A 288358-nucleotide genomic window follows, 5' to 3' on the forward strand; every position below is an offset into this window, starting at 1 on the left:
ATAGTGTGTTCTTGACTACACATAGGGCAACGTAATTGATGAAAGTAATGTAAAAAGATATGAAACAAATGTATGTCATTTATCGTTACAGATACTCAACCATGCAGGGGTTATAAAATATTGTTTGTGAATACATGAATATTCTGCAATACAGGTCCTGAGGAAGGTGGTTCTACACTGCCGAAACGCGTCGACCTTGCGTATTAATCTGCAATTTCATCTGCGATCCCTCAGACGCAGAATTAAGAATGAATGCAGTATGTATGAGAAGAAAGGGGTGTATGTACTTGTGAGAATGTTTATTGTTTTGTATATTGTTTTCCCTGCATGAAATAGCCTTTTACTGATGGTAATATAATATGATGTGTTTTATACTATGTGTTTTTTGAAAATCATATAAACTGATGCGATATATTGATAAATGAAAAAACTTTTGTACTAAGAAATATAACTAAAAGGAAAAAAATAATAAAAGTATAAAGTTCCAAAAAAAACTCTTTTCATGATTTTTGCCCTTATGTGTTAAAATACAAAAACTAAATTGTTGGCTTTATTCCATTAAAATTATAGAGGTCAAGGGGGAATATATATTGTTTGTTAATACTTTGCTTTTCCTCTCTTTCCCCGACCATTACAGTAAAAATAGAGGGGGTCCCATTCTCATATTAAGACATTTAAAACAACCTCGCCTTGATTAAAGGCACAGTGCATGGTAGCCACATTAAAGTTGTAACAAAGTTGCCATACAGAGTAAAGAATACATGCGTTTGTCTATTTACATATTTACATGAGTTACTCTGTATCAATATCTGCATATACCATGATCTAGAGGCTGGATGTTAAAAATAACCGCATGAATGCGTGATTGTTCATTAAAGCAGTTTGCTAAGGCACATTTGTCCATATAAATGTTCGTTATCAATCGCATTGGTTTGCAATATTGATTATTTACAAACAATTTTTGTAAGTTGTTGTGTATTAAACACGGGTTTGAAAATGACCGCATGAATGCGAAAAGAAACCCTTATGTCACGAATAAACTGAGCCTAGTGATATGCATGACTCAAAAATGAAATATATGCAACCACAAAACAAAATGTGACATGGCAATATATACTGCTTAATATACATCACAGTGTTACACTGTACTCTGTTGTTTGTAACAATTACACATGCTGACTTAAAACACCAAAAACAGCACCTGAGTGTATAATACAAATATACATAAAACACGATCATTGTTTCCCATATATGCCACAGTATATGTACATCTATACATTATATGTGTTTCAAAAATCATGATTATATGGGAACTATCTGCTTCAAAGGGTTGTGTGGCCCCTAAAAGAAATTGTGTTCAAAAGTGCTAAAATCAATAACCAGTGTTGAAAAGATCACCAAAAAAAAAGAATCCGTGTGTTTGTTTAAAAAACTAAACTGACAAAAAGACAAAAACAACCAGGTCTGTACAAAGCTCGGACTGCAGGATACCTAATAATAGGTGCTGTTTAACAAGAATTTCATATATTTACACACTATATACACTTGTGCTCACGTTCTGCCCACTATGTACATTATTGTGTAGAGAAAACATTGAAAATTGAATGTCCCTAAAGGAAATTATGCAAATCCTCCGTTGCATTCAACCCATTTGGTTGTTTGCTGTCGAGTTTGATTATGTATTGGGTTTCCAACCGGCGCAATAATTTATCTCGATCACCTCCCCGTTTAAGGGGGGCCACGGCGTCAATGACAAAGTAGGTGAGACATGACAAATCCCTATTGTGTCTGATGTTAAAATGACGCGCCACTGGATATGCTCCGTCGTGGTTAACAATGGCTCTGAGGTGCTGCAGTATCCTCACATGCACCTGTGCGCCGGTGCTGCCCACATAACGTAGACCGCATGTGCAAGTTAGGACATATACCGCAAACTCCGTGCGGCAGTTGTAATTGCCTTGGATGGAAAAATCAATGTCAGTGAACGGAGTGCGGTAGTGAGTGGTATTTTGTCCGAACTTGCATGCCCGACAGGAGGAACATTTATGAAAGCCCTTTCTCCCAAACCACTGATCCATTCTAGGTACTTCTGGGCTGGATCGCGATAGTTTACTGCGCATGCTAAATGCGCGCCTGAATGTAATAATAGGTTATTCGGGAGTTAAGTTTCGTAATACTGCATCAGTCTTAAGGACTGCCCAATGCTTATTGACAATGGATTTGATTTTGCGGTGCTGCTGGCTGTAAGTTGTTATGAGTCTGCTATGGTTGGGGGTTGTATCGCTCTCAAGGGGTTTGGGCAATAACAGAGATTCTCTAGTTCTTTCCCCACTTTTCCTCAATGCAATAGCAAGACATGATTTGCTGTAACCTCTTGCTTCTAGTCTCGCAAGCATTGAAGACGCCCCTTCATCAAATTTCGCCTGTGTATTACAAATTCGCTTAAGGCGTAGCAATTCCCCCAGCGGGATGCTCATTATGACATGTTTGGGGTGGCCACTGCTGGCGTGAAGGATACTATTGCCTGCAGTGGATTTTCTGTGAAGGGCAGTAATAATTTGGTCATTGATGATATTGATAGATACATCAAGAAATTCAGCAGTGCTTTCACTGATGTTCGAAGTGAAAAACAAGTTGAACCTATTCTTGTTAAGGGAATTTACAAAAATCTGAGCACTGCTGGTATCACCCTCTCACACACAAAAAATGTCGTCAATGAAACGCATCCAATATTTGACATGCTCAAAACCTGCAATGCCTGGAAGCTCCTGCTCCTCCCACAGCCCCACGTGCAAGCATGCGTAGCTGGGAGAGAAGCAGGAACCCATGGCCACCCCTCGTACTTGTCTCCATATGTCCTTTCCAAACAGAAAAAAGTTATTATGTAGACACCATAATACTAAATCAAAAATCATTTTGTTGTGGCTGTAGTAGGTACATGACTTACGTCCCAGGAAGTGTTTGATACCTTCAATTCCTGTATGGTGTTCGATGGACGTATACAAAGATTCAATGTCCAGGGTTATTATACACCAGTCCTTTTGCCATGGTATGGCCTCCAATTTGGATAAAAAGTCACCAGTGTCCTTGATGTAACTGGGTAACCCCTGGACATGTTCTTGTAGATAGAAATCTATGTATCTAGAAACATTTTCCCCCATGCTGTTGATTGCGGAGATAATAGGTCTCCCGGGGGTTGGGTTCTGTTTCTTGTGCACCTTCGGGATTAAATACAAATGCGGAATAACTGGATGTTCTTTCAGTAAAAATGTGCATTCAGTGGAGGTAATTAGGCTGTCTCTTTTGTAGCCTAACAGCATTTTTTTGATGCTCTCCTTCGCCTGTTTGTACTGAACGCCGTTGCTTAGTACGTAACAATTTGCGTTGTTCAACTGGCGTTGTGCTTCCGCATATATATATATATATCCTGGTCTCTAAGTCAACAAAGAAACTTACTGGAATTGGCCACCTTCCATGCAAGCATTTCGAAGTCGAAGGAGTTCTCATGTTCCTTTTGCATTCGCATGTGTTCCAGCCTTTATCTTAACATAGCTTACGAAAGTCTCAGGCAGTACATTCAACAACCTGGAAAAGCACAGAAAGCAAAGCAACCTTGAATGTGAATAACCTAAACAACTTGAGTATTCAAGGGACCTGTCTGTGCACGCAAAAATCTCTAGCAAGTCAGAGTCTGGATTCAAAATGACATAAGGGCATGTCAAAGCCAATAGTAAGAACTTCATAATACTTCCCAATGTGCAACACAATGCACATTTGTGCACCACTGCCTCTAGCACTCCACATTTCATCTCCCAATGTAAAACATAATGCACATTTGAGCACCACTGCTCATAACACTGGACTTCGAGACCAAGAAGTACATTCCACATCTATCTCTCTCTCTCTCTCTCTCTCTCTCTCTCTCTCTCTCTCTCTTTCAGATGCTCTCAATTGCACATCCCACACATTCTGTTCTTGGCAAGTTGTTCTACTCTGTGTGTGCTCCCACTTTGAAAGCTACAAGAGATACAAAAGACATCTTCAAGGAAAAAAGCACATGCAGGGAAAAATGTCATACATTCTGGCTAGTGTAAAATAAAACACCAAAAGTCAATTAAAATCATGGTAGTCAAATGTCATCACGTGGTTTCAAACCATAGGAGTTCCTCTTGCACTAAACAAGTTATTACAACTATGTCCTGACCCCTAATCATCCCATTGAAATTCTCTGATTTAGGTGTTTGTTTCAGCAGTTTTATATAGAGATAACTCGACCTGAAGGTATTGGAGCGCTTTACATGAGCACCAGTTACATTACACAAGGACACATTAATTTTTAGGTCTCGCCTAGGCAGTGCTTGTGCTGTCTCTATGGGACATGCTGTAATTAGCCCGAGTGGGATGGGTATGCTCAGACATGAGTTCCATGCTCTCCACACCACTGGAGTCAAGCTATCCTGGCTGAAGACGGCTGATAGCCAGAAACCGGTCCTAGGATGCTTGATTCCGGTCCAGGAAAGACATGGCTTGGCAGTTCGGGCTGGACTGTTCCCATGAGGCACAGGGTCAAGGCTGATTTGCATATGGGCATGTCTGAACTGGGGTTGTGTGTAGTGCAAAAAAAGATGGATTTAGGCCCAGATCTCTGTACTGGGGTGAATGTATGACATTGTTCTGTATTCTGTCCATCAACTGTGGTTTTTGCAGTAATCAAGATAAGAGCATGAAACTCTGCCCACTTTCTACCCATCTTTTTAATTGGCTCCTGTACCTGTCCTCTGTAAATGGTGGCTTTTCATTGGTCAATAGGCTCAGTAGTCCCTCCTTAGTACCGCCTTGTCTCATCTCGTAACCCCCCATGAGGACACACCCTATAACGTTACTCAGTAGGCTTTAATTACAGCCTCCAAACACTATTTTTTAAATAGGTTTGTCCTGATTGCAACATATGCATGACGTGCTCTCCCTCAACACTTTTCTTTTTTTTAATAATTTATCCAGTGTTGCATGCCTTGGCAGGCGTGCTTTTCTTTTGATATATGCTGGCCAAATGCAGCCGCATCCCTTTCGTCTTCTGTTTATTTTTTTTCAATGGCGGCACCCGCATTTTAGCTGTAAGCATCGTAAGCTACAGTGCAGGTACTGCGATTGCTTTAAAAGTAAACAAAGAGAAAAAAAAGTGCAAATTATTTTTTTCTATTTGTTCACTTTTCAAGCAATACCAGCGCTTTAGCTTAAGATGTTCAAAGCCTACGAGCTTGTGCCGGCATTGTAACAAAAGTAAACAAATAGAAATAAAAGCTTGTAGCTGCCATTTTTTTCTATTTATTTACTTTTGTTACAATCGCGGCACCCACAATTTAGCTTTCAACATTCTAAGCTAAAGCACAGGTGCCATGAAGCACCGTGGAGAGAGCTTAAGCCTGCTGTCTTGTAGTGTTCTATTTGTCAGGGTGTACGCTTTGTGCCAATGCGTCCCCTTGTGTGTTTGCAGGTAAAAATGATTCCAGCTTGAGAGGATGCCTTGCTGCTTCCAAGGCTTGTTTCGGTTGTGCACATGGAAGCCCAGCTTTCCCTTGAAGCCGCAGATGCACGCGTGCTACTGTACGCAGTGGCTGGCTGGAATCACTTCAGGATTACCTCAAGAGCTGTGTCGGTGTTCAGATGTCACAAACAGAAAGGGGGGCAATAATGAGGGCATCGATGCTGAGATTTAACGGGGGAGGGATCAGGGAGGGAAACGGTGAAGGCGGCAGAGAACCCCGTAAAGCAGAGGTCCTGCTCATGGTAGACGGACTGTACAATGGTGTCTGTACTATGGAGTCTGTAGCATGGTATTATAATGTCATTATATCTTTAGTGCATATTATATTGTGTTAATTCTTACCTGTTTTCAATTTTGCTTTTCTTTGGTATCACCCTCTTCCCCTCTTTTCCATTCTTGGAATCTTCCTTTGTTTTCTATGGCGCCCTGGCTCTTTGACAGTTTAACTGTCACTGGCGATTGGGAATTGTATGAGGACAATTAAACTTGTGACTCTGCTCTTCATTACCTTTGTGTCTTCATTATATTGCACGGCACATGGGGGTGGGTACATAAATAAAGGATATAGAGGTGGAATAGTCATGGATGTCAGCTTAAAGGATGGGCATACAGGGAGGGATAGATAGAAAGTTCACTCGCTGTCAGCAGTATCCAGTCTCCCTCTCCCTTCTCATCCGTATAATGACCAGGGCTCGAGTCGGGGTACCACACGGGTGGACGGCGTCCCCCCACTTATTTTACCGGGGGGACGCCATCCCCCCTGCCAAACAGCTGGACCACACTCTTTGGCCTCTCTGCGGTTAGCACTGTTGACACATTTCTGTTTCCCTGCCTTGGGAGAATCCCCGCCTGCGCTGACCCCTCGGATGGCTGTGATGTATGTGCTGTTGTGTTTGGAACAGGCCCCTGTTTAGTCTGTCAGAGGCGGTGGTCCTGCTTCTTGCCTGCGAAAACGCATAGCCCTGTTATAATCAGGCTCAGCGGGAGCGCGCAGGCCAGATGCGAACGCCGAAGCCACAGTGGTATTAGCTAAAAATTAGGCCGCGCTTTACATGCCAGTCTTCCGGATTTCATTTAAAAGCCATGGCAGCTCTAGCCAGCCATACTTTGCCGCGAAGGTAGAGCCCGAGAAGTGATAGAAAGTTCTGTGTGATTTATTTCTGCATTAAAGTGTGCAGTTCCAGCTGAACCGGGGCACAGGAACCTTGCATTTGTCACATGGGCACGCTCGCCTCGTCCTTGTACCCATTATGCTGCATCTAAGGGGTGAGCGAGGGGCGGTAAGGAGCCCGATGTTGCAAGCAACCTTTCGTGACACCACTTCCTGTCGTTACATCACTTCCGGTGACAGCGTCCCCCCACTTCTTTTTCTAGGACTTTAGCCCTGATAATGACACTAAGTGCAGCCTGCCTCTGGGTACATCGTTACCCCTCCGTGGGTGTAACGAGCTGCCTCACAGTCCATGTGTGACTAGGGAGCCAGTCTGCTAGAGGAGCGATGGAGAATGATTCACCCTCAATAAAGCCGGCTTTTGCAACATGCACATGGTGTACACAAATGTGTTTATAAAAGAATGTTGTCTTAGATAAGCTACACACATGAAAGAAAAGAGAAATGCATAAAGTAAACCCACTGACTATTTATTGGCTTGACTGCATTTACAATTCCGTCATCAGGCATGGTGGCTCCTAGTGCTGTGTGCGCACAGCGTTTATTGGACCCAGCACAAGCTCTTGTTAGCATCAGGTGACGGGGAGCACTGTTGCAGATCTTCCTTCTCGCTTTTATTTTCAAAGCGCTAAACTAGTCAAGTTATCAGCATCTAAGCACTAAAAACTATACCTCAATAGGCCGGTAAGATTAAAACAACAAGATTGGTTCTATTTCATAAAACGGACAGTATTGTTAACCTTTTGCAGTGCTACGTGTTAGTCAGTTTTATGATTTACCTGTTTGACAAAAACTCTGCCCCCCAGAGTTGGTTTTACGAGTTGTAGATATGCAAAAGTTCTCAGATGCGTAATTCTTTTGATGCACAGAAATGTAGCAGCTGTGCTTTTTCCATGTGTCCATATGTGACTATAAAGAGAATTTGCTGTTGCGTTTCTTTCTGTCCACAAGGAAAAATATTTGTCTTTTGTACAGGAATACGCTTTCCTTGGCATTCAGGAATTTATGGAGCTGTGTCCTTCCCTATTTTCACCCTGATAACTCAGTTACTCCTGCCCTTGGCGGGAGAAAATTTGAGGATGCTTTCCTAATGCAAGAGTACTTGCACTAGGTGTAAAAACATGGAAAGGAAAAATATAGCCTCAGAAATGTTCGACCATCAATATATGGCCTCACCAAATTGTACTTACTTTTAATTTGAAAGTTCCCAATCAATGCAAACTTCCAGTCGTCTTCGTCAGGCTTTCCTTTCGACGTGAGCACTCCACTCAAAAAGTTGGCTGATGCAGGCTCTTCAAGGGTTGAAAAAACGAGAAACAATTACCAAATTCTATAGCAAGTATTTATTTAACCAGTCCTGCACCGTCCCGTGGTCCAAAATAAGCGTGGATTTTGGGAGTTTCCCTGGGGAAAACACACACTCGTCATCATCGACGCCTACTCTAAATTTCCTGTGGTAGAACTTATCCTGTCGACAGCATTCAACCATGTTGGGCCAGTGTTGGAAAAGGTATTTGCCATGTTTGGCTTCCCTCAAGAGGTACGCAGTGACAATGGTCCCCCGTTACAAGGAGCCGAGTTTGCCACTTTCCTCCAACAACGAGGCATATTGCATCGTCGCATCACACCGCAATGGCCCCAGGCCAACGGGGACGTTGAGCGCTTTATGCACACTCTGAACAAGATGTTCCGCATAGCGGTCGTGGACCAAGTGGATCCGGAGCAAAGACTACATGAGTTCTTGAGAGAATACCGAAGTACCCTTCACTGTACAACTCAACGGAGCCCATGGGCACTCATGCTCCACGGCCCACGCCGTGACCTACTCTCCACCTGCCCAGGGTGGTCTTCCCCTCCACTGGATGTCGAAGAAGTACAAAGGCGGAGAGTGCGACAAAACCAGGAAGCAAGTGCCCGACACCGCGCCACCCCAAGGAGGCTCAACCAGGGAACGACAGTTATCCTGCGGAGCCGACGCCAAGCAGGAAAGTTCCAAACACACTACGAACCAGGCACATGGACCATCACGGCGAACCGTGGCAGCATGGTAACTGCCCGAAAAGGGGCAGAAGAAGTATCCCGAAACACCTCGTGGTTCAGAGGTCCCGCCAGAACAACGCAGGGAGACCTTAAACAACCACGCAAGCCCCATGATCACGGCGATCCCCGAAAAAGAAACAGGGAAATCAGCGAGTGGCCAAACCGGTGAGGTCCCTGAAGTAAGCCATTCCCCGCCACAAGGAGCTGACTCCGAGAGCCCAGGTCGGAACAGTGCGGGAGGGCCTACTGGCACCCAAAGGTACAGTTTGAGGCCGAACCCCCACCAGAGTCAGCCGTTGAGGGACTATGCATGCTGATGAGGCCCGGGACCCGCCAGCTGAGGCTCACGCAAGTATTGTGTGTTCATATAATGGACTGAGAGACATTTGTGGACTGTTGTGATTTTGTTCTAACAACTGTTTAGTGAAAAGAACTGAGTTGGATAGGGATGTAATAGTTGGTGGTCTAGTTGTTCACGCACCCATAGACCCATGACATCCGCAGGCCAGGCGTGGCCTGCGGGGAAGTAATAAATGGGTGACAGGCGCTCGTGGCAGGTCACTTCCAAGCATACCAGCAGTGTGGCCTCATGTATGCAGAGCGCTTCTGACCCTGCGCTAGCCCCTGCGCCCTACTGGGACCACGAACCGTCCCAAAACTGCAACGCTACAATAATTAGGAACCCACATCTTTGCTTTAGAGGAATATTCAAAGCCAAATTATGCAAGGACGCACCATATTTCAACAGGTTTTTACACAGTAATAAAAGGATTGCCACCCCTCCAAACTTAAAGTTTGAAGAAGTGATAAAACAATGCTTAAAAAAACTGAAGAAAGTCTATCCAAATATGATCACTCCACTGCAATAAAAAAGTAAAAAATTGTAATTTTCAATGCCAATACTCCAACTTTCAGAAACGCGAGGGAGATTGAATTGCAAGTGCTTGTTTTGGTAGGCATGGGGAGATTTAGTGATTTGCTCTCACACCTCTAACATCAGATCATAGAAAATTGGTTATTATGTTACACTGGGAAACCCCAAAAAACGATATATAAAATGTAAAAAAAAAACAGCGCCAGAGTATTTAAAATAAACGTGAGGGATTTGATACAGTAAAAACACGCCGACTGTTTCATCTCCTCCGTCTTCTATTTCCAACCAGCCCTTGTGACGTAGCACGTAAGGATCGAGTACGCCGTAAGGCGTGCCTTGCTTTGCGTGTTGCGCATGCGTGGTATTGGTGTTTGGGTACGCAGCTGACAGCTGGGGCTGGTTCAGAGACCTGACTATAGCGGACCTAAAGCCAGGGTCCAGGCCGGAGCAGTGGAGAGGGCTTGGCAGCAGTACCGGGGCAAGTCAAATCGCCGTATTGGATCGAAGGAGGTAGCGCCTGAGAAGCCTCCACAGCAGCGAGAAAAAGCAGACACACTACCGCCGCCATGTACGGGCACTTGGACCCGCAGCGCTCCCCGTCCCGGGATTTTACCAGCATCGTCCAGATATGTAGCGGCAATGTACAGAGGATCAGTGGCAACAGTGAGTATGATTGCACTAAAATACTAGAGGTCTTCTAGTCCTTTTATTCTGAGGTCACCCACCCTTCAAAGAAAAAATGTACTTGCACGTGACATGAATAGCTAACATTGTTTCACAATTTGTATACCCGATTCAGTGTATTTCGTGAAAGCTATGAGCTTGTTCGCGGCACATTAGCCACCTTCTTCAATAATGTTTAGGCAAACATTGATAATTCAAGTAGTGCATTTTAATTGGTCCCAAAAAAGAACTTGGAAGAGAGCAAAATATTTCGACTGCCTCTTTTAAGGACATCCAAAAGGAAACGTTGTTATTTTTTTCTAACTGTCAAGTAGGTGAAGTAAAAAATATTGTGAACGCGCTGAAGATTTGTTTTTATTGAATTATTATGAATATGTTACAGTTTAATTGTTTAGAAATCGATGTAGAAAAATATTTTTATTTGTAACCACGTAATAGTAAAAAAAAAAAAGCAGCAGCATCTTTTGTAGTGTCTTGTATCAATTTGAAAAGGTATACATTGTATTTGTTAGCAACACAATGAGGAAGAGAAAGTACGAAAAGAGTGCTTAATTAGACTATTTAGTTCAATAAATGACGATTAAAAAAAATCGTTAATTACTTTAGTAGCCTTTCTCTAGAGTAAATCTTTTATAAAGTTGCATGGGGACTTTAGTCTTTGATTCAGCTATTCGCATTAGGGTGTTTTTCTTCCTTCCAATTATCTCAAATTACCCCTCGTGCCTACTACGAGAGCCATGTTATCAAAAGAGAACTTAGACCACAAAAGTGATTATATGTGTTTATAGAAAGGTAGCATTTTTACTTTTTTATAATCTACAACATTATAAGAGAAATACACACTATCTTTTGCATTGGTAGATCACATGAGCCTATCCAACACCCTCGTTTGTGCCCAATATCTTAATCAGTATCGACAACATCCGTGAACGTCCTTGCTCTTCAATGTTTCAGTTAAAGATTCTTCAGTGGAGCAATAACAGACGGTTTCAAACTTGAATCATTAAAGAACCCTATAGTTGATAGACTGAGATATTCTAACTTTTCAAGAGACAAAGGATTGTACATTCTGAAAGGACAGGTTTAAAATACGACAGGAGTACCCCAGATAAGGTTTGTAATAAAAGATTAATATTTTTTGAAGCTTTGAGCTTGTTTTAAACTTTGGAAAATCAAAACATAAAGACTCGTTGGCCCATTTCTGAGTCAGAAAATAAAGACACCTGCCGTTACACAGGATTTCCACGTTACTCATGTTTAAATAACTTGATAATGTGAGTTGTTTGATAGCGTGATAATATGCTACCTGACTCCGAAAGGATGAGAACGCTCCCAGACTTTAAGAGCTGAAATTTTGTTTAACAGTTGACATTTCCACCGTTTAAGTGATTTTCAAGTTTCACATTTAAAAACTATTACAGTGCATGGGGAATTGAAAATGGTAGTGCCAGAGAGTAGCATAGTGGACCAAAGAGATAAGTGTAGGAGGGTCAGAAGTTCATTAGAGGATTCAAGCACGCCTTCTAACAACTGCTAAGCGAAGGATCGTGGCTCCACTCAAGATCTGTGCTAGAGCTCTGTGGTCATCATTCTCACCACCTTCAGAACAACTTTGCTTTGTGTTCTACCCAACCCCTTCTTCAGTATTAGCTAGGACTAAACACTGCATATGTTACATTGCCTTTCAAAACCAGACTCTTCCCTTAAATGTTGTTAAGCAAGCCCCTACAAATGTGAGCTGGCCGTAGCCAAAGAATTCTCATAATGAGAGGTATCACTTGCTAAGTATATATATTTATAACATCTCAATTATTTTGTCAAATACAGCACTGACTGGGCATTGTTGATATTGTGTGGGGTGCATGTGCTTGTTGAACTGAAGATTCTACTCCACACTCAACCTTCAGTAATAGGCATTGAGTGTTCAACCTGACTTCACCTGAATTTCAAAGTTTAAAGAGTGTTTACTTGGCTATTAACTGAGGTTACTAAAGTTTTTGGCTCATGTAGTTACAAGCATAACCTTAATACTTATCACAAGGATTGCCTAGTTTCCTCTTATTTTCAAATTCCAGGGTTAAATTGTTGACCTGTTTGTGGAACCCAGTGCGTGTGTGAGATGTGGTGTTAAGGGCAGTCAATTGGAGCAGAGGCAAAAGCTTAAAAGCCTGGCGTGTACGCAGTGTAATTGGTGTTTCCCATTCTCTAACCTCTGATGCAGAGTGGCTCTTACTCTCACATCTCCGTAATGTGACTTATTGATGTAACTGCTAGTGTTGGGATTTCTTGGCATACCGCTCATAAAAAGCCTCATAACTCTTTGAATAGGCTAGGCACCAATTATATTTGCTGCACACCTTTCTTTTAGGAAACGCTGTTGCAGCATCTACAACCATGCTAAATGAGTGATAAACCCCAGTAATGATTGACAATGCCTGAAGGTACTAACCTGCTTATGTGTCTGAGTCACAATCCAGGCTGTGAAAGCCTACATCTCACCCGGGCTGTGACTCATTTCATGGATCGGGCAAATTGACCTTATCCAGGCCAACATGAGCAGATTTTGTTTGTGACACTGCTCACTTTGCTAATTCTTTGCTTTTTAACATGCACGTTCGTTCTTATTTAAAAAAATTAAAATTTAAATTGCTCACTTACTGCATTGAATGTTGTTGCTACCGTGGTTGTGACTAGGTCACTACCTACACTGCTTCTCACCCAATAGGAGGGTTGGACGTCAGCTGGGAGGGGGCGGAGCCCAAATATTATTACTTAGTGGCTAGTCTTCAAAATATGGCACCCAAGAAAGTGTAACTGCTAGAAACTCGTCTGGTACAAAAAATTGCAAAACCTGGAGCTCCTAAATCCTAAACCTAGACCTTACACTCTCACTACAAATATAGGTGAACAGCTCCCTAGCCCGGCAGCCCTGTCTACAATTGCAACGAATATAGGTCTGAATAAACGGCTAGCTAAGGACCTCAATGTGATGCATCTAAACACGAGCTCTATGGTCCAGCATCAACTAGAAATGTTTAATATATTGACTACTGATTTTTCAGACTTGCTACTATTCACTGAAACTTGGCTCACGGAGGAACATTCCCCTGAGATTCTAACAGCCCTCCCACACAATTATTTGCTTTTTCATACTGACAGTCTGCCAGGCAAAAGAGGGGGTGGAGTGGTGGCTATTATTTAAAAAATAACTATCCGTTACTACTATGCCTCACTTTGAACTACCATCAGTTGATTCCTTAGTAGTTAAATTGGACCTACACAACGGTACTCTCCTGTGTGTGGTGTTGTATAGACCCCCCAAAGCCCTAGCAAATCATATTGCGTCTTTGACCACAGATTATGATAAACTTTTGGTCGCAGGTGATCTGAACTATTGGGCTAATGAAGCAAATGGAGGAACTTTGTCTAAGGAACTCACGGAGTCCCTCACCAGCATCAACCTCACCCAACATATTCATTCTTGTACACCTACCGGAGGCCACACTCTTAACCAAGTGTGATCTACTAATGTTACCTTATACAATTTGGTAATTCAACCATGCGTATGGTCAGATCACTATGGGCCAGATGTAGGTGGCCAAGAGCCGAGCAGTAACGCAGAAATTTGCAGAATTTCTGCATTACCGACCGGTATTTGGCTGAGTGCAATGTAGGTGAGTTTAAACCTACTTGCAAAATAGTGATTCCTTACTTTGCTCTTGCATTTAAGGAATCGCAAATAACAATTCCTTACCTACCTAGTTTACTGATTCCTAATTACCACCAACTTCAAGTTGGTGGTAAGTAGCGATTTCCTTTAAAAAAATATTTATTTGCTCTTTTAAATGTGCCATGTGGCACACATCCATTCCTTTAGGGCATGTATGTGCTCCACAAGTGCACACATGCACATTTCAGGTGTGCAACACGGTGTCCTTTAAACACCCTGGCACCCTTCAAATAGCTCCCGCTATATGCGATTCTGTAATACCGAATCGCTAATAGTGGATATCTTCCCATTCATTCCTATGGGCCTCCTAGCCCATAGGAATGAATGGTGAGGTATTCCTTAATAACTAATCTCAATTACCGATTCGTTATTAAGGAAGATTAAAGAATCGCTAATATTTTAGTGATTCCTACTTACATTCAATTTAGCGAGTCCTTAATAGCGATTTGGTAAAAATCGCTATTAAGGACTCACTAAATTGAAGTTACCTACATCTGGCCCAATATCATTAGCTTTAAACTGAATAATCTGTCACTTTTGAAACAATTATCCCACTCTAGAAGCACCTTCAGAAATTGGAATCGTGTTGATCTGAAAGCATTCCTGGATACTCTCTCCTTTGAGCTTGTTTCCTCTGAAGGAGAGTTGGACAATAGGGAAAGAGAGATCACTGACTGGCAAAGGAAGGCATTTAACATCCATGTCCCCTTCAGACTAAAAACTCTCGCCTAAGGCAATATGAAGCATCTAAGTGGTTCACAGAGGAGTTGGAAGCATTAAAACTTCATGTACGCCAAGCTGAACGGAAATGGCGGAAATTGTACTCTATAGAGGCCAAAACAACATATATAGCAAAACTACATGAGTACAAAATAGATATTGTGGAGGCCAAAAGAGCTTTCTTCACTAATAAAGTACTCCACTCTGATAATAGCTCTAAGGAAATTTTCAGGATTGTGAAATAACTTTCCAATCCGAGCCGCGTGGCTCCACCTGTTAAAGCCACTGAGGAACTATGTAATAATCTGAACTCTTTCTTCATGGAAAAAATAAAAACAATTCAATACTCCATTGTTTGTTACATCAATAATATTGAAGACCGGGTGGATCCTCGTAATCCTTCCTCTCTCGACACCTTTCCCATGCTAGATAGGGAATGCTTTCTGGAATTGGTAGCGAAGTTTAAATCTGGCTCCCCCAAGGAGGAATGCCCCATTAATATAAAGAAAGCAATTTATTGGGCTTTCCCCGATAACTTTCTTGAGCTCCTTAATCTCTACCTGTCTCAGGGAACTGTACCGTCACCCTTTAAGGAAGCGGTAGTCATCACACTTTAAAAAAAAAAAGACAAGGAAAGTTGGAAAATTACAGACCTATATCATTGCTCCAGTTTCCAGCAAAATTACTGGAATCTCGTGTTGCATCCCGTCTCAGTTTTTTCTAGAAGCATCCAAGTTTCTGGACACTCACCAGGCTGGTTTCCGCCCTGCGCATTCCACCGAATCTGTGATCCTATTAGTCCTGGACAATCTTAATGGGCAGGCTGACCTTGATCACACTCAGGCTCTGATCCTCCTTGTCTCTAATAAGAGAGGGACCCAAAAAACCAAAGGAGTAGGGTACCAAAAGAGACATCTGTCAACAAAATATTCCCCTTTGGGTGAACTTAAGAGTAAACCACAGTTTTATGCTAAACATACAGAAACATACAGTAACATAAACATACTAAGGAGCAGTAAATGATTAACATGAATCAGTCATACAGAAAATCTTGTACATTTTATTTGAGTAATTTAAAAACAAATTGAAAAACAGTACATTGTAAAAAATCAAGATAAAAAATTCATTATGTAAAATATGGGACAGTGCATAAGGAAAATGGTTCCAATTAAAAAGGGGAGAAGAAAACCACCAGTATTTCAGTAATTTGATTAAGTTACTCCAAGTTTGTAAGTTCCACAGTTTTGTAGGAGTTTCTTATCTCTTGTAACAGTGCTTCTCCACCAAAGTAGAGCATCGACGCGTTTCGGTTTATGGCACATACATTTCCAAAGCCAAAGAACCTTCCTCAGGAAATAAAATAATAATATCCCACATAACCACAATGTCTGAAAAAAATAATAAATACACAAAATAAGATATACAAACTTTTGACTGTATGGTTACAGTATAACAACATTCAATACATTAATGCTCCTTTAACAAACACAATATCACAAACCATATACACATCTGTAGATCTACATCACAAATACTTAATAGTTCAAACTTTAGATATGCCTTTTAAAAGTTCCCAAGTGCATATGTGACACGCTGGTCACCAGAACTCTGTACATTGATACCAGAGAGATAAAGCGGTAAGAGCAGTCTGATATCACCGCCTAGCAAGGCCATTATTCATAAGGTCCTATAGTAATGGAAAACACTAGATGCCAATAGTCCACCAATGTAGGTTTCCACAAAAGTATATAAATATTGGTCAGTTACCTTTATGGTTTTCAAGCGAGTGTTGCTATGAATGCGACCACTTCTATTGGTCCGCCACCTCCCGGGTATATCTATAACGAGTGACCGGTATTCAGTTTATGTAACCACAATCTGACAGCATATAAAGAGTATTTTTCTACCATTTCTGTAGAAACATCCTATAGTGCACACTGCTAAATTACAGAATGTTGCTAGTTGCCCTATTTCATGGTTGCAGGAGAGTATAAAATGCACCGGTATGGTTTACCCTCCGATTTAATATTAATAACCGAGCATAAAATGCAGGTATTCGTAGATCTAACCATTGGATCCCGTTTAGAGACAAGGCTCTCTTACTTAAAGGAGTATATAAAGTCAATTCAAGGGAATAAACTTAAACAGATCATAAAAAGGGCGGTGCAATTTATATCAGGCTGAATCATAGAAACTGAAATCATTATAGTCTGCTTCCAACAAAATAGTATTGCTTAAGACGACCGGAGATGGCATAATGCTAACAAAAACATATGTACCAGATTACACCATTGTACACTTAAGCCATAAAGATAGAAAACTGGCCAGATTAGCAAAAGTCAGATACCTTGGATATCGTAGTATGCGTATAAAAATATACTGCATCAATGCGCATGAGACGGCAAAAGTCGCGTCTAATACTTCAAGGTTAACCTCCTGCCTAGTCAGACCGCCTGCAGTCTAAGAGATATAAAAGAAAGAGACTCGGGATTAGTTCATTATCGTAAGGGTAATTATAGCCTCTCTTCAAGCTAGATATCTATAACGCTCTTCCCAAACTCACACGTACCTGCTGGTCAATGGTCGTAGATAGCAATGTGGGGTACTGCGTGGTGTGACCTCCGCTATTAACGGACGCGTATCCAAATGCGGTTTATATTGTGAAAAACCGCACGCATCAAAGTAAACAATATCCGAGGAAGGAATAACTTCCGGGGCGAAAATCCACGAAGGTAATAGATAACGGACTATCCAATGTCCGATTTGTTTGTCAAGGCGGCTTTAGATAGCAGGCGCCTAAGAATAAACAGAACTTCCGACTATCTAACCTGTGCGAAAAACAAATAACGGACTATCTAATGCCCGATTTGTTATTTACGGCGATATTTAACCACAGTATTTATGGCACCCTACACAGTATGTGTGGCACCCTTTACAGCATATGTAGAAAACGAAGCACCATATGAGCAGTATTTTTGTGCATCGCTGCCTCCTTGTGTGGTAAAGAAAGTACAGGCATGGGGTTATGCATAGCCATCTGTACACGTACATTCTCATATTCATGCCATAAATATGACATTGAATGGACATAGATGTGGTAGTACGTTGATACTATTGCAGTATAGAGGAAAATGTAAATCATTATTCATAACCACCTATACCTGTATAGTTACATATTAATGCCATAACTATAACTTTTAAAGTTATGAGTAAAATGTAAATACATCATTTGTCTATAACCACCTATACATGTACAATTGCATATTCATAAGTGTTACATTGACTAACAAATTGGTACATCAATACAATCGTGCAGTTGGATATCATTAACATATGTTAGCATCATTAATCATACATCATTATAAATCCGGAGTTCTAAATTGAATCTATAGAGGAAAGTAACCATTATTTATATATCTGTAATTTTCTCGCCGGACACATGCCCGCATCAACGGATATACATTGTATTCAGATCAAAGCTGGTCATTCATCATAAAATTATGCTCGTAGAGCAACTATTTCAAGAGAACACATGCAACAATATTGCCATATCAGTTCTATAACAGGAAACCACCTTTTAGTAATACATTCGTATTTACAAGTCTTATCACGTTGTCTCACATATATACAACATTGATGCAACAATTATTAATGCATTTATCCATCTCCATATATAATATAGGTCCTATAGCCCTATAGACTGTTACTTCATAGGCAAAACAGAACACCTAATTCCCTACCAAATAGATCATTCTACTGCCATCGACAAATATAGTCTGAATGCAGGAACGAGGATATCTGCCTAAAGATATTTTTTAGTAGGCATCTACATAGGTGCATACAGGAGGTGTGCCCTTAAATACTTGTTACCTTATGGGCATCTATACAGATTTGAGTCCTATTTAATGCATATATATCCACATATCGACCAAATTTAAACCAGAACCATATGTTCTAAGCCTAAACCGGTCTAATGAGGCGTTCCCATTCCTCTTTTGAATTCAGACCATTCCTAACGGTGTTGAGGAATGAAAAATGCCACTGTTCACGTAATTTACGTTTCAATTGCATATTACCACCTCTCTTTCCAATGAATATCTTCTCTAGAATGAACCATGTGAAATCATTCTCGCCATGACCTGCTTCCAGAAAATGTTCCACTAGTGGTGTGGTAATTTATTTGGTTTTTATGGCTGATCTATGTTCCTGAAACCTTGTTCTTGTTTCTCTACCGGTTTCTCCAACATAGCCCAGTCCACATGGGCATTGCAGAAGATATATAATATTTTTGCTCCTACAGTTCGTAAAACTTTTGGATTTCAGCATCTTTCCATTGAAATTAATCTCTTTAGCTTGTACACATTGCGGGCACATATTGCAATTACCGCATTTATAGTTTCCTACTGCCGAAGTATTATCCAAAGTTCTCTGACATATTTGCGGTGCTGCTCTATATGTATGAACTAAGAGGTCACGTAAGTTTTTGTTCTTCTTAAACGCGAACATCGGTCTCTCAAGTTTGTTTTGTTCATCATAGTTTAGGATGTGCCAGTTTTTATTCACAGCGTTTTTGATTTGATTGCTTATATTAGAGAACTGGCTAACAAATACAATCTTTTTGAGTGGTTCCTTCTCTTTTTTTCTCTTTATTATTGTTATTGACAAGTGCCTCTCTATCATAGAACCTAGCTCTTTTTAGTGAGTGTGATAGGAGTTTCTTAGGGTAACCCCTGTCTCTAAATTTCTTTTTCAGAGTTTCAGAATGTTTATAAAAGTCGTTCAAGTTCGAGCAGTTCCGTCTCAATCTCAAGAACTGGCTAAAAGGAATACTCTCTCTTTGAGTTTTAGGGTGGAAACTAGTAAAGTGCAAAAGGGTATTTTTGGCTGAAGGTTTCGTATAGAGTTCAACTTCCAGCATAACCTCCACATCTTTGATGGTGATATCCAAAAAATCCACACTAGATGTGCTGTATGATGACGTGAATCTTAGGTTCAAATCGCCAAGATTCAGTCAGCCGAGAAATTCTTCCAGCAAATCAGTAGGGCCTTCCCAAACAAAAAAAATGTCATCAATGTAGCGGTACCAGCCCGCTACATTCTCATAAAAAGGCGCTAACTCATTATAAATGTGTTTCATCTCAAAAGCTCCTACGTACAGGCATGCCAGACTAGGGGCACATGTGGCCCCCATGCTGGTACCCTTCAACTGCTTAAACAAGTCCTCTTTGAAAAGAAAAATGTTGTTAAACAAAATAAGTTCAATACATCTCACGATGAACTCTTTACTAGCACCGCCCAGGTCTTGGAATTCTAATAATCCATCAATGACCTGTACTGTGTCCCTCTGGGGGATATTCGTATAGAGAGACTCAATGTCTAGGGTAACCAGACACTGAGTCTCTCTACAGAACTTTTTTCCTTCTATCAAAGATATCATGTGGGCAGAGTCTCTAACATAAGATTTAAGATCACAGACCATGGGTCTGAGAAAGTGGTCTACATACTTGCTAATTGGTTCCAAAAGGGAGTCAATGCTACTGACTATCTGTCTCATAGGAGGGTCCACTGGGTCCTTATGGACCTTTGGTAGCCCATATATAGCTGGGGTTCTGGGTTCACTGTTATTAAGAAATTTAAATACCTCGTCACATATCCAATTATTAGTTTTAGCTTCATTCAAAAGATCCAAACAACTCTTGGAAACTTTGGTGATGCTACTGCCATTGGTGCGTATATAGTGTTCTTTTACCTCAAGTAGTTTGTACATTTTCTTATCATAGTCACTAGTGTTAAAAAGGACAATACCTCCTTCCTTATCTGCCGGTTTGATAGTAAGGGAGTTGTCATCTTTGAGGGAGTTAAGGACAGATCTTTCCTGTATGCTAATATTATAGACATTAGGTTTCTTTGCTTTACTGACTAGATTATGGATGCCACTTTCCACTGCGGTTTCAAAGGCTTCTATATTTTTTCCAACCATTGCTAACGTGGGGGTAAAGGAGGATTTGGGTTTAAGTCCGAGACGTTAGTTCCCTATCCTCAAAAAAAGTGTCAGCCTAACCTTTCTAAAAAAAAGAACGCATGTCCTTTTCCAACTGGAATTGGTCTACATAAGCACAAGGAACAAAACTAAGGCCTTTGCTTAACACATCTATTTCTGTGTCATTAAGTATCTTGTCCGACAAATTTATTATAGGTATTCGGCCGGTCTCCAATATCGTTTGCTCCTTGTGCTCATGTATTCCTGTTGTTGAGGAGGGGCCCGATTGTACTGGCCCCTCCCTGAATTCCCTAAGGGGAATATTTTGTTGACAGATCTGATCCTCCTTGACCTGTTTGCGGCATTTGACACCGTGAACCACAACATTTTGTTGGACCATATTGTCTCAGTGCATCTTGGGGGCTCGGCACTGGAATGGTTTAGGTCCTTTCTAGAGAACTGCAAACAATCGGTGTGGCTTTTGCCCCACAAATCTAACACTGTTGAAATGAGCTGTGGCGTCCCGCAGGGCTCCTCCCTGGCGCCGGTCCTTTTTAATATTTACATAAATTAGATTATGGAAATGCCCTCTATCTTGGCATTCCGCTATATCTGAGACACCGTCTTCAGATGATTCAAATTCAAGCTGCTAGAATCATCCATCTTAAGGATAGGAGATGTCACATTACCCGCTACTTAAAGATCTCCGCTGGCTTCCAGTGGAGCAGCGTGTGATGTTAAAAATCGGCTGCATCTTTTTCAAAGCCATTCAAGAAACCGGCCCAAGTTTCATTTTCTCATGCACCAGAAAGCACCTGCCTCAGCGTGACCTGAGATCGAAACATCTCAATCTTTTGATGGTGCCTAGAATTAAACGGAAACAAATTGGTGGGACCCGGTTCTCCCATCTGGCCCAAAGTTCTGGAACTTATTGCCTATTTCTATTCGGCTGGAGGCTGACTACATGCGGTTCAGGAAATCTCTAAACATCTGGCTGTTCTCCCTCGCCTATAATTAGCTGATCCTCTATCTGTTTTCACTTCTTTTTCTACTCAAACCCACCAGCGCCAAGAGACCTGTTGGTGAACATGCGCTTACTTAGATTCCCAAATAACATAACATAACCTGGCACTTTTGTATGTATGTACATGTTACAATTTGTAGAGAGCAAACCTAGCTCAAGGACATAGTAGCACTCAACAGGGGGCACAGTTTACTGGAAGATGTAATTATTGGGGGAAGGTTAAGAAAAGACTATCCAATCAGGGGTAGTACTCCTTGAAGAGGTGTGACCTCAACTTATTCTGAAGTACAGGAGAGTTGATGTTGATAGGGATGCTATTCCAGATCCTGAGAGCATGATCAGAGAAGGCTTGCTTTTCTGGTTTCATTCTTGCAGTGTTTTGTCTCTAGTTTGGTGACATTCCGGCTCCTGGTCTGAGGCTGTCTCCCCGAAATGGCTGGCTTCCAGATAAACAGAGGTTGTATTGGTGAATCTTTTATAACTGATTCCCCTGATCTTGAAGATGATCCTGGCTCGAAGGGTGAGCCAGTTTAGGTCTCATTATTATGTAAGTGTGGTGTGGTCAAAGCCCTCAATGGGCTGTGCTGCTGTGTGTATGATACCTTTCATGGGTATTAGAATGGTATCGGGGAGACAGTTGAGCAGGATGTTGTCTCTGTCAAGATGGGAGAGGTGTACTTACTTCAAAAGAGAGAGTTGGAAAAAAACAATCTTGGACTTCTGAACAATGTGTGTCCTATTGTTTGCAAAGCAGCCCTGGTCCTTTTGCCCTAATCATAACAGTTTTAATGTGCTGAATGTAAGAGTGACAGTGTCGATTAAAAGTGGCACTTTGATCCAGGTCACCTAGAGTTAAGGATCCATCCAAGCACAAACCACCTCAGTAACTCAACGGTGTCCATGGTGCAATTATTATGCACATAGATTACTTCCCTTTGCAGTTCAGGTTGGAATGTTCCTAATGGAGCAGAACCAAGGCTAATTTGAACTTGGCTGATTTTAATTTAAGATAGCACAGTGGGCAAAAGAAACGATGGACTGGGATCCGTCCAAAGTAAATAGCAATTACTGATATACGTCAAGCGTTTCATCCATCATGTCCTTTACATTCCTCATTGTGACACCCTAAGTATGATGGCTGATCTCGGACATGTGTCCGGTGCTCACTGTGCTACTGGAAACAAGTTGCACCCAATGAAAAGCCCCAAATAGACCCAAACCTCAGAGAGGGCCTGACTTGGCGTTTTGTGCTGGACTAATCTAACTTAGCATGGTGGGCAAAAATAACGACCGATTGGGATGCGGCCTCAAGTCATTAGGTTTTGCCTAGCGGAAGCTGCGCTCTGCGCAGCTTTTCCGCGCAGGCGAAATCCTGTTGAGAAGAGTAGTGTGGCTTTTGTTCGGCCCTCGTCCTTGATTGGCTGGCTCCGTAAACGGAGCCTTGCCATTGGACGAGGGGCCTGTCCGTCAATGCCGGACCAGACACGGGGGCGTTCCCGACATTCTTTGGCTTTTGCCGACGTCACGGGACGCCGGGAACGCCCCCGTGTCTGGTCCGGCATTGCCGGCACCTCCCTTGTTTTTCCTCGTGGCCGCCTTTCGTCAGCTCTCTCCTCCCCCTTTCCCGCCCCCTCCCGCTTCTCTCTAATGCCCGCCTTCCTGCTCCGGCCTTTCCTTTCCCGCCCCCTCCCGCTTGTTTCCTCATGGCCGCCTTTCGTCAGCTCTCTCCTCCCTGGCCGCCTTTCGTCAGCTCTCTCCTCCCCCTTTCCCGCCCCCTCCCGCTTCTCTCTAATGCCCGCCTTCCTGCTCCGGCCTTTCCTTTCCCGCCCCCTCCCGCTTGTTTCCTCATGGCCGCCTTTCGTCAGCTCTCTCCTCCCTGGCCGCCTTTCGTCAGCTCTCTCCTCCCCCTTTCCCGCCCCCTCCCGCTTCTCTCTAATGCCCGCCTTCCTGCTCCGGCCTCTCCTTTCCCGCCCCCTCCCGCTTGTTTCCTCATGGCCGCCTTTCGTCAGCTCCCGGCCTCTCCTTTCCCGCCCCCTCCCGCTTGTTTCCTCATGGCCGCCTTCCTGCTCCAAGGCCGTCGTCGGCCGTCGTCAGCATCTCCCAAAAAAGTTCAAGGTACGTGTGCTAGCAAACCTTTTTTTGTGCGTAAGAGCGCTCAAGTTATATAAAAAAAATTTTTTTTAAAAAGTAGCAGATGCCTGCATTTCCGTTTGGCAGGAAGGGAGCGTAGCTAGTAGTGTTGCCGAGTGGCTTCAATCACCCGAGATCCACACCGGGTCTTCCCCCTTTTTATTAACAACTGGACCCGTGGACCTGGCCACTTTTTCGCGTGCATAATAAATAACTTAGTGTTGCATGCAGCGCGTGCGGAGCTTATTGGTATAAATAAAGAATAAGAAATCAAATTACATAGGAGGAACACGAGCAGCTAGCAGGCGCAGGAGGGCTCTAGACGGGCCTTCCCCTCTGCCCACAAGTTTTTTCTGCGGATACCGCGGACCGCATTCTTATCCCCGGCACCCACAGATGGGACCGAGATACCGAGGTGGCGACATATATAGGGGAATGGAACCTGCAAGCACATTTCGAGGTAGTGTTTACAGAAACCCAGCTCAACGCATCCTAAGGAAAGGGCACAAAAGGAACATGGCGTACCGAGCAAGGTCCGGTAAGAGAGTACAAAATGTATGTTAAGATTCTTTCTAAAGCGAGCAGAGAGGCTATCCCGCCCCTCGGGCTACCTTAGTAGCAATGGTGCTCTAACTCAAGAATATAGAGTTCGAAAATGTCCCTTGGTCATGGTGTGATGAAAGGTCAGGAATCATCCGAAATTAAAAGTCCCGGCATAGAGGACCACTTCCACAGGCCACGCAAATAGGCTTAGTCACGGCACCGCAGGTTCAAGGTGGAGCAAGGGGTTATCACACCTGTGTAGTTAGTTGGGTCATTTGAATGCCTTACTGCGGAATTATCAAAGCTAGAGAAGTGATTTATTGTGCTACTGAACGAATGAACATAAGCAGTTGAAGTACTCTCTTGAACGATTCTGATTGCTCGAAATAGCGTGGGATTTTTAGTCACTAGGTTAAAAAATGTATTTATAGCATTTCAAAAAGCCTTTGAGTCCAGCGGGTGTGAAAACAGCTGGACACTACGCAGTGGGTGCATTACCGGAATACGTTCCTTGCCACCTGTTTCCAGGCGTCCCATTGTGAGGCAGCGCCTGGTGGCTCAGTGGACTACTGCTTCCATTGCCGGGGCCTGTGTCCGACATCATGGTCACAGGTTTAAGTCCCGGCGGGTCCACCCAGCCTATCATTCATCTGGGGTCGATACACGAGTACGAGTTGGGTAACAAAAAAGAGGTGTTGTTCAGCACCAAGGTGAACGTGCGTTGTTAAAAGTACATATGTTTGGTTATGTTCAACGAATGAATCTGTGTGCCCCTGCTTGTGCCTCTGTGTGCCCCTGTTGTCTGCTTGTGCCTCTGTGTGCCCCTGTTGTCTGCTTGTGCCTCTGTGTGCCCCTGTTGTCTGCTTGTGCCTCTGTGTGCCCCTGTTGTCTGCTTGTGCCTCTGTGTGCCCCTGTTGTCTGCTTGTGCCTCTGTGTGCCCCTGTTGCCTGCTTGTGCCTCTGTGTGCCCCTGTTGCCTGCTTGTGCCTCTGTGTGCCCCTGCTTGTGCCTCTGTGTGCCCCTGTTGTCTGCTTGTGCCTCTGTGTGCCCCTGTTGTCTGCTTGTGCCTCTGTGTGCCCCTGTTGCCTGCTTGTGCCTCTGTGTGCCCCTGTTGCCTGCTTGTGCCTCTGTGTGCCCCTGCTTGTGCCTCTGTGTGCCCCTGTTGCCTGCTTGTGCCTCTGTGTGCCCCTGTTGCCTGCTTGTGCCTCTGTGTGCCCCTGTTGCCTGCTTGTGCCTCTGTGTGCCCCTGTTGCCTGCTTGTGCCTCTGTGTGCCCCTGTTGCCTGCTTGTGCCTCTGTGTGCCCCTGTTGCCTGCTTGTGCCTCTGTGTGCCCCTGTTGCCTGCTTGTGCCTCTGTGTGCCCCTGTTGCCTGCTTGTGCCTCTGTGTGCCCTTGTTGCCTGCTTGTGCCTCTGTGTGCCCCTGTTGCCTGCTTGTGCCTCCGTCTGCCCCTGTTGCCTGCTTGTGACCCTGTTGCTTGCTTGGGACCCTGTTGCTTGCTTGTGACCCTGTTGCTTGCTTGTGACCCTGTTTTCGTGCCTCTGTTGCCTGCGGGGGGCTCGCAGCGAGCCCACAGTGTGTGGGGTGGGGCTCGCAGTGTGTGGGGGGCTCTGTGTGGGTGTGTGTGTGGGGGGGCTCTGTGTGGGTGTGTGTGGGGGGCTTTGTGTGGCTGTGTGTGGGGGGGCTCTGTGTGGGTGTGTGTGTGGGGGGGGGTTGTGTGTGTTGGGGGGCTCTCTGTGGGTGTTGGTGTGTGTCATTTGCAAGAGATAAAGCTAGTGGCATTGTAAATGACAATGCCATTTATTTATGTTAAAAAAAAAACATAAATAAAAATAATGTCAAGAGCAATGCCAATCGCTCTAACTTTAACAAAGGCAAAACCATTGCATTGTAAATGCTTGTTTTTAGTGGCTAAGAATTATTTCTTCTTCATTCATTATGCTGAAGACATTGCTTGATACTGAGAGTTGTATGCAGTAAATAGAGGATGGTCTGAGGTGATAGCAGATCTTGCTCAAGTTCTCCCAGTTGTCATCACCTATTAGTTCCTCTTTGTGATATCCCTGAACTAAGAGTATCCTAGTTTATCAAGGACATCACCATCTCTGGGTATACAACAATTGTCACATTAGTACTGATTTTAAAATTAAGCCTTTGTTCTGTTGAAAATCAATTGGATACTTTCAGTTCTGTGAATCTGGCTTTATTTGGCTTTCCCAGCCACTGCCAAACAAGCTGTTAACCCGTATTTCCAGCATCTCCTAAACCTCCCCTTGTATTTCCCAATGGGATACTTGTGAGACAGTGTAAGGACGAAAGTGAAATGGTCTGCATTACCATTTTCCACCTCATTCACCATACTTTCTCTCAGCTTGCTTGGGGAAAAGTGGCCTAAAATGAAGGTGGCATGGTATGCCACTCTACATTTTGGTTCTCATAGTGCTCATCCGAGATTCAGGCCTTTTTTCACAGTTTTTTAAGAGCCCGGGAATCTGTGGTTCTAGACTTTTCTCTTCACCACAGACCAGCTGGTCACCTCAGTTATCTGTGCGTTTTCATCATATTGACATAACGTCTGTGTAACCTGACTTGCCCTCCTGTGCAGTTTTGCTGCCATAGGGCTCCTTGACCTCTCTGTAGTGCCTGGTCCATGCAGCTTATTTCTTGCCTTGCCTCTTTGGGAATAAGCATAAAACCTTCTGCCTCTCTTCTGAGGTGCATTTCTAAATATGGTTGTCCTAATAGATCTTTGGTTTCTGCTGTTTTTTTTTTCTTTCAGTGATTAAAGTCAAGAACACTTTACATTACTGGTCTTCAAACTGTGGGATAGGCTTGCCGGGGTATGCAATGTGATGTCCAGAGGAGTACTTAATCTGTTCTAGGATAAAGTAAACAAACATAATGTTTAAACAAGCATTTGCAATGCAATCTGTCTCGCATTTGTGAAAGTTAGAGCTATTGGCGTTGGGAACGACATTGTTTTTTACTTTATGTTTATTTTGTTTGCAGCGGATGATCATATTTGCGTAGCGCAATTGCCATTCGTATTACCTCATGGCGCTGGAGAACCAGACAATGGGAAATAGGTTACAAGGGAGGGGAGTTGGAAAATATGGCACAAATGGAAAAAGAAATAAAAAAAATAGGGAAGGAGTTGCTGTAAAGGGTTGGGAAAATGCATGGTGGGAGAGAGCGTGATAGTGGAGCAGGGTATGTGTGTGAGAGAAAGGAAGAAAGGAATGGCTGGAGAAGAATGGGACAGGGGAGAAGGAATATGAGAGAAAGTGGGAAACGGAGGGCGGTTGTGAGTTTGTGAGGAAGAGATTAGAGCAGAACTGACGAGAGAGCTGGGGGGAGTTTCTTTGGGAAGAACCCTGGTGGGACATCTTTTTTCTGTTAAAACATTAGAATAAGGCAAAAAACTCTTACATCTAACTTGTATCAATTTGAGTGCCTTGTGTCGGCACAGACCAGGTACCATGCCCAACTAGAACATTATTTTTTTACTTTCCTGCTGCATTGTACCAAATATTTCACATCCATTAAAATGCACTTCATTAAACATGACTTATTCAATAAATATATGCCTCAAAACAGATTTTACTATTGACAGCTATGCGTGTAGAAAACATTGGTCACTAAAATTGAAGGCCACTATAAAACTAATAACTGGTTTCAAATAGTGAGGCACATTTTTGCAGTGCTATAAAAAGTGTGAGGACTATCCATCCCAAATGGTACATATTTCAGCCACATTAGAAAGAAAGGCCGAGTCTGTCATCTCTTTAGTTAAAGCAGTTATATGCATGGTGCAACCATATTATGCAGGTAGTCATTAAGCTAATCTGCCATCGTGGAGGAAATAGGAAAGGAGGTCTTGTAATGCAGTCATCCTAAATTACATCTGAGCAAGGGAGGCATAGGCATTTACATTAATTAACCACGTTCTCATGACCTGGTAAAGACCTATATATTGTTGTATATTAATTATATCCTTCATTTATAGTATGTATTTTTAATATATATTGCATGAGGCTTGCAAGACACTAAAGTTGTGGTTGAACGATAAAACAAAACAATTGGAAACAGTTCTCAGCCTGTTCTCTGATACCAGCTAAGCTGTGACAGAGCAACAGAAGTGTAAACACAGAATCTCGAATGTGGTCGGTAAAACCAGACAAATAGACATTGACATATACTGATTTCAAGATAATTCAAACATTTTTTCGTGTAAAATGCACAGCAAAAAAAATACTGTTTTTCTCAAGATTTAGACCAATATTGGGGAAAGAATGGAGAGCTTTTTTTGTTGTTGTTGTTTTTTTACCAAAAAATGTCAGAGCAAATTATTTTGCAGCAACGGCGATATTTATGTTCCTGGATGAAATATACTCATAATGTAGGAAGACACAATATGCCGGTTAAGGTAACTATGTGATAGAACATCCTGTGCCAAGCTGAAGAGAGATACATTTCCAGGCGCCCAATACAAATTGATCGCTATCAAGTCGTATACTTAAACCCTCCTTAAAAGTGGAACGTTAAATTCTGATCTCTGGGCAAAAACAAAAGTTTTCATGGGATTGGAATTAAGAGTTATGTGATAATGATATGTTCTACTTGTGGTAAATTCCATTCTATATTCCATCTAACTTTTGATGCATGCCTAAGTGTCCAAATAGAATTAAAGGTGGCTCTAGCACTCGTTTGTGTCTCACAAGGCACTGTCTCAAAAAAAGAAGCTACACAAAACGTATATAAGTTAAAGGCATTGCCTATTTAGGTACTGTGAGCTTACCTGCTACAGGTATTCTCATTCTTGAAGCTCTAACATGATCGCATTCTGGAACCACCTTAGTACAATATGTACAACTATTAATACTGCAGTTAATAATGTTCGCTTTGCATATGCTTAGCGAATGCAAATGTTCATATGAGGGAAGGGGTCGGGCTGGTGCAGTGCCAGTAAGAAGTACTGCCAGCACTGACCACAATCTCTTTCGTTGCTAACAGCTCGTGCTTCTAGGGTGCAGCACACGCACTAAGAGGGGTTGGTCCTCAACTAAACTTGTCAGCCCTGTGTGACCTGTGAACTGCAAACATCTGTAAGTTAAACCAATCAACGTGTTGAGCTGTAATACTTCTTTATGGGTGTTTGTCCGACCGCAATAACACACAGAAAAGTTTCTCTGGACCTTGGCTCCTGAGTGCCAAGTGAGAGGGTGAAAAAAAAATAAAAAAAAGTGCAGCTGCCTTGGTGAAAGATGAAACGCTGTTCGCTGTGTCAACAACAATTACACCAGCTTCACGCCCCTCATTTTTAAATCATAGCATGTTTCCAATCATTTATAAGTGTACTTTTAAAAGGGATAACTATAATGTTTGAAATATTAAATATGTTTGGAGCTACTTAGTTGCATCCTGTGAAACACCTTCGGTCACTCACAATATTATAGTCTGCAGTAATCTGCATTTTGGGACTTGTTGGAAAGTGTTTTTCTGTTTCACATAGGATTTATTATTAGACTATCCTTTCGAAATACCAATCAAACCTCACAATCTTACTTGAAATGTTAGGCTTGCTTACTATGTTTTACACAATGTATATTTGTTGTGATACTGTAAAGAACAACATTGACCGTTCTGTCCGTATAAGTGAGGGTGTGTGTCCTTTTGTCCAAATAGAATTACATATTCATTGATGTTGACGGCCTAGAAGGCTACGGTTACAGCTTGGTCTCGGTGCTTTACCTTCAAATGAGCTGTAAGGCACTTTTCACCGTGAATGCTGAGTTGGAGAAGGAACTTGTCCCTCTGGCATCCAAGTTTCCCAGCAAATACAGAATACTTTTTGTTCACAACAAATTTGATTGAGTTTTCAGTTGTAATATCCGGACCAACATGGCCCTCTGATACAAATAAAGCATCCTAAACACATTGCCCATGCTAAGTAACACAGTTATAGGAAATATCATTCAATCCTATTGCCCCTCCCATGATCCACATAGCAATCGTGACCACTTGTATTACAACCCTGGTATAGCTCATGGGGACCGCATGGTTTGGCATTATATTAAGTAGGGATTACACAGTGAGGACTAGAGCAAGAACCAGACCCCTGTAGTCTGCCCACTGCTGCCAAATCTTGGTTGTTTTTTGTGTGCACCCCCTGCCCGATATGCTGCCCGATATGCTGCGACTGCCGTCCCCATACAATGATGCATCCCTTTCTTCCAGGTACCCACAGAGGGTGGTGTTGCATCCTTCCATAACCTTGCAAAATCCCTTTCATCAGGGTTAGGCCTAGAAATAGCAGGTGCCTTTTATATCTGTTACCACCTATCTCCTTGGTACTATGAAGCAGGAGCGTCTTGGTATTGAACGGGACCTCCCAGGGCAAGACTTCCTCTAGGCACGACACGACACCCCGCCAGAAGCCCGTCAGGGCAGTGAAATCCCACACTGTATGTAGAAAGGTGCCCTCGCTCACGCCGCAACACAGCCATACCGCTGAGGCAATAGCACCCATGCACCATAGGTGATGTCTAGTGAAATAAACTCTATGCAACTATTTTAACTGGATGATCCGAAGTCGAGATGGGATCGCCGCCTTGTGATGCCTTCAGGGCCTCTGTCCAGTTGTCGACTATGTGGATATATCCCTCAGTCATGTCTGTCAACGACCTAGCAGTGTGGTGGCAATATGGGTTATTAGTGATTCCTTGATCTGTTTATCCTGTGTGCCCAAATCCCTCGTCAATAATTTACCTTCCAAGGCGTTGAACTCTAGTATAGCATGGAGATCTCCGAGAGAGGGAGTTAGAGCGTGGCGCATCTGTAAGTATTTATAGAATTGATGTCAATGTAACTAAAAATTGGAATGTAGCTCTTGAAAGAACTTTAGGACCATGCCTCGCATTACATCTCCCAGAGTGGATATACCTGTCACGTCCCACAGTCAAACCCCAGACGGGGACACCGCCCGGCCCAGGAAAACCCCACCCCATAGTGGTGTCATCTAGGTCACCTTCCCCCACCAACTCGTCTGCGATTGCCTCCATAATTGAATCACTGCTTGAGTCGCCAGGGGAAGGGAACTTCCCAACTTCTTCCCTATAGAAAGTCTTGTATCCACAGATCACCCATCGCCCAGCGCTCCGTCGCATTAGCTGGATTAGTCTGCGATGCATACCACCATTCATTTATAAGTAATAAAAAGTAATAAATGAGATGCATCAAAATAGTAGTGTACGTCTGGTACTGCAATGCTGTCATTATAGTTGGACTGAAAACATGTTCGGAGGGCGATACATACCACTCTGCCACTCCAGAGAAACTGGGTCAGGACTCCATTCACTTGTCTTAACCATTCCTGGGGAATGGCAAAGGGATACATTTGTAGGTGATAAAAAATCTGAGGCATTGGCCCCACCTTAAATATCCTCGAGCAACCCAGCAGAGATAGGGGAAGCCGGGACCAGTATTTGACCTCTTCCCTCACACGGGGTAAGCTGGGGGCTATATTGTGGGTTTTTGTCAAGAAATGAGTTTCCCTTTGGGCACCTTAATGTAAGCACCAGTCATACATACCAAATAGACATCAATTATTCTTACATAAAGACTTATCACTCGGAGCAATACAGTGAGTAACATAAACTCTGCAAAAACAAATACATTCTCTGTGTACAATTTATTCGTATATATAAAAGCAATTAAAAAAATACATTAAAAAAGTACATTTGGGGCGTGGCCAAGATGGCGGGCTGAGAGGACGCTCTTGCCGTGAGCTCCCGAGCCCCTGGAAACCCTGCACCGTTTTCCACCGCTGATCTCCCCCGGATCGAGCGGAAAACACGCCCAGTGCACCCCGCGGGTGTGTGGAGCAGTCCGCAGCCCCCAATTTCCTTGTTACGGCGGCGGTGCCACGCTGGGGCCAGCCCGCGGTGAGAACCGTCTGAAGAACCGCCGAGAAGCCGGAGGCCCACCGACCACAGACCTCCGGGATCCAGAGAGGAGGCCAGGTAGCACGAGGAGGACTAGCAGCTTGCAGGTGCTCCGGCGGAGAGATCCCGACGTGGTCTAGACGCGGCCATCCCCTGCGGAGCGGAGCTGAGTTAGCGGAGAACGGAAAGGCGGGGCCGACCAGAAGCAGCTACGCAAACCCGGGGATCAGGTAGGCCGCGAGGCCCACGCCGCTGGGCCCGGTCTCTGGCCCCGCCCTGCGCCCCTGCCGGGTGCTTCCAGACTATCAACCGCCCAGAGACACCCTCGCTGCCTATGGGGCCTGACCCATCCTCGGCCCTTGCCACAGAACGATCTACTTGGCCGACCTAGGAACAGTCGTAATCGAGCGGGCCTGGACTCCGGCTACCGAACTGAAATAGGCCCCGAGTCATCCCGCCTTCTCCACGTGGAACCTTGGCTGGCCTGGGTAGCGGTGGATAATTACAGCGAGCCCCGGGAGAAGCGAACTATCCATAGCCGCGACCTAGACGGGGTCGCTAGCAGTGGTGTGGAGCGACGACCAGAGAGGGAGCCGTCCTGTGACGCCTCTCCCTGTAACGGAAGATCTCGTCCTCGACCCAGGCCGAAGAGGAGCAGCACACGTTCAGCCCAAGAGACGAGGCTGCGCCACAACCGCGCTGATCCTCAGGGACGAAACAGATTGCCACCTTGGGCGGGGGCGGATCGCTCACAACGGCCCTGCGAGGCAGCCATCGCTCCGGGCACTTGGAGGCGCCCAGCAGTGCTCCAGTTCGACATCGGTGCTCCGGAGTCCGGAGATTCCACGGGTGATGGGGGTTGCCGCCCTGTGACTGACTACTACACGGGCCCTGACCCCTTCCTCGCCATAGCACGTGGGCCTCGGTGACTCCCCCAACCCCGCGATGTCGAATGCAAGAGGGTCGAGAAAAGGAGACCGGACCTTGCCAGAAATGTTGGGCAGAGGCGCCCCGAGACAAGACAGGAACCAGCCGGCCCCGAGCCCCCCGACCAGCTCTCTGGGTGCGGAAGGCGGGGAACCTCCGGTGACTAGATCTTTTCTGGAGTCGCTGTTCGGTTCTCTGAGGGAGGACTTTCAAACCCTAAAACAGGAGGTGGCCGGAAAGGTCCGAGAGGTTCGAAGGGAGGTTGACTCCCTGGGGGGAGAGAGTGAACACGGTGGAGGCGGCTGGCCACTCCAGAGATGAGGAAATCACACATCTACAGCAGGAGGTCCTGAGACTACGCGATCAACAGATCGACCTACAGGCCCATGCCGAGGACCTTGAAAACAGATCAAGGCGCAACAACATCCGGGTCCGAGGCGTTCCGTCCAGTGAGGAAGGTGAGGATGTGGCCGCCTACCTGGGGGCCCTGTTCCGTGACATCCTGGGAGAATCTGAAGACTTACAGATTCGAATTGACAGGGCACATAGAGTGGGTCGATCCCGAAGGACCTCTGCACCTCCTCCGGACATTTTAGCTTTCCTGCCCGACTTCCCTCTGTAGGAGCGGATTCTCCGTGAGGCCAGGCGACAGCAGCCATTGAGTTTCCGAGACCACCAAGTTGCTCTGTATCAGGACTTGTCCGCAATAACGTTGCAGAAACGGAAAGCCTTTAAAATTGCTACGGATTTTTTGAGGGAACATGGCACACAGTACTCATGGGGTCATCCCTTTCGACTCCTCTTTCGCTGGAATGGGGCTCTGTACCAGCTCCGATCCCTCCAGGACGTCTGCGGAGTACTGGGAATCACAGTGACGGACACAGACACTCCAGCGCCTCGTCGTAGGCGAAGCACACGAGACGGCTGGCTGCTGGCCGGGGGACGGCGATCCCAACCGCCGCCCACGAGACCGGACTCGCCTACAATTCGAGCCGAAATGACCAGCGCCATACAGGAGGCTTCCAGAACCACGGCGGCTGGTGATGTAGCCTTGACGGCTTGAACATGCTCCGGGGGGAGATCGCAGTAGCCTTATCATCATTGCAGGTGTGGGGGTTCCGGGGGAGGGGGGATGGCGGGAGCGTTGGAGGTTGTGGCTGGACGTCCACTTGACTGACTTTCCACGGCCTTGTCCGTTACGGACCGGACTGGGACAATGGAGTGCTATGCATGGTTGGGGATGAGGGCGGTGGGCGAGGGAGTTGGCAGGGGAAGTTTGCGGTTTGGGGAGTTCACTGGGCGACGGGGGGAGGTGGGTGGCGTTGGGCTCTGGGGAGGGTTTTTTTGCAGTTGGGGGGGGGGGGGGGATACAGGGACTGTACTGTGCTATGATGTAATTTGCTCTCGCTGCGTGCTGTGGATGCGTTCTGTTGCCTTTGAGTTTAGCCCTGCGGGCTGTGCCCGACTTGCTGAGCGCTCCTGGGACTCCCCTCCCTGATGGCCCTTAAGATTGTCACCTTAAATGTGAAGGGGCTGAATAATCCGGTCAAACGAAAAGCTGTACTGTCCTTCCTTGAAGACACGCAGGCAGACATTTGTCTTCTGCAGGAAACCCACCTTTTAGCTAAAGACTGCCACAGATTGCGTTCCCCAAAGTTCCCCACACAGCTTTTCTCTTCCTGCACTTCTAAAACAGCGGGGGTGGCGATCATGGTGTCTAGAAAGTTCAAGGGGGAGATACTACAAAAGGTAGCGGAACAAAAGGGAAGGCTGCTAGCTTATAGAGTCAAGGTGGGAGGTCTGGTGTTCACTATAGGCTCGATATATAGCCCCAACGACCATCAGGAACAGTTCTTGACCAGGGCACTGGAAGACGTGACAACCACCCCTGACAGACACATTGTTATGGGAGGGGACCTGAACATGGTCTTTGACGCGTCCCTAGACAGATCAGTGCAAAGACGCCTGCAATCAGGGGAACTCTTGCGCTCGTTTAGGTCCCGCCTGGACGATCTCGACCTACATGATATGTGGCGCCGCTTCCACCCTGCGACCCGTGCCTACTCATACTACTCTCACGCCCACAAATCCTATGCGCGACTGGACCATCTCCTGGTGACGGGTCCGATGTGTGAGCTGGCCTCAACCGCTGACATAGGAGTCCTGTCTCTCTCCGATCATGTCCCGGTGGAAGACACCTTTCAACTACCCCCTGTGTCTCCCTCACGAGGGGTCTGGCATATCAGGGATACTCTGCAGCACAGACAAACAGTAGTAAAACATATCCGCGAGTCAATCGAGGAATACAAGCGCCACAACGCTAATGATACCACCCGCGCGACACAATGGGCCGCCTTGAAGGCGGTGCTCCGCGGCGAGTTTATTGCAGTCTCCTCAGCGGAGAATAGAGACAGACAGCTAAAAAAAGACGAACTTACGCGCCAGGTGAGGGAGCTGGAACAGGTGCATCAGCGGACAGGAGCCGCTCGAGTCTGGAGGCAACTTAAAGCCGCCAGGAAGCTCCTGTCCGCGCTAGACATGGACAGGGCGGAATACGCGGTATTACGCCTGAAGCACAAATACTACACTGGTGGAGACCGGTGTGGCCGACTCCTTGCGCATAAGCTCCGCATACAACATCAGCAGCACCGGGTGAAAGAACTGTCGATTCCTGACGGAGGGACGGTCACAGAAGATGACCAGATTGCGGAGGGCTTTCGTGGATATTACGCCGATCTCTACGCAGGTGTCCCCCCTTCACCGCAAGCCGAGACTGATTATCTGGAGTCGGTAACTCTCCCCTCCCTCAAGCCAGATCAGGCCCAGTATCTTGAACGGGAGATCCGGATTGAGGAGGTGGTCACGGCAATTTCCCGACTTAAACACGGGAAAGCCCCGCGACCCGATGGCTTTATACCTCTCTTCTACAAAACTTTCTGCCACGACCTGGCACCACTGCTGACGCGCCTGTTTAACTCGTTCTCTGAACCGGGTGCTATCCCTCCGGAGTTCCTCCAGGCGACAGTGTCAGTGATCCCTAAACCGGGCAAGGACCGGACCGAGTGCGGCTCCTACCGCCCGATCTCGCTCCTGAATGTGGATTTGAAGATATACACCAGTATCCTTGCGGCGCGTCTAGCACTCCACCTACCGGGTATGGTTGACCCAGACCAGGCCGGGTTTGTCCCAGGCAGGCAGACAGTTAATAATACTAAACGAGTGACCCACATACTGGAGAAGGCCTCACGGATCCCGGGGGAACGTATGCTCCTCTCTATAGACGCAGAGAAGGCGTTCGATAGAGTGCACTGGCCCTACCTAGAGAAAGTGTTGTGTAAACTGGGCATAGGGGAGAAGTTTAGACACTTGATCTTCAACTGCTATAGATTCCCATCCGCAGTAGTGAGAGTGAACGGTTGCAGCTCCCAGAAATTCGCGATCGAGAGGGGCACCAGGCAAGGGTGCCCGTTATCACCACTACTCTTTGCCCTTTATATGGAGCCGTTCGCTCAGAGGGTTCGCTAGAACCCTGATGTGACGGGCGTCCGCATGGGGGAGTTTGTCCACACCCTTAGTCTCTACGCGGACGACGTGATCTTGACACTAGATGATCCTAGGAGGTCGCTGCCTGCTTGTATTGATGAGCTGGAAACCTTTACGGCTGTGGCAGGTTTTAAGGTGAACTTTGGGAAATCGGCAGCCCTCGACATCTCGCTGTCTGACACCACTAGAGCTGACTTACAGAGGCTTTTCCCTCTGAGCTGGTCTAAGGACCAAGTACCCTACCTGGGAATTCTTTTAGCGCCCTCTCTTCCTGCCATGGTCACAGCCAACTACACGGCCTTAAGCAGGAAAATTAAGGAGGAACTGGCCCGCTGGGACAAAGGCACGCTGTCATTATTGGGCAGAATAGCTTCGGTGAAAATGACCCTTCTACCGCAGGTCCTGTATCTCTTTCGGGCCCTCCCGTTGCAACCCCCTACTGGATGGCTCAGACAGACCCAGTCTGATATCGCACGCTTTGTATGGCAAGGCCGCAAACCCAGGCTCAAACGTACCTTATCCACGCTGGCGCCTGAGTCCGGAGGACTGGGCATACCGGACCTGCACAAATATTTCCATGCCGCACAACTAAGTTACCTGGTAGAGTGGAGTCGATGGGAATCTGATAAACACTGGTTGTTTCAGGATCAAGCGGTGGCGGGCAGACACTGCAGGAAGTACCCTTCCTACGCAGAGTCCATCGTCCTCCCAACCTTAATGCGTCTTTCGTCACGCGGGTTTCGCTCCAAATTTGGGATTCCGTGTCTTCCAAACATGAACTTACCACCTTTCCTTCCCCGTTCACGCCACTGATCGGGAACCCGGACTTTAGCCCTGTTATGGAACCTGGAGCCTTCGAACTCTGGCGAGCGGCCCGGTGTTCTGCCCTATTCCATATGTACGGCCCGGAGGGTATCGTTTCCTTCCAGGACTTTCGGCGGGACTTCGCCCTGCCCGAGACAGAGCGCATGCGATACATGCAGGCTCGTCACTGGGCGCTCCAGCCGCAGGTACGCACCTTGGCGGACCGGAAGCTCACGCCTTATGAAAGATGGCTAGTTACACGCTCCTCAGACGCCAAGCTTATCTCGGATCTCTACAAGTTCTTGCAGCCCCCCCCCCCCCCCCCCTTTCACATCTACAATCCCGGACGGGAACGCTGGGAACGGGAGTTAGGAAGATCACTGAGCCACACTGATTGGGACCACATTTCCTACCGGGCACGACACTCTGCTTATCACACTGGACTCACAAACATTCACCAAAATATCCACTTATTGGTATCGTACCCCCGAGAAACTCCATGAAATGAACCACACCATTCCCCGGACCTGTTGGCGAGACTGTGGACAGACTGGCACACTCACTCATATACTATGGGAATGCCCCCTACTGAATCCCTACTGGGATGAAGTGTTGAATGAGATAGACCGATGCTTTGAGATTGAATTACCCCGCTTCCCTGCCTATGTTCTTCTGGGTTTGCCGAACGGCTTGATGTACCCCCTAAAATCTAAGAAGGGTAGGCAGATAGCGATTGCCTTGGGCTCGGCGATTCAGAACATACTCATTCACTGGCGCACTACCACGCCCCCTACTGTTGTTGGTTGGCTACATAGATTGTGGCATGTCCTAGGCATGGAGAAGATGTCCCTGGTGGTGGTGGGGGATGTAGACACATTCGAAGAGCTGTGGTTGCCATTCCATACGTTGTTACAGTCCGAGTTCCGGGAAATTACTTGTCCTAGATACCTCAGATTGCTGCGGCTGACGTCCCGGTCGGCCCCGTCCACCTGAACTGCCTGATATGATAATTGGGAGGAGAGATGGTTGGCCACGCTGCTGCGGGGGAGAGGAGGACAGATCGTTAGCACAGTACAGGGGTTGGGGGGAGGGACTGGGGGGGGGGGATGGGAGGAGGGGGATGGGAGGAGGGTAGTTGGTTGGGAGGGTGTTGTTTTCCTTTTTAGTTTGCCCCACCCGCAGGTGTATTCGCCCTGAAGACCTGGAGCAGGATGTGCCCAACACACTGTATGAGCGGGCTGCACATATGTAACGAACTGTTTGCATTATCTAACGCGGGGTACCTGTGGTTCTTTGTTTGTATTGTTTCCTTTTTCTCTCAATGCTGCAATAAAATGCTTTAAACCTAAAAAAGTACATTTAAGAAAGTGTATAATTATTATTGAGTGTTGTACTTCTCCCTTATTATCTTGAGATAATAAGGGAGAAGTACAACACTCAATAATTGAGGAGTATTATGATTGTTGCTTAATATACCTCACTTTGTACCCCCCTTACTTTAGGAAAAGGATTGGATGAACTAATACATATGATTTGTTCCTCTTTTTATTGTCTGTGTTCCCTATGTTTTATACACTTTCTTAAATGTACTTTTTTAATGTGTTTTTTTAATTGCTTTTATATATACGAATAAATTGTACACACTGAATGTAACTGCCCAGGATCGTGGTGGGATATCCCTAAGGAATTCCTGCACTTATTCCGTACTAATTTGATCATTCTCGGCATACCATTCGCCATAGTAGGCTGCATGGCTCAGGGCAACCTCCCGGGGACTCAACAGTAGCTCCTCATGAGAATCCTGCTCCACTGGCACTGGTGGCATTGCGTTAGTGGCTCGGCATAGTTTATGGAGGGTTCGACTAGATTAGTTGCAACTTTGTGTGGGTTGCCATGCTAGTTTTCCTCATTGAAAATGTGTTGCTGGTTTAGCTGTTGGATCAGACTTAACTGAAATCTGGCTGCCTCATCTCCGCCCCCACCCCCTCCCCACCAATCCCCGCTGTCCCTCCAATTTTTCTTTTTGCTCTTCTAAGTCTACCCATTCTTGAGATGTACACCTGCGTTCTCCCACACAGAACCTGGTGTTGACTCCTCTAAGAGTTGTTTTAAGTGCCTCCCATAATACTTCCTTGAAGAGGGCTGTGGCTGCATTAAGTGAAAAGTATTCCTCAATTGCACATTGAAGGAGTGTTCTATATGATGGGTTCTGGAGGTGCCATGGCGACATGCCCCACCGAAACCTTGAGCGTCTTGGCGCACATGGAGCTACAGCAACACAGGGAGTGATCAGACATCCCAGCGGATGAATATTGAGAGTTGATGCTCTGTGGAGATAAGTATTGGGAATCAATTGGTAGTTTAGCTTGGAAGAAAGTACCACGAATCTGCAAATAATATATGTAGCCCCTCTCATCAGGGTGATAGGATCTCCAGGCATCAGACCAGCCCAGTATAGTTACGAGGGCGGCCAGTTTGGATTCCTGCAGGTCATTCTGTCCGCTTCGAGCACGCCATCTATCGACCCCAGGGTCAATGATGTCATTCCAGTCCCACCTACCAAAGGGAGACCATTGGTTCAGTCCCCACATAAGCGGATAATACACTCCAGAAAGGAGGCCCTAATTGTCGGGCATAAACACTGCAGAGCCTTAGTAGCTCTTTTTTAATTTATTTGTTTTTTCGAAAAGTTGTATTTTCTAAAATAAGTTTTCATTTTGACAGAACCTGAGCATCAAATGGTTTTGTAATATGTTTGTGTATTGTGATATCTGTGTTGTGTATTGTCATTGTGTTTGGTTCATTGTTGTATATATTGTAATCAATATGTTCCTGTACATTGTAATGTTTTTGATAAGTTGATTGCATCAAATTGATGAAGAATTGATTTTGTTTCTTAAAAAAATACCTTTTTGAAAGAAAAAAAACAAATAAAAAAAGAATCATGAGTAATGATATGGTCATGGCAAATCAGGTGTGTGATCATCGGTTTTGAATGATTAGGTGAATGTATATCAGTATTAACATTTGTATTGAGGTTTAAATTATAGATGGCCTAGCTTTACTGATTATGGGACGAACCCTATACAGTTTAGGAGTCACTATTACATAGCGGCCTTAGACATCGGTCCAGAACCTATTGGGTTGGAAAGGCACCCTGCGGTGAACTAAGATGCCAGTACCTGCTAAACCCAGTGTGACTCTTGAGTGGAATACTTTTGTGTAACCATGACTAGTTAGGCAGGGAATCTTAGAGCTCAGGAGATGGGTTTCCTGCAAGAGCAAAATATCTTCACCCAGTTGTTTTGCCTGCAAATGCAGAACACGTTTGAGGGTTTACTTGTACATATACCAAGGTCTGTTTGTCTCTGGTGTGTTATTAGGGTTTGGGTAGTGGTTCATTCTAATGATGTCCAAGAGAATGCTGGTGTGGTGTTGACTGTTCTCATGGCCATAGCCTAAGGGTATCTGGTGATGCTCAGTACCAGCATCATAATGATCTGCTTTCCACTACTGGTAGAGTGCACAGGGGAGCGATGAGGTAAAACTTCACCAGCTGAAAGGATATGCCTACTTCTTAGAGGTGAAACAAAGGGAGCCCCAGACCGCTTTAGTTGTTAGCCAGATAGCATACATGAAATGTGCTACAGCAGTTCTTAAGGCCTCATCTCTTGTCTTGCATATAATTTTCCAGTTTCTCAAAGCTGGCTTCACAGGCCTCAGTGGCCAGCAAGACAAATCTCACAAGCCAGCCTCAAGATCTCCCTGATTTAAAGTTTGGAAGTACCAGTCTCTGCCAGGGCACAACCGGGAATGGCACTGTATTTCCCTATAGAGAAGCCCTCATTGTCTGCATATTTAAACTTGGAGTGACCTTGCTGTATCAGAGTTCCCATACCTCTGGGTATATCTCCTCCTTGTTTAAGATATCCGGGGCATTTTGTACAATTGTCTGTAGCTCCTAGTGTGAGATAAAACAGCCCTCAGATCCTTATTACTCATTGGTACAGAGGCTGTTAGGCTAATTTACTATGTTCAAATACTGAGTGGAAGAGGGTGAGATCCCACCTTCCCCTGATTATCAAGGTATGCAGTGCATCACTTAAATCTAAATAATCCAGTCAAAAGAAAGTGCACACTGAAGCTTGCAGACTGCCAGCCAATTGATGGCCACATTAAAGCCCTCCTGTTCTTGCCCCTGGGGCTTCACATGGTCTTCAGGAATACCATTAGGTTGAAAATGGCTGATTTGACTTTATAGTCACAAGGGCTAGCACTCAAGCTGTTTCGAACTATTGATCCATATTGTGGACTCCAGGGACCACCTATTCGATTTTGTTGCTCCAATTTGCTCGTAAAACATGTTTATTGAGATATCTCATTCTGTGATGGTGGGTGTCACTTTTGGAGTATTCTAGGCTCTACCCTAAGTTGTACCCACTTTCCATTGTTATCTCTTCAGGTCTTCAACAGTAGAAACCCATGGTCCATTTGCTTTAGTCTGTGGCAGACTGGAGGTGTTATTGATGCTACTTGTGGATAGGTCTGAACTCACTTATTTTCATCTGTTCAAGAGTATGGGCAGTGTGTTCGAGCCTTGTGCTATAGCACTCACCCTATCTCTTCCAAGTGATCTGCCAAAAATGCTGGCCCCATGCCCTCAGGCCATGCAGTCTGGTGGGAAAAGGACCATGCTCCTCTCGAGTGTTTTCTGTTTCAATGTCAATGTAAATATTTTTCAGTTTGCAAAACCTTCTCCTTCACCGCTTCTCAAAAGGAGTTCTGTTGGGAATTCCACAAATCTGTCACAACTGGACTATCCTGCGTGATAGCTATTATTCACTAATGTTATGGAGCAAAGCCTGGCTTTAATTCCAACCTGTGCCATTAGGAAAAAGACTTTCAGTGTAAAGAAATAAGCTTGTCCTTGTCAATCTTGTCCCCAGTTCTGAATCGTCAACAATAAGGGATCCAAAATGCCTTGTTTGATACCTGGTTGGGTTGTAAAACTAATGACATAATTCACTAGTTGTTACCTTTAACTTTCATCTTTGGGTCCTAGGTAGAAGGAGGTGTGGAATGGAGTCTGACTTGGGACTTTCAACTTTCCTAGTAGCTTATTGAACCCTCCTCAAACTTCAAGGTGAATTCAAGCTAGAGTATCCCTTTCTCAAAGAGAGCTAAACAGTGCTCTTACACATCACTGGATACTGTGGTCACTATTTTGTCTCCTCAAAAATAGGTCGGTAACGGAGACTTAAATGGTAATTGGTGTAAAAACAGAATAAATAAGAAAGTCCATGGTGAGTTTAGAATCACCTGGCCCAGAAGCCCATTGTCTACAACAGTCCTGCAAACCGAAAGAATTGCCACCCAGCGCTCACAGTGATTGCAACGTTTGTACAGCTGGTCCCCCTGCCTCATGATCACCTACAGATGTAAATAGCTGTTGACCACGTATCTTTGGAAAATTAGACATTCAAGTCTATTACCTGCATCAATACATAAACAGCACAGCAGAAGAACAATTCCACTTGGGCTTTTGCGCTACATTTGAGCCTTTTTCTCTTCCCACCTTGGCTCACCATGGTTGTCCAAATCCCATTCACCCCTTCTCCCCTACTTTCCGGTACTCCTCAAGCATTTGGGGAGAATACACCCACAAAATGAATATAGAATTTCCCACAAGCATAATGTTTCATGGATGGTCTGTCTACATTACATATTCGAATTGCAATAAGGCTGATTTCACCTTCCTACTCTTCTGAGGTCTATAATATTTGTATAATTGAGCTGGATAATTATTCCTCAAACTGCTCAACCTCCTTAAAGATTGTGAATTTTTGTTGTCTGTGAGAAAAGGGTTACTAGGGCCACTTACTAGTCCTGTAACTGATCACTGCGGTCAGACAGATTTGGTCCATGTTTTCGTCTTCTCTCTGCATTTTTCATACATATTCTGAAAAGAAAGGGCCAGCAAATTTGACCTGACTTCCTAAACAGTTTGCATTGTTTTGAGCGTTGTGCTACTGCTTTTAAACTTTTGATTCATCTGTATGGAGGAAAACTAAAACTGTGGTTGAACTCCCGGTAGTGAGCAGCAGTGACTGTTTCTTGTAAACCTATGAATGAAACTTCGTCTTCAGTTGGCGGCAAAGGAAAACTGTATTTCGCTTTGTTCTGCTGTCATGTGCTGGGTCACATGAAAGTGTTTTAATTGGCATGTTAATGTAGGCTTCGCCAGAAAACATGTGTTCTTTTCCACATGACTTAAGTGAAAGATGTCTGTAAGAGTTAGGATTACTATTTGGGGTGGGTGACTATGCACTTCAAGGAATAATCACAACCCTTGTCTAGCAGGGTGAACCATGAAAGTCACTAAATTAAGTTGAGCTCAACCCCCCGGTAGCTACTGCACAGAGCAGACAGGCTTAGTGACAATGTGTACAGTATTTCTGCAGTAATAAAGTCAAAACACAAAACAGTAACAATCCCAAAATGTATTGGAAAAGAATAAAATGTATTAAATAAAGTGACACCAACATGACAAATCCAATAAGGGGAACCGGAGATGGGAGTTTTGAATTTTTAAGTAGAAATAGCGCCAAAAAGCACAAAGCACCAGTGTTAGTAAATCGTTTTGGTAGACCGGGATGTTGGGCACACTTTGAGGTTGACCGCAATGGAGTGCGGATCGGGTACACCAACCAGGTTCATCCTGGTCAAAGATTTTACCTTCTGACCTGAGCTTTTAAGTCCCAATCCACCACAGGAATACTCTTCTAAAGACCCCAGGATTTCATGGGAGGCACTTAGCAACTCACAGGGTATCAGGCAAAGGCCAACAGCAGGGACCATTCCATTCCAGGCCCAGTTGCCACTTGTCAGTTGGGTACTACCATGAGTGGGCCTCTCGCAACTTCTTATTGCCTTATAGGCACGCAGGTCAGCCAGCTGGCCTTAGGAGTCAAAGTCTTTGTCCCGGGCATGAGAGCAAATCCAGTTCTTTAGGGTATTTCGGTTCACTGGCAGCAGTTCCAGTCATCATCTAAGCTTTCTGCAGTTCAGAAAGTGGTCTGAAGTGGGTACCTGGAAGTGCCACATTTATGGCTGGAATCCGCTAGAGGGGTGGGCTGACTTCTGGGCATCTGCTAACCAATAGGGGGAGAGTTCCCCAGGCCAGAGCTTACCATTTTTCTGGAGTTGTGTTTGCCTTGCAGCAAACAGGCCCAATATGCCTTGTGTCATGGCATTTCCAATATGGTGAAGTTCCTCGGTCTCACTGAACTGGGGCTCTGAGGGCTGGGGTGTATGTGGGCAATCTACTATTGTAATCCTAATGTCCTCCAACATCTAACACTAAACTTCAGTTTGAAGCAGATCCAGTACCCACAACAAACCTAGAGACCAAAAGCCTAGCTTTTCGAGTAGTCCCACTAGGCCACAGGTTTGGCTAGACTCAAACCTGGTCAATATCAGGTTACCGTCCTGGGTGATAGTGCACTCAAGAAATCTGCATAACATAACAGACAAGTCTGGTAGGACAAACCAAACAGTAGGTACACAACCATTATCTGTGCATCCTATTCTCTCCCTTTCAAGTATGCCTGAAGTGTTAAATGTGGCTCAACAAACTTGTAAAACAGGATTTGACACTGTAATATCAGAAAGGATGCCCTCAGTCCCTACCCTGCTTATTTTCATGGAGTTCAGAGACTTTATCTGTGCCCATTGAGGCAAACTCTTGTTTGCTCCTGGGAAGCATTTCACACTATTTTCACACCTATTTAGAACTGAGATCTAGCAGAGATTTACAGTAATCTTAACATGCCGGCAGTTCAGGCAGGTAAAGGGTAACTTTCTAATAGTTAACTTTCTCATATACTTATTAGAAATCTGACTTCACAATTGATTTGTATTTTTTTATAAGTAACAAAAATATGTGTTTAATTATATTTCTTGCTGCTCCCATTCCAGAAATATAGTAGTATTTTCATCTGTACTCTGATTTTCTACATAAGATAGCCAAGCCTGCCACAGTAGAAATAGCTTTTAGGGCATTGTCATTGAAGGGGCTTTGTAATATTCATTTTCTACATGTCCTAATTCAAACTGCCCTGCACCTTACCTAGTGGGCTCCAAGGCTTTACTTGTTAATAGTGTTTATTTGGAGAGGTCACAGTACCTCATTTTGCACTGATTCCGGCTACTGTAATGGGTGGCACAAAAGGTGCTGCTGTCCACTAGTGGCTTGTAACTTCCAGGACGTTGGGTACATTTTGTACCATATACTAGGCACTTATAGGCAAGATAATTATACCAATTAGGAGTATTGCAATTCAAAAGTATTTAAATTGGGGGGATGGGGGGGCACAGGCACTTTACTACTGGCTAGCAGGGGCAGGGCTGACTCTAGACTGTTGAATTCCACCACACCATGCGCTGAACTGGAAGGGTGCCTCAACATGAAATATTTTAAGGGATTAAAAGAACCAACTGCAGAGTTCCTTATCTGCCCAACAAGTATAAGTGCTAATAAAAATGTCAAGATACGTTTGTGACTAATATACCTGCTGGAGAGATCTGAGTTTTCTAGTGGCAGTTTAGAATCCTCATAAAGTAGTGGAGAGGGTTAATATGGATACTGCAAAGCGCTGGTAACATGCAGAATCGTATTTCTTGTAGATAGCTCAGTGGGTTACTGCTTTTGTCACAGAGACCATTCTTTTGCTTTCAGTTCATAATTTACAATCCTTCTAATATGGCGCAGTGTGCTGTGAACTGGCATCAAAGATCTGCAGTTTAGCACCTTATTTCTGTTCCACAGTCTTTCATTGCCAAAATGGGCTTCTATGGGTCGAAAGACATTCTTATTAGTAATGGTAACCCACCACTGTGTTACGTTTTAAATCCTGAGTTTGTGCTTCTTCAGACCAAACACTTGTAAATATACTGCTTACCAGTATGGATGACATGTGGCCCCCACACCTTGTAGTCCCTATTGCCGTATGCAACAATTCCTATACATTGATTTATGCACTTGTATCACTCATTGTTTCTGTGCAATGTGATGTAAAGACACATTACATTGGTATGAGTAGGGTTATAAAAGAAATTAAATACATGTGTGGGGGGTATGGCGATATGAGGGACACCCCTGGATGATAGTATTGAGGGATTTCTGTGGATAAGGTCATTGGTGGTGGCGTCTACAAAGAGTGTCGCACCAGGCACCATCAGCGCTAAAGCCTGCCCTGACAATGGGTAAAAATGCACAGAGTTCTAAAGACAGCAAAAACATTGGGTCCAATATCAGGTTAAATAAAAAATCAGAGATAGTCATGTAGAAAAAGTGGAATTCCTACAGTATTGATTCTGCTTTCCAATAAAGGTGGCTTTACTGCACGACTTAAAGGTATTCTTTCAGCAAATAACTTGCAAGTCTCAAGATAGTCCCACTTAGTAAATAGATTAAAGAGATAACATCTTCTGCTAAGTAAGATCTTCATGTAGCAAGTGGAACAGAATAGCGAATTGAAAGCCGGAGAGAAAACACTGAACCTTTTTAGTCCTTTTATGTCTGGGCTAGGACATCATTAGCTATAGGAAGAAAAATACGTATTGTGTGAATAATACATATAGGAGAGCTTTGAGCCAGCCCCCTTCAGCTATTGTTTACTGGAATGTCAATCACATTGTGAATCGGCCCACCGTTCGGATAGTTAGAGTGAAGCAATGGTCTTCAGCCATTGCTGTGTAATTCATCTTCTGACGCAGCCCACTACCCAGCCGTTCAGTTACTAGTGTGTTAGTCATCCTGAGTGACAGCATTTTGCTTAGTTACAGCTACATCCGCAGAGGGAAGTTTCTGCAAGGAGAGGTAACAAAAGAATTATTCTTCAGGGATTGTCAATGGCCGTCAGCACATTAGAAATCGGTCAGCGGCTCCTGAAAACAAAAGAAATCCAGTGACGGCAGCAATGATCTGTGGGCATGGGACCCTTCAGTATTGACGATGGAAACAGTTTTTCGGGCTCCATGCAGGCCTTACACTAGTAATTGCACTAATTAATACTTTCAGTGAACCGCTGGCCATGGCTATGAAGTGCAACCTCTCTGTAAAACAATACAGCACTCAGTGTTCATGAGTGCAAGATCTTTTCTGATCCGGCTTCCACAGATGGCTAACCTGCAGACGTCACAAGTAGTTTCTTGTTCTGTTTCTCGTGCCGAGCATGCTGTTTTATGATGGTCGGGCCACACCCTTTAACATGACACCCATTCCAGCTTGCTGGGAGGGAAAAGTCACATCTTTGACACCGGGTACTGCATATTCAATTAAGTGGTGAGGCCCGGGGCTTATTCTCAATACAGAAGTAGTGCCTGGTGTCATACCCAACCCAAGGATTCTCCAGTGGTTGACATTTGAGCTTTTAGTGTTTACATTAAAATAACATTTCAGTAAGCGCAGAAGAAAATGGGGAGAGGATGTGGCCTTGCGACCAGAGCTGCCGACTTTGGAGCTTGGAAACAAGGTTCGAGTCTCGGCTGGGACACTCAACATTATGTGATTCTAGGCAAATCACTTACGGCCAGATTCATCAATGTCCCAATGTGTGAGTCCTTAATAGCGATTATTAAGGAATCGCTATTAAGGACTTGCAAATCGGGATTCATGTAGAAATCGCTAAATAAATTGCGATTCCTACAGCCTCCTTATTTGCAATTAGCAAATTGCTAATCGCAAATAAGGAATAACTCCCCATTCATTCGTATGGGCCTAAAGGCCCATAGGAATGAATGGGGAGTCATTCCTTATTTGCTATTAGAAATCTGCTAATCGCAAATAAGGATGCGATTTCATTGGTGCCAGGGGTGTCCAAAGGACACCCTGTAGCACCCCTGAAATGTCAATGTAGACTGATGTTGGTCACACACACCTGTCCAAAGGACAGGTGTGTGTGTAACATCCGACTTAGAAAAATGCACAAAAGTGCATTTTTCCAAGTTTTCGCTATTTACCACGAAGTCTGACTTCGCGGTAAATAGCGGCCAAAAATAGCGAATTTGCAATTTAAAAATGGTTAATGAATTGCATTTAAGGAATCTCAAATAGATTCCTTAAATGCAATTCCTCGCAATTTAGCAATTTCGCAATTAGCGATTTCTGCAATTGGGATGATGAATCCTATATGCAAAAATTGCGCTCGCAAAGGGCCAGATTCTCAGAATCTAGCCCTTTTGCGAGCGCATTCGCTTGGTGAATCTGGCTGTATATCTCCCCGCGTTTACCAAAAAATAAATGTGTCGTTGTAGCATTCTGTGATTCTGGGCAAATGACCTAATCTCTTCGTGCTTACTAAAAATGAATGTGTCGTTGTGTGAAGTATCTGGTGCTCCAATCCGAGTTCGCGCTATATAAATCTGCAAAAAACGAAAAGATTGCACATGAAGGAACATTGCCGTCCTGGCGTCCCACACAGTTTTTATCATTTTAATAAGGCTTTAAAGATTATTTTTGCAAAAGCTATACTTAATTTCTGAATTTCGACGTGTGCCGCGTTCGATTGCATTGCCTAAGTATAGGAAAATATACCCAGCAGTGTGGTTATCGCAGTGAGCTGATCTTTCTGACGCTGACTTGGCATACTTTGTTCCTTCCAAGAATGATGTCACAAGTCCCTGCATTAGGTGCTCCATAGTTACTCTAGTATGTTACTCTCCAGCAGAGTCCCACCGTAATAAGTGGCTGTGTCACACAATTTTGGAAGGAGACAAGGCCACTTATTACGGTGGTTAAACTTTCATTCGTTGGAGACTGTCCTCTCTGTATGGACTATTGTGTTTGAGCCATTTTCTGAAGGCTTATTTTCATCTTGACAAAAGGTGGCTACATCTAATTTTCATGTTCTGAAAAAAATCTTCATAAGGACTATTGCGTTCTATTATTTGGTGTTCTGACATTAATTCAATTTAAAAGGTGTCAATCATTGCCATATTAACCTTGGAGCACCTCTAATATCAGAACATCATTTTTTTTATCATATTGCAAATTCATAACTTGACATTTAAGCCCTAATGAAGTTCCAAAAGGTACTATCTTACGGTAACGAAACGCTTTGGCTGTTTTTATTAACTATTTTGAAATAAAAGAAGAGATTAAAGAAATAACAACGGACTACATGTGTTGTGTGTCGGTGCACCTCCTATTGCTTATAGTACTGTTCAGGAAGCTGCCAGACATCTTGGGCATCAGAAAACTCCTTTATCCCAATAAACCCAACTTGGCTTTACCGTGGACACTGAACCACCACTAACATCATGGCATTAGCCTTGTTGATGGACGTGGCTAACATGGCAAAGTTGTCCCTATTTCTATGTTTTATAGATTACACCACAGCTTTTGACCACATAGACTGTGCCAAACTATGGAAAAAACTGGAAAGCTGGGGGTTTCCAAAACCCCTTTTAGACCAGCTGATACTACTGCATACTGAAACCTGGATCAGGATTAAACTAGGTGCAGGGACGCACCTCTCAAAGTGAATCGCCACCTCTAAAGAGTTAAAGCAAGGGTGTGTTCTAACACCTTTACTCTTTTAACCTTTTCTTAGCTGATCTCCCAGTGGAATTGGACAAGAGCACATCACACTCCCCGAAATTAGGAAAAACTTTGTTGTCAAACCTGTTATATGCGGACGACCTAGCGTTGATAAATCGGACCGCATCCGGCTACAACATCTTTTGAACACAAAAAACAATCAGTGGGAAGGAGGGGCGCGTATCTAAAAAGTTGGCACAAGATCTGAGGCAGGATCCCTAAACTTGCATCTTTGGATTGAGCTGTTTTGCCACGAAAAATGACCTGCCAGGGAGTATCTGTTCGGCTCCCTAAAGTTATTGTGATTGAAGGACCTTTGGGGAACCACTACAGACCACCAGACCTTCAAAAAAACTGTATTAAAGGTAACAAAAATGGCATCCGTTCTAGAAGACAAAGGAACACTGGCTATAAGGGCTCATGGACAGTTCTTAGCGATTACGAAGCACTCAAACCGCAACCTTACCTGAAAATGGGTGTCTAAACGATGATAAAAGAAAAATTCCTTAAGTTGCGGCAGGGCATCGTTCCGATCATCCCACACTTTCTACCATGGGAAAGGAGACCAAGACCGCAGTCCTGTCGCCTATGCGGAAGAGGAAACTAGCATCTTGTCCACGTCATCTGCATTTGCCCCAACTTAAAGGATGTAAGAAACACTTTACTACGACCATTACTCAAGCATAATGGACTTGTAGGCAGGTAGTGAAGTTCTGCTTCAATTCAGCTGAGGCACAACTAAACTGCCGGCTCACAAAAGTTTTCGACACAGTAACCAAGAGACTCAAACGCACATCACAAGTGGACACTGGTTAAACAAAAATAGCAGAGCCAGGCTGTACTCTAAGTCCGACTCAGGAAGCCTAGCAATAGCACCTTACTGACGCATAGGCACTCTAGATCCAATGAAGGTTGTATGCGCAAAAACGTGAACTTTAAAAGGATGTATAACAACAGCTGTTCAGCTCGGAAAGTGCCTGCCAGCTCAGTTTTCCTTGACGCGCAAGCACCTTAGACCCGTTGAAAAGCGTAACGCCCAAATTCGTAATTTTAATATAATGTATAATAATGGCTTTAGCATTGTTTTATTTATTGAATTATGTACAAGAAACCTTTATTGTTATGAGTATGCAAAGGTTTTAATTAATCTTTCTTAATAAAACTACTTAATTACTTACTTACTAGGGAAACTGTCAGGCCTGTGTCAACTGGGAAAAAAAATTGTTGGTCTCAAAGTTCATAATGTCACATTAGTCCCTGGCTCAGAAGCAAACTATTTTGTGCGTGGATGTATTTTTCCCTTGTGAAAGGGGAGAATGCTGCCACTCACAGTTAAGTTAACCCTTTGCTGAAGAAGGCTGACCCTCTGCCCCATGTTGTAGTGAACTGAAGAAAAATGTAAATGACACAAAAACACAGTGGCGTTATAGGGTTGAGTGAAAGCCCATTTAAGTAAGCCTATTTACATGTAAATCAAAACAAACATCTTGGCTAATACCAGACCTAAAAAAAAATATCATTTAAATCCTAACTACCCTAGTCTGCAAAGTAATTGGAGTTGAATGCCTTACTGATTAATCGGTAAATATGGAGCACCCTGGACCAGACACCACCCATCTTAAAAGCTTGTCAAATCACTCCAAAACGTAAATGTAAATGTATAGGCATTTATATAGCGCACTACTTACCCGGAGGGGTCCCAAGGCGCTTCGACCGCTGCGAAACCCTTCCTGGCTTCCCTGAGAGATGGTCCCTTAATGGGTATCTCCAGGGTGAGACCAGGCATCCCCGGCGGTAACTACAAAAGTGCATGTTACATTGGTTCTGGCGGATGCATGGGGTTGGTGAATACATTGTTTTTCCTATGAAAGTATATCTTTAAACTGTAGGACTTTGTGCAGAATTTGAACTTCAAACGTGGCCTAGCCGTGACCCCTTTTGTGTGTTTTTCCTTGCGTTTTAATGCAATCACGGCTATATGACTTAAGCAGAGTTTATTCCATTTCCAATCATTGGATTGTGATAGTTATTTAGGCCAGGTACTAGTGTTAGCCACTTGCCTCATTACCACTTAGAGGACATCTAGCTTCAGTAGAGGCCAATCGCTGCATCTTTTCTTTTGGATTGTCGGTAGATGTGTAGCAGAGTGTCATGTCATGCCAGTTACTGAAATGTTGGTGAGGCTAGGGCACAGTCAGTCATTTGTCTGAAATAGATGAGTTGGAACAGAATCGTGTCTGTTAGCTTCACATATAGAAGCCAGTGCAGCAGAGACTGAATCTGTAATGTGTCACATTGTACAGTTACTAAACATGAATTAACAAATTAAACTCCTATTTCGAGATCAACATATTTCAGTGGCCCTAAAATTAATTTTTAAATGAAAAAACATTGTTGAAGATAGAATTCATTGTTGTAGGAGTTTTATTAAGGACTTCATGTGCTTAAGAATGTTTTTAATTAATATTGAAATAGTCATTTCATTTAAACCTTTATTAATTTACTTTTTAGCAGCTGTCTCAGTGACAGCTTGTAATCGATACGTTAAAAAGAATAATCAGCATAGAGAGCGAATGGGATTTAGGACCCTCCCTCACCCTGTCCTTTCAGCTATTTGCTTTCGTTCATGTGTTTTCTTGGTTTACCATTGCTTGCACGGGCTGCCCATGGCATTGCATGTAGAGATACATTGACCCAATGTTGTTTACCCTTAGGTTTGGATTAGTGGGTTCAAGAAGTAGTCCTACACAACTCCCATCCCAACCTCCCTCACTTTCACTATTCGTCTGTACTCCGTGCTCTATCATCCCAACCACCAATTTTATTCTTCTTGCTGCGTCCCAACAGCTTAATGTTTCTCTCCCTCCTGGTGCTTGATGCTCTCGTTCTCTCTCCCACAGCATTGCCTCTTCTGTTTTTTACTTTATTTAAATGTCCAGCCCTTCGCAAAAATTGGAGATTCTAGGAAAAAGAAGAAAGCAGGTTTGTGCAGGTAGTCCTAAATCTGCTTTCTTACTTTCATGACAAGGCAATTTGAATCCAGTTGCAGAAGTTCAGGCAATACTGCCTCCTCGAAAACCCCTTGAACAAGCATCGGCAAAGCCAATAGGTCTCGCCTATGCGAAATCTGTTGGATTTGCATACATCTTTTCTTTTAGCTATATTCTACAGCAGTGCAGCTGCTGTGCAGCATGGCTGAAAGTAAAAAGACAAGGGGTATTATGTGGCGAGGTCTGGTGAGGCAACGCAAACAAAATAAGAATTCAACCCATGCTGTGCAGCAGCTGCACTGCTGTACAACATTGCTAAATACATTGATGAACCCAAATAGTGCTCACTTATTCAAGAGTTATTTGGCTTTGTCAGTGTTCTTTTTATTTTTTTTAGCGTCAGGAAGGGTGCAGTTGTCATAGGGCAAGCATCAGTAGGGGAAGGATCACGAAAGGTGGGGCAAGCAACAAAGGGCCTAGCAATGACATGGAAGGGGGCATGAGTCAAAGGAAAAACAGGTAAGCAACACAGAAGGGGGAAGAAGCACCGACAGACAAGCAACAACATGGAGACACCATGGAGGTGCAAACAACTACAACAATGGGATGAAGATGAAAAAAGTATCTCAATCCCAGTACGAGCAGTGGGAGGGCACTAAAAAGAAGCAATCAGTTCTTGGTCCATGCTCCATGGAAGGGAGAAACCAACAGGGAGAAGGTGAGCCAGCACGCTCTGACTAATCCGCAGCCAACAAATAAGAGTGTCTGAAGCCAGCAAATGTGAACAATGGACAGACTCCTAGACCCTGTTATTTAAAAAAATGTTGTGCAAGAAACGGCATATACGCTGTCTCGGGGAAGCCCTAAAACTTGAGGTTGATCACCTTTTTCATCTTGGGGCAGGGAATGCGGATGCCACTCTTTGCTATTATTTCTAGAGAAATACAGAGCATGGCTAGGAGCATTTCAACTCTGAATTATGCCAGGCTTTTGCTGTCATCCAAAAAAAGTGTAGTAGAATCTAAATGCGGAAAAAAAACTAAAACTAAAAATTATTGCTATCCTCTGCACAATACAGCAGTACAAGTAATATTGTTAACACTCAGGAACCGGATCTTACCATAGATACGGTGATCTGGCCAAAAATCAAAGAGCCGCAAGTGTTCTAAGAAGGAAGAGAGTCCTTGTTGCGAGTTTGCCTGTAAAATTAGGCTGAGATGAACTCATGGCCGATGTAATGCCATCAATTCCATCTATGAGTAAAGGTGGTGTTCTTACCTCCAGCGGGTGAGGTCTATTCCGAATGCTTCTCCAGGTGCGGAAAAGCTACCTGACCCGGAAGTAGTTTTAAACGTTCAGAGTAGCCAAAAACTAGAATGCCGACCTGTCGTTGTGCAAACTTTGATACCTATGTCAATGACAAAAAAGGTCAAGGGTAAATCTCTTATGAAATGGATAACCAGTGTGAGAAAGAAGGCAATAATGTGTCTAATCGTTATCATTTGAAATATGTATCTACGCTCTGGTTGCGTCATTCTTCAAAAAGTTCCATATAATAGTATAAAGGGCCAACAATTAAGGAAATTGGCACGAGGGCAAAAATTATCGTAAATGGGTTGCACTTGTCCCAAGATAAGGGCGAAAAAGGAGGAGAACCAAGAGGAAAATTTAAGTAACAGGTATATTAGAGTGAAAGAGATATTGTGCGAGTAGCCATAAAAGTGTAGAGTGGATAAATGCTCGAATAAAAACTCATTGAGAAAAGAATGATGGGCAGCCAAAGGAAGCGGGTGCAGTAGTTAAGACTACAGAACTATAGAAAAGAAAATGCTAGAGTATAATAAGTCGAAAAGTCGGTATGTTGGTTTTGACAAGTAGATAGAGATAAAAGGGGAAGAGAATAGAAGAAATGTTGTATGATACACTGCAATTAGATTAAACCTTACCGTAAAAACTTTATAGATACTGCCAAAATAATGTAGTCCACACGAAATGTCATTCAAATACAAACGAGTAATCCATTGAGTCTCAAACATGGTCACAAAATCAGACACGAGTATAGAGAGATGTCTCTATATAAAAACAAGGATTATTTCCATTAGCGACGAAGCACGTATTGGCTGGTTTTCTTTTGCTCTTGTTTGAATAAATCACGAACTATGAAATGAACTCTACACAGGTCCTACCTAACCCCAAAGCAGATCCAGCCCATGTTTCCGGAGTCTCAACACTGTTGCCCACAATGCAAAACTGATGAGGCTGGCTTTCTCCATATGCTTTGGGCTTGCCCTAACCTTCGGGATTACTGGGGGATGCTCCTCTGTATACTTGGGGAGATCACACACCTCATAATTCACGACAATCCCATAGAGTGTCTATTGGGACTGCGCAAAAGAACTAGCACCTTGAGGGTACAGCTACGTTTCCTAGATTTGGCTCTTGTATTGACTGTAAAGACACTCACTGTGAGATGGAAATCGCCCAGATGCCACCATTATTGGTATGGCAAGATGATATGATCAGCTGGGGTGGGGCTGAAAGTGCGGCTCTTAGGCGGGAGGAGACACGAGGACTGCGGAAACACCCCATATCCATGGACTGGGACATCATGCTAGAGGGCCGAAAGACCTCCTACTCACATGTCTCAATCCCACCCCATGATGTACCCAGTCACGCGTCAGGGCCAAAAGTGGCGGGTACCGCAGACACCACACAAGTAATCTTATAGCACACCAGCATTGGTAGACAGACTCCGGCACCTCACAGAGAAGACAGGATGGGAGGTATTCAAGAAAGGACCGACCAGGAGGGAGGAAGGAATGGTTTATGTTTTTGGGATTGTTATAATAATTGTGAACTGTAATTCTTTCCAGAGATATTGGACTTATTTGCACATGTATGTCTATCATTTTATTTTCGCACTGACTACAGTATGATGTACTGAGTACGCACTGTGCTATTACGTCTGTATTACATGGAGATTTGTGCACAATCTGAAAATTAGGAAAAATGGAAATGTTATAACTTCCTTGATAGGACACCTGGTTGTTATTCTGTAACACTCAAAGTTTGTTTAAAAAAAAATGAAATGAACTTTTCAAAATTGTATATTGACATTACTTCATATTGAATTATACCTCAGTTTACGTGTGCCCAGGTCTTTGCGTCTCAACTTGGTGTAGGGCATCCTTACACTTATTTAGGAGTTTAAGGGATTTTCCACTTTCCATTTTTGGCACCGTACTTAAACTATCTCCGGATCAACAATTGCGTCTATACAGCTAAGCGCCACACTTCCCGAGTTACTAAAAACCCTTTAGGTAGTGCACATTTAGGGTTTCAATCTGTATCTGTAGGCCCCATCAGAATCCTGTACACTGACTTCAGAATATCTTGGAGTTCAGTGGAATATATAAATATTCCTATGTCCTTCAAAATAAGTACAAGCTATGAAATTGGTAATTAACCCAATGTGCCCTTGAATCGCTTAAAAAGTAACTTTTCCCATTCCTGAGATTTGATGAACAGAAGAATGTGTTCAGTATCTTGCTAAACGGACAAGTGCACAACCTTCAGTATTTTATATAATTTTTAGTTGTTTGTGAGAATTTTTCAGATAGGTTTAAGGTTGCTCCCGTGGGTACGTTTCCCGTCCAGTGAAACGTAAAACTAAATCATAACTGTGTGTTTCCAAAAAACATTTGGTCACAAATCCCAAATGGGGCACTCCTTTTAAGTGATCACAATAAAGGCTTCTTGTTTAAACCTGTTGAATTTTATTCATTCAGAAGGTAAAAATTCATTTTCTTCACTCAATTATTTTTCATTTCAGTTATTTCAAATACGACATGAAATTATATTCTTTTTAGCATATTCCAACCTCCAATGCATTTCGAGCAGATTGCCTGCTCTTCATCAGGGAGTACATTCTAGAAAGATACAATGCAACCAATAAATTTATAGTCCAATACCAAAGTATACATTTCATTAATACATAAATGCGATTACCAAAACACAGATAGTCAACACACATTCGATCTCAGTGTAAACCTTATAAACCAGATAAACCTTATAAACCAGGTGTAAGCGTGCTGCGATAAAGTCAAAGTCTGTGAATAGCCAGCTACTCACGTAATCAGGTTGACAGGAATAAAGTTAGTCTGAAAAAGTAATGGGGATCGCGTGTCAGACAATGGGTAGCGCTGACATTGTAAGAAATATTCGACTCGCGCTTCGAAAAAACCACGAAAGCGCTTCAAAAAACATTGTGACATTTTTAGGACCTCTTACCTGAAAAAAGATGAATGCACGGGTTCAGATGAAAGACCGGTACAACGTGTTCAGTGGTGTTAGTCGCGATCGGATGGAGATTTTAAACGCGAGTGTTAAAGTGGATGGTAAACATAGTGAGATGGACTAGTGTAAACAAACGCGAGGCCGTGAACAGAAGTGTGGCGGCCATCTTAAGGTGGTTGAATATCGACGTGCAGAGTTACAAATCTACCAGTATGTACAATAAAATAAAATGAAAATCAAAGTAGGGCATCACATAGTCAGAAGATAAAGAGCAATATAATCAACATTCAGAAGATTTATAGATAACAAACGAATTCAGTTCGTTTATTTAGACCATTCGGTTTTAGAGCCTGTAGGTGATAAATCCAGTAATTCTCTCTGCGCAATAGTTCTTTGTTGTTATCTTTTCCTTCAGTTTTTTCAACAATTTCCAGTATGAGGAACCTCAATTGCACAATATTGTGTTTGAATTCATGGAAGTGGGTAGCTACAGTGGATTTAGCATTTTTGGTCCTAATGTTGGATTTATGTTCATTTATGCGCAGACAAATTTTACGTTCAGTCTTCCCTACATACATTTTTCCGCAAGGACATTTCAAAAGGTAAATAACATTGGTAGTTTCACAAGTGGCGGATACTCTTAACTTAATTTCCTGACCCCGCATGGGGTGATGAATTACATTTCCATGTATGATGTTGTGACAGTTTTGACAGTTCAAGCAAGGCATGGTGCCTGTGTACGTCTGTTTACTTGATTCTTTTCTCTTAATGATTTCTCCTAGGTTTCTGTTTCTAGTGTAGGCAAATAGAGGGGGTTCAGTAAACGTGTTTTTAAAGTCAGGTTCCATAGTTGGCATTGGCCAATATTTGTTGATGATTTTCTTAAACGTCTGACTAGACGTAGTGAACTTTGTGACTACCACCATCCTGGTGGTTTCCTTTTCCTTGCTTTTGGTTAAAGATTCATTCCGTGTGATTTGTTGACATTTTAGGGATGATTAAGCAACGACAGTTGAAGGATATCCTCTTTTAATGAATCTTTCAGACATCTCTTTGATTCTTAGTTCAACTTTTTGTTCATCAGATACAATTCTTTTAATCCTCAACATTTGTGATGTGGGTAAGTTATCCTTCAATGAATATTGATGATGACTAGAGTAATGAAGAATACTGTTCTTGTCGGTAGATTTCCTAAAAATGTCTGTTTCCAAACAATCACTCTTTTTTGATATCAGGACATCAAGAAATGTAATTTGAGTATCAGAAATTGTGTGGGTGAATTGAAGGTGCTCATTAAACGAGTTCCATGTTTCAATAGCCAACCTTGCACTTTCTTTATTACCTTTCCACAACATGAATATGTCGTCTATGTAGCGTTGATACATTAGGATATGAGGCATCCACTCCAAGTTTGACAAAATGTAATCTTCCTCAAATCTTTCCATTACCAGATTCGCATACGAAGGGGCCATACAATTTCCCATGGAAGTACCGCTTAATTGGAGGAACCACTCCTCCTTCCATTTGAAGTAACTGTGGTACAACGAAAAATTCACCAATTCCATGATGAATATTTGCATAGTGTGTTCCAAATTACTATTTAATAATGTGTGTTCAATGGCTTCCAAACCTAATTGATGAGGGATTGATGTGTAGAGTGATGAAACATCAGCTGTACATATTGCAGATTGCCTGCTCCCTGATGAAGAGCAGGCAATCTGCTCGAAATGCATTGGAGGTTGGAATATGCTAAAAAGAATATAATTTCATGTCGTATTTGAAATAACTGAAATGAAAAAATAATTGAGTGAAGAAAATGAATTTTTACCTTCTGAATGAATAAAATTCAACAGGTTAAAACAAGAAGCCTTTATTGTGATCACTTAAAAGGAGTGCCCCATTTGGGATTTGTGACCAAATGTTTTTTGGAAACACACAGTTATGATTCAGTATCTTGCTGACACATCTTTACCTTCTGCCAGTGCTCCGGGCGCATTTCATAAATTGAAAGTACTTGTACAATAAGAGATGTATGTTCCTGGTATTCCCATTTTTGCCATCTCTCCGCAGGCATAGTGTTTTTGTTGGAGACCGGGAAGGAAACAAAAGGAATATTTTGATTAATGAAACATTTTGACCCCTATAGTACCATCAAATCCCCACACATAGAACACAATCAGTATATAATTGTTTTTATCACAGTTCTTGCCTGGCCCTAGTGTGTTAGTCCTGCATAGGTTCTCAATAGTCTGTATTTCTGCTGTTTACGCACTGCTGGTTCAGTGGGATTGGAATTTGGGCCATGGTTTTACACAACACTGCTTCAGCCAGAACACCCCTTTTTTATGTAGTTGAAGGCCAAATGCAGCATCGAAGGGCATACAATGTTTTTTAAGAAACAAGAAGTCACAATCTTGGCCCAGGAAGTAATTTTTCTGCATAGTCTGTGCCTATGCTTCTGAGGCAAGTGCAAAATTGTTGATCGCAACTAGAGCAAACGTAACTATACGGTTTAGAGATTTGTGCATGCACCCCAAGTATTGCATAAGGATTAATGTCTCTTCAATCCTGAGGTAAGTTGTGGTAGCTTAACGGCCATGAGAGCAGTACCAATCGTAGTACTTCAGCACATAATTTTGCATTACTTGGCTATAGTCACTGACCACATGCATAGCATTGGTCTAGAGAGCCTTAGATGCAGCAATGAAGAGTTTAATAATTTCATTCACCTTTAACACGTGTCATGAACGAGGTCCTAAAAAGGAGGCCAATAAAACATTACATGTGGTAGAATATCTCGGGTGTGTGGTAGAATATTGAGGGTATCCAACATAAGATACAATGCACAATTTGTATGATAACCATAGCTGAGACTGGTCATCCATTCTGTTACAGTTCTGAGGCACAAAAGACATGCTTAAAACTAGATTTTTGTTGGACCTACTTTATAGTACCACAGAACACAAGCACACATTTATTTATAGTACTTTATGTGAAGTCATATAGAGAGTGTTAAGGAAATTCAGTGATGCAGTACACCTTTTCAGGAAAGACAAAGCGGTGGCAATTGAAGTTTTAACCCCTATCCTGCTGCCGTCGGCCGTTGGCCATCGCGAGCACTACCTCGCTAGTGCTACGAACGTCCAACGGCCGACGCGGCCCGGCCCACTTCGCGGAACTGCCGCACAGCCGCGAAATAACGGCCGCAGCTAAGGTGTTAACAGTGTACTACACTGCAACTGTTGAGAAAAGGTGGAGGTTGGTCATGAATGAAAGTCTTGTCTTTGTTTAGCACTCAGTGTAGGGATCAGGGGGCCGACGTTTTGCAGTACAGGCAGCAAAAAGTTGGAATCCGCTGCCCGATTACCTGCGGCTTGAGCCTAATCATTTACAGTTCTGCTGAATGATTTGTCTGAGCTGGGTCTAAAGCGCTGGGTGCCCCCGGGTAGCCAGCGCTATACAAATCTGTACTCATTCATTCAGTCAATGTCAGTAGGGGCTGGAACTATGCTGTCCAACAAAATAATAATGTGAGTTAGCTGGAGGGCAGAATTACAACGCACTGCAGCCCACATGCAAGTATAATCTTTCTTTGTGCTCCTACTGCAACATGCTACAACAAGGACTATTGTCTGATACGAGGGACCTCTAGTCATGGCATAAATGACTGTCTCATTGCACGAGGAAAAAGATGATTGCAGTTTTTAAAAACTTGTAGAGAATGTGAATGGTTCAGTTAGCTGAGATTTTTTTATTTTCTGTTTTTTGTAAAGCTCATGTCCTTTGTAGGTGCAAAGCACGAAACAATCGTCAAGACTTGAGAGGCAATCTACACAAGCATATCCAGATCGACAAGGTTTGGCTTGCATATTTACTTACAAGCTATTCCTTCTGGCTCTGCCAATGATTGTTTATTGGTGTGAATATTGCCTTTTTAAAAGTATTTTTCTACATTTAATTATACCTTACCCCCAAATCTCTTCCCAATTGTTTTTTATTCTGATTTGTATGTATTTCTGATGGGTTTTTTCTATTTTTTTTTTAATGCCCCAATTTTTTAAGCCCAATGTTTGATTATTTAGAGCCTTTATTAATTTTTCGTGGAGTATTGATTTTTTCCAAATCCTGCCAATTGTGTCGTTCATAATCACTACAAATGCAACTAGAGTGCAACATCAAATCCGTCAGTAAGGGTATAGAAAAAAATGGTTTATGCTTATAACAAAAAATTAGCAATGTTCGCCTCACCTTCTCCAAGAAGTCATTTACTTGTTGTATGTGCCATAGTAGAGATACTGTGTAGAATGTTTCAATATATTCTGTAACAGTGTCGTTGAATTGAATCTGGGTCCTGACATTGATGATTTCTATTCACGTCTTTTCTGTAATCTCGACCCTTGATGTTTCAGCTTTTATTAGTTATACGTTTCAGCAGGGAGACAGCCAAAATAGAGCCATTTTTGTCTTAAAAACGTGAGTTTCCTTCCTTAATCGGGTTTATTGCAATGTATGCATGTGATCAAAACAACTCCTTCTTTGAAGCAACTCTAACTATGCAGCTGTATTTTATGTCAGTCATGTTCCAGCTGATTGATTTGAAGCCTCAACCTCCTTAATACGGTACTAAATGCAGCATAACCATAACTGGCAAAATAGTACACCACACAGTCCACTGTTAACCCTGTTAAAATGTTGTTTCTCTCTCCCGTCTTTACCAGCTGAACCTAAATTCTCTCTGCAGTCGTTTTAAATCGGGCCCCTAAATGTCAGCCTGAATGCTGTTTCGCTTGGGGCAGCCATGTTGTAGATCCTATGGGGCAATCATAGAGCAAGGGCCCTATTTCTTAGAGGTTCCAGCAATATTGAACTGGTATAAATTGTTCAAACAAGAAGCTCAGCAAATGTTCTATGCTCCCCAACTAGGACCATGTCAAATCTTGTATGTAGTTTTTGTAAGGAGGAAAGGAATGAGTTCTCCCTGCCTACCACATTCTTATGTTATAATACTTGACCTTGGTCTATAAAGTGAAGAAAATCGTTTTTTTTGTTTTTTTTTATGAAACCGGTCTTTAAACCCTAAATAATGCATTGGTTAATAATGCTAATTTACAACTCTACATTCTTAGAAAGATCGTATAATTCTGGCAGACAGCCAACTATATAGAGCTGACACGGTAATTGGTGATTGCACTGCGAGTTATTGTAATATTATTTACAGTGTACTCCCAAGAAAATAATCTTCGGATTCACACAGCACTGCTTTGCCTCATGTCTAAAAATTGTGAGCAAATAAACTAAGCACTGAAACCCCCTACTAACTGCTATTTGAGGCAAGGATACAATTTGGAATGCAATTCTGAATCATATGATTTGTGCACAAAGCCTTCTGGAACTTAGTCCCAAGGGAAATCATCGCCCGTGTTATGTGTCCCTCCCTCAACCTGGTTCTTATAGAATGAAGAAAGCTAAAGAAAGCCCTACACTACCTTTGATCTCAACTCAAGCTGCCAACTTCCTATCAAGAGAGGTAGATAGTTGTAAATCCTTTTCTTCGTACCATTGCAAGCAATTTCTATAATGTACACCCACTAAAACAACTTACTGGCATATTATCAAGAACTATCACTTCTCTATTTTTCCTTCTCCTCTTTGATCTTTCGCAAACTATACTGAGAAAATAATCGGTCTGCTGAAGCTCTTTAAGATAAGGGGGCATGGCTTGACCACAAAAGATGGCAAACGCGTAAGCACTTCGCTCCGAGCCGGCCCAATTGTAATCCTGCAGCATTCAGAGAGCTGAGATGGCGGCTGAATTGGGGATCGCCCCAGGGATGCTGACCCATCATGGTTCGCCCATTACTTGGGGCCTTGGTGCTGCTGGATTCTATGGAGGAGGCGGTGGCCAGCTGTGCTCTGCAGCGTGGAGGGGCGAGAGCATTTGGGGGGGACTAGAAGTGGCCTGACTGGCTTTGAACCAGAGCCCAGAGCAGGGGGTTCCAGACGTCACGTGCCGCTGGTGACACAGCCTGAGTGCAGAAACAGTGTGCTGCTGGGCCCACCACACAATACCGGAGCTGCAACGGCAAGATCGGTGCTGCCTTGTACGCATCTGGAGGTGGGCCGATTTGCAGCCCAAGATGGTGCTTGGGCATTGGGACGGTGATGGGTGAGGGAGTGGCTGGGAACTCACTTTCCCCCAAGGAAAACTATGCCTGCAGCGGGGAGGCTGGCATAAGGCCCCTGACCTGGGGCCTGCTTTTCCCGGTGCAGGCGGTGTGAGGCCTGCACCTGTTGGAAGAGCCCCACCCCTATGGGTGAGGGGAGCCAGGCTTGTGATGCGTGTTGGGCCTTGGTCAGGGAAGAGACTGGATTTACCATCCACTGGACAGACTAGAGGGTCCGGGCCACCCATAGGAGAGCGGTGAGTGAATGACCCCCTGGCTAGCTTTTAGCCGCTATGCTTATGGAGGGATCTGGCCTCCTTTTGAAGAACTTGGGCTTGTCCCTGGGGCATAGATCTGCAGCCTGTGTTGAACCCGTTCTGCAGCCTTATTAACTGAGACATCACCTCTGGCATAGTTCACTGGCTGTGATAGTTGGGGGTGCCTTTTAATCTGAGCTGTGATGGGACACCCCTTGTTCCTATACGATCTGCTGGAGCATGCTGGAACTACACGCCTCCACCAGGACTATGGGGAAGAGATACAAGCCCTCCAACCCTATTTGGTTACTGTTGAGCTGAGTTGGGCCATCTGTTTTGTTCTGCTTAACATTCTGATCATTTGCATATCCCTTTTGAGAGAAAATCTTGGTAGGACCTTTTCTCGCTTTACATAGGAGGATAAGGCATTGAAGGAAATTCCCTCTCTCCTTGCTTGGATGCACAGCATTATTTAAGATGGTCACTGTGTCCAGATTTTCTTACACACTCCAGAAGTTACCCTTGTGGGTCTTGGCTCATTATACCACTGTATAGGAGTGTGTTTGATGGAAAATGTTCCATCCTGGTTCTGCAGAATTACTACTGGGCCTCCTAGTTGAATGATGAATGGTCATTTGTCCCCAGAGAAGAATGCACACTAATGGTAGATTGCCAAGCTATTAGAGGTTACAGATACCCTGCAGGAGTCCTTTTCATCGCCTGCCAGGGCTGCTTTTCAAGCTTGGAAGACTGTGTGTAGTAATGTGATGTCGTCTGAACTGGATTAAAAAAGACCTACTCATAACCTCCTCCCAGTTCCTATTCTCTAGAAGGCCTAGATCGTAACCTACCTGACATTCAGCTTGGTCAAACCCTTTGGAAAAAATAAGAATATATACACTCACATTCAACGTAAAGACTTTAAGGAGGAACCCATTTAGTTAATGCCCTGAGGACCGTGGAGGGGATTTTTCTGTAAATCTGGTGGCAATGTCCTTTGATTACTGCTTTTTGGGAATTAATTGTTAAGCATGTATCCGATTTAAAGAATCCTCTTTCCCCATGTCTGCTAAAAGGATTATTTTGGATTAGTGTGAAATGATGACCAAGCTGGATACCCTCAACTATTTTTGTTGAGTTGGGTTGATAGTTACTGAGAGACAGACGTATCACATTTATGGGGTAGACAGACGGTCTTGGACTTTGGTATGTGATGTTTTAAAATGGATTGCGGCATGGTGACTGAAAAAGATCATGCACCCCAGTCATGGCAGCCCATGCAAGTTTGCCAAGTTATATGGGGTGGTGGGGTCAGATGAACTACCATGGCTTTGCACATGTTCAGTGATTGGAGGGAAATGGGTGAGACTGCTGGACACAATGTTAGTTCGGAGTGCCAATTTTTCCTACCTCTATTTTGAATAAGGCGCACTCAGCCAGTTTCTTACTTTGCAATATGTTTGTCACTGTGGTGGCATGTTTGGCTGTCTGTGTTTACGTTTGGCTGTATGTGTTTACAAAATGCTTTTGTTCTGCTTCATATATAGTGAAATAAAATGTCTTTTAAATGATGAAAATGGCCAAACTAGCATCTCACTCCTGCCTCTCAATGAATTTCATAAGAGCGAAACATAGCACTTCTCTCCTCTTTTAAGGGAGGATTGAAGCGTATGTAATATATAGCCTCAAACGAGTTCCTGACGGTGGCTTGATCAGCCTGGATCCTTTCCATTCTTTCTGTTCTAAGGGGACGCGCCTGGAGACTCGGGCCACAGTTTGGGGTTAAATCGCCATCGCCGTGAGGGCAACGGCCAGCGCAGCAGGAGCCTTCTTTCCAGCCGTGAGGGGAACGGCTTTCAGGGCTCACGAAGAACCGGGAAACTACATCACCCAGAGTCCTCTGCTCCGTCGTGTGGCTCACGCGGCAGAGCGCGACTGGAGGCGCGATTAAAGCAGCGTCAGACCCACGCACCGCGGGACGTGCCTGGAGACTCAGGTGACAGTTTGGGGTCAATCGCCATCGCCGTGAGGGCAACGGCCAGCGCAGCAGGAGCCTTCTTTCCAGCCGTGAGGGGAACGGCTTTCGGGGCTCACGAAGAACTGGGAAACTACATCCCCCAGAGTCCTCTGCTCCGTAGCGTGGCTGACGCGCAGAGCGCGACTGGAGGAACGATTAAAGCAGCGCCAGACCCACGCACCGCGGGACGCGCGCGGGCGGTTGCCGGGCTAAGCCCGGGCAAAGGGCGGGCCGTCTGTGGCCGTCAGGGGCCGGAAGAGGCCGGGCTGGGCCCCCCCCCTTGGTGTTTCACCTAAAGGACTAACGAACTCCTGAAAGCAAGGTAACTCGATTTCATTTGAAAACATTGGGGTCTTACCGCTATTTTATAAAGTCTGTCTAGCGCTTTACTTCCAAAATGAGTAAACGGAAGGGGTTAACCGGTGCACTGGATGACTTTATCTTAAGGGCCGTTTCGGTGCTCATCCATGAGATCAAGGCAACCGAGAGACGATTATCCCTAGACCTCACCCTGCCCCAACCATGCTTGTCAATTAGGGGCACAAAGGATCCGCTTTTTTAGATAATTTGAGACCTACTCCGTGCCTTTGAGTCCGGACATAGAAGTAATAAACACCTTACCCACCACTCCTCCAATAATCCAGGACTCACTTGCACCAGCTTGTAACACACGAGGCAAGGCAACTAGACGGCGGACACCCACCATTTTAGTACCTGGAGGAAAGAAAAACGCAGTAAAGCCCAACCATGCAGAATCCAGGCGCAATTTAATTGATCCCAATATAGATGCCCCGAGCAGTAACGAAGAGAGGACCAAGAAAGGAACAACTAGGGTAGGACGTCAAACACCATCTCTACTCAGACTGAAGTCCCCCTTGGCAATGGTATTAATACAACTGAAATGGGCATTGAAATTCTGGACACCTTAATGGAAGGCTTTGAATCGAGATTAGATGACTTAATGGAGATTTTTGGAAAAAAACTCAATGTTCTATGGAAGGATATGTCTAAAATTAATGATGCAGCTGTAAATATAAATAGGGTGGGGGAAGGCATTATTGCTCTGCAACCCATGTTGTCTGGCATATCTTGTGACGTGGACTCGCACTCTACACGTGCAGCCGATTCTATGATGTTATCCCAAGTTTTGCCGGGCTATGCGCGTGAGGTTGGGTGAGCCCCTTCATCCCCTGGAAAAAGCGCCACTAATAGCAACAGAAATGGTAGGTTGCCAGCAGGGAATGTCATTGCAAATAGTCATAAGGGAGGCACTAATCAAAGCAGGTCCCCTAAGCAGAGTATAAGGCCTACTGATGGAAGTAACAAAGTGAATAGGGAACTTAGTAAGTCTAGCGCCAATAATAATCCGGATGTCTTACATCTTCCACCGGCCTCTGCACCATACGTGCTGGTCCTAAGTGGTGTCCCAGTACTCCAAGAGGGACAGAGGGAGTCCTGGTCTGATTTGCAATGAAAGTCAGTAGACTGGCTTCATAAACGCAAAAATGTTGATCCAAATAGAAGTGAAGATATAATTATGGCTAGGAGAGTTGGGTGGGTAGGTTCCTCACACAAATGTATACAGGGGGACTGTATTGTTCTCAATTTTAGAAGGCCCCATCAGGTTTGTCACCTTTTATCTGTTACTGATGCAACATTTAATCCTCCCACTGACATCTGTTCACTACCTTTGGGCTATTTTTACAAGCCACCTCTCACTCCAGATAGAGACCGTAGCTCAGTTATGCCCTTGTCAAATGATTACCAAGCCCTCTCCAGTCTAGACCAGCAAGATTGACCATCAAAAACGCTAGACACCGCAGACGAAAGAATCACGCCAGCCAAAGAAACACTCACCGGTCTTAACTGTGCCCAAGGGAAGATAGAACCAGCAAATAGTCACAATGGTGCTAGCTTGAGTGTATTGAGCTGGAACGTGGCAGGTCTTCGCTCAAAACTTGATAACATCGACTGGGTTAACTCGATAAGGGAATATGATATCCTCATGTTCCAGGAAACGTGGGCTAACGAAGATGTATATGTCAGAGGGGGAATACCTTCGGGGGTCTATTCATGGGAATTAATGTAGCAGCTGGGGGAAGCTCTAAATCCATTCTAACTCATAGCTCAGATTATCAGGCTGTTCTGTTTAATAGAGGTATTTATCTTCATTTAATACATTTTTATAACAACGATTTTCAGTCGCTTCCAAACAAAATTTTTATAAATCTTATTGATTTTATTTCTGACTTGGATAACCAAGCCATCAATTGAGATGCTCTGGGTATATTAGTAGGTGGTGATTTTAATGCAAAAATTAATGATTTAAGCTCAAATAAGGGAAAGGCTCCCTATGCACAATCCTCCTTTAGTAGAGGTAGAGAACTTGAACGGCTGACTGAATCTTTTAATCTGTCTAATGTTATGGATCTGGTCGCCGGGTCAGATACGACTAATCACCCAACCTATAGGAGAAGGGGGTGCAGCTCTACAATCGATTATATTTTTGTATGCCCCCTAATTGAAAAACAGTTGACCTCCGCCGAAGTTGTACTTTCTGACTTCGGAGACCACAACCCCATTAAGGTAACAATATGTACAGCCCGTCGGCCGGTTTTTCAGACCGAATGCGGGGCAGCTAATTTAAGATTGTGCTGGAAGGGGGCCGATAATTTGGATACTTTTAGGAAATTGGTAAAGGATAATATGCCACTTATCGATTCCTGCCTTTCAATAGAATCCCCACCTGCGCAGGTTATTGAGAATTTTGGGAAGATTTGCCAAACGGTTAAAACCATCCTTTCCAAACCTATCTTTTCTTATCTTATACTTACCATCAGTGTTTTTGTTGGAATTAAGTTTTTCCTGCTCTGTTAAAAAAAAAAAAAAGGAGCAAAGAAATATGTTCAGAAAGTGATTACCCAGAAGTGCACAGTCTGTTACAACAGAAAAATAGGAAAAAACATGCATTCTGGTTCTATAGTTTCCATAATGCTCATTATACAACTGAGGTGTGAGTGGTTCCAATGGTAAGACTCCGACTTCTTTTACCAAAGAAATGTCACTGTGCTGTGGAACCTGCCCAGATTTTATGTACAGAGTTCACAACCAGCATATGTTGGGAAAGTTGTAAATACTGGATTAAACTCCAGTATCCTAGTACACGTCTAAAGCTTTCCCACTGTCCCATGTCTAGTGGCGGAGGTTGGGTGTTTGTGTCTGTCCACCTCTTTAAAATGCACACCTTGTTGCGGGGGTCTTTGCCAAGGATGTTTTATAGCATTGGCTATTTTAACTGAGCCTGTTTCTGAGCATCTCTAATGTTTACTGACACAAGACTAAATACAAAAGGCGATTGTGAGCCCTAAGCTTCTATTTCGTTCCTATTCAATAATCATTACTTCCTTTGTACACTTGATTCGCCAAATGTTAACAAGCTGGGAAGGGTTGTCACAGTGAGCGGTAGAGGGATAGAGACTCCGATACACCGTTACACAGAATTGTCAAATCTAGGACTCTTCTAGGCAATAGGGGCATAATTCAGAGGACAATCCGGAATGATTTACTCAAAATTATTCCACGACTGCCCACACCATGTACAGATTTCCCTTTCCCTACATTCATCTTATGCCCCCAACACATCTTCCTCCTCCCCCGACACAATTTGATCCCTACCCTGCTGTCATCTAAGCATGCTCGGTCACACCACATACCATAATATTTTGGCCCCATGGTCAATATTTAGATTACTCATGGTCTACACCTAGGTATAAACCTCGGCTTAGAAATGGTGAATAGCAAATGTGTGGGGAGTTATATTTAGCAGTAGATCTATAAATAAGTAAATATACACACGTATATTTACCTTAGTGGATCGGACCCTTTGCTAAAATTACTTGCTAATGTTAATCTCCTGGTGATTAGGACTAGCCGAAGTAGGCAACTGTTGAGAAATGTGGTTTAATATTTATTTTTGTGTTTGGAATGCACAATGATGAATATTCTACAGCCTCGTACATGTGTCAGCTAATCTGAAATAGATTTTTGGGTTGTAGTGAATTCAACACATTTCCACATAGATTTTGCAAACTGTCATATTCATGCTAAATACTTCATTGACTCTTTTCACTTACTTCAACATCTTCAAGAATTGAAATGGAAATTCACCCTGGTCAGTCAGTTATTTTTAGTTCCTGGATTATTTGTGAATTGAGTCTGCAACACAAACATCTCTGTGACTAGCCCAAACAAAGCAATTTGTTGTGTTTATCCGTAAGAGCTTTTTGAAGATGTGGATCTTTGGAGTGCAACTTTAGTTATGGTAAGAGCTTTCACTTTTTCACACTTAACTTTCTGGTAGTGAGGGCAGCAGTCACAGAATTCTCAGAGAGGGAGTGTGCAGAGCAGAGATCAGAACTCAACAGTCCACCAGCAGACACAATAACATAATTTCCAGCATTTTAAGGAAAACGAAGATTCTTTGGTATGTTATGTTGCTGGTCACTTATAAAGCGCACAGCTACTCCCAGGAGTGTCCCGGTGCTGAGAAAAAGAAACCAGTGACAGACAATACCGGTACACGTATATCAGCTGCTTTATTGTGAGAAAGGCCAGGTTTTTAAGCCACGCCTAAAGCGGAGAAGATCCTGAGCCTGACGTAAAGATGGCGGCAAGCTGTTCCAAAGCTGAGAGGCTACCGCCTGAAAGGAACATCCACCCAGACGGGAACGAGAGAACTTCGGAACAGTCAAAAGCTGCTGGGTGGAAGACCTCAAATTTCTAGATGGAACATATTCTGTATCTCAAGTACGAGGCCCCAATATTGTGGATGGCCTTGTAGGCCAATATCAGGGCTTTAAAATGTGTCCTCTTAGGCACTGGAAGCCAGAGTAGGGACTTCAAATGAGGGGTCATGTGTGTCATGAAGCATGGCTTCATGACACACACGCTTCAAGAAGTATGGCTCTTGCTGCTTCGTTTTGCATCACCTGTAAGATAGTCAGGGAGGCCTAAGTACAGGACGTTCACATAATCGCGGTGGGAAACGATCAATGCTTGGACCACTGTTTTCCTATGAGGAACTGGGAGTAGTGGAAGGAAATTCCTCAACATTTTCAGTAGGCCAAAGCATGTGCCGGCCACTGCTTGGACCTGGGACTTCATGGACATGTCTGCGTCCAATTTCACCCCAAGGTTTTTGACCATGGTAGCTAAATTAGCAAGGGGAGACATATTCTGTGGATACCAATTGCGACATTCCTCACCCGGGTTGTGTCCCCAAAAAATAATTTCTGACTTTTCAGAATTGCACAATTGGTCCTAATTAAAACCAGGCGAACACCTTAGACAGGTAGGCGTTTATCTCGGTCCTATTCAGGGCCATATCCTTTTCGCAGGGGAACAATAGCTGCGTATCGTCTGAGTAAGATAATACTTTTGCGCCGTATTGTTCTGCCAAAATCGCCATTGGTGCCATAAACACATTGAACGTGGTAGGGCTCAAGATAGATCCCTGTGGGCAACCAACATTCAGCAGGGAGATAGAGGCCGAAAAAGGGGGCGACCAGACAGTTTGCTGGTGGCTTTCCAGGTAAGAAGTGAACCACCGAAGAACTGTGCTACCAATGCTACAGCCCTGAAGTCTGCGCAGAAGAAGAGCATGGGGCACGGTATCGAAGGCCGCGGAGAGGTCAAACAATATTAGTACGGCCTTGCCTCCTCTGTTAAGTGTAGTTTTAATGGATTCTGAAACTTCCAGAAGGGCTGTTTCCGTACTGTGGTTGGCTCTGAACCCTGACTGGCTAGGATGTAGTATGTTATTGGCCTCAATTAAAGACCCTATTCACATATTTCTCGACAGCCTTGGAGAAGAAAGGCAGCAACGAAATTTGCCTGTAGTTGCTAGCTACCGAAGGGTTGGCTGAGGGTTTCTTTAAGAGAGTTAGGATTTTCCCATGTTTCCAGCTGTCAGGCACCAAACCCTCTGATAAAGAGAGGGTTGGAACCCGGTTAACAGCTGGGTTGATCACCTCTGCAATGGTTGCTAGTGTTTTCGCGGGGCAGGGTCTGAGGGGGAGCCTGATTTCAGTATCTTCAGGGAGTCAGACATAATTTTGGGGGGGAATTGCAGGAGAGTTCCTCCAACGTTGGAAAAAACAGGAGGGGACCCGTCTGGGTTGCCTTCCGTAGCAGTGGGGAATTCCCCAAGCGAGGCTTGAATGGTTGTAATTGCTTATAAAAGTATTTGCACATTCAGATTCGTCCATTGGTTTGTAGGGGTAAAAAGGCTGTTAGTGGAACTGGGGGAGGAGAAATCTTTGACAATTTTGAACAGTTCCTTGCTACTGTTCCAAGCTTTCTTGATTTTAGAGAACAGAAAGATCTTTTTTCCTCGCAAACCTTGGCGTAATGGGCTTTTAGAACCAATTTATACGCCATTTTATCAGAGGAATTAATTTTCTTCCTCCAGACTCTTATCAAGACGTTTGCAAGTGCTTCTGGTTTTCCTGAGAGCCTCAGTGAACCAAGGGGCAGAGGCTGTGCAGCCATTTCCCACTCTGGTCTTAGGGGGGACGAGTTCATTTGCACGTACCTCTAGCCAATATTCTAGAGCGTGTACGTTGCTCTCTAAGTGGCCACTAAAAGAGAGAGGGTGTTTCTTAAGTGCTCTAGCTAATGCCTCTAAAGTCAACTGATTGAAAGGCCTGAAACTTGTGACATGTGGTTTGCAGTGGTATTAAGACTGTGCTGATTGTTTGCATAATCTAAAAGAAAGTAGGAAGTGGTCAGACCAGATGGTGGGAGAAGGTGAGTTAATTTCAATCCTGTCCATTGATAACATTTGGGCGAGGATATGGCCCTTTTCATGTGTAAGGGGAAAAAACATAAGGAGTCAAATTGAGGATATATAGGGATTCATATAGTTTCAAGAACTCTGGATCAGTAGATTGATCCATGTGGACGCTAAAATCACAGAGTACCAAGCATTGCTTGTATTTTGCAGCAATAGGCGAAATGGCATTGCTTAAAGACTCCAAGAACCGGCCAGCCGGCCCTGGTGGGTGGTAAATTACAATGCCATCAATTGACTGATGGGCAGATACTGATAACAAAAAGCTAAGACTCTCGGCTTCTTCTAACTCAATAGTGGGTAGTGATATGCAAGAAAAGGAGTTTTTATAAATAATAGCCACTCCCCGACCTCCAGGTCTATCCTTTCTAATTATCAGGTGGGATTGCATTCGCGAGCATGGGGTTGGAGCCTTCATTTAGCCATGTCTCGGTCAAAAACATGGATTCAGATTTGAAATCATTAATGAGGTCAAAGATTTGGAACTCATGCTTTTTCATGGAGCGTGTATTCAGGAGTATTACTTTTAGGTCGTTCGCAGTCCCTGATTACTGGACTGGGGTTTCGGGTTTGGCCGAGGTCCATGACTTCACTATGCATCCTGCATCGGGGGTGGGTGAGCCGCCCACTTACAGTCAATACAACTAAGGCCATTTGTGTCCGCAGCAAGAGAGAAGTGGGAGCAGCAGCTCGCACACTTGCCTATTGCCAATAGGCTGTCTCTGCTGTAACATATAATCAATGGTCTCTTTGGTGGTAGTTCCCTGGTGTGTAGGCAGCAGTGTTTCCGGCGCCGGACACCTCTGGGACGCTGACTGGTGCAGACAGGCTTGCCTTAGGCACGCCTTCGGCAATATCACAGCTGGAATCGGGTGCAGATGTCTTAAATGTTATCACTGGCTCAGAAGCAACTCATTTTAGTGTTATTTTAGCAAATAGTCGCAAGCAGTTGTGTTCTCACATACAGGCTAAGCTCCATTGTTTACCTGCTAGTCGTTTGTGGCCATCTGGACTGTGCTACAGATATGAATTTCATTTCCACACTGACCGCAATGACTTTTTTTTATTGCAGCCACTGGGGTTTCCATAAAAAGAAGAAGGTCTGCAGGATAGACTTAATGAAGCGTAACTGTCTGCCACTACCTGTCAACAGAAGCAGTCTCAGCAGGCAGGCTCTCAGCACTGGCAGTTGTGGCCTCCAGGCTAATCAGGGCTCTCCACTATGTGGACAATGCAGCCTTTGTCTCCATGTCTTTTGCACCAGTCTCTCAATGTCGCATTAGGCTGAGGTATGACACCTTAATACCAGCAGGTGGGGGAACGATCCCCCGCTCTTGAGGAGCAGCCGCCCCTGGGTTTCACCCTAGTTAGTGCTCATCAGCCAGTTATAACTTGGTTCCAGTGACCCAATGTGCATGGGGCCCATGTCTAGGCATACCCTTCCCACTTAGGATGACAGACTAAAGTATACAAAAAAAAGTCATGTTTGGAATGCTTGAATTAATCTCAGCCACTGGTTTTTACTTTTGCATTGTCGTCTTTCTCTGAGAGCTTCTGCTGGAAAAACGCTAAGCTCTACCTGGATAGTCTATCCTCCTTCACGGCAGGCACACTCCTTCCCACTCTCAGCAGGCAGGAACACTTCTAGGTTGTTTAGTCAAACTCTCACTTTCAATAGAAAGTGTTGCCTTCAGGTGATGTTACCACACCTCTGGAAGACTCATTCAGACACCATCCCTTGTTGGGAATCAGTTCTTTGAGTACCCAGTGGAGCACTCCATGCATTGGTCGAGAAGAACTTGGTACTGGAACTAATTTGTGTGTCTTGGCTCCCATTTTTAGATACATATCTAGACAAGGGATGTGGAACTGCTGTCAAAAGGCTTCAGATCAAGGTTGTTTTGGTTAGCTTTAAGAAATATTTTTCAGGCTGCTTGAAACACACTCCCTTAATAAAAAGTGAGGGTTTGTAGAGCAGATAGCAGTGGGGCTGGTTCCAAGCAAGAGTACCCAAAATATGGGCACAATGAAGTATACGTTCTCTGCTCCTGGCTGTCACCAACGTCCCTGAAGCAGTATCCAAGATGAAAACAAGTAAATATTGCAACATCAATTGCAACAAAAGCCTATAAATTGTAGGCCAAAAACTGTGTATTTATTTTTAAAAGTAAAGTGCGCCATACTGCGAATGCTAATAGTTAATTGTGGATGCGTTAACAATTGATGTGTGCACTGATGGCTGGTGGTGTGTGTGCCTGTAGAAATTGTGCACTGGTGGTGTGGGTGCCTGGTGGAAGTGTGCACTGCCGGCTAGTGGTGTGTGTGCCTGGTGGAAGCGTGCACTGACGGCTGGTGGTGTGGGTGCCTGGTGAAAGCGTGCACTGATGCCTTGTGAAAGCGTGCACTGATGTTGTGTGTGTGCCTGGTGAAAGCGTGCATTGATGGCTGGTGGTGTGTGTGTGTGCCTGGTGGAAGCGTGCACTGACGTCTGGTGTGTGCCTGGTGGAAGCGTGCACTGACGGCTGGTGGTGTTTGTGCCCGGTGAAAGCGTGCACTGACGGCTGGTGGTGTTTGTGCCCGTTGAAAGCGGGCACTGACGACTGATGGTGTCTGTGCCTGGTGAAGGTGTGCACTGACGTTGTGGTTGAGTGTGTGATTGAGTGTGTGGTTGAGAGTGCGTGTGGTTGAGAGTGCGTGTGGTTGAGAGTGCGTGTGGTTGAGAGTGCGTGTGGTTGAGAGTGCGTGTGGTTGAGAGTGCGTGTGGTTGAGAGTGCGTGTGGTTGAGAGTGCGTGTGGTTGAGAGTGCGTGTGGTTGAGAGTGCGTGGGGTTGAGAGTGCGTGGGGTTGAGAGTGCGTGTGGTTGAGAGTGCGTGGGGTTGAGAGTGCGTGGGGTTGAGAGTGCGTGGGGTTGAGAGTGCGTGGGGTTGAGAGTGCGTGGGGTTGAGAGTGCGTGGGGTTGAGAGTGCGTGGGGTTGAGAGTGCGTGGGGTTGAGAGTGCGTGGGGTTGAGAGTGCGTGGGGTTGAGAGTGCGTGGGGTTGAGAGTGCGTGGGGTTGAGAGTGCGTGGGGTTGAGAGTGCGTGGGGTTGAGAGTGCGTGGGGTTGAGAGTGCGTGGGGTTGAGAGTGCGTGGGGTTGAGAGTGCGTGGGGTTGAGAGTGCGTGGGGTTGAGAGTGCGTGGGGTTGAGAGTGCGTGGGGTTGAGAGTGCGTGGGGTTGAGAGTGCGTGGGGTTGAGAGTGCGTGGGGTTGAGAGTGCGTGGGGCTGAGAGTGCGTGGGGCTGAGAGTGCGTGGGGCTGAGAGTGCGTGGGGCTGAGAGTGCGTGGGGCTGAGAGTGCGTGGGGTTGAGAGTGCGTGGGGTTGAGAGTGCGTGGGGTTGAGAGTGCGTGGGGTTGAGAGTGCGTGGGGTTGAGAGTGCGTGGGGTTGAGAGTGCGTGGGGTTGAGAGTGCGTGGGGTTGAGAGTGCGTGGGGTTGAGAGTGCGTGGGGTTGAGAGTGCGTGGGGTTGAGAGTGCGTGGGGTTGAGAGTGCGTGGGGTTGAGAGTGCGTGGGGTTGAGAGTGCGTGGGGTTGAGAGTGCGTGGGGTTGAGAGTGCGTGGGGTTGAGAGTGCGTGGGGTTGAGAGTGCGTGGGGTTGAGAGTGCGTGGGGTTGAGAGTGCGTGGGGTTGAGAGTGGGTGTGTGCGTGGGGTTGAGAGTGGGTGTGTGCGTGGGGTTGAGAGTGGGTGTGTGCGTGGGGTTGAGAGTGGGTGTGTGCGTGGGGTTGAGAGTGGGTGTGTGCGTGGGGTTGAGAGTGGGTGTGTGCGTGGGGTTGAGAGTGGGTGTGTGCGTGGGGTTGAGAGTGGGTGTGTGCGTGGGGTTGAGAGTGGGTGTGTGCGTGGGGTTGAGAGTGGGTGTGTGCGTGGGGTTGAGAGTGGGTGTGTGCGTGGGGTTGAGAGTGGGTGTGTGCGTGGGGTTGAGAGTGGGTGTGTGCGTGGGGTTGAGAGTGGGTGTGTGCGTGGGGTTGAGAGTGGGTGTGTGCGTGGGGTTGAGAGTGGGTGTGTGCGTGGGGTTGAGAGTGGGTGTGTGCGTGGGGTTGAGAGTGGGTGTGTGCGTGGGGTTGAGAGTGCGTGTGTGCGTGGGGTTGAGAGTGCGTGTGTGCGTGGGGTTGAGAGTGCGTGTGTGCGTGGGGTTGAGAGTGCGTGTGTGCGTGGGGTTGAGAGTGGGTGTGTGCGTGGGGTTGAGAGTGGGTGTGTGCGTGGGGTTGAGTGGTGTTGTGGGTGTGTGTGAGAGTGGTTGTAGTTGTGGTTTTGTGTGTGTGGTTGTGTGGGGAGTGAGACAGAAAGAACTAGTGGTTGGCAATCTGGAGAGTTACACAGATATTCAAAGAAAAAAAAATGTTAAAGGCGGACAGAGAAGCAAAGACAGGGTTGTAACAGGGAGAAAGGCAGGTGAAAAGGTTATGAGCGATTAAATAAAAGAGGAGATTAAAGAAAGAAAATACAGTGGTCCTATTTTGGAGGTAGCGAAACAGAGGTGTAGGAAAGAGCGTGAGAGAGAAGAAAATAGCAGAGAGGTGAAGCAGGCGACTGGTCTATACATAGATGGAGGATGGAAGACAGGAGAGAATAAAGTGAAAGTAAGAAACGAGAGTTGAGAGCAGAAAGACAGAAGTTAAGATAGTGGGGGAGAAAAGGAGGTAATGAGAGAGATGAGAAATGCAGAATAGACAGTAAAAAAGGTCGAATAGGGAGAGAGGAGCAAAATATTAGAAGAGGGAGTGACGGAGAGCACGTCTACAGTTAGTTTCAAATAGTACAGCTGTAAACTGTGACTGTTCAGCTGCCCATATTTTGCTTGAAAGTACATCGGAATAGGCAAATGTTCTGGTGGTTCAAGATATAAAACACAAAAAGTTTTGTTTTTATAAGAACCAAGTCCACTCTTCCAGGGCAGAGGCATGTCATTTGCAGATTCACTGTGAGTGATGGGGGGGATGGACGGACATTTGTTGGATAGCCGTCCTGCGTTCCTGTGACCTGCCCTAAGCAAGCATGTGCGCGCACCCGTTCATCAAGAAAGCAAAAGAAAGATGCAATTAAGTGCGAAACAAACCCGAAATATAGGACCAAACACCGGAAGTGTAACAAGATTTGTCACATCGTGCAGGTTACATGCACAGTCCTCTCAGTGTGTTCATTGTCCCCTTTATAATGGATTGTGAGCTAGCTTTCAGTGAGGCAGCAACACAGATCCGATTGCCCAAGCACGATTTTGTACTTTGGTGAGCAACCAAGCGCTATATGAATTCCAGCAAAGTACAAAACACGTGCTTGGGCAATCGGATCTGTGTTGCTGCCTCACTGAAAGCTAGCTCACAATCCATTATAAAGGTGACCATGAACACACGGAGACGACTGTGCATGTAACCTGCAAGCTGTGACAAATCTTGTTACACTTCTGGTGTTTGGTCCTATATTTCAGGTTCGTTTTCTACTTAATTATATCTTTCTTTTGCTTTCTTGATGAACCGGTGTGCACATGTGCTTGCTTAGGGCAGGTCACGGGAACGCAGGACAGCTCTCCAACAAATGTCCGTCCTACAGAAACTGCATCTTTTTCCAGTACAAACTGGGCGCAACAACTTTACCCCATGGGGTGGCTACACACCCCGCCTCAACTTCCTCACTTCCACCCTCCCATGTTTCAGAGGCAGCCTACCAGGCTTGCGACAAGTGATGGCGCTCTTGCTCTTTTCTGGTACCAGCTCTGCACTGACAAGCGGGGTTGTCGTCGGCCGAGTGCTTTACGTCTCACAATGAGTTTGGTGAGCAACCAAGCGCTATATGAATTCCAGCAAACTCATTGTGAGACGTAAAGCACTCGGCCGACGACAACCCCGCTTGTCAGTGCAGAGCTGGTACCAGAAAAGAGCAAGAGCGCCATCACTTGTCGCAAGCCTGGTAGGCTGCCTCTGAAACATGGGAGGGTGAAAGTGGGGAAGTTGAGGCGGGGGTGTGTAGCCACCCCATGGGGTAAAGTTGTTGCGCCCAGTTTGTACTGGAAAAAGATGCAGTTTCTGTAGGACGGACATTTGTTGGAGAGCTGTCCTGCGTTCCCGTGACCTGCCCTAAGCAAGCACATGTGCACACCGGTTCAGCAAGAAAGCAAAAGAAAGATGCAATTAAGTAGCAAACTAACCTGAAATATAGGACCAAACACCAGAAGTGTAACCAGATTTGTCACAGCGTGCAGGGTACATGCACAGTCCTCTCTGTGTGTTCATTGTCACCTTTATAATGGATTGTGAGGTAGCTTTCAGTGAGGCTGCAGCACAGATCCAATTGCCCGAGCACGTGTTTTGTACTTTGCTTGAATTCATATGGCGCTTGGTTGCTTACCAAACTCATTGTGAGATGTAAAGCGCTCGGCCGACGACAACCCCGCTTGTCAGTGCAGAGCTGGTACCAGAGAAGCGCAAGAACACCATCACTCATCGCAAGCGTGGCAGGCTGCCTCTGAAACTTGGGAGGGTGGAAGTGAGGAAGTGGAGGCAGGGGTGTGTAGCCACCCCATGGGGTAAAGTCGTTACGCCCAGTTTGTACTGGAAAAAGATGCAGTTTCTGTAGTTTGTTTCTTGTACGTGATAAATAACAGAGGGAGGGGCACTGGCGGGTCACAAATGCATCACGGTGATAGTGCGTTAAAACAAGTAGGGAGATAAAATTCTGAATTGTAAATTCTGTTTATTCGGTGGAAAAGGTGCGCGTTGTCACCCCCGTGTGGTGCTAGGTTGATTTCTGCTGAATCCTGCAGGAGTGTGACGAAAGTGGCCTGCGGCAGTATTTTTATCCAACTCGTGACAGTTTGGTTGTGTGTGGGGTTGTGTGTGTGTGTGTGTGTGTGGGGATGTGTGTGTGTGTGTGTGTGTGTGTGTGTGTGTGGGGATGTGTGTGTGTGTGGGGGGATGTGTGTGTGTGTGTGTGGGGATGTGTGTGTGTGTGGTTGTGGTTCTGGTTGTGTGTGTGCTTGTGGTTGTGTGTGTGTGTTTGTGGTTGTGTGTGTGTGTGTGTGTGTGTGCTTGTGGTTGTGTGTGTGCTTGTGGTAGTGTGTGGGTGGTTGTGTGTGGTTGTTTGTGTGTGTTGTTTTCGTGGTTGTATATGTGGTTGTGTGTGTGGTTGTACATGTGATTGTACATGTGATTGTGTGGTTGTGTGTGTGCTTGTGGTAGTGTGTGTTGTGTTCGTGGTGGTGTGTGTGTGTGTGTGTGTGCTTGTGGTTGTGAAAGTAGAAGTGTCGGGGGCCAGAGTCCTTTGCCTGTCTGTGCCATCTCGTTTAGTGTGATGAATAACGCTTCTCCCGTACCACTCGCTGCCAGGACAGTTTTAGTGGAAACCCGACCGATCAAAGGCAGCGTTCAGTGAAGAATACAACGATAAACTGGTGAACCTTCCCATTGCGCGAAGATGCTGTTAATAAGCAAGGTCATTTAGCAGATGGGCGGCGTCACTGCCTTCGAACCGCGCATACACATGGTGCGCCAAAGCTGTGTATAAAACAAGCACATAAGCTGCTCGAGACAAAGTAATATATGTACACTTGGACGCTCCCACAGTGTTGCAGGAAAGTGACACGCTTGCTCTCATTAGGAATACGCAGGGGCAGCCTTAGACATGTGTAAGCTGTGCACCTGCACAGGGCCACCAAACCCCAGGGGCCACCACGCCAATATATATCCTTCATATAATAATCCTCTGAGGATGGATACATATTTGCGTGGCGGCCCCTGGCAGGGATTTGGGGGCCTCCGGCTCTGTTCCACTTCCGATTAGCATCTATAGTGGATCCTCCTGTTTGTGGTACATTCAGAAGAACAAAAAGGGAATGCTGAAAACCGTGTACAACAAGTGGATGGTGAAGTTATTTTAATGGACTGGAAGAAGAAATGTAGTAGTTCCTTTTGCACAATTTTACGAAAGCTAAACAAGCAGCACCCAAAATGAATACTATTGGCCCCTGTACTCATGAGGCTTAAACAGCACTCTGAGTCCTACTACCATTTATGTGACACACACACTCACTGCACAAATACGCATCTGACATGCACACAGGATTTCAGTGCAAAGTTCTGGGCTTCACATCATAGTGGAACTAAAACCAGTAGGCAGTCGGCTGCACTTTCACAAGAAAAAGTTATAGCCATACAAGAGATCAAAAAATGCAGTGTGCTTTACTGCTAATTTTTGATATCCCCAGGTCATCGGCAGCACTACGCTACCTACTACAAGGATACATTTGATGTGCCCATCCAGGCACTGAACCGGTCCTGGACTTGGAGGTCTAGCCATCCATGCACTACTAGGTTAGTGAGATCCTAGGGCCAAATCTAAAGCTATAATACCAGTGTTACTAGCAGTGAGGCAATCAGGGCAAGGATACGTGTCTGTTTATCATGTAGGGAGCATTCCCTTCCCATTAATGCCCTTGGGGCTACCTATACTTAATTTGCTTTCAAATGTAATTTCTTTGAAAAGAAAAGCAAAATATAATTTTGTAACACACTACATTTTCGTATTTTTATTTTTCTAGCTGCTCAGATACGGAACATGGTCAGTCAGCTAGGTACAAAGCAAGACAACAGTCAACTTCTGGAAAATCTGTAAGTATAATATTACCAATAAAATACATTCTTAATCTGTGTCGGTCTTGTGTATAAAATGTATTTGGCACTGTCCTTTCACTGTTAAAAGATGGCTAAGCCAGTTGGACATGGTGCATTTTCTTGTTTGTCAAGTAGTCGTGAGTTCTAAAGCATTATAAAATTATTGTGTGACTAATAAGCTACATGATCAGTTGAATTTATTATGTGAAGCTTTTTTAGGTATTCCCAAAGCCAAATAGAGGATATCCTTCCTGATGGGCTGACAAAGTATCTGAAACCCATACCGTGTAACTTTGTACCTGTAAACACTATTATTCCTTTACACTTGGACCTCGGTTAGGGTACTTGTTTCTTATTTTTGAGAGGTCTGGTAACGTTGAAACAATTGTGAACATCTTTGAGTCAAAGGCAATGTGTCAAACATTAACCCCTTCGATGCTTACGACGAGCCCAGCTCGTCATGAGGCACAGTGGAGCTGTGCTCATAACGAGCTGGGCTCGTCCTAACGGTCGAGGTCTGCCCACGCGCAATTGATTCCCCGCCTGTGCAGGAGAATCGATCAGTGGTCAGAGTCGTGACGAGCTCAGCTCGTCATGAGCACAGCTCCACTGTGCCTCATGACGAGCTGGGCTCGTCACGAGCACCTCGGCGCCGCGGCCCCCTCTCCTCCCATGCCGTGGGGGAATTACCCCTGCGGCGAAGGGGTTAAATCCATAGTCCCTGCCATAGTACAAATGTACTGCAACATTGTTTTGAGTTTTTTGTTGAGTAATTCTTATTGACAACTGCTGATGTTATGGAATTGTCGAAATGTTTAACTAGCCTCCTCAGTAGTTTTTACAGCCTCCTCAACTCCCAAAATCATAGATTCTAAAAACCAGCATACGATTGGAGCCTGTCTGGATACTTGAAGGCGCATTCTTGCAAACAGAATTCCCGGTTTCCCTGCTAACTTTAATCCAGGTGTTTTTAACCACTGCCTTTTCCTCACATGCAGAATTAAACCAATAGTTTATTTGCCGTTAAACATTTATATAAAATAATTTACTAGCGACGGCTTTGCTGAAGGATATTAGTTAGGCCGAAGAATGGATTTCTTTTTTAAGTGGATTTGATAGTTAACCATTAAATTGTATTGCTATATTTAATTCTATTGGTTTCTTGAATATTTACATTTTGGGATTTTCAGAGTTTTTATTTTATTTTAAGTTCTTTGATGTTTGTTTCCTGAAAACCTTTTAAAAGTAGTTATTATAATCCATGTACAGTATTTTTGGTTTTTGGGTTGCTTTGACATTTGAGGTTGCCAAACTAAAACCTTTTCTATGTGCTTTTTCTTAAGGTTTGCATTTTTAGAAAAGAGGTGGGGATTGATACGTACTTGACATGAAGTTTGTGAATCCACTCTTCCTGACATCCCCACAGACCTGTCTATGACTTGTCCTTGTTTTGGTGTTTGCATTGAAGTGTTCACAATTCTTCTGTACCTGGCCTATTTTCTGAGATTGAAACAAAATTACACAAACAGTATGTAATAATCTATTTTCTGAGATTGAAACAAAATTAGACAAACTGTAATAATCTGCCAAACTGCCATGGTGTTACTTTTATGTCTCACACCTGCGATGATCGCAAAGCGATGTCGCTGCGAGGCCTATTGTCGTCGGTTCTGCTTACAAGAAGCTATGGGAGACAAGAGATGGGCACGCGCAGCCTCAGGAACCGGATCAGGTCGCGCGCGCATTGACCATCTCCTGTCTCCCTTTTAGCTCCATGTAAGCAGACACACACGAGCGCACACACACAGACAGAGACAGAGACACACACACACACGCACACGCACACGCACACGCACACAAACTCACGCATACACGTGTTACCATCCTTGTGGGGACTATATGTTTTTACCAGCCTTGTGGGGACTAACCCTTCCCAATGTTTTAAAAATATACCAATAACAGAAAAATGTTAAGAAAAAATTCATAATACAGGATCCTGCTTCAATTTTACAAATATGTTGTTATTTAGTCACGCGCACAGAACCATCATTGTGGGGACTTGGACATGTGTTACCATCCTTGTGGGGACCTACTCAATAATTCTCATTTCTGATTGAATACACTCATTATCTAATAGATAAATGCTATTTTTCAGTGCCATACATACATAACATGATACTTTAGTCAAATTTGAATAGGTCACTATGTCCTAGGTGCACCTAGAACAGAGATTTGTCTAATAATGCATTTTACAGTAGAAAATGATCATATATATAAAGTGCATGGACAGGGATTCACGGATGTTTAGCCTATTACTGAGTGCACACAAACATTAAGGAATATGAAAACAACACATAGTTAAATTAATTTAGAGGCTTAAGATCCTGCAATGGGGTCAGATGCTAAAACCAAGTTGCCATCTGACCACCTAGTTGTTTTTCATCAGCCTCACCAATTGGCACCATATACGTATGGCTGTGCATTAATAGTCCCCAAAGAGATGGCATGTTATTATAATAATATTCTAGAGCTGACAGAGTAAGTGTATGATGATGATAATTTTCAAGCCCCCACAGAGATATTGCATGATTAGATTGATGCCCAAGTCCCTACAGATATTGTGGTTTTGGTGTACGATGATAGTCATGCTGCAGTTCATGCAGAAATAACACTATTACAGTAATGCACAGGTCCCACAGAGATAGTTTGTGATTATAGGAATGCCCACGTCTCCACAGAGATAGTGTGGTATTATAGCCATGTTCAAGTCCCCACAGAGATAGTGTGTGATCATATTCACGTTCAAGTCCCCACAGAGATAGTGTGTGATCATAGTAATGTTCAAGTCCCCACAGAGATAGTGTGATCATATTCACGTTCAAGTCCCCACAGAGATAGTGTGTGATCATAGTAATGTTCAAGTCTCCACAGAGATAGTGTGTGATCATAGTAATGTTCAAGTCCCCACAGAGATAGTGTGTGATCATAGTAATGTTCAGGTCCCCACAGAGATAGTGTGTGATCATAGTAATGTTCAAGTCCCCACAGAGATAGTATGTGGTCATAGTAATGTTCAAGTCCCCACAGAGATAGTGTGTGATAATAGTCATGCTCCAGTCCCCACTGAGATAGTGTGTTACTATAGGAATGCCCGGACCCCCACAGAGATAGTGTGTGATTATAACCATATTAAAGTCCCACATAGAGAGTATTATGATAGTGTTGTTCAAGTGTTGTAGAGAAAGTGTAGGATGAGTCATTCTGACATTCATTCAGAATTCTTATAGCGCTTATAGTCACTCTCAAGACCCCGTTGACAAAATGTGTGATTATATTCATGTTCAAGTCCCCTCAGAGATAGTGTGTGATTATTGTTATGTTACATCTCTGCAGAGATAGTATGTGATTACAGTCATGTTCAGGGCCCCACATAGAGAGTGTTATAACAATGATGCTGAGGTGCTTGCTGTTATAACAGTCATGCCGAGGCTCCTGCAGAGGTAGTATGTGATTATAATGATGCCTAGGTGCCTGCTCAGGTAGTGTGTAGTTACAGTCATGTTCAAGTGATGTTGAGATATGTTGTGATTATACTGAATCTTAGGTCCCCAAAGCGATAGTGCATGATTAGGGAGGCCCACTAAGATGGTGATTATTGACCTATAGAGAAAGTGTTTGATACATGTAACTTCCAGTCCCTCTAAAGACAGTCTGTTATGATATACATGTTGATGTCCCTGAAGAGATAGTAAGTGATGACAGTCATATTCAAGTCCCACAAAGTTAAAGTATATTGAACCCACGTCCCCACAGAGATAGTGTAATTATAGATATGCCAGGTCCCCATAGAGATATGTGTGATGAAATTCATGTTCAATTACTAAAAGATAGCGCTTGATTGATTATATTGATGCCCAGGTCCCCACAGATATATTGTGCGATTATAGTGATGTCCAGGTCCCCACAGAGATAGTGTGTGATTATAAGGATGCCCAGGTCCCCACATAGATAGTGTGTGATTATAGGGATGCCCAGGTCCTCCCAGAGATAGTGTGTGACTACAGGGAAACCGGGTCCCCACAGAGATAGTGTGTGTTTATATGGATGGCAGGTCCCCACAGAGATAGTGTCTGTTTATGGCGATGGCAGGTCCCCATAGAAATACTGTGTGTTTATAGGGATGGCAGATCCCCATAAAGATATGTGTGATGATAGTTATGTTCAATTACTCAAAGATAGCGTTTGATTGGTCATATTGATGCCCAGGTCTCCACAGAGATAGTGTGTGTTTATGGGGATGGCAGGTCCCCACAGAGATAGTGTGTGATTATAGGGTGCTAGGTCCCCACAGAGATAGTCTATAATTATAGAGATGTCAAGCTCCCCACAGTGATAGTGTGTAATTATAGAAATATCCAGGTCCTCACAGAGTTGGTGTGTGATTATAGCGTTACCACAGTCCCTGCAGAAATAGTGTGTGATGACAGTCTTGTTCAATTCCCCACAAAGGTAGTGTTTGATTGATTATATCGATATCCATGACCCCACTGAGATAGTGTGTGATTATAGACTTGTTCAAGTCCCCACAGAGATAGTATGTCTCCACAGTGATGTCTGTGATTATAGGTTTTATGAAGACTTAAACAGATAGTCATAATCTAGTGGTTTAGCAAACTAATGTAGCCACTTCAACAGTGGCAGCTGCTCCACTAAGGTGGAAGAGCGTCGCCTCACTGCTTTAAAGCATAAATAATGGACCGTATTATCATTTTATTTTTAGTTGTTTGACATGGTGTTTCTGGTTGGCTAGGGTATGCAGGTATGGTAGGGCAGAACCCATCAGTCTAGTAAGGGTAAGATAGTAACACATCAAAGACAACCCCTGGCAGAGCAGTCAGGCTTATCCCAGAGGCAATGTCTAAAGCGTTTGCACAACGCACTAACACAACAGTGACACTTTTAGGCACACCATAAAAAGCGACTCCACACAAGGTTACATAAAAATATCTTTTGTATTTTTAAAAAGTTAGACCACAATCACATAAATCACTGTGCCACTAGGCACTTTGTCATGACATCACATAAAGTCATACACCACTTTTGCCAACTTTAGTAAATACTTATAAGTGAACAGCACACTGAAAACATAAGGCCTAACATTACAGTTAGTACAATCAAGACAATAACGATTAGTTGAACATGTTTCCGCTTGAGCCGGTGTCACCAGTCTGACAGGTCAATCTTTTAAGATAGTTGCTTCCAGCTTTGTTAACATCCAACTACATCCCCTCTACATCCCCCTGCCTCCTTCTACATGAAAATGCTCCACTGGTTCCCGTAGAAACTGAGAAAATGCCAGGAATGACAGAGACGCCCTACGGGGCAAGAAAACGCCAAAAGATCTCCTGCCTGCACGACGGGGAAAGAACACAGTCTATGGGTGCTTGTGCTCACCAGCGTGATAGGGCCACTGGCCTGCACTCTCTGCAAGGAAACACTACCGGTTTCCATGGAAGCAGGGGAACGATGGAAGTACAGGGGTGATCTGCGGGGTAAGGAAACACCAAAGGATCTTACTCCTGGAGATCAGCCCAGTGGGATGTCTGTTTGTTGGTGCGAGCACACTATCCCTGGGTGCTCGCACTATCTAGCGTGATGGGTCCACCTGCCCCCACTATTCACAACAACGGGCCAGAAGCCAAGGGGAGCCAAATGCCTCCGGTACAGCTCCGTAGTGTGGCATGGGTACGGATCTCTTCATGTTTCGCTGCAAGCGGCCTGGTGCAGCTGGGAGGCTCTTGCCTTCCTTAGCAATGCCCGCACCCAGGGGCTCACGTCGGCCACCTAGGGTCTCACATCGGCTGCGTGTGGAAGCATCTGAATGGACACGTGAGACTCTGGTCACTTGCGGGTGCGGCTGGGCCACATCTTCTGACATCCAAGGGAATTCCCGGGCCGATATTCCTTGCTGCTTGGGCATGGCCTCGCAGCCATGTAGCAGAGCCCCGGCTGCTGGCCCACATAAACAAAGGCAAGCAATACGAGATGGAGAGCGTTTTGTTCCGTTCACCTCCTCCTTCTCAATGTTCAGGCCCTAGATGAGGGAGCTGTGCTGCCCATGCTGCAGGGTAAAAGCGCTCCTGTATGGGGTTAGCACAAATTGAGCCAACTCCTTGGGCAACAGAATTGAAAACGCTTATCACGCGCTATTAGCAAATAGGGAGGCAAGCACTACCTCGTCCCTGGAGATACTGGGGCAGAGAACAGGGCACAGGCTGGCTAGCACGAAGGTCCCTTAGCAGAGAGGCAGTCACTTCAGCCACCCAGCAGGCAGCAGGTTAGTTTCACAAGAAGTTATTCACAAACGGCGGTTCCTCCTGGCACACAGCAGTCATTGGGTAAGTGCCCCACATAGTGTCTTTTTATTTTCATGGGGTTATAGCCCCTGTATTTATAGTGCCACAGTCTTTGTTCTGAGGGAACTTCAACCACATATTAGAAGTGCACAACACTGCCGTTCATATTGAAAGCCTTGGCCCCAGACACACCACAGGGGGTGGAGCCATTATTGTGGAAGGTAGGCACAGACCTATTCAGGTGCATGTGCAACTCCTCCCACCACACCAAATGAATACCAGGCCTATTCAGGTGCAAGGAAAACTCCCCCTGCCACTCTAAATTCAGCAAAGGTCTATTCAGCCTAGCACTGAGTCACCCACTCAGGGCAGGACACACCTCAACTACCCCAGGGACTAGAGTGAATGCACATCCCTTCTCTGTCAGTCAACACCAAACGGTCAATACACATCAGGCAGGCGCAAAAACTCATAAGCACACATAAATACCCACTTCTAAAAGTGTTTTTTCTAACTCTGTTTTCACCAATAAGCAGGATTTATCACTAGCATGCCTGCCCGCTACGGGCCCCCAATGTTAAAAACTGCCTGCCTTTCCGTGGTGGCGTTGCCGCCACGGAAAGGCACATCCCAGCCTGCATACAAATATGGATGACGGTGTCTACCAGACCAGATTGCCTACCTGTGGAAAACCGGCGGACAGTATTCCCGTTCGCTGAGGTCCCCCCAGCCATGGTAATGTGGCGGGGGAAGTTAGAGGCGGGCAGTGTTTTTTTGCGGGTGGATCGCCACCGCCATACGGTCAGTGGCGATCCGCCCGTTATCATAATGAGCCCCTTAATATTCCCTTGCCACGCAAAAAACCAATACCCACCCTAAGCCCTAAGAAATCCCTTACGATCCAAAAACTCATACCCACCCTAACCCTTAAAAATCCTTTGTCACGCAAAAACCTATATTCACTATAAACCATAAAATATACCTTGCTACCCAAAAACCTATACTCACCCTAAACCATAAAAATATACCTTGCCACCTAAAATCCCATACCCATCCTAAACCCCCAATATTCCCTTGGCACCAAAAAACCCCAAACCCATCATCAACCCTAAGGCACAACTTAGAATCCAAAAACCCATAACCGCCCTAAACCCCAAAAATCCATTATCACCCAAAAACTCATACCCACCCTAAACCATAAAATGTCCCTTGCCCCCAAAATCCCACACCCACAATAAACCTTAAAAATTCCCTTGTGACACAAAAACCCATACTTAACTTAAACCCTACAAAATCCCTTGCCACCAAAATCTTAAACCCATCCTAAACGCTAAAAATCCCCATCAAACCCACAAAACCCATACCCACCCATAACGCTTACAATCCCTTACCACTCAAAAACTACACCCACCCTAACCACCAATAATTCACTTGCCACCCAAAAACCCATACCCACCATAAAAAATCCCTTGAGTCCCAAAAACCCATCCAAACACTAAAACCTAAATTATTCATTAACACCAAAAAAAAAACATTTCAGCCCTAAACCCAAGATGTTCCCTTGCCACCCAAAACCCAAGCCAAGCGTAAACCCTAAAAAAGCCTTACCACTCAAAAATCCATACCCACCCTAAACGCTAAAAATTCCCCTATCACCCAAACACCCATACCCACCAGAAACCATAACATTTCCCTTGCCCCCCAAAAATTCAGCCCACCCTAAACCTTAAAACAGCTCATATCACCCAAAAACCCATATCTACCCTAAGGCAAACCTTACAACCAAAAAACCCATAATCACTCTAAAAATTCCTTATCACCCAAAAACTCATGCCCACCCTAACCTTAAAAATTCCCTTACCACTCAAAAACCCACACCCATCCTAAATGCTAAAAATTCCATTGCCACCCAAAAACCCATACCCACCTTAAACCCTAAATAAATCCCTTACCAACCGAAAACCTACACTGAATGTAATCCCTAAAAATTCCCTTGCCACCCAACAACCCCATACTCACCCTAAACACAAAATGTTCCCTTGCCACCTAAAAACCCATAACTACCCTAAAAAAACCTTACCACACAAATATACCCACAACCACCCTAAACCCTAAAAATTCCCTTGCCACCGAAAAACCCATACAAACTATAAACCCTAAAAAAAATCATTACAACCCATAAAAAACACACACTAAAGTCTAAAGGTTCCCTTGCTACCCAAAACCCCTACCCACCCTAAAAACTAAAAAATCCCCTACCAACCAAGAACCCACAAGAACACACCCACCCTGAGCCCTAGAAAATCCCTTGCCACCAAAAATCCCACACCCACCCTAAACACTAGCAAATCCCTTGCCACCCAAAAACCCATACAAACACTAAACCCTAGATGATTCATTACCAACTAAACCCATACCCACTCTAAACCTTAAAAAATCCCCAACCACCCAAAAATCCATACCCATCCAAAACCCCAAAAATGAATTTGCCACCCAAAAATCTATACCCACCCTAAACTCTGCAAAATTCCATTGCCACCTAAAACCCTTTCCTGCCCAAAACCCTAAAAATGCCCTTGCCACCCAAAAAACCCATTCCCACCCTGAACCCTAAGAAATCCCTTACAACCCAAAAACCCATACCCACCCTAACCCTAAAAATGCCTTTGCCACCCAAAAGCCCATACCCATCCTAAACCCTAAAAATTCCCTTGCAGCCCAAAAACCCATACCCACCCTAAACACTAAAAAAGCCCTTACCTCCTAAAAACATATACTCACCGTGAACCATATAAAATATCTTGCCAACCAAAATCCCACGCCCACCCTAAACCCTCAATATTCTCTTGGCACCCAAAAACCCATAACCACCCTCAACCCTAAAGATTCATTATCTCCCAAAAACTCATACCCACCCTAAACCCTAAAGATTCATTATCACCCAAAAACTCATACCCATCCTAAACCATAACATTTCCCTTGCCCCCATAAACCCACAGCCACCCTAAACCTTAAAAATTCCCATCAAACCCATAAAACCCATACCTACCCGAAACTCTAAAAATCCCTTTCCTCTCAAAAACCTACCCCTACCTTAAACCCAAAAATGTAGCTTGCCACCCAAAACCCCATACCCACCATCAAAAATCCCTTGCCCCCAAAACCCATGCAAACACTAAACCATAAATTATGTTTTACCACCCAAAAAACCCATATCAGCCCTAAACTCTATATGTTCCCTTGCCACCCATGCCCACCCTAAACCCTAAAAAATCCCTTTGCACCCAAAAACTGACACCAAACCTAAACCTTAAAAATTCCCTTGCGACCCAAAAACCCATACACCCAGTAAAATCTACAAAATCCTTTGCACCAAAAATCTTACACCCACTCTAAACTATAAAAAAAATTCCCTTGCCACCCAAAAACCCATACCCAGCCTAAACCTTAAAACATCCCTTACCACCTAAAAATCGATACCCACCCTAAATGCTAAAAATTCCCTGAACACCCATACCTATCTGAAACCATAACATTTCCCTTGCCCCCAAAAATCCACACCCACAGTAAGCCTTAAAAAAGCACTTTTTTCCTAAAAAGCTATACTCACGCTAAAACCTAAAAAATACCTTGCCAGCCAAAAACCCATACCTACCCTAAACCCTAAAAATTCCCTTGTCACCCAAAAAATCATATCTACCCCACACACTAAGGCAAACCTTATACAGAGAATGTAAAGCTGATGATGTTCAAACCAAAACAGAGATTGTGTGTAGTTACTGGAATGCTCAAGTACCCACAGAGATGGTGTGTGACTATAGTATTACCACTGTTGCCAAAGAAATTGTGTGTGATTCATGCCCAGGTCCACACAGAGATAGTAAAAGATTATAGACATGCCCAGGTCCCCACAGAGATAGTGTGTGATCATAGACATTCCGAGGTCCCCACAGAGATAGTGTGTGACTATAGAGATGGTGAGGTCCCCACAGAGATAGTGTGTGATTATAGAGATGTCATGGTCCCCACAGAGATGGTGTGTGACTATAGTATTACCACGAATGACAAAGAGAATGTGTGTCATTACAGACATGCCCAGGTCCCCACAGAGATAGTGTATGATTAAAGACATGCCAAGGTCCTCACAGAGATAGTGTGTGATTAAAGACATGCCCAGGTCCTCACAGAGATAGTGTGTGTTTATAGACATGCCCAGGTTCCCACATAGATAGTGTGTGATTAATGGGATGCACAGGGATAGCACACATTTATAGTGTGTGATTATAGTCGTGTACAAGTCCTCACAGAGATATTGTGCCATTATAGTGATGTTTAAGTGCCCACAGTGATAATGTGTGATTATAGTCATATTCAAGTCTCCACAGTGATGTGTGTAATGGTAGGTATGTTGAAGAACCCATACAGATCGTATTAGTCTGTTGTCTTATTAAATGAATTAATGCACTTGAGGGATATGTGTTTGACCACTTTCTCACATGTGTTGAATACTGGTGCTCCCACTCAGCCTTTATTCCTTCCAAGGTCTATAAAATAAGTATTATTTACTTGGATAGCAAAAAAACATATGGTATTCAGCAACACGATATTCTCAGGGGTGAATATGCACTTTATGTATGTACATGAGATGATATGATGTGATATTAGTGGTACTCAAGCCACCACTAGAGATAGACTGGACTTATCCCATATCTATGAATCCCACTTCATATGTAGCATTAACTGATTTAAACTGTGTTAATCCAGGAAGGTTAACACTTCCTTAAAAATCCAAGTATCACAGTTCTCATTTTCTTTTCTAGCCCCCATTTATCAACTCTAGTCTCCATTAGGAAGATAAAACTGTATTTCTGATTGCAATAAAGTCCCCATACTGATTCACTCTGACACTTTAGGATTATTACAAAAGAGAAATTGAATTAAGAACTGGCACATCCTTATAATTTTGGTTTCTATCATTCAAGAATTAAATGGTCCTCTTCTTACAAAGCTCTTCTATCTCTCAGAGTATTCCTTATACCTGCTCTCTGGGCTCTTTCTAGCTAACCAGGCTCACAATTAATATATATATATATACTAGCTTTCCCGCCGTGCGTACCTGCGATCTCCGAAGAAAGGAAATTCAAGGAAACTCGTTATAATAATATTCAATTTATATTGTGTAATTTTTATTGAAACGTATTCCTTTTAATATGGAAAACATTTCAAAGTGCTGTTTTAATTCTATTTATTTATTTGAGTGCTTGTGGATACACGATTTTTTGTTTTTCCGTCTGGTGCGTACATCAGTATTCAAAAGATTATGAGGGCCCTGGGGGGCCGATATTTAAAAATAATGTATGCCAGAAACCTTCGGGGGAGTGTACTCAACAACTTCCCAAAGTTTCCTGGCGATTGGATGACTGCTGTTTTAATTCTATTTATTTATTCGAGTGCTTGTGGATACACGATTTTTTGTTTTTCCGTCTTGTGTGTACATCAGTATTCGAAAGATTATGAGGGCCCTAGGGGGGCGATATTTAAAAAAAAATTATGCCAGAAACCTTCGCGGGAGTGTACTCAACGATTTCCCAAAGTTTCCTGGCGATTGGATGAATGCTGTTTTAATTCTATTTATTTATTTGAGTGCTTGTGGATACACAATATTTAGTTTTTCCGTCTGGTGCGTACATCAGTATTCAAAAGATTATGAGGGCCCTGGGGGGCCGATATTTAAAAAGTATTTATGCCAGAAAGCTTCACGGGAGTGTACTCAAAAACTTCCCAAAGTTTCATGGCGATCGAATGAATGGTGTTTTAATTCTATTTATTTATTCGAGTGCTTGTGGATACACGATTTGTTGTTTTTCTGTCTGGTGCGTACATCAGTATTCAAAAGATTATGAGGGGCCTGGGGGGCCGATATTTAAAAAGATGTTATTCCAGAAACCTTCGCGGAAGTGTACTCAACAACTTCCCAAAGTTTCATGGCGATCGGATGAATGGTGTAGTAATGCATAAAGGACAAACAGACAGACACACATACATTAGTTTTTATATAAGCTAGTCCATTCTTCATGTGAGAAGTGGAATTTTTCTATTGTTAGAGGCATAATGTGGCATTGCCTCAAACCAGCACCACTGGCGATTAGGAAGCACTCTGGAATCCATAAAACCCAGGTTGCAATATAAATATGCACATAAACCTTGTTTAACATACTATAAACATTTACTGTGTTTGGGAGAACACATTCTGTAAGTGGATTTCCAGAATGGAGATAGCAGTCCTTTGTGCAAGACTAGAAAAAAATCAAGTTGGCAGTGGTACATCCGCATTTTTATAGGAAGACACATTCTCAAAATATGCCCAGGTGAAACCTGGGAAACTTTCACAAAGTTGAAACATCTATTTGTTCAGCCTTTTATTTAGAGTGTAGAATAGAAATTCTTACACAAGGCTTAAACATTTTCAAAAGTGACCATGTCAGCTACAAATGACTTTCTCAGCATGGATGGTCTCGTTATTGAAGGGCAAATCATATACAAGAGTCTTACAAATTGTATTCCTGAATTGAGCTGGTATGCTCATAATGTAAGAGTAGAGAAAGTCACTTTGCCTGACATACAGCTGTCTTTTTATGGTAATAAAAACCTCAGAATGTGCCTAATTTAATAATAGGAACCTTTCATAATGTTAATTTTTTTTTTTTTTTGCGGATTGAGTGCAAATGTTGTACTTCGGTGTGTGTAGGGTATAAAACGAGGCTTCCTAAAAGAAGCTGGTGAATCCTTTGTTCAGGAATACAGAAGGATAATTTGATAGTCATTCACTAGCTGTTTTTGTGAGAAAATAAATCTTAAAAGGAAGCTTGTGACGCAGTACCGTCCTAGAAGTGGCACAGTGAAATCTGATAGATTTCACTGTGCCACTTCTACGAGGCTTTTTGTGGGGAAACATCCACCCTACATACATTATACCTGTCGCATCACTGTAGATATGGTGCAACATGGCGCATTATTTATGCCGCTGCAGTCCCTCCACATGCACATTTATCTTCTGTCCCTGTCCTGTAGTTCCTGACTGAAATGCAGTGGCATGTGTCTTTCTCACCTAAGAGAAGCAGAGTGTGTCTGCCCATTCCAACTCTGTTAACCCTTGCAACAAAGCATACCTCAGACTGTGAGGCTCAGTGACAGTATTTTGTTTTAATTGCTTTCTTATTAAATCACAACGTTTGACATTACACAACCATTACATAGAAAACTGCTGCTGTGTGACTGTCCTAATCACATACCACAGTGCCCCTGGAAGGAGAAGGTTCTGGGCAGTGAGTCTTTAGCCCATCCATTAAAGGTCTCTGAAACACAGAGTGCTCCCTCTAGGCCTGCAGCCCCTTGGGCAGAGAGCAAGGAGGTTAGTTTGAAGGAATGAAGACCAGGCAGATATTCTGCCAATCCACAAAGCCATACGCAGTCATCCTTTATGAATGTCTCAACACTCACTTTTGTCTTGTCTACACGTCCCAAACTATAATACGTACTTTGATGCAGATATAGGGAACACATCAGCTTACCAGCTGAAGGGTTTTCAATAGGTGAAAAGCTATAATGTCTGTGCTAAAAAGTCTTATGACAATTACATTATCCCCTTGCTTAAAAGCCTGCATATATTACCGTTACAGGAAAGAGTTAACTTTAAGATTTGTTGTTTAACATTCACTTGCTCACATCACATGATATCTGTCACTGTAGAAGAGTCCACTAACCTTGCTCTTACTCAACTCTGATTGGGTAGCGTATTAAGCAAAGTATATGGAATAGCCCTTCACAAGGAGGGACTAGTATTGTTTTGCCCTAGACTCAATAGATTTGAATGCCTTGATTTCAGATGAACAAAGAAGGTGGCTCTTGAAGGAGAATTAGTACTTTGAACTTATTTGGCACAGGATTTCAGTTGTGGCAGTTCAGAGTTTAAATTTAGTTTTGCTCACTTAATAATATCAATGAAGAAACTTAGGTGGTGTACGTGCAGCTCTGTGCTTTCTTTGAGTTATGTTTCTGCTGCATCAGACGAATGAACTACTTACATTATTGTTGCTAGGTCTGGTGGCTTAGTGGACTAATGTGCCCACTGTAGGAGCCTGTGTTTGACCTCATGTTCACAGGTTCAAATCCCAGTTGGTCTACTCAGCCTTTTATCCTTCTGAGGTTGATAAAGTGAATATCATTCAATAGGTAACAATAAACATTTGTTATTCACCGCCAAGACGCCATCTGCATGCATGTGCGCTTTACAAATACACGTCTTGATATTAGCGCGTTGCAGATGAACGATCCCAGAGATGGTTAATTCAGATGCATTATAGTAAAGCTATCCCTTCAGGTACAGCTCTTGGATTCCAGGCTTGCAATGCATTCCCCACTCAAAACATAATGACCCAGCCTTTTCCTAGGACAGTATGGCTTAACTTCAGATAAAATAGCCATGCAGGGCACATAGGCAGTGTAGGCATCTTTGTTGCTGCAATTCTCAGATATATGATGCGGTTACACAGAATAAAAACACTGCAGGGCAATGGATCATGTATGTTGTCTATCATTCTGAGAAATACAAAAAAGAACAAAATACAGCTCACCCAGAGTCAATAGTAGTAAAAAATATAAAATAAGTCCTTAATGATAGAATTAGTGTGAAATGCTGGCTAGATCTTTAGAATAAGGGTCACTTAGGAGATATTTCCTTGAAATGTATCTGTGCCACCATGCTCTTCCAACTAAAGGTTGATATTTACGGCTGTATTGTTACGAGGTTACTGATAACACTCAGTGTCATCTTTGAATCAGTATGTGCACAGTTTGCTATTTTAAAGTGCAGTCGGGTGAATTATTTTGCCAAGCAAACTATTATAATTTCACCCCAATATTTCTGTCCATTTAAAAGAAAATAGTAAATAGGAAACGAAATTACGAAAGACACTTTCTCTGCTTTGACGAGCTCTTCCTTTCAGCTATACACTTTCAGCTATACACTATACTGAGGCAAAGGGTCTCAACTGTTTACATAGTGCAGAGATGATTAAGGTTGGAGTTCAACTTAACTGTGTACCTCTTTTATAAATAAGTTTTTAATTCTAAACAGTGTAAAGGCTTGTTGGTGGTTACGTCCCTGTGAATGAATACACACCTGGGAGACCCCTCTGTGTTACCACCATTCACTTCCCAGGATTGAGAATTCTGAGTGATCACTGCATTTTAAACCCTTTCGTTTGGGAGAAAGCAGGATTCGCAGGACTGCCCTGGGGGATGGGACGTCTGCCCGATCACTATAGATTTGCTAATGCCACCCTTTGTCTAGGTGTGTGTGCACCCCCTTGCAGGAGAAAGGCTCCCCCTAAAGCAGTCACTGCCAGGTTACCAGTTCCGACCTTAGCTTTGTTATGGACCAGTGCTTACTCCTGCGATGGGCCTCATTTATGAAAAGTGATGCATCGCTACGTGAAAACAGCGATGCGTCACTTTTCATTGTACCCTCCTTGCGACACCAATGAGGACTTAAGCATGTCGGAAAATTTATTGACGTCTTTTGGCCCCGTAACCTCAGGCGAAGTACTGAAGGTCCTCGGGAGCTTGAAGAGTGGCTCGCCTCGAGACCCAGTCCCAATGCGGTATTTAAAGCAGGCTGCCCCATCGATAGGAGAGCCTTTGACCGATTTGGTCAATCTCTCCTTCGCTCATGGCACGGTACCGCCAGACTGGAAGAGCACAGTCGTTAAAGCGCTTCTGAAGAAGCCTGGCTTAGATCCACAGAACTTAGCCAATTTCAGGCCCATCTCCTTGCTACCAGGGATTAGTAAGGTTGCCGAGAAACTGGTTAACCGCCAACTGTCCAACTTTCTCGAGGAGAATGGTCGGTTGAGAGACTCCCAGACGGGATTCCGACCGGGTCATGGAACCGACACGGCTCTGCTAGCAGTTGTAGAGGAGGCCAGAAGCACTTTGGATACAGGGGGGTCAGTGGCAGTGATCCTCCTGGAACTAAGTGCGGCCTTCGATACTGTCAACCATGGAGTGTTGACACAACGCCTAGCAGAGACAGGTGTCACAGGAGCGGCCCTGGAATGGCTGGCCTCTTTTCTGGAGGGGCGTACCTTCGAGGTTTGGGAAGGCAACGCAAAATCTCCTCCCCTTCCACTTCACTGTGGGGTGCCTCAGGGCTCATCCCTGAGCCCCACGTTATTTAACGTGTATATGGCACCCCTGGAGGGTGTGGTGTCTCCGTTTGGCTTTAAGACCATAAGCTATGCGGATGACACTCAGCTATTGGTGGGTCTGACACAGCTGGAGAAACAGCCTGAAACGCTCCATTCATGCCTAAGAGAGGTGTTTGACTGGATGACCAGGTCATCGCTCAAATTGAACGGCTCAAAAACTGAGCTGATGATCTTGGGCCACTCAAGCTTTGCCCTCTCGCCGAGCAGCTGGCCCAACTGTATGGGCACTCCGCCTGACCCAAAGAAGGAGATTAAGAGCCTGGGGGTCTGGATGGAGCCTGATCTGTCCTTTAGGACACACGCCAAGAAGATCGCTGGCGTGTGTTATGGACTGCTCCGTTCGGCCCGTAAGGTTCTCCCCCTCTTACCTGAACTCTCCCGGAAGCTGTTAGTCCAAGGTCTAATCATCTCACGCCAGGACTACAGTAATGCACTCTTTCTCGGAGCACCGGAATCAACGTTCAAAATCCTGCAACAAGTGCAGAACGCGGCAGCCAGGCTGCTGCGGAACGTTCCGGCCAGGCAATCAGCCAGGCCCGCTCTAAAGGCACTCCATTGGCTCCCGGTCAAAGAGAGAGTGACCTTTAAGGCCGTCTGTATTGCTCACAAGAGCATTCAGGGAAAAGGACCTGCTATTCTGAAGGACATGATTCGGCCCTATAAGCCCACCAGAGCCTTACGCTCCGATAATAAACACCTCCTTCAGATAAAGAGAATTAGGAGAGCCCGTTCAGGTGGCAGGAGCTTTTCTATCCATACTGCACACGCCTGGAAATCCCTCCCACTCTCACTACGCTCTGAACCAAACCTGCTCAGGTTCAGGAAACATTTGAAAACTTATCTATTTCCAGAATAATTCTAAATCTGTTCTGCTTCACATAGGCAGCTTGCTCTGATTCTCTATAAGCGCTGGGATGCCTCTGGGTAACCGTGCGCGGTACAAAATTCGTTAATAATAATAATAATAATAATAATAATGATGCGTCATATTTACAGTATGACGCATCATTGCGCAAGGAGTTACAGATACGTCAGTATTTCTGACGTATCTGTAGGCGCAAAAGTGACGCATTGCTGGAGCGTGTCACAAAAGTGAAGCAACTCCAGCAATGGGTCCTTTCACATGGGGCCAGCCCATGACGCATTTGTGTCCTAGAAGTGGCGCAGTGAAATCTTATAGATTTCACTGCTTCACTTCCATGACCATTTCTTGCATCAAAACGCCCCCCTTGTATACATTATACCTGGCGCAGGTATAATGTGGTGCAGGGGTTTACAAAGTGACGCATCTACCTAGATGCGTCACTTTGTAAATATGGTGCAACAAGGCACATTTTTTACGCTGCTGGTGCGTCACAAAAAGTGACGCACCGTCGGCGTAAAAGTGACGCACGGCCTCATAAATGAGGCCCCTTAAGTATAACAATACACACATGTTTATTTAAGCAACATATTTCAAAATTATAATCTAAGCACTTGGTAAAAATGCTTACGACTCTTGCCGTTTTACTCTGTCGTCTATTATAAGTCATAGTACAAAAAAAACAAAAGAAAAATGGTTTGTATTTTATTCCGATTGTGTATATTCAGGGAAAGGTCAGATCAGACAAAATAAGTTATTTTTAACAAGTGAGGTTCCCTGAATTAATAACGTGTTTGTCTATTGGACAAGATTAATTACAACTGAGTAATTTGTCATTTTCAGCTTTGTATTGATCCTTTTAAATCGTAAGTGGATATATATAGCGTTTAATACCAGGAAGAGCTGTTGAGGAATAAATCAAGTAGATTAACATCACTCTACAAGGCATTACACAAGTCCCAGCATTCACTACATCACAGGGGAGCTCCCACCTCTTTTAGGACCCCATCAAACTTTTTAGGGTGCTTATTCTGACCAAGGTCAAGAGTATCAATGAATTTGGAAGACTTAGGGGGCGTCCCTAATATTCTGTGGGATGGGGAGGGGGGGAGGGCATAATTTTACTTTACATCACTGTCACTCTCAGCTTTATTTTCAAGTCACCATAAACTGAAATAGTAATGGGAACCTTTCACACCCCTAAGCAGCCCAAAAGGTATGTGTGATGAAATATCGATGTAAGTTAATTAGAACAGTGATCTGGTTCAATAGCAAGGTAGGAGACAGACACAGTGCTCGGTTGCCCCAGTGTTTCTTTAGCACTCTCCACACCCATTATGTAAAAGGACCTATATATACTGATTTTTTAAAGTAGACAAGTATTGACAAAGACAATATCCGTGGCATGTGTGCAGTGACAAGGCTTTCTTTGTGCATGCACGAACATTTGCAAAAAAGGGATATTTGAAGGGGCGTGGCTGAGATGGCCAAAATGGTAGATGTGTGAACCTGAACTTCTCGCCGGACGAATTAAATTCTGCCATAGTCCATCCGGAAGCCTGTTCCGCGCACTATCCATACTTCCGCGGCGGTGGAGGATTCTTACCGGAGTCTTATTCTGAGATGACTCCCCTCCAATAGAGGACTGGGGCCTGGTGGCAGCCCACAGCCTGATCGAGGAGCAGAGACCTGTAGCTACTGACCAGAGCCTGAGATGTGCGCCGGCTGCGCCCAGTTGAGCACAGCAGCCTGGGGTGTTGACCCAACATGTCAGTCCGCCCAGCACATAATGGCAAATTTGTAAACAAACTCAGACATTTTACCTATAAATTCAACTGTGGGCCCTCGTCAGCAGCAGACTGGACTACAGCAACACACTCTACGCAGGAATCCCAGCCAAACAAAAACGATGACTACAACGCATCCAAAACGCCTCCGCCCGACTGATCGTCAACATCCCCCTCCGCAGCCACATCACCCCCTACCTGAGAGACCTACACTGGCACCCCGTCGACAAGAGGATCACCTTCAAGCTCCTCACCCACGCACACAAAGCACTCCACAACACAGGACCAGCCTACCTGAATAGCAGACTCAGCTTCTACACCCCCACCGCCAGCTCCGCTCCGCCAGCCTCGCCCTCACCGCTGTCCCCCGCATCCAACGAACGACCTCCGATGGCAGATCCTTCTCCTACCTCGCCACCAAGACCTGGAACACCCTCCCTACCCACCTACGGCAGACCCAAGACCTACTCGCCTTCAGAAGACTCCTCAAGACCTGGCTCTTCGAGCAGTAGCGGCACCCCCCTCCCCTCAGCGCCTTGAGACCCTCACGGGTGAGTAGCGCGCTTTACAAGTACTCTGATGATTGATTGTGAAAAAGCTAAACAAATACAAAGCGTTTTGCAGTCTGTGCTGTTCAAAAACACTTCCTCTCTAATGCAGCAGTACAGGAAACTATTTTAAGGTTTAGGGTGCGTGCTGATTTATTGGGGCTCAAGGGAAATTTTATTTTTTTGGGTAAGTATCGGTTTTAGATGATAAGGGAGTTTTCAGGGTTTAGGGTCGATGTGTGTTTTTGAATGGTGAGATATTTTTCGGGTTTAGGTTGGGTATGGATTTTGGGTGGAAATTGAGTTTTTCAGGTTTTTGGTGGTTATGAGTGTTTGGGTGATAAGGTATTTTTTAGGGTATAGGGTGGGTATGGGTTTTTGGGTGGCATGTGAATTTTTAGTGTTTACCGTGGGTATTGGTATTTGGGTGGCAAGGGATTTCTTTAAATTTAGGGTGGGTATGGGTCTTGGGTGGTAAGAGATTTGTTTCGGGTTAGGGTGGCAAAGGAATTTAAGGGTTTAGTGTGGGTATGGGTTTTTGGGTGCAAGGGAATTTTTATAGTTTAGGGTGGGTGTTTTTATTGGCAAGGGAATTTCTAGGAGTTAGGATGCGTATGGGTTATTGGATGGCAACATAATTTTTAGTGTTTTTTGACTTGTCTATTTCTTTTGCGCCGGTTAACGAATCTTCACAAAATGTTCCAAAAAAGTGTGCTGGTGATTCCAGCTGTGCATGTAAAATTTCGGGGGAATAGAAAAAGGCAGAGGTAAAAAAAGTGCTTTTCCCCATGTTCTTGTGGAATTACCACCCATTAAAATCGGGTTTGATGTAGGAACATCAGCCCACTCATGATCAAACGGGGTAAAATTCCATGCTGGAATTCCATGTCTACGTGACTCATAATCAGGGTTGCCATAGGTATTGTAACTAAAAATGTTGGGGTGAATCTCTGTTATACACCTAGAGGACAGGTGCGGATTGGCCCTTACACACTGGTGTGGTGGTCCAATGTTGGGGAAAGGCGAATAGATTCTTGGGGTGGACGGGATCCCTGACGGGTAGGATTCCCCTGCGGATTGGGGAGCAATTGAGTGAAGTGACTCAATTGAAGGGCTTTAGGGGCTAGCAGCTCATTGGAATAGACTACTTGGGAGACGTGTGGAGGGGGGATGCCCCCCTCTCCTTTGAATATCTACAGAAAGAATATTATCTCCGGGATTCGCAGCGTTATCACTATCTATGCCTTGTCCATGCCATGCGTTCTCATGTTCGTGGGGGCGCATCCATTCCGGAGTATTCCCCATGGAGGATCGTTTACTCCTGGATCCCATTCTTGAAAAGCCCATATCCACGATATACCGGAAGTTTATAAATAACATGCCCGATCCATTAGTGTCATTAAGGGCGACCTGGGAGCGAGATCGAGGCCCCCCTGGATGACGACAATTGGCAGGACGCCCTGCAGAGTCCCCAGGAGATTGCGATCCGTGTTAGGTTACGGCTGATACAGCTCAAAATTCTTCACCGGGTGTACTACCCTCGCACCCTACTGCATTCCTGGGGTGGGTGTGAGTATGTCTTGTGCGCGCGCGGGTGTGGGGGGGAAGGATCCTTCTACCACATACTGTGGGATTGCCCGGAGATTGTCCCTTATTGGACCAAAGTCACTGATATAATGGCAGAGGTGGTGGGCTCCCCGGTTCCGAAGGAGCCCAGATGGTTACTCTGAATGATTAAAGGGCCCACTGATTGGGCCAGGTATGAGGAACTCTGGCTGGCAGTAGGAGTTGCAAAGCAGAACATTGCCAGGGCATGCGGGGTGTCGGCCCCTCCACAGTTGGACCAATGGGAGCGGGACCTGGATTGGTGTCAGAGGGCAGAGGAAACCATTTACAAAAGTAGGGGGTGCCCGAAAAAGTGGAAGAAGATTTGGGGGCCCTGGAGAAGATACAGGGGAATGGGGGTGGTCTGGGGTAATGGTTCTTACACTGGGCGTTCTGTTAATGATCGAAAGTGACTATCCCATGCATTGAACACTCCTTATTTGTTTGATGCAATGCGACCAATGGATTGACATGTCAAATGAAATGAGCACTGTAATAAAGAGTTTAAAAAAATATGTTTTTGGTGTGGTGCTATCCATAAACCCCATTATTCCAATAGTGGATGCAGCAAGAGTTACTTCTCATTCTGGAATTTATTGGGCCACTCATAATGAGTGTATTAAAGTATTCTAAAAAAACACCTTTTTTGTTTTAAAACATTCACCATGGTATAGCTTTTGATTCAAGACTACCCAGTGTTTCAATGACAGCCAGAGATTATTATTTTTGCCAAGGGAACATTGCACCTCGTTCACAGGACACTGGGACAGCAGTCCTTTTCTGATGTGCAGGGTGGCCCAGTAGTCGGCTGTCAGTTAATAACAAAAGTACACATTAGGCCCCATAACCCAAATTATTGTGCCACCTGCAAACTCTTTGAAATGACCAACTGAGCAAATATGTGTTAACGGAGATTTCATATTCTGCTGCTCCAATATGATAAAACGTCAGAGCAGAATATCTAAAAGGAGCTTTTACATTACTGTTGGACATTCCCCCATCCCCCAAATGAATAGGGTAAACACATACCTGCATGCCAGGCTTTGAAAACTCCACAAAAGTTCAAGAGAAAAATTCAACTTTATGTTGTTAACAGGGTGCTAGCGTGTGTTTAGGCGCGCAGCGCTGTAATTTTTTTAAAAGAATTTATCGTTTTGCACAAAGCCTCTAACATTAATTGTATTAATTGTATTTTAATTTCTACTAGTTCGCCCACATACCTGCACTTAAATTGTGTCCCCACTGTGCTTTGTTAGTGTAGCTCGAGGCGCCCGGCCGCCATCTTGGGACTGCTGTGGATTAAGTGTGCCACTGGTCAGAGCGCTCTAGTGCTCTGCGTGGACAACAGGTGAGGCTGTATTTAAAGCTCGCATTCTCCCGCGCAGCGGTGACGCGCAGCGGAAGCGCCTGACTCTCGCCTGAGTTGAGCCATAGTCTGCCCGTCAGCGCTAAGGAGGCGCGAGAGGCGGGAGACTCTGATCGTCATTCTTATCGCCCCAGGATGCCCCCTGATTCAAGTATGTCACGGGATTATTTACTATCACTTCGGGGTCCGCATGCTCCCTGTCATTGCTCTTTAGTTCCCCACACCTGGTATGGCCCGGCTTGTTGTGCTCACTGTCGAGTAACTTTAAATTCTGACTTGCCGTCAGGGACACCCAGCGATTCTATTCTGCTTCGAGGTGGGCTAATTAACGCCCGCTCCTTAGTAAAAAACGCTCAGAACATCTTTGATCTTATCACTGAATCCCATCTGGATTGTCTTTTCATCACGGAAACATGGCTGAAGCCATGGTCTAATCCTGCCCTTGCCATAGCCCTACCACATGACTATCATATCCTACGGTTGGATAGGCAGGAACAACGAGGAGGGGGTCTTGCAATTATCTATCGGAATAATCTCAAATGCACTATTGAAGCATTGACGGAGCTAAAAGAGTCAGAAGCATTAGCTTTCTCTCTAGCAATTCATGACTCTCTTGTTTTTTCTGGAGTCCTTATATATCGCCCCCCATGCCCACCCTCCACATTTCTAGACTCTGTTGGCGACGTGTTGAGTGATTTAACTCTCAGGTTCTCTAATTTCACGGTGTTGGGGGACCTCAACCTCCATCTCGAGGCACCAACTGATCCTGGAGTCAGTTGCTTCCTAGACACAATTGAAGTGTTGGGACTCACTTTGTTGAATCGCGAACCAACACATCAAGCAGGACATCTATTAGATGGTATCTGCTCTAATTTTTCCAGCCTGATAGTTAAACCTCCAAGCCCTCAGGTATGGACTGATCATTTTTTAATTCCTTTCCTGATAGCTGAAACCCGGAAATCCTTTTCTAACTCCTTAAAAGGTACCCCCTATATAAAACCCCTATATAAAACCCACTCCGAATTGGAAGACACTAGCCAGAAGAGCCGATATTGTTGAAAATCTTAAAAATGAATTACCAACTTTCGCCGATTGTACTTGTCCAGACTATCAAAGCTTTTGTGACTGGATTGCTGGAGCGGGCAAGATGCTCATACCAGCTAATAATGAGAACATGAAACCTAGGAATAAGAAAAAAAATGCCCCGTGGTTTTCATCAGCCCTTAAGGCTGAGCTAGGCGAAGTGAAAACTCTAGAACGGAGGTGGCGTCGTAATTACGACACAGCCGCACGTAACACCTATATAGTAGCTAGACGGAAGTATCATGTAGGATTAAAATTCGCAAAAAAAGCCCATTACCTACAGGCCATTTCTTCTGCAGGCCAAGAACAAAAAGCTATCTTTAGGATTGTTAAGGATTTTATCAAGCCCTCAGCTCTATCGCAAGAGATCCCTCCATCAAAAGATCTCTGTAACACGATATCTGATTATTTTGATAATAAAATCCTAACTATCACTAATACCTTCCCATCAGATACTACCATCACAACGGATGGTGAACAGATAGCGAAGATGACTTCCCCCCTCCGCTTTGACGAGTTTGGCCCAGTCCCCCTGGAGGAAACTGCCAAAGCTATTTTAGCCAGCAAATCAGGTTCCCCTTTTGACCCCTGTCCTCCTCCGGTGTTGCACCATCTAATAGAGATAGTTAATCCTATGATTAACAGTATCATCAATTCTTCTTTAGCAACAGCAAGTATCCCAGAGGACTGGAAACTTGCAGCTGTCAAGCCACTCCAAAAAAAGGCCCTGGCCGATCCTACTACCCTGTCCAACCTGCGCCCGATCTCTTTGCTACCCATCTTATCTAAGCTGACTGAAAAGTTTGTCAATAGTCAACTGACAAACTTTTTAGAGAAGAATAACGTTCTCCATCCGAATCAGTCTGGCTTTCGGTCAGAACATTCTACCGAATCAGCTTTACTATATTCTGCTGAAACTTTAAGAGCAGCAATGGATCGGGGAAAACAGGCTGTCCTTATCCTTCTTGACCTGTCGGCAGCCTTCGATACCGTGTCCCACAACATCTTACTGGACCGGTTGGCTGCCGCAGGTGTGGGAGGACAGGTGTTGACCTGGTGTAGGAACTTCCTCACAAACAGACGCCAAATAACAGTGCTTGGCCCATATCAGTCTGAGGCTAAAAACGTCAGCTCAGGGGTGCCACAGGGCTCTAGCTTGAGCCCTGTCCTTTTCAATCTATATATGACACCCCTGATGAACTTGATCGAGTCATTCAAGATCAGTTCTATTTCATACGCTGACGACACCCAACTGATTTTGGTGCTGGATAAGGAACAACCAGGTGCCGAGGAAGACCTTAGGAACTGTCTTGCAGCGACATTTAAGTGGATGAATAACAACCATCTAAAGTGCAACGCCGGAAAAACTGAAATTTTACCTATAGGGATCAATAATCTTTTTTCCCCCTCAGCATGCTGGCCATCGGATGCAGAAGCTCCACCTAACACAATTGCATCCGCCCGTAACCTAGGCATAAAGTTTGACAACTGCCTATCCTTCAAACCTCAGGCTGTAGCAGTGGCAGGTATGTGCTTTCAAATTATCAAAGCACTTAGGAAATTCTTTGACCTCCTTCCCCTTTCGGCGAGGAAAACAGTCGCAGTGGCCTTAATAAATTCTAGGCTAGATTACTGCAATGGACTCTATGCTGGAGCAAACAAAATCGTGCTCCACAAATTGCAGATGATCCAAAACGCGGCTGCCCGCCTCGTACTGCGTCTGCCCCGTAGATCATCTGCCTCTGCAGCTCTAAATACCTTACACTGGCTACCAATAGGAAAGAGAATTTTGTTTAAACTTCTCTTGATTACTTTTAGAGCCTTCCATCAACGTGGCCCGACCTATTTACGAAGTGGGTTTAAAAGATACTACCCAGCACGCTGCCTAAGATCTGCTAGTCAGAATTTACTCACCATTCCCCGTTTTAAACTGGCTACAAAGGGTGGCAAATCCATCTTTGTACTGGGAACCAAGGCCTGGAATAAACTCCCCCTTTCCTTGCGTTCTTTCTCCCAAGAAGCCCCTTTTAGGAAGGCACTGAAAACCTGGATTTTCTCCATGTCTGACTCAATGTGTAGAACTCTAGTGTAGTGGCTGTGTTTAAGAAACTGGACTTCTTTCCCTATCCAACCCTCCCACCTGGGTTGTGTAAGCGCCAAGATACTCCTTGGAGTGGTAGCAGCGCTCTATAAAAGCCCATTACATTTACATTTACATTTTACAATATTATGTGCGATACAAGCATTTTCTGGATATTATGTTGTTAGAAACATCTATTTTCATATACATTTACACGAGGATATAACATTATGAAAATAACAAATCTGATATACTAAATAAAATAACTCAAACTATTAAAATTCAGATAATGCATACAAACCATAAAATGTATGGTGTAACCAGGGATAATATCCTAAATAAACAGCTTCACATATCTGTATGCCATACATTAAATACCAGGGGCCTCAGTGACAACTTTTTGGTGCAAGGCAGTGCTGCAAGGCTTGTGGCTGTGCTGCCTGCATCAAAAGAAAAGGGCATGAATGTGCAGTATGTAGGAGTTATGGTGCATTCCTGTACTCTTTCACTGCACTTGCACACAAATGGCTGCCTTGTGCCGATGCATGCACCCTTACACCATGATGCAGGGGTTTGTGCATTGTAAGAATTAATATTTTTGTGCAAGAAGATATACCTCCCTGCACAAAAACAATCAATGGAAGTGTTTTGCTCTTTCTATGTGGCCTGTTCTGTATGCCACCCCTGGGGAGGCATATGGTTTGACGCATTCTCAGATTTACGCTATGTTGTAAATTTTGGAATGTGTCAAAATGGCCACCAAAACGCCCAAGGCACCCCTCCCTGATACAGGCTGAGGCAACGCAACAACCTGCGCTGCCTTATACCATATCTAAGAGGCCATTAAAAGCCATGCAGGGTAGCATTGCTAACCTTGTATATATTGGTTTGCACTCTGCGCTACTGGAGCATCAAAATAAATGACACTCCAGTGGCCCACATGGTTTGTAAATAAGCCCCCGATTCTTATTGACGTTTAACTCATGAACCCATGTTATGCAATATCGCAAAAACTCGGTACCAGCGATCTCTTACAGTAAAGCTGAAAATAGATGCCAAAAATCCTAGTTCCATGATTAGAATACACCAAATGGATCAGGTCCCGTGGTAGTGGGTGACTACTGGGAAGTATTCATGATAGATACTGAAATTTACCACCACTTTTTTAAAACTTGCAACTATTTCAATAAATTTGGAGACTAGTTGCTCATTTTCTAAACTTGTCTAAAAGGTTGCAGGAGCGAGTAGTCAATGCTTACTTCAGAAGATTTTCAAGAAATTAGAAGTTAAAAACACTATGAATTATAATCACACGCAAACTCAGTCTCGGACTGCATTATATTTTTTAACATGACCTGATTTAGAGGAGGGGATTTAGAATAAAAACCTCAAAATGCACCATAGTACCATGTGACTCATAGTATCCGTGCTGCCCAGTAAACATTTGCTGATGTATCAGCTCAGACCGTGTCTCTCTACACATACAAAGTGTCCTGCAACGTAAAATGTAAAGTTGGCCATCCTAAACACCATACTTGTAAAAGTGCAGAATTCTTTAGAAGTTTGAGAACAGCACAAATTAAATGACTGTCACGTTGATACATCGCATTTGCTTTTTTTATGCCTTTTAGAATTCCAAAACTTGATTTGAAAGCTTATTGAAAACAGTGTCCAGTTACACGTACAGCATGTGTTTAGGTCCATAGCCATCCATCGATGCAGTTGCCCATGGTTGAAGTTGCCTAGTGGGCAGCGCACAGATCCTTTTCAGTGCATTATAGGTGATGTACTTTTGACAGAACAATATTTGACGTGGAAAGACCAGTAAACAGAAATATGTTTTACTAAAAGAAATGCTGCTCGTGGAGTGTTCATGTAAAGGGGTCAGTTTATGACAGATGGCAACATTTAATTACTGAAAAGGCCCCACTCCAAAAAAACACATTTGGCATGCTGTCATCATTTGTGCATAAACTCGTGAAACACTCATTTATTTAAGCCAGAGTTACTGACATTGTCACTGCTGCTAGAAAAACCGGCTCCACTTTGAAATGAGATACATTAATTTTGTAGGACATCTGCTTCCGTAGCAAGTTTGTGTTTTTTAATGTAAGTCAAAAATAAGGTGACATAACTGTAGAAGCCTCCTTGATGTCATGCTGGTGGGCTGTGCTTTGGTCCAGAAGTCTGCAATTCACCTACAGACATTTGCCTAAAAAATGTAAAGCGCCCGTGTACCTTCGGGTCACGCTATATAAAGCTGCAAACATTAACTTGGGCGAGAGGGAGGAAGGGGCTCGGCTGTAGCTGGGAGTGTCGAGACCCAGGCACTTTGTCATGTAGAGCGCCCCTGGCAGTGACCCATTCACACCTGCTGCTCCTCAGCCTCAGACTGACAAAAGACGCATTCCCCTGCAGATCGTCAGGAGGGGGAGGGGTGCGGCACAGGATGGGACCCAGGTGAAGTTCATTCTTTTGCAGGGACCGACGGCGAGAGGCTGCTTTAGTTTTTAGAACTGGGAGAAGTGGCATTTGAGCACGCTACAAGCTCACTTCGAAATCCATTGCAAAAATCGAAAGTAAGCCATTTTTAGGAAAATAAACACAGTCTACACCTAGAAAAAGCACACGCGTTTAAAATCTGTAACTATTTTATTAAATGATACAATCTATACTCCTTTATTAAAAAGATGATGTTTCTGAAAAATATGTACTGCTTTTGCTTTAGTCGTGATATTTCCATGATTTGAATTGTATCTGTAAAATGTCTGTATATAAACGTTTTCCGTTACGCATTGTAGGACTGGTTTCTGGATGTAGGTTTATAGAAAGGCTTTGCTTTTTGATTTGGAAGATTAGCCCTTAGAAGCTGGAATATCAAGCATTTTCGTTTTACTCTTTATATTTTCTAGCTTGTAGTTTAGCTTTTCAGATTTTGAACTACAAGCCTCAGAATGCAACAAATGAAATATAACACAAGGAAAGTCTGCTAATGGATAACTTGGTCGCTCATAATCCACATGCTTCTCACTCTAGAATACCAAAAAGATGCTGTATTTGGTTAAATTAACCCATTTTAGCTAGGAATGAGCACAGGTTGGCAGATCACACCATTAAACTCTCAATCAATCAATAAATGCTTAGTCAAATTTAACACAAAAATACGTAAAGCAGTAAAATCACCAAAAATACAGGGGCAGATTTACAAGAAAGTGACACATCTGTACAGATGCGTTACTTTCCCGGTGCAACCCTGAGAAACCCTTGCGCCACCATGGATGTGCCGTATTTACAATACAGCACACCATGGCGCAAGGATTGACAAATGTGTAAAAAATTCTGACGCATCTTTTGGGTCAAAATTCACGCAATGCTGGAGTCGTGTCGCAAGCATGACGCAACTCCAGCAAAGCATTTTGAGGGCTATTCCCACTAGCAGGTGTAAGGTTTTGACGCAGTAGCGTCCTAGAAGTGATGCTGTGAAATCTTGTACAAGGCTTTCATGCGTGGGAACGCCCACCCTGCATACATTAAACCTGATGCAGGTATGAGGTGATGCAGGGCTTTCCATCATGACAAATCTCCGTAGATGCGTCAAATTGTAAATTGGCCGCATTTTTTACACCGCCACTGCTTCACAAAAGTGACGCTACGCCAGCGCAAAAATGTCGCAAGGGACCTGTAAATCTGCCCCAATGTATTTTTGTTACATTAAACTCTCAAAGTATCCCATTCAAGGAAAGAGTAGGCCGGGGTCACTGTCTCCTATGTCTGAAACTAATGTTCATTAGATGCAAAAGCAAGTATCTATGACAATTTTTTTTTCACTCGCAGGCCATTAGAGATACGAAACAAAACAAATCAGTTACAAAAAATATATATTTTACTGTTTGACTCGTAGCTCCTACATATTTTCTTACATTTAAAGTGTCATTAGGCTCTGAGGGCATTAAAACACTTGTACATTTATTTATTTATAAAGTTTAAAAGAGATTACACTAATTTCGTAATCCAGCAGTCCCGTGCTGATTTGAGCTCTTTCTACTATCTAAGTTGCAGTACTTCTCTCTTCTATCTCAAATTGTGTACTTGTGGAAATGATTCTAGCCACATGAATGTCTAACACAAACTCCTCCCTAATTGCAAGCTTACCTCTTCATGTAACTTTTGTAGCATGCACAAAATGTACTTTCCCAACTTTGTCCTACTCGGCAAAACCCAGGATTTACATGTCAACCCCAGTCAAATCCTTAAAGGACTCTTGCATGACCTTTTAAGCACCCACCCTCCTGCCTCACTCTCCCCAGCCAACCCTTGGCTAACACAGTTGTTGATGACCAGTCACCTATGGGCCCTATACTCTCTGTCACTATAAGCAACAGGAAAGTTCCCTCTTATCTTCTTGTGAGAGGATGTACCTTCGTCATAGCTTGCTTCATGACAGTCTTATGCTACCTGTATATGGACACCAATCAAGACTTGACTGCCTCCTTCCTCATCACTATCTTCCATGCTGTGTCAGTGTTTAAGGGCTGCCTGTCCCAATCAGCAGATTTCTTATGTGTGCCTGTTGGCATCCTATCTGCCTCCCTCAGGATGGCAAAGACTCCAAAGATGAGAGCAACCGTAACCCATAGATACCCATAGGTTCTCATTTATGGGACCTGAGTTGCCTCCAAGTCTTCAGTTCTGCCTTTTCCACCGAGGGCCATTAGCACTTATCACTAGGAATTAACACCATATTAAGGTGAAGGGTCTCCCTACATTGGACCTCCTCAGTTTTGCCTCCTTCCACAGGCTGTGGGAAACACCCAGAGGGGTTCTGCTATGTTAGGTCCCGGAATCATGCCGGAGGCCCTGCTCCTCCTCAGTAAAGGTGAATGGTGACCCACAATTGCTGGTAGCTATGTTACTCAGTCAGTAGCTGCCTGGCCTGAAGGTTGCTTGTCCCAGCATTTCCAGCTCTTTGGTGAATCATCAATGAATGACAGTTCACCACAGTCGCCCTCCTCTACCATCCAACACCATTCTGACAATCCTATCAAATTAAAGTGAGGCAGTGCCTGACACTTGCGGACCCACACACAGGAGATCCACTTCAAGCCTCACTCCATGCTCACCTTGTTGAAAGCCAACAGAATCAATAGAGGAAGTGCTGAGGGACTTGAAAAAGGTGAGTGCTATTAAAAGAAGCACTGTGATAGTTGAGTATATGGCATATTTTTGGGCTGCATAAGAATTTTGTTAGCTACTTAGTGTGTTTTGGCTGTTTTTGGTAATGTGTTGCAGTTGCATTTATAAAGTATTTCAATCCACTTATGAGGCACCAATTAACTACAATAATATATAACTTACTCACTTATGAGGCACCAAGGTGCATTTTAGGAGGGGTAGCATACTAATTCATGGAAGTGTGGTGTCAAGTGGCTTAGTTGAATAGTGTTTCAATGTCATGCATGAGAACCATAGTTGTGTTTTTATCTTTTTACTGTTGCTGTGCATTGGCATGTACTGAAGCAAAAGGAGAGAAAGGGCAGTGAAATAAAATGAAACACTCACTATGACTAGCCTAATTAATTCCGATGGGATCTACAATTGAAGTTACCGTTCAGCATCGGAAATATGGGTTCTGCAATACCTCCAAAGACCTGAATTCCCCCCCCCCCAGCGACTTTGCCTGCTGAAAGCAGGGGTAGTCCCCCTGAAACTCTGTGGCATGAGGCATTACGAGCAATTGGATGATGTGTTTTTGATTCCCCTGGTCGCTCTAATTTCTGAGTGGCTTTTCGTATAGATGGCTCTGTAGGTAATGAAGTTAAGTCTTAAAGGCAGAGCATCTGGCAATTGGAAGTCAACAGAGCGCTGGAGGACAGGGTAGATGTGGTCATGTAAATGGATTCATTTCAGTCTTCAGAGCAGTCGGAACAAGGCCTGGACTAGTGTCTTTGCATCATCAAGAAGAGAAAGGGCGAGTGAAATAGAAGCCAGGTGCATGTGAGGTAAATGTGGAATGCAGAAAACTTCATAATAGAGTATGTATGGTGTATAAAGCATTTATTGGGACTTAGTTCATTTAGGGAACATGGGAAAGGCTGCAATTGATAGTCACTCCAAGGTTTCTCACTTTTGTCAATATGGGTGGTGCTGCACTAAATTCCTGATTTCAAATGCTTGTAGACCAGTAGCTCTACCAATTGCTTCATGTTAAGATAGAATCTCTGTTTTGGACCAGTTTAGTTTAAGGTGAATACTCCGTATTGGTATTGACTTAAGTCAGTGGTCTAGTCCTGATGTTTCCAGGTCCCCCTGTTGTTTCAACTTTAAGATGACCTACATGGGGTCAGTGCACTTTTAGCACATTAGGTTGAGGATATTGAGGAATTTAGGTAGTAGTCTCAGGTAGGCATTAAAAGGCAATAATGTGATGAATGAGATTTTAGCAACAGCATCATTAATGTTGACATATGGTGATGTGAATTGAGCAGCAAGATTATGCTGGGTTTAATGGAAAGGTAGGATGAGAATCAGTCAGAGGCTAAGTTCGTCTGGGCTTACTATAAGGGAGTGGTGGTGAACTCTGTCAAAAGAAGCAGTTCGAACCAGCAGTGAGAATTCAGCAACTCTGGTCCTGTCCAAAGAGGTCTTCACATTATCTGAAATGGAAATCAGAATTCAGTTGGTGCCTCCCAAATGGTGGCCAACCCTGGCATTGTGGTTGTCCCCGGCATCATAATGGCTACAATCAGCACATTTTGTGTCTTCTTGGCCAGCCACTGCATTATTGCACAGTGCTATATTTTGAGCATCCTTGTCATTGTGCTGGATATCACTGAGATGTAATGGCAGTACCTGGGCACTTAAGGATTAATCTGATCATGCATGGGGTTTGTAAATTTGAGTAACTAAATGATATTCCTGTCCCCTGACAATGCGCTTAATGTACCATCCTGAATTGTAGAGGAAGAGTACGGAGCAATCCGAATTTTTAGAATAATTATAGCTCCAATTCGAGCCCTTGTTAGTAGTGGAGCGGAGCGGAGCACTGAGCACTTTGTCCTTCAACGGGACCACAGTCACCGGCAATCTTTGCACCAGGAGGTCCCTATGCATATCTGCTGCGCCAGGTGGCGCTTAAGAGCGGTTGCGAGCTCCCGCAGGGTGGGAGCCCTTGTTTGTAGTGGAGCGGAGCGGAGCACTGAGCACTTTGTCCTTCAACGGGACCAGTCACCAGCAATCTTTGCGCCAGGAGGCACCTACGTAGGACGTGCACGGGCTTACCGGGGCGAAGCCCTGGCCAAGGGCGGGCCCGTTCTCGCCTGGAGTAGGCTGGGCTGGGCCACCCCTCGGACACTGATTCTACAGATTGGAAGGGGCATGTTCTAGCTTTCCAGGTACTGTAGTCTCATGTTATGTTATCCCATTGAACAAGCCCTACCGCTTTTATATTCAATCTGTTCCTTCCATGGCATTTACTTCACGGTCATTTGATTCTGGAATGAACAAGCGCAAGGGAGTAGCGGGTACTTTGGACGCCTTTCTCACCAGGGCTGAATCAATGCTTACCCATGAGATTCAGCTAACAGAACGCCGACTCTCTTTGGACCCAGTCTATGGCACCATCATTCTTTATTTGCAAATAAGGATACAATGGCAACAGTGAAGCATTCTGGGTTTCATAACTGACCACAATTGCCTTTAGCAATGTTCTAAAACCACTAACAACATATAGACCCAAAATGTCAAAATTCAAAAGCTTCATGTCAATAAAGGTTTATTTTATTAAATAGAGAAACGGTTCATTTGAATGAAAAATACTTTGATAAATATAGTGCTATGCAGCTTTTACTTTGAAAAGTCTGTTTTCATGCTGCTAATATGTGTTTCTGTTGAGCAAAGTGTATTTAAATGCAAAGTGTGGCTAGGACTATGGCTTGGCATCTTTGTATGAATGTCATCATGACAAAGCAGTGCATTTTTAAGTCTGGCAGAACATACATGTGGCATACTCAGCCAATCAACATCATGTAGTCAAATTTTGTTTAAGTGCACGTAATCAAATCAGTTCCTACAAAAGAATTCCATAATTGTCACAATTCTAACATAATACTTGTAAAGGCAGATATTCAAAAACTCTGTTTAACCCTGTAGTCCTAAACAAAGATGCTCGGGAACTCTGACCTACTGCAAAGGTATCAAACAACTTGGCACAATGGCAATTTGCGCATCCCACACTGTCCCATGTCACAAATACCTGGTGCTTGCTATATTCTCTGCATAATGTTCTGCTCATTAAATCACTCAAAATAAATATTATTATGATATTCAAATATATCTTTTAATAATTCACTAATTATATAAGACATCCCTTGTCTGTTAAAAATATACTTCCCCATGCTGCAGGCATAACATTGCTTCCGTTCACTGTATGCAAGAACGTAGCCCATAGCGCAATATAGCTCCAGTCACTCACAGACCTCCAGCCATTATCTAAAAGAACATATTCCATAGTGCATTTTAGTATGTGAACAAAGGCAACGCATCACAAAATCTCTGAATTCCTGATACAGGCATTGATGCCGCAAGGTTATTTGCAAAAAATGATCAGATCAGTTTATATCCTATTTCAGTGCACTGCACCATCATTCTTTAATTGCAGCTACAGATCAAAAGGCAATTGTGAAGTATTTTGGGATTAGAAATTGACCCTAATTGCTTTTAGCTATATTTATAATACCACAAACTATTTTCAGACACAAAAAGTCTAAATTAAAATAGCTTCATGCAAATAAAAAAATAATTTTAATAAATAGAAAGGTTAATTTTCATGAAAATATTTGAATAATTACAGGACTGTGCAGCTTTCCCTTTGAAATGTCTGTCCCTTGTGCTGCTAGCATGAGATTCTGGTGAGCAAAGTGTGTTTAAAATGCAAAGTGTGTTTAAGACTGCAGTACCATCACCGGTCTACGGGGGCAGAGCTGAGCACAAATATAAACACACTTGATGTAACACAGGTCCCCACAAGGCAATTTTTTTTAAAGTTGTAAAAATTGACACAGATGTTCCTTAAGCCATTTTTTATCATTTAGAAGACATTGCCTTGTGGGGACTTGGGTTCAAGTCCCCACAGTGCACTCAAGTCCCCACAGCGTGAGTGTGTTATCACACCCAAGTCCCCACAAGGATAGTAACACAAACCCACACTCTCACACACACACACACACAAGCGTACAGAGACACACACCCCCTTACCCCCCTACAACTAAGCCCCACTCACCTCATCGGCGCCATTCCGGACTTATTCAGCCTCCGCGGGGCTCGCCCTCGGGCATGGGAGCCCCGCGTCTCCACTGCTTCTCTACCAGGCACTGTGTGGGCGCGGGCTTCACAAGACGGAAGTCCCGCCCACCACAGGTTTAGTTTTCGCCAGTGCACGCGCACGTCTTGTTGTTGCGCTGTGTGTGACATGCACTGGATCTCCGTGCTGCTGGAGCAAGTCGTGAACGAGTCGCTGGTGGTGAGCTTCCAGTGGGGGCGGCGGAGCTTTGGCGGGATCCTGCTGAAGAGCACGCAGAAGTAAGAGTCCGTGCGCCGCGCATGCAGGGGGAGCTCGGCCAGCGGGATTCTGATGAGCAGCTGGAAGCTGGCCAGGCCCTAATCCAATTAAGTGGGCTGCCGCCTACCATGATTAACGAGGCGGCAGTGTGCGCAGGCACCACACCACCCCCTCACCAACTCCAACTGCGAACCCCCTGTGTACTCGGACCTGTGAACTCGCTCCCCTCTGCACCAGCACCCATGGATCCGCGAACCTGCCGGCCCCGAGGAGATGCGAAGGTATGTGCGGCTGGTACTGCTCTGCTTGCTCGGTGGACTCTGCTCACTTCTTTACGCTGCGTTTTGCCAACTTGCAGGCTCCGGGCACGGACTGTGGTCCTTCAAACGCCTGCATAAAGTAAGTCCATGGCAAGACGGGGATAATAGGAAAGGGGGGTATTAGGGTGTGAATTTGATAATTCTGTGTGCTCTGAAACAGCAAGACTAGCCAGTTGAGCAGCTCTGAACAAACGTTGATGCCATCTCAGACGGTATTATGACGGGTCACCTCCAGTCTCAACCGAGACTACCTTTACATTGTATACATAGACTCTGGCCTATTTACATTCTCATTGCTTTTATATTATATACAGGTGAACTACCACACTGCACTATGTGGCTGTGCAAACATCAAGTAACCTAACATCTGTGTTTGTACTTCATTCCCCGTCCCTCCTCCCATTTGTTGTTTTTGTGTGCACATTATCCACGCTTGCACTTTTCACCCACAGTCATTATGCTCAGCTTCTCGTCAATATGAAATACACTCTGGTAACATCATGGAACAGAAAGTGAGTGTGTAAGCTTATCGGGCCAGTCGCCCTCCAGAAAGCAGAGCTTTTAATTAAGCTAAAATGAAATACTCGAGGGCATGAAGTCATGTTTTGCAAGCCTGACAACATTGTCAGTCCAACTACTCCTTGACTTTCAGGCCTTCTTATGAGTGCTGCTTGTGTAGTGTATTTTGTATTTCTTTTTTGTGCCAAAAACCCTATTTTTAGCACCCATCCTAACTAAATTTGCTCTTTCTGTTTAAATCCTAATGCAGAATCTGCCTTTTGCTATAACTTGAAGTGAAGTTGTAAATTTAACCACAACATTTGGTATTCTTTTAGCAGTCAACAGATGTTCCTAGGATTTTTTTAGTTCTTATTCTTCTTTCTAAGAAGTAGCACTGATTTTTCTGTATCGCCTTTTAGCACAGGTTTGCTATCCTTGAGACTATTTCCTTTATTTTAGCCCCCCTTGTTTTAATCAGCATTTACAAAGCCAGTAGATATGGGATTGGCTAACATCCTTGTGGCTTTGCCAATGCTTATTTGTCTAGTTGGCAGACTCAACTGAGAGGCCAACAACTGAATGGGTGCGTGCGAAGAGTCAGGTTGCCTGTACTTCTGCCACTACACCAATTCATAGTTTAAAAATAAATTGGGATGCAACGCATTGTCATATACAATGCCAAAAACTCAAACTTTAATGCTGGGAGACCTATTGCATTGTAAATGCTTGTTATTTTTGCTACTGCTTTTAAGGGTCTAGGAAGCAACATCTTAACATCTTAATATCTTTTATTCTGGGATAGTGAGGCCTTTGATGAAGGAGGGTTCGACATATGAGAGACACTGCAGGTAGGAAGTTAGTTTTCACTTTTATACAGCTGATTCAAGTATGCAGACACATTCTCCAGTGTGTAATGTTGAAACATGTGACTGCAGCATACTTGAAAGGATGCATTTTATCACTGAAAATATATGGCAGGGCCTCAAATTGTTGTACGATTCGGATGCCCTACAAAAATGAGTCGTCGTTCACTTTAAAAAAAAAAATACATTTCTAGATTGATTGTCGGTAAATAATTTGCACTTGTCCCAAACACGATATTTCAAAAAACTTTTAAATACAATAATTCTCCTGGTCCTCGTAGTCCCCTCTCAGTGTTATTTTAACTTCTGGTTTCATAATGTCACGGTTGATTAGATGGTTAGATGGAGGGACCTAAAAACTAAGAAGAAGTCTGTGTAACTTGATACTTTATTGGCATTGAGTGCTGAGTAAAATTATTTCACTTCTATGACTATTTTACTAACGCCAACTGTCCTATTTTGCCAAGATGTATTTGAAATCTCTCTGTGTTCTTTTGAGCCATGGAGTTCTGGGAAGAGCCATGGAGTTCTGTGAACGGTTAATATCATTCTCATATTGAACGACTGTAAACATTAAATAAATTCAGGGAAAGAGAAGAACCTGAGGGATTACCACAGTAACACCTCAAGGAGGATTAAAAAGGAGAGTCTTGGGGGCGTGGCTTAGCGGGCCGTAATGGCGGACGTGGCTTAGACGAGCTCTGTCCAGCCCGCCACTTATCCGCCTATTATCCTGTCTCCTCTCCTGATCCCGCTGCCCTAGAATACAGCGCTGTGCCCTGAACTGAGCAGCTGTGCTCCGGTGCTGCTCGCGGAGCTCTGGGGGCCCCAGTTGGCGTGAGGTGCGGAGAAACTAATTGCGACCTGGTCCGGGCAAGTGCAGGCGGGGCCTCAAGTTTCGCGCTCCCCTGCCGGTAGAATGCGGGGGCGGCAGCGCGCGGTGGAGTGCCGCAGGAAGGTGCTGGAAGGCCGAAACGTTCCTGGGATCATCGGAGGCCCCCTGCTGTGGTGACCCGGCTGACGGTGGGAAACTGCTGGAAGGAGGAGCGCGCATCCGGGCGAGTGGGGCTGGAGTCTTCCCATAGCGAGGCCTAGTGACCGAGACACAGCCGGGAGTTGGAGTTTGGCGCCATCCGAAGAAGCGCGCCCTGGCGGCGGACAACATCAATAGGTGATCGGGGGCAGGTCGGCTTTCGGTGGGTGCCACGGGGGTGTGCATGATCAGCAGTGGGGCTTGACAGAGGTGGTCGGAGGTCCTGAGGAGGGCTGGTTTTGGCGTGGGTCCCCTGCATACTCGAGACCATGGGCCACGTTGTTGAAATAGCCAGTGCTTTCAGAGGAGTCCCTCGGCTCACCAAGTGGCGGCGAACCTTTCCTTTTGGCCCGTGGTGCAACGGCTAATGCGTGGAGAGGCCCAGTGACTGGTGGCGCCACTGACGACCGGCGCCACACAATATCCGAGTGGACAGCCCATGCACCGGCATAAGCCAGCAGGTGATTGGGAGGCAGATCAGCCTTGGTGTGGGCAGCTGTAGTGTGAATGCTCTGAGCACGAAAGAGTGGCCGTGGTCAGTTGCCCGACAGTGCCAGGCCTAGTGAGGGACATTCCTGGCCAGTGTGCAGCTCGGGCGCACAGTTTCCAGGACCTGGGGGGAGCGATAAGGCAACCGGACTGGGTAGGCGCCCTGGGTACTAATACACAGTGCTCACCGGCGATATAGGAGGCGAAACCCAGGTATACAGGTGGCTGATCCTGGTGGAGTGTGTCCCTGGCCGCCGAAGACAATGACCAGAGGCAGGTGTGGTGGAGGGTCTGCGAAGCAGGGGCCCGTAGACAAGTACACGGGGCCGAGTGGTGGAGCTGGAGCCATTGGGGGGCCAGCACAGCCAGGGACCTGATAACGCGACGTTGATGGCGGCGATAACCCAGTCAAGGGATATGCTGCACTCGAAAATAGGTGCGTGGGTGCGGATGTCACTTTACTGCGTCAAGACCTACAGAACGCTGTGGCTCGCATCATGGAAGCTGAAACAAGGATTTCGGGGGTGGAAGATGATGTGGCGACCCTTAAGTGCTAAGTGACCGACATGGAGAGCGTCCAGAAGGGGCTGGCCCTTAGAGTGGAAGATGCGGAAGGACGGGCCCGTTGAAACAACCTTAGATTTGTGGGGCTCCCGGAGGGCTGCGAGAAGGGCAACATGGAGCGCTTCCTGACCCAGTGGCTGGAGAGTTGGCTCCCTCCTGAATCCCTATCAGGATGCTTCGTGATTGAGCCGGCCCATCGGGCTCTGGTACAGAAGCCGCCAGTGGGGGCCCGCCCCAGGCCTGTGATAGCCAAGCTATTGAATTAACATGATCGCGATACTATTCTACGAGAGGCAAGGGCGAAGGACTCTCTCATGTGTGAGAATCAAAGAATCCTGATATTTCCAGACTATACCAGGCTTGTCCAGCAGCAGCGGCAGTCGTTTACTGCGGCCAAGGCGCTTCTCCATGATCTTAAGCTCCCCTATGCCTTGCTTTATCCGGCCCGCCTGCGGGTGGTGTTTATATCTCGTGCCCACTTCTTTGACACCCTGGAGGAAGTGTTTCATTGAACTGATGAAACGGTGAAGGTGAGGGCACATACGCCACCAGGCCATGACTCCGATTCCTCCTTGAGCGGATCACAGGCGCAGACCGCCCGGGGATCGCGGAGTAAAGGGAATTGGAGGTCCAGATCCAGGAGGCGTTCATTTCCGGGGGGCGCCGCGGGCGGTGGAGCCGCCGCCCCGGAGCATCCGATCACAGATCCTTGAACATTCACCCGGCGAGAGATGGAACATTGGTGTGCATATACCCCTGTGGGTGTAAGTGTAAGGGACACTTTGCCGGAGTGGCCACAGGGCCGAGAGGGGCGATTGCAACAACTAAATGACAAGTGAATGTAAGGATATAGGGCACTGGGGGATTGGGTGGGGGGGTAGTTAAGGGGCGGACCACTTCCCTGGGCTTCAGGCCTGTTGGTGGGCGGGGGGGAGAGTTGGGTGAATGGGTAGTTGATTGGGGATCCATTGGTGTGGACGGCCTCAGGTCCTGCGTTTGGGATCAGGGGTTGCCCAGGCCGCGACAGGTACTTCAGCGTTTTTTGAGGTATGGGGGCTGGGTGTTTTTGGGTGGGGGGGTTTGGAGTTGAGGGGTGAGTGGGGGGGCCTGGTCTGATCTGCACGATAAATATGAGGTCTCAACACTTGGTGTGTGTACTTCCTCTAGGCCCGTCTATTAAGCTCTTGACATGCATCCCCTTAGATGGCAGTTGATGGAACCAGGCCGATGATTCCCAGGGCGTCCATGCGAATTCTTAGCTGGAATGTGCGGGGAGTACTTGATAATATGAAGAGAGGAGCAGTATTGCAGTTGGGGCCCACTAAACTAGGCGACATGGTGGGGGGGGTTGGGCTGGGTAGACGCTTGGCGATACCTTCATACCCATGCGCGGGAATATACATATCTTTCCGCAGTTCATAAGTCCTTTTCTAGATTGGACTATTTTTTCGTCCCCCGCGCAGCAGTCGGTAGAGTGAAATCTGCAGTTATATTACCACGGGGCTCTCGGACCATTCTCCGGTTGCAGTAGACATTTGGCTGGACAAAGGGCAGCAACCTTTCCGGTGGCGTCTCTCCACGTGGCAGATTCGACCTATCTCCTGAGGCGGAAGCCGGGAGCGCGACTTGTGCATTTTAAAAATCTAAAGTTACCTTTATTGTGTGTTTTTAAACTCACTTGCTTGTGAAAGCACTTCAGGGCACTTGCTCGCCCCTGATCGGCCCACGCAGCGGATTCTAGCGCTGCCGCGGAACCTGACCTAACACACACCCTGACCGGCGAATACAGAGGCCATGCCCCTTTTTTAGGCCACGCCCGCCGCCGCAATGTACAAAAGACGCTGACTACAAGCGCCGCACTCAGATTCGACCTATCTCCTGAGGCGGAAGCCGGGAGCGCGACTTGTGCATTTTAAAAATCTAAAGTCACCTTTATTGTGTGTTTTTAAACTCACTTGCTTGTGAAAGCACTTCAGGGCACTTGCTCGCCCCTGATCGGCCCACGCAGCGGATTCTAGCTCTGCTGCGGAACCTGACCGAACACACCTCCTGACGCCATTACCGGCGAGTACAGAGGCCATGCCCCTTTTTTAGGCCACGCCCCTCCACTCCACCCCCTTCCTTCTGCATAAACCATGTGCATCTGCCGGAAGGGCAGCGGGAGCGCCTAAGGCAAGCCCGTCTGCGCCCGTCTGCGCCAGACCGAGCCCTGAGCCCGGGACCCCTGCTTCTGTCACATCTTCTCCCCTGAGGTATACCCAGGAAACCCTGTTCAATCTTAGGGACTCTTCCTCCGCTCCCTGTCGCAGCATTATCTCATTAAAGGATGGACATTCCTGCTGCTCAAACTGTCCATATAGGCTTACACCACGACTCCCCCCGAAACCACGCTGGCTCAGGATGGCTCTATCATGCTTCTGCAAGACTCCGAGATTGAGATTCTCTTTCTCACCGAAACATGGATCAACTCCAACTCAGACCCGGACATAGTTCAAGCACTCCCCTCTGGCTACCTAATCAAGCACCAGGACAGACCCTCCGGGACTGGAGGCGGAATCGCGATCATCTACCGAGATTACCTGTCCTGCCATTTTAAGGACAGCCCAATTCAGGACTGTGAAAATGCCCAGTTCTCTATCCACCTACCCCCATCCACAACCCTTTCAGGGATACTAGTCTATCGCCCCCCAGGACAGCAACGACTTTTTTGCAACTCCCTTGTGGAAACCATCTCCTCTCTTGCTTGCCTGTCTCCTAACTTTACGGTCTTAGGAGGTCTAAATCTCCATTTCGACGACCCAACAAACAAAACAGCCGATGACCTTAAGGGAAGACCTAGCCTCCCTTAACATTCACTTGAAATGCAACCAGCCCACCCATTCCAAGGGCCACCTGTTGGACCCCATATTCACTAACCTCACAAGACTAGTAGTGAATAATCCCCTCCCCGTCCCCTGGTCAGACCACTTCTTAATCCCTTTAAGCTTCAACTTTTGTCCGAAGCACCGGAGAGACCTCCTCCCCAAGCACCATCCCGCCTGTGGCAAAAACTGGATACGGCTTCATGGGCCCAAGCACTAGCCTCTACCACACCTGTGCTGCACCCAGACCCCTCCAGAGCAGACGTTCAACTCCGCGGCTGGATCGATCAATCCCTTGATGCCATCCTTCCCGTCAAACCCCTGCCCAGTAAAAAGAGAACTTTTAAATCTCCTTGGTTTACCCAAGAACTACGCGAACTTAGGAAAAGGTGCAAAAAGCTCGAGCGCCTGTGGAGAAAGGACTGGGCTACTGAAAGCAAAAACGAATATAGGTCTGCCTTGAAGCACTACAAAACCTGTATAAAAACACCCAGGTAACCTTCTTCGAGGAAAAAATACAAGCTGCAGCTAACTCTGCCAAAGAAACCTATCGCATCGTACGTCTTCTCACTAAAACCCCAGATCCTTTGCCCACACGAGACCCATCGGGCACCAGATGCAACCAGCTAGCTGAGTTCTTCTCAACAAAAATTAATAATATCCTCAAATCCCTCCCATCTCCCAACACCTCACAACTCTCCGCTACCCCTCCCCCTAGTTCGGAGGCCCCACGCCTCCAAACATTCTCCCAGGTGACCACAGAACTATTCCTGACCACTCTACAATCAGTGAAGTGTGGGGCTCCATCAGATCCAGCTCCTATGAGCAAACTAAAACTGGTCGCCTCCACTGTTGCCCCTCCCTTCACCAACCTTATTAACGCTTCCTTTACACTGGGCACTGTCCCAACCAACTTGAAAAAAGCTACAGTCAGGGCACTTCTCAAAAAACCCCACCTTGATCCCACAGACCTATCCAATTTCAGACCCCTCTCTCTCCCCCCAGCCATCAGCAAAGTGGCAGAGCGAATTGTCAACCACCAACTATCTCTCTTCTTGTAATCCAACAACCTCCTGCGCCAATCCCAGACAGGGTTTAGACCGGGACAGGGAACAGACACCGCACTACTAGCCGTGGTCGAAGAGGCAAGAACCATCATAGACGCAGGAGGATCAGTGGCAGTGATCCTCCTCGATCTGAGTGCCGCCTTCGACACGGTAGACCATGCCATCCTCATCCACCGGCTCAGCATGGTAGGAGTTTCCGGCACCGCCCTGTCCTGGATCAAATCCTTCCTGGAAGGCAGAACCTTCCAGGTGTCCGATGGCACAGTTAAGTCCAAAGCCCTCCCTCTCCAGTGTGGGGTCCCCCGGGGCTCCTCCCTGAGCCCCCACACTTTTTTTACGTCTACATGTCTCCCCTAGAAGACATTATAACCCCATTCAGCATAAAAACAGTCATGTATGCCGATGATACCCAACTGGTAGTGTCCATAAACCAGTCGAGTAAAAGCCTGGACAACCTGTCAACTTGTCTCGAACATCTTCCATTGGATGTGCGAATCACGCCTGAAATTAAACGGAGAGAAATCCGAGATCCTTCTCTTGGGAAACCCACGCAAACTCCCTCCATCCCTCTCATGGCCACTCTGCATGGGATCACCTCCCACCCCCAAATCCGAAGTCAAAAGCCTTGGTATATGGTTGGACCAAGACCTCAACTTTAAAGTCCAGGCCAGAAAAACCACAGGCACTTGCTTCGGCCTCATTCAAACAGCGCAGAAAATCCTCCACTTAATCCCCTTCCAATCCAGGAAACTGCTCATGCAGGGGCTGGTGAACTCCAGATTGGACTATGGAAACAGCCTTATCTAGGGGCCCCGCATCGGTCATTAACAGACTGCAATGCGCCCAAAACGCCGCCGCCAAATTCCTGACCGGGACCAAATCTAGATGCTCTGCCAAACCAGCCCTCAAAAGCTTACACTGGCTCCCGATTAAGGGAAGGATCACCTTTAAGACCCTTTGCATTTCACACAAAATAATGCAAGGCAGAGGCCCGCCGATTCTGAGATCCCTCGTCAAACCCCATCATTCTAACAGACAACTCAGATCAGACTCCCTCTCCCTGGCCAGCGTCCCCAGAATAAAAAAGGCCCGCTCTGGGGGGCGATTGTTCTCCTACAATGCTCCAAAGCTGGGGAACTCCCTTCCACTCTCCATCCGAAGAGAACACAACCTACTTGTCTTTCGAAGGCAACTAAAAACATGGCTCTTCCCATAATACATCACCTCTTCTTCCCCCCTCCGGAACTACAGGTCGATTGACAGCGCTGGGACGCCCCAGGGTAGCTATGCGCTTTACAAATCTGCATTCAAATTCAAATTCAAATTCTTCAGCAGGAGGATTATAGAAAACACATGGGGGAGGCCATAGCCCACTACTGGGAAGATAATGTGGGGTCGGTTGCAGATGTTGTGACACTTTGGAAGGCCCTGAAACCCACACTGCGTGGAGTGGACATCGCCTGGTGTGCAGCAGCCCGTAAAAAGCGCAGAGAGGAATTGGTGAAGGCCGCAGCACATATTGAGACTAGAGGGGCGATGTAGTGGAGCTCGGGAGGTGGGGCAGCTACTACTGGCACAGCAGTCCTATGCGTCCTTGTTACTGGACGAGGCTCAGCAGGTGTGGTTGGGGACGCGTAGCAGAATATATCAGTGGGGAGATAAATCTGGCACTATGCTCCATAGGCTCTGCCAAAATACGCTTCAGACGCAGACGCTGCCGGGGATCACAGATGCGGCCGGGGCCTCGATCACGGACCCCAGGGAGATAGCGGACAGTTTTGCACAATATTATGCAGCACAATATGTTCGGCAGGAGTGTCTCCCTGCAGCAGTGGTAGATGAGTTTATTGCGGACCTGCCACCACGTGCGGTATTGGAAGAGGTGCGGGAGCCTCTGGAACTCCCCCTAACTGCTGAAGAGCTGGGCACGGCCCTAGGGGAGCTTAATACCGGAAAGGCACCTGGGCCGAATGGGTTCCAGAGTGAATTTTTTAAGAAATACCACCTCCAATTGGGAACGCACATTAGGGCAGCGTTGGAGGCGGTTAGAGAGCAATGTCGACTGCCGGCAGACTGGAGACATGCAGAGGTGGTGATGTTCCACAAACCTGGTAGGCCCCCGGAACGGCATGAGTCTTACCGCCCCATCTCCCTCCTAAATATCAAAGCAAAGATACTGGCCAAGGCGCTAGCGAATCGTCTCCTTCCTTATATAACAGAGCTGGTCCATCCGGATCAGGCTGGGTTTATACCCCATAGGGCAACGAGACATAACATCAGACGTGCTCATGTTATAGTGGAGGCGATTAGAGGCACAGGGAAGCAGGCAGCGCTCCTGTTGGCAGATATATAGATAGGGCTTTTGACTTGTTGAGTTGGGTCTACCTGTTTGCTCTCCTGTCTCGTCTTAACCTCGGGCCCCGTTTCTTGTCGTACCTAAAACTACTTTACACAGACCTGACGGCTTCCATAGGGCGAGGTACTCGGCAGGGATGCCCCTTGTCGCCGTAGTTGTTCGCCAACGGGGCGGCCTGGGTGCGCATAGACGCACAATTGAAAGGCTTTGAATGGGAGGCCGGCCCTTCGGATAGAATCGCGATGTACGCCGATGATGTCCTGTTTTTCATCACTAACGTTAATAGGTCGGGACCGCGTATTTTAGAGAAAATGCAAATCTTTGGTGAAACATCTGGACTCTACTTGAATCCTCGTAAATCCACCTTGTGGGTGCTGGGAGACCGCACGGGAATTGGACCATGGGCCTCCGCGTTGCAGATGGCGGTGGGGGGCCTTCAGTATTTAGGAGTGTTCCTGTCTGAATCCTCCATGGTCTCCTGGGAACGCAACATAGTGCCGGTCTGGGACCGGGTTCGAACGGAGATAAAGACGTGGTCCCGTATGCCCCTGACTATATATGGCCGGTCGGCGATCTTTAAGATGGTCACTCTCCCACGTCCGCTATACCAATTGCAGAACCACCCTTACCCGATTTCACCTCATTGGTTTAGGCAGGTAATTTCGGTGCTTGTGCACTTTCTTTGGGCGGGGGGTGCAGTGTGGGTTGCGCTGCGCACCTGCTTTTTATCGACATACTGTGGTGGGCTGGCAACTTCTGATATCCTGTCGTACTATCAGGCCTCCCATCTTTTGATCCTGAACGAATGGTGGTATGGAGACAGGGGGGACCCGGCCTATGCTCTTGAGCGCTTTCCTATGGGATCCGACACTCTTCACACTATTTTATACTCGGTGCGGTTGAAGAGACGGTTGCCGCAGGCTACCCAGCTAGTCTTTCAGGTCTGGAGGCAGGTGCTGCGTCGCATGGGATGGTGGGGTACGTTAACGGAAGAGACCCCCCTATAGCGTAATGGCAATCTGCCTGCACTGGCGTCACTGCAGGGCTTTAGGGGCTGGGACTGCATAGGAATTTCAACACTGGGTAATGTTATGTCTGGCACGGCCCTTAAATCATTTCAAGACCTCAGCGAGGAATATAGCATGCCTCGAACCCAATTCTTCAAATATCTACAGTTCCGCCATGTCATTGCACCTAGCCTGGAAGGACTTGACTCCTTACCTTAATTTAGTCCACTAGAGGCAAAGTTTTTTATGGGGGAATTTGAAGACAAGAAAATATCCCGCATTTACCAGACTCTAGTTACACGTTGTTCCTCCGTACACGATTCGAGGGAATCCTGGGAAAGGGATATCGGAACGCTGGAAGAGTAAGATTGGCGGGAAGCCCTTGATGCCCCCCTTGGTGCAGCCATTGCAATACGCTTACGACTTATCCAATTCAAATATCTTCACAGAGCTTATTACACTAGGGAAAGGCTGTCGCAGGTGGGTTTGATTGCGTCTCTGGACTGTTTGAGGTGCGGTCAAGAGGTGGGCACCCTACTTCACACTGTGTGGAGCTGTAGTGTCTTGGTTATATTCTGGAAAGGGGTGTGGGACTGTTTGTCTGAGGTGTTGGGATGGGAACTTTTGCGTACCCCACAATTAGGTCTTTTACATTTTCTAGAGGGGGTGGGGGGTAACATATAAAAAAGGCATCTGCTGCTGTTGGGCCTCACTGTCGTTAAGAGAGATGTGGCCCAAGCTTGGAAAGATACACAGGCACCGCCGGTAGTGGTGAGGAAAAAGGGACTGGGTTTTTGTATGGGGTTGGAGCGTCCTATTTTTGAAGCCCGGGGCTGCCCTAGGAAACACTACAAAATATGGAAGAGGTGGTCGGAATATAGGGGTCTATGGTTAGAACCACCGGAAGAATGTGAAGATTGCTCGGAGATAGTAGACGGGGGCCGAAATTGAGGAACTGTGTACTCTGTTTTACATATGAAACTATTTGAGAGTGAGACGGTATCGTGCAGTGGGCTAGGGAGGGATCCGGGTGGGGGGAGATGGGGACAGGGAGGGGGGAGATGGGGACAGGGAGGGGGAAGTTGGGGACAGGGAGGGGGGGAAGAGGGAAGCCAAAAGATGTATAGATTGCCAATCATTTGCTGCTGTTGATTTGTTTGCAGTTTTCTCCTGAATGTGGGGAGCTGCACATTGTGTGCAATCGATCAATAAAATTTGTTTTGAAAAAAAAAGTCTTGCTTTTTATGTAGGACTACATTTTTGAAAGAAAAGATTGTGACCAGTTCATGACGGAACTGCCAAACCCTGCTACCTACTGTAGCATGAACTAAAGAGTATAAGTTGATGGTATCAAATACCTAGCCTGATATGCTTCAAGTTTGAAAGTGTAGTTTTGAACACATGATGGAGATGGGTGCTGGACTGCATTGCATCCAGTAAACTATCCCTGGCGAGGTATGCTCACAATTAAGAAGCCGTAGTCCGCCCAGCGTTGAAGAAATCTCAATTCATCAGCGTTTCAGTTAAGTTTGCAAGATGTATCTTTTTAAAAATTTCTTGAAAGAGGACATTAATCCACCTGCCAGTTTTCAATGACAGGAACTTGCCGAAACTTGGAAATACCATCATTTATAGCCGTTATTGGAAGCGTTTAGAGTTGTCATATGAGTAAAAATGTAGTTACCTCAAGTGGCGGGTGCAGGAAGATCATGAGAAGCAGTGAAATTGAAAGGGCCATTTGTTTGTATAGTAATGGAAAACTCTTTTCCCTTTTTTTCACTTGAGGACTTTCTCAAAATCGCATCTCGGGTGTCAACAGCCTATCCCACCTCAGGAGGAGGCAAGAGCTTCAGGTTAATGCATTATATAGTCTAATTAGAAGATGGCTACTGCAGTTTAATGATTTGACATTAGCACAAATACATTTAAACACCAATGAGTTCACTCGGTGTGGAAGTATAGCAATTGAGGTTGTCTTATGGATGGGGACTGTTAGTTTTTGATGGCTTGTTTGTAATTCCATTCTCAAAAGAGATCAGCAAAACTTCCAGTTAGAGCAAAGCATTAATAATGTCCAGTGTGGTTATTACTCTGGAATTTGGATCATGAATTCAAATGTATCCTTTATTAGCAAGACACTCTCACGCCTGATATTATCTTATTTAACGAAGCACACGTTCTGCCTTCACTAACTTATTGTTCTTGTAAAAACCCAATAAATGCAAGAAGGTAGAGAGTACAAAGTAGTGCCAGACATGAGTTGGCTGTGGCAGAACCTTCATGGAAGTGTAGTAGTTTCAAAGATTTCCAGTGATGGTGTTGCTTTATTCCTCAGCCTATCAAAATGTTATTCGATAAACAGGCACATATTCTGTTTCATTTAATTCTGAAACTGTGACTCTGGCACTGGCTCTTCTGAGATTTATTATTATAGCTTGATGTTAATGGTAACAATTTTCTTTTAAAGTCAACAGATACAGCATTCCACTAATCAGATTGCAAAGGACACAAACAAATTATTAAAGGAGCTCGGATCCCTCCCCCTTCCGCTCTCTTCTTCTGAACAGGTTAGTAATTAATAATAGAAACTTTTTTGATGGAGCTTGGCCATTTAAAACCATCTGTACAGAATGCTTTTTGGTGTGTAATGTGAGCGTGTATTGTACAACCTGCATATTGTATGAAACCAAATGGTATAGCAAACCTGGGCCCTGATTAGATCATGGGAATGAGATGTATTCCAACAGAGTTCTGATTTAGGACGGAGGACCCACACCCACCAGTGGTGACACGTTTCATCATAGGGCACCCTTCTCATTCAAGACAGAAGACATGTCGTAATGGACTTCAAAAAGTAAGACTGTTTTGTAGTTGGAATGTCTTCAATCTTTTCAGTTGGGAGGTGGGATCCGGCAGTCGTGCATGTGTTGAATTGTGTAATTGTTCACCTAACAAATTTTGCCGATTATGTCTCTGAAACAATTTAAAAAAGAAAATATGTCATTGTTCCCACAGCCACTGGTCTGGTAAATGTGGAAACAGAAGTAATTCCTACTGCCATGAGCTCCTTATTTTGTGGAACCCATTCAGGTGTGCCATCGTACTCTTCAAGAGTGTGGGTGAGGAGCACATTGGAGGGATCTCTCTGTTAGTGCCTTAAATCACAACTTTGGTATGTCTGTGCTCATGTACATATGGTTTCCTAAAACAATATTCTTGTTATTAAAGACTTCTACAAATACTGTGATCCAGGGTGGTGATGGTCCATACAGAAAACATCATGAGATACTTTTACATCATGAAATTAGAAGTAGCCCCCCTCCCCAAAGTTACGCGGGCTGGTAATGTCATTCATCCTTTAATGACATTCATTGCAAGGGAACTCTGTATTCTTTTCAGATGTTTATGTGCCGGGTATCCTGTAGTAACAATATGTTATGTTAACTGCATCTGTGCTGTCAAATCCCTTGTGTTTTCCTGAAAATGAAACGTGTGAAGGGTCTTGTTCTTTAGTTTTGATACATTGCTCACTCAGAGTATTGGGTTCCATTGGACGATGGGATACTCCCAGAGAGGTACTCTTTTCATTGTGAGTGTATACAGGCTCCTTGACCAGGCTGGGCAGTACTTGAGTCTGGTAGCAACTGTTTATTAGTTTTGGCATTCTGGCCTTCTTAACTGAACCCTTTGAGAAAGCTCTATTATGGCTATAACTGCAAATTTTGACAGTCTGGCATTACCTTCCCCTGATTTCCCCTTGTTGTATGCGGTGTTCATGAGAGTTCTTTGATAGATAAAAAGTGGTCAGCCCATGGTTTTGATCTCCTTTATGTAGTCTGAGGTAGAAGATTGCTCCAAAACGGTTAGTGTTAGTCAGTGCTGTTGTCTCCTCTCCTTCCTTCCTTCCTTCCTGCACTGCTCTCCCATTTCCTTCCTACTGTAAAGCCAAGTACAAGAGTCTGCGTTTGAATTCACATTCAGTGAATGGAACAGGAAAGGATCATTTGTGCTCACTGAAACTTCACCAAGCCATTTCCAAGGGATGACCTTGCTGCTGCAGAGGAGCAACACTTGAAAATTGACTTTAGCCAAGGGCTGCCCACCTTACAGACATGGACTCTCTGCCACCCCCGTACTTAAACATGAATTAGTACTACATGATACCCAGATTCTGAGGAATACAGGGTTACCCCATTGATGATGAATCGAGAGTAACATCACCTAATTGGCCAGAGTGCGTTTGGGTTCTTATCCACATAAACTAAGAAACTCTGCCCATGTGGGCTAGATGCAAGGGGTATGCTGTACAAGATTAAGAAATTCGCTTTTATTCAATTATCACCCCCCAAAACCTCAAAAACAACTTTGAATTAGAGTTGCAGGTTTGTTTGTATCCAAGTGTGCGGAATATAAGCTGATCTCTTTAGTTTATCCACTGTACTTTTTACATAAAAAAGCTGTGCATGCCAGTGTAGGTAAGGGTGAAACTTTGTTAGTGTCCCCTGGAGAGATCCAGCATACCTCCAGGAGGAGTTCAGAAGGACTGAGCCTGCCTACACCACCCAGCCCAATGAAGTGTATGAGCGAGTGCGACCCTATTGTGCTACATGGCCCTGTGTGTTGCTGCACACACCACTTCCTCCATAACGACTCCTGACAAAGTTTTAGTGGCTGCACTCTGGTGTGGAGGCCTGTGTGCCACCTCATGCATCAGTGCACCTGTGACAATCTCCAAAAGCAACCACACCCTTATGTGTTACGGCCAGTTGTGCTATCACATAAGAGCCCATCTGAGCAGTCCCTGTGAACATCTGGAGTTTGTGAAAAAATGATCTTCTGCCTCAGTACCATTGTTTCTCCCCAGCTGACACGAATAATTCTCTGTGGGATCACAACAGCATCATGAGGACTATGTTCTTGACTATCGTCTTGATGAATGACACTGCAAGGGAAAAGAACAACACACTTGCTTCCAGCACAGACCATGTCAGTCTTAGGCTGCTCTCGTCATTCTACTGCAGCACTCACTGAACTCTGAAAAGTCTTACTATAACTGAACTGTTATTCCTGCACCCACTAAATCCGAAGCCACTACAAGTTGACTGTAGCTTAAATTACACCCTGGTTGGATCCCTGTTTCAGTTGTGTGCAGCATGTTAAGTACCTAGTCACTGTTAGAACAAATGCAACACTTAGCAAAGTAACAAATGATCCATAGGCTTTATAAATTTATTAAGCATAATTTTGATGCAAAAAAAGTCTTGTTTTACACACAAAAAAATAGCTCCACTTGGACAGTATATTGTGATTAATGAGCTAGCCGAGTGAAGTGCTGTACTCCACACTTCTCGGCAAGATTGCGCTTTTTTTTCTTCAACCTCACTACTGCCTGAAAGTCAAAGCCTGAAGAGAAGGTACCTGGCTGTGCATTGTTCTTTCAGTGGTGTCTGTGATTGTTTCGGTAGAAAACAAGTTTATTTAGAAAGTTATCCCTAAAACATTCTAAAAAACTCATAAAACAGTTAAACGCGATGATTTAACCCATCTAACCCGCCGACACCCCCGCTACTACAGTTCATCAATAAAACTCTGTTTGACAGACTGTAAAAACTGAGCAATTCTTACTGCCACATCTAAATAACGCATTTCTGATATCTCAGCAGTTTGAACAGTTTCATATTTAAAAATGTAATACAGTTCGAAAGATTAAAAAAACACAGTCCATAAGTTTATGCAGTAGAGCGCATTTTACATCTCCGATCTTGATTAGCGTATTCGGTTAATCCAAGCTGACCCTCCAAAATTGGGCAAAATACCAACACTGTGTCTCCAATATGCAGATGACATTGTCTTGCTAGCACAAACTCCTGTAGGCCTGCAGAAACTGGTTACAGAATTGGGAGCCTACACTACCATGAAACAGCCTCTGATTAACCACCAAAAAACAAAAGTTATGCGTTTCTCCAAATTCAATAAAACATCGAAAAGGCACGCTTTTTCCTGGAAATTGGTTAAGCAACCACTGACAAGGATTGTGTGCTATAAATACCTAGGCTTTCTAGATTGCAAGCTTAACTTTAAGTTACACTTGGACCAAGACCGTTTGAAAGCCAAACAATTGTTATTCGCTTTCAAAACCCTTAGGAAAAAACTCATAGGATGCTCCACCAACCATCTGCTGAAAGTGATTGCCACTAAATTTCTACCTTCCATCTCATACAGCTCGGCAATTCTTAACATTAAAGATGCCACAGTCCTAAACACAGCACAATCCACACTTTTTAAGAAACTGTTTTCAATACCGCTACATACCTCACAGGCACAAATCCGCCTAGAGTATGGACTAACAAATCAGATCATGGCCAGACAAGGCGCGTTCGTAAAATATTACTGGAGGATGAGGGAAGCAGAAGACAGCACCCTAGCCCATCATTGTTGGGTCGAGATCGAAAAACAAATGAGTCTAGTTAATTCAACCATAACAGCCCTGAAGGAATCCCTGTCGGCACTACAGCTAGAGGATGCTTGGCTCACCCCTGCAACGTACACCAGATTTAAAAGCGTGGTCAATAACGCCATTAAACGAACCTCTTTATTAACAGATAAAACTACCTTTTGCTTAAAAACATCATGCCTGGGCTGTGATACATGCCTACCAGGGGCTGAAGCTGCAACAATGCCTGATGGAACATTTCATCCACCAGAAAAAGTATTATCTGATGTTGCTACGAATGAGATCTTTCCCCTCAAAGGATCTGACCCCAAAATGGAAACAAACCTGGCCAAGGTATGCCGCCTCTGTGGTAAAGGGGAAGAGTCACTACTACATGTACTATGTACTTGCCCTTTCTTGTTGGAAACTCAAAAATCTATCCTTCAGGAGGCTCTAAGGAAGGAACAAATAAGAACATGTATAGCAGCAGTCATTAAGTGTCTTGAAAGGTCGTCTATTCCCCTGTCCTGCAGAGCCATAAAACTTTGGAAAATCGTGGCAAAAGAACTGGAAAAAAGCGACTCTAGCCAAGTAGCCAATTAATTTGCACATATTTTCTAAATGTACTGTTATATTTGTCATTATTTTAATGTAATTAGCTACCTCTTCTTGTGATGATGACCTCAAAGCGTTTTTAAAATGTATACTTAAAGCATTGCATTTCATGATGGTTGTCCATCCTTTAATGATTTTTAATGAATCAAATAAAAGTATATTTGACTTGACTTGACATTTTACACTCAGGGGGCAGGGACAGAGACCGCTGTTATCCTGGACCCTGGCCCAACATGTGCAGGATGAATGGATTGGATTACATCCAACTCTAGCCCTTAAGATTTCATTTAGTAAGCCAGGGTCTGATAACTGCATCAAATACGGAAAGACAATGTCCTGGCCTACAGTAGAGATTGAAAAGCTGATAGACTGTTTTTGCTCAGATAGGTCAGGTCATTAGTCTTGATCACCATCACTGCAGACTCTTTCAATACTTGCGTGTCTGGGAAGGGGGACCAGGATTAATTGTGCCACAGACTGAATGTAGGTTCTAATAAAGGTCGATCTACTCCTTATTTCCTTTGCCCACCTTGTTTCACTACCTTGAATCTCATCCCAGCAGAGTTTAGATACTTTAGTCACGTCATCGACCTCTGAGAAGCTGTTGGAGTATCTTAGGGCCAAAGTAAAGGCCCACTGGTGTGTGGTCCCTGTGTTTCAAAGGACAGCATGTAGCAAAGTGACACTTTTTGACATGGTCATCCCTTTTTGTTTGCTCATTGGAGCTGATGCTTTTGATTGAAAGTGTACTGGGTCCCTGCTAACCAAGCCTCAGTGCCAGTGTTCTTTCCATAAAATGATAAAATATTTATTGTAACCTAATTGGCAAGGACTTTAGCACCCCTGTAAAACCATGGTAAATGGTACCCTTGGTACCGAGGGCATGGGTACTAAACAGGACACCTAAGAGCTGCAGCATGTATTATTCCACCCAAAGGTACCCATACTCAAACTGCATGCGGACTGCTTTTGCAGGGTGTGTGAAATGGTGCAAACCATTCTCGAAACACAACATTGCCCACTCCTTATGTGCAATACCAAACGACATTGCATACACTATATGTAAGTCACCGCCGCAGCAGGCTTTTAGAGCTTTGAGGCAGGGTGCATTATAGTACATATGAGGGTACACCTGCATTAACAGAAGATATGTCCCTGTGATGACTAGTCCCATTACTAGACATTGCAGGTGACCATAAAGCCATTTTAAAGGTATGTACTGGGCACTGGTCATTACGAGTTACTCAGCTACATAATGGCAGCACTGAAATTAATGGTGTTTGGTATCAAACAGCTTGTCTTAAAATCAATACCTATGCCAATATTGGATTTATGAAGATATGTTCCCAGAGGGCACCTTAGAGGTGCCCCCTGTAACCTTGCTAGTCTCTAAACGTGTTGGCTGACTTGTATCCTCCAGCCTGCCGCCACAGATGAGTTTCTCAGCCACTGCAAAGGCAAGCCCGCGCTCTCAGAGGTCCGGAACAGTGCCTGCTTGGTGGAAGGTGTTCTCACCTCCTCCAGCGAGGATGGCTAGTGATTTAGCATATCTAGGCCAGAGGCGTCAAACGCTCTGCCACCTTTGATATGCAACTCTGACTCACCCCTGACCTGGTGAATACAACCCCTTGCCCTGGGAACCATTTGGCACCAGAGCAGGTGGGAAATTAGATATTTAGGAGGTGTGATTCACTCACAGGCTAGTTACATCCCCCAAGGTGTGCTACCAAAGAAGTGTTTCACCATCTTGGTTTTTAGTGAAATAGTGACTTCTGGGTCAGGGTTCTGCCCAGTCGCCACAGAAAATGGTCATATTGGGGGTGTAGTCATCCTAGTGTTAGGTAGCCCACTGGCTACTGCTATATACTCTCCTACATGTCCCTAAATTGAGTATTTAGGGCCCCCCAGACTGACAAATTAAACTTCCTGGGAACTGAAGAAGGACAAAGAAGAGACAACACTGTGAGAACTAATGACCTGCAAAGAAACTGGTGCTGAACTCTGCCTTGCTGCTTGCTCCCTAACACTTGAAAATATCTGTCTTGTCCTGAGGCTGTACATCCTTCCCAACAAATGGAGGATATCCAGCACTTCGACAACCAGCTATTATCTCCCTTGGGGTAAAGGAAGCCATCCCCCTCTTTTTGCAGGCACCAACCACATCTACCCGGTTCACCGTGTTGTTGGCCTTTGGGCTTCAGGAGGATGTTAATGTGTCTCTAAGAGGTCAGCCTCGTCTTTCTGCCACGTTTCCAGATGCTAGACGCTCCAGGATCCCCCCCTACACCGATACCTTGAGTACCAGGGTGCTTGCATCAGCTAAGGCTTGTTTTTCGTCCAGCCCGGACGCCACTGCCTTTGAAGCCTTCCTGCGTGATGAGGGACTTCAAAACTGACGAGACCCATGAACAGTGTGGTCCTGCTGTCTTGTTTTCCCCTGCGCTACAAGCGACCGACAACCGTGAGTGCCTCGACCTGCCAGCCAGCCAAGCACCTCTGCAGCCGAGCTCCCTATTCACAACTTCTATGTCCCCTTGGCCTAGGGGTCCCCATGACCTGAGCCCCTCTTTTGGTTCAGTCAGACTTTTCCCCAAGTCCCCTTAGCAGCCTCTTTGTTTCAGGCCTCCTTAACTTTATCGGTGTAGCACTCAAGGCTATCACCCCCGACCAGCACCGATGCACCAGGTTAGGTATGAGAAAACTACTGGTGGTACTTTGGACCTTTGTTCCTACCACCATAAGTCCCATAGGGCATACATTAAATCTGACTGCAAGTACCTGTTTGCTATGCGTGTTTTCCTCCCATAGGATAACATTGTAGCATTCGCGGTTCAAACCTCAAAAAAATGTGTTCAAGTATTTTACTGTTTTTCTTCTAAATTCGATGTCTCTGAAATTAGTTCACTTATTCGAAATGCTTAACACTTCCCGCTGATAAGGCTAAGCTGCTCGACCACACTACCATAAACAGAGCACTTTATTATAATAGTCCCTGTAAACCACTTGAGGGTCATCTGGACTGTTTGAATGGTGTGCCCTTACATTGGCAACGTAACATAAAGCCAGCTTCCTACACAGTGGCAATACATGTCACAGGGATGGCCAATTGTCCTAGAGTTGCACCTCTCCTGAAGAACTTACAGGTACTGATGGCAAGGTGTGACAGATAAAGGTCTAGGATCTCAGCACTGCTTACTAAAGACATTTATTGTTAACTAAATCGTACAAGATGGCAGAGAACCAGAACTTTGGGGAAGCCAGGTGGGAGGCTTTGTCTGCAGAGGAGGTAAGCATGCTCTGTAGAGATAGGTTGATCCAGATGCTGGACTGCAAAAGGCAGAAGTATTGTATGAGCTAATGAGACTGGCTCACCCAGAGACAATTGCTGAAACTGCTAGAAGAAAGACACGTCATAGATGGACCCTTCTCTTGGCTTCCCTGCATTCCATTTGCCCTGCTAGCCATATCCAGAATTCTGCTGTTCACCCTGTGCCCTTAGATAGTGAAGCACTAGCTCATAGAAGGCAATAATTAGAGTTGGGTAAGAGATTTTCAAAAAGTTGGGGGCAAAAATGTTGTGGCTTCAGGTTGAGGGACAATTCAGAGCACCAGAAATGAGGCAGAATGTATAGAAAGAAAAGAGCTGAAATAAAAAAACAGAATTAGACGATTTGATGCTTGCTTTTGCTTTTGGAGCTTGAGAAGATCAAGTTAGAAATTTTGAAGGCAGTACCTGCACACCAGTTTTGAGTGTACCTCTAAATAGCAACCACACACTCTGGACTCCCGTGATCAGCACCTAGCTAACCTCCATCCTTGAATTAATGACTACGAAGTGACATGTGCCATGCAGATCTTAATTTAGGGAGAGAGAGCTGCTCTACTGATATGGGTACAGTTAATAGGTAGAGAGCTGCTCTACTAAATGTAAATTGATACTTGTATAGCGCACTACTCACCCGCAAGGGTCTCAAGGCGCTTGTACGAATACCGCTGTGGAACCCATCCTGGCTTTCCCTGTGAGGCGTCCACTCCTGGGCACCCCCAAGGTGGAGGCCAGGCATCCTTAGCGTTGTGGGGGCCGTTGTGGATATTAAGCAAGCTATTGCCCAGAGTTGCAGAGTGGGACTCCATGATTGGAATAGGCACCGAGGCGAGAATTATCAGGTCCGTGAAATTTTGAGCCCAAGACCCACCGAGGCGGGGAATTGAACCCTGGTCCCGGGCTAGACCTCTGCATCAGGGTCTGCCGCTCTAATCATTGAGCCACACTTCTCCACTACTGATATGAGTACAGTTAATTGTTAGTGAAGCTGTAATGAAGCTGCAATATAGTACATGAGAGCTGCTAGTGAATTAATAAGCAACTATATCCAGTCAGTTGCTGACTTGAATAAGTAAAGAATCCATTTAAAAAGTAATCTGAGTCCTGGACTTTTCTTGTAAACAAAATAATTGTTTCTAATATCTACAATTGATGCCTGGAAGAATCAAATCATATTCCACAAGGAAGTGACTCTTGATCTCCTTTTAATTAGTTTAAAATATCACAACATTGCTAAATTTTATTAGGGCGCCTCCTGCATCTTTTTTATTAGATAATATGCATTTGTAGAAGTCATTCAACGGTAATGAGGATCTTCTAAATGCCATACTGAAGTGATTGTACTATATGGGTACAGAAAATCCATGTGGACATGATCAGAGGCAAGAGCACGAGAGGGCAGACCTCACTGTGGATCAAAGCTCTTTGAATGAGGTTTTAGATGGATCATGGATCTGGCTGCCAATAGTTGACATGTATGTAGACTCGCTGATCATTTATAAGAATGTAGTAGACCTGGAGGGATTGCAAGAGAAGTGGACTGGATGTCTTGTTTGTGACATTCACTGGGCCACTGTTCTAAAGAGGTAAGGAGGACTATGGTTCTAGAGAGTGACATTTTTACTTAGATAGTCTTTTATAGCACAAACCTGACACTTGTAGGTATCGGAGTGCTTTACAGATTTACCAAGAGCAACACGGAGATAGCAGTAAAGTCAGTGTCAATGTATAGGTGTCAACCAGGGAAGGTAAAGCATGCTATATAAGGTTTACAAGGTAGAGGGGAACTATCACAAAAAGCCAAAAATAATGCGAAGTAAAAACTATAGAAATAGGCAATTTCAATAAACGGGAGAGTAGAGTCTGGACTGAGTAAGATAAGTACCAAAAGGTCATCAGTGACAGTAGTCTAGAGAGTGGTTGAGGGAACAAGAGTATCCTGGAATCTAGTGAAGAAATTTGTTCATAAGGAGTGCTTTGACTTCTTTCTTGAAGGAAATAGCTGAGGGTTTCATTCTGACTTCAGGGGGCAAAGTGTTTCAAATTCTCAGGGCCATCCCAGAGAAGGATCGGTTGTAAGTTTTCTTTTTGCGAAATCTCTGTAGTTTCAAAGAAGGGTGTTGGAGCTTCTGGAGGATCTGAAGCTGCCAGAAAGTATGACCTTTTGAGCAAGGTACCTGGGTGTTTTGAAGTGGAGGGCTTTGTGTCATGCAGGCAATTTGTAGCTGAATTCTTGCTTCATGTGGTCGACAGTTGAGGGATTTCAGTTCAGGGGTCATGTGGTTGTTTCTTTTTGAGACAGTGATGTATCTTGCAGCAGCATGGAGCAAGGACCTTAGTGGTGCCAGTTATATCTGGGCTGTCCAGAGAGGGTAGCACTTCCATAGTCCAGCCTAGGAATCACTAAGGCTTGCACTGCATGCTTGGAATCCTAGGGAGGGGGATTTGGGGGTGGAGGGGAAGGTTTTTACTTTTCTTAGAGTGCTCATTTGGGGATTCACTCCTTTGATGTCGGCATTGATGTGCTTCTGCATGTTGAGTTTCTTGTCAAGAATTAGTCCTGATGATCTCGCTTAGTCAATGACCTGAGGAATGTAGTTGAGGGCTTTAACGTGTTCCAACCAATCTTCTATGACAGGTGGCTGGTTGGGTGGGGCATTTAGGAACAATTCCGTTTTTTGAGTGTTTAGTATGAGGTGATTGGATGCTAACCAATTCTAAGTTATCAGTAGAGTTGTGTTGAGGGCGCTGATGTCTTCTGGGTTGGAGACTTTTAAGTTTAGTTGGGTATCATCAGCATACATATGATGATTGTTAGATGAACTCAGCATTTCCGTTAGCAGCTCCATGAATAGGTTAAAAAGAGTGGACGAGAGTAAGGAGCCCTGAGGGACACCTAATGTGACCGGAGTGGTCTACGATAGTGAGTGATTAACTGTAACTCATTGAGTCCTGTTATGGAGGTAGGAGGTGAACCAGTTAAGGACTGTTCCCGATACTCCCATCTTGTGTCCAAGAGGTCTAGTAGGTTGTCTTGCTTGACCATGTCGAATGCTGATAATGGGTCCAGGAGGATTAGGAGACATGATTGGTTCTGAACTAGCATTTTTAGTGCATCGTCCAATATGTTTGTCTTAGCCGATAAAGTGCTGTGTTATGGTCGAAAGCCAGATTGGAATAGGTCTAATAGTGGAATTGTTCAATGTGGTTGCAGAGATGGATGTGAACACATTTTTCAAGGAGCTTTGTCAAGCTGGGAATATTAGAGATAGGTTGGAAGTTGTTTAAATCAGTTTGATCTGCTTTAAGTTTCTTTCAGATAGGGGAAACCTGACCGGATTAAAGGCAGTCTGGAATAGTGCCTTGAAGGAGGTAGGCATTGGCAATCTTGGTCCATAGTGAGAGTATCGAGGGCATGATTTCATTCCTGGGAGGTAGAGGGTCGTTGAAATGGTTTGAGGGTTGTAGTGATGTTGGAATCTTGTGGATGTCACTATCCTCAAAGGTTCTGAAAGAGTTCCAAGAGGCATTGTTTTTGGGAAGTGCCCAGAGGGACACTGGTGATCGGTAGACTGGGAGACTGTGAGAATGGGTTGAGGTGGGAGAGGTGCTTGTTCCAGAGGGGTCTGCTGGTCTTTTTTCATGCATTTCAACTTCCGAAGAAAGAAGGAGGCAAATTCCTCACATTTGGTAGTTGACTAGATCCAGCAAGGGATGGTGAGGGTGTGCCATTCAATTGACTTTTTATAAGCTCCTAAAGGGTTTTGGGGTGGTTACTGGCTTAATCCAACTGGTTTCTGAAGAAATTGGCTTTCGTATTCATGATGCTTTTGTAGTATCTATATTTCAATGATCTCCGGTGTTAGAAAGTCGCAGCTTACGTTTAGCTGAACCTCAATGTTAAGGCAACCATTATACCAAGGTTTGGAGTCTTTTGTGAATACTCTTTTAAGCTGACGTGGAGCGATGGAGTCAAGGCTATCCTCCTTTGAGCCAGTGTAGTGATTTGTGAAATCATGTTATCTGCCATGTCGCCAGGAGGAGGCAGGATGTTGTGGGAGATAGATTGGTTCATTGCAGTTGATGTTGTTAATCTTCCTTTTCCAGAGTCTAGGTTTAGTAGATTGAGCTGTACTAATAATCACAGCTTGCGTGATGAGGCATGTGATGCGGTGGGGGGGGCTGTCTGATCACAGGGGGGATATATTCCAGTTTAACTGAATTGGGCTTTACAATGATAAGATCTAGGGTTGATCCTTTGTTGTGTGTTGGCCTCTCACAGTATTGAGTCTGATTAAGGTCTGCAATGAAGGTTTTGAAACGCTTAACCGCAGGATCGTTTAGGTCATTCGAGTGGAGGTCGATGTCTCTGAGGTAGATTTGAGTACCCTGATGCCCATTGTTAGTTACAATGGTTTCCATGATCTGTTTTATGAAAACCCGATTGTCTCCTAGAGGATGGTAGATTGTGAGTAGTTTGCAAAGTGTTTTTTTTGTTGCAAGATATATCGAGTCATAGGTATTCACAAGTGGATAGAGCAGGGGTTAGTGTATGTTTTACTGACCGGTTAAGGCTGTGGATGCAAGCGATGCCACCACCTAGTCTAAAGGGTCTGTCCAATCTGGCAGTGCCATAGTTGGAAGAGACTAATATGTCCAGGATAGGAGCAGAGGAGTCATTTAGCCAGTTTTTGGTTAGGTCAAGCTCATGTGTGAGGATCCTGTCAGGAGTATCGCCAGCATGTCTAGAAGCTGATCTGCAGTTGATTGACGTGCATTTCAAGTGGGGCTTGAGGTGTGTTAGGTCAGTCTGTGTGAAGGTAACTCGGCTGAGGTTGTGCTTGTTGACCGCTCTCGAGTTGAGCTTAGGAGCTCTGAGGGTTCACCGGGTTGGGATTGATTTTTCCCTGGTTAACAATGTTGTCAGGGTGGGGAGAGTTATATGATAAGAAGAGGGCTTGGATAGCTATGTCACATAGATGGGTGTTCTGTCTAATCGGTTGTGTGGACGCATTGGGTTTGGGTCTAGTTTTCTACTTCTGTGCCTGGGTGAAGCAGTGGAAAAGGTCAGGATGTGGAGGGGGGTGGAATTCAGCAGGCTTTTGAAGTGGGTGACATCTCTAATGGGCACATAGTATACATTTCGATGGGATGAACAATTTCGGAACTAATTGTTAGTGGACTGGGCAGAGGGTGTTAAAGGCTTTTTGAGTCAGACTAGGGAGCAGTGGGGTATGTTAGCAATCTAGACAAACCTGGTTTAGACCCAATCTGTGTTTCAAAAGCAGTTGATGGGATTGACATAATATTGGGTTGGGTAGGAGCCTGAGTTAGTGATGGGGTTTTGAAATTCACAGGAACACCCCCAATCAGAGTACATTTTGTATGTATCCCAACTTTCAAATTAGTTTGCATAGAGTTCTGTATGTATAATACCTTTTTAAATCTGCAACACTGATTTTAGTTTATATAATTTATCTTTTAAATAACACACATATTTATTTATATTACAATTCTTAACAGGTGCAAAGAAGCTAGAGCTAATGATGCTGGCATCGCCAGTTATCTTAGTAATTGGCCAGGGTTAGACTGAAATGTATGAACCAGATCACGGCTCGACAGAAATTTATTTACAGCATAAGGTATTCAGTTTTCCATGGATCAGGCTACATGTGTGGATTCTTCGGTGTTAAAAAAACAAAAAAGGCTGAAGAATGTGCCTTATCAGTAATTTACTGGCAGGAGTCGCTGACTCATTTATCCGTGTGGGCGGCATAGTCCAACTTTTCAAGAAGGTCTTTATCAAGGATAGCCTTACTACGGCCAGTTCATTGGACCTTTTCTATGGATTCAAGGCACCCTCATTCCCCCATTGTCTGCTTTCCTGGCTACGAAAGAAGCTTCCAGCCGTGCCTATTTGCTCCCAGCCACTGAGCCGTGCATACTTCCCACTCTCTGCATGGCCGAGGGCGTGGTTCACACAGACCTCTTGGGTCAACCATCCGGCAGCCTGGTCAGTCCGCTCCCCTCTCCTCCCCTCCCCCGCCCCCACACAACCCAGCATGGGCATCCAGTTGGCAGCAGAATTACCTGCCCCACTGGCAGTCTATAACCTCAGAGGGTTTTGCAAATCATGCGAAGGGGCTACTCCGTCTCCTTCGAGAACACCCTCCCTCCATCTCACATCCGGCTCATGGAGAGTCATCTGTCCCTTCTCCGCAAGGAAGTCACATCAAATCAAGCATTTATTCAGTGCATAAAAAATGAACATAAAAGCATACTATAATATAAAAACAATACATCATTCACAAATACATTTATGTACAATTTTTCCAAAAATTACTCATAAAAGGCATTTATACCCTAATTTTTATATATTAAAAAATACAGTTTACCAGAATGTAATCTCTTCGGTTTCATAATTCAAGTTTTCCAGATAAGCTAGATCATTTCTTCGTTTAATGGCCATCAATATAAAATAATAACCGCATTACAAGATGATACTTTTTCCAAATTACAAATCTGATAAAAGGCAGCTTTAAAAGAATACAGACTATTAACAATAAAAAGGGGTCGTAAAATAGATTTTATAATGTCTTTGTAAAAATTACAAAAGAATAGGAAATTGAGAGTAGTCTGAAAAGATCTGCCATCACACGGGCACTTTTGTAAATTAGAGCTCCGCTTACCCATCTTTTGGAAAGCAACCTGGAAGTGGAGCGTATTCAGCCTTAATCTAGGAAAATAAAATCTATGGTGTATATTAGTTATAAAAATAAGATACAGCTGAATACCCAATAATAAGGGCCCTTCAAGGTAGGAGCTTATACACGATTTAGTACTCAAAACAGCATCCCTTGATGAAGCCCTGACGTTAAGGAGCCTCTTTTTTTAGTTCTCCTTTACTAAAATTTAAAATATTCTCAGGGGTCTTAAGATTCACGGCCAAATTACATTCAATTAAAAGAACACAAATATGGTTTAGCCATGATATTTTCTTACAATGATCCTGGGTGAAGCAGTCCAGAATTATATCCCTTGTGAAATGTCTCTCCTCCCTGGACCAAATTCGATGCCACAGAGTTAAGGCGGCTATACTAATCAGATCATTTACGTACGCTGTATCTGTCTCCCTATGGACTATGAAAGTGGCTGTAGAATTTGGTACCTATAACAACCTTCTTAAAAAATGATCTTCCAGAGTTTATAGTAGGGAGGTATCTGCCATACCCCACAAGGCTTCTCCATATCAAACCCCAGTAATACACTTAGACCCATATCATTTTAACATTTCCCGTACTGGTTTATTACCAATTTTGTGTGAAAATTTAAAAATAGCCTCAACGGATCTCACGTATTTTAATTTACATAAATTAATCTGTGAACTTCATATATCTTTTTTATTAAAAAATATCCCCAAATAAGAAAATGTAAAAGTCCTGTCTATATGTACTCCATCAATATAGTGTGTTCTATTCCTAGTTTTCTTTTTCCCGCACATTATGACTAGGGTTTTACTCACATTAATTTTCAGGTGTTTTTCAGTCATGAAGGTTGTGAAACTAGCCATTAGGATTTGCAGGCCATTTGCTGTCCTAGAAATTTGGACAGCATCTTCGTCATATAATAAAACTGGGGTAACGCGCTTGCCAACTTTAGGAGCATCAGCTCTCAGACTAATAACAAGTCAACACCGTTTATATAAAGTGAGAATAAAAAGGGGGCAAGGGTGCAACCTTGTCTAATCCCACGAGTAATTCTAAAGGGCTTTGTGCATTCACCATTCTCCCTGAAACGTATCTTTGAGGTTAAGTGAGCATATATTTGCGATAAAAAGCTAATAATGTCCTGTGGGGCACCGATCCCTTCGAGCTTCTGCCAGAACTTAGAATATTTTACTAAATCAAATGCACTAGGTAAATTAACAAAACAAAGGTGGAGTGAGCCTTCCCTGGCGAGGGTGTATTTCCCTATAAGCAGCTCAAGGTTAACACACTGCCCCTTCTAAAACCGCACTGGGCTACGGACAAGATATTTTTTTCCTTTACCCAGCGTTCCAATCTGGCAAGCATCATTCTGCCCATTACTTTAGATGTTGAGTCGAGAAAGGATATTGGACGGTAGCAGCTGGCGCTGCCTATGTCAACTTTTTTTAAAAAGGGGGCAATCACTTTCTCAGCCCAGGTTGCAGGTATCACCCCATTGATAGTTGTGTTAAAAAAAAGTATATAGGATAGGTACCCAAAACTCATGTTATGCTTAAAAACATGAATTGGGACCCCATCCAGGCCTGCATCCTTCCCGCTGGCACTGTTCTTAAGGGCGGTTTTAATCTCATCATGGGAAATTATTTCTAATTTAATATTGTTTAATCAAATAATGTTGCTATTCTCAGCAATGTTGATAGTCTGCTGTGTGGAATTAAAAATGGCTTCAAAATGAGTTAGCGAATCGTTGGGCGTCACTAATGTATCAACTTTAGCGGATTGAATATCTTTAAATAATGGCTGATCCATGGTTTTCAAAAATAGGATATAATTATTAGTCTCAGCTGCTTTAATCAAACTATCCCATGCATTATCTCTAATTTTCATTTTCCTTTGGTGTATTGCTTGTTTATATCGTTTCCGTAGGGTACTGATATCTTACCTATTCCTGGGGATTGCTTTAAATGCTTCCTTTAAATCCCTATTAAGTCTAGAGCACTGCTGATTAAACCATCTTGGGCAATATTCCCTGTTTATCCTAGTCTTGCATTTCAGATCTTTAGAGACTTCAGCTGAGATGTTTAAGAAGGCCTTAACAATGTCACTACTACTAGAAGAGTTATCTAGACATGTTAATATGTGATGATTAGTTTTTTGGACTATCCTTTCTGAAAAAAACATAGGATCAACACCTGTCCATTTTATAGAGATCCCATTTTCACCCTTAGTTTTTTTTTTCAACAGCATGGGCACATGCTTTTGCTATGTGAAATATACTGGAATTTAATATTAGCAGCAGAGGATGGTGATCACGAAGTAGACTGGGCTGTACACTACACTTGTGGGCCTATAGTTCCTTGAAATTAAAAAATGGTCAATACATGAAGATGACCTAGCTCCCTCAAATGTATAATTAACGCACATTCCCTCACAAGCATCCAGCTCCATAATTTCCAAGGAAGTCACAACTCTCCTGGTCAAGGGAGCCATAGAAAGGGCGTTGATGCCAGAAATGGGTTGTAGTTTCTATACCTGCTACTTTCTGATCCACAAAAAGTACGTAGGTCTTTGTTCTATACTAGACCTGCGGGCCCTCAACTACTTCCTCAAGATGGAGAAGTTCAAAATGCTCATGTTGGATCAAGTCTTGTCTGCACTGACCCAGAAGACTGGATGATAGTGTTGGAGTTGCAGGACCCTTATTTCCACATTCCTGTCCTGCCTGCCGACCGGCGTTACCTGCGGTTTACAGTAGGACAAGAGCATTTTCAGTTCACTGTGCTCACTCTTAGCCTTACTAGTGCCCCCAGGTGTTCACCAAGGTGACGGCAGGGGTTGCAGTGCACCTGTGCTGCTTTACTTCTCAGTCTAGCCTGATAAACTGGTGCTTCTCACAAGAGCCTCCTTTCCCCCGAAAGTGGTCACTCCATTTCATGTAGTCCAGTCCGGGAAACATCCTAAACCACGACGTTTCAACCACGACTCACCTGAGCAACGTGGTGCGAATAACGAATCCTGCTCAACAACGAACGGCTGAACAACGGAGGTCGGAACCACGACTTACTGAACAACGTCACCTGAAAAACGTATAGTATAGAAAATAGTTACCTTTTTATTCCAGTAGATGGCACTGTTGGTTTACTTTTCACTGTGGTGAAGCCTTTCTTTCTTAGATGCGTCTGAACTCGCTGGTTGATGGTGGTTCTCCGTTTTTTATATGCTTCATTAAATTATAATTATTTTATGAATGACGATATCTACTGCAATCCATTTTTAAAACAGTGTTTATATATGGGTATTCATGTGATTAATGTCTTCGTTTTTAAAAGTCCTTTTCATTCCTTTTAAAAGATCGTTATGCCGTCATTTTAGTGATTACTGCTGTCAGCTGTTTTAAAATAGATGATGAACTTTAAAATCTGTGACTCTTATTTGTTTATTAATGAATTTTCAATTTCGACCGGTGTTTAAAAGACTTTCTTTTGTTGGGTTTTAATTTAAAAAAAGAAATGTTACTTAAAATGATTTATTAAATATTCACAAAATAAAATTATTTATAATTACTTTTAAGCATGCTTAATATATTTATTTCAGCCTTTGGTTTGTCATCGAGTCTACTTTCATTGTTTGACCTTGTTCTGAGATGCTAAGATTAATGTCTTTGTGCTCGTTACTTGTTAGGGAAGTTAAAAGATACGAATAGCCTTTCAAATTACTGTGCTCGATTGTGCACGCAGATCGACATAAAATGAACATGAGGGTTTAAAAAAAATCGCATGAAGTTTAAAATGGCAAATAAAAGGGATTTAGTTTCGTTGTTTAGGAAGTCGTTATACAAAATGTAGTGGTTTAGAAATGATCGTTGTAAAACATTCGTGGTTTAGGAAGTCGTGGTTCAGACAGTAGTTGTTTAGTCATACAATCGTCCAGTCCATCACTCTGCCTACTTTTTACGGTCCGCCTCATCCCTCAAAGGAAGAGGAGCGCTTCACCTTCTGGATCCAAAAGGAGCGCTGTCATTCTACCTTGAGTTCTGGGTGGACGACCAACTCTTTATGGGGTATGTTGGTATGAAGAAAGGTCAGGCTGTGCAGAAGCAGACCATTTCCAGATGTGTTGTGCTCTGCATTAAAATCTGCTACGCTTATGTCAAGAAGAAACCTCAGAAGGCTTGCGAGCTCATTCCACCAGGCCTAAAACTGCAACCACTGCATAGGCCCATGAAGTTCCTGTCCTTGACATCCATCTGCCAGGCAGCAACATGGGCTTCCCAGCTCAGGGGTACCAGTCTTTCCCTATCTCGACGACTGGCTGTTAAAGGCGGGCTCACTCCAGGCTGTTAGCTCACACCTGCAGACTACGGTGAGCCTCCTGCACTCCCTGGGAATCACTATCAACATGCTGAAGTCACACCGGATTCCCTTTCAGACATTCCCTTTCATCAGAGGTGTTCTGGACACAGTGCAGTTTTGGGCTTATCCCCCCCGAGCGGCAAGTTCAGGATATTCAGCCTATGATACTGATGTTTTAGCTTCGATCCTAGATTTCGGTGAGGCAAATCCTGAGGCTGTTTGGACTCATGGCCTCCTGCATCCTATGTGTAACTCATGCCCGATGGCTTATGTGGGCTCCCCCGTGGGGACCTGATGTTGAAATGGACAGAGCTTCAGGGGAACATCTCTGCATTGGTCAAGATCTCAGAGGGAACTGCGAAAGATCTGCAGTGTTGGCTTACAAATAGTGTTTCGGTCCGAAGCAGACCCCTCTTCTTTCTCTTACCATATCTTATAGTAGTGACAGATGCATTACTCCCGAGATGGGATAATCAATAAATCAAGTACATTTATTGATTAATTTCCATGTCGACCGTTCTGCATAGCGCTACAGGGTAGTCTTACTACTCAGCGTGTTTTTAATCCTAGACACCTAGATTTCTTTTTCAATGTCACTAGAATCTATGTAGTCTATTTTAATTTTCATTATCATTTGAGCACTGCACCTTGTTCATACTAGTCTAGGATGAACACTAGAGCTAGACCACTGACATCCACTCCCGCACCGGCACTACATGGTCGGTTGCATGATGGAATGTTCAGTAATTCCCACATGACGCAACTTCCACCATAAGGGTGGTCTGATGGGAATCGTTCTAGCCTCTGTGTTTTCAACAACATCATGTTGTGAATCGCATCAGAGGGATCAGAGGACTCTGGTCTCTGGCAGAATCCGGACTCCACATGATCTTGCTGGAGCTCTGTGGGATCTGACTGACATTGCAAGTTTTTCTACCCTCCGTCAAGTGAAGGCTAGTGCAGGTGTTCACGGACAATACCACCTCCTGATACTGCAACAAACAATGCAGGACCCTTTGTGAGGCGTGCCCTGCGCCTCTGGACATGGCTCGAACAGCTGGGCATATCTGTGATGGTTCAACACCTGGCGGGCTCTCTGAACACCAGAGCAGACTAACTCAGCCGTCAATACCTAGCGGATCACAAATAGCGTCTCCAACCAGAGGTGATTCAAATGTCACTTTCAAAAGTACCTTGGTTAGATTGGTTTGCTTCTGCCGAGAACTTGCAATGTCAGCAATTTTGAGTGCTGGAGTTTCCTAGGCGGCTCTTGCTCAGAGATGCTTTTCATCTCAAGTGGATCGCAGGCCTCCTATACACCTTTCAGCCTATACCACTCCAACCCAGAAATCTCAAGAAAATCAAGCATGCAGGCCCAAGTCATCCCTGTGGCAACTAACTCAGCACCCTCCACCCAAACCTTTCCACTCTCCACCTTCTTGCATGGAGAGTGAACGGCACCAGTTGACATCTTTTGACCTCCACCCAAAGTCTCCAACATCATCTAAGCAGCCAGGCTTTTCTCCACCAAGATGGTATACGCCTGTCATTGGAAAAAAATTGTGGCATGGTGTGCAGTAAAAATCATTGATTTCCCCGCCTTTCTAAAGTTATACTTTTCATTCTTTCCCTTGCCTGTCAGGGCTCTGCTCTTGGCACTCTTTAGGGCTATCGTTCTGCCTTTTTGCGGCTGCCTGACCCACACTTCCTTTTCAAATCCTCTATTGTACATAGGTATCTGAAAGGTCTTGTTAATCTTTTACCTCCTTCACCAATTATCATGCCTCAGTGGGAACTTAATCTGGTATTAACATTCTTGATGTGTGCTCCTTTTTAGGCTCTCCATAATTGTCCCCTAAGGCTGCTCACAATTAAAACCACTTTCCTTGTGACTATTACATCTGCCTGAAGAGTGAGTGAGCTGCAGGACTTGTCATCCAAGCCGCTTTACTTCTCAGTCTAGCCTGAAAAACTGGGGCTTCTCACAACAGCCTCCTTTCCCCCAAAAGTGGTCACTCCATTTCATGTAGTCCAGTCCATCACTCTGCCGACTTTTTACGGTCCACCTCATCCCTCAAAGGAAGAGGAGCGCTTCACCTTCTGAATCCAAAAGGAGCGTTGTCATTCTACCTTGACCGCATACAAGAGTTCTGGGTGGACGACCAACTCTTCGTGGGGACTGTTGGTATGAAGAAAAATCAGGCTGTGCATAAGCAGACCATTTCCAGATGTGTTGTGCTCTGCATTAAAATCTGCTACGCTTTGGCCAAGAAGAAACCTCCGAAGGCTTGCGAGCTCATTCCACCAGGCCTAAAACTGCAACCACTGCATAGGCCCATGAAGTGCTGTCCTTGACATCCATCTGCCAGGCAGCAACATGGGCTTCCCTGCACAGCTTCACCAAACATCACTGCCTGGACAGTCAGGATGGTCCTGGAGGGCTTACTTGTTTGAAATTGGTCTGCAGATCCACTGCCGGCTATGGTATCACTTGGGTATCTACTGTAAGGTAAGGAATCTGCAGCTAGACAATGTCTCGAAGTCTCTAGCAGATGAACACATTAAATACCTTCAATAAAGCCTTACTTGTCTAACTGCAGATTCTTTACTGACCCAAATATCCTTCCGCTCTTCAAACGTATTTCTAGGGACTGGGCCTTAGTTTACCACACCAGTGGTCAGTGTTTTTCATGGCTCGTCGCTTCTGCCATGGAAAGTCATGAAAAGAAACTGACGTCTGTGTGACTGGGTGGCCACTATGTAGGTGATGCAGATGTCACTTCGGGTCGACAAATCACACAGAGGCGATCAGCGCCACTTAACAATCAGGGGTACTGCTCACAAAAATCGTCCAGATCCAATCTGAAGCCCGGGGAAATTCTAAGGTAAGGAATCTGAGGCTAGATGTTGCCTCTACCAGAGAAGGCATTACCGAAGGTAAGTAACTTTTTCTATGGTCCCTTAATAATCTCTGTACCCAAACACTGTCTTGAGATACCGGTATACATTGTATATTTGTGCACTGCTCACATGGGTTAGCTAGTCTGTTTTAAGGTTACATTCTAAAATGATAAGATGGTGCCTGATCCTTTTGAGTCACTGGTTCATAATTTATATAGTGCATGCCATACCATAGGTGTCCACAATGCCCTCATTTTCATGATATCCACTCACTTTGCATTAAGGCGACCCTGTGGAATAACAGTGGAGATCCCTCTTATATAGTATTTGATGTAACTGATTTTCCTTTTGACAATCTGTGGCATGCTTGCTGTTATATTATAATAAAGGTAACTTATTTAAATATCACCTTAAAAGGAAGGCATTATGTTTCACATATATAGTACCAAGGAAGTAATATTGAGAACTAAACTAAAAAGTAGGTAGATGGTAAGGTAGATGTTGAATGCTCATGCACTAAGAAGTATATACTGATAGTAAATTACACCATTTACCTTAGGATTGGTTGGCATAAAGAAATAAAGGTAAATCATTTTTCAGTAAGGGGTTATAGCAGAATATGTTGAAAAGTTGTACATTAGTTTTTTTTAAAAGGCCATTATTTTTGTATTATGATACTCTGCACTGTCTATGTGAAGTACTTTAATAAAAGTAGGAGTGTTTCTGTTAAAAATACCATTCTTTTTTAATAAGAACTAATTTATCTTGATAATTAAACAGTCTAGCATGTCTTAATGGACATAGTATTCAATAGTCTTGTTTATTTTGTTGCAGCGCCAGCAGAAGCTTCAAAAGGAACGTTTAATGAATGATTTTTCTTCAGCCTTGAACAATTTCCAAACCATTCAGAGAAAAGTTTCTGAAAAGGAAAAGGAGACCGTGGCAAGAGCACGAGCTGGCTCACGGCTTTCTGTGAGTTCCCTTTTAATATGAGTGAAATTGCAATGCTGTTTTACTGCATTTTTACTTCAGAAATGTCAACTTCATAGGATTAAAGTTTGCCAACTTGCCGAGCATGCACATATTTGTTACAAAATGTGTACAAACCTAGAAATCCCTAGAACCCTTTTTCTGGAAAAATACTAGTTCTTGTTTAATACATCTGGTTGGAAAATTGTGGTTCTTTAATAAATTCATCTATATGTTTGTTTGGGTTTAGGTGATATTTATGATCCACAGATAGTACCAGGAATAACCGGAGAAACCTTCACAGGTGGTCCATGATGTTAGGAAGGCAGACATTCTCATTTAAATCTAGGCATGAAAAAGGATGATCTTAACATGTAAATTCTACTTTTTTGATGTTAAGGAGAATACTTTTAAAAGTCGTTGAAGTTGTCAAAGTAGTATCCCCTTTGGAAAAAGGTGAATTCATGATTCTTTACAGCGGAGAAAAAACAAGAACCATATGCTCCATTAAAATCAACAAGCTCAGCTCTTGGAAAATGTCAAAATTGCTACTTTGGCCCATGTCAACAAATCACTTTGGTAAGGGGATTAGTTGTAATCTATGTATGGCTTGAAAACAAGGAGAGGGGCTCAAAGTCCAAAGAGACGGAGCACCAAAGTCAACAATGAAATCAAAATTGAGAATCACAATATCAAATCATCACATGAAGTACATAAAAAAAACATATCAAGGTACCACAGTGCCCTGCAACAGTTAAAAAACAAATTTAGTTTGGATATTAAAACCGAACCACTTAAGGACCTATCCAAATATGTATTAGCCTCTGCATATAAATGGGTGGATTTACTGAATTAGTCTGAATATAAACATATATTTTGCGTAACATTGTGGACTTTCCACATCTTGTGGAGGGATATGTAGAGGTGTGTGATATGCGTGGGTGGAGTGGAACACCTGTATAGGAAATATAGGCATGTGAACAGCAATTGTCCTTTTTCTTCCCGTTTAAAAAAAAAACAACCAAATGTTATGGTAGATATAATATTCTTGTGTATAACAAATTTTTGTCATATGTACATTGTGCAAACAAAATTGTTTTTTAATTCTATATTTTTATATGTTTTATGTTAAATACATTGATTGAAATTGTGAAAATGAAGGAATATCCTTGTCAATCCTGATGAAGGTGGCATTATTGATTTAGTTCCACCGAAAAGCGTTGACGCATACAGTTGTTAAATTTGAATTGGTACGAGAAGCAAAGAGGCCAGAGTTTATTGTTCCTTGCCTGGTTTACAATCTTTTCAAATTAACCCTGTAAAGGTATAGTTTGACTGCCTTGTTCATGCTCCTTCCATGTGGTGTTTGATTGCTGTCCTAATCGTGAGATATTATGTGTAGGAATAATCTATTTTGATTGTTTTTTAATTGTCGCAGGGCAATGTGGTACCTTATTATGTACTTCATGTGGTGATTTGATATTGTGATTCTCAATTTAGATTTTTTAATAAAATAAAACACATTTTTATAAGAATTGCTGTATTCCTAATGGAGGTGTCCCAAGTATGACAGGTGGCATTGAGTGACATTATATGTGTTGTATGGAGTTATACGAAGTATTTTAGTCCAAAGGAAAATTTTAACTTCATTGTAATCTATGTATAGCCCTGATTCCAGAATGTGTAGAATAGTAGGTTTTATTTATTCGATCTGGTAAAGCTATTGTGTCATTCCTCTTCTGACTAGTCCACGCATACCGCACATCGTTGGGAGCACGCTGGTACCAGGAGGCTTTTTCTGTGGCTGCTAGCCGCCTTCTCTGACCCCCTAAATTGTTTTGCCTTACTTGTTCCTGCCACACCCCTACCCTAGGTGGCTCGGTGTCAAGTCGGTCCCTGGGTGCCGTTGCTAAGCAGAGGCTCAGCCATGAGTAAAACCATCACAGACTTGACCTACAGTCAACGATAAAATGGTGGACCTGTTGTCTTATGACAACAAAGAGAGAGGTAGGGAGAAGTAAGCAACACTCTTATTCCCCGGTTATATCTTTTAAACAAAAAGAGTGTATTGAGGTGTAACAAGACCACACGAAGGAGCAAAAAGAATTGAAAAAAACGGCCTCACTTAGGTCGGTTTGGAAAGCCCTCACTCACCACCTAGTGATGACATGCTTCATCATTGGGCCCCACTAAAGAGGCAGAGTGCCTCTTTAGTGTGCTTCGACGCCAGATCTTCTGCGGAGCAGGATTTTATGAGAAAATAAACTAAATAGGTAGTGAGGAGATTGAAAATGTCTTTAGTGTATCCAAAAATGATTTAATATGTGATCACTTAGGACATATTTTAAAAAAATGATGTGTAGGAAAGTAGTCCACAATTAATTGCATGGTTATTTCCTTATCGTTAGTCAAAATGTTTCTGCCTTTGAAATGGTGTAAAGTTACCAGGCATTCATCAGGACTCTGAGTGTACTAAACCCTGGCAGTATAGACACATTAAGGCTCACCCTTACCTAGGGACGTGCAAGTGAAAAAGAAAGTGAAAAAAGTGCAAAAAAAGGAAGAGAAATTATCTTCCTAGTAACTCCTGGTTTAGGAGGCTACCCGCATTAAGGTTTCTGCACCTGTAAAGAAAAAATGACATAGACATACATACAGGACAAGACAAACAGTGGTTGGTCTTAATCACACTTGTAGATCTATTGTGCTCCAATCGTAGTGGAAAGGCAGATGTGGCTCTATAACAATATGTTTATCACCACCTCTGTCCCTGGGTTAATAAGCACTAATCACTGGGCAGTGCAGGGTGCTATAAGTGAAGAAATAATATGGTGGTTGTGGGTTTTTGTTTAAAAAAGGAAGCGCATGCTCCTAATAGCGATCAATATGTCTAGATTTGCGATCGCTAAAAAGTAGAATTAAAAATGTCTCACTTTGATGGTGTAATAGGTGTACACCATGGGTCACGGGAGGGGGGTGGTAGCGTAATTGGCACACCCTTTGTAAAGAAGAGAAACATACACCAAATCAGAAAAGCGAAGGAACGATACTTAGCTTCGTGATATGCCGCCGAGATGTGAAGCGCCAACGTCCAATAGTTTACTTACGCCCTCGAAGCTAGGCACCCTCAGTATACCTGCGATACCCTATAACCGGACCCCAACGATCAAGAACGGGGCCGGCGGAGCAGGTTATCAATGTTTGTCAGCGAGGTGCTGGTTGCATCTGGGGGCGGTGCCCACGTGGATAGGGGGCGGCGCCTAATCATGTTAGCCTATCAGGGCCTATAACGTGGCATGACTAGGTGGGTCACATGGGCCCGCGTCATAGAGAGAGGCTGGGGAGGTAACCAAGGAGACCGTGTCTCGAGCGTTTCAAGACTGGTAGCTTTATTAGATCTGAGCGCCCGTATTTAGACAAAACACTACCTGATGCCCAGTGTTAAATAGTGGTGCCGAATCTAAAATAGATGTGTGCACTCGAGTGATGACATCAGGTTTAATGTGTGTGTGGGGGGGGGGGGGAGGGTCGCCAGTTAGTTAGTTCGTGATATAGGGACCCAGCAGGAATTACATGCATTCGGATGAATACATAAGTTGGTTCATATATAAAAGATTTTTGGACATACGCAAGGGATTTTTCAGGAATGCCCATAGTAACAAAGGGGTCCAGGTCAGATGTTATTGCGAGCCTAATGGGCACCAAGCAGATTGCATGGCTTCGTGATAACGTCATGTATCAGAACACCTTGCAGATTATGCATAGTGTTAGACTGCAATGGGACCTGGGTTGATGAGATACCTAGTAGATTATTCAGGTGACAGGACTATGGAGGGGCAGTGATCACAGTGTACCGTTTCAAGTTGGGCTGGTTTTTAGATATACTAGTGGCTACTTTTATGAAATTACTTAAGTACAGAATTCCATGGCATTTCATCATTCAGTCCGAGTAGATGGGTCCCGAGTCTATAGAACCACCTCTGCTCTTTTTCAAAAAGACGGTTGGTTATATTACTGCCAGTATTTAACTGCTCAATCACAGTCCACCGCATGTCGTTGGTGGTGTGATTGTTCTCAAGGAAATGTCTGCTCATTTTTGTCATTGCTTTTCTACACCTGATGTTAGATCGATGTTCACAGATCCTCTGTTTAACTTTCCTTCTTGTCATACCCACATAGCGAAGATCGCATGGGCAGGTGAGTAGGTATATGGCATTTGGAGAGTTACAATTGGTATGATCTCTCTGTGTCCAAATTTTCCCTGGTTCAAGTGTAAGGGACTTAGTATGCGTTGTGAGATGGCAAACGCTACAGTTTGAGCAAGGGAAATGGCCCGTCACTCTTGGTAGGCCCCATATATCAGTTACAGATCTTAATGTTACTGGGGCAATTTCCTTGGGTCGCGTGTGGACCAAAGCATCTTTCAAGCTGCGTCCCTTCTTAAAGAAAAACAGAGGTTTTTCCCAGGTTCTGTTGGTACTAGTTAGTATTTTCCAATTTTTGTTGATGGATTTTTTCATAATGTTTGAGAGGGGGCTGTATGTAGTTACACAGGTAAGTGGAATCTCAGTCTTATCCTCAAGGAGAGCTTCCCGCGGTTGGTTGCGTGCTCTTTTGTAGCCCTTATTCAGAGTTGCCACTGGGAAGCCTCTTGACTTCAGTTTCTCTGTTAGGTCGACTGATTGCGCCTTGAAATCTTGCACGTTGGAGCAGTTCCGTCTAATTCATAGGTATTGACCATACGGTAGGTTTTCTTTTAATGGGCGAGGGTGGAAACTCGTAAACGCCAGTAAATTGTTTTTTGCTGTGGGCTTGTAATGTGTCTTAGTTGACAGGCTGGTCCTTGACACAGTGATCGTCACATCCAGAAAGATTGCCTCAGTTCTACTGGTTGTATGGGTGAACTGAAGATTTGGATCTAAAGTGTTGATACATGTGATTAAAACTCCCAGTTCATCATCGCTGCCGGTCCAGATCATTAAGACGTCATCAATGTAACGTTTCCAGACTTGAATGGCTGGAGTAAAGAGGCCGTTAGGTGGTAGGATATGCTTGGCCTCGAAGTCGGCGACATACAGGCCGGCCACACAGGGGGAAAATGTACTACCCTTAGAGGTACCTGTGCATTGCAGGAATAGTTGGCCCTTGTATGAGAAGAAATTTTCTTTTAACGCTAGTGTGGCACATTCGATAATGAACTCTTTGGGTGTCTGGTAATTCCAGGCCACCGTGTCCAAAGCTTCCCCCAGGACTCTGATCATCCTGGGGGATACTGGTGTAAAGGCTCTCGATGTCGAGTGTTACGAGTTTTCCACAAACTAACAGTGGGGGGGGTTGGAGCACCCCATCTCTGGGCGATGTCCCTCTTAGCTATCATATTGCCCAGGGTGACCCATCGGGTCTGAGCCGTATTGTAGTCAGTCGGACCCCACACGTGCAGCAGACAGCGCCGAGCCTCAGCATGCAGGGTCACACCAGTCACAACTCTCATGATCGCATGCACACGCTCCCAGTAGGAAGCAATGACTCGGCACTCCCAGATTATGTGCATAAAGGTGGCCGTTGCGCCACATCCTCTCCTGCAAAGGCCGTCCTGGGAGAGTCCCATGTGAATTCATCTGGGGCCTGTGACATAGATCCTGTGGAGCACCTTCAGCTGGACCAATCGCAGCCTGGCTGAGATGGCCACCTCTTTAGGAGAGGAGACCGCTGACTGCCATTCCTCATCATCCATCTCAATCCCGTCATTCACCCAGAGGTCTCGCAGTTTCACCAGTAGGTCCATTCGCACATTAATACGTTTTTTATAGGTCAGGGAAATGGCACTGTCAGGCATATGGCCGTCCAACACCCTGTCCTCTAACGGGGACGATTCAGGAACCTTCTCTCCCACAGGCATAGAAGATGTGAGTGCGTGTCGTAGCTGTGCGTATCGAAAGTATTCCGTGGCTTCCAGTTGGAACTCGGCCTGTAGAGCAGTGAACAATTTGATTTCCCCCCTAGACAACATGTCTGCAACCTTTGAAATGCCAATGAGGTCCCACCGGTCAAACCCCTTGGAGTGCCATAGTTTCCCCAGCAGGTCAGAATCGTACAGGGGAGTAGCCATGGTGAGCCTACCCTGCCAGTCCAAAGTTTTGGTCACCACCCTCCACAAGTGCACCGCCGTCTTAGTGGGTCCAGTCAGTTTCCGGTCCAGAGATCTAGAGTACAGCGCCCTATAGTACATCCCGTCATTCATGAGCCAGCGATCCATGGCGTATCCCGGGTTGACTGCCGGCCCATAAAAACCGTGGTTAATAGCCGTCAGCTGAGACGCCCAATAATAGCGGCGTATGTCCGGCAAGGCAATGCCCCCGTCGTACCACGGGATAGTCAATTTAGCAATAGAGATCCGCGGTCTGCCATCCCAAAATAAGGTGCGCTGCAGGCTCTCAACCTCTCCAAAGTACTTGGACGGCACTGGGTCTTGTGTGTTCTGGAGCGCATAGAGAAACCTTGGTAGGGACATCATTTTAAACAATGCCGCGCGGCCCAACAGGGACAGTGGCAATCTCTTCCAACCCTCCACATCTCGCCGCAAGCGCGCCAGAGGGGGGAGTAAGTTGTTAGCATAGCGTGTACGGGCATCCATGGAAATATAGATGCCCAAGTACTTGAATCCCTGTTGCGCGACCTGTATAGCGCAGCCTCTGGGGAGACGCGGAGTGTCCCCACACAGCACATAGAGGTAGGACTTGGACCAGTTGATGACCAGGCCCGAGTATCTACCAAAGGTACCCAGTACGTCAAATGCCATAATAAGAGACCGGCAGGGAGAGGTGAGATAGAGAAGTATGTCGTCCGCATAAAGCGAGACGCGATCCTCAAAGCCCGGCGACCATTTAATACCAACAATATCAGGATGCATACGGATCCATGCGGCCAACGGCTCAAGCGCTAGTGCAAAAAGGAGCGGTGACAGCGGACAACCCTGTCTAGTACCTCTGCGCAAGGCAAAGGAGGCCGACAAACGACCGTTCACCGTCACGTTGGCCATCGGGGAAGAGTAAAGGAGCCGAACCCAACTAATATAGTGAGGCCCAAACCCGAATTTAGCAAGCACCGCCCAGAGGTAGTTCCACTCAAGCGAGTCAAACGCCATTGTCGCGTCAAGCGAGGCAAGCACAGTCGGTTCCGTGAGCATGTGAGCTCGCGCCATAACCGCATGAAGCCTGCGAAGATTAAGGGCCGTTTTCCGATGTGGGATGAAACCAGACTGGTCCGGGTGAACCAGGTCCGCAATCACACCCACAAGCCGATTGGCTAGTAGCTTCGCCAGGATTTTAAGTTCGGCATTTAACAGAGAGATAGGACGGTACGACCGACATAAGTCTCGAGGTTTCCCCTCTTTGTGAATGACCACAATAGTGGCCAAACGCTGATCAAGCGGGAGCTCGCCGGCCTCTTGAGCCGCCAGGAACATATTCCTCAGGGGCGCAGCGATGGTGTCCGCCCTGAGTTTGTACAGCTCCACTGGGATACCATTGGGGCCCGGAGCTTTCCCAGAGCGCAGCGACCTTATCGCCAATGCCACTTCGTCTACCGTCATGCCGCGGTCCATGTCTTCGCGCTCAACATCCGACAAAGAAGGGAGTTCAATCTCTTCCAAAAAGGAAGCCGAGTCCGATTCGGAGAGAGCGGAGACAGACGTATAGACCGTCTCGAAATAGTCAGCAAATGCCGCGGCAATAGCAGTAGGGTCAGTGACGACCAGGCCGTCATCGCCCAGGAGTTCTGGTACCTCCCGGGATGCCAGTTCCTTCTTGTCCAACCAGGCAAGTAGCTTACCCGCCTTATCACCGGCGTCGTAGATCCTACCCTGCTGTTCCCTGCCCATCGCCTTGGCCGCGTCAGTAGCAGTGGCACCATACTCCGACTGCTTCAGGGCGAGAGCATGGAGCAATTCCGGCGTCGGTCCCAATGCTAACTGCGAATTCAGGTCAGCAATGTCCGACTCCAGCCGCACCAAGTCCTCATCCCGTCTTCTACACGCTTCGGCTATCAAGGAGAAGGCCTCTCCCCTAAGGACAGTCTTGAAGGCCTCCCAAAGAGAGACGGCCGAAGTTACTGAGCCCGTATTTTCAGCAAAATACAGTTCAATAGACTTAGCAAGGAGGTCACGAGTCTTGGGGTTGCGAAAGTACCAGGGGTTGATAGGCGCCACCCTAGCCGCCGCTATTATGCCAAAGTCGAACGACACCCAAACCGGAGAGTGGTCTGAAATGACCCTGGCCATAAGACGAGCACTAGAAACCGATTGCGCCTGGGACGCGGGGGTCAGTATATAATCGATACGGGGGAGACTACCATGAGCCCCTGAAAGGAAGGTGTATTGTCGCTGGGCGGGATGCAAGAGTCGCCAACAATCAACCATGCCCATGGTGGCCATGAAATCTGGGAGCCACGACTGCGCACTACGAAGATCCCTGGACGGGAAACGATCCAAGTCACCCGAACCCACAGAATTGAAGTCCCCACCCAGAATCAGCAGCCCCTCCGGGAGGCCCAAGATGGCGCCACTAAGGTCTTGGAATGTGGCCGCTTGCAGCCCCGGGGGGATATAAACCGAAACCAATACCAGAGTGCGCCCCTCCCACCTGCACACCATGGCCACATAGCGGCCCCTATCATCCACCAACGTAGACTCCACCTCCAGGGGAAGGGACATGCGCACCATGATGCCCACCCCGCGGGACCCCGTAGAGAACCTGGAGTGGGCCACCATTTTAAACCCTCTCCTGTTCAAAGCCTTACAAGTGTTGCCAACAAGATGAGTTTCCTGCAAAAGAACAACATCTGGAACACAACGTTTAAGCATTTGCATCACAACTCCACGTTTAATACGGTCCCCCAACCCATTGACGTTCCAACTCAATACATTCAGAGACTTACCCCCCATCATCAAAGACGTCCCACCCCAGCATCCCCCCCCGGAATGCAGCCAGCCCACCGATAGTCGCAGCACAATGGATTCCCAGCCATGAAGAAAGTAAGAAGAAAAGAACAGAAAGAAAACACACGCCCCAACCACCCCCCACCCTGCACCCCTGCATCAGACTAAAAGCCACCCCAACTAGCAGTGTGCCTGTCGCCCCTAAAACTAACCTACAAGAAGCCCCCAGAGGAGAAAGGAGACATCCTATCCCCCCCGTTACCCTCCTTCTTAAGAAGTTTAGAAGTAGTAAGAAAAAGAATCAATGTCCGAGTTCGATGCCAACCGCAGCAACCCCCCCAGATAGAAAGTCACAGACAGAGAGTTCATTCCTGGGAACCTGGACCTCCTGATGCACCCTCCGACTGGTCCTCCGGGTCGGTCCGACGTTGAGGCAAAGTGTCCAGACAGTCCCCTGCCTCATCTGGGAGATCAAAAAACATTGTCCGATTGCCATGTTCGATTCGAAGCTTTGCAGGATAAAGCATAGAGTACCGCATCCCCATCTCCCTAAGCCGCCGCTTCACACCCATAAAACTTTGCCGGCGTTTCTGGACAGCCTGCGTAAAGTCAGGGAAAAAGTTGATGTCAGCGTTCTGAAATCGCAGCGGGCCACCGCTCCTTGGCGCCTGCAAAATGGCGTCTCGGTCCCAATAGTTGAAAAGTCTCGCAATGATGGGGCGAGGGGATGCACCCGACTTTGGTTGACCACCCGGCAGCCTGTGTGCTCTCTCGACTGAAAAGAACTTGCTCAATCCGCCCGGTGCCAGGTTCTTAACCACCAGTTCTTCCACGAACAAGTCCACTGACCCATCCTCGGCTCCCTCCGGCACACCCGTAATGCGGACGTTCTGTCGCCGGGCCCGTCCCTCAAACTCGTCAAGCCGGCGAGCGAGCGCCCCATTAGCCGCCTTCAGATCCCGTACCTCGGTCTGTACATCCGACATATCGTTAGTCAAACTCAACGTTTTGATGTCAAGCGGCTTCACTCTGTCGTTCGTCTTGCCGAGGTCGGCTCTAATGAGATTGAGTTCGATCTTAAGGGTATCCACTTTGCTGGACAGCGCCTCGTGTTGGCTATGCATCTCAGCCTTCACACCAGCAATGGCGCCCATCACGTCCCGGAGTGTGAATTCAGGATCTTCAGGGGACATATCTCGATGCAAGTCTTTAGTGTGGCCCGTCGTGCCCGGCGAACCCTTCGAATGGGAAAACCGTTCCGGGATGGTGGATTGGGACTGGGTCGGCTTCCTGCTGACCCTCGGATGTTTCCCTTTGTCCGGATCTCCTCTGCCCGCCATGTTGAGTAGCGAGAACAGGATAGTCCAAGAAAGGGGCAGGCCTACAGTAACACCTCCACTCGATTCGAGACACACAGTGTAAAGCGCCTCCGGTACGATAAGAGGAAAGTTATGAAGGAGACCTCCCGGGCCAGCTGGTCCAACAAGTGTGGCAGGTCCGCACGGAGTATCCCGAGGCAGGCCACTTCTCGGTCCCAACAATGCCAGTCAATGACGTTGGTAGTGCCCGCCAACTTCACGACGGCATAATTCGGTCCAGGAAGCTCGGATCTTCAGTCTGAGACCAGGCGCCGCTCCAGCACCGACTTCGCCGTTGATTCCCACCGTCGTGGGACAGGATAGGTAGCCGGATCAGTGCGGAGGATCGGAGGGTCTTCGGAGCTCTGAGCTCACGTGGCCATCTTGGTCGCCCGCGAAGCTCCTCCTCCCACTGTTTCCAGTCTTGACTTATGCCTCAATAGTATTAAATAAAAAGAAGTTAAATAAACGAAGATCAAGTTTCATCCAAAATTCTTGCCTTCTATTCAACTTACAAAGCTCATCCCCGCATGCAGTGATTAGACTCTTAACTAAGCCTTCCATCAATTGAGGTGGTTCACCGGACTCAAAAAATCAATTATTTCTCTGAATGTGCCTCTGCAAATACAGATTCTTTGAGAGGTTAGATTAATTAATAGTTGAAACAGTACTCCAGGATTAGGTCCGGTCTCTCTGCTAATGAAATGACTGCTGCTCTCCTAGATCATAACTTGCAATCAATGATGGATCTTCAGAAAATGCCTAAGTCCATCTGCAAAATTGTCATCTAGGAAACCAATCTGGCATTCTTTTGCATAAGGGACTTGTTAAAAAAAAACTTAACTCCTATGTAATTTGTCTTGGCCCAATCAGAATGCGTTTGTTCTTTGAATTATTCATTTATTATTTAAATGATGGAGCACTTCCACTGACGTACCCAAACCTTATTTGTACTCCCTCCACCAAAGCTGACTCCTCAACCCTTCTTGCCCTAGAAAAATCACGCTCATGCTGGCAGTGTGTGGTGCAGCCACTCAGGCAAGCCATTCTTCTCCCTTTTCCTCAAGTATAGGCTCTGAGGTGAGTTATTCTCCCTCTTCCCCTTAAGTGTACATTGATTGTCTCTCAAATAATGTGCAATAAGTAATTAAAAACCTATTACAGAGCAAGAATCTTAAACTTTTTCTGCCTTAATTTTGAAATGAAAAACCTTGTGCTGGTTTATGCTTAACTGTTGAACCAGCAGACGTGGCATGGATTCCCCTGATTTCTTTGCTTTCTGACCTCCTGTTTTGCTGAATTCATTTTTGCTCGCTTTAGGATTCTGGGCACTTTAACTGCTAGCCACAATTGGCTTATTTAATTTACTTATAAGTCCCTAGTAAAGTGCATTACATGTGTCCAGGGCCTGTACATGTAAATTAAATGCTACTAGTGGCCCTGTAGCACTTGCCAGGTCCCACTTAAGTGTTCCTTTTTAATACATATAAGTCAACCATAAGGTATGCCCTGAACAGCCCCAGGGGCTGGGTGCAGTGTAGTTTAAATCTTGGACATGTACTTCTAAGTTTTACATGTGCAGGCAGTGAAAAAATCCTAAATTTGTTTTTCACTACTGCAAGGTCTATCTTACCCATAGGTTAACATCGGAAATTGCCTTATTGCCTCTTATAAGTGTAATTTTCTAGTAGTAGCCTATAGAAATTTAGAGTTTGGTGTCTCATGACTTTTTGGTGAAGTCCGATTTGAAATTGTAAGTCTGAAAATACCATTTCTGAAAGCTGACATGTTCTTACTTTAACCATTCTTTGGCTCTGCCTGTCTCTGAATACACGTCTGTCATGGGTGACAGCTGGGCTTTGTGCATACTCTCTAGACAGTCGCACACAAAGGGAGCTGAAGCCTGACATTCACACCCTGATGGCCCATCACCAGGCTGATGGGCCTTCTTGAGCTAGATGAAAGGGAGAAGCTAACACTTGCACATGAACAGTGCTGTGCTTGTCCCAACACAAAGAACTAGAGCCAAGGCAGGAGGGGCAGAGACCTTGTGTACTTCAAAGGCCTCTCTCTGAAGTCTCCCTCACTCCAAGGGCACAACTGGGTTTATGTACTGGACCCCTGACACCACCAACGCTGTACATTCTGGACCTGAGGAGACCCTGCTAGGAAGGAGGATTACTGTGATTACAGGAAGGACTGACACTCTGCTGGACTCTGCTGGATCCTTGCTCTGCTGTGCCTGCCCTGCTGCCCCTTGCCTGGTGGTTGGAAGGACTGGACCTGGATCTCTACATCCCCAGAGCCAAGCAACTCAGAGGGCTTGCTGGCTTGCCTCCTGTTCTGAAGTATCTGGGACATCAAAGACTTCCTTCAGCTTTGCTCCAGTTGCTGGACTCTGCCAGCTGTGAATCCTGCCCTGCCAAGAGGTGCCAATCCAATGCTGGGCCTTGAAAGGGGGTTCTGTCGCTGTTGTTTTTTAATCTACACATTGCCTGCTTTGCGCTAGTCAGAACCAATGCATTCTTCTTTGATGTTCGACGCAGCGCTGCTTCGAGGACATCCCAGCGAGGCTCGACGATGAGCGGGACCCGGCTGTGAGGCCCAACAACGACACTTAACCTACATTGTTAGGGGTTTGACTACGTGGGACCCTAATGTGAGTCTCGATGACGACGCATTGCCTTCATCACAAAGTAGTTCAACGCAGCACCCATCTGCGAGGCCTAACTATGATGCAACTACCCTACTGCTTGACAAATCTTGCTCTTGCCGTAGATGCATCTTCTGGAAAGGTAATGTTTTCAGCTGGCCTGCGTGACTTCTATATCCGACCCTCACTCCATTACTGTTTGCTTGACTCTTCAGATTGACCTGGTCCAGAGCTACCATATAGCCCGAGTTGATGTTTTATGACTCTAGATGCAATATGTCAAGATATTCTTTAAAAAATCATAAATCTGGTTCTACTTTCAGAATTTTTGTCATCTTGTTCTTGTTTTGTCCATTAAATTAACCCCTTCGCTGCGGCGGCAATTCCGCCGCAGCGCTGGGGGGGGGGTTGGGGGGGAGGCGGAACGTCCAGCGCAGGCGCGGATGTGCAGGCGCGCCGAGCGGGCCATGACGGAACCGCTCCTTCATGAGCACAGCTCAACCGAGGCTCATGACGGAGCGGCTCCGTCATGAGCATGGAAGCAGTTAAACTCGATTTGTCTAAAATGTATGTTTGTGTGGTGTTTCTCTGTTTTACTGTATTCATTGTTGCATGAATACTTTACACATTGCCTCTTAAGTTAAGCCTGCCTCCTCTGTACCAAGCTACCAGAGGATGAGCGCAGGTTAATTTTGGGTGTGTATCTGACTTACCCTGACTAGAGTGGTGGTCCCTACTTTTACTGGGTGCATACCTCTGCCAACTAGAACCCCATTTCTAACAATAACAATCAGTTTCACTTGTTCCTGAAAAAAGATGTGTGTTAACCGCTGCAAAAGGAGAAATAATCTTCTCTTTTTGGTTAATGTGGAGGTGGAGAAAGACGGTGGTTGAATTAATGTTTAGCCCCCATGTAAGCTGCTCTCCCCTTACCATCATCATGTTTTGGCTCACAACTAATGTGCCACTAACTGTCCAGTGTGTCCCTGGGATAGGGGGCCACAGCGCAGCACAGACTGCTCCGGTGAAAGCTTGATAATGTATGTGGGTGCTGTTGTCACTCCAGGGTCTCCTCTTCTAGAGCCTTCCCTATTGTTTGCAGCATTGGCAGGTGGTACGGAGATCCTCATCATTGTAGCTTGTCATTCCTGAATGGTGTGATGCAGGGTCAAATTAGATGTTGGGTTAAGAGTTTGGGTGCTACCAGGTATTCTGCTGGTCACGACAGAGGTGCCCCTCTTAGACTGTGAGCACGATCAATGAAGATTCCAGCCTGGAGGTGAAGTAGAATAAACTCCTGTGTGGGGCTAAGCATGTTGCATGGCTTGTGCTAGATGGACTATGTGATTTGTTAGTTTTGATAATGAGCAGACCCAAATCTGCTGCGAGGGCATTTTTCCACAAGATTTTGCCCATAGTGAGGCACAGTATGCAGGTTAAGACTTTTCCTGAAGCAAGTAATTTATAGGCCAATGGCTTGACTGATTTAACTGGCCTTAGCTCTGTTTACCGTTCCAAGATTTTTTCTGTTTTTGCTAGCAATAGCCACTTTGATTCTGTCCTTGATCCAAAACACCCTGGTAGGTTTTTTCACACAGCAGCACGGCAGGAGCCTATAGTTCACTTGGGAAGTTTATAGTCCAACAAGGAGGCACACAAAGATACAAGAAAGCCAAGTAAGAGAAGTAAACTTGTTCCCACATAAACCCATATGTACAAGTAGAGAAAGGAGGGCCAAGGTAGCTCACATGACTTCTGGTTTTCTTAAATCGATTTCCCGGATAAAGCTGGTGGCACTGCTCCTTGTGACAAGACTAAACCATCTGAGGGTGGCATGATAGCTTACAGTCACCTGCTGTCTCAAAAGGATTCCTCCCTGATCTATTTCTTCAAATATGACAATAAAATGACTCCTGCCTTAGACAGCTTGACTTTACCAAATGGGTAAGTCATTTTTTGGAAAACTGAGACAGGGGTGTGAGTGAGCTGCATAGTTCTAGCTGACCAACCACGGGGGAAGAATCAAGCAACTACCTAACGCTGCCCTTATCCCTGAATTTGGTCACCATAGAGCTAGCGTCAACAGAAATTGAGCAACTTTGAATCTCCAACTTCCGAGTCCGTGGCAGCCATCTGTTTGTATTTTGCTTCAAATATGAAAGATTTCGGATACCTGGCTATAGCAACAGGGGTGCCTATTTCCAGAATACAAAGGCGGGGGAAGGATTTTGGTGTGCGCTGTAGGCAGTTTTGAGCCGCGAACATGAGTAAAACCAGGTTGAAAATATTATTCCCATTGAAATGCTTGTTGGTGTCCACAGGTGACTATGATTTTTTTTTTTTTTTTTTAGCTTTTTACTTCAATTACCAATAGTGACAGGAGCTGGTACAGAATCACATTATTGCTCATAATCTCTTTCCTGTGTAACATATTCATTTTTGTATTTGGTCTCATACATGTCTTCCCACATTGAGTTGCCAGTTTTACCCCTGTATTTCTCCATCCTAGGCCTCTTTTCGCTGTCCTTCCCCACTCTCATGTGTCAAACCTAGTATAAAATAGTCTTGTCCGATACTCCCCACCCAGGCCTTTTATGTGTACCTGCCTGCTTCTCGCACAGCCTGCGGTCGGTTCTGTAGCTGTCATCTTCATTAATATCAGTAACCAGTATCAGAGTGTTCGCAGGATATTGACAGTTCTTTTCTCATGTTTCGTTTATGATTTTGGGTCGTGATGGGCGATTGTTCTGTTGCTTCTCTGCTCTAAGTTATGTACCACCTCACGTACGTGCAGCCATCTTGAGTCGAAGTTATCTGGCGACTCATATTGATTCTGAATTCTATACTAGAAGCAGCTTCTCTTCCCCAGAGGACTGAGGAGACCACTGGGTAGTATTTGCCAATTACAGATTACTTGGATAAAGCTTAGGGTCCTACCGGATTTTTTAGAAGATGACTGTATGGGCTCAGGCATTGGTATTGACATTTGCCTCATCGTGAAGCATGCAAATATTTTCAGTGGAGAGCAGTTTGAGGAAGAATTTACAGAATTGCTGCCCAAAGCTGAAATCTCATTGCAATGGGATAATTCTGCTGACCGTCTCACACTCATTAATAGAAAGGACTCTACTAATGCTATGAGAACTGTTAAACCCATAAAAACATAATCTTACATTCCTCAATTCCTATCAGTGACACTTCCCAACAAAAAAGTATGGGCACTCAGGAACCTACATTGTCCTCAGTATTTAATCTGATCCTAGCCTAGAGAGAGCACCTGCCCACAAAGGCAGCAAATCCGAAGTCTCAGTTCTCAGTGTGTATAACAACGCACCATAACTACAATTACATACATATTCCTGATGTTAACTTTAATATTGTTGTTCACAAAAAGTCAACCGGATTATCCTTTTCTAGCCCATCTTATGTTGTCATGTCTAGAATAATTTGCCTGCTCCATAAGCCTTGATTGAGCTTCCATTTAGTTGATTATGTAGGTCAGAAATTCTGGCTTCCATGGAGGAGTGTTTCTCTTCTGCATGTAAAAGTGTTTGCTCGAAAACATTTAGGCCAGCTACAAATCTGTTTTGATATTCCTTCCCTTTAAAGACAATCTACGTGAACATAGTTATTTTAGCTATGAGATCATCTCTAACACATTTGACCTGCTTCTCACATTATCCTAAAAGCATATAACTTCCTGGTCTTGTTTAGCTCATTTAAAGGTTGGGAATCCCTGCTGACTGTTGCGTAAGAGTAGTTGCCATAACGATTAAAAAATAAATAGGGCTGGGATAGGATGTCCCCTCTTATGCTGCCTGCTTGGTTCTGGTCTGTTTTTGTGCAATCCAGTCAAATAATGTCTGCTTCTGTACAGCTTTAGTTTGTCAGGTTTAGTTAAACTGATCCCACTCTAAGTACATACGCCCCTGAAGAAATCGAGATGAAAACTGTCTACTTTCAAAGGGATTTTTTGGTTGAAAAAGGCTTTTAGTCTTGCTGCTCTTGTAATCCTTTTCTATAACCTGACTGTTGTATTTGTAGCAAAGAAAGGTCATGTTTTGTAATTGCAGTGTTTTTATTTTCTTTTCAGACAGGAAAGGGTAGAAATTAGCCAAGAATTATGTTGCATCATGCAAAGCATCCATGTGCACACAAACCTTAGTAGACTTGTGCAAAAGTGAACTTGAGGCAGAATGCTTAACGACTGATGTAGCCTGCCAGGGTTTTCATCATACACATGCTTTAATACTCTGCTTTTACATTGGGTTGATTAACACATCCTAAAAGAAGAACATCAGGTGTTAATTAAGTGATTCCTTAAAAGATGTTTGACACCCATTCCAAGCACTGTTATGTACATTGCTGTTTCACTTATGTACGAACATGCAGGTTGGTCAAATTAAACAACTGAATTCAATATTTGTATTGCCTCATTTGGTATTAAAACAAATGCAGTATATTAAATTGTTGTGCACCCATTTTGCTAAACTTTGTTTTAACATAGATCAATTTCAATAAATGCGTCTGTTAATTTATGTGATGTTAAATGGTTATTCATATTAGCAAGTAATATTTTACTTTATTTTAGGAAGATCAGAGACACAAAGATGAGCAGTTGGTTTCCTTCGACAAGTAAGTTCTTTCCATATTGATGTTACAATTTTGTATATTCTTTTCACAACCATGAGTATGACCAGAAAGCTTGCCGTCACTGGTTTATTTATTATGACTGTATATAAAAATCTAACAAGTAAATGGAAGACCACCTAATTTTTGGCTGGGTCTCCCGGATTTGTGGGAAAAACCAGAGACCTTTTGCCCTGGGATACCAAAACGAGAACTCCGTGCTCTGATACGTATGCAGAATTTTCAAACACTTTTGAGCTCTGCAACTATGGGCAGGCTAACGTCTGAGTTCCTCTTAGTTAAATCGGACTCTAAAATTGAGGAATTCATGGATGTAATTGAACCCCCTCTTGCCAGAAAGTTGTATCTCCAGTTAAGGCATGGCACTTTACCCATTAGGTCATTTACAACCAAATGGACCAAAAGCAGTATTGTAGTTTGCCCTGCCTGTGACTACAACATTGAAAATGTACCACATGTTTTGTTCTTTTGTCCTGCTTATTCTGCAGTTAGAAATTGTTGGCTGATTCCAATCTGTAAGAATCTCAAATTTCTGCATTTCTCCCAGGCATGTAGAATATTGACTTATGATACTCATCCCCCCATTGTGTTTGCTTTATCTCGATACCTATTTAGCATGTGGTGTAGGAGACAAACATTTTTAACTTAATTGTTAGTAATTATGAATTTTATTGTTCTTTTTTATTGATAACTCATAGTTTAATTCTCTTCTTAAATGTCTAATGATTATTTATTGTTTTAACAATTTGTGCTGGTTTGTATTATATGTGCACTTTTATGGTCATTGACCGAAATAAAGTTATCAAAATGAAATGTAATTACAACTTCAACATACATGCAACAACTAAATTACAAAAAAAACTAACATAGAATTTAAAAAAAAGAAATCTACACAAAGTATGTGCATGGATCATCATAATTGTATTTTATTAGGGCTTTCTCCAGAGCGCAGCAGAGAACTATATATTTAGCAACCTGCACTATGTTCCTCTCAAAAAGCTCTATGTCCACTTATGTGGGGTACAAAGGTGGGTCTATCTATCTGTCTGTCTGTCTGTCCACTTCTCTTGCCGGAATTGGAAAAGGCGAATTATCAGATAAGAAATGTATAACACTTTTGGCAAGTACATTCCCTCATACATTCCCTCATCTACTACAGTTCCACATCATAGCGCTACTTGCACCACCACACCTACCCATTTATAACTGTTTGTCTTCCCTACACACCTCTTCTTATGACTGATCTCTCTGTTAATCCTCTATACCACCTCTCTCAATTCCACCCTTCACCTTCATCAACCAAACCCTACGACAATTCACCAATACTGCTGTCACCTCTCCCCTACAAACCTCATCTTAAAAATCAACATCATAACCTCCTCCTTGTGACACCAGCTCTCACCTGTTTTCTTTTCACACATCCTCGCCACACTCCCTTTCTGACAGAGACTTTTGCATAGATGTTTGAAATTTGAGATGTGATTTGGGAGCAGTAGACCTTGTCCCGAAAGACCAAAAGAGCAGGTACTTTATTTTTTCTCATGTTAATATTACCATGGCCATAAACAATTCAGTTAACCAGCTCATTCTAGATCTTTATGATCCCAGAATTTTCTATAAGGTCACTGTTGCTTATAACTGGCAGGCATTGCAATATCAGGGACTACACATATCCTTTCTATTTCCAAATTGCCTTCTTTTACATACGGGAGACAGCATCTCAGAAGACACATACAGTTTGTGCTGGAAGGATGCTTGCTGCTCTATAAAACAGAAGGAGTGCATGCATTGTACTGAGCCTAAATTCAGAATAAAGTGCTCACTAAAGTGCTATCAATCCATCTGTGTATTTAGTGTCAGCAACTTTATCCTGATGATTCGTTAATGATAGACCTAACCCGATAACAGGCTCTTGGTTTTCTGTACTATTTATCACTCTTTATATTGTGAAGTTCAGTATAAGTTCCTCCAAAGAACTCCTGTTTATTAGAGTAATTGTAGACTGCAAAGTGGTCAGAGCCTTTGCTACAGAAAAAAATAAAACTGTAATGACACATTGGCTTACTTGGCTGACGGTTGATTTCCGCATGTATTTCAAATGTGAAAAAGCTCCAAAACAAGGGCACCAGGGTTTCAAACTTCTTGACTGTAGCATTTGTCAAAGATGAACAGGCTGGTACTTATTTTCTCCCAAGTCGAAGTTTGAAAAACTTTACTCCTTTGATTTACAGCACAGACTTCCAAAAATGGAAGTACCTCTCCTCCTCACCCAATAGCTTATTTGACTCAGTGACTAGTCTGTCCTTTCCACATTCCTCAGCCTTTAACTCTGACTATAGGCTCCTCTGGGTACAGTTAGGTAGCTGCCTGTTTCACCTTCAATCTACTGATTTTAATCTCAAACAAACTATTACACAAACCTTCTAAAATGGAAGGCTTCATTTCTAGCAGTTTAACCCTTCCTACCTATTTTTCAGGGAATTCTTTTTGTGTGCATGGACAACATACTGCAATATTTTAGTGTAATTGAAGTGGAACCCATTACCTCTTCCTCCGAGAGCTGCCAGTGCACCTGTTGGATAGGACCATGCTTCACAGCATCACAGTCTATGCAGTTCACTTGCAAGGAACAAGCAAGGTTTGGGCACAGTGTTATCCTTTCTTTGGAAACTTTATTCTTAAGTCCAAGAAATAGACTCTGACCGTAGGAATCAAATCCAGCTCCAATAACAGCAAGGGTCTTTTCGCCATCATCAAGGAATTCACCAAATCAACAGCCGCTGCCTACACTAGCACCCCTACATAAGAACTCTGTAACATCCTCTTCCACTTCTTGCATGTAAAAAATCACCAAGATAGATGGCAACTTCGAGCCCCAGCCACCCCCCATTGACCTTTCCAGCCTGGTAACCAACCAAAGACTCACACCTGACAACGCTTTATCCATCGAGGACACTGCAGCAATAGTGAAGACAATCCACTATTAAGGGGCACCCACAGACCCCTGCCATATCTAAAACCTGAGAAGCGCCATGATCAGTGCTGTAGTCACTTCAGCATCTACATCTCCCACAAAACAGCCTCCTTCCCAGATACCTAAAAACACGCTGAAGTCCCGCCCTCCTAAAACAAAAACTCAGCCGACCCTGAATTACTTAGCAACTATCTACCCATCTTGCTGCTCCCTTTCCCAGAAAAATGAATTGAGAAGATAATCAACAGACAGCTGTCTGGCCACATAGAAAGCCACAAACTCCTGGATGACTCGCAATCAACATTCCAAAACAACCATAGAACCGAAACCTATCTCACCACTTCCACAGACGACATACTCGCCATTCTCCATGGTGGACAGACTGCCTCCTTCCTCCTCCTCAACCCCTATGCCTGCTTTGACACCATCTCCCACCACACACTCATTGCCAGATTACACACAGACTGAATACAAGGGCCAGCTCTCAAATGGATAGCCTCCTTCAAAGAGCCAGGCTCACACCGTTCACATTCGAACCCAAGGACCTCATATGCGGAGTTCCACAGGGACCATCTGTACATGACTCCACAGGCTAACTACATATGAGTCGCACTGAATCAACCGCATCTCCTACATGGACGATAACCAGCTCATAGTTTTCCCTGTCAGATGGCACAATCCCCACCAAGACAAACTTCAACCAATGCATGACAAGCATGGCCAATTAGATGAAATAAAACTTCCTCAAGTTCAACTTGGACAAAACTGTAGTGCCTATCGTTCAGAATAAGAGCTTACCTTGGGACTCCACTAGTTGCATGCGGAACTTGGAGCCACACTCACCACAAACGACCACGCTAGGAATCTAGGCCTCATCCTTGACACCAACCTCACCATGAAGTCCCAGGTTATTGCAGTCACCTCCTCATGCTTCCACATCCTCTGCATGTTACAAAACATCTTCAAGTGACTCCTGCTGGATACCAGATGTACCATTATGCAGTCCTTAATAACCGATTGGTCTACGACAGCACACTCTATGCCAGCATCCCAGCCCATCTTCTTCGCAGACTTTAAACCGTCCAAAACGCTCCTACCAGACTAGTCCTCAACCTCCTGTGTAGAACCAACACCACTTATCAGCGAGCTCCACTGGCGTCCTATCCAGAAGCTTTGCCAGTTCAAACTTCTCACACATGCATTCATACTACACAACATGGGACCCTCATATTTCAGTCACTGGCTTCACTTCCACCAACCCTCCAGACAACTTTACTCGGCATCACTGTCACTCGCGCACACACACCCAGCATTCACAGAAGCAAAATGGAAGGTCGATCATTCTCCTACCAAGACTCCAAATCCTGGAACAACCTCCCCCAACACATCAGGGCCTCCTCCTCACTTCTAGAGTTCCGCAAGAAGCTGAAGACCTGCCTTTTCAATTAGTCTACTTGCAGGACCATCAAGACTGCCTGTACGCAGGCCTTGCCTCCCCAGATGCCTACACTCACCTATATAGCGTCTGGATACCCTCACAGGTGAGACACGATGCTCTACAAATCCACCTTGTATTAAAAGTGGCTTCAAAATCCTTGGCCTTTTCCTCACTTCAGTCTCTTTGCCATTATGGGCAGTGACTAATGTCCTTTTTTTTCTCCCTTTTGGGTGGGATGAGGCTGGGACTCATTAAGAGTTGCTTTATAATTCAATCAAGAATTAGAGACTCCCTAAGAGATGCATCCTAAATGAATTGTTCGAGGGATCCTTTGTGTCGTATATATTTTGTGCAAAGCAAACAGTCAAAAGTGAGCAACTGAGGGCATGGTGATCATTGCTTAGCCACATAAGATTAGAAAGATTCTTTTTTTTTATTTTCTTTCAATTTGCTTCCTTAACATTGACTGATTCTTTTGGATGCCAGAAATAAGGAGTAGTAATCCAACATCCCGCATATGAGCATCTGTTTTCATCGTAAGCAACAACTTCCAGATAAACAGAGCTGCACTTTCCTGTGAGCTGGCAGTAGTCCTTACTTGGAGGTTATGAGTCTAAACAGTGAAAATTCAAGTAGTATATATTTTTAGCCAACCTAGTACTCTTTTAGCTTTAAAAGTAATGTGAAGGCCAATGTACTTCTTAACAAGATGATAACCAGGTGGCAGCAGATAGTAGACATTAGTGTCAAGTGATGTTTTTACCTGCAGCATTTTTAGTTGTCACTTCCACTTTGATATTACGTTTGTGACTCAGTAATGGTAAAATTTGATTGTGATTTTGTAAAGAAAAAGTATTTCTTTTTACAGTAATGAAGACTGGAATCAAATGCAATCTCAAGAAGAAGCAATAACAGAGGAGGATCTTGAATTAATTAAAGAACGAGAAAGTGCCATACAGAAATTGGAGGTTTGAACATATCTTTGAACATAAACATACATAAACAAAATTTCCCTTGAACACAGTGTTAGGCATTTTGCAGATTTTATGAATAAGACATTGTAGAATGTCCGAGAATGATGTGGCCCTTGGTAAAGATAGTTTAATGCAACAGGGCCTCAGATGATCCTGATCCATTCAGATTCCATTCCTAATTTTGTATAAATCACTGCAAATATTACCATTTGCAACACATGATTTCTACTGTGAATTTCTATTATTATTACTAACCTTTTCGACAGACTGCAGCTCCGGACCTTTCTTCCTCCAGACTTGTAGAAAGTACCCAAGCAGCAGGGTGAGCCAACAGAGACTATAGCTTGCATGGCAAGAGTTTTGAGAACCAGGATTCTATCGCCTTACAAGCTGATATGCTCTCATCACTTTTACAGCTTGCATTTCTTCTGATAGGATTTTTATTGGGCACGGGCCCCTCCTCTTCCTTCTCTTCATGTTTAAGCCTTTTCTTCTGATGATCAATTTCAAGAAACCATGTTTGTGTCAAAGTAGGCAGCAATTAAGGTCTCTGACTCACACCTATTGCTTTTGAAATGGCAGTCAACAACACTTGTGAAATTTGAATTTGACACATACGGGCTATCCAGAGGTTTGTAATGAACAGCAAATAACCCATCAGTCATGGGACTCTCATTCATCCTAGCTCCAGTTGGCTTAGCTGCAACAGAGGCCGAGATGTTCTTGAGTACAAACTTGCTCTTTTGGTTCGGGATGATCAGCTGTCAAGTGATAATATTTCAAATCGTAGTTAGTCATTGGTGGATCATACCCTAAAGTGTTGGTACCCTGATCACCTGTGCTATGGCTTTGGGTCAGTAAGTTGAAGAAGACACCCTGAGCTTGTTAGGCCCTTTTTGTCTACAGGCCCTATAAAATTGATCAGGCAAACCAGATTCTCAAATTTATCTTGAATCAAAGCACATCACAAAAATATTGCATCCACTATATTATATACCACTGTATCATCTAGGTAAGTAGATTTTCAGTTAATAGTAAATCTGCTTGCCTCGTTGCTGTTCATTTGGGTGTTTGAATCTTCGTCCTTCTGGATATGGAAGGATGCACTAATTAGGGGCCTATGCTTGGAATCCTCTGGGTAGAAGATAATCTTCCTTTATGCGGACAGCTTATTTCTGAACTTGGTGTATTTTACATCATCACTGCCTAGAATGTTCTCTAGATTTGACATTTTTGGATCATACTCTGAATTTCATGTTACTTGTGACAAATCAGTGCTTTTCCTCTTCACTGCGTAGCCGGGATGGGTGATTCTCTAGCTTCTAGTGATGGTTTCAAATATGAGGGAGCAGAGTGGTCTATGTCTAGTGTGATCGAAGACTTTCTGGACTGCAACTTGAGCCTTGTGCTGGCCAAATTTAGAACCTAGTCCAAAAGGCAATAATTTTTATAAATCTATGGGCATATATGGATTTGTCAAAGATCATTCCAATCACACCCCTGAAAGCAGAAATAGGTGTCGTGCTCAAGATAATTGCCAAAAAAATAAAAGTAGCCAATCTCTGATAAGTCTAACACTAGACAACACAGTACAAACATTCACTAGAAAGACAACATTTGAAAAAATGAGTGAATAGCTAGAAGACACCTCACGGGCGCACCACCAATGGGGCCCCTGGTTGGTACTCACCAGGGTGGCCCTGTTCTCATCATCGGTGTCAACTAGCTTAACGTAAACGTGTCCGACTCCCAAAAGTAAAAAGACAGTGAATGGTGCAGTGCACACAAACTTATATGTGACAAGGACTAACAACGTTCAACATATAACACAACAACTACTGCGCATACAAGATTAAGAACCTTTTTATTTTGTATTCTCTTGTCTGCCAACAGTAAACATATATACATAAAAAGGAGAGAAGCGAATACTACCTATCGATTCGCTTTCAGCTCGCTGCCGACATGTTTCATTGCCTTGGTAAAGATTCAGGCAATTTCTTCAGGGCAAAAGTTATAGAAAAGCCACTGCCAGCAATACTGTGTTTAGCGTGCTGTAAATCAAAAAAGGCATAACTGTATGAGAGACTGCCTGTGATTGCACTGTGTACTGTTACTTTACACCCGTACAAAAAGAAATTTTAATTACCTTGCTTACGGCTTTTGCTTTCATACCGTTACAGCCACGTTTTTAAAAGTCATGGACCCACCCCCGATCGGTAAGTGTGGTCTTTCCTCCCTTATATTTTATCTAGTAAAGGAAAAACAAAGTGGAAAGCCCCCCGGGGGCGGACATTAGAGATAGCAATTCTAGCCTCACCGGGTCTTCTATTTCCAAAAGATTCGTCCACAACGCGGCGGTTACCAGTGGAGAAAGCTCGTACGGCGTCTTCTCAACACCGGATCACTGAGCGTTTGGGGTGTGTACTATTTATTTTCCGACTAGGATTGTGATTGGTCCCTGGCGTCACATGGTTTGCGTGTCAGTGGACTACGCGGGAACCGCAATTTTGATTGGTCCCTGACTGGGATTCCCATAAGAACGTGATATGTCAATTTTAATTGGTCCCTGGCATCATATGGTTTGCGCGTCAGTGTACTACGGGAATTCCCGTCAAAATGTAATGTGCTTATGTACACAGAACGCGGTTTTGTTATACGTGGAAATGATTCTTAATTAATATCAGCAATCAGCATCATTGCAATTATTTCACATAATACCGATCGTACTACATTGAATGGGTCGGCCACATTGGAATGGTACTAAATGCGATTTATCTTAGTTCACTTTTTAATTTTTGGAAATCTCTCCTTCTGGGTTCGATATTTATACAACAATTGGGTTCAATGGATATATATGCCCTCAAAGTGAAATGTATTATGTTTATCAAACCATGTTCCGGGGAGATTGCAAAGACTTTACCAAAAAACTATACCAAAAAACTATGAGCAGATAATGGAGGGGGAATGTAGCAGCTCAACCTCCTTAGTGAAAAGGAACCTTATATTTATCATTATCATACCACGTTCCAGGGGGACTATGCAAGGACTTTGGGCAGTTTATGGGGGGGGGATTGTAGCAACTCAACCTCCCTAGTGAAAATGAACTGAGAAAAAAAACCGAAACAATATTATGTCATGTTATCCGATTGTCAGACCTTAGAACACTGAGCCAAGGAACACCTATACATGTATTTCAGTGCAGCTTGTTCCATTCCAACAGTTCATTTAACCCCTGTTGTTCGCTCCGCTCTTGATATATCCAGCGTGCCTCCTTTGCCAACAGACGTCTTTCCATGGTTTGAGTCTCGCCTACCACTCTTTCCAGCACCACCCAGGTGAACAAATGTTTATTGCGATGGCAATGCTGCACCAGCTTAGTGGTCAGTTTGCCCTGTCGTATGGTGCTCAGATGTTCTTGTATGCGGAGCTTGATCTTGCGCGTTGTTAATCCAATGTATTCAAGCCCACATTCACAGCTCAGTCTATACACAACGTTTGCAGTGTTACAGTTGCTGAAGGATAGTGTCCATTTGGTACAGTGGTTTTTCTGGGAAGCACTACAGTAGTACGACTGTAGTGCTTCCCAGAAAAACCACTGTACCAAATGGACACTATCCTTGTGGGAATTGCTCGGTATGCCATCTTACGAACAAAAGCACTACAGTCGTACTAAAATCTGGGAAGATATGGTCACTGAACCATTTCAGCAACTGTAACACTGCAAACGTTGTGTATAAACTGCCCAAAGTCCTTGCATAGTCCCCCTGGAACGTGGAATGAGAGATTTCCAAAAATTAAAAAGTGAACTAAGATAAATAGCATTTAGTACCATTCCAATGTGGCCGACCCATTCAATGTAGTACGATCGGTATTATGTGAAATAATTGCAATGATGCTGATTGCTGATATTAATTAAGAATCATTTCCACGTATAACAAAACCGCGTTCTGTGTACATAAGCACATTACATTTTGACGGGAATTCCCGTAGTACACTGACGCGCAAACCATATGATGCCAGGGACCAATTAAAATTGACATATCACGTTCTTATGGGAATCCCAGTCAGGGACCAATCAAAATTGCGGTTCCCGCGTAGTCCACTGACACGCAAACCATGTGACGCCAGGGACCAATCACAATCCTAGTCGGAAAATAAATAGTACACACCCCAAACGCTCGGTGATCCGGTGTTGAGAAGACGCCGTACGAGCTTTCTCCACTGGTAACCGCCGCGTTGTGGACGAATCTTTTGGAAATAGAAGACCCGGTGAGGCTAGAATTGCTATCTCTAATGTCCGCCCCCGGGGGGCTTTCCACTTTGTTTTTCCTTTACTAGATAAAATATAAGGGAGGAAAGACCACACTTACCGATCGGGGTGGGTCCATGACTTTTAAAGACGTGGCTGTAACGGTATGAAAGCAAAAGCCGTAAGCCAGGTAATTAAAATTTCTTTTTGTACGGGTGTAAAGTAACAGTACACAGTGCAATCACAGGCAGTCTCTCATACAGTTATGCCTTTTTTGATTTACAGCACGCTAAACACAGTATTGCTGGCAGTGGCTTTTCTATAACTTTTGCCCTGAAGAAATTGCCTGAATCTTTACCAAGGCAATGAAACATGTCGGCAGCGAGCTGAAAGCGAATCGATAGGTAGTATTCGCTTCTCTCCTTTTTATGTATATATGTTTACTGTTGGCAGACAAGAGAATACAAAATAAAAAGGTTCTTAATCTTGTATGCGCAGTAGTTGTTGTGTTATATGTTGAACGTTGTTAGTCCTTGTCACATATAAGTTTGTGTACACTGCACCATTCACTGTCTTTTTACTTTTGGGAGTCGGACACGTTTACGTTAAGCTAGTTGACACCTGAAGGACTGGGTTATTTAGAACCCAGCGGTGCCAGGGCACAACACCTGAAACCTTCGTGGGTAACCTGCTCCGGCGTACCAATCACAGAGACACGGGACACTTCCTTCGGCGTCAAAGATTCAAGGTTTATTTACTGCAGGGAACACAGAAGTCACGACAAGCAACACACGTGCAACTTGGGGAGACTGCTTCAAATTGGTTCTGTGAATCGCTCCTTTTATACACAATTTCCCCATAGTGTTACATTGAACACAAAAGTTTATGACCCGGTTCCCACAATCATCCCCCAGAGGGGTCGTTTCGGTCACTTTGAAACACACAAGGCCCGGAACATAAGTGCGGAAACATTTGGCGGTTCCCAACTGTAAAAACCCATCTTCCCAACATTAGTGCTTTTCAATCGGTAATAAACAGATCAAAATAGGAACAAGAACAGGTGTAGAGGAAGACGGAGACAGTGGGGAAATCGGAAAGGGTGTAAAAGGGGGGGTATCGGGAAACACGAGATACAGGCATCAAAGGGACGTGCCTAATGAGATGCACGGCTGAGACAATAAGCCGATACGGCAAGATGAGCCTCGAGCGGCGCCATCTGCTTTACAGTAGCACCCCCTTCATCATAAAGACACTTACAAAGGACGTGTGTCTTCCGCAAATATCTTGGGAGTCCCAGGGTCGCGAAGCGGACATCGTCCGTTCGCTGGCTACTTGAGGGCAAGAGACAAAAATGGATGCTGTATCTAAGATGGAACCCGTGGGTACAGATAGAAATACCCACGTAACAGACGAACGGTTTAGGTTAGCACAGCGATACTGCGCACACTTACTAAACTCGCCATTTGCGGTTCATAGATACCGGACTCGACCATATTCGTTCGAGTCGAAAGCACCACTTACAATTATCACGGAACCCCAGACGCTCCTTTTGCCCTCATGTAGGCAAGCACTAGTCGGAATCATACTCAATATTCATCAGACCATCTAGATGTTGTTGTAGCATAGCTCTGTCCAACCGAGTTCCATTGGTGACAGGCGGCTGTCTCATACACGTTGTAGCACAGAGGCCACATAAGGCAGGACCGCACTGCACGCAAAGGCAACACGTGAACAGGAACGCCACGACAACTCCGACAATCATCAGAATCTTCCAACCCCAAGTCGACATCAGGCCCCAAAACCAGCCAAGTAGCGTCCAATCCCCTACATCCACGTGTATGGATTCAGAGATTTTATGCAACTTAGAAATGGCTTGATAGACAGTCGGAGCATTATCTGGAATGAAAATGCAGCAGCTCGAATGGATCACCTTACATACCCCACCTCGATCTGCCAAGATGACATCTAAAACCATACGGTTTTGTAATGTCATAAGTCTATCCGCCTGAAGTTCTGTGGTGATATTACCAAGGGCACTGGCAGTAATATTAGCTGTCGATTCTACCACTCGAGTCAACTGTCTCAGGTTCCTACTATTAACCATAGGTCCCCAAAACGGGAGGAAACCCTTGAAAAAGTCTCCTGCCTCTTGACCGGCAGTATCCTCTTTGCTAATTACGCCTCTCACAACTCTAGTCTTGTGATAATCTGCATCTACGGTAAACGTCGGAGGCAACAAATTTGCAATGAAGCATGAGCCCATGAAGTCAGCGGGCAACCATGCGTATGCACGATCATGGCAAATAAAGTATGTACCCTTGGCAGCCAGAAACACAGGGGACGAGACCATCGGCAGCATATAATTTTCGGTGCAAGCACTCTCTCCAAGTCGGGCTTTCGATCTTCGACCACGACCCATTAGACAAAAATTACCAATGTGGGGTACGACCCATATCGGAGGGGAGCTTTTAAGCTGCTTTTCACCCGTGAACACACTATACTCGCCTCTACTCAGGACCCTATAAGCTTGTATCTCTTCTTCGGGAATAAGCGAGGGATCATAGATATCACTATCTAAATCCTCTATTGCTATCGACAAAGGTTTTTGATACGAGGTAGGACCAGAGTAGGGGGAACGTGGTTCTCGAATGGGGTGGAAACCCAGTGCGCTTCGAAACATTGTTTGAAATGCTCGAGCAGACCCTTGGGAGCTATATGGTAACACCAGATACGGAATTCCCTTATCCGTAGTATGTGGCATCAACCCACATACCCAACAATTAGTAGTGTTAACCACTAACTGATGCTGGTGGAGGAGCTGAATAAAGGAATTATTGCGGAATTCTGCACGTCTAGCCTGCTCGTGTTCGGGTAAGACATGAAAGGAATGGGGAGAAGCAACAGTAGTAAGTTTAGGATCAGGTGTAGTAGTAGGTAACACAGGAGACAGAAAACCAGGGATCATATAATACACCCCACCCGCCAAGAATGCAGAAACAGTCAAGAATAACATAGATACTTGAAATATAAAACATTTCGTACGACTAAGTTGCTGCAGCTTGAATCTTTGAACTTGAGCTTCTTCCAAGTCCATCAGCTTCGAAAATGCCATTCCCTACGACCGTCCGCAACGTTTCTTGACGCACTTCGTTCTGTGTAGCAATAGTCAATCCCTAGGAGTTCCCAGGAACCGACGGTCTTTAACCTAACGTCAAGACCTACCAACCAGAAGGAAGTACGCGCGCGGCCCTACGGCCTTTAATGCACAATATGTATATATACAAAAACAATGTCTCTCGGCTGTGGAAGCAAAAAGTATAAGGAATGAAGCTCAATGTTTATACACACAGGAATAATCACAATAATATGAATGTTCAAACTGATCACGGAAAACGGGATAATGTAGTTGTCAATACAGCAAAAGCAGGATCTTTTATTAGTCTTTAATGCTAGATCGCAAAAAGTATCGGGTTTTCCCAGGGCGTGTCTGCTCATCAAACAAAGGATCCGTTGAAGAGACAGCGTCCTGCTGATCAGTTGAGTGTTCTGGTCTTGAGTCTTCTGATGACAAATGTTCAACAGTGTCTTTCTGCTGCGCTGAGGATTCTCCAACAGGCTGTGCGTCGCTGAAAGGTACAAACGCCGGTAATACTTCAGTTTCAGTCGATGCAATGCCTCTCCTCACCCACGGGTCCGCCGGCAAAGGGATAGGGACCTTTTTGGTGTGGGTGGCGTGCACCCAGTTTTTCCGTCCCTCGAGACGAACAGCAGTCCTCGTGGCAAGGAGAACCTGGTAGGGTCCAGTAAACCTCGGGTCGAAGTTGTTCTTGCGCGAAAAGTTCCGCGTCACCACCCAATCTCCGGGCTGGAGCTGGTGGCCTGGACCCTCCGTCTGCGTCGGCAGTGCGTCGTGAACCTGTTGGTGAATTAACCTCAGTTTAGCAGTCAAGTCATGAAGATAATCAATTAGCATTGGATACTCACGATCACAGAAAATACCTGGCCTAGGAACCCCCCAGACATTCGCAGGACGACCGAACACTATTTCATAGGGGCTAGGCCCTACTCGGGAGTGTACAGTCGCCCTAGTTGACAGCAATGCTAAAGGTAAAGCGTCAGGCCACGAAAGACCAGTCGTAGCCTGAATCTTTGCTAGTTTCAATTTAAGGGTGCCGTTATACCCTTCAACCAAACCAGCTGACTGGGGATGATTGGCGCTGTGGAATTTCTGATTAATTCCAAGGCCCTTACACACACTCCTCATCACTCTACCTACAAACTCACTTCCGTTATCTGACCACACGACTCTAGGCATTCCATACCGAGGAAAGTATTCCTTCAGTAGGATTTTCGCAGTAGACAAAGCAGTATTGTCTTTGAGAGGATAGGCCTCGATCCATCGGGAGAATGCGCAAACCACAACTAAAACATATTTCAGGTTATTGCATCGCTCCATATGGATGAAGTCCAATTGGATCACCTCAAAGGGACATGAAGGGGGAGCAAAACTGCCAGGAGGAGTTGGGGTTCCTTTGCCAGGATTGTACATCATACACACCATACAATTCTTCACCAGACGTTCAGCACATTTCGTAATACCATCATTCTTCCACACAGGGGACAACAATTTACAAATACCTTTCGCGCTAATATGTGCTAACCCATGCGCCATTGTCACAACGGCCAGCACATAAGCATCGGGCAACAACCATCTTTTCTGATCCGACGAATCAATCCAACAACCATTCACGTCCAACTTTCCCGTGCTTTCTTTCCACTTCGTCTTTTCAGTCTCGGTGGCCTCATTCTGAATTACTTTCACACTTTCAATAGTGTCTTCACACATGCTCGATTCTGTAGGCCACCTAACCGAACTCGTCACATACATTCGAGTGCTAAGGTTCCGGGCAGTCTCCTTAGCAATCTCATCCGCAAACGCATTACCGCGACCAACATCATCCGTCACCTTACGATGCGCACTACATTTAACAATCGCTACTTGTTCGGGCAACGTCAGTGCATCCAAAAGGTCATTCACAAGCTGACCATGCTGAATCTTCGTACCATGCGACGTCAAGAAACCTCTCTCTCTCCACAATCGTCCGAAGCTATGAGCAACGCCAAACGCATATTGGCTATCGGTAAACACATTCACACGTCTCCCTTTTGCTAACACACACGCTCTAGTGAGAGCGATCAGCTCTGCAGCTTGGGCAGAATTCTGATTCAACCTTGCAGTCTCAACAACAGTATTCAACGTTACAACAGCATAGGCAGTAGTCACATCGCCATTCGGCAACTTAAAACATGACCCATCCACATACAGTGTACCATCTGGGTCTTCCAATGGAGTGTTTTTAAGGTCCACTCGACCTTTTGTTTCTTCTTCTGTCCTCAAGTAACAATCATGTTCTGTTACTTCATCTGACTCTGCGCTAATTGGTAACAAAGTTGCCGGGTTCAAAACATTGCAACGTTTTATCTGAATATGACTTGCCAGCAACGTCAGCTCGTACCCAGACAACCTCGCACTCGTCAAGTGCTGAGTTTTCGTACGATTTAAAAGAGTATCAACTGCATGCGGAACCATCACCGTAAGCATATTATCCATGACCAGTCCTGCTGATTGTCGGATGGAGACCGCAGCTGCCGCTGTTGCTCTCAAACAACTCGGCAATGCTCTAGCTACGGGGTCCAAGGTCGAGGAAAAATATGCACATGGACGCTGTTTACCACCAAAAGGTTGCGTTAAGACACTCAAAGCACAACCTTCCCTTTCGTGAACATATAATGTGAACGGTTTACTGTAATAAGGAGTCCCTAACACAGGAGCCGAACACAATGAATCACGTAATTCAGAAAAACTTTTCTGACATTCTTCCGTCCATGGTAAAGGAGTTGAAACATCCTTGCACGTAAGAGCCACCAATGGTTTCGCTAGCAATGAAAAGTTAGGAATCCATTGCCTGCAGTACGACGTGATACCTAAAAAGGCACGCACATCTCTTTGGGTTTTTGGCACAGCCATTCGGGCAATCGCAGCAATTCTCTCTGGGGTCAACCTCCTTCCCTCCTTTGACAATAAGTGACCTAGATAGGTTACTTCTTGACAACAATATTGGAGTTTAGAAGGGGACACCTTATGATTCAACTCACAGAGATGTTGCAGCAACGACACCGTAGCAATTTTGCAAATGTCCTGAGTATCAGCAGCCACCAATAAGTCATCGACGTATTGGATTAAGGCCGCCCCGACCGGCAACCTAAACGCATCCAGTTGACCCTTCAAGGCTTGACTGTAAATCGACGGACTTTCACAGTAGCCCTGAGGAGCGCGCTTAAACCGGAAGCTACGTCCACCGAGAGAGAAACCGAAAAGGTCTCTGCTCTCCTCGGCAATCGGGATGCTGAAAAACGCATTTTTCAAGTCAATCACCGAAAACCACGATGCAGAAGCTGGAATCAGAGTCAGTAGCGCCGTGATGTCAGGCACAACAGGGAATTGAGGAACCACAATTTTATTCACCTCCCGTAAATCAATAACAAAACGATAAACGGGTGGCTTCGAAGGATCAGTACGTTTAAGAATGGGCAGTACAGGGCTGTTGCACACGTTTCCCCGAGTCTCTTCAATAACATCTTTCTCGATCAGATCATAAATGATCGCTAACAATGCTCGTTCACCATCAAGAGAGATACGGTACTGGGGAATGCGTGGCAACCGCACATTAGATTTCAACTGAACAACATAAGGGGAGATGTCAAGCAGGCCCACATCATTGGGACCTGTTGCCCACAAAGACGCAGGAAGAGAATTCAATTCCGGTGGAAGCTTATCGAGAGACAAATACATAGGAGAGACAACCCTCTCTCCTAACGTAAGCTTTACACCTGCAGGAGAACAATACAAAGTTGCATACAAACGTTTAAGCAAATCCAGGCCCAAAAGATTTTCACCACAACCAGTAGTCAAAATTAACGGAGCTTGAAGCTCACGTGACCCAATTGTAAGGGGCAAAGGGCGCGAAACTGGATTGCTAACGGGGGCGCCAGAGAATCCAACGGAAACATTTGTTAAGCCAGACAAAGGTGCGCCAGGGAGTTTCGAATGCATGATAGAACTTTTCGCTGCACCAGTGTCCAACAGAAAAGGCTCAACGACGCCCGAGGTAGCAACTGCGACGTAAGGCCCTCTCTGATCAACCGGAACTGATACCACTCCCTCTCCTTGTCTTTGGCTGTCCTAGTAATTACTGTCGTCAGTTCCCTGATCGACGTAATAATCGTCTACATTGTACTGCGCAGATCGTCCTTGCGATGATCCACGTTGATCGAAACAATTATTAGAATTAGAGGAGGTGCCAGAACGATCATTCTGAGCACCACGACCCCTACCACGTGATACCTGATGTGAACCACCACGACCTCCTTTGGACGAATTACCACTATTGCGATCATTCAGAACAGGGCAATTGAATTTAATGTGTCCCTCCTGTCTACAATAAGCACATTGATTGTACCCTAACGATGATCTTTGGGAGGAGGAATCATTACGCGGCTGCGATCGATTTGATTGCGACTGCGATCTATTCTGTTGGGAGGCATTCTGGTTTGAACGTGGAGGATACGCTTGTTGAAGCAACACTTTAGTTTTAAGCTCTTTCGTCTTTTTGTCAGTGCGGTCGTTCTCTTCTTTCTCTCGGTTCTCATAATATTGTGCTGTGGCCAATATCTGAGCTGAAGTAGAAACGGCCCACGCACTCTCTGAATTCTTTAATTTATTGCTCAAATCGGGCAGTAAGTTCGAAACAAATTTATCCACAAACAACCGCTGACCACCTTCGGTACCCATATTCTGTCCACTATGGTCAATGAATGCTTCCTCGAACCTCGTGAAGAAGTCGGAAACACTCTCGTCCTTCTTTTGCTTACAAGCTGACAATTTGTCCCAGTTCACCCTCATAGCTGGCATAAGAGTTTTCATTAACGTTATTATTCTTTGAGGAAGATCAACAATCAGCTGGTCGGGTTTAGCAGCAGCCGTTTGTCCGGCATCTGCCGCTACAATAGCAGCCCAAGCACCACCTAATTCATTCGGGTGGTTTTCGTGACGAATCTTAGCCCATACCGGTTGCGGTACGACATTGCCGAACAACATATCGATATCGGCAAGATTCATTACCGTAGCATCTACGAGCTGCGATAATTCTTTGTAATACCCTGTAGGATTTTTGCGAGGGTCGGGCAAAGACTGCTTCACCTGTAACACTTCCGAGCGCTTCCATGGGAGATGTATCCATACTCTCTGGAAATGCGCTAGCGTCGGAGGAGCAGCATTAGGATTAGCTGGTATCCAAACCGGTGGAACTTCGCGCATAGGAAACTGTCCAGATTCATCTGGCAGTCTTTCAACATCCTCAACAAACAAGGCCTGAGGTATGGGAGTGGGACGAAAAGATAGCAACCGCTCAACAGCACGTCGAACGTTATTATCCACTATCAGTCCATTCGAGAACTGAAGCTGAAGATCAGACAGGGCGGTCAGTACCTCGTCAGGTGCATCGGCCGATATCTGATCGCGAAGGAACTTACACATTTCATCGAACACATATCTCTGTGTTGGTATATTGAATTGACAAAATGTTTCAAGTACAACACGGGGTGGACTTCTAAGAGGGTTTACCATCCAACCCATCGCCATATTATATAGCGCAACGCGTTCTCTGTTACCAGGAAGCTGACTACGTCTCTGAGGACCATCGGAACCAGCGGACCCATGAACAGGTCCGAGCGAATGAAAGAAGCTAGCCGCAAGAGGAGTAGTACGAGAACGAGTAGAGGGAGAAGTATAGGACACAGGACTAACAAGTGGAGAAGTAGAAACAGTAGCAACAGCCGGAGTTAACAAAACAGGAGCAGTAGCGGGAGCAGGAGTATGTGGAAGCGGAGGAGCAGTAGGGATAGCAGTAGGCAACGGAACAGGAACAGTTGGAAGAGCAGGCGCAGGCTGAGGAACAGGCGGAGGAAGAATAGGCGGAAGAATAGGTACGGCAGGAACCACAGGAACTGCGGTACCCTGCACGTACGGAGGTGGCGACTTCATAAGATAAGACATTAAAGGATCCTCAACTGACTCTTCCTTCTTTTCCGACTCCGTAGGCAAAGCAGGATAACATTTATCCACGGTCATACGCTGTAGTCTATCAAACACTTCCTTATCCTTAACCTCCTTGTCGCGCTGAAATTGCTCTGCTTTCTTCACTATAGTAGCAACATTATCTCGCTGATTTCGTTTAGTCTGCCTGATTTCTTTCTGTTTGGCTTCTTTACGCCACAACCGAAAAGCATCAAACATGGCCGGCCTCGACTTCCTCTCAAACAATTTAACCTCTAAATTATCTAAGATCGGGGCCTCGAAGCTACCATGAGGTGGCCAACGAAGGTCGCCATCCTTCTTCGTATATTTAATCCAGTATTCATTAAAAGTAATCGGGCCTAGCCCATGTTTACTGTACAGTTCATAAGTCGGAGTTCCAACCGGAGGTATCGGACATGAGTCCTCCAGTCGGGAATCCATACCACAAGGTCTGAAACAACTAGAGAAAGTACTGCGACCAGGCATCTTGCACACTAGCCGAGTTTCACAAACTTCAAGGGTTACGGGATTTACCAAGTCCCAGCAAAGAACAAAACCCTCGGTTTTTGGCGGCTGCAGTCGTCAAACAACGCAACAAAATACGCTAGCAAAGTGTCATCGACAAAAACACTCTCACAGCGTCAACAACAAAAACACTCGCTAAAGTGTAAACAACTAAGGACTCTGGGAGCAACCCACAAATACTTAACTCAAAGATCGATGGCGTCACCAGGAAGGCCCGTCAATCGTCTCGCTCTACCAAGGTCTACGCCAGGCGCCAAAACAGGTCTACAGTCAGGGCAGCAGTCCGTCGCAGCCGTCAGGAGGCGGGAATCTTCGCGGGAAAAGTCTTCGGGCCACTTATTTCGACAACAGGATCGATGAAGCGGGGTGCACCTTCCCTCGGAGATTTCACACGAAGTTCCTCACGATCGTCGGGCTTGGACCGGTACCACTGATGCAGCCCCACTTGGGCGCCAACTGAAGGACTGGGTTATTTAGAACCCAGCGGTGCCAGGGCACAACACCTGAAACCTTCGTGGGTAACCTGCTCCGGCGTACCAATCACAGAGACACGGGACACTTCCTTCGGCGTCAAAGATTCAAGGTTTATTTACTGCGGTGAACACAGAAGTCACGACAAGCAACACACGTGCAACTTGGGGAGACTGCTTCAAATTGGTTCTGTGAATCGCTCCTTTTATACACAATTTCCCCATAGTGTTACATTGAACACAAAAGTTTATGACCCGGTTCCCACAATCATCCCCCAGAGGGGTCGTTTCGGTCACTTTGAAACACACAAGGCCCGGAACATAAGTGCGGAAACATTTGGCGGTTCCCAACTGTAAAAACCCATCTTCCCAACATTAGTGCATTTCAATCGGTAATAAACAGATCAAAATAGGAACAAGAACAGGTGTAGAGGAAGACGGAGACAGTGGGGAAATCGGAAAGGGTGTAAAAGGGGGGGTATCGGGAAACACGAGATACAGGCATCAAAGGGACGTGCCTAATGAGATGCACGGCTGAGACAATAAGCCGATACGGCAAGATGAGCCTCGAGCGGCGCCATCTGCTTTACAGTAGCACCCCCCTCATCATAAAGACACTTACAAAGGACGTGTGTCTTCCGCAAATATCTTGGGAGTCCCAGGGTCGCGAAGCGGACATCGTCCGTTCGCTGGCTACTTGAGGGCAAGAGACAAAAATGGATGCTGTATCTAAGATGGAACCCGTGGGTACAGATAGAAATACCCACGTAACAGACGAACGGTTTAGGTTAGCACAGCGATACTGCGCACACTTACTAAACTCGCCATTTGCGGTTCATAGATACCGGACTCGACCATATTCGTGCGAGTCGAAAGCACCACTTACAATTATCACGGAACCCCACACCGATGATGAGAACAGGGCCACCCTGGTGAGTACCAACCAGGGGCCCCATTGGTGGTGCGCCCGTGAGGTGTCTTCTAGCTATTCACTCATTTTTTCAAATGTTGTCTTTCTAGTGAATGTTTGTACTGTGTTGTCTAGTGTTAGACTTATCAGAGATTGGCTACTTTTATTTTTTTGGCAATTATCTTGAGCACGACACCTATTTCTGCATTCAGGGGTGTGATTGGAATGATCTTTGACAAATCCATATATGCCCATAGATTTATAAAAATTATTGCCTTTTGGACTAGGTTCTTGTGATTTTTGATTGAATGAGTGGCGGGCGACCTAGTCCTGTAAATCCCTCTTAACTCCTAGTATATGAACCTGGCCAAATTTAGAACATATGAAATAATGGTGCTAGCTCTCCCAATCACTGCTGTTTTATAGGGCAACCTTGTATAAGATGATAATGTTCCTCAAACTGACCTAGGTTCTACAAAACCCTCCCTACTGGTGGTTCCAAACATTCTGTTCAAGGAGGCCAATGAGACGCTTTATACTCTTAAGGTACAGGGGTACTCCCAGAATATCCTTGATGATGCTCTATAGAGGTGTGAATGATAGTAGAATTATGCTGGCAGATGCATTCAGATATGACTCCTCTTCAGAGCTGTTGGTGGTGTATGAGTGGGCCTTTTCGCCTCTATAGGAACTCTCCCCTAGACAGCCTCACATTTGGTGGACTTTGGTACCTGCAAGTGATATAAGTAAAAAAGGTCACACAAATGCCTGAACATATGGGTATTGTGGTTCGGATCTGGAGGGACACTACAAAACTACTAGGCTGGGGAAAATTATTAATGGGCTACACACCATTAAGGATAGAGGATAACTACCAGAGCTGAAATTTTTGTCTCGTTTCTGTGAGAGTGATTTGAATGGCTTTACAATCATGGTAAATGTATAAAGGCGTAGGGCCATAATATCTTAAATCCAGGAGTACTTTGGGCTAGTAGAATCAGAAGTATTCAGATTAGTTATATTCTGATATGCAGTAGTTGTTCATATTCACGGGGATATGGAGGTCTCTGAGGGCTCACCCTTATAAAATAGACTGTCAGAGATATTCAGAAAGGGCTATTAATTTCTAAAACATTACTCAATAACATGTCCCCATCAGACAGGCTGTGAGGTAAATGCTTCCTAGACATGGGTGCCCTGACACCATAGACTGGGAGGAAGCCAAGCAACATCATGCAGAGGTGGCCACAAAGGCTGGGATTCATTTACTGCAACTGAAAATCCTGCACTACTACACTAGATCCCAACTGCATACTTTTGATGCTCAATAATGATCACTGCCTTAAGGGATGTCGACAAGTGGGGGCATGTTATCCTGTCCTTTTGAAAGTGTCCAAAATGAGATCCATTCTGAGAAGCTTGGCTGATAAACTATCTAGTGTCACTGACACACCACCTGAAAAAGAGCTTTGTTAAATGCTACTGGGTGTCTTGAGTGAGAAAGGTCCCAAAAGATAGTCTTAATTGTTTTACAAGAGGCGTTTAGTAAAACAGGAAGAGTTTGTTTAATTAAATCGAGTGGCTGGAAGAACAGTTACAGATGGGGGGGGGGGGGGGGGGGTCTGAGGACTGTCTCAATTTACAACGGTCTGCAGCCTCTTTTTATACAGTTCATCGTAGATTTTCCGGTGATCCATGTATGGAATGTAAGCTGCTGCCTTTGGAGTCCTAAATTAATTGACTAATGGAGATCACGGGTGGGTATCAATCTTGCCTGGAGACAACTTGGCCAGTGGGTAACGAGTCCAGATATCCGGCATAGAGAGCGCATGATTACTGCGTGTTCTGTGTCTTGATAGGCTATATGTTCCTAACTCATGTGGCATCTGACTTTATGGTGTGTTGAGAGCGCATATTCCCCTCTGGTCATGTGTGCTTTATTGGTGCCAATCTCCCTGGACCCTTGTAGTGGTGCTGGGCCTATCTGTGAGATTGATCTATTGTTTCCTGTTAATGTATTTGTATGCCAGCTGTGTGACCTATCAATCAGTGACCCGTGGGCCTGGGTGTCAGAGTCTGCCTTACTATGTACTTGCAAGTCAGGGTTGATGTGCTGGGTAGGGGATGGGCCTCGAGTTGGACAGACCCTGGCCAGGTGGAAACTCTTTGATGAAACAGCTGGGGCTGGCAAAGCAGTCCATCCCTAAAAGGACCAATCTGAGTGCATGGCGCTGACAGAACCCTCCCCTGGCAGGCCATCTTGCGCTGGTATGCCGGCTTTATCCCTTCCTGCTCCCTGGAAGGCAGGCTCGGTGAAAAGGCAGATCAGGAGGGGCTGGGAGGCAGGACCCTTGCTTGACCTGCCTCAGAATCACCAGACTTCAAGGGGTCTCTACCTAGTAATCCAAAGGAAAAATACCCCCTTTCTTGTAATCCGTGCGTACCGAGTGACAGAGGGGACCGAAGGCGCAAATGTACTCAACCTTCTACAGTACTGGCTGGGATCGGGGAGGCAAATGAGTCCTCATTGGGACTTCCAGGTCGATGGGCCTTCTGGTAGTGCCATTGGAAAGCATTGCCTACGATCAGATGGCTAAGGGGCCTCGGTGCGACCAGTTGGCAGGCCATCTGGTCATACTATGCCTTACACCAAAGGGCTTCCGCTTGCCTTTGGAGAGATCTGCGCGCCAGGGGCAAGGAGTCCCAGTTGGGCTTCAGGCACGGGGCCCGCAGGCACCTTATCATGAGGTGAAGTGGAAGAAGACTCTTCGGGCCCAAAGGAGCCACTGTCCTGGGCCCTTGACCTTCCAGCAGACTGGCGGACGGAGCCCAGAGTGGAAGCGCCCGGCGGGCCGGGTCAGAGCTCCTGAGCCCTGATGCACCTAACCTTCTGGAGCCCTGGCTGGGCTCAAAAGTCCCATTCGGGACTTCCATGGCGGCTCGGACATCTGGTAGCGCCATGGAAAAGCATTGTGCATAACTAGATTGCCTGGGGGCTCTGCGTATATATTGCACCCATCTTTATCATATTATACTGTAGCATTGTATTAAACAATCCACCCTTCTTCCTTAATACCTTTCCTTTCACAAATTTCCAAGTCCTAATGTAATGCATACCAATTTATATAACTAATTGTATAACATATCAAGACATAACTGTTAGACCTGCCATCTTTGGCGTGGTTACCCCGTATCTTTTTGCCTCTACCTCCTGTATTTCTGATGCTGTGCTGGATTTCGTTTTTGCTGGTTTAGATGCTTTGGGCACTTTGACACTGTTGTTCAGTGTCAAAGTGCAAGTGCTTCCTGTGTAAATTGTTGTTATGATTGGTTATCCATGATTGGCATATTTTTGTCACCAAGAAGTCCCTACTAAAGTGCACTGAGTGTGCCAGGGCTGGTGATAACAGATGCTACTAGTGGGCCTGCAGCACTGATTGCGCCACCTACATGAGTAGCCCTAAAATCATGTCTCAGGCCTGCCACCGCAGAGCCTGTGTGCAGTCTGTGAACTGCCATGTCCTCCTGATCAGTGTCCCCACTGGCCAGGCCTAACCCTTCCCTTTCTGTACACATTGGTCACCCCTATGGAAGGCCCAAGGTAACCCCTTGGGTAGAGCATGTACTTGTGCAGGTGACATGCTCTGGTAGTGAATTAAAGCCATTTTCGTTTTTCACTATTTTCACTATTGTAAGGCTATCTTGCCCCATAGGCTATCATGGGGGGTGCTGGCTACAGTGGCTACCAGCATATCTTCCCATAGGAGCAAGATAGGACATAAAAGTCTGGTATCTCTGAACTCAGAATTTAATAACACGTCTTTTAGAAAAGGTTGTTTTTAAATCCTGTGTTTGAGAACAGCACTTTTAGAAAGTTGCTGTTCTCTTGTCTGACCTTTCTGGGTGCCTTGGCCTGTTTGTGAAATGACTGTCTGGTTTGTGAGTGATAGGGGCTGGGCAGAGTCTGAGTTGGCCATCCCTTGGCTGAATAGCTCCATCTGCATCCAGAGTAGTGGGAGGGGGAAGCACCTGGGCCTGAATAGTGCTGTGCCTGCCTTCCACAATGCTGGCTCCACCTCCTGCTGGGCGGCTGACGACCCTGCACCTCTCTCTGAAAGGAAAGGAGAGGCCAGGAAAACAAAGTGCTCAAGGAACACCCAGAACTGGTTCAGACCGGGCTCAAAGCCCTCCTGCACAAAGGGATCGAAGACTTTTAGGGGTATAAGTACAGGACCCCTGACTACAGAAAATTAGATCATCCTGGAATCAAGAAGGAACCTCTGCCAAGGAGAAAGCTGAAACTGAAGAGGGAAGACTGTCCTGCTGTTGCTCTGCTGGACTGACCTGCTGTTGCTTTGCTGCCATGGAGAGGGGAAGGACTTTGCTTTGTGCTGTGTCCCCTTGCTTGAAGGAAGGAATCTCCAAGGGCCTGAGCAGAGCTGGCTCCCTGTTAAGTCCCAGGAACAAAAGGACTTCACCCCAGCTTCCCTGAACTCGGCTGAGAGAGTTCTGTCCTAATTAGAGTGCTTGGGCCAGTTGTGGTGCCTCTGGAAGTTGTACCTGTGTTGGGAAGCTGGAAACCAAGCTTTTAAAGACTTTCTGCAAGTGTTGTCGCATTGCTCGCTTGCGGAGCGCATCCCCGACAGTCCGAGGAAATTCCCGCCACTACGAAGGTCGAGATCGTCGCAGCGCCTGTTGCCACTACCAGAGCCGTCGCATCCTTCGTTTGCGGGACGCACCAGACCGGTGCGGGAAGATTACCATCGCTGCGAGTGTCGTTTCAGAGCCTGTCATTGCTGGGTGAGATCGTCGCACCGCTTGCTTGCGGACCGCATCCCGTCGCTGCGAGTGTCGTCGCAGAAGCCATCGCATCGAGGAGCTGCGAGAGAGAGATCACCGCTGGTCCGCGCATCGTCGCAACTCCAAAGATCATCGCATTGTGCCTTTGCGAGAGAACTTCCTACGAACACTAGGCTCGGGAATCCATACAAGTCCGCCTTCCTCTCCATACAGACCGGATTCGTCGCAACACGCCCGCTGCTGCAGCGGGGTTGTCACATCGCCTCCCCAAGGTCTTAGCAACGCATCGCTTGTTTTCCACAGCACCTGCATCTGCTTTGGAACTTTGTCGCTTTTAAAAGGTACTGTTGTCGCAACTGTGAACTTTTAACGCAACTGTGGATTATTTTATCGCAACCTTAAGAACTCTTTTGCAACCATATTCTTGAACTGTGTATGTTGGATTTTTGTCGTTTTGGTCTTGTGTAGTTGTGTAAATACCTTCATTTTTCTAAACTGTTGTGGAGTCAGTTTATGGTGTTTTCATTGTGTTGGTAAAAATCCTTTACACATTGCTTTTAGATACGCCTGACTGCTTGTGCCAAGCTACCAAGGGGGTGAGCAGAGGTTATCTCCCCCAGTTCTAACAATAACTAAATATATATGCTGCACTTGTACTATCACTGTACATAGACTGCTTACAATCTTACAATTACTAAAACAATATAAATTAGTAACCTGCCTTGTTGGCTTTGACAAGGCTTGTTAACATTTTTTTTTTGCGTGACTTCGTGTTCTGTGGCAACCAGTTCAAGATGGCACTATTCTGACCTACAATTAGTTATGAGATTTGACTTTGTAACATTGTAGAATCTTGTCAGGGCTGTCTTATAATGCCTCTAGATTTTTCACAAATGTAAACTTTTCTGGTGTATATAAATGGATCAAACGGTAATCTGAACAATCTTCTCATTGCATGTTTTTAGTTAACTTTTATTAATGCCATATTTGCAAATCTTCCCTAGTTTTATTTGGAGTTTATGTTCCATAATTATATTTTGTTTTTTTTTTTGTTAAAACCTCTCTGATTTGTCATATAAAGACATTAAAGTTATTGACATTCAGGTTATAAGCACTTCTTGAAAGATCATTCCCTTTCCTTCCTATTTGAAACTCAGTACTTTCCTGACACCTTGATCCCTTGTCCTCACCAGCTAGATCAAAATCAAATTGTCTCCTAATTCCTGCTGAGGTACAGCTTCCCATTGTTTCTCACATTGGTTTGGTCTGTTCAAATACCAGAGTGTATAGACATTTTAAATGTAGCTATAAATACAGAGAAGTCCAGCATAACATAATTTCAGTGTGAGAGTACAGTTGTAGAGTTGTTCAAACTCTACAACTGTACTCTGACCTGAGAGTGAAGCAAACCTCTACAGTTCCACAAATGTATAGGCTGAAAATATGTGTGTGTGTGTATATGTGTAAATTACAAGTGTACCTTGTTTAGACAGATCCTTCATAATCTACTTGACTATTTTGACATTTTGATAGACCTAATAATTAGTGCAAAGAATCTGAACAGGTTGTGTGTGCGAGAGCGAGGTCTTGAAAAAAGTCAACAAGACTGCTTCATGTTGCCCTCACACATCCCCAAGTGGAGCCCTGCTTCATTGTAGGGCAGTGCTCCTCGTCGGGCCGGCGCTGCAATGCCCTACAGGTCCCCCAAAGGGTCACTTTAAAGGAGATCTTTTTTTAGAAATTGCTGTATGATGAATACAAGCGAGGTGGTAAGTGCAGTGGAGTAGTGAATGTGTGGCTGTGGATTAAAACTGATTGAAGAGGTCGCAAGCAATCCTTTAATAAGTGGACTGCCCTGTCAGGAATAAAAACCTATTACAGGCAAATGCTACCATAAAGGCTTGAAAGGAACCCTGGTAGTCAGTTTTCAACAACTGGGTAAAGAAAAGTACTCTATAGTCGTGAATGAATGAGCCTCCCTCAGGTCTCTCTCTTAGTAATTGGTCAACATGTTTTGCGCCGATCTAGTGGTCTTAAGGATCCGTGACACTTCGTCAGTACCTAGAAAATACATGATTAACTACCCCACACATTTATGGTGCCCCTAAAGTGCTACCTACTGTGTGTATGGTTCAAGGTCCAACCTAACCACAAAATGCTAATAGACTTGTCAGGTGGCACGGAGGTGCCGTGCTCAAGCGTGTTAAGAGTTTGAACAGTGCGGACCGGTTGTCTGCACCTACCCTCTGACTCCCCGGAATTTTGGGGAGATTATCCAGCCATGTCATTGTCTTGGGAAGTCTATTTTTGCCTTCTAAAACTATATTATGTTTTCAGATATGCCTTCATTTAACATCCAAAACCTGAAAGCGGTTGCCCGTACACAGTTCTTGTAAGATCAAAACCTAGTCCTCCTAAAGCTGTAATGATGTGGTCTCATCTGTTTCCTTCACCAGGCAGACATTTTGGATGTCAATCAAATATTTAAAGACTTGGCTGTGATGATCCATGACCAAGGAGACATGATAGGTAAGTGTTTGAACATTTGCCAATTAAGATAAAGTAATTGGTCCTTCAATAGATATCTCACATGGTCAGTAAATAACTATATTCAATGAACCCCGTTACTGTACAGTGTGGTCGTCTATGATTGTTCACCACATATAATAGACCAGAGCGACCATGTGGTCAGCCAAATGCCAGGGAAGATAAGAAGCAATCATAGGATACATCCTCCGCCATCAATATATCAATAACAAATAGTATCCTATTTTTATAAATGTCTAGGCTAGACCATTGACTAATCCACAATCTAGATTGTTTATTATGTTTGACCCTCACACACCCTATTGGTGTTATGCTTTATCATCGGGTCTCATTTTGGTCTCTTAAAAACGAGGATGTGCTCTACTGTATTCCAGGGAGCACTTGGGATAATTTCCTGCCAGTGACTTTACAATAAAAATTAAAAAAATTGGCGTTCGTGGTATGATAAAAAACCATAAAAGGAGTGCTTATGGAGAAATGGACTTACACCCTAAACATGATTCAGCTCTCCTGGGCAGAAGTGTAAAAAAAACTGACACACTACATGGAGCTCCGCAAGCCGCAGAGTGCATTAGATGAATGCCGTTCATGGGGATTTTAGTGCCAGGTGCTTGACCGCACTGTACAATCATCTCGAACGGCACAATGCAAGCGGGCGCTGCTTCCTTTCTGCAGCTCGAGTAGATTTTTACTCGAGCTGCAGCTTTCTCAACGTGAATGGACGATTTCTCAAAGCAAACAGTCACAAGCATATGCGGCGACTCGCAATGAGAAATCTGATTTTCCACCCTGGCCAACTTGATGTTGACAATTGTGAATGAGGAAAAATCTTACCGGGAGGTGGATTTTCCTTGCTCGCCAACTTGACGTTGACGAACGCGAGTGCAGAGTTTTTCGAAACTCTGCGAGCTCCCCGCCCAGACAACATGAAAAGCATGCAAATGACTAAATCACCATATACCACAACGCAGAGTATTGGGTCACTGAACTTTCAGGATATCCTGGTACATGAAAAAAGAGGGAGACATGCCCCTGTAATCCCACCTTCATCAAGGGTGCACCTATTATTTGCCTTTCTCCTCCCCCTACAATCATCGATTTAACTCTTTGCATTGTGTTCATGGTTTATATGATGTATTGTCCTAGCCCAATAGACGTTAGGCTGGCTGACATTATTAGACCATATCATACCAGGGCATTTAGTCTTTTATTCTTGATGAAAGTCCTGAACCCTGTGAGGTGTGTGAGGGTTTACATAATAAACAAGCAAGATTGTGGATTTGTGAATGGTTTAGCCTATAACTTTATAACAATAAGAAACTGTTTGGTATTGATTTGTCATCAATGATCTCATTTTATATGTAGCAGTGCCTGCGAGAGTGTGAGTTATTGTTACCTTAGGGCACGAATATATAACTGTTGAATTTCTATGGTTTTGTTAGTTTTAAACCGCATATAACGTCTCTTTAACCTTTTAATGCAAAGTAAGATAGTATCATACCTAACTATATCTTCACTTTAACCTTTGGGGGGTTTTTCAGTCGATTTCTAGTTTTTTTTTAACTTGCATCCAACCCCTCTCTGGCAAGCAACCCAACGCTGCACACATCCTTCTGGCCACAGTGCAGGTGGTCTTGCAGGTCCTGGCAGCACTCATGCAGACATACTTAACCCCTTTACTGCTAAGGCACTGATGCCATTTTCCATTCATTTTCCATTGAAATGAATGGAAAGTTCATGACGAGTTACCCTTGTCATTAGCGGCGAAGAGGTTAAATTGTCCAAGAGTCACAACACCAAAATATAAAAAGTGGGCCTATTGGCTTTATCAAGGGGTGAACATATCAGTATATCAAAAGCAAATCTATCATCTTTCTCCATAAATCACCAATATTTTTTATCAAATGTATGTTTCAGTAATTCACACAATGCAATGTTTAATAATAGTGATCATTATAAAAATCTTTATAAACATTTCATGGAAAAAATAAAATCAACATGCCTGTGGGTCTTTATTTTAACATAGTTAGGTCAAGCCTAGCGCAGCACGCAGCACTGCTCTAGGAGATGACCTTTTGGAATCGGTCATCTCTTTTCAATTATTCTTGCTTGTGCTGGCAACCACCATGCGGGAGCGAGCAGCAGCGCATGCAGGTTTTCAATAAGCGTGGCCGCGCGCGCTTGTTTACATTTGCCTGCTCGCACCCGCAAGGTGGATGCCGTCACAAGCACGAGTGTTTCAAAAGTCCCTTTCACTTTCTTGCCGGCTGATCATGTCTATGTGCTACTAAGCTATGGACAAGACGCAATTGGAGACGAAGGCTTGGGGATTGTTTACATTGGTCATTTTCACCACAATGGGATCCACTCGCTGCCTGCCAGGACTGTTTGTTCCCCTTTGAAGTATCTGTGAGTATCACGAGCACGAGTGTTTCAAAATTTACATTCTTTTTTTGGTTGGAATATATGGTGACAAAGCCTGCCTCATTTCATGTGTTCCAACATAGCTGCTATTTTGGTACCTGGAGGGAGCATGTACCATAGTGCTGCATGCTCTTTCCTTGTGTTGACGACTTTCTTTTGTAGAGCCCACCAACACGACAAAAGTGCTTTTTATTATACTGATTTCCCACCAATAGGTGTTTTTACATCCTGGATCGAAGGCAGGTTATTTCAATGTAAACTGACTTTTCTGTAGATTTTCTTATGTTTCACTTGCTCTCTTTTCTACTCTAGCTGTCTAGTGGTTATGATGCTGACTTTACGAATGCTCAGTGCATTGTACTACTCTGCCTGGTTTTTCATGAATCAGCCCCAGACTTGCAGCAATGGGAGAGGGGTGTCTGCTCTACCTCAGCCTATGTACGCTAGTGTATTCTTTATTTTTATTTGGAAGATTCATGTGATCGTTTAATGTTTCTCTGTTTTCCTTTTTCACTGTATTTGCTCTCCTTGTATCTTCCTGTCGCTCACTCCACTCTCAACGTCTCCCGTGCCTATATCGACTTTTCTCTCTTCAATCTCCTCATTTTGTAATATCTTTTTCTTCATCTGTGCCACATAGATATCTCTCCCAACGCTCCGTCTCCTATGCCAATATCAAACTCATTTGTTTGTGGGCTGTTTCTTTCTTTTAGTTTCTCAGGAGCCTCGTTTTCGTTTACTGTTTTACTCGTTCTTAGTCCCTCCTCCTCCCCCTTTTGTTCTCGTATAACTCTTTATTCCTCGGGTCTATTGAACTTCGATTGCTCATCAGGGTAGGCTACAATTATCAAAGTACAGCTAATGAAAACATAGTATTATTCATAATTTGTGGACTTTCTGCTTGGGTAGTACAGTTTTCAGAAATAAACATAAATGCGACTGGATTGACATGTTTGGGACATTTCTTGCTGGATGACAGGAAACCACAACCTGGACAGGTGTCTGTGTTTGGTTGATGCTAAACAATTTCACAGGTAACTTTTGTTTCGTTCTCTGACAACTTCTCAAATCATGTTCCTCAGCTACACTGTACTTTGGACAAGGCCGAGGGCCTAAAAACTGGAGCCTGACGTCCTTTACAGCTGCTTGTCCCAGTGGAAAGTGTATGGGCTCCCTAAGGCTTACTTCGCATTCTTTCTCCTGAGCTGGGCAGTAGTTTCGAAGACTTGGTCAGCAATGTTAACATGGCCTATCATGTTGGCTATATTCAGTGCCATTCAAATTGTGTAGCATGGAGGACAAAATAAGGCAGCAGTGTTCATTCTGATGGAACAAGTAGGTGGATGAGCATGTTGGAGTGTTACTTAAAGGGGCTTAAAGGTTTTTCTTAAAAGGAGCACATGTAAATGAATCTCAGTAGTAACAGAAAGCTCCACCTTTTTCTGGGTGAAAAATATTTGAAAAATAAACTATGCCTTTTATAATGGTTGTAAATATTAAATTTGATGTGCAATTCTGAGATACCTAAAATGTTTGTTTTCCTGCAGTATTCAGCATTTTTTAATATTTTTCTTTTTTAGAACTATGCCTAGCAAACGAGAATTGGTCAAACCAAAGAAAAAGGCACCCAAATTATACAGGCGAGACCTATTGGCTTTGCCAATGCTTGTTTTTGGTAAAGCTGTTTGTGGGAAGAAAGACAGACTTTTGTTTTTGTACTTTACATAAAACCAACATGCCACTGAGTCTTTCTTTCAATATTTTTCACCCCAAAAAACGCAGTCAGAAACAACCACAAGAAAGCTATGCACTCCAGCTGAAGTACATAGATCTCCATCTAGGAGTGTTTTTGAGAAATATGTTAAGTTCTCCAGGGGTCATGGATTCAATGACCCAGATGACTTACTGTTTGTTTTTAACTTTGCTTGGGGCTTGCAGCACTCTCTGCAGCCCCATGCAGCATTAAAAAAAATGCTTGTGGTTCCCCTGTCCCTTTTAGGGATATCACCGAGCTAAAAGAAAAAAAGAATTAAAGAGCCCCCACAGTGCATTACTGGGTGCTCCTTTGAGGAGCAATGAATAATAAATGAGAGGTTTTTTTAAAATTTTATTTTCGGTGTCCCGGTGCCCACCTGGGACACCCTTTTTAGGCTTCACGTTCGCTGTGCTTGTGATATCTATTGTATTTAATATAAATCTTATGAGGGGCTTACATCCCACCCTTACTTTTTATTTTTTTACTTACCTTTCCTCTGTTTCTATCGGTTGTAGCATATTATTACCTGTTGTTCCTCTTTTTAGGTTTCTGTTATCAGTGTCCCATGGCCCAAGTACTCTTGTTCATCTGCTTTTGTGGAATTTGTTTTAGGTTTTGGCTGCTGTTTTGTTTTGTCCTCCACCGACAGCCTGCATTTGTCTGACACCTTTTACTAAAATCTCCCCCTGTGAGTACGCCTTTCAAGCACTCACCGTGCAGCCTGTTCTGCACCTTCACCCCCACAGCTTTTACAGACCGGCTCACACCACGAAAGCTCGTCTTTTGCTCTACTGTTTATATTTGTTCTTAATACAAACTCCGCTCATCTTAGATTGCCTTCTCCATCAGTTTGAGCATTACGTCAGATTAATCCATCCACAGCTTATTTATCGGTTTAGAACACTTGCTCTGCTGAGTCATGCTTGTAGTGCTGTCAAGCAGGGAAGGGAACACCTACGCCACAGAGTGGGGCCTAATCTCCACACTACGAAGGACTCCACACAGACACGAACAGCTACGGGCCGAAGACCACGAGCGGTCTTGCGGCCATTTATTTATACCCGTCCGGCGAGCCCGCTGTCAGGGTGTATGAATGCGTGCCTGCGTATGTACATGTGTGCATGCGTGCGTGTGCAGACTGGGCCGGGTGGCTCCGTCAGTACATCCCTCCAAACTCCTAGATCTTTAGTCCCTCTTAAAGGGGTGTTTGTCCAGGACCCAATGTCCAGGCAAAGTCTTTCAGTCGTTGGCTGGGAGTTGGATTGGGCCGGAGGTTGTACCTCTGATTCCGCTGGATCTCAGTGCCTCCTCCCTCTCCAGCACACTCCTCCGAACTCCCAGTTGCGCCTGTTGTACCTTCGCTGCTCACGGTCGTCTCCAATCCCGATCTTGCTGGAGGGGTGTCCTCCTTTGGTTGGCTTGGCAGTGTCTCGCTAGGGGCCTGATCTTCTATCTCGTAATCTACGTCCACAGACACGGGCCTATCCGCTTCTGGACTCCTTGTGACACGCCTAAACCAGGATACGTTCCGCGTCACAGCTCTATTGCCTCTGGTTGCAGATATCATGGTGCCTTGTACGTTTACGACTTCCCACACCTCAGGTTCATATGCTGTGAGATATTTCCAGTTGCGGTATCAATTCTTCAAAATCACCTTGTCACCGACTACCAGGCACCTGGGTCTCGCCCTTCTTGACCAGCTTGCTCTTTCATTTGTCCGTTGCCTTCTTAGCTGAGTAGCATTTTTGTCCATTGTTGGCGGATGCCAGGAGGGACCCGTCGGCACACTGTCTCTTGGAACCTTTTTAAACAGTACGTGCGCTGGTGCACATTTGGTGGTACAATGGGGCGTTTGACGGTACGCACTCAGAAACTGCGACAAACACTCCTCTGCTACTTCTCCTCTCTCAACCCCGATCTGAAGGGCCTTGTTTAGCGTGCGCATAAACCTTTCGACCTCGCCATTTGCCTGAGGCCATTGTGGCGTGATTCTCCTGTGACGAATGCCCCGTGCTGCCAGATACGTCTGGAACTCCTTCCCTTGAAAAGGTGGGCCGTTGTGTGACTTTATTCCATTAGGTAGGATCATCATGGCAAATGTTCGGTCTAGCACTGCCTTGACATGGACAAACGCAGTAGATGGCACTACTTCGACCACGGGGAAACGTGAGTGTGAGTCTATTATCACCACAGTGTGTCTCCCGTCCGGGAAGGTTCCAAAATCAATGCTTAGCTTTCTCCATGGTTCTGTGCATGGCTCTTCTGTGATGACCGGGTGTGGGGCAGGGTCTCGACCTGTGATGTTGCACGAGTGGCAGTTACGCACCTCTTCTTCAACTGCCACGTCCATTCCGGGGAACCATACTTTGCTGCGCAGCCGCGCTTTTGTCTTCGACACCCCCTGGTGGCCCTGATGCGCGAGTCGCACCGATTCTTTTCGCAGGCTTGTGGGAATCACAATGGCGGTGCCACGCAGGACTATTCCCTGGGGCCCTTCGCTAAGTTCGCTCTGAGCCTGCCAGATCTGTTGACGAAAAGCCTTTTCTTCAGCCATGAGGGCTCTTGCTCCATCCACGAATGCTTCCACCTCTTCTGTGTCCTCTTGATCCGCCACGGAGGACGTGACCTTTCGGTGCCGAGACAGAAAGTCTGCGGGTTGTCTGCTCCCGGTCGGAAGATGACTTCAAAGCGATACGTTTGCAATTGGACGGCCCACCGTTCTATCCTCGGGGGGGTGGGGGGGGGGGGAGATAGAGGCACTAATGGTTTGTGGTCTGTGACGACCTTGAACTCGTGGCCATACAGGTACAGGTGGAAATGGTGGCAGGCCCATTTAATCGCTAAGGCTTCATGCTCAATCTGTGCGTAACGCATCTCAGTCACCGTGAGGGCACGACTGGCATAGGCCGTGGGAACCCATACATGGGCCTCTGTCTCTTGCATGAGCACTGCGCCGAGTCCGACCGGACTTGCTTCCACTACCACTTCCGTGCGGTGATGTTGGCGAAAGTATGCCATGACTTTATCGTCAATCAGAGCATCCTTTATTGCTGAGAACGCACCGTCCTCTTTTGCTGACCATATCCAAGGTTGTCCAGTTTTGGTTAGAGCGCGCAGGGGTTCAGCGAGGGAGGCCAGGTTGGGGATAAAACGACCGCAATACGTCGCCATCCCCAGGAAACTTCTGACTTCTGTGGCCGACGTGGGCCGAGGCGCCGATCGGATGGCCTATGCTTTCTTCGGGTCGACGCGCAGTCCATCTCGAGACAACAAATATCCAAAAAAATCCACCAACTCCTGGTAAAAGGAGCATTTGGCTCGGTGTAGGGTAAGGCCATGGTCCGCTAGGCGCTGGAGGGTGGCTCTAAGGTGCGCATGGTGTTCCTCAAGTGTGTTAGATAAGACAAGGATATCATCGCTTAAGTTGATGACGCCAGCAAGCCCAGAGAGAGTTTCTTTGATTGCGTTCTGGAATACCTCAGCAGCCGAGGAGACACCAAAACTCAGCCTTTTGTAACGCCGTAGGCCGACGTGCGTTGAGAAGGTTGTTATATTGCGGCTGTCTGGGTGAAGTTCCAATTGGTGGTACCCCGCATTGAGGTCCAATTTGGAGAACCACCGGGCCCCGTTTAAGTCTGCAACGATGTCGTCCATCGTGGGGGTGAGATGTCTCTCTCTCTTGACGGCCCATGTCCACACACAAACTAATGGCACCGGGCTGTTTTGGTTTTGGGGCGACCACAAGGGGTTACACCCATGGTGTTGGGCCAGAGACCTTCTCGATGACGCCGAGTTCCTCAAGTTTCCGTAGTTCTTCTTCTACCTGCTGCCGCAGGTGGAACGGTACTCTTCTGTGCCTCAGCGCCGTTGGTTGTACTGTCTGGTCAATGTGCAATTTGAACAACTTGCCCTTGAGTCGACCCAGACCCTGAAAAAGGGTGGGAAAATCCTTAATCATCAAGTCGGCGTGTAGCTCGTGCACCTGGTTAGCGAAGAACACCAGTTGAAGGTCTTTGGCTGTATGGCAGCTGAGCAGCGTGCCACGTTTCCCACCGGTGACGTGGAACTTCGTCTTCACTTCATGCCCGTTGCTGGACACCACTACATCAATTACACCTCTAAGGGGTAATGGTTCGTCACTGTCGTATGTATAGATTTTTGCGTTTAACGGAGAGAGAGAGACGGGCGAGGGGTGAGACGGTCATATTGGATGCTGTCCATAACATTCACTGATGCCCCAGTATCTTATCAGAGCGTGTACCTGGGATCCTGCAATCCGCACATCGCACATCGGTGGCGGCAGTCTTCGGGCACCATCCCTGCCGACAAAGGATACAAAGTACACCTCATCATCTTCGTCATCCAGGCAGAACGCCGCGCGGGACGGGTCGCTGCAAGGACCGGGCTCTTCAAGCGTCAACTGATGCACCCCTCGTGTAGGTCCTCTCACGCTCGCGTTGGACGGTCGACGATTGTGGCCACTCCGGCACACCTTCGCGAAATGGTTCTGTTTTCCGCAGTTGGAACACGTCCTGCCCTTCGCGAAGCATCTTCCACTGGCAGGATGGTGCATCCCGCAGTTCCCACAGGATGACTGAGGGCTCACCCTCGCAGGCCCTCTCACCGATTGCTATCGCCGGTGAATTACGCCGAGGTGTTCCTCCTTGATGGTTGGTGTGCGATTTGTGGGTCCCGATCGGTGGAGCGCCGCTTCGATCTCATCAGCACGGACATTGGATAATTTGTGCGACCGTGCCAGCACAAGGACCTCATCGAGCGTGATGCGCGGTTGTCTCAGGATGAGGCGCCGAAGCTGGACCGACCTGCGCCCTTGTATAAGTTGAGCCCTAAGCTCCGCTCTCTGGTCTGGTAATTCACAAGCTGTCGCTAGCTTGCGGAGGCGCGCATAGTAGGTGTCAATGGACTCAGTTTCGCCTTGGCGCGCTTGGCGTAGTTTAAACCATTCATAGTCTGGGTTGACACCTGGGTCAAAGTAGCAATTTAAAGCAGTGACTGCCGCTGTGTAATCATTATCTTCACCCCTGTCAGGTAAGGTCTCAAACAGCTCATATAGCTCATCACCACCGTAGCACATTAGCAAGGATCTCTTTACTCTTCCGTCAGTTTCTCTTACGCCGACAAAGTAGTGATCCAGGCGACCAATCCACAACCGCCATCGAGCTGCCGCAGTCGAGGGATCGGAAAGTTCGCTGAAAGGCGGCAGAGGAGCGGCTACACCATGCCCAAGATGCGTCAGTGGGTTATGCGCTGGTGGGGTAGCTGCGGCGGACCCTTGTGCGCCATTACTAGCCGGCGGTACTGCAGCATTCTGGGGTGCAGCGATTTGTGGGGCCTGAGTGGCGTGGCCCGCGGTGCTGTAAGCGGCGGCGGTTTGACTCATTGCCCCGGGCTTGTGTGAGACTGTGGGCCAACTAACTGCGCCACTCACGACAATTCACCTCTTACTAGCGCTAGACGACTGGACTGGTATACTTGGAGTTGGATCCAACGTTGCGCAGTGTTACGTAGTTAATAGGGACTGGCAGGCTGCGCAATGAGGTTGTTGTGTGATGAGCCGAACAACGGGCTGAGTTTCCGTGGCCACGTGGATTGCTTTGACCTTTCTACGCTGACAGGCTGCACAGGGAGGCTGGTATGTGAGGAGCCAAAAGATAAGCAGGGTTTCCTTTGTCACATGAAGATATATATATATATATATATATATATATATATATATATTATATATATATATATATATATATATATATATATATATATATATATATAATATATATGCGCCACTTGTTTCTTCCCCTCCTGAGGTGTTGTGAAGATGTACCACCAAATGCGAGGTTTGTGGGGGGGAGGGGGGCGGCAGGAAATGGGACGCGTGTCCCTCACGTTTCAGGCAATTTCCTCCTTGTCTCTCTTGAAGGCTCAAGGCGGCCGTGCCGCCGGGTGCGCAGTACGCTGTTGCTTTACAGGGCCACGCACAGCAGCCGGCTTTGTTTTGACAGCTCACCTTAGCGCCACGCCGGGCGTGAGGACAGTGCGCAGCGGCAGGTCCGCGCCGGGCCGTCGGTTCAACGGCCGGTCAGCTGGTCTGTTTGACAGGCACTTTCAAACTTGTGCCGCGATCGCCTCAGGCTCGAACGCCGAAGCGTGAGCTTCGCAAGGGCTTGACCTTTGACTGCGGGGGATCGCGGTGACGAGGCGTGCGAAATCCCGCCCTCTGTCGCCAAAATGTAGTGCTGTCAAGCAGGGAAGGGAACGCCTATGCCACAGAGTGGGGCCTAATCTCCACAATTCGAAGGACTCCACACAGACACTGACTAACAGCTACGGGCCGAAGACCACGAGCGGTCTCACCCCCATTTATTTATACCCGTCCGGCGAGCCCGCCGTCGGGGTGTATGAATGTGTGCCTGCGTATGTACGTGTGTGCATGCGTGCGTGTGCAGACGGGGCCGGGTGGCTCCGTCAGTACAATGCTTATAGGCGTGATTTTCCCAGACAAGCCCGCCCCCTTGCCAGAGCCTGCCGCCTCGTTCACAGCTACAGTATCTGTCACAAGTGTACTTAACCATGCGCTGAAAAGTTTATAGAACAAACACACCAAAAGAGTGCCTCACCACCTATATTAGAATCCACACTTGAGGAGAGTTAACCACGCAAATTGTCGTAATCAACTGGGGATTTTTGTTTATACCAACGCTTTTTATCAATTAATCGAAGTTTGTCAAAAAAATCATGAATGAGAAGACACACAAAGACAGTTATCAACAATAGATATTTACACCAAAATGAATGGACTGATCATCGTACAAATGAATTATAGTCTGAGAAAAAGACGTTCAAACATACATGACAAGATAATTTCGAAAACAGACAGTACAGTTAACCATGTGCAGTATAAAACAGTGAATTTACAAAAATTAGAAAATGGGTTTAGTACCCAGGGAAGTTAAGAAAAAGGGAAAGAAATTAGCAATGAAGCGAATACAATTTGTAACTCTTTTTACAACCAACAAGAGCTGGTATGAAGGAACAGATCACAATAATTCTTTGCTAACTGGCCGACGCGTTTCGATTCCAGGTAGTGGTTTCCTGGAATCTCATCAGGGCGCAATAAATCTGTCTGTGGGGTAAAAGAAGGGTAGCCAAATTTAATTTTTGGGATGGTAGACACTAGACCCTATTATTGTGACACCTCGTTATTTATAGTGAACCTACCAGTGTAGGGGTTGAAGCGAATTCAAAAAAGAGCACGTTGAGTCTAGGAGTGCAGAAATAATAGACTTGTCGTTATGTAGTCACAGTGAGGGCGGGGGCCACCTAAAAAACGAAAGAGCCATTAGAATGCTGGCTCCAAATAACTGTGGTCAGTCAGTGGATGGAAGAGAAAGATTTAAGCCTACCGTCAGCTGGGAAGCTTTAAGGAAAGCTGGCGACTGGCACTGTGTTCAAATAGTCTTCCATGGCGGAATTAGGAAAAGCCGTGTACTGTGGGCACTTTAGGGGCAAGAGGGCATTTGCGTCAGGAACATGCTTGAGAGTGACTCAATTACGTACAGCAACTCTCCATTGGAAACGTACCTGAGAAAATCAGTCCCGGTACTGATTGGCCTCGTATTTTAATATATATTCTTTTCTTCGTGAATACAGGAATTTCCACGGCATCTGCTGCAAAAATTAGCGGAATGGGTTGATAGAAAGCTAAACCAAGCCGTGAGTTTAAATGACGCAGTAGGCGAATGAAAGAGCGTGGCATACCTGTGTCTGCCTCAGTCCTGGTAAACGGCGTTCTGCGCTGGTTTCAGAGCGAAAGTGGGTGTGTTTACCTAATACCAGCCCTCAAGTAGAGAGCTAGGCCTTGTGGGAGACGTAGTTCTATGTACATCGGCACAAAGCAAGTGAATAATTCACCGCAATTGCAGAATGAATTGCATCGATGAGGGGGGTGGCGCCCCGTGTTTGCAGAAATTATGAAATTAATTTATTGAGGAGAAACGAGGCAAGGCTAACAGCAGAGGATGCTGCAAACAGCCCAGGCACTATGGAATTAAAGTCTTGCGATTTCTGATAGGCTGTTGAGGCCTTTTTGTACACTATTAAACTTAAGGATAAGATATGCCTCCTTTTTAAGGAGCATTCTGTCCACGTCTGCGTTACGGTGTAAGGATCGGAATGTGTGTAACACCGTCCATTTGAGGTCATTTTCGTCATGTTTGGCTTCCAAGAAATGTTCCACCATCGGGGCATTCAGGATTTTGTTTTTGATCCGGGACCTATGCTGGCAGATGCGAGTGTTGACTTGTTGTCTTGTTTTCCCTATATAGATTTTATCCCAGGGACATAAGACCAGATAAACAACATTCTTGGTCTTGCAGTTGGAGAATTCGGTGTGTTTCCATCTGGTCTCCCCATATTGGAACTCGTCACCTTCAATGGTATTGGGGCAAACAACGCAAGTGCCGCACTTGTGGTGCACTGTGACTGGTTTGAGATTCCATTGAGATTCATAATTTCTGCAAACACTGGGCGCCACCCCCCCTCATCGATGCAATTCATTCTGCAATTGCGGTGAATTATTGCGGTGAATTATTCACCTGGTAGTGGTCTGCCCTCTTGAGCTCTAGGTTTTGTGTTTGAGGCCATCCTCCTCCTGCAGGCTCCCATCTGCCCCTTGTCCCTGTTGGCCCAGTGATGAGCATGTCTCTTGTTTCTCTTCTGCGGTTTCCTTTTGTGTAGCCTTTTCCGTCTTACATTTTTCTGGTTTTTTTTTATTTTCTTGTTTAATTTGTTGCCTTTTCTTGTCCTTTTAATTGTAAATGTAAATGTATTTGAGCTTATATAGTGCACAGCTACCCGCAGTGGGTTTCCCGGCGCTTGCTTAGGGAACCCGTCCTGGTATTCCCCTGTGAGATAGCCCCGGCAGGGTATCCACAAGGTGAAAGCCAGGCATCCCGCCGCGAGGGGCCGTTGTGGAGATTAAGCAAGCTATTGCCCAGAGTCGCAGAGTGTGAACCCGTGAGTCGAGAAGGCACCGGAGCGAGAATTATCGAGTCCGTGGAATTTTTTAGCCCAAGACCCGCCGAGGCGGGGAATTGAACCCTGGTCCAGGGCCGATCTCAGCTTCCGGGTCTGCCGCCTCTAACCCCTGAGCCAAACTTGAACCTGGTTTTCCTTTCTTTCTTTCCCTTTCCCCTTCTCTGTGTCCCCCTTCTCGCCTTCGCTGCTACTAGTTCCCGGTGACCACGACCCCTTCAAGTGGCGTTTCCCACCTCCCAGCTGACCAGCCTTCCTGCCTACCCAACACTACTTAATGGTGGCCGCTATGTGGGCGTGCTGCCAGCGCTCCGAAGGTGTGCCAAAGACGAGCACGTCTGCGCCAAGACCACTCAATGCCACGGTCCCCACAGCCTCCACCGATGTGCCACCAGCACCCTCCACACACTCAACAACAGAAGGACACCCAAGGCCAGTTCACCTGCCATAACTTCATCTTCTCTTGCCATCGTACATCTGACCCACCGACCGCTTGATCCACAAGAACAGGTCCTGACCACCTCAGCTGCATCCTACTCAACACCTGCTCCCTCCACAGACACGCCGTGGCGATCTGGGACCTGCTCAGCTCCGTCTCCCAGGACGTCACCTTTTTCATGGAAACCTGACTGAACCACACCTCAGCCCTGGACATCTCAAGCTCCATCCTGGACAGCTACAAGATTATCCACAAGGACCATGTCAGACTGCCGGGAGGAGGCATTGCCATCGTACACAAAAACCTACTTCGCCTGGCAACGAGCTCCAACGACCACCCACACAACATGTAACACCTCCACTTCCAGCTCCAGACAACCTGAACTCCACCCTCCGCGGCACCCTCATCTACAGACCTCCCGGAGCCCATCCCTCACTTTAGTGAAGGAATAGCCAACATCATCGCTCACTTCTATCTACCCTCAACAGACTACATCCTCCTCGGCAACCTCAATTTCCCCTGGGACAACCTCGACGACCGCAACACATCATCCCCACTGGAAATCTTCACCACCATCAGACTGAAACAACTGGTCTCTTCCTCAACCCACACAGCAGGACACAAACTCAATCCCATCTTGCCCATAGGCAACAACATCTCTGTCAGCCACACCTCCGAACTGCATTGGACAGAACACCACTGCGTCCACTTCTCCTTCATCAAACACAGGGAAGACCACTGCAACCTGTGCAGAAGCGGGAACAAGATCTTTGAAGACCTACTTGCAGCCTCCTTCAGCAAAGCCTCACTGCCGACCACCGCTGATACATAGGCCTCCGCACGAAACCTCTACTGATGGATCTCCAACTGCGATGAAACACTGGCCCCCTCTTAGGAATCCCTTCGGCAAGCAGCACTCTGGGAAAGACAGCTGGTTCTCCCCCACCGTCCAAGAGTCCAAGCGCACTTGCAGACAGCACGAAAGAAGCTGGAGGAGCAGCAAGACCTCGGCGGCCCACACAGCCCTCAAGACAGCCGCCACTGCATACCACCAATAAAACTGCTATACCGGAATGCATCAACACCAACACACACAACAGTAAAGAACTCTTCACTGTGGTCAAATAATTTTCCAATTCCTACACGGGCACCACAGATTCCCCCCTCCTCCAAGATCTCTGCAACAACCTTGCCACCTTTTTCCACCCCTTTGATTTTAGGCATCCACGACAGCTTCACAGTCCAAGACCCACCCACCACACCCACTGCACCCAAAGGCTCCAGATCCCACCGACTCTGCTCAACTGGATTACCCTCACTGCTGATGACACCCTAAGGATCAAGAAAATCATCCTGTCTGGGGCCCCTTTAGATTCCTGCCCCACCACATTTTCAACCGAGCAGGTGCCGCCATTGCCCCCGAATTCTACTGCACCGTCAACTGCTCCATCGAATCCACCATCGTCCCTGAAGACTGGAAACCCGCAGAGATCAACCCATGCTGAAGAAATCCTCTGCTGACCCAGCGGACCACAAGAACTACAGACTCCTCTCTCTGCTCTCCTTCCCAGATAGTCATTGAGAAGCCCATCAATGTCCAACTCACAGAATTTATCAAAACAAACTACACCCTGGACCACTCCCAATCTGGCTACAGGAGTAGCCCCAGCACAGAGACTGCACACCTCTCCACGACATCGGTGCTGTTCTCCTGGACCTTTCTGCCCCCTTTAACACCATCCACCACCACACCCTCTGCACAAGGCTCCACAACACCAGCATCTGTGGCAAAGAGCTAGAGTGTATCCACTTCTTTCTCCCCGGCTGAACCCAGAGAGTCAGGGGCCGACCATTCTTGTCAAATCCTACAGATATCAACTAAGGACTTCCCCAGGGCTCCTCCCTGAGCCCCACCCTCTTCAGCATCTACATTGCCCTGCTCACAGCCATCGGCAGAGACCACGGAATCAACATAGTCTCCTAAGCCAACAACACACAGCTGATCCTTCCCCTCACCAACAAACCTACAGCCGCTACGAGAAACATCCACTAGAGGATGAAGGCAGTAGCTGCCTAGATGAAGGAGAGCTGCCTAAAACTCAAATCTGACAAAACCCAAGTCCTCATCCTGAGCTCTACTCCCTCTGTGTGGGAGGACTCCTGGTGGCCAGCAGCACTCAGAACTCCCCAACACCCACCAACCACGCACGCAACCTCTGCATCTTTCTCGACTCCTCTCTCTCTCTCTCTCTCTCTCTATGAATCCCCAAATTAATGCTGTATCCTCCTTCTGCTTCCTCACGCTCTGCCTATTATGAAAGATCTTCAAATAGATCCCCACCGAGTCCAGTAGAACTGTCAGCCAGGCGCTCATCAGCAGCAAGCTCGACTACTGCAACACACTCAACGCCAGCAAGACCCAAAAACTCCAAAGGAAATTGCAGCACATTCTGAATGCCTCTGCCAGACTTAATCTTAGGCATCCCCTGTTGAAACCACATCTCCTGTCACTGAGAGGCCTCCACTGGCTCCTGATCAACAAAAAAATCATCCTCAAGCTCCTTAAGCACGCCTACAAAGCCCTACACAACCTGAAAACCTAAACCTCCGCCTCTCCTTCTACACACCGACCAGACATCTCTGCTCCACCCATTTGGCCCTGGCCACTATCCCACTGATCTGCAAGACATCGGCTGGAGGAATATCCTTCTCCTACCTCGCTGCGAATACTTGAAACTCCATACCTTTGCACTTCAGGCAATCACCATCACTTCCTCAATTCAGGAAGGACCACAAGACCTGGCTCTTTGACTGAATGGCAGAACCCCCTCCTCCTCCAGCGCCTTGAGACCGTTATGAGTGAGTAGCCGCGCTCTATAGCAACCCTGATTGATTGATTGATCATTTGGTAGCGCTATCCTATCAATAGTCTCCACAAGAGTTGCACTAAACTGAGTAACAGCCACATTATTGTTATTAATCATATTAGACATCTGAAGATTTTCTGATCAAATATTCCTGTTGATTCTCTTCAATATTTTTAAATTGGGAGCCTAGACTTCTGGGAGTTTCAACGGAGTGGTGTCAAATGTATCTGAAAACTTTATTAAGTGCTGATCAGCCCATTAATGGGAGACCAGCGAGTCTACTGACAATGACAATATATTAGTAAAAGTAGGTCAAGAGTGTGGCGAGCTATGTGTGGTGGGCTTCTGAATATTTGTAGTAAATGTATTGCTTTCGAATCATCCCTCATATTATATTTGTGGAGTCAAACTGATCTTCAAAATGGGAGCTGTAGTCTCGTAGAACAAAAAAGTAATCCAACCTGAGAGAATGTGGGACTAATACTTCTACTAACTGAGCGCTAGAAATGTTCTTAGGTTTAGGTGGTCTATATATGAAAGCACCTCCGGGATATTTTGCAAACTTGACATTTATGGTTTCTTACAAAAAGCCGAATTAAGTATTGTTGTTGAGTGCACTCCCTATTGTGATGGATTTGTATAGATATCCGAAAAATTAGAATTTCAAAATTATCTTTACGGCAAAAATCTGCTATATACATTGGTATTCCCGATTGAAAATTAGAGCTAAGCATCTACCAGTCTTATTTTTTCCGTCCACTTTCAAAATACTGCAATTATTTAGGTAGGCATCTGTCATTGAAATATATGTCATGTACTGTGCCCTTGGGTGTCGAGGACTCAAACGGTTTAAAACTATCTGGTAAAGAGTGTTGAGTTGGTACATCATTGAAATGTAGGTTCTTTCCTTGGTGTCCAGTTACCTAACCTATAAAGTCTGAGGTGACGCACAGTGAGCACGACATTTGCCAGTTAATGCTAATTCTGGGCGGACTTTGCGGCGTTCTGCTACGAGGAACTTCGCGAACTGCCAAAAAATTATGCTACACGGAGCTCCGCGTGCTGCAGAGTACGTTGGAAAAATGCTGTTCGCAGTGATTTGCAGTACCTGGTGCTTGTCTGCACTGTGCTATCATCGCTAACCGCACCATGCGCAGCGCAAGCGGGCGCTGCTTCCTTTCTGCTCCTAGAGTAGATTTTTACTTGAGCGGCAGCTTTCTCAACACGAACGGACAGCTTCTCAGCGTGAGCGGTCACGAGCATACACGACCACTCGCAGTGAAAAATCTGACCACCTGTATTGAGAAATCTCACTGGTAAGTTGATTTTCCACACTCGCGCTCGCCAACTTGATGTTGATCGCAAACGAGTAAAAATCTCACCGGGAGGTGGATTTTCCTCACTTGCGCTCTCCAACTTAACGTTGACGCACGTGAGCAAGATAAGAAACTCCGCTAAGCGGAGCAGGATTTTTCATAAAACGAGCGCAGTGGAGTTCACCGCCGAGACTTAGTTAATACATGAAAAAAGTCCTACAGTAGCCACAAGGTTGCATTCACAGCAATTAGTCTTTACCTTTATAGGTAGGCTTGGTTCCACAAGCTGTACATGAGTGTAGGTCGGAGTCGGATTGAGAAGGCGGTTAATCAGGCATTTGCCGAAGGTCCATTGCTTATAGATGTCACGTGGGATATGGGCTTGGCCCAGAAGCATTGCCTTGCCCCTGACCCCTCCTCTGCCAGGCCATCACATTTAGGGAATGAAGGGTGGGAGTATGCAGGGACCTCTCTGGAGGGGCCAGGACTTTCTGGCTATGGGCCATCTTCACCTCAGCCCCCACAGCAGCAGAAGTAGCTTTATCATTTTTCTTAACCCCTCCCATGCAAGGTCCTCCATCTGAGGCAATGGAGGGCTGGGGAGGGAGTGAAGTAAGAGAAGCCTTCCTGGAGGGTGTGTGTGTGTATTTGCATAGCCCTCGCTATGCGGCAACCTTTATTAATCTTTTATTAAACTAAAGGAAATGGTGTTGCAGTTAAACCTTTAGCAAACGAGAAACTAGGTCCAGTCCCGGCGTCCGCTCAACATCTTTGATTCTGGGTAAATAATTTGATCTCCCAATGCTTAAGCTAAAAATGGATTTGGCCTCACGTAGTGTAACTGGTGCTCATGTAAATCGTTCCAATGACCTAGCGCTGAGTTCACCGTATGTAAAACTGTAAAAAAACAGCAATTAGAAAAAAACTGCAATTTACACAGATTCTGCAAGGACCAGAGCATGATACTTAGAGGGCAATCTCTGTATAAAAATATCCGTTTTGTGTTTTTTACGCCAGCATGGATTTTCTGTCTTTGTTTAGTTTAACTACCAGTCATGGATGAATAAAGCATCTTTCGAACATATTTTTAAAGTGCTTTCGCTGTACGTTGATTGTTTAAAATACATACTGGTCAGAGGAAAAAATACCGACTTTTGGTGATTTTCTTAATTTTCACACTGGCCAGGATATTAATATACAGGTCATGTCAGTCAGAAACACAGCTAGGTGGCTACTCTAGTAAGATTAGGTATTATGGCCATTGGGCCTTTTTATTTCACCTCACCCATATCGGTTAAATGCAGTGCTTCTTGTTTTTACCAATCTTACCGATTCTATAGGCTTCAAAAGGCTTAGATTTCCAAACATTCTTCTAAAAATAAGTCAAATGAGACTAACCAAATGATGTTTCATGAAAGTGCCTGATCCTCAAACGTGGGCCACTTTTTGGGGACTTGACTGGGCCTAATTGCAATCCCAATCTGACCATGGTATAGGTAACTCTCCCCATGGGGTTTAGTTCTAACCGGTCAGGAGTCCTGGTGTCGTCCGGGTGCCTTCCAGGCGCAGAGAAGCTTGCCTTAGGCATGCCCGCATTTTAATTCTGATTTTCTTCATGAAGCTAAACCGCTACATAGATGCATTCAATCTCTCCCCCTAAAATGGTGGCCTATAAGGTAGAATGAAGCCTTCAGAAATGAGTGAAAGAGGTCTCAGAATAAAGACATGAACCAACCGATCCCCTGCACTCAGATCAAATTGGTAGTAAAGTGCAAGAGGTGCGAGATATAGCAGTGAAGTCAAGAAGCTCTAGATATATATTAACAAATTAATGCAGGATCATGAGAAATGCATAGAAATAACTCCATGCTATCAAGAGATGCAACATCAAGAGATGCAATGAATTAAAGATTGTACATATCGTACAAATTGAACTTGATATTAAGAAGGCTGCGAGATTAATTTAGAAATGTATATTTACAGTTAAAAAAACAAGCGTTAGTAATTGCCAATCCATCCTTTTTGCATTATGAATACTTGCTTATAATAATCAGCGTAGTACAGGTTCTCACAATTACTCCGTGCATAAAACATTGTAGGAACTAAATTGACATTAAAGAGCAATATTTTAAAATCTGTGATTTGCAGAGCCCATTATGGATAATGGATGGCACTTGGCAAATGAGAGACAATACGGTTTGTAGCTGTGGGAGAGGTTAATCAACCAGAGAACGCAAAAGATGGGGCAGCCTGTTAAATGATCTGTAGATGGGCCAAAAGGTTAGGCCACAAACCAATCAAGAAGATGACTCGGCTGTATAGGAGCAAGTGCTTTTCAGATAGTATACATGGCGCAGGAGTTTGTACTGTCCCAGGGAAGTTGCAGGTATCTGAAAACAACTTTTTGTGTAGGTTTATAGTGATACCCCAAACTACCCCAAGTTTTATTTCACATTTGGAATTGGATATGGATTTCTTTGGAGTATTTTGTTGTTATAGCTCCTTTTCTGCTATGGTTAAAGTTAAGTAGCACTCCTAAGGCGGGTTTTTCGATGGAGGTTTTATAGGACTGGTTAAATCTAGGTGACATGACGGCCATTTCATGGTTGGCTTATGTCAAAAGAAGTTTTTACAATCTTGGATTGATTACCCTTTTTGATTTCCCCAAATGTATCGGCCCACAAAATAAAGACCGGGTCAAAAATATCTTCACTTCATACAGGAAGGAAATCAGAATTGGGAGGACCCTTGTTATGTGCTCAATTATTAGTTGTATGCAAATCTTCAATGTCCAACTCTTTAATGTCCTAGGCATGCAACTTTATTTAACCTTACTTATTAATCATGAGCATAGGATTAACACTAAATATGGTCCATTACTCAGAAGCCTTTCCCTTGGCTGGTTCTTGGTTTGCCTCTCTTCCATGATGCCCATGTTTCCTCTCAATCTACTGTGCACTTTATGCTATTTTGCACTTTGTACCACATGTTAAGAGCCCGATTTCTATGACCGATTCTTTTGCACAAGCACTTTACCTGATATAAAAAAGGGCTGGGATACCTGCTATCTATAGCTTCACTGGAAATTTGCTTTTCTGTACTTCGATATTTGATTGCTGCTATAAAGCTAAGGAAAAAGTATGTGTCCTAAATCACAAATTGTGGAATTGTATTTATTTGTAGATTGTTTTAAAAGGATTTCTAAATGGATTGTCTGTTTTTATTCCTCACGTGATTGTGAAGTTTGTATTTATTTTGTACTTTTATGGTCATTTATTTGGCCGAATAAGATTATTGAACTGAACTGAGCTATTCCCAATTGGCCACCCCTTGCTATGTTCAATGTTTTACTTTTTCGTTGCAAGCACATGCCTGCTATGCTTTTGGGACTGTGTTTTCTGTTTTTCTACTACTATTTTTTGGGTTGTTGAATTTTTGTGTGTATTACTGTGGGTGGATGAGTAGGTAAATGGATAACTGGATGCATGAGTGCAAGGATGTGTAACAGAGTGCTTGTATGATGAGTTATTGGCTACCTAAGGTTGCCAATTACTAAAGATTTACTGCGTGTTTTAGGAGTTATTCCTATGCCTCGAAATGAACATTTTCTGTCTCTAGTGTCTTAAGGCGGTTTCTGCATCCATCAGCTCCTCGAGAGACCACTTCAGTGACTACCATTTCCCCACCTTTTTGTGGTCTACCCGCAGCAGTCCCACCTCCTGGAACACAGACTCAATTTTGTGCTCCAATTTGTACTTGGTATCCGAAATCGCCGCAAGAATTCCTGCACTGTTCATAGCCCCTGGGTAAACACCACACGCTCTCCGGCAGATATGCAGTTTTTCCCTGCGGGACTGGCTTCTCACCATTTGTACAACCCATCCTCTATGCAGGCTTCCAGCACCTGGTCCATGAGGATTCGTGCCAGACGCTCTTCTGGCCAGCCCCAACGCACCCCAAGATTGGCCCAGGGACTGCTCCAGCACACTAGCTACACTAATAATGCTGTATTGGTCTCCCTTCACTGCTGCTGTTGGGAGGTTAGGCCGCCCCACAGCCAGCATGCCACAGCTCTCCCTCACCCGCAAAAGTCTGCGCAACCCCCCGGGCAGAAGTCAGATCTCCATCCACCGTCCCAAGAGGGGTGGGTCAGAAGGCACACACCAGCCCCCTGGAGAGGCGCCTCTACTGCAGGGGGAAACATCCTTTACCCCGCATGTGTTACTTCGCATGCCATCACCCCACATTTTTTACACTGCAAAATCTTTACAATGCAGGGCTTTACACCGCAAACTATTACAATGCATTCTCCAAAGTAACGCCGTGGAGTTAGAATAGCAAATTGCATTTTAATGGGGAATGCTTTGTAATGGATTGCATTGTAAAGCCCTGCGTTGCAAAAGATTTTGCGGTGTAAAAACTGCGGGGTAATGGCACGTGGAGTAAAAGTGTGCGGGGTAAAGTGTCCTATTCACCCCAGGGCATGAGCACCCTGCCCCACTCCTCACTCACTGAGAGGTCCCCGACCAGGGATCCAGGGCGTTCACACCCCTCACTCCGTAAGGTCCTCCTTCCCTCTGCTGGTCGTGGGACACAGCTGACACCTTCTGCCCCACTCTCTGGGGGCCTGACTGCTGAACAGAAGCCACTCCGGACCTCCAGGTGTCGCCACTGATAAGGGGCACTCTCTCAAATTGCCCTTCAGGCCCCCACTTCATCCAGTTGCTCCTCGGGTTACCATTCACTCCCGCAATCCAAGGTTTATTGACGATGCTTCCTGCTCGAAAAGGGGGGGGGGGGGCTCACTAAGTCAAGGTCCCCCTAATTCTTTAAATATAGCCACAGGAGGGCATCTCTGGTTCCCGGCCTCAGCCACAGAGTCCTTGGGGCTCAAAGCTCACATCCGAAATCCCTGTTGCAGGCTCCTAGTCACCCTTGCTATTGCGAGGCTGCGCTGCCTGCTGCCATCTTGGCTGCTGTCACCGACCTCGCCTCTGTATAGAACGACCAGAAATCCCTACTCAGCAGTGTGATGTGCATACTCTTTCTGCATTCACTCCCTTTTCTGTTCACTCAATAGCCAGTGTTGACTCATTGTCACATAGAGTAAAAGCTTTACCTAGCATCTGTGTATGCCAGGGTTTGAAGGTACATACTTACTGTCCTACGTTTGAAAAGCTGGGAGCTAAAAGAGATGGAGCACAGTAGAAGCATGGGGAAAGCCAGTGCTGGGAGGGGGAGAAACCCACACTGCGGCCTTAAATCTCTGGGTTTTGAGGGATTTAGACAGATCAGCCTTTTCAGTACAGTCTCTGTGATAAGTACACTGTGCGGTATTGTGCTGTGCTTTGCAGTAAAGCCTTTGAGCGAAATAAACTGTGGGGATAGCTCTCCACTAATGCCTCGGAAGAGGTCTTAGCGAATGACCTATTGAAAATGTTCATGTTGCTATGAAGGGAACTTAGTGGTATGTGGCTGAGACCTGTAATTAGAGAAACTTGTGGAATGAATCAAAGAACAATTCAGGTAATGTTAATTGGGATGATTTAGGATCACTCAAATAGTAGATGATTATATCATGTATAGCCATACCTAAAATGTGCAAAATTCACACATAAGCACACTGTAAACATGGCAGCTCTCTGTAACTGAAGCACTCCTTGAAATGCAGATCACCGCAATGACATGTCTGATTAGAAGGACCGTTAGTAACGTAATGGCCTAAGGTACTGAAGCCTGCATCAGGAAAGTGCCAATTGTACATTTTCAAAACTCTGAGGGCATGTGCAGCATGAAGAAGCACTGGAAATGGTTATCGTTCAGACTTGCATTTCAGTTAGAAGTCAGACAGACCTATTGGCTCGAGCAATGTTCAAAAAGACCAGTCCTATTAATTTATCAGTACTTCTTATTCAGTGGAGTACTTGCAGGGCTGGAGGATCACGTACATGGGTTATGCGTGTTCCTTTTTGTATTCTATCAGCACTAAGCACTTTTGATCTTATTTAAGGTTTAAATGGAGGATATTTACAAGTGTAAACATAAGAAACAAATTTTGCTTTGCAGATAGTATAGAAGCAAATGTGGAAAGCGCAGAAGTGCACGTAGAAAGAGCCAGTGAACAATTACAGAGAGCTTCATATTACCAGGTAAGCATGCCGTTAGTGCTCAACAGTCTTCAGTGCTAGTTGAGTTCTGCTTTGCATATTTGTAGAGTTCACTGTCACCCAGAAGGGCATCTTGGTGCTGAGCCGGTGTTTTGTATTGTATTGTATTGTATTGTATTTTTAATTTGTACGGCACAACATCTACCCAAAAAGGGTTTTCCGGCTACAGCTAGGAATGACCTAGAAGAAGGGGGCCATTATCGATTCTAGCCTCGCTAAAGTCAGCTGGAGGCATTATTGAAAGAGGCAGTTTCAGTTTCTTCTGAAATTCATGAATGTAAGATGAAGCTCTGATGTGTAGTAGCAGGTCATTTCAGGCTTTCAGGGCAATGAGGAGAAAGCTCGACCTCCTGCTGTGGACCTGCTTGTGCATTGGGATGTGTGCAAGTAGAAGTCCAGCAAGTTGAGGTATCTTGATGGTCTGTGTGGATGGCTTGTGAAAAGAGATGCGGCTATTGAGGTAGGCTGGGCTCTTGTGTAGTGCTCTGAAGTTGTGAGTGAGGAATTTGAACTGTGCTTATTTGTGTATTGGGAGCCAGTGGAGTTTTTTGAGGTGTGGTACCATATGTGTGAGGTGTGGGACCTTAAGAGTGGTTCTTGCAGTTGTGTTCTGAATGGTTTGTGGTCATTTGGTGAGTTGTTTGTTGATCCCTGGGTGTAGGGTGTTCCCACAGTCCAACTTGCTAGAGATGAAGGTGTGAGCTACCTGTTTGCATGTGATGGTAGGGCACAATATGAAGAATTTCTTCAGCATCTTCAGAGTTTGGAAGTATGAGATTATTGCTGCGTAAACTTGGGTGGCTATATTGAGATTGCTGTCAGTGACGATCCCAAGGATGTTAGTTGGTGTGTCACATAGCTCAGCAGGCCACCAGGCTGAGTCTCATGGTTATGGGTTCTTCCTGAAGATCACAACTTCTGTCTTGTTGGTGTTAAGTTTGAGGCAGTTGGTACTCCGCTAGTCAGCGACTTTGGTCATTCAGGCAGTGAATTTAATCCGGGTGTTTAGAGACTCGTCCGTGCGAGAGAGTATGAGCTGAGTGTCGGCAGCGTAGGAGAGGATATTGATGTTGTGAAAGTGGATGATAGCAGGAGGGATCATGTATGTACTGAAGGTCAAGCTCAGTGATGTTCCTTGTGATACTCCACAGATGGGGTCGTGGGCATCAGAAGAGTAGGGGGGCTAGGCAGACAGATTGGGTCCGCCCAGACAGGAGGGAGCAGATGCGGTGAAGGGTGGGTCCTCTGATTCAAACCTTGTGTATGCATTGGATGGGTTGGGATACCATTTCGAATTCAGCTGAGATGTCCAGAAGGATGTTGCAGCTGTCTCCTCTGTACATGGTCATACAGATATCTTCTGTGATGGTGCTGATGCCTGTTTCTGTGCTATGGCTGGGTCTGAAACTGGACTGTGTGACGTAAAGGAGTTGGCGCCCGTTGAGACAGTTTGAGACATTTATTGATGGGTTTCTCTAGGGCTTAGGCCGGATATGGCAGCAAGGGCATTGGTCTGTAGTTGGGGAGCATTGATGGGTTCACAGATATCCTTTTCAGGAGGGAGAAAAATGCTGCATGTTTCCTTGCATCTAGAAAGGTGGCAGAGGTGATGGAGGAGTTAAGGCTCAAGATGAGCCTTGTGCTGGTAGACCGAAGTCCTCTAGTGAAGGTGTGGTGCGACATGGGTCCGATGGGCCTGACATTTGATGGACTGTATGGGGACAGGGGTTTCTTCTGTGTTGGTGTCGTACCATGTGGCTGTAGTAGTTCCCTTGGATGTGACGGGGAGTCTAGTTGAGAGGTCTGCCTGGTCCAGTTGAAGGTGGAAATTGCCTTATATGGACGTTATCTTTCTGCAGAAGAACTGCAAGAGTTGGTTGTCGAAGTCAGTGAAAGGGTGATGCAGTTGGAGGTGGCTGCTGGTGAAGTCTTTCACAGTGGCGAAGATCTCTGCTGCTGTTGATGCTGGCGTCACAGCAGTCTGCTAGTGTATTGCGTTTAGTTTTCTGGATCTACTGGTGGTAGCATCTGAAGTTGGATAGTAGGTGTTCCTATCCATGTTGCCTTGACTCGTTTTTCACCTGTGCATCGGTTTTTTGCAATGATGCTTCGTCATCCTGAATTTCTCTGTGTAGCAGCTGGCTTGAGTTGTGGAACTAGTGGATTTGCTACGTTTGAGCGAAGCCAGAGAGTCTGCTCAGGTGGTTATCCAGTTAATTACATCTGGTAGGCTGCTGCTGTGTTTGGGCTTGTGCTTCGTGAGCCAGGCTGTCCAGTCTTCTTTTGGGATGTTTTTGAAGTATTCACCATGTTACCTAGCTTTGCTAGGTATGTGTAGGACTGGGATGGTGAACTTGGCAAAGGCGTGCTCTGTCCAAGTGATCAGCATGGGCATGTCTACTGAAACATTGTTGAATTAGCTGAAGGAGGTGTCTGGCAGAATGAGTCTGTCCTTTCATGAATTTACTGAGGCGTCGGCTTCCCAGGTCTTTAAGTATTGTGGTTGTGTTTGGGTTAGAGGTTTCTTCCAGGTTGAAGGTCAGGTCTCCAAGGAGGTTGACAGCCCTGGTGTTGAGGATGTGGGGTGCGACAAAGTTCGCGATTGTATCAGAAAAGATGGTGTGTGGTCTTGGTGTTCTGTAGAGGAGTGTGCCTCTCAGGGTAAAGTTGACTTTGATTTCGAGATGAAAAACAGGTGTGTGTTTCATATAGTTGGCGGTAGTGTCCATTGAGGTGGTGCAGCTGATTGCATCCTTGAAGACCACGGCAATTCAACCTCAGGCTAGTGCTGAATGTCCTGCCTGGCGATCTTGTATCTGGGAGGGATGGCTGTGGCGATGTCAGGTGCTGACGCAGTATTCATATAAACAAACAACGGTCCGAGACCTATATATTTCCAAACAAGCAATAAATCAAAACGTATTCAATTAAAAGGCGTATGTTATTTAAACAACCCTGCTCAATCAATGATAAACATAAAGAAAATAGGCAACAGCAACAAACTCCAAGTATATATGCAATGTTTTTAATCTATTGTCATATTAAAGTATTGAAAGCAAATTCACAGTGTTATGTACATTTTCTTATATACATTGCCCCGTATTTAGAGCGTGCAGTAAAGCAAAAAGAGGTGTCAAAAGAGCGTGAACGTGGTAAGGTGAAAGGAAAAAGAAATCACACAGAATTGTAAAGATATTCTAAATCATTCAAAAAACACCAGCCAATGACGGCCGGAACAATATATCCTGGCCACTTCAATTAGTCAGCATACAATCCCTAATGTTATTCTAAGGCATAAGATGTAAAAAATGTCTGCACTATATCATAAAGGGAGATATAATTAGTGGTCCAGGTTTATAATAAGTGTCGACGTTTCGACTCGTCTTGCGGCCTTGCGGTTGATTATGCCTGGGCCATGCGAGTCTTCTTCAGGACAGATAGGACGGGGCAACACAGGGATCTCATTGATGACCCTATGAAAAATATAAATAACCATGAGGGTTGGGGCTGTTGCCTAATCACTTAAAACAAGGGCAGAAATCCAAGAGTGCTTACCCTTCTCGGGATGTAGTGCTCGTTATTCCCACTCCAAATTGACTCAGTCCTTATAAATCCAGAAAAGTTATCCAAGTGTTCTGGAAAATCAATAAGGAGCCTATTTATAAAATCATATATTTACCATGATGTTCGCATCAGACACAAATTATTAAATAATTACCTCTTCAATTTATTAGGGTTTCCTATCCTAAGCGGATGTACATGTTCCACTACATGTCTTTGAAAACAGGAGGCTTGTATTCGAATTCCAATCGTAGGTATTGGGCAATTTCAAAGTATAGTTTGGTTCAAGCAACTCCTCACGAAATAATGAACCTGAGGAATGAAGGACCAAAAATAAGGAAAACACCCAGAATTATGGCGCTACCAAACCAGAATGATTAAAACACTGGATGTCATTACCTGAAATGGTTAATGATGTCGCTTTGGTCGATAGGCTAATGGTTGGTCACATTGCCGATGTTGTGAAAGTCAGGCAGCTGAAATGAGAACCCATTGTAAGTGCCTGTGTTAGATTAAGGCCTTGGGTTGGTGTTCATAACGAGTGGACAAGGGTGTTGTAACGTGCTTACCGAAAAATAAAGGCGAAGTTCCTTAGATTGGACACGCGTCTGCAGGAAACCCCAGGACAACTGATCGCGGGTGAACCGCGGCATTGCCCAACACCTTGTTTTAGTTTAGATCGGTCTACTTCCTGTTGACGGAAAACGAAGACGGACTACGCCGATCCTCTGGCAAGCTCCGTTGTTCGTCTCAAACCATCATATACGGGCAGAGTGACTGAATCCATCCATCATTAAGAAAGCTAGGGTTTTTTAAGAAAGCTAGGGGTTTTGTTTAAGAACGCTAGGGTTTTTTCGTCAACATTGTTGGTAATTTAAAAGTGCACGAAATGAGGCTTAGTAATTAAGATATTGTAAACAAACAACTCCTGGCTAAATATATATAAACCATTCTATGCATATTTTGCCAATTATAGCCAAGATTCACAGGGTAATCTCCAACAATGATAGAAAATGTGGCGGCCATCTTAGTTAGGGAAGGCAATTGTCAAACCACAGTTCCCATCGGTGTACACATTTTAAAACCATATCTTACAAAGACATTTTCACAAAACACTGATAGCAATATTTACAAATTCCCACAAAACACTTGCCACAATATTTACAAATTACTTAACAGGAAGAACAAACAAACATATTTCAGTGTTTCATATAGTCATTGACTTCAGCGGCTAAGGGTAAAATTTAGATGATTGCCACCTGTCTGTTAATTTCCTCCAATTCATTTAGACCCTTATGAGCCGTGTCTAGAAGGTATATCCAACGACATTCCCTTCTGCTCAAAATACTCTGGAGTTCACCTCCTCTTGGATTTACTTGTACCTTCTCCACAACCCACCATTTGATACTCTCAGGTGGATGTGCGAATTTCGTGAAATGTTGCACGAGTGGAGCTCCCACTGTTTTACACCGTATCCGACTGACATGTTGGGGAATCCTGCACTTTACTCTCTGTATAGTTTGTCCCACGTACATAAATCCACAGGGGCACAAGATGGCATAAATCACCCCTGTGGTGTTACAGTTGCTATGTACTTTCAGCGTGTGTGTCTGATCGTTGTGTGAGAAGGTGGTACATTCCACAGTAAGGGGGCATGCTTTACAATTCCCGCATTTTTTATGTCCCATTACTGGCGGTAAGCCCCATAATGTGGTTTGGGAGGGGACTGATGTTACTGGAAGAAGTGATTTGATTAGGTGGTCCCTGATGCTCCTCCCTTTTCTGAAAGCGTGTAAGGGTGTTGAAAGTCCACCCACTTCGTCTTGTACCAGATGCCAATGTCGATTTATGGCTTTCTTAATCTGATTGCTTCTGGTATTAAACGTTGTCACACACACTAACCTTTCTTCACTTCTGTCCTTCTCTTGTACCATAAGCAATTGATCCCTGTGATTATGCCAAGCTCGCTTACGAGCCTTCTTGAGTAGGCGTATGGGATAACCCCTCTCGCTTAGTCTAGCTATCAGGAGAGATGACTCGTCAAAGAAATCCTCCTTCCTTGTACAATTCCTTCGGAGCCTCAGGAATTGCCCAAAGGGGAGGTTGTCCCTGAGGTTCCGAGGATGGTGACTCGAATACCTGAGGAGCGTGTTGCGCTCACTACTCTTCCTGTATGGAGTAGTGTATAGGTATCCCTGCTCGGGCCTTATTCTCCTGATAGCTAGACTAAGCGAGAGGGGTTATCCCATACGCCTACTCAAGAAGGCTCGTAAGCGAGCTTGGCATAATCACAGGGATCAATTGCTTATGGTACAAGAGAAGGACAGAAGTGAAGAAAGGTTAGTGTGTGTGACAACGTTTAATACCAGAAGCAATCAGATTAAGAAAGCCATAAATCGACATTGGCATCTGGTTCAAGACGAAGTGGGTGGACTTTCAACACCCTTACACGCTTTCAGAAAAGGGAAGAGCATCAGGGACCACCTAATCAAATCACTCCTTCTAGTAACATCAGTCCCCTCCCAAACCACATTATGGGGCTTACCGCCAGTAATGGGACATAAAAAATGCGGGAATTGTAAAGCATGCCCCCTTACTGTGGAATGCACCACCTTCTCACACAACGATCAGACACACACGCTGAAAGTACATAGCAACTGTAACACCACAGGGGTGATTTATGCCATCTTGTGCCCCTGTGGATTTATGTACGTGGGACAAACTATACAGAGAGTAAAGTGCAGGATTCTCCAACATGTCAGTCGGATACGGTGTAAAACAGTGGGAGCTCCACTCGTGCAACATTTCACGGCATTCGCACATCCACCTGAGAGTATCAAATGGTGGGTTGTGGAGAAGGTACAAGTAAATCCAAGAGGAGGTGAACTCCAGAGTATTTTGAGCAGAAGGGAATGTTGTTGGATATACCTTCTAGACACGGCTCATAAGGGTCTAAATGAATTGGAGGAAATTAACAGACAGGTGGCAATCCTCTAAATTTTACCCTTAGCCGCTGAAGTCAATGACTATATGAAACACTGAAATATGTTTGTTTGTTCTTCCTGTTAAGTAATTTGTAAATATTGTGGCAAGTGTTTTGTGGGAATTTGTAAATATTGCTATCAGTGTTTTGTGAAAATGTCTTTGTAAGATATGGTTTTAAAATGTGTACACCGATGGGAACTGTGGTTTGACAATTGCCTTCCCTAACTAAGATGGCCGCCACATTTTCTATCATTGTTGGAGATTACCCTGTGAATCTTGGCTATAATTGGCAAAATATGCATAGAATGGTTTATATATATTTAGCCAGGAGTTGTTTGTTTACAATATCTTAATTACTAAGCCTCATTTCGTGCACTTTTAAATTACCAACAATGTTGACGAAAAAACCCTAGCGTTCTTAAACAAAACCCCTAGCTTTCTTAAAAAACCCTAGCTTTCTTAATGATGGATGGATTCAGTCACTCTGCCCGTATATGATGGTTTGAGACGAACAACGGAGCTTGCCAGAGGATCGGCGTAGTCCGTCTTCGTTTTCCGTCAACAGGAAGTAGACCGATCTAAACTAAAACAAGGTGTTGGGCAACGCCGCGGTTCACCCGCGATCAGTTGTCCTGGGGTTTCCTGCAGACGCGTGTCCAATCTAAGGAACTTCGCCTTTATTTTTCGGTAAGCACGTTACAACACCCTTGTCCACTCGTTATGAACACCAACCCAAGGCCTTAATCTAACACAGGCACTTACAATGGGTTCTCATTTCAGCTGCCTGACTTTTCACAACATCGGCAATGTGACAATCCATTAACATATCGACCAAAGTTACATCATTAACCATTTCAGGTAATGACATCCAGTGTTTTAATCATTCTGGTTTGGTAGCGCCATAATTCTGGGTGTTTTCCTTATTTTTGGTCCTTCATTCCTCAGGTTCATTATTTCGTGAGGAGTTGCTTGAACCAAACTATACTTTGAAATTGCCCAATTCCTACGATTGGAATTAGAATACAAGCCTCCTGTTTTCAAAGACATGTAGTGGAACATGTACATCCGCTTAGGATAGGAAACCCTAATAAATTGAAGAGGTAATTATTTAATAATTTGTGTCTGATGCGAACATCAAGGTAAATATATGATTTTATAAATAGGCTCCTTATTGATTTTCCAGAACACTTGGATAACTTTTCTGGATTTATAAGGACTGAGTCAATTTGGAGTGGGAATAACGACCACTACATCCCGAGAAGGGTAAGCACTCTTGGATTTCTGCCCTTGTTTTAAGTGATTAGGCAACAGCCCCAACCCTCATGGTTATTTATATTTTTCATAGGGTCATCATTGAGATCCCTGTGTTGCCCCGTCCTATCTGTCCTGAAGAAGACTCGCATGGCCCAGGCATAATCAACCGCAAGGCCGCAAGACGAGTCAAAACGTCGACACTTATTATAAACCTGGACCACTAATTATATCTCCCTTTATGATATAGTGCAGACATTTTTTACATCTTATGCCTTAGAATAACATTAGGGATTGTATGCTGACTAATTGAAGTGGCCAGGATATATTGTTCCGGCCGTCATTGGCTGGTGTTTTTTGAATGATTTAGAATATCTTTACAATTCTGTGTGATTTCTTTTTCCTTTCACCTTACCACGTTCACGCTCTTTTGACACCTTTTTGCTTTACTGCACGCTCTAAATACGGGGCAATGTATATAAGAAAATGTACATAACACTGAGAATTTGCTTTCAATACTTTAATATGACAATAGATTAAAAACATTGCATATATACTTGGAGTTTGTTGCTGTTGCCTATTTTCTTTATGTTTATCATTGATTGAGCAGGGTTGTTTAAATAACATACGCCTTTTAATTGAATACGTTTTGATTTATTGCTTGTTTGGAAATATATAGGTCTCGGACCGTTGTTTGTTTATATTAATACAATACCCAGGTCCAGTACCTTTTAGGTCACCCCATTTCTGTAATGGACGCAGTATTCAGGCAGGCCTCAGTGAGGAATAACAGGTCCGGCTCATGGTCATGTAGCAGGTCCCTTATCTAGTGGATTGTTTAGCGAAAGATTGGGTTTAGAGGAGCACATACAAGTGTGGAGCGTTGTGCAGTTGGTATGAGTGATTTTGGTGTTGGGTGCTGTTAGTGCGAGAGTGGTGAGCTGTGTTGTGAAAGAGTAATTGCTTACTTGCTTATGGTGTGAATGGTATTTCTGTCTACTCCGGTCTCGATATTTGTTTCCTGTATTCTAATGTTATCTTCTCCTTTTATCTGTATTAGAGTAAATCCCGCAAGAAGATTTGCATCTTAATCTTAGTCTTGTCCATCGCTGCAATCGTCTTGGGCCTGATCATCTGGTGGGTAACGAAAAATTGAAGAGGTGGAGGGAAAGTAGCTGACACCGATTTGAAGATTTATTATCCACGACTTTCAGATGGTGTGTTAGAACCACTTGAATGCCCAACAAGGAGAACGAAGAAGCGCACTTACTAGAAATCCTGATAGTAAAATCTTTTAAAACATCTGCAAACTAAAGACTACTACTTTAAATTAGTGAGCCATGAAAATATGTATCTGTAATGTACAAATAGTATCGCTGTATGAAATTAAACTGTTAACTTATACATTTATCATTGAGTTATCTGCTTTCCATCCACCCTTCTGACTATTTGACTTCAAATGCACCTGTGTACTGAAGACCATTCCATCAGAAAAGATTAGATATGAATAGTTTGTGTAGTCTAAGTAACTGTGTAAACAGATTAATCTGTTTTGAAGCTAGTAGAATTTAGTTGATGTTGAAAGGATTTTAATATCGATAACTATGAATAGTCTGCATAGAAGGGAATGTAAATTCTCTTCATTTTGTTTTCTTGTTCCATTGCCGCACAGTGAACATTCTAGACCTCAGTAATCTACATAAAGTCAGGATGGAAGTGGCCTGGGCTGGCCAAACGTTTTTTAAGAACAAATGTGTACCTAGCAAAACGATATCACCCTAAAATGTATCATTCCTTTTATTGTAGTCTCTGATGTTCTGAATCGCATTTCATTTTTGGAGTAGTTGGTCAATTATATGTTTAAATATATTTTAACACTAAAACTATTATGTTTGTTATGTAGACTTGAGCACATAATTATCTGCAATTATCTGATTCATGAAAGAGTGCAAGAAGAGCAAAAAATGTAACCTTTCTAATGGCTTTTTCCTTCCTGAAGGGTTTTTGTCCTCAATCCTTCCCAGGCTTCACCTTGAACTTTTTTTTCCACAATTCCAATTCACCATTCCAGGTGATGCTTTTGTTGGACCAGTCTCGTACTCAAGACATCATTTTCAGATAGAAGCAATTACTTAAGTGCCAACCCCCCCCCCCACATCATAGAAGTCATGTTTGGAGCTTGCTGAGGTGTCTGTGGAAGAGGTGTGGCGCAGCGGCCAGGGCGACGGACACTGGACGCTGGGGCTCACGGTTCGATCCCTGGCTCTGGTGGCAGGGTTCTGCCCAGCACCATGTGACTCTGGGCATTAGCTCGCTTAATCGTCCCGATGGCCCCCAGCGCCTTGACACCTTCGGGTAATTGTTTACGCTTTACAAATACTGGAAATTTACATTTACATTATGTCAATTGTTAATATTGATAGTGCCTAGGGCTCAAACATGAGGCAAGCACATTTACACAGTGTGCCCTCAAATACCTTGGGGCAATTGTAGGTGAGGGATGGGAAGCAAGCTCTCTATTGCTATGCACAATGAATTGTTTAAGTCCTAATCCAAATTGAAATCCCCTCACAGAAGCTGTACTTCAGTTAGGGAAATGCCCCATTACCACAAACACCATAACCAGAGAAGAATAAAATAATTGTTCTTTTGGCATTAAAATTCTGGCAGTAAGAGTTGAGAGAGGTCCAAGGAAAACCAATTGAACTCTACTAAATATACAGCCACTTGTAAGCTTTCCACCACCTTGTGCCTCAAAAGATGTAGTGAGTTGTTCTAGAGGCCATGATGGCTATTTTAAGTTTTCCCACCTGGGAGCTTCTGATGTCAAAAGCAGCGGCTAGCTCCATCGTGAGCACCTTTGTACATTAGCATTCATACCATTCTGCTACCAGCGCTTTAGGCATCTTACTCTGATCCGGCCCCATAGCTGTTGTTTCATGTAACATTTTTCTCTCATGCATCATTATTGAGGCAAAACAAATGAACAGCCCGTTAATTGGTGGATTACAAGCTGCCTGAGCTTAAGAGGATCACCAGGCAAGAGTCATTTCTAGGTATCTGGACGTCCTTAGGTTTGACTTAGCTGCTGTTTACACTATACCGCAGGTGAATAAGATAAATGCAGTGGAGAATCCCCCTCCTCACCACCCTACCAACACACCCACTACAGAGAGCACCGGATTAATCCCTCTTCTTGACCTACAGTCTGCATCCGTTATACCTAACCTTAAGGAGATAAACTTCCATCTAAAGACCACCTTCAGAGAAGCATGCCTATTTGGCAGGCAAAGTTGAGGGGTCTGTAGCAGTATTGGACCATCTACACTCCATAAGGCAAAATCTTATCTCTTCAGAGACGTTTTTAACCTACACCATACATCGATCTGTTTCATCTTTTGTTGAGCCGCAACTGAAGAATATTCATGCATTTTGGTTAAAACATTATTTCAATCCTGCTGCAAGCTGACCGCTTCGGGCACTTAGCAGACTGTCAATTAACGACTACTGGAAGATGTATTTATAGTTTCTGTTGAAAGTTTTTGGTGGTTGTCTTTTTTGGAGAGGGCAAGTGGGGCTTCCTTGTGGTGGATTTTCTTGACACTCTTGACAACAGTAAGTGCAGACTGTTTTGCACTTGACTGCAGTAAATGCATGCTCTTTTGTTGATTGGAATTCTCTTAGGCTCCTTGACCAATATGTGCAGTATAATAGCAGCTTCACTATGCATTCTCTCCAGTTCCTCTCATCTGGAGAATTGTTAGAAAATCAGAAGACATTCTTTTTAAGCATTACTAGATTTTATTAAGCTCAGTATGGAGATATAGCCAGATAGTATATTTTCTCTCTCTCTCGCTCTCTCTCTCTAAAATATAAATAAACAAAAATTAGCCTGTGCCTCCTTCTGGGGTTTCCGTATAAATTATAGTTCAAAATGACAGAGGCACTCTAAAGAAATCATGGATTATTTTTAAATGAAAAACTTGAGCAGCATACATAGCGCCAGGAAGCATTTCGACCTTGTCTTTTCTCATACAAAGCGACCACCATAACTGTTGTCTATTTATGTAGTGCGTCAACTATTTTACAAATAATAATAATACTTTAACGCAGTACCTTCGCACACACAACTTTCATACTTTGCAACAATGTGTTTCACATGAAAAATGCATTACTTAAATTCTTATGCATATTTAGACATGATTATTTTGCAGCATTACATTTTTCATTTGTATCTATAGATATATAGCTACAGTTGTGAATTGCAAAACCAACATCATTATGCTTACATTAACCTGTGATCTAGTGTGGTTTTTGCCTTATTCGTCTCTTCCTCAGGTTAACTCATTCTTTTTGTGAATTCTCCATCATTTTGAAATATATAATATTTATTTCCACCTAGTGTCCCAGATATAGATTTGACTGCCTGGGGTCTACTGCTCCTGGCTAATTTATTTGGCACACTACACCTGAAAGAGTATTGTCTAGACTTATACTGTGTTCTCCATTGTGTCTAGACAAAGCTGTACATCTCTGATGAGCTCTAACTAAAGCGAAACACTTGTCAGGGGTTACTTATATTTATTCATTACATTTTATTAATTCCAGGAGGACTTGAATAGTATTTTATCAATCCAAAGTTGTGTAATACTGTACCTGGAGGGGTAAAAGGCTTTCAGCATTTTCTCAGCTCAGCGGGGATTGTATTGTCCTAATCGTTTGGTTAAAGACTCTGATGGACCTTCTACTATTCCAGAGTTGAAGCCATTTCAAGCAAAGGACATTTTAAATTCAGTTGAAGAAGGGTTTACCCCCTCATTACTCCAACCAATGGGGATTTTATGCCAAATGATTTGTAGATAAAGATTCAAGCCCTGGCAGCAAATATTGCTGAAATTGTGCTGTATGCCACATCCCCTACATTGAACTTTTTCAGTATCCGGGGTACCTGGATGCCTTTTCAGATTACGTGTGTTTCCGCAACCAGTCTTCCTATTGTCAAAACATTCAATACATTCTTGGATAATCTTCTGAATTACCTTCCTAAGTCATCCTTTGTATGCCGTTCTGCTATTAAGATTAGGTTTTGATCTTACTTTTGTGTATGTTTGTGGATCATTGTGTTCATATTTATTGCAGTACCTAGCCATGAAGGCAATTTTTTTTTCTTTGATCACAGCTGCACTCGCACTATAGGAGTTGCGTTCACTCTCTGCATCTCCTTCCTGTTGTGTCTTTTTGGAGCTAGGGTTGCCATGAAAGTAAAATCCTCTTTAACCTGAATCTATAAGATTACTTTCAGCAACAAAGGGAAGATCATCAATGTTTCTTCTGCATCCCTCCCATTCAAGATTAAGAAACAGCTCCATAGTTTAGAAGACATGGATGGTCCTGGAAGACTATATTTATTGGCTTTGCTGGAACGTAAATAGACTTGTTCATAAGCAGACTGTCTAAGATGGGTAGCATAGTCCTTCAAAGAATGCTACAGATACTAATTAGTACGTCCATTCTTCTTCAGAGCACACTTAACAAGAGGGAACTCTGATACCCTGGGTACTACTGATAGGAACACTAGTGGCCATATCTGTGAACCTTCCACTTGATTCTCTCTACATAGTTTTACCAGACGTTACTACCTTGGTTCAGATGCAAGGAACAAGTTGTAGCTTGGTGGGGCAGTTTTGTTAGAGATCCGTAGTACAATAATTAATATTGGTGAGCTTAGCTCTACGTCCTTGTGTGTTCCTGCCTTAGGAGTGGTTCATGATGACAAATTTGCAGAAACAAGTATCTGTTGGTAATTTAAGTTACTTAACTTATTGTAACAATCTATCTAGTGCAGACTTCGTTTTGCCATAAAGTTCTCATCATCCTTCCATTTCCGCTCCGAATGCTGTTCATTATTCTGTAACATTCTTTTAAAAATATTTTGTTTAGCTCCACTTTATTGTCTGATCTCTGTGGGGCAATAAATATTCTAAGAAATTGGCTTCCCCTGTGCTGCCTTTGTGGGCTCACTTAGTCTTACCCTACAATGATATATTTTGGATTTGCACCTGATGCCACAACAGTGTAACATAGCACCAGTGAAGTAGACAATAGTAAGAATATTTGGATTATTCTGTGCGCCCAACAAGTACATCAGTATGGATCACTCCTTTTATTTGAAATATAGAACTCTTATCTATGAACTAATTTTGCTTTTCATTAAATTATACATTAATTCTGGTATTAAAACCGGTAGCAAATAACGATGATTAGAACATAAAGATAACTTTCAGCCAACAAGTGTTTCATGTCAGACTACGCCTCTTCTTGAGGGCTAGTTACATATGTCTGTAGTGTATCATATACATAGGTTTCCCAATAAACCTCAATTAAAAGGTTTTGTGGATAAGTCGATTGTATATAGAGTTCAAAGTGGTTTTCCTGGTTCTCTCAATCTAGATAAAAAGATGTGAGCATAGATCAAGAGTCATTCTCAGTTAAGTGAATATATATATATATATATATATATATATATATAATTTTTTTTTTTTTTTTTAAATGAGTGAACTTTACTGATATACTTTGGGTTATTCTATGCGCCCAACAAATATTGTTACTATTTTTTCACATTTATCAGCCAGATAGGGCAACTGGCTTTTTATGTGGCAGCTAGCGCAGGGCCTGCTCACCTTATATTCTGTTGGACCAGTGAAGTACCCTGGGTAAAAATGTTTTTGAATGCCTTCTGAAGGTTGGGAAATGGTTCATAATTTGAAATTTGTGGTAAGATCAGATATCCATCAGAAAGAATGTTTCCGAAGGTAAGTTACTTAACAGGCAATGTTAATTATATTACTAAGACATACTTTAATTTCTCCCTTAAAATGTATTTATTTTAATAGGAAAAAGTCAGCCACAGAAAAAGTTGTTGTATCTGTGTGTTAACATTGAACTTTAGTAAAGCATGCCCATCCAGTCCCAATTGGGGAGGAAGTAGCTTAGATGAAAAGCACAAAATCGTCTCCTCTTGTTGCCAAATCCCCACTTTAGAACACTAGAGTTTTGTCTATGGAATTAGTGCCTTCACCACTGCAGCATGTTCTGGTGGGGGGCACGGGGAGCAAATTCTACACACAGTGCTCATCCTTTGCAGTTATAAATGAAACAAAGTGTGATCATGGACTTGATCATTCTACAAGGTGCGTCAGCTGGTGTCAGCATCACTGTGTTGAGAAAACATCCGGACCTTTAATTAAAGCAAACACAGATATCACTATTGGGATTCTGGCAGAAGAATCGCTCCGTGGCCACAAAACTGACTCCTTTGAGTTAGTCTCCAAGATTTAGGTATACAAGTATACCTTTCGTCGCAAGTCTGAAGAAATATGAAATGGGTCAGTCAGTCACATCTTGTTAAAGTTACGACAGCTGTCATAGACTCTAAATAAATGTATAACCAGATATATAAGCACTACATGTATTGGTTGTGTACAGCCATCAGATTATATTTAAATATATAATTTGTTTCTTAAAATTGTTGTATTTTGTCAGCGAAGTGTGGTGTTCTTTTGAGCTCTGTATTTATTGTATACAAAGAACAAAAGCTGTTCAAATGAATTAACCAGTTTTACAGCCTGTTAATGATGCTAAATCTTAAGCTTGTAGCAAGGCGTGCCATGGTATTTCTTTCCTAGACTCTTGTTTTTGGCCTGTCAATTTCCCTGATGGCATTTATTAGATCTTTGTCAGTGTAATTAATGCTTGGCAACTTAATTTAGTCTTCCAAGACACACAGATGCAGCAAATCTTGTCCGGTTTGCAGTAAATATTGATATTTTGAGTAAAACTTTACATATTTTGCATCAGGATTGTATTGTCATTAAAGGGAGCTCTTCTTTTGTTTTCTGCAGATGTAGTGAGAACTTAAAGTAAAAGGAGTGAAAGGCAGAATGCAAGTGGGGATGGATTTAAGGGTCTTTCATTTCTTTTTACCAGTATACACCAAAATGCTTATTGTTAAAACGTGGGTTTGTATTCTTTCTTATTGAGATACACTACAAACTATGATTTCTTTCATTGTGTACAAATCTTAAGCATCTGTCAGATTACCAGAGCCGATAACGCTTTGGCGCCACAGTTGTTACTTCTTTGTAATGGTGCACAGTCATTCCAGCTTATAACATTTGTTAATAAACACATTGAGAAGCTTTTTGAGCAGGTCCTCTTTTTGTTTTGTCCTTGTGACATATTTTCACCAAAATGAGTCTTTGCCACCATGAAGTAACACTACAAAATACATATTAATTGAAATAATTAGATTAGTTTACCATCATCTAAAATAAAGGCATTAAATCAGTACTTTCAGATTTGGAGAGAAAAATAAATTAATGTATTACTCTATTAAATAAACATGCATTCCCTTAGCTTTGAGTTTTCTCATTTCCATTCCAAATCTTGTTTTCAATACATTAATTGAAAAGTTTTATTTAATGGAAGGTATCACAATATATTTTACGTCTTTTGTTCGCCACAGGATAGTTGCAATTATTTCTAGAATTTGTAGTTCTTTTGTTGATGATCAGTTTTCCCCAGAAATTCGAAATATGAGATTTATTGTAAGTATTTACTTTTTAAAGGAAGCGTTTTCAGTTGAACACAATTTAAATGTAGAGCCCCACAGTACATTTTTAGCCAGACAAGGTAAGTAAAAAGGAGATGGAATATATCATAATGGACATAATATTACTTTAATATTTTTTTCAGATTCTGGAGTTTAATCTTTAGGATACCCTCTTCCCCAACTTACCCCCAACTGTGGCAAATATGCATGTGTATAGATGGTAAAGTGGTTAATTATTGAACGAAGGGATTCCAAAAGCATTTGGCAAAAACAGTTTCCGGCGTGCAAAATATATTTCCGGAAGCAGCTTACGTTCCTACTTCCACCTCATAGTGAACCTGGCTAAGCACTAAATTCCGTTTTAGGAGAACCAGTTGTGAAGTTTGGAAGGAAGTGGTTGGGCTAGCAGATCGGATGAAAGAACGATTGTAAAGAGAAACAAGCAATGGACCTTCAGTAATGGCGAATTGTCATATGTTATGTGAAGTCAACATTTATTTTAAATGTTATATATGAATGAATGATAACTGTCAGTTTTGTGGTGCTGTTGGCAGTTCTTACAAGCAGAAGATGATGTTAGTGATTCTAGTTTGCAGTCCCGACTGAAAAGAAAAATGTACTTGGGTATAACAATGCCTTTGTTTCATGTGCCTGGTTAGCAACAGAATTTGTCACTGACAACATCCTCTCACTCCCCCCCCCCCCCCCCCCCAAATCCTGCCATATGACTAATCCAATGCCTTTTAACAAGAATAGGTTCAATCATACTCTGGCCTCTATTTATGTTGCCCATAAATCTACACTTGTTGATCAGCATCTTAAGCATTTTTCACTGCTTAGACACTTAACTTTCACACATGTCCCTAAACAGAAATGTACTTTTCTGGCCTTAAAACATGCTCAGCACATTCATTTGGTATGAGGCATTGTTCAATCTGACAGATTTATAAAGGTCCATGTACCCTATAGACCTCCTGTTGTGCTCTGAAGTATGTCTGACCACTAAATTGCCATTAATCCGGAGCCATATTCTGGTCCAAGAATGTGCTTGGATCATCTGTTTTTTGTATTTATCTTATTTTTAATTTTCTGTGTTTTACTGCTGTAATAAAGCCCTTATAAATATATAGTTCTGATTAGTCATTGATCTTTATCTATTGGTATAACTTTTTATGATGAGGGATCTGAGTTCACCACCTCCTAGGAAAGCCCACATTGCTCAGTCACACAAACCATTGAACAACCATGACTCAAATAGGAATACTTGGCACCAATTGAGCAGTACCATGGTGCCCAAGTTCCTGGAACACTAGAGAAAATTTCATCAGAGAACTGCCCAATAACCCCTAAATGATTTTGCAGAAGACCTCAAGGCTACAGCTGAGAATGTTTCAAAGTCATGAGGTAGCAGAGAAAACTAAAACTCAAAAATAACATCTCCCTATGTAAGCACCTTCTGATGATTACAGCTGCAGATTCCTCACATTTTGACTATCCCATGTGTGAGCTTGGAACTGAGGCTTTTTTATAACTCTCCCATGCCAATGGAGGCATTGGCTCCAATACTGCTCTGCACATGGCACCGCATGACTCCACTGGTGCCATAACGCATCCCCATTTGCATACTGACGTTAGTTCCCTTTTTTCTGCACCTTTGACGCGTAACTGTTGTTCATACTCTCCATAAGGGATGCTTATTTTTCAACATTTTCCTAGTTAGAGCTCTAATAGGTGCAGGTTTTCTCTGAATGTCACCACCTTTGCAGTCTGGGTTCAAGCCTCGTAAAAGCATATGACAGTAAGATGTGTATTATTGACCCGCATGACATTTGTCTTTGGTGATTAGGATCAGACCAGGATGTCATCACCTGTTTCAGCTGCCAGAAGATGATTTTGAAGACCCTACAGGAGAAATAAAGCAAAAGGTTCATGGCCAGAGATGAGAACAGAAGTTGTTTTAAGTCTCTACGAATATCAAGATCGCCATCACCTCATTCTCCGAATTAGGCCGAGAAGAAGAATAAAATGAAGCGTCATGTGTTTCGACATCAGTCATCAAAAAATAAGCTACTGAGGTCAGTGTCTATGCAAGCAACCTCTGAGGAAGATTGGCAGGAAGTCAGGCCGGCTCCATCTCCGATGCTATCTTTTATGCCAGCGCCTCTTCCGATTCCAGGACCTGCGGTGCCAGGCATGACAAAAGTTTTCAGATGCAGTTCCTTGACCCAAAGTGTACCCAGTCTTTCCAACTCCAGATAGGGATACCATTCAGCTCCTGAGCACTAGGTTTAGTAAATTTAATAGGGCGATGGTCCCATCTGGTATGCCTGTTGGTCAGTTGGGTCCTCCAACTCACACCCCGGAAGGCTTCCCAGCACCATACCAGCAGGCTCCATTTATGACATTCATGCCGATGGCCAGGATTCCCTGTTTGACTCAAGTGCCAATAGTTTTTCCCAGAAGACGACCACATCTCCTTTGGTGATTTCTTTCTAAACTATATCGACACAAATGTCTCATACGTTGACGCCGGTGGCTTTATTGACATTTGTTGTGATGTTACTGACGCCGGTGTCAATGACATTGGCACTTCAAACTTCTCCAGGGTCACTTCCTCTGGATCCTTTCTCGCTAGTACCTTAACACAGGTCCAGGAGAGCAGCACAAAGACTGGTTGTGGAAGTGCATTTTTTCTTTGGGAAACCAGATTCCCCAAGAATTAAGGATATGCTGATGATCAGCCTTCATGGATCTGGACTTTGAAAGTTTAAAAGGTGTTGGTGGTTTGGGTGCGTCCCAAGAGTGGAAAATGCTTTCACCAATACCAACTCTGGAAGCCACAGCATATTATTTGATCATCCAGAATGCTGCAGAAATGTTGGATCTTCAGCTCCCTACTATGGAGCCAAAATCTAATATTACTGAGGTTCTCCACTCATCTTCATAGTCATCCAAACCTTTATTCCCTTTCAATTAAAGCTGGGGAGAACCTCTTTTGGGTTTTTTGTGTATGCCACACTGTTTCAATACAGATAGCCAGACGCGATAAACCAACCCCCGGTGATCCTGTTTTTATCTTCACGTCCTACACCAGACAGCTTGAAGCTGACACTAGGTTCATTTCTCACTTTGCTCTATTTTCTTGGACTCTATCCGTAGGCAATCAGCCACAAATATTTTCTGGATGTACATGGCTCTTGCGTCTACCAATGCTACAGGCCTACTGGATAGGTATTGTAATGCCCTTCTGGATTCAGTGCAGACTGTTATACTTAAAGTGCCTGAGGAGGTATAAGAGTCATTTCTCAGAACTGCTGAATGATAGACTGCAGCCGACCTGGTTATACAATCTGGACTGGATATGACTGGTTCTGTGGCAAGGGCAATGAGCACTTCGGTTTCTGTGTGTATGCATGCATGGTTTAGGCGTTTGGTTTTTTTCACTGAATGTACAGAACTGCATTATGGATTTACCTTTTGCTGCATCTTGCCTGTTTAGAGCTAAGGCAGATTTTGCCTTGGAACCTTTTAAGGACCACAAAGCCACAGCTCGCTCCTTTGGACTTCAGTCGCAGCCAAGGGATTATAGTCTAATCAAGAAATGTTGAGGCTTTTCTAGAGGTTTTTCATTTTGTTGATGCCAACAGCAGTCATCTGATCCCCCTCTATAAGAGCTACATAGGGCTTGGTAGAGGAACACCGCAAGCTTTTCCCCTCCCACCAGCTTCCTCCTCAACGTCCTTTGCAAATAATACAGGAAAGCAGCCCTAATTTTCCCATCTTAAAGCATGATTTACTAGTGGGATGATAAGTGTCCACATTTCTGCATGAATGGCAGCACTTTACATCAGACCTTTGGGTGCTAAGTATTGTGGGAAAAGGCTATGCCATACCCTTCCAAGAATTTCCCTCATACTGTCCTCTTCAGTTACACTTTCTGCCTGCAGACCATCTTCGGCTCCTCCAACAGGAGGTCTCATCCCTACTCCTAAAGGGTGAAGTGGGGTTGGTTACAGAGCAGGAATGGGGTCAGGGATGTTACTCACGTTATTTTCTAATCCTCAAGAAAGACTGGTTTTCTTCCGATCCTGGATCTCAGGAGTTTAAACTGGTTTCTGAAATGGAAAAAATTTAAGATGCTGACCCTAGCTAAAGTTCTTCTTGTGCTGGAGAAAGAAGACTGGATGGTTTCACTTGACTTGCATGATGCCTATTTCCATGTTCCTATTCTTCAGTCACACAAATATTTTTGCTTCACAGAGGAAAAGTTCTGGTCCTGAACGTCTTATGCTTGCAAAGTCTTCTACCAGCCTTTTACTGGTCAGTCATGTATGTGGGTACAAGAAGGCCCTCCAAAGGTGTGTTATAGCAAATCAACTGGCTGGAGTACTCAACGTACTTTTGGACAGTAACAGTTGGCACTATTTATATCTGATCACGAGTGGTATCTCTGTACGAAAGTGGTACTATACATTTTCCAACTATGGCAGATTCCTCAGATCGACTTCTCAAGCACCCAAGAGAACATGGACTGGCCGTTGTTCTGCAGCCTCCAGTATCCAATGCAAGGAGAACTGGGGGATACGTTTTGATTGAGCTGGAGCTCCCAGCTGCTTTACATGTTTCCTTCCATATCCTTAATTCCTTGGGTGCAGAGATAAATTTGCCTCCACCGGGCCCAAGTAATCTTGATTGCACTAGACTGGACAAGAAGGGTATGGTATGCAGTCCTCATTCACCACTCCTTTGCCTGCGTTCTTTCTCGTTCTCAGTGCAGACCTCCTTTTGCAGGGGCAGATTCTACACCCCTAACTCCAGAGCCTGTGCCTACATGCCTGGAGATTCAACAGGGCATCTTGAGTTCCTTTTCACTTCCCTCTTAAGTGGTGGATGTTGTTTTGTCATCCAGACACCACTCCACCAAATCTGTTTAGGCTGGCAGGTGGGCTAAATGTGTTAAATAGTGTAATGATGATTCATTAGATCAGGGTTTGCCAAAGGGGGGTCCTGGAGGGCCTAATCGATGCCAGGGTTTTGAAATCACTAAATTCATCTGAATGGTGGCATGCCAAAAATCTGGCATGGATCCAGCCCTCCAGGACCAACTTTGGAAAACCTTGCATTTGCTCATTAAAGTTCTTTTGTCTGATACGTTGTATTTTGTACTCTTGTTATCCCAGCAGTTGCCACCGTTTAAACTTTATTTATCCGTCCTTTCAGCTTTTACCTGTTTTGCAAGATCACCCTTCCATATTTAAAGCTCCTATAGTTTTGAGATTCATTAAGGTGCTTAAAAATAAATATCCTTCCACTCCCTTCGATGATTTTGGAGCGGAGACTGAATACAGCATATTTCCTGACTGTGATGACGACGCTCAGACCGGGTGGCTCACGGCAGTTCAGCAGTTCGGCAGCCGCTCGACGCACTTACCCGCAGCCTTAGGCCGCCCGCAATTGCGGTAAAGAGCAAGGAGAAAGCAGGGGGCGCAGTGGTGAGCATGTACAAGGACCACGGGTGGCTTGCGGTGCAGTGACATATCCGGCCCAGCACTGCTCGAGCTCTACACCTTGACTCCAGAGGGAAGCAAGCCGAGTAAGCTGGTGAGTCATCAGGTGGCAGAGCTACGTCCCTGCAGTCCCCCACTCCAGCACCAGCTGGAGGCCAAATAGCAAGGCAGGACAATGCCTGCAGTCGGAGGGGGTGATGTCAGCAGATCTGCTAGTGGGAGCCAGAAGAGCGGAGCGGGTCCCGGGTGCCCCAGTTCCTTGGAGAAGTCCCCAAGGAATGGAAAAGGGCCTTGATGAGGCCTATCAGGAAGAACGCCGCTATCCCATGGACAGAACTCAGTAATCTAAGGCCAATATCTCTTCTCCTGTTCCTGGGCAAACTTGTTGAGAAGTATGTCAACCGTCATCTATCTATGTGGAGTTGGCAGATGGATTGGACTATTCTCAATCGGGTTTTCGCCCCAAGCACAGTACCGAGACAACCCTGATGTCATTCGCAGACGATCTACATATGTATCAGGACAAGGGTTTTTCCGTGATCCTGGTACTATTGGATCTGTCTGCGGCGTTTGACACCGTGTCTCATAACATCCTGACAACTCGGTTGGCCAACATCGGCGTGAAAAATCAGGCCTTGGACTGGCTTAGGAGTTTCCTACACAACCGGACCCAACGTGTGACCTTGGGGGCATACTGTTTGGAAGAGACTGAGATCTCAAAAGGGGTGCAACAGGGCTCCTGCTTGAGCCCTACCCTTTTCAATATCTATGTGGCACCCCTGGCGAATATCATGAGAGCGTATGGCTTCGTTCCGATGTCCTACGCCGACGATACCCAGCTCCTTTTCCCTTTTAAACATCTTACCCCGAGGTCAAGAACTCATTCTCCCAGGGCATGAAGGCTGTGGCACATTGGATATCCGCTAACTATCTTCAATGTAATGTCGGCAAGACCGAGGTCATGCTGTTTGGAGAAGCTAAAGTGCTGTGGACCCCGGACTGGCTGCCTCAAGATCTTGGCCCAGTTCCAGAACCTAAGCAGGTTGTAAAAAATCTAGGAGTCAGACTTGATCAAGAACTCTCTCTAAAGCAACACTGCAGTTACATCATGGGTTCTTGCTTTCACGTAATTGGTCTACTGCGGAAAGTATTTCCTCTGCTTCCCGACTCAGTCAGGAAAACTCTGGTGCAGGCTCTTCTTTTAAGCCGTTTAGACTACTGCAATGGCCTGTTTCTGACCGCTAATGAAGGAGTCCTGGCAAAACTCCAAGTGGTGCAAAACACTGCGGCCCGCTTGGTTCTTAACGCCCCCACCCGAACCCCTTCCAAACCTTTGCTGGCAAAACTTCACTGGTTGCCCGTAAAACAAAGAGCCAAATTCAAGACTTGCTGCATTATCCACAAATGCCTAAATGGTTCTGGGCCCGAATATCTAAAAACTAAATTCATTCCCTATACCCCCACACGCTCCCTTAGGTCTAGTGACCAGGACATTCTATGTGTCCCCCGGACGAGGAAGGCTAGGCACGGTGGTAAAGCACTGTCTGTGGCTGGACCCTCTCTATGGAACAGTCTCCCTATAGTACTCAGACAGTGCACAGAACACCTACAATTTAGGAAACAGCTTAAGACCTATCTGTTCCAACTTTAACATCTTATACAGTTTAGCTTCCACTCCTTCCTACCATTGTGGCTGCCAAAAGCGCAGAGATACTCCTCCGGGGGTCGAATTTAGCGCTATACAAACCCATAAATAAATAAATAAATACACCGGCCGATTACAGCAGGAACCCCGAGGGGGTGAGTAGGCTCAAGGGGACTCCCCTTGACACCAGCTCCTGACCCACAGCACTGGTGTGAGAGGCCCCAAGAAACTAAGCCACATCGCGGGAGGAGAGGTTCTTACCTTCCCCGCCTGACTCCAAAATGGCAGACTATACCCCCCATGTGGGGGATAGCACAGGGGGCTCCCCAGGGGTCCTTTGAGGGAAAGAGGGGCACTAGGGGGCACCCTGAAAGACCTTGGGAGTTGTGAAGAGGGCCGAGCATACAGAGAAACAGGGGCAATCATTACTTGCCTGACCCCAAGATGCCCGCCATCGGAGACACGTGAAAGAGAACAGGAGTGAAACCCATAGACCAAACTGGGACTGGGTATAGAGGATATATAGGGTACAGTGTCCCAATAGGTATCAATGTCAAAGACAGTTGGAAAAATGCATACAGTAAGTATTACAAAGAAAGAACCACAAGGAGTCTCAATACATTTGTGAGATGGTTATTAATCACCAACTTGTTGAAACTGGAAAGCACAGTTAAAAAGCAGCACTGTACATGAAAACATTCATGAAGCAACCCAAATGACACTTGGTGACAAGGTGATAACAAAGTATATCTGTGTTGTTGTGTGATGTGTTTTTACATGTTGTTTAACTCTAGGTAGGTTATTTTCGACCTCTTTTCACTGCATATTCTTACACAACTTTCTTGTGGTTTTTTGGACACATTATTCTTTTCCGAGCTTGAAGGCGCCAATGATGAGAACAGGGCAATCCTGGTGAGTACCTGCCAGGTTCCGGTTGGTGGTACGCCCGTGAGGTGCCTTCTCGCTCTCACTCACTTTTTTTATCATTTACGTATCACGGTTTGACACTAAAGTGTATATGTGTGTTGTCTCACAACTGAATTTTATTATTCTGGGAACGGGCGATTGTTAAAAGAGGCACTATCCAGGGCTATACCGACTACCCCAATAACTAATGATAGGGGAGTTATTTTTTGCAACAACATTGCAATAATTGGTATTCCCTTAATAGAAGGATGAAGTTTATAAGCGCCTACAAGGTCTAGGTCTTTTTTGTATATGTTGACCCTTCAACGACGTCAAGCCTTCAGGACACTCACAGAAAAACTGCGAGCAAACCAGGTTATATACCGTTGGACATAACCCATTTGGGCTCTCATTCGAATACCAGAACAAACAACGTCATGTCACCGAGCCTAAGGAAGGGCTGGAGATCTTGGGCCTGCCGAACCTGAGGAGGAAGCCTCCAGCTCGGCAGAAAGAGCAGGGGAGGTGACTCGACCAACAGCAATATTGTGGAGAGCGGTTTCTAAGGGACGCCAAACTAAGACTTGGACCAAGACGAAGAGGTGCAGCTAATCAGCCACATGCTAGATTTAATGACCGAGATCTGAGATGGGGCAGGATCTGAGGTGCGAGACATGCCGTCATGGGTGCAAACTTTGAGGGTTAACCGGGACGAAGACAACCTGGCTATACACTTCGACTCTGGCTTGCCTAAATCGCTAAGGTGGTGGGGTTTCCTATAACGAGTGACCCTGCGATAATGATTCTAGGACTCCGTCCGAGGTCCCTTACAGCCATGACACACTCAGACTGGCGATTGATCTTTTACATGCTTACTGAAGCGAAACCGGTTATAGCGCTTCATTGGAAGAAGGCTTTTACCCCCCTGTCCTCGGTATGTCTCACTCTTCCATAGCATGTTATGGCGATGGAGCCCTTCTCTCCTAGACTAACCCGAATTGATGCTAAATTCAGGCACACTTGGCAGCCCCATGTCTCACACCTCTCTTAACTGCAACATTGCCCAATCAGTTCCTCCTCGCTTGAGAGCCCTCAACTCTTTGCTGACCCCTTACTTCCACAGGGAGAACCCTCCCCTTTCCTCTGAAGAGACTGAATATAGCCCCATGTCCAGGGAACCTGCTCACCCTTTGCTAGGGTTTCTCTACACCAAGGAGACGCTGCACAGTCCTCTCTTCCCTCCTTATCTTCTCTTTCTTTTCTTTTTCTCATTTTTCTCCCTTTAAGTCTTTGGGTATTGGGGTTCTGTTCTTTGTTTTCCTCATTTCTTCACAGGCCAGCAGAACTGGGGGACATCCCCCTGACCTTTAGGTGCTGGCAGTATTTGGCAACTTTATTAGCTGTTGGTCCTTGGTAAGATGCTTGTAGCCGGACGGGGCCAAGTCTGGACAGACCTTAATGAGATGTTACAGTCTACTAGGGCTTTCACTCTTAACCCAAAGCTGGGTTACCCTTACTGGGGTAGTTAATAGTGTTATCTTGGGGCATTTACACGTTTAGTATACTCACTCCTTAGGGGTCTCCTATTGTTTGGTAGTTTTTAGTACTCAGCACCTTCTACCCCTTATAGGTCTGTAGGGGATGCGACTGTGTTAGTTCAGAATAGCTTAGCCACAGGTATCCATGACAACCGTGTCTGTTTGATTCATACAGTTGTTACAACATAGGGTGGGGGTCTCTAGTATACCTTCTATTATGCAGAATTCAACTGATCTTTTAAGCTGTATCCTATGGCTATGTTCTGTGCATCATATCTTATAGCCTTACTACTGTGGACTAACAATATATACACTGTATCTTGCCTGCTAAGATCTGCCTCTTATTGCTTACTACCTGGTGATTGTTAATGTTCTTCCTTTTGATTACGTACAAAATCAATTAAAGAGATTTCAACAAAAGTACCTGCTGGATCACCAATTTGAGGTAGTGGCTCTTCAGGAGACACATTAAGAGAGCGGCAGATATGAGGCTCAGGCACAAAAGCTGCTCACGGATATGTAGATCATCTGTCTAAACAAAACATAACTGGTGGCTTTAATGTTCCATACCAACACCAAATTCCAACCAGAGGGGATAAAGATGGACAGGGAGGGGCGGGTGGTCATGGGAAAAGGGAAACTCAAAGGGAGGCGAGTCACCTTTGTTTCGGCTATGTCCCAAATACTGGCCAAGCAGCGTTTGTGCGGTCATTACTAGATCTGATGGGTAGTTTAGCCGAAGGCCAGATAATTCTGATGGGGGACTTAAACCTTACCTGGCACCCAACAGACGATGGCACCTACCCCGATAGATCGGCAGGCTGGAGTTTTCCCACCACATTGAAGCATACATTTCAGGACCTGGGTTTCAAGGACGCTTGAAGGGCTCTCTGCGCGACCACAAAAAAACTATACATGTTTCTCACACGTCCACCAGACTTACTCTCCGTTGGACTACATTTTCCTGTCCCAGAAGTTACGGGGAATTCTCCAAGGAGCCAAGATTTTCCCCATATCTCTGTCACACCACAGTCCTGTCGCCGTGTGGCTACACTGGGGTTGGGGGGACTACAGGGGCCCTCAAGATGGTATTTCCCAGTCTCATGGACACGGGACAGAGTGCTTAGGGATGAGCTGAGGGTGGTGATCAAGGAGTCATTTCAGATGAACGTTCCAGGTGAGACAGCTCCCCAAATCAACTGGGAAGCTTTCAAATCACTCCTGAGGGATAAATGCATTGCAATGGTGTTTTTCTTGGCCCTTTTTACAAGGTCATCCTGGAACTTTTTCCCTTCCTCCTGTATTGTATCTGACCTGTTTTTGTTGATTGTATGACTCTGGGCACTTTACCACTGCTGACCAGTGCTAAAGTGCATATGCTATCTGTGTAAATTGTGGTTATGAAATTAGTGATTCCATGATTGGCATATTTGATTTACTTGTCAGGCCCTAGAATAGTGCACTGTATGTTCCCAGGGCCTTTAAATCGAATACTGCTAGTGGGCTGCAGCACTGATTGTGCCACCCACAGAAGCAGCCTGTAAAATGTCACTTTGGCCTGCCATTGCAGAGCCTGTGTGCAGTCTGGTACTGCCATGTCGACTTGGCAAGTGCATACACTTGCCAGTCCCTAAACCTTCCCTTTTCTACATGTTACTCACACCTAAGGTAGGCCCAAGGTGCCCCTGTGGGCAGGGTGCATTGTATGTGAAAGGTAGGACATGCCCTGTGGCATGTCCTGAAAAGGAATTCCGGCCAATTTCGTTTTTCACTATTGCAAGGCTACCTGTTCCCATAGGGCAGAATGGGGAGTTTGTTTATAACATCTTATAAACATAACTGGCCCTAGGAACATGGTAGAAATAATAAAGTTTAGTATGCCTGAACTCAGAATGTTAAAGTGCATCTTTTAGTGCGGCTGACTTTTTCATTCTGTGTTTGAAAATACCACTTTTAGAAAGTAGGTATTTTCTTGCCTAACCATCTAGTGTGCATCAGCTAGGTTTGTGTATTGCATGTCTGCCTTTTGGATGACCGGGGCTGGAGCGTGGCTGTGGCTCCAGAAGCCTGATTAGTCAGGGCTGGGCTGGATGGACCTGGGCTACATTTAGAGTAGGGGGAGGAGATTTCCTTTTCACCTGAATGGGCCTGGTCTGCCTTCAACAATGCTGTCTCCACCTCCTGCCAGGAAGCTGCACCAGTGAGGACAGAACTGGTTTTGGCCAGGTACAGACACACTCTGCCTTCAGAGAACAAAGGATTTGTGTGTGTAAAAAGTGGGACCCAGACCCCAAACCTTTAGATCACTTCTGGGAATCAAGAAAAACCTTTGCCAAGGAGAAGAGCCAGAGAAGTTGAGAGGAATACTGCCCCTGTGCTGTTTCCTGTCTGGGGTTGGCCTGCAATGGCTGCTTGCTACCAAGTAAAGGAGAAAAGGACTTTGCTGTTTGCTTTGTCATCTTGAAGAAGATCTCCAAGGGATTGAAACTGAGCTTGCCTCCTGTTCTGAAGTTTCAGGGACACAAAGACGTCATCCCTTCTGTCTCTCTGCATCTGGAACTGCTGTTTCAGCTGCTACAGAAGGAAATTGCAATGCCGGCGAGCGACGGTGTAACCTGCACCGAAGCCCTATGCACCGCTCGTGAAGAGCACGACGCACCGCCTGACTTTCACCGTAGGCCTGACACTCGCTATTTCCATGACACATCTACTCTAAAGCAATTATCAAGGCCGCTGCCTGCACCGGAGCCGTGGACACTATTTGTGACATCCACGACGCACTGTCCTGACTCACACCGCAGCCCCGACTTCATCGACGCCGGTGCTTCATCAACGCGGAGCCTATCCTCGACGTTGGTGACTCCCAAATCAATCGACATCGTACCGTTGTAAGGAACCAACGCCTCGTCGCCATTCGTGACGTCTCCTCCCTGACACAGTAAGGAACAGACGTTTCACCTCCCCTGCGCTGCAGTAAGGAACAGATGCAAAAAGAACAATTGATGGACAGAATGCAGTACAATGTCACACATTCACCCCAGTACAGAGATCTGGGCCTAAATCCATAGATTTTTTTGCTCAGCATGCCATTCTAGTTTGAACCCAGCCATGTGCAAATCAGTCTTGACCCTGCGCCCAATGGGAACAGTCCAGCCCGATCTGCCAGGCCAGGTCCTCCCTGGAATAGATACAAGCATCCTAGGACCAATTTTGGGCTTTCAGCCTTCATCAGCCAGGATAGTTTGACTCCAGTGGCATGGAGCGCACAAGACCCCCGTCTGGGCATACCCATCCCACTCGGGGTGACAAATGCAAAAAGAACAATTAATGGATAAAATGCAGAACGATGTCATACATTCACCCCAGTACAGAGATCTGGGCCTAAATCCATTGTGCAGCGCTCCGTCCATCATCTGCTTTTGTTTGCTTTGACCGCCCTAAGTCGGCAGGGTATGCCCAGACGTGGGTCCCTTGCTCACTTTGCCACTGGATTCAAGGTAGCCTGGCTGATGAAAGGTCTTACCCAGAAACGGTCTCAGGATGCTTGTTTCTGGTTCAGGGAAGACCTGGCTTGGCAGTTCGGGCTGGACTGTTCAAATGAGGCACAGGGTCAAGACTGATTTCCATATAGTTGGGTCTGAACTGAGATGGAGAAGTGAGCTAAAGAATGATGATGGATTCAACCCAGATCTGTGACTGGGGGTGAGTATCTGAAAAGTTTCAGCGCTCCGTCCATCTCCTTTTGTTTGCAGTAAGGAACAGAGGCATCACCTCTTCTGGGGTTGTACAGAACCAACACCGCAGGCGCCAACGAAGAATCACCTACCAGACGCAATGCACTGTTTTTGCTTTCATCAATTCCAAAGTACTGTCCTTTGTGAGTCTGCTTGACTCCGGGCCCGATACCTCGCACCTCACAGTCAGTGCCGTTCTTTGGGATTTTCATCTGTCACGACATCGTAATAACTCCAGGTGGAGTAATTACTGCTAGAACCTTTTTTTTAAGTGAATAACTTATTTTAAAAGATATTTTTGATACTGTATCATGGATTTTTGTCGTTTAGTCTTGTTTTGGATTTAAATAAAGATTACTTATTTTTCTAAACTGGTGTGGTGTCCATTAATAGAGCTTTCACTGTATTACTGTATGTGGTGATGGAGGGTCCCGTTCTACCATCTAACATCACCAGAAAGGAGAGTTCTAACAGCCTTGGTAACATGAAGGCCTGATGTAGGCCCTGCGTGATAGAAATCTGAAAACATGCTAAAATAACTAGCTTTCTCCATTAGTAAATAAAGGCCCCAGGGCCCACTATGCTTAAGGCTTAAAAACACACGTTTCTGTGCATTGAACTGAACAAGGTAAAATTAGGCCTTCAAAGATTAGTTAGCTCCACTGTCAGCTCCCAGACCAACACCCACACCCACCCACCCACACACACACACTCACCCTGGTACACGTGGTATAGCTTCCTGAAAACATTGCTAAAAGTATTATTTTTTGAAACATAGCTTGCTCAAGTACAAACAGCAACCTCTGGCAATACTCTGCTCCTATCATAAGGTCTAGCACGTGCCGATATGAAGAAATGTACGTGGCCAACTGTCTCTGTTTAGAAATGTACGTGACACCCTGTCCCTTTTAGAAAAACAAAATGTTCACTGTTCAGAAGTGTCCAAAGCAAAATGTTCTGTACAGATGTCCTTCCGGTGTCCTGGAACACTTGTGGTCAAACCGCCTGCACAGAATAAGGCGTAGGCTAGTGTCACCAGAGAACCGTAGTTCCTCAATTTGAGGTATAACAAGACCCAACCGTCAAATCTGAAGTCAGAACTTTCCTGCGGATGCTTGGCATGAGCGTGGTCTGTTTTCTCGGCTAGCCGAAGACTATCTGACTTGGGACGCCGACGCCTCACTCAGGTTGTGGATCTCCCAGGGCAGATAGCCCATCTCTCTCTCTCTCTCTAGATCTCTGACCCTTCAACTATCTCTCTTCATGGATAGATTCCTGTATGGTAGGCTCTTTTAACATAGGTGACTGGTCTCACTCCCAGCTATTACCAGACACTGAATTAATAGCAAAATGTTCTATTTTAGCTAATTCTACTTGCGCCTTCTTTACCCTGCCCTCATCATTCAGGGCTCTGATAGAAATGTGCAATCTATGACAATGGACCTGTTTTAGATGGTTGGCCCATAGACAGTTGGGCTCTATATTCTTGTACTCAGTAGTGTAGGACCTTTGATCATCTGTGTTAGTGTTCTTTTTAAATACATTTCATTCCAGTATTACTTTGAGATATTTTGAGCATTAGTCATCCAGCATTCATACCAGACAGGTCGAAGTCTGGGTCATATTTAGAAAATTACATTGTTGCTTGAATTGATATGCATTTAGTTCTCTGTTTGTTAATTGAAAATAAAGTGCCACTCCAATTTGAACGTCTGGTATCTTACATTTGTATTCCTTCTCTCACTCAGTGAAATGCTGTGTTGGTGATGTGCGAATTTTAGCCACACCTAAAGGTGGTGACCACTGACCGAAAGGGTCAAGATTTTTCCCTTTCACACGTGGCGCCCAACGTCATCGTACCTGCCTGATCCATTCTGAGGAGGAATTCGGTGGTCTTCCACGAGCCGCCTTGGGTGCCTCCGCCGCAGCCTCTTGCATACCATTGGTGAGTCAAGGAACATTTTATTTTTTCCCCCTTGAGTCCCGGTGTTAGCTACTTGGCTGTGTGCGGGCCCCGTGTGCCTGGTTCTGGGCTAGACTCCTGACCCCCCCCCCCCCCCCCACACAGAATTGCACATGGTCACGATCCAAGAACCCTCTGTGTCCCTCAGTGGTCACATTTTCCAACCTCTCATTACGATTTTCATGTCAATGGTTCTGTGCCTCATTTTACACATATCTGTTCTTAACAATTGCTGTTGTGGTTTGTGGTTTGTCGGTGTCAGACACTTCTCTCTCTGTCGGTTCCAGTCCGAGGAGAACGACTTTGTGGTTACTTTTTGCTGTCAACTACCCCCAGGTTTATGATCCCTCTCGACAGTTTAAGTCTGTGAGCTGGGTGTGGTACGGACATTGCAGGTCCTGACTCGGGTTCAAGTCCCACCCTGCCCCTTTTGTGTGGGCAGGTTTGTGATCCCTCTCCCAGTTCGAGTCTTGGGAGCTGGGTGTTCCCTGGGATTATCCAGGGTCGGAGGTTCTAGGTTCTCCACTGGGGGTCGTTTGACACTGACTTATTACACTCTGGGCTCCTTGCCACCTACCTTTACCACTGGCTACTTCTCTTCAGTCCTTTACAATTCTCTTCAGTCCTTTGCGAAAATACTAAACTGTCTGCTTTCTTTTTTTCATCATCATGCCATCAATACCTTTCTCTTTTATCCTATTCAATTCACTACATACTGTGCCCTTTCTACTTCTGCTTCTTCATCGGCTTCGACTCCCCCCCACCCCTCCCTTCCCTCCACTTCTCAGCTGATCTGTCGGTGTATGTCTCTGCCTCTCCACTTCTCTTCAATGAGGTCTCTGCCTTCGCTTTACTTTCCTCCAGACCTATTTTTACACGGTCTGGCTGTATTATTGTACATTTCCCTACCGCTTCTACAGCCACCCAGCCAACGCCCACGGACCTCCTGCCCATCGCACCAGCGGCAAGAGGAACTGCTCTGTGCTATCTGTGGTTCATACAGCACATCGCCGGCTCACTTCCTCCCCTGGCACAGCAGCACCACTTTGCCTCACAGCTCCACCGAGCCCCCGCCCGTCCGTAACATTTAACTCTGCACACTTTCTCACGCTTTCCTCTTTTCTCCTCTTCCGTGCTCCTCCTTCATTCTTTCTGTCACTGCCACTTCAACACTCCTCTCTCTCCCTATCCATAGCTACCTCTTTCATACACTCCACTCTGTTCTTTCCCTCCCTCCTCGTAACATTTATCACACCACTGGCCCTGCCTGTGTTTACACTGCTGATGACATTATTTTACACTGTCTCTCTCTCGCTCTCCTGCCATTGCATCTCTACATTGGTGACGTTCATTATTTCGCTCACAAAATACTCCACTCCTTCCTTTGCCAGCTCTGGTACGTCTGAATTCTCTGCTCGCTGTTCGTACTTCTGACATTACTGTTCTTAGTTATTACATCTCTGTTCTTCAATTACTAAAATTTCATCTCCATCTCTGTTCTTCACTTACTGAACTTTCATATCCAGCCCGTGGATATCTTCAGGTCATTGATCGCATTGTCAAATAGTGACATTTCATATCTTGGTAATTGATCTGGTCTTCAAGTAGTGAGATTTCCTATCCAGATCGTTCTTTTATATCTTGGTGATTGATCTGTTCTTCTACATCGTTTTTATTTCAGGATGCATCCTCTGTATGTCTTAAGTATTTTTTGTTCTGTCATTATGTTGCTGACTATTTACTATTGATTATTGACCAGATTATTGACCCTCTCCATTTCATGTTTTGTTCACATGTGCTGTTCCATCCATGTGCTTTGTGTCAGTAGCAGCTGTGCTTTGTGATTATTCCCTCCCCTATGACCCACTGTTCCCACTCTCCTCTCACTCCTTCGCTTAGGGGTATCACACGCCTCATAGGTAGCCCCTTCCCCGCACGCCTCCTTGGTGCCCATTTCCTCGTCCTTGGTGCCCATTTCCTCGTCCCCCGCCCCAGTGCCCCCTGCTGTACCATTCTTTTCTTCCAAGGAAGTACGAAGTACTCCCACTTTGTGCCAATCACTTGCTTAGCAACTTGATTGCCAATAGGGGGGAATATCATTCATCCTCCCCTGCCTCCCGATATCCCTCGCCTAGACGTGGCATGCCTTACACCTTCTTTTCGTAATGTCCAGCAGCCCCCCACTTATTCAACATTTTACTATTCAGTTCTTTCACGGCAGACCTGACATCATCCACAATTCTGCTACTAACGAATTCACTCTCCTTACTGACGACTACCGCACCATACTAGCAGGCGCCTGGACACTTTTAGGCGCTGATTTTACGCCAGGCACCCAGCTTAACATCTCGGCTCAATCTCTGGATAGCCTCCCAGCCTTGTCTCTTACCCCACCATCTCCAGACACTACGGTCCCTCAGCTGCTGTATACAGAACACGCCTCTGACTCTTGCACCCTGTCTGTCCTCCACTCTCTTCCCCTGGAATACCTAGAATACCCTAATTACCCTGCTGCCTCACCCATTCTCATCACTGACGACGAGCCTTCAGTTGACTCCATACAGTCAGGTGCTGCATCTGAAATAGTGTGCATCCCATCGCCAGTAGAGACCGGTCCAGACTTACCCCCGCCATCCGCCTCCGACTCCTACTCCTATCACCCACAGTTCCAAGAAGATACATCACCCCTTCTGAGAGCACTACTGTCCGATTAGTCATAACTTGCTGTGGGCCCTGCATTCTGCCACACCCGCAGAACCCATCTCACTGCTCCAACCTCACATAAGAGGGATGAGTGAGCATACCACTGACCATATCACAATATTCCTGATCAACAACAACGTTGTAGGCATTTCTGACGGCCACCCCTCTTGCTTCGTCCACGTTACACCTCTCAGTAGCACTGTTCTTCTCTCAATATTTCAGGCACCCAATATTGACTACGCCTACCCTCGTCAAGTCACTCTATCTCTTGCACCAGCATTTTCCCGCCCCGCCGAGCCTGTAGTAAAGGCTCTCCCACACAAACAGTTCCACGCACCACCGACCCTATAGCAAAGGATTATAGTAGCTCTCACTACACTTTTGCATCACCTGCCTATAACTCATAGGAAACAAGCCCCATGCAGGCTCTTCAGGCAGTATACGATAAACGAATATTCGGCACATCAGTGCAGAAAACACCAGAGTGGATCTACATACGGGTCCGCCTATTATCCCCAGGCCTAGAACTCCCCACTTTATTCACGTCATCCTGGCCACGGAACCCACTGCAAAGTAAAATCCGCAACGCCTTTGCCCGTCACAATCTTGAATTCCCTGACTTCTCCCCAGAGGGAAAATACAGGGGACCTGACGAAATAGATTTAAGATTCATACTCTACCGCATTGTCTGTACTGAAGTAGAAGAGCTCATCAGAGACCTGCCTCCTCACGACTATAGCCCTGCACAAACCTCACAGTCCACAGACCCCAGCCCTCACAACGACTAGGTGAAACACACCCAGGCAGGGTTTCTCAGTCTCTCATACATACATCAGACGGTATCCCACACAGGTTTGCAGCGACCATATAGGCACTAAATAACCTCATGAATAGGATACAGAATCCCACCGTGTATAAGACACCTTACGGCTATCATATATATTTTATTGTGCACCTTGCAAATTTGGAAGCACCAGCAATCCTGTCAGGATTCTTCCCCAGACACCCACTCCAGTCTCAGATAGCAGACGCCTGCTTTGGCGGCCAACTCCAGTTCCTTGGCTGCACCCCCACACAAAATAGGGAGTTGCAAAAGGAGGTTTATGGACACGCCCTAGCAGGGGTAGCAGAAGAACTCGTGCCTGATCTCTAGAGAAGCGTGGCCAATACCCCGCATTAAAGCCCCTGCCTTGCGGGCCCACAAATATCTTGTCATGGCAACACCACTCCAACATGTCCTGAAAACGTTCAGTGCCCAAGAAAAACGCATACTCAAACACTGTAGGGAGCTTCACAAATTAACATGGAATATGGATTATCCGTGGCCCTCCGAAGGTTCCTTTGACGTAAATACTCTCGAGCACGCCACCACGTTCCTAAACACCAAATATTCTGGAGCCAAATTACAAAAAAGGAAAGAAACCTTAGCTCTCTGGCGTATTTTTAAGGAAAACCCGCAAGAACATCCTGCCACCCTGCCCACTGCACCTTCTGCGCCCCCACCATATCAGGCCAATGGCATGTACCCTGCCATAGGATCTGCAAAGAACAAAGAACTAGATCTACAGAGCACAACTAATGACTTACCAACTGTCGGATACGGTCAACTCCCAAGTGACCTTTTTCCCACACTCGAATGTCCTCAACCCAGTGGTGAAGGTAGTAATGCCTCATCGCCGCCACCCGGCACCAGCAGTGGCCAACTGACACCCGTCACAGTGCCGGCCACCGTACCCCCCACAATGCCAGCCCCAGCCAGCCCCCTACATGTAACTCATGTCACCGGTGGCAGCCCAACACTGCACGCCACAGTGCCCGGATTGCCAGGACAAATAAATGCGCAGTTTTCACTACAACTGAATCCCACCTCCATCGTAGTCCCACCTGGTGAGGAAGACGAGGACAATGCAGACAACGTGTCCATAGCATCATCAAATAGCTCCCACACGTCATCACACCACTCCTCTCGCCATGCACTCCCGCACTACTATGATCTCAACAGCCTCCGCGAGACCATTGCTCCACCACCCCAGGAACAAGGGCCCACCTCACAAGACCGCATACCATTCGGCGGTACAAGCACAGGCGAATCACTAATGACATTTTCCTCAATTCACCAACAGAATAAGGATAGAGAGTTACAAGGGCAGCCGGCACCCTATGTAGTCCACTATGACGCATGGAGACCGGCCTCCGAACTCAACAAAAGTTTAGAGTGCAGTCCCAAAGGGAATGCTAGAGCAGACCGATCCTCCAGCGAGCATGAAGAAATAACTCAGCTACTCCGATGCACTTCATGTAAGTTAGAAGAAATAAGCGACAGATTCTCAGACTCCCTCCGGCTTACCCCTCCAAAAACACCACTCGCCCAGCATACAAAAAATACCTCACCGCAGCCCCTTGAATACTCAGACGTTTTTGAACATACTGAAGGGAATGAGGACCTATGCCATACTCAACAGCACACTGACCACTTCCCATCCACACCCATGCCAAGAGCAGATCCTTTTCGAGAGGTAAGAGACGATGGAGGGCTGACGGAAGTACTGTGCCATCGGACCCCCTCCCCTTGCCGTCAGGCAGCTGCACCAGACCATACACGCACACCTACTGGCCGAACACAGGTCCATTTCACACCCCCGGGCACACCATCTCGGCACCCTGTTTCTGTGGCGGATCCGTTAGCACAACCATCCGCCACAGCCATGATAGACTCCTCCAGCTGGTCACGCGCCCCAAACTTGACAAAACAACCAACAAACCCATTCTTTGAAGGTCAGGAAGTACCAAACACAGGGGGTCCAGAGAGGAAAAAGAAGAAAAGGACAACAGAGGTAGAAAGACTTGCAGTGTTAGGAACGCACGGAAGACCAGAGGACATCTTATACAACCTATACGATGCCCCTGGCACTGACGCGCACGTCAATTACAAGGTCACTGGCACCGCCGCCATGCGAACCACTCGAGCTACAACAGGCAAGGGCATGTTCTTCAGCAGGCCATGTGCCCTGCGAGACAATGACCTAACTCCCAACCAAATAGTGGAAATAGGAGAGAATTCTGATTTCGCTGTCATCCCCTTCACAGACAATCTGGCCGGATGGACGGAATCCCTGGCCCCGCAGATGATCCCCTGGCCAAGGGAAGGGTCCTTCGAACCACATTATATGGCCACAGCTGTAGAGTGTATCCTGGAGGGTGTAGGGGATGAAGACTGGGATTATGACTATATGCGAGCCAGTCTCGAAATTTGGCAGAAATATGCTATAAGATATGACACCACAAGACCGAAGTATCCAGGTGTAGGGATTAGCCGCCAGATGCCGCTGATATACAAAACACCAGGGGCCCCCGCCATATATAACTGCTGGTCTTATGCAGAGAAGGAAGCCATTAAAAAGAACCTTCCGCCCCTCACGGAGGGGGCCAGCAAATGGATAGTGGCCTTAGAGAAGAATACCACAGGCACCAAACCAGGGGTTGGAGACATGAAAAGCCTGCTTATATCCATCATGGGAGGGGAAGCAGAAGAAATTTTCACAAGTATCAGTAGAGGATTAATAACAATGAACGAGACAAAATATGATGGGGAACCATTTGATAAAATAAGGGCGGCAGTCTGGACTAAGTTGAGATTAAAATACCCTGATGTTCCCGACATTGGGTCTCTCATGTCTCTGACTATGCAAACAAATGAGGACCCTATTAATTTCATTTCTAGAATGAAAGAAAAATGGCATCAAGAGCTAGGTGACTCCTGGAATACAACTGGAGGAAATAGCAGGCTTTTTTATCACATGGTTAAGAGGGGATTGCCAGACGATGTGCAGGAGAAATTAGATGGGGTAGTAGCCATGGAAGCAAAACCATGGCCTGAGATACAGGACCACATCATACATTTCTGCAAAAAGAAAATAGAACAGGAAAAAAATAGACAATTAGCCATTGAAAATGCAGCTGCAAAGCTAGTACAGCAGAAGCTTAATAGGAAAAAGGATACAGTGGACAATCTCATGCTGGCGGCACCAGTCAGCCAAATGACAGCTGTCACCACCTTCCCACAGGACGCTCGAAATGTGCTCGCCAGCAATACCCAGTCCACCCCGCAGCAAGTGCAGCAGCCTGCCATACAATATGCGCAGGCACAGCCGACACAAACACAACCAGCCATACAGTACGTACAGACTTCACCACAGCCAGCCATACAGTATGTGCAGACTCCACCACAACAGACAGTACAGTATGTGCAAGCCCAGCAGCAGCCCATAGTGCAGTACATCCAACAACAGCCCCCGGTGCAGTATCTAGCACCACAACCTGCCTACAGTAATGACCAACATCAGTATTACAACAACAATTGAAATACCGGGATGCAGGGAAGGGGCAATGGACAGCAAAGGGCCCAACAACAGTCAGGCCAACGTACCTGCTTCTATTGTCACAAAGTGGGACACCTCCAAAGAGAGTGTCGCTCTAGGATTCGGGACCAAGGCCAACAAGTTATGGGTCCCGCCCAGCCAGCACCCCTGCAGTTACAACCACAGCAACAAATGTATGCACAGGCACCCCAGATGGTGTATGCTTGTGCCCAACAAGCACCACAGCAGAACATGCAACTAGCACAGCTCCAGACACCCGTAATGACCCAAGCTCTACAGCCATCCACAATGATGCAAGTTCCCATGCAACTGCAGCAACAGACATCCTCATACCAAGTGATGCCCCAAGCCCAGACTGCCCCACCCCCAGGTGGTGTGGTAGTCACCTCCAATAATCCATTTGCACAAGGCACCATCCAGCAATACTCACGCTAGGACAGCCCACAGACAACTCTTGTGTGCCCAGTTTTATCATGCATCATGAGCGGTGAAGATGACCCCACCGTCCTGGTCACGATAAATAACAAAACATACAGCTTCCTCATTGACACAGGCGCCACGTACTCCTGCATTACAGGCGGACACCTGCCTATTTCTGATCAAGTAGCGGACACACATGGATTCTCTGGGGCAATAGCAAGGGTCCCCTTTACAAAGCCAGTACCCCTGCAAATAGGAGACCGGGTGCTGGAGCAACCACTGCTTTATTCACTACACTCTCCGGTCAACCTTTTAGGGAGAGACCTAATGGCAAAACTAAACATGACCATTCACTTCCATGAGAATGGAACAATGGTTTGCTCTATACCAGGCACACCCTTAGCAAGAATGATGGCACTCACTGCTCAATCTTCCCTGACAGATCAAATGAAGGCTCGCCCTGTGGATGAACAAGCGTTCTCCACCGCAGTACACATCATTGTAGCCAACACACCTGAACTGCACCAGCGCACTGTCCAGCTCCCGAGGGAATTTCTCTTTCGCCCGGAGTCCCAGCACTTTCAGATATGGGACAAAAGCATGATCCTAGGCATACATGCTCTTCACATTACACCTACATACGGGGCATTCATAGCAGGAGACAATATGCGCTCCTGGGCCTCTGTCATTTTCATCGAGCCCGGACATTTCAGATGAACAGCTCTTTGGTGATCCTGACAACCATCCAATAACAGAGATTGTCTATATGGATGAGGTACCTCTATCGGTGACAGTGGAAAAAAGAACGCCCACTGCCCCGCAGAAATATGACTCAGTGCGTGAAGCTGACTTAGCTCAAGTCCCGCCACACCTGTGGACCACTGGTCCCAATGATGTGGGCCTCATCCGTTCTGCTACTCCTTTTAAGATAACACTGAAACAAGGCGCGATTCTACCCAGAATAAAACAGTACCCACTTTCCAAGGAAGCAGAGGAAGGCATTGCCCCAACAATACAAGCCCTGCTAGATCAAGGAGTCATATACCCCTGTGTATCTCCAGTTAACACCTGCCTTTTTCCTGTGCGCAAGGGCAAGACCAATCAGTGGCGCCTAGTTCATGATTTGCGCCCAATAAATAACATAGTGGTACCAGAATTTCCCATTGTCCCAGACCCTTCGGTCATCCTCACCAATGTTCCCCCGAATGCACAATACTTTTCAGTGATTGACCTGAAAAATGCGTTTTTCAGCGTCCCCCTTCACCCAGACAGTCAGTACCTATTGGCTTTCTTATTCGGCGGGGTGCAAATGACTTACCGGCGTCTCCCTCAAGGGTACTGTGAGTCTCCGAGCGTGTTCAACAGAGTCGTCAAAGAGGACTTATCGAACTTCCAATGTCACAGCACCTTACTGCAGTATGTCGATGATATTTTGCTCTGCAGCACTACAGAATGCCAGTGCAGAACTGACACAGTCTCTCTGCTCACCACACTAGCTCACAGAGGCTATAAGGTGGACAAAAACAAACTTCAGTACTGCCAAACAGAGGTACAATACCTAGGCCAGTTAATATCAGCATCAGGGAGACGGGTCACGCCAGACCGAGTTGAAGCCATCAAAGGGACACCAGAGCCCCAAACTGTCAAAGACATGCAAAAGTTCCTAGGATTAGTGAACTATGTCCGCCAGTGGGTCTTTGACTTTTCCACAATAACTGCCCCTTTGCTGAAAGCAGTTAAAGCAGCCAAAGACAGACGCAACAAAATAGACTGGACACCTGAAATGACAGCATCCTTTAAGCAGCTCAAAGATGAAATAACAAATGCACCAGTGTTAGGCACACCTGACTACACAAAAGAATTCTACCTGTTTACCCACTGCAATGGCCAGGTCATGACTGCCGTCCTCACTCAGAAATACCCAATGGGCCACAAGCCCCTTGCTTACTTCAGCGGAATGCTAGATTCAGTCATGAAAGGTCATTACCCCTGCGAGCAAGCTCTTGCTGCGGCAGCCTTTGCAGTGGATAAAAGCACACCCATTGTCATGGGATCCCCTCTGACACTGTACACTGAGCACGCTGTCTTTGCCATAATTCAGAAAGCTAAAACAACATTGACAACACAAAGAGGGTCAGGTTATGAAGTCATACTGTCATTACCCTCCCTGAAGGTTGTCAAATGTCACACAGTCAACCCAGCCACATTCTTTGCCCATCCCATTGCCGCATCAGATGATGACACCCATGACTGTGCCACATATTGTCCCGATGAATCAGGAGCAGCAAAAGAGGACCCCCTGCCACACAGCACTGTATATTTTGTAGATGGGTCCTCCACAATAGACCAAGAAACAGGGATCAGATACACAGGAGCCGCAGTGGTTAGGGCTCAGCAGCATGAATCCTCTGACTCCCTAGACATTGTACAACAAATTACATTGCCATTGCACTACTCCGCCCAAGCCGCTGAACTAGTGGCACTAATTGCCGCTTTAAACAACGGGGCTGGTGACCGCATCACTGTATACTCAGACTCTGCATATGTCACAACAACGACACACTCAAGCATCTTGCGCTGGAAACGGCGCGGATTCCTCAAATCAGATGGAACACCAGTATGTCACAAACAGTTGGTGGAAGAACTAATAGAAGCCCTGACACTTCCAACAGAGGTAGCCGTTGTCAAATGTGCTGCTCACACGAATGGACAAGACTTTGTGTCCAGAGGCAACGCTCTGGCAGACTGGGCAGCCAAAGCTGCAGCCAGACCCCCCCTACCTTTCACTGAGCATGACCCATACAACGCCCCTATTTTACTTGCCCAAGCTGTAGCACCAACAGAGCAGACAAAGACAAATGAAGACAGGGTACCCTTAACACCACAGACAGACAACAACAACGACACAAACACCACCAAGGACACTATTGATCCGAATGCTTCCTACCCACTCGACGACACACAACAATACGATTTCATTGCCCAATTGCATCTCAGAGAGGTACAAGAAAGTGCACCACAACAAGAGAAAGAGTTATGGAAAAAGAGGGGAGTACAGCAGGACCCTGCTGATTTTATTTACCGGCAGACCATGTCTGGAAAACCTGTCATGCCACAAGCCTTACTGCAGGTGGCACTGGATCAACTTCACCTTCCCGCACATGTCTCCCGAGATAACATGTCCACCACATTACAAGCAGACTGGTTCATTCCCAATGCCTATGAACTAATACAGCTCTTTGTTAATAAGTGCCTCATCTGCCAACAGTATTCCCCAAACCCAACTCTCAAAACTGTCGCCTCCACTATTCCTAAACCTTCCGGCCCATTCAAAGAACTCCACCTCGACTATGTCGACATGATTGATCGGTGCCAAAATTACCGATATCTCATTGTGGTAGTATGCCCCTTCTCACGGTGGATCGAAGCTGGACCATGCGTCCACTGCGATGCCAAAGCATCAGCCACATTCCTGCTCCGTGACGTCATCTCCCGCTTTGATATTGATATTTGATATTTATGTGCATTTGTAAAGCGCTAACGTTCGCTCCCGAGGGAGCATCATGGCGCTGGGCAAGCTGCGGAGAATAGCTGAAAGAGTGGGGTGTGATAAAGGAAAAAGCTAAATGGCAGCCAGGACAGAGGAGTCTAGTTGTTGGTAGACCCATGTCTTGAGAAGTTTTCTAAAGTTGTTCTCATTTTCTGTGGATCTGAGGTTAACAGGTAAATTGTTCCAGGCTTTGGCTGCCAGAACATTGAAGGATTTCCCACCCTTGGTCTTATATTTGAATCTGGGGATTAGAACCAGATTTGTCCCAGAAGATCTCAAGCAGCGCGGGGGGTTATAGCGCGTGAAACGATTTGCGAAGTAGCGGGGCCCTGTATTTTGCATGGTTTTGAAAACTGTAAGGAGCAGTTTAAAGAGGATTCTTTTATGTAGTGGCATCCAGTGCAGCGAATTTAGGGCTGCAGACGCTGATGACCTTCTGGGGAGTTGTAAGACCAGTCTAGCTGCAGCATGTTGGATGCTCTGCAGCTTTCTGAGAGTAGATTTTTTCACTCCGGCCATAAGGCCATTGCAGTAGTCAAGTCGGGAGAGTATGAGGGCTACCGCGACTGACTTTCTGGCTGCAATTGGGAGGAAATCGAAAAAAAAATTCAGAGATTTTATTAGTCCAAAGCAGCGACCGGCAGTAATCTTAACGTGGTCATCGAAAGAAAGAGATGAATCGAATTGCACGCCTAGGTTTCTGGCTGATGGAACTGCACTTGGAGGGGCCTCTGGTCCTAGGGGCCACCAATCTTTCGGACAAAAAGAAAGATTTTTACCTAATGGGATGATTTCCGTCTTAGCACTGTTGCATCTAAGATGGTTAGTATTTAACCACTCAAAGACATCAGAGAGGCAGTTTTTAAACCGGAGATCTGCGTCAGTCCGCTGTTTGTCAATGGTGACGACCAATTGAGTGTCGTCAGCGTAAGACGTGACAAGAATCCCATGTGATTCTATCACAGCTAAGAGGGGTGCCATGTAGATGTTAAAAAATAAAGGGCTCAATATGGACCCCTGGGGCACTCCAGATGTGATGAATTTTTCGCAGGATAGGTGGGGTCCAAGGGACACAGTCTGAGACCTATTTGATAGAAACGATGAGATCCAGGCCAAGGCTGTGTCTGTCACGCCAATCTCTCGCATTCGGTTAATTAGGATGGCATGCGAGATAGAGTCGAACGCTGCTGTGAGATCCAGCAGGATGAGGACTGCTTGCTTGCCCTCATCCTGCAGGAATTTGATGGAATTCCTTCCGCCATCAGGACTGACAACGGAAGCCATTTTTCAAACGCCATCTTCTCCTCTCTCACCACAATGCTAGGCATCAGACACAAACTGACATCCGCTTACCACCCCCAAAGCAATGGCATTTGTGAGCGCCTCAACGGCATGCTCAAAACCAAAATAAGCAAAATTAGCGCCACCATTGGTAAAAAGTGGCTCTACTGTCTCCCACTGGCCCTCTTCTCATTAAGAAATTCCCCGAGTTCGGATCACCACCTTACCCCCCACCAACTTGTCACCGGACGATCCATAAATGTAGCAGTCCCTCCCAGCAGGCCCAAAACTGATAGCGAGTCATCCTCTGAGATTGTTAAGGCTGAGCTTTATGACTTCCTGTGCACACTAACCCGCGCTGCGCAGTTCCTCTCTGTCCAGGTATCCAAAAGGAAGGAGAAGGGCCCCATCGATCCTGAGCTCCCACCTATCCGCCCCGGAACTCTGGTCTTCATCCGGAGGCACGTCAGGCGTTGGAAAGATCCTAAGTTAGACGGACCCTTTGAGGTGATTGACTCTTCTCCAACTGCCATCCGGATAGCCGAAAGAAAAGCATGGATCCACAGGAGAGACGTCCGCTTCGATCCTGCACCTGCGCAGCAACAGCCAATGGACTAAAAGAGGGAAGCGATATGCCCATGGTCTCCCGAAATGAGGACGACGACTTCCCATCCACCGTTCCATCCTTCAGAAGAAGAAGACGCCCACGAATATAGCGCCCGTGAAGCAAAGTTATGTATACTCACTGTTCTTATGTTTTGTATTATTGTTGGAGTGGCACTAGCAACATTCAACTGGTATATCTTTTTTCTTGCTGTAAAAAGTTATAGTGATAGAAGCAGCCAAGATGCCTCACTGCCTATTGTTCCATCCACTGTACCAGCGGTCACACTCAAACAACAGAAAGCACCACACAGCACACTAGGTCCTGAGCTCCCAGAGAATAGCATTGCTAGCAGCATGTCCATTAGTGTGCACCTTGAACTCTCACCCGGTACCCCAGAGGGAAGGACTAGTCCCTGGAATACAGCTACCAACGCCACAGAACGAGTGTCCCGTCGACACCCTCCCCGCCACCATAGACCACGTAGATTTGCCTTCGCCATACCCCCATACATGACAAAGTCAAAACCCCGTATCCCCTCCCCGTTTGTCCCCGGCACCCATATAGACACAAGACACAAGCCCAAAGGAATGTCGCTAAAAACATTCCAACATCTTGTGCAAATACAAGAAGGCCTAGGGCCCATGCTCAGCCAACCCAATTAGTAAGGGACCATTCAGTCCACTCCTCTCTAGTAGACAACTCCTGGTACAGGGACATGACAGCAGTTGGGAAAATAGTAACAAATGAGTCTTGCTACGTATGTTCCTACATTCCCCATGCAGTAGGTGCTGACAGACTGATTTTTCCCAAGGAAGTTCCACCGCACATAGCCATGTGCCTTCTTCACTTGTACCTCTGCCGGATAAAAGGGCAGATTCGGGTCCTTTCAGCCCAAAAGGAAGTAGTCCATATAAACACCACTGCATGCGATTACATTTACACTGTGCACAAGGTTGTCACCGACCTGGCTGAACTCGGGGAGGAAATCAAAGAAATGCGAAGGACAGGGGTACAGGACATGGATTGGCAGGAACGTGGCATTAGGAAACGTGGGTACATAACAAACACACCCCGGACAGGATGTGATGTATCATATAGACACCCCTCAGGCCCACACCCCTGCCCATGCCAGAATAGGACAATGCTACGCCTCCTAGCGCAGGTCTACCTTAACAACAAGTGGCAGAGCCCCGGAGGGTTTTGGTGTAAGGCGGCAGCCTTAGGACCCCCTTGGGCGGACTGGAATGCAGGGGATAAGTGTGGTCAAATATGGGCTCAGGAGAGCGGGAGGTACACCTGGGGTGGGGAAGGAATGCCAGAACATAAAAAAGGATTCAAACTAAAAAAACCTTCTCTTTGTTTCATAGGTAATGGCTCTGTCGCTGTTGGGCGTAACACAGACTGTAATTCCACGATTTTCAACTTCGATATGCAGGTCGGCACCACTACTCTAATGGATTATTACTGGGCTTGCGGAGAGCACCTCTATCCCCAACTACCTCCTCAGTGGCTCGGACTGTGTACCTTGGTAACTTTGCATGAAATTCATCTGGTCGTACCAGCATCAAATGCTTCCCACATCCTGTCACATCCAATGACAGGTGACCTGACATTCCTCCATCGACACCGGCGAGCAGCAGAGTACTTTGCAGGGGAAGCCCGTGGTAAGGTCCCAGAAGAGTTCCGCCTCTTCAGCGAGGCCCAGCTTTTCTTCGGAGGGGCATTCCCAATGTTTCAAACTCAAGCTACTGCCCGTTGGCTGGAAGTAACTCGCTATGAGGTCATGAAAGCAATAAACAGCACCAGGGATGGCCTAAATGCAATAAGGGAAGAACTGCGCCCATTACGACTAATGGTTCTGGAACATCGCTACTTCCTTGACATGCTAACGGCCAAAGATGGTGGTCTGTGTCATCAAATAGGAAAATCCTGCTGCACTTTCATACCTGGAAACGACGAGGACAACGGATCCATATCAAGGGCCATTGAGGAGTTGACTAACTTGGGAAAAGAAATGATCGAGGAAGGAGGTGCCCCTGCAGACATTATCCCAACGAACTGGTTCGACTTTGACTGGATGCCCTCCTGGCTAACTGCTATTCTAAAGCTGATGATACCTATAGTCGGGATTATGGTCTTTCTGTGTTGCGCCTTTCAGCTGGGGAGTCACTGTATCAAGAGATTAAGCACAAAAGCTGTAGGGATGAATTATGCTAGGACAGGGATTTACCAGATACCAAAATATGAAGACATAGATCGGGCTCCTGGGGATGGGAATGGAGAACAAGTACAAATGATCGAGCTAGGACAATGTAGCACACATCCAGCACCACCTGCCACACACTCTGGGGTACCATCAGCCCCACCTCTCCCCCCAGGTAGAGACACACTAAGGAACAACACTGCAGCTACTCAGTATGAGTGCCTGCTCAACAAATCAGATCAACAGTATATCCAGCTACTAAGGTCAGACGAAAATGTTGCACGTCCAACTTGTTTTAAGTGCTATGTCAATGATATGCCATGGATTCCACCATTGGCAGAAAAATCAACAAAATATTCACTTAAGAGTGTGTTCATAAATGAACAAGAGGGGGTAGATGATGGAGGGTCCCGTTCTACCATCTAACATCACCAGAAAGGAGAGTTCTAACAGCCTTGGTAACATGAAGGCCTGATGTAGGCCCTGCGTGATAGAAATCTGAAAACATGCTAAAATAACTAGCTTTCTCCATTAGTAAATAAAGGCCCCAGGGCCCACTATGCTTAAGGCTTAAAAACACACGTTTCTGTGCATTGAACTGAACAAGGTAAAATTAGGCCTTCAAAGATTAGTTAGCTCCACTGTCAGCTCCCAGACCAACACCCACACACACACACACACCCTGGTACACGTGGTATAGCTTCCTGAAAACATTGCTAAAAGTATTATTTTTTGAAACATAGCTTGCTCAAGTACAAACAGCAACCTCTGGCAATACTCTGCTCCTATCATAAGGTCTAGCACGTGCCGATATGAAGAAATGTGGTGACCACTGACCGAAAGGGTCAAGATTTGTCCCTTTCACAGTGGTCATAACTGCTTTACACACTGCCTCTGAGATGAGCCTTTCTGCTCGTGGCAAGCTACCAAGGGGTTGAGCAGGGGTTATTTTAGGAGTGTATTCCCCTTAACCTGACTTGAAGCAAGGGCCCCTTGCTCTGCCAACTAAGGAACCACATTTCTAACAAATGGTTTCAGCACTGAATAGGCAGGGAGCAAAGGAAAGGGTAGATTTAAAGGCCTTCCCTAGCCCAGGCAGAACGTGAATACAAAAAGACTCCCATGCACGTCTTGAAGTGTCAATTGAATGCATTGAAAGGGAAACTAGGTGCAATATACACCAATAGAGCTGAATTCACACTTCTGCGGCTACGGTGCAATGCATATGCCCTGAACAACAAAGTAGGCACCCACCTGGCGCGACAGCTCTGGGGGCAAAAAGAGATTGAGGGCATCAACAGAGGCGACGGGGAGATGGAACATGATGACCAGACGAAGGCTGATATCTTTGTCAACTTCTACCAAGATCTCTATAGAGCTGCCTACCCCCGACACTAAAGCCCAGAGAGACTACCTCACCCCTCTTGCTTTTACACAGATCTCGGCCGCATGGAAGTAACAGATGCCTAAATAATGGAGGAGGAGGTGAGACAAGCTATTATGGCCTTAACAAGTCACCAGGGACTGACGGATTGCCTGCTCACTTCTATAAGACATACGCACCCGAACTGATACCGCATATCACAGCTTTATTTGATGACGTAGCGACCAGACAGGAGGTGACTCTGTCCATGGGGGAGGCGCTGATTACGGTGATACCAAAATAAGGGAAGAATCCTCAACATTGTGCATTCTACAGACCAATATCACTACTTAATCTGGACGCCAAACTCTATTCATCAATCCTGACCTCACACCTAGAAAATGTTATGCCTGACTTTATCCACCAGACCAATCTGGTTTCATAAAAGGGAGGCAAACCCACGACAATATACGCAGGACACTGCATCTTATAGAAAAGCTGTCCAAGTTTAAAATCCCGGCGGTATTAGTAGGTCTGGATGCAGAGAAAGCCTTCAACAGGGTGGATTGGCACATTGTTTCTCACTCTGGAACATTTTTGCTTTGGGGAGAAGTTTATCGAAATTATTGGCGCCAACTGCGAGCCCACGTTCTAGAGTCCAGGTGAATGGAGTGAGCTCGTGACCCTTTGGACTAGGCCGAATCACACAACAGGGGTGCCCCCTTTTCCCCCTTATTGCTTGCCCTGAGCATTGTGCCGCTGGCAGCTCCACTCCGGGCAACAACTGAAATCCAGGGGATTCATTTTGGGGGAGAAGAACACATAGTCTCGCTTTTTGCTGATGACGTCCTATTGACTTTCACAACCCCCAGAAACTCATTGCGAACACTCCAGCGGGAACTGAAGAAATTTGAAGCAGCCGCGGGTTTCCAGGTTAATTTGACCATATCTTCTGTGTTAAATTTGACATTGGCGGAGGGGGAGAGGTTATTGATTCCGGGAGAGTCCCGTTTTATGTGGGCCAAACATACACTAACGTGCTTAGGGATTCAGATCACCCCCGCATAGAAGGTCTGTTTAAAGCAAACTTTCCACCTTTACTCTAACAGGTACGGAAAGAGCTAAAGCGCTGGAAACCACTGTTCATTTCCTGGCTGGGGCAGATAAACGCAGTCAAAATGACCATCCTCGCCAAACTGTTATACAGGTTTCAAGCACTTCCGACGGACCTTGAGAAGGACTTTTTACCAGGGGTACGCTCCATGATCCTCCGTTACATCTGGCAAGATGGGAGAGCTCATCTACCCTTCCAGGTGCTGAGGAAGCCACAGACTAAGGGGGGGAGCGGAACTACCAGACTTTGGGCTTTATTATAAGGCAGCACAACTGAGAGTGGTACCGGAATGGTCTGTGAGGGAGTCCGACAAGCACAGGCTCCACATGGATCTGGCGATTGTGGGTAGGACAATCTGATACGTCCTCGGGAAGCCCAAAAAAAGACAGACCCCAAATGCTTACTTAAGCACCGCCACTCGAACAACTCAAGGTATGGGACGAAGTGACTCGTGGCCAGGGGTGGACCTCTGTTCCATCTCAATATAGCCCTATACATTTTAACCCAGAGTTTCCACCGGGACTGAAGGCGGGCCCGTTTGATGCTTGGGGGGAGGGGGGCTGCTTGGTTCTTTCTGATCTGTTTCACAACTACGAAATTCATACCTTTGAAAATTGCCAGCAGGATTTTAACATTCCACCAACTGAACACTTCCACTACCTTCAGCTGAAACACTGAGCACTCCATCTTCCAGTAAGGAAGGTGGCAACCCGGGAGCTGACCCAGATAGAATACTTTGTAAGGAAGGCAGGTCCCACAAGAGGGGTAATTTCATATTTATGTGGCCTTCTGATTGCCACAATGATTGCACCAAGGCTGCAGAACACTCACTTTTGGGAGCAGACCCTGGGGGGAGAACTGATGGAAGGGGAGTGGAAACACTTATGGGCGGTTATCGCTAAGCACAACCACTCATTAGAGCTAAGGGAAGCCCACTACAAAACGTTATTTGATTGGTATCTATACCCTACTAAATTCAAAAAGATCTTTCCCCATACCTCAGACCTTTGTTGGAGGGGATGTGGCCTGTTGGGGGACTTCCGCCACATCTTTTGGGACTGCCCATCCATTAAACCATTCTGGAAGGAAATTCTGACCCAGATGAAAGTGATTCCGGAGTACCCTTACCGAGCTCAATAGATACGATCCTATTAGATCTAAGAGATGCCGCTCTAGAACACTAAACCAGGGCAGACAAAGCAATCATGAGGGCATGTATAGGGGTGGCTAAAAAGACCATAGCGGCAAATTGGAAGAAGGAGGCACTAGTGCTGGCACAATTGTTCTCTCGATTGTGGAGAATAACTACGTTGGAACAGGTGGCAGGCATCTTCAGGGATGACTATAAGAATTTTGAGTATAAATGGGGCCCTTTGGTGACATACCTCACAAAATACGTCCCGCTGGCAGTCTGTCCTCCAACACCGACAGGTCTTCACCTATTTCAGTTTTAGGACACTTGAAGGGGTATTCCCGTTGTACTCCCAGCCAACGCTGACTGGGGGCATTTTATGGGACACTTGGAAGGAATTTACTTTATGTGTTAGGGCTCAGCAAGGTTAAGTAAGGCACAGCTTCTCCACCACAGGGGAGGGGGGAGGGAAGGGAGTGGGTGTTTATTTCTTGTTTCCTCATAGTTATGAAAATGTAATCTTGGCGCGACATGGGCCTGCAAAAAGCAATTGTACTCTGTAATTCCCACATCTTAAGATACTGTGTAAACTTTAGCTGAGGGGAAGCCTGCAGGATAACTTGTGAGGCCGAGCGCCGGATTGTATAATTCTGGAAAATTTGTCAATAAACAGATGTTTGACAAAAAACTGAACAGGGTTAATGAAATTGATTGGCCATTGAGATTCACAAGTGTGGCTGCCATTAGACAGCGGACCATGGAGAGATGTCCCAGGAGTGCTAAGGAGGCGGCCCGGTTAGTTTTATGTGTGGCGTCCTTAGAGGGCCCACTATTACCATCAGCCTGGGGTGCCTTGCCTTGATTGCTTTCAGGAGATTCTCCCAGGCAACTCTCATCACTTAGGATAATCAACTAGCCTGGGATATATATTCACAGGAGCCAAGGAATAAGGGAATCAAGAGGGGAATTTTTTACAATGACTCCAGCCTGTGCAAAGGCCAAAAGGGAAGCTTAAGGAACCAATTAATTCGACCCCCACCTCACTGCCACCTCATCATCCTTCTCTCTACCTCTTCTGTAGCATCCAACAGGAATATGGTGTGTTTGTGATCTGAAACTTGGATGATAGAGGGTTATCAGCAGTACCACAACACTCAGGAAGTAGACGCACGCCAGTCACGGAATCACTGACCCGCCTCCAGAATCCCTTTCCTTCTCAGAGAAGAAGAGGAAGCAAAGACCACTAGTGCTCAAACCCACTACTCAGGATTACAAGGACTGCCACTTGGAGACCAGGTGTTTTTCCACCACAGCTTGGGAGCCTTTCCAGCTCCAATCATCGAGCGCACATCAAGCCAGGCAACAAGCTTTCAAGAAGGCCCCCTTGCTGCTATTGCCTGGGAATCACTGGATGACTTCGCCAGCCCGCACAAAATATCAAGAATTATTACTGGCAACTTGCACACACCAAGAACAGACTTAAAGGCAGTGTCACCACAGGACACAAATATTTACAAGCGCAAGGAAGAATCATGCATTATTATAGACTCCTCCTTCAAGTCTGATCTAAGCTATTCTCTTCAAAGATCACCCTCTCTGCTGCCTTTTGAACTTTCATGCGCTCAGGAGGATAACCAGCTAAGGTCAGTCAGCACTTCCCTCTCTACAGCCATAAATGCTTTACCATGGCAATCAGAGAAGCTCGAAATACAAATGGAGACCCTCCAAGTCCTGGCAACAACATTGGCCGACATGGCAAAGAAAGATGACAGGATTGGGCCAATCAGTAGCACTTCAATTCCACCTCCTGAATGTTGGTGCCCAGAGATAGTCGACAAACTGGCATCCAGCTAAAACGTAATATTAAAATCTGCTCAGACCCCGTAACCCCGGCCAAGGGTGTAAAGGAACTCACAGCAGCCAGTAGGGACATGGATATTGAATCCATCCAACTTCACCTGCCGACAACAAGTAAAGTAATTTGGCCTCTGCACCCTCCACCCCCAGAGACCAAAATAGGAGGCAGCAATCTTATAGTAGATCTCGCCCCCAACAACATAGGGGGAAATATGCTTCCAGGACGCACATCAGACAGCCCCACCAAGGACGCAAAGAGAGAAGAAGAGACTCAAAAAAACAACAAAAGCACTCAATTCGACTATTATTGAGAGTTCCCCAGCGAAATCCAACTAACCTGGGACCCAAAAATGAACCATCAAGGAAGACCACTGAAATAGTAAATAAACACCCTCTCTTCCTTATATTCTGCAAGAATGCCCTCACCCAGGTCTTACCAGGATCAGGCCTCCCAGCATCACAAACAATTACTGCGCATCACGGGGTCCTTCTCAACACACCCTATTGAGACGGGGATCGTCACGCATGGAGACATAATAACACAGGCTGAGATCACAAAGCCTGGGACACCTACCATACACAACGTCCATTCATGGGCCACAAACGCCCAAGACAACAAGCCACATACGCCGTACAGTGACCAGCGACGTACATGACAGCCAACAAAAGTCAGCATCCCGTGGACTTTGACCTGATGCTCACTCAGCTCTGCCCCACCAAGTCCAGAAGCCCAGCAATAAACAAAGCCAAGGAAGCCAGTGTGGGGGCCGCCGGCATAGGGGGAGCCCCATCGAAAGGTAAAAGCGGCATAACCTGGGCCTCAAGCCCCAACAGAGTCTCTAGTGCCCCTGGGCAAGGAATAAAACAATCAAGAAGCCCATGCTACAACAATGGAAGCTCAACACCACCGCCTCAACAGGCTAACACCACCCCCAGGACAACAGAACACACAAGACCAGCCCAAGGGACCTAAGCTATCTTCTGTTGCCACCTGCAAGTTCAACAGAGCACGCTGAAACATGCAGACAGAACTTCAACAATACGAAGGACTCCTTATGACGATTCCAGCTTAAGACCAAACATTCCAGCTTTAGGGGTGGCCAGTCAGCAAAGAGGAGTATGATTCCGCTGTACACTTTGAAAGGCAATATCGACACTCTCAACAGATCAAACATCCTAAAGGTTCTCCAACACAACCGGTTGCAGTCTCAAATCACCAGCAGGGACATTGTCAGGGTGCAATTTGTTTCTTTACCCTTGCAATCAGGGAAGGAACAAGCTATTATAACTTAACACAACTTGAGCACAGCAGTAAGTGATCACAATGAAAAAGAACAATTCGCAGAATGGGGGATTGACATTTGGATGCTTGAAAACAAGAAGTGTTGGATTAAAAATCATGCTTTCGCTTTGTTTTTTGTAGTGTATTTGGGGCGCCATTTTGTGTATAGGCGCCATTTGTCCCCTCTCCTGTTTAATTTGTACCTTGTCCCTCTGATCCAGACCCTGGGAAAGTTCAAAGTCGCCACATTCAATTACGCTGACGACCTTCAGCTCATCTTCACTATTGACAGTTCTCCCGACTCAATCAGTGAATTTCAGGACACCATGCTACATATCCGTTGCTGGATGGATGCCAATCACTTAAAATTGAATTCTGGAAAGACAGAAATAATCCTCAACAGCAAAAGCCATATACTTTGGGGCCCCCAATACTGGCCCCCGGAATTAGGCCTCGCTCCCATCCCCTCTACATCTGTTAAAAGTCTGGGAGTAGTTATCGACAGAGACCTATCACTGAAGACTCAGGTGAGCACAGTGGTACACTCCTGCTTCTACCAGCTCCGCAGGATAAAGAAAATCAGTCGGATGTTGACCCAGTTGTCTCTGATCCAGGTGGTGATAGCGTTCGTTCTATCCCACCTGGATTATGCCAATTCCATCTATCTGGCCCTCCCTCTGAATCTTGGCAAACTTCTCCAACTGGTCCAGAACCAAGCTGCCATACTGATCCACCAGCAGCCCCGTTGGCAGTCAGCCAGGCCACTGTTGAAATAACTCCACTGGCTCCCCTTTCCCCAACGAGTGCAATTTAAAACTGCCTGTATTGTCTTCAAGTCTCTCCATGCTCGTAGCCCCCAATTTATCATCACCCTCCTGTCCAGGTATACCCCTTTCCGCATTCTTAGATCTGCCATCCTTCACCTTCTGTCCACGCTAACCCTTAAGCTGCAACCCCAGTACGGACGCAGATTTGCTATTCTTGCATCAAAACTCTGGAATTCCCTTCCTCTAGGGATCCGCTCCTGTACCGACCTTTTAGCGTTTAGGAACAGCTTAAGACCTGGCTTTTCTCTCTGGCCTAGGCTCAACCCTTTGTCCATCTGGGTTTTTCTGTTAGTCAACGCCAGGAAGCCCCTGGGTGTATGTGCGCTATATAAAAGGCTATTAACATAACATAACATTTTGTATCATGATCAAAACCAATCTTTGGTCTATTTCGAGAAAGGGCCTTCTCTGAGTTGTGTTTCTTCAAAGCTGAGTTTTGCTACACTAATGAATATTATGTTCTTATTAGCGCAGAGAGGGTTTCTTACTTCGCATGGCACCAAGATACAGCATGGGCACCTCATATTGAGACTTTTGTCTGCTTTGACGCTCCCTAAGAGATTGGCTATTGTAAAGTGTAGTGCCCATCAGAAGGTCACTGATGATGTAGGTAGGAGAAATGCTTTTGCCGATCAGAGAGCTAAAGAAACGGCCCAAACTAAAATGAAAAGAATGTTTGTAGCAGGTCCAGCTAGGTGGGTGCCTGAAGTTACCATGTTTGAGGATACACTTGAGAATGTGAAGGAAACACAAGTGAGGCCACAATAGAGGAATTAGCAATTTGGCAAGAAAGTAAAGCACAATTGAACGATGAGGGGCGTTGGATTGATAAGTCAGGGAAGCAGAGATGGATGTTGTCAGATGCATATGTTCTTCCTGTAGTCACGATAGCCCATGGTCCAGCTCATATCAGTGCTAAGGGTATTTGCAAGTTGTTAGACCCTGTATGGCAGATTGATAACATTTCGAAGACAGCTGCACATTTAGTAAAGTATTGCATGGTGTGCATGATGGAAAGGGTACCCTTACACCACCTGGTAATTTTGCCCCACCCACTTTCCCTTTTGAGGTCCTCCAGATGGACTATATTGAATTAGATAGGTGCAAACATTTTAAGTAAGTTTTGCGCCTTCAGTACATAGGTTGAGGCTTATCCCACTAAAGACAATACAGCCATAACCACTGCAAAGGTACCCCTGAAGGAGTTCTTTCCTCGTTTCGGCTTGCACCGTTTGATCTGGAGTGATAACAGAAGTCATTTCAATGCCAAAGTAATGCAATTAATTTGTGATGGATTGAGTATCAAGCAAAAGTTTCATGCTGCCAATCATCCCCTGTCAGCAGGTTTGGTTGAGAAGTACAATGGTACTCTCAAACTGAAGCTGGCAAACATTCAGGAGACTACAAGGTTACAGTGGCCAGATACTATACCATTAGATCTTTGTCAACGAGAAACGAGAACCAAGGCACATTCTAGGACAGGATTGTTGCCGTACGAGGTCGCGTTTGTACGCCCGGCAAATGTCTGGGTCGTCCTGCACCCTCAGCAGTTTTCAGATATTGAGTATCCATTGTTAATAGATTACCTTTGCCAGTTAACTGAAATGTGCGTTCTATTCACCAACAGGTCCTAGAGTCCCTACCCGCTACACGAGAGGGGCCTAAACACGATATCCAGCCTGGGGATTACGTTTTAATACGCAATTTTCAGCGAAAGAAGAGTTTGGAGCCGCGATGGAAGGGACCGGAACAGGTCCTCTTATCAACACTTACTGCAATCAAGGTTGTCGGCCGGAAGAATGGGATCCACGCGACTCATTGTCGCAGGGTCTTGCTGCCTCTGCCCTATGATCAATGGACAAAGGATGAAGTAGGGTACTCCAAGTGTGAGTTATTGCTCCCTTCAGTGATGCAAGGTTGACCTGGACCAAAACAGATGAGGAAAATGATGAAGTGCTGAATGCAGCAGTTCCTCCGGAAATATGGGCAATCCAGGAGACTCTTTTTGTTGACCCTTCTGTGCCTGGAGTCACTAGGTACAATTTGCTACCTCCGCAGAGAAACAGTGCACTAAACGAGAAGTCAGACTAGGTAGGGATGGACTGTGTAAGTTAGGATGTACTTTGCTATAGTACCAACAGAACTAGTCTAGGTTGAGGTGAGACTTTTGCACGGTTTGAACATTGGACAGGATATGTTGATGGTATCCCTTTGGGCATACATTAGCCTGATCGACGTGGAAACCCGAGCTTAGGACAGAGCAAGCTCCACCACCGGTGCTCAAGAGCGCCAACATTTTGATGGACAATAGGAGCCTGTACCAGTGAGGCTCTGACGGACACTGGGAACTTGTATTTCCCCTTGCTGGCTTTTTGTCCTTTTGTTTATTATTCGCTATGCATCCCTTTGGCAAAATGGTTGCTGATGGAGAGCAGCTAGTGATCTCCCCAGTTCATACATGTGCATTTTGGTCAACCAAGCGAAAAATGCTATGTATTGTTTTTGTGATTTTACTGTTCTTGATTTTAGGTGGGGTGTCCTCGGTCCTTGAACGAGATCAGACTGCCCTTTTAAATGTAGAGAACAAGGTTACTTCTCAAATCCGTACACAAAGGACAGCCCTGAGTAATGTATTTCTGGACACACATACAAGATTTTTTGGAGCAGGTACAGCTTGTTATCCTACTGAATCCATTAAAAGTTTATGGGCTGCATACCCATTGTCACTTGTTAATTACAAGTATACTCGCCCAGCCTCTTCATAGAGGTAAGGGGTGCGTTTGGTATAGGATATCTTGGCTCTTGTCTGTATTACAGAAAGCCATGAGGAAAGGGGTACCCGGGGTGTGAAAATACCACTTATTGTGATAACCTATATATGAAAGAGCAGAACATCACTCTAGCACTACCAAGATTTAACGGTTACTCGAAAAGCTGGATATTACCCTGCATGTTTCCCAATAATTAATAGTACTGACTCATTTTTGTATGTCAACTGTTCGGGAGTAATATTGTTTAAGAATACAATGTATTTAGTGAAAAAGAGGATCCGAATACATCCGGAATGAATACTAGATATGCACCTGTAGATTATCAAGGCCCACTATTTGCACATCCAGGATTTTATTTCTTGTCCAATGGTACGTACTCAAATATTCCTAATGGTACAGATGATGTTGCTTTAGGAATGGTGCTTCCCCTAGGCATACCCTGTAAGTACAGTAAGCCTAGTATAAGATGGGTGAAAAGAACATTGACAGCAGAATTTTGCAACAGAGTGACAGATCTGGAAGTCAATAATTACAGTAATGGTATCACCTTTGGGTATATTCTTTCTTTCATCATTCCCTTTGGTAGTACTGCAATGGCCAGAGGTGAAAGAGCCAGAGAATATTTTGGACGTAAGCTGCAAATTTTGTCTAACTCTACAGAAGCAGCTTTGCGTGATAACACCACCCAATTGGAAAGTATGCGGATATATTCCGAGCAGTATGGATATGCTGTTGATTTAATTCCAGCTAAGAGTGGTGGTGGTTGCGCTGTAGTAGGAGACCAGTGTGTATTGGGGATCAATAATATGAAAAAGAACATTACCCAAAATGTTAAAGGAATGGAGAGCAGGAATTGGAGTTGGTCACTCTTTGGTGGGTGGGGCTCTGATTGCACCACTCTTCTTGCACCGAAGAGACTATCAATTCATGATACTAACGCAACCATTATGATTCCGAAGGAACTTGATGACCTCATGCAAATAGATTAGGGTATTTTTTAGACTTCTTCCCTCCTTACTATCTTCCCTTCCTGAAGCCGAAGATATGGAGTGCTCCTAAGCCCGTTTATTCATGGCTTATTGAATTATATGTTTTCTTATTATAACACAAAATTACTTAGCTCATGCTAAAAGGAGGGTCTATTGGATTAAAAATCATGCTTTCGCGTTGTTTTATGTAAGTTAGCATTAGCAGTGCCATTTTGTGTACAGGTGCCATGTTGTATCCTGATTTAAACCAATCTTTTGTCTATTCCGAGAAACAGCCTTCTCTGAGCTATGTTTCTTCAAAACTGAGCTTTGCTACACTAATGAATGTACTGTTCTAATTAGCGCATACCTATCTCTTTAGATAGAAGCCTTCTCCCACTTGTCTAGTGGCGGGTACGGGCAGAATGACCTTGACTGGTAGATATTGTGAGCCCAGCTCCAGAATCAAAACTTTCTCCTTTGTAATTTATTTTCCAGCTGCATCTCTCTGGAAAATTCCATGTTGGGTGTGCTTACATTGGTTTCTAAATGTACATAATGTATTGTTAAGCTTGCTGATGTCAGTCCCTCTTCAGCACTCCTAGCGAATGGGCAGACAGGGCTCCGCTCTGAGTGTACTTTGAATAAACTACTACTGGTTTGTATTCTCTACTTTTAGCAAAAGGAGGGAATAATAGATGGGCTTATATTAGGTCCAGCGTATTTGCCCTAAACGCAGTTAAACAAAGAATGGTACACAGTTCCTTGGTGAAATAGTATTCACCACAAGGAGCTGAGACTGGAATGTCTGGCAAAATAAATAAAATGAAACAAAACAAAACAGGGGTCAAAAATGAAGGAGATGGGGAATTCCTCCTCTCAGAACTAGCGGTCTCACACACCCAGCAAGCTAGGTGTCATGTTTCATCATATGAGCCTGCTCCTCGTTGGGCCGGTGCTACAATGCCCAACAGGCACCCTTAAAGGGGCTCTTTATCGGAGATCTTTTGTTCCTTGCCGTAAGGGTGCAGTGGGGGTGAGGGGCCTAGTCAGATGTAGATGAGTATGATGTGATTTAAAATAGGTTAAGTATTCCTCTGAAAGACTTTATTCTATGGGAGGGGTAATGTGTTCTGTTACCTATGCGACAGAATACCTACTCTACTCCCAGATGGTCGACATGTGTCTCGCCTAGTGATTGTCAATATAAGATCGGTGGCGATTCTTCAGGACCGTGCATAAAACAAATTGTGAAAACATATCCTATCTACATAGAGGTGTGCTATGCTACCTGCCACTGTCGTTCACCTAGGGTAAGTCCTCTCTACTGTCTGACTCTTTATTTGGTATGGAAGGCTGAGAGGTGGTCGTGAGTGACCCTGGTCACCCTAATTGGGTAATTTCCTTCAGTTGGTGCCAAAACAGGGACTCCTTAGGGTGAGTGACCCATTCCTTCCGCAGACGGACGGACGGATCAGGGATCCCTGCACGAAGAGTTCCTGGTACTCGCAGCTGCCCCTTCTGAACCCGCCTGACGGTGTCTCTCTCAGTGGTCATCCCAAATGGAGTCCAGACCGATGAAACCCTTGGATCTGACCGTTTGGTCTGAAGAATCAGCAGTGGAGAATAACTTTATTTGACCTGCATATATCAGGTGAGTTTGTTTTGGTTCTTTGTGAATATGGTACAATTTTGGTTAGTAGTTGGTACAGTCGAAGGACCGTCTTTGGAATAAAAACAGCTACAATTGTTTTCCTAGGCATAAAATGGTGAATTTGTGTTCAGAAAGCCTAGTATAGGTAAGCAGTTTTCTTTGTGTTGTCGTTGTTCTACTGATGCTTGATTGGAGGAAAGTCAGTCTGTGCCTCCAGAAGGCACTCCGAATTTTGATATGTATGTAAAGCATGGTCTTAGCCCCATTATGGTTAGGACATTATGGCATGAATAGACAAGGGACAATGCCTATTTACAATGGCCGTTGACCTGTACTTTCGATGAACAAAAGATTGAGTATTTACAAGAACAGTTGTTCAAGAGAAGAAGTAGGCCGTCCATGTTTGATTCCCTCAGGAATTGGCAGAAAGCAGCTAAGCAGAGGCGATTGAAGGCAGAGAAGGAAGCTTGGAAAGGAAGAATGCAGACATTGACTCAGAAGGCTGTAGCATATGAGAGGGAAAAACAGGAAAAGGTGTTGAATGTGATGATAGAAGGTTACGATTAGAAATTGATAAATCATATGTGGTTCAGGAAGAAGATGACATTTTTGTGGAAGAATTGCTAGACACCCGACCCCGTCTCCATATGCCCCGCAAAGAATATATTCCACTGTTCAGGTGCCCTCACAGCTGCCTGGTACAGTTGCGTCTACTGTTTCTGCTCCTGTATCTACTGCTGTTAGTTCAATGGCTTTGGCTCCTCCTCTTCCTTCTGTTTTTTTGACATCTGCTGCAACTGCGTCTGTTAGTACCCCTGCTACACCTATTGCCTCAGCGTCCTTTTACCAGCTCCTTTTTCTGCAACACAACCATCATCGACGTTCATGCCTGTGAGGTCTGTTGCTTGTCCTACTATGGTTTTACATCCTCCGACATTAGTAAGTAGCGGGACACCAGTACGTGGATTTGAGTACAGGGATTGGATTAAATTTAAGGAGCGTATGGGACCGTTCGTGCGATCTGATGTGGGAGATGATGAGAAACCGGTAATAGCCAATCAGGCTGCCCAATGGGCCCGTAATCCTATCTATAGTGTAGAGGACGTCTGGCCGACTATGAGAGATCTTGAGCCTTTCATACAACAGCATGCCCTTAAACATATGTGTGCAACCTTAATTGGTCTTTGGCAGCAGTGTTTTAAAGCAGAAGCACCTCAAATTGTATGTGACATTAGAGATCAGGTGTATATCAGTGAATTGGGGCCAGGACAGTTTTTTTTCCAATGTAGCGACAATAATAGCTTATAGGGGAAGATTACATGGGAAAAGTCCCAGGTCAGTGTCTGTTTCCGATGAGAGAGGTTCATCCCATATATCACCAGAGATACCAGAATTAACAGATAGTTGTGGCAATTTTACTCGAGCGGCAGTGGCAGCCAGGCTTCAGGAGCAATGGGTTATACTCTGTGGAAAAGTAGTGAAATACTGTTCCTTAAGACTCATTTACCTGACCCTGGAAAAAATCCTACTGCGTGTTATAAATACTTAACTGAAGCTGCTTTTTCCACTGTAATGACACTTGCTGATACTGAAATGTTTTTGGGTTTACTGGTTTCAGTTGATATTTGGAGGCAGGTGCATGCTCAAGATCATGTTGTGGAATTGGGAGGTACATGGGATCAAATTAAAGCATGGGACCCGGAGAGAAAGCGAGGTGATAAGCCAGGGGCAAAAATGTTAATGTTGCCAGGTCTCATTATTACCTATATGCATTCCCTTATGCTGCCAAGAAAGGTGGATTGGGACAAATTATCAGCTTGTTGACAAAAGAAAGATGAGTGTGTGATTTTTTTCACTTGGTTTGAGGGTACATTTTTGGATTACAGTGGGCAGGATTTGTCTATTGAGGGAGGTGTTCGGTTGTTTGTTAATAGATTTGTTTATAATTTGCTTCCTGAAATTGCGACTCGATTTCAGGCCTCTGAAAGTACTGTTATATGGCCCTTAGGGACATTGTCGCTATTGCTAAGTTAGCATGAGCTTTGCTGCCATGATGCTGCATTTGCGTACCTTAGTACATGACTTTGTTTTTGCAAGAATCTGTTAGTGCCTTTTCCATGAGAACGGGCTGCCTTTTGGGTTCTCTGCCTTTCCTGGAGTTTAGTCCGAACACTGTGTGCAAGGATGATAAACAATGCCCTTTGTTATTCTTTTCTGGTCCCCAGCACCTAGACATAACATGCTCCACACAGCTGCAGTACTGAAGACTCGTGCTTTGATATTACGTTGTTGCATGTTGTTTAAACACACTTGGAGAAAGCAGTTCCATGGAGAAGAGCTCCTCTGTTCCTATGATGTAAACCTTACATCCCGGCTTTAAGGTATAGGGTCAGCTGTCAAAGCCCAGAGCTTTTCCTTAATATAAAATAGATTTCTTCTAGCCAAAGGGGGGGGGGTTAGGTCTAATTGCCCTTTTTTTCCACAATCTTTATAAAATAACTTCTCCCATTGTATTCTATGGAATTGTAACAATGCTAATTGTGCTGAGTTTGTGCATTTTACTGCAGGTAGTGGCTCTTATACTGTAATTTAGAGCACAATAGTTAAAATAAACATTTTGAACTATGTATGTGACTCTGCCTGTTCGCATTGTGGACAACTACGAGTGAGTGAGCGAAAGAGTATGGCTTGCTCCTGCGATTCCTGAGAGTCGGGAGTGTTGTGTTCTGGGTTGTCTAATCATTTGTAGCTTTGTGATATTTGGAGGAGAACGAATGAGATACTATTGCTAGTCGGTTTGGGATATTGGGTACTAATGTGGTAGGTTGGTACACCCCTAAACACTGAGGTCCTGTTTTCCTGCGCATACTTAAGTGTATGTGCAGAATCCCTGCAGCAGTACTTGGTCCATCTATTCCCCTTCGGTTATTTTGAATATGGCACAGTATTATGAACATAGAGATAATGAAGAAAAAGAGAGGACAGAGAAGAGGCATGAGGATTTAAAGACGAAGGTGTTGTTACAGCAGGCTTTTAGGGGAAATGGCAGACGACATGGTGGTCCTGCCCGACAGCTACCACGCACTAGTAGGCACCCGAATAATACGCCTTTGGGGCCGAATCAGTGTACGTACTGGAAGGAAGAGGGACATTGGCGTAGCGAGTGTCCTGTGCTTTTGCAAAAGGTAGCGGTCCCTAGAGGACGGGGTTCTCGTGGACGAGGTTATGGAGCTGATAGGGCTCAGAATGCTGCAGCGTCCCAGGGTCGTTCTGATAATAATTATTTTGATGACCTTCAGGATGGACAGTACTACCATGATGACCATAATATTGATGAAGCGACAGGACTGTCTTATAATTCGGACAGCCAGGGACAGAGTGGGGGATCAGTTCAGAGACCTGTATACTCGCGTGGTCCTTATGTAACAGCGGAACTGCAAGGTTCGACTAAGAAATTTTAGGTGGACACAGGTGCGATGAAATGTTCTGTTTCTCGAAACATGATCCCTGGGGTGTCTCTGTGAGGCCCTAATGTTTCGGTAGGTTCTTCTGGTATACCGGTTGTAAGCCCCATTTCAAGACCCCTTGTGTTGACTATTGGTCATTTTACTGTGGATTTGCCATTCCTGTTGACATTCAATTGTGGTGAAAATTTGATGGGTTTGGATTTGTTGAAGAAAATGCATGCTTCGATTTATCGTTCTCCGGCAGGTGTCTGTATGACAAAGGGTCCAGATGTAGTGCACGCTAAACAGTGTTTGTCTGAAGATGTGCCCCATCATGTTGAATATAAAGATATGACATCCACTTTGTGGGAGACAGGTGATACATACATGGGCCTGTTGCAGATATCACCAGTCTCAATACAGGTTAAGGATGGCGCTATTTTGCCTCATATACCTCAGTATAAAATACAGCAGGCTGGTGAGCGAGCCTTATTGCAAATTATAGAGGACTTGATTAGGAAAGGAGTGGTTGAGGAGACAACAGCTAATATTTGTAATAGCCATATTCCCTTGAATTCTTAAACGGACACCCTCAGGTTCTCTTGATGAGCAGGAAGAGGTTTATTGTTTTCTAATTGATTTGCGCAAAGTTAATAAAATTGTGGTTCCCCAGTTTCCAGTGGTCCCTGACATTACCACTCTTTTGACAATGATTCCTTCTTCTGCTACATTCTTTTCTGTCATTGATTGGAAAAATTAGTTTGGTTTCACCCTAGCTGGTAGGCACTTTAGGTTCTGTTGAGCTCCTCCGGACTATACAGAGAGTCAGAACATTTATAGTAAGGCCCTAAAAGGTCAATTGGATTCCCTTCCCGCAGATAATGTATTGGTGCCATATGTTGATGACCTACTTATCACTTCTGATACTGAACAGGGTTGTAGAGATAGTATAGTTTAATTGTTATTGCATTTGGCCCAACATGGACATAAGGTGTCCCTTACTAAATTTCGGTATTGTCGACAGGAGGTCACCTACTTAGGTCACCTGCTGTCGAAGGAGGGTAGGAGGTTGAATCCTGAGCGCATCAATACTATTGTTAAAATGCCCATCCAACAGACTCAGAAAGATGTGCGCGCTTTCATAGGTATCACTTCCTACTGTCGGCAGTAGATACCGAACTACTCATTATTAATTAAACCCTTGCTTGTACTAACCACTAAAGACGTGCATGAGCCACTGACTTGGACGCCTGAATGTCCGCAGTCTTTTGAGCAATTGAAAACTGCGCTTTGTTCAGCTCCAGTACTCTGCACTCCCAATTATAATAAGTTGTTTCTGTTGTACGTCCATGAGATGGCTGGTTGTGCGCTTTCTGTTTTAACACAAACATTTGGAGACAAGCAATGGTCATGTGCTTATTTCTCTGCTGTTCTTGACCTGTCGCACTAGCCCTCTCAAGCTGTCTAAAAGCAGTTGCGGCTGTGGCCGTCTCAATAAGACAATCATCTGGGCTCATACTTGATAATAACATCACACTTATGGTACCCCATACTGTGGATACACTTATGAATAAGACAAAGACACAGCACCTCACCAGTGCACGTCTGACTGGCTATGAATTAACATTGTTTGCCAAACATATCATGATTAAAAGATGTGCTACTCTGAACCCAGCCAATTTACTGCCCCTCCCTTCTGAGAGTGCTGAGATTGATAAACTTGACTGTATCTTCCGGACAGAAGAAGAGACGAAAGGACGAGTACACTTAACTGATGTTCCCTAATTCGACCCACAAGGGGAACTATATGTCGACGGCTCTTGCTTTAAATTACCAGATAAGCAACACTACTGGGTTTAGGCCCCCAACAGCAAGGCCAAGCCTACATTCACTAAATAACTAAACGATTGCCAATACTGCGACCTCTATTTTGTCTAAATGACTAACCACTAATTGATGCCAAACAAAAAGTGGAAAACTTATTTTTCCGTCTGAGTTAATCAACTTAGGATTCTTGTTTATTCAACATCATCTTTTTCCTTCAAATGTTTACTTTTCAAAAAATTTCAAAATTGCAACAATAATATATATATATATATATATATATATATATATATATATATATA

General features: G+C 45.0%; 2 protein-coding genes across 2 annotated transcripts; both read left to right on the forward strand.

The window, feature by feature from the left end:
* The first annotated feature begins 9968 nt into the window (after positions 1-9968).
* On the forward strand, positions 9969-232181 carry STX12 (syntaxin 12). Its single transcript, XM_086957486.1, has 9 exons — positions 9969-10293; positions 81392-81461; positions 130504-130603; positions 153204-153341; positions 170876-170919; positions 176215-176314; positions 198867-198939; positions 222874-222956; positions 231832-232181. Exons 1-9 carry the CDS (start codon positions 10197-10199, stop codon positions 231925-231927), a joined length of 801 nt encoding a protein of 266 aa, XP_086813612.1. The 5' UTR covers positions 9969-10196; the 3' UTR covers positions 231928-232181.
* Positions 232182-267547: 35366 nt separating this feature from the next.
* LOC147732949 (uncharacterized) lies at positions 267548-270519 on the forward strand. Its single transcript, XM_086958889.1, has one exon. It carries the CDS (start codon positions 268331-268333, stop codon positions 270242-270244), a length of 1914 nt encoding a protein of 637 aa, XP_086815015.1. The 5' UTR covers positions 267548-268330; the 3' UTR covers positions 270245-270519.
* The last annotated feature ends 17839 nt before the right edge of the window (positions 270520-288358 follow it).

Source organism: Lissotriton vulgaris, chromosome 2_1, assembly GCF_964263255.1.
Source record: "Lissotriton vulgaris chromosome 2_1, aLisVul1.2, whole genome shotgun sequence".
NCBI lineage: Eukaryota > Metazoa > Chordata > Amphibia > Caudata > Salamandridae > Lissotriton > Lissotriton vulgaris.

Excerpts from the sequence above, each read along its gene's own strand:
- STX12 (XM_086957486.1), top strand. The coding sequence starts at position 10,197 with ATGTACGGGCACTTGGACCCGCAGCGCTCCCCGTCCCGGGATTTTACC. Across the intron at positions 130,604-153,203 it reads CGCTCTCTTCTTCTGAACAG|CGCCAGCAGAAGCTTCAAAA; the intron begins GTTAGTAATTAA and ends ATTTTGTTGCAG. Across the intron at positions 176,315-198,866 it reads GTGCCATACAGAAATTGGAG|GCAGACATTTTGGATGTCAA; the intron begins GTTTGAACATAT and ends TTCCTTCACCAG.
- LOC147732949 (XM_086958889.1), top strand. The coding sequence starts at position 268,331 with ATGACAGCAGTTGGGAAAATAGTAACAAATGAGTCTTGCTACGTATGT.